Source organism: Epinephelus fuscoguttatus, linkage group LG21 (assembly GCF_011397635.1).
Source record: "Epinephelus fuscoguttatus linkage group LG21, E.fuscoguttatus.final_Chr_v1".
In the NCBI taxonomy this organism is placed as follows: Eukaryota; Metazoa; Chordata; class Actinopteri; order Perciformes; family Serranidae; genus Epinephelus; species Epinephelus fuscoguttatus.
In genome coordinates, this window is record NC_064772.1 from 7439330 (window position 1) to 7727687 (window position 288358).

Consider the following 288358-nt stretch of genomic DNA (forward strand, 5'->3'; position numbering starts at 1 on the left):
TTGCAGATATCCGCAACTACATTGGAGATATCTATAATAACAAACCCCATACACATGAATGGCAAAAATAGTTTGAATCTTACTAGTCAAAACTGAATTACAGATATCTGTAACTGTAGTTTTGACTAGGCAAATTCGAATTACAGATATCTTGAATAAGAGTTTTGACTACGCCAAATTATGTTGCAGATATCAGCAATGAATATCCAGTCTAGCGATTAAATGTTAAAACGGCTTGCCATAGGCTCTGAGGCATATGGTCCCCCTCCCCTCTCCGTCTCTCTACCATCGGCTCCCGACTCCGAGCATCCGTCGTTTCCCTGAGTCACGGTGGAGCCCCAGCGGTCTCCTGTGTGGGTTTCAGCGGCTCTCTGGCTCCTGTCAGGTCCTTTTGATGAAAATAGTCGACGACGTTTGAAATGACTGAAGTGGCTCCAGGCTACCCCGACATGACAGGTGAGGAAAATATGCTCTCATTTAACCGTGGCATTTAGTTTATTCACATTAAATGTGTAGGAATGGTCGTTGTAATGAAACTGCACACAGATACAAGAAGACGGCTAAGCCCTATAGCTGACAAAATCCATCGGCAATTATTTTTCAAGCAAAAAATGCCAAAAATGTGACATTTCCAGGTTCTCAAATGTGAGGATTTGCAGCTTTCCTTGGTCTCGCATTTTATTCAATTTAATATTTCTAGATTTGGAAATTAAGGACAGAACAAGACATTTGATGAAGTCCCTTTAGGCTCTGGGATATTTATCGATGATTAATCGAAAAAAGACAAATTGGTAACAAACATAACAAACAGCCCTACCAATCTGAACATGACTGAAATAATTTAGATTTACAGGCAGGCTCCTTAATGTCATGCTACTCTTAGTAAGCTACTTGATATTTTATATTTTAAAGAATAATGTCACAACTAAGATGGGAAAGGTAATGCACTTGGACCTATATTTACCATTTATGAAGATCATTATTAACATATTTGCAAATTAGGTTTTGAACTATTTGCATCAGTCATTGTTACTGCAGTACATCCATTTCAGCATGTGTGCATACCAGTGTGTAGCCTTTATATTGCAGTGTTGGAATGCCTATGTGTCAGCTATAACTGTATACAGTAGCTTCTCTGAATAATGTAAAAATAAGGGATGTCTGGTGAGTGAATTTCATAATAGTATAGTCTTTGTGAAGATATGTTGACATTTCAAAATGTACATTATCTAACAATTTTATCTTCTTATTTAAACCACTACATCTGATTAGTGAGTAACTGCTAAATGTTCTTGGGGATGTTCCCTAAATCAGCCATGTTCCTTTATTAATGCAGCAGCTTCTTGTCAGCTTCATTTGTCACATACCTCAAGTGAAAAATCAGCTCACACGGCCTTTAAAAAACATGTGATTCAGCTGGTTTATTTTTTGCATGTGATGTAATTTCAGCTGAGGATGAATCACTTGGGACTTATCTCAGATTTGCATATATTTGCATATCTAATGTGTGTGTGTGTGTGTGTGTGTGTGTGTTGAGAGGACATTTTCGAAATAAAAACACAACAGGACAAAGGCTGAGGGTTACACTCAGGGGTCCTGCATTGACAGCTCACACTGACACTTGACCCCAAAGGCGATACAGTGACTGACAGGAGATTTATTGCTTTGGACGCCATGACGAATATGTGTGACTGCTTAGTATTGGAGTCTCTTCCATATTGGCAGAAGCAGGACTCACGTTCGCCATTCCAGCTTTACATTTTTAGCATTATTTGACTCTTGGGCAGCAGAGCATGAATCATGTCTGCATGATCTCTCCAAAACACACAGCGCTGGCCCCTCCTCCTGCACCACTGATCACCATTAGGAATGCATCTCCTGCTCGATCACCATCCAAACCCAGCAGCCCTTCAGGTAAACTTCTAATCACGTTACTCCCTTTGATTTGTTTCCATTATCTTCAAAATCAAGATGGAGAAAACACAGACGTAATGGCAGTGCTGAACGTGCATGTAATGTTTAATTTACATCTGGGTCCAACTTTAATTATTCTGTCATATATTCATGATCTTTAAATCTTTCTGTGTTTTGTCACAATGTTTTAATAATATGTTTTTATGGTTGGAATGTCAGCTTAATTTGAACTTAAACTGGTCTGACATCAAATTCACACACATATAAAAGAATATCATACAAAATGAAAGCATTATGCATATGTACAACCTGCAGGCAGCTGAAATCATCTATTAATTTTCCATTCTCCTGTCTTAAGGCTCCCGGCTGCATTTAGCAAAAGAGCAACGGGAGGATGGAGAGAAGACACAAGGTACGAGTAACTCTCCAGCTGGTAGAGCTCTGTGTGGTCTGTACTGTTCATCTGTCACTGACACACACACACACACACACACACACACACACACACACACCCGCACACACACACACACACACTGTGGGTGGCTGTGCACTGGTTTGTGGAGGAGGAAGTATTCAGATCCTTTACACTGGTGAAAATGTTAATTCCTTTGTGAAAAAATATTGCTAGTTATTTAAATATTTACTGAAGAATATGTATATACAGTAAAATAAACTCAAGTATATAAAGTAAAACTATTCAATTGAAAACTTTGGATCTTTTCAATTGTGAAAACATTCTCAACTCAAAGTCCACCGACTTGCTTGTTCTGCAGCTTTCAGCTGTTTAACAAGGTCGTCCTCGATGTGTTGAGTTGTCATGAAAATGCAGATGTTTCCACAATTCTGAAAACCTCTCCATTGACATTTACAACTCCATGGCAGATGAGGACCTTGTGAAATGGTCAAAAGGTCTGGACCAAGCGAACAAGTGGACTGTCAACTGCTGTTCTCAAAAAGTATCAGTGTTTCTGATTTTCAGGCTTTCACATCACGTAAAGAAGGAAAGCAAGGACAGAAGAAAAACAGAAAGAAAGAAAGAAAGAAAGAAACTAAATTTCCTCTTCTCCTTTTTCCACATCTTGAATAAAAGGGCAGAAAGTCTGGCTTCCTTGTTGCTTATGTTTCAGCCTGCATAACCCTCATGTCATTTTACATACATACACACGCTCTATGCACATGCTTCACCACACGTAGGCACATAAATATATTTATATATACAGACACATACAGTACAGGCCAAAAGTTTGGACACACCTTCTCATTCAATGCGTTTTCTTTATTTTCACGACTATTTACATTGTAGATTCTCACTGAAGGCATCAAAACTATGAATGAACACATGTGGAGTTATGTACTTAACAAAAAAAGGTGAAATAACTGAAAACATGTTTTATATTCTAGTTTCTTCAAAATAGCCACCCTTTGCTCTGATTACTGCTTTGCACACTCTTGGCATTCTCTCCATGAGCTTCAAGAGGTAGTCACCTGAAATGGTTTTCCAACAGTCTTGAAGGAGTTCCCAGAGGTGTTTAGCACTTGTTGGCCCCTTTGCCTTCACTCTGCGGTCCAGCTCACCCCAAACCATCTCCATTGGGTTCAGGTCCGGTGACTGTGGAGGCCAGGTCATCTGCCGCAGCACTCCATCACTCTCCTTCTTGGTCAAATAGCCCTTACACAGCCTGGAGGTGTGTTTGGGGTCATTGTCCTGTTGAAAAATAAATGATCGTCCAACTAAACGCAAACCGGATGGGATGGCATGTCGCTGCAGGATGCTGTGGTAGCCATGCTGGTTCAGTGTGCCTTCAATTTTGAATAAATCCCCAACAGTGTCACCAGCAAAACACCCCCACACCATCACACCTCCTCCTCCATGCTTCACAGTGGGAACCAGGCATGTGGAATCCATCCGTTCACCTTTTCTGCGTCTCACAAAGACACGGCGGTTGGAACCAAAGATCTCAAATTTGGACTCATCAGACCAAAGCACAGATTTCCACTGGTCTAATGTCCATTCCTTGTGTTTCTTGGCCCAAACAAATCTCTTCTGCTTGTTGCCTCTCCTTAGCAGTGGTTTCCTAGCAGCTATTTGACCATGAAGGCCTGATTCGCGCAGTCTCCTCTTAACAGTTGTTCTAGAGATGGGTCTGCTGCTAGAACTCTGTGTGGCATTCATCTGGTCTCTGATCTGAGCTGCTGAGCTGCTGTCGGTCCTCATGTGTGCCAGTTTCGTTGTAGCGCTTGATGGTTTTTGCGACTCCACTTGGGGACACATTTAAAGTTTTTGCAATTTTCCAGACTGACTGACCTTCATTTCTTAAAGTAATGATGGCCACTTGTTTTTCTTTAGTTAGCTGATTGGTTCTTGCCATAATATGAATTTTAACAGTTGTCCAATAGGGCTGTCGGCTGTGTATTAACCTGACTTCTGCACAACACAACTGATGGTCCCAACCCCATTGATAAAGCAAGAAATTCCACTAATTAACCCTGATAAGGCACACCTGTGAAGTGGAAACCATTTCAGGTGACTACCTCTTGAAGCTCATGGAGAGAATGCCAAGAGTGTGCAAAGCAGTAATCAGAGCAAAGGGTGGCTATTTTGAAGAAACTAGAATATAAAACATGTTTCAGTTATTTCACCTTTTTTTGTTAAGTACATAACTCCACATGTGTTCATTCATAGTTTTGATGCCTTCAGTGAGAATCTACAATGTAAATAGTCATGAAAATAAAGAAAACGTATTGAATGAGAAGGTGTGTCCAAACTTTTGGCCTGTACTGTAGCATCGGGACCTCCTAAAAACTATGTTTTAAAATGTGTTTTTGAATGGATACTCATGTACATGATCATATCACTACTGGAAGTAAACTACAGAGCCTTGACAGCAAAAACCTGATTTATGTCATATTGCATCTGCAGCTAACCCGAGGCTCCTGTGTGTCACCTGGCTTGTGCCAATTCAATTGAAAATTTCCTCAGGAATATGCACCAGTAAAACATGATACTGACATGATAATGGCCTTAAGGTGGGTCCTGCTAAACATGTAATCTTAGAGTGGAAACAGATAACTTTTCAACACTGCTGCTATTGCACAGACAATCAGATCACTTTCTGTTTCCCTGTGAGCCTATAGCAGCCTGGCTATGTCCAAAGCAACAAACAACCATAAGTATCCCAATTTTAACTAGAAATACAGTGCTATGATAAAGTAAAACACGTGATAGAACTGATAAGTGGGCAGGTTTTGTTCCTTACTGATCTAGTAGAAAAAATGACAACTGACTGTTAGTTTGAACCCTCTCAAGTCTAGGAGTTCTCTCCATCGAATGACTGCCCATCTGAGGTTCACTCTTGTTTTACGTCAGTTTTATATCTCTCTCTTCTGCTTTCTTTGCCTCCTTCATCAGCAGGGCTCTTTTGCTTTTGCTGGGTAGACCTTCCACAGTTACAAAATGCTCTGAGTGAATTTAAGTTCCCTCTGGTAAGCAGGGATGTACTGTAAGGCTTTTATTGTGAAAGGTTAGAACGGAAGGAGTGAAACAGTAATGTGCTGCCGTTTGCAGGGTGGGAGGCAGAGAAGAGTTTTCCATCTTTGTTCAGACTACGGAGCCTCAGTGTAATGATTTTATTACCTTCATAAGCATAGGAGCAACTCATTATCCTTGGTTACACTACCAATAGCTACCTGGGAAACAAAAATGCTAGCCTCTTTCTGTTTTGGTCCAAAATGATTGACACACTTCCTGCTGTAAATCAAGCCTTCATTTTCCCAGGAGATCGTACCTGGTGGCAACAGAATTGCATAGTGACAGCAATGTTTACAGAGAACCAATCTAATCACAGATGCTGCCATTATACTATAGTCAATATGTTGTGCAATCAGCATTTACTTCATAATGATAAGTTAAAGCAAAACACCTGGCCGTTTTTCACTTTAATACCCTCATTTGTGTCAATATCTACTATATAGTCACGTAACAAGTATGATATTTCCCTCTGAAATTAAGTATAGAAAAAAATGAAAATACTTCAATAGAGTACCAGTGCCTCAAAATAATACTAATAGTATTTTAGTAAATGGACTTACTTCCCTCCTCTGGTGTGTTCAGAGATTTCAGAATTGCTGCGTGATAAGGAGCGTCGTGTGCAGCAGCAACTGGATCGCTGCGCCGAGGAGCGAGGGAGGAAATTGGAGCAGCAGAGGAAGAAGGAGCGCCAGCGCCAGGCGGCAGCTGTGGAGAAAAGAAGGCAGCAGCAAGAGGCAGAGAAGGTCAGAAGTTACAGCACAGTAATATTGCACTCACTACATGTTAGAGGAAGAGAGAAAACAGTATCACATCTTGTTTATGAGGCTCTGACATCCACTGATACTGAAACTGTAATGTTACAGTTTAATATTCAAAGTGTAGAGTCAAGAAGCTTTTTGGTTGGTTTTACAGACACTGTTCGACCCAAACCCTAAACAAAACAGCTGTATAGGACATTATATTAGTGTAATGAAATATTTATCCAAGAGTCAGTAAACCAAAAACAATAAACAAGTGCCATAACTTGAATAGAAAGCTGAAGCATATGCAGTCCAGACTTGTTTCCAAATTAAAACAAGACTAAAAATCTGACCAAAGATTGCATGGCACTTTCACTGACTTAACAGAATTAGTACTCAGAATATATACTGAGATTTAATACCCAGCCCTGTTTGCAAATTCAGTTCCACCTGTGTTTTTTCTTGCTAAATTTGTAATTTAATTGATTATGTAAGACTGAGTATAACTGAGAATTTATCTGTTTACCTAAGATTCTGACATCTGTTTGATATCTTGTTTGTTGCCTTTGCTGGCATAAATCAATATAACAATCATAACAATATTAATGCAAATGTTTTTCAGCTATTAATGTACAGTGGATATACAGTACAGGCCAAAAGTTTGGACACACCTTCTCATTCAATGCGTTTTCTTTATTTTCATGACTATTTACATTGTAGATTCTCACTGAAGGCATCAAAACTATGAATGAACACATGTGGAGTTATGTACTTAACAAAAAAAGGTGAAATAACTGAAAATATGTTTTATATTCTAGTTTCTTCAAAATAGCCACCCTTTGCTCTGATTACTGCTTTGCACACTCTTGGCATTCTCTCCATGAGCTTCAAGAGGTAGTCACCTGAAATGGTTTCCAACAGTCTTGAAGGAGTTCCCAGAGGTGTTTAGCACTTGTTGGCCCCTTTGCCTTCACTCTGCGGTCCAGCTCACCCCAAACCATCTCCATTGGGTTCAGGTCCGGTGACTGTGGAGGCCAGGTCATCTGCCGCAGCACTCCATCACTCTCCTTCTTGGTCAAATAGCCCTTACACAGCCTGGAGGTGTGTTTGGGGTCATTGTCCTGTTGAAAAATAAATGATCGTCCAACTAAACGCAAACCGGATGGGATGGCATGTCGCTGCAGGATGCTGTGGTAGCCATGCTGGTTCAGTGTGCCTTCAATTTTGAATAAATCCCCAACAGTGTCACCAGCAAAACACCCCACACCATCACACCTCCTCCTCCATGCTTCACAGTGGGAACCAGGCATGTGGAATCCATCCGTTCACCTTTTCTGCGTCTCACAAAGACACGGCGGTTGGAACCAAAGATCTCAAATTTGGACTCATCAGACCAAAGCACAGATTTCCACTGGTCTAATGTCCATTCCTTGTGTTTCTTGGCCCAAACAAATCTCTTCTGCTTGTTGCCTCTCCTTAGCAGTGGTTTCCTAGCAGCTATTTGACCATGAAGGCCTGATTCGCGCAGTCTCCTCTTAACAGTTGTTCTAGAGATGGGTCTGCTGCTAGAACTCTGTGTGGCATTCATCTGGTCTCTGATCTGAGCTGCTGTTAACTTGCCATTTCTGAGGCTGGTGACTCAGATGAACTTATCCTCAGAAGCAGAGGTGACTCTTGGTCTTCCTTTCCTGGGTCGGTCCTCATGTGTGCCAGTTTCGTTGTAGCGCTTGATGGTTTTTGCGACTCCACTTGGGGACACATTTAAAGTTTTTGCAATTTTCCGGACTGACTGACCTTCATTTCTTAAAGTAATGATGGCCACTGGTTTTTCTTTAGTTAGCTGATTGGTTCTTGCCATAATATGAATTTTAACAGTTGTCCAATAGGGCTGTCGGCTGTGTATTAACCTGACTTCTGCACAACACAACTGATGGTCCCAACCCCATTGATAAAGCAAGAAATTCCACTAATTAACCCTGATAAGGCACACCTGTGAAGTGGAAACCATTTCAGGTGACTACCTCTTGAAGCTCATGGAGAGAATGCCAAGAGTGTGCAAAGCAGTAATCAGAGCAAAGGGTGGCTATTTTGAAGAAACTAGAATATAAAACATGTTTTCAGTTATTTCACCTTTTTTGTTAAGTACATAACTCCACATGTGTTCATTCATAGTTTTGATGCCTTCAGTGAGAATCTACAATGTAAATAGTCATGAAAATAAAGAAAACGCATTGAATGAGAAGGTGTGTCCAAACTTTTGGCCTGTACTGTATATATATTTCACAAATGGATAAATGTTTGCAAAATCACATGTGAAATCTTCAGATTGATGTCAGAAGAAAAACAAAAAACAAAACAAGTTTCTTTCATTCAGTTTATTGTAAAATGATATGATAGGTAGATAAACAGTACTGAACTATCACCTCAAGCCCAAGCAGCCAGTCGCTAGAAGAAAATGTTGGCATTGTACGTTTCTGCAAACCAAGGATACGTTACATATGCATGTTTCATACGTAGCGTTTCTAAAATGACATGGTAAATGAGCTGACTTTGTCATCACAAAGTGGAGGGGATGGTGGATGATGTAGTCACCTAGGCAAGATGCCTGCCAAGTTACAGACCACTGTTTGAGACCAACAAACACAAAACTGGTTGTGTTTTAGCGAGTCTTTGCTATGTTTCCAGTGGCTTTTTTCACACCAAATGTGGGTGTTTTTTTTTATCAAGACATTGCTGTTTCCTGCTGGGATTGTGTCACCTAAACCAGGTATCTTTCCCTAATGATAACCAACTGGTTTTTGTGCCATAATCTAGCCTCATGTTAACCACAGCATTACGTTTCAGCACATCACATTTTGAGAGGGGTACAAGCCAACATTTTTTCTGGCGATTGGGTTGGCCTAAGTCAATAAGGCAATTCATATAAATCAAAATAGACATGACAGTAGACATGCAGCATAACTCACCTCTAAACAGGGAACAAAATCCACACCATCCACCAGATAAATGCTGGTAAAATATGCAAGTGGCTGGTAGATTTACTTAAGATAAGATAAGATAAGATAAGATAAGATAAGATAAACTTTATTGTCCCAAGCGGGAAATTTGTTTTGGGCACATACAGTAGTGCAATATAGCTGCATAGCAATTACACCCATCATATACAAACAAGACACAGAAGACGACCATGTAGTACGCAAGGCGCAGATTTGAATAACATAATAGTGCAATTAGGACTACTGGATGAAATAAAGTCCCCATAGAATCATTAAATCACTTAAGTCACCAGCCAAAATAACAAAGATAAAATTAACTAGCCATTTGTCCTGTGGACAAAAAATTTAATTTTGCACCCTGTACGCTTCGGCCTCATGCTACCTCTCTATCCGTTTGTCCTGCCATTACTCTGTTGTTCACATTCACAAGCTTAAACTGAGAAACTGGATTACAGATTTAAACATTTTTTTCCAGCAGTGATCGCTCTGTTTTTGTTTTTTTCTCTCTCCATCTGAGCTCTCTCCTTAAATTAATTGTGTCGATCCATAACAGAGTCAGTGTATTTCCAGCTGTTGTTGGGCTGAACCAGAGTTTAAGGGAATAGCAAATAATTAATGCAGAAGCTCTAATGACTTTCTGTCAGCTGACCAATTGTGTGCATTCAACTGTAACATGAAAAGTTTGGCTGGTTTTCTGCTGCAGACTTAAAGCCACAGTACATACACACTACATTTACCCCTCCAACATCCTGCCCAATCCTTGCTGCCACAACACAAAAATATGGAATATTACAAAATATATCTTAAGATATACTGTGCCGAGGGTTGCAAATTCTGGGAAAATTCAAGGTTGGCACTATCCATGGGAATTAACGAGAATTTATTGCAACTTCACTAATCCCACCAGAGGCAATTTATTTAAACAGCTTGCCTTACACACATACTATAGCATACAGTAACATATAGACACATAAATAGATGAGTAATAAATAAAGATAATAAAGAATTTTATTTTTTTTAAATGCCATGCAATGTTCAGTGAAATAAAAAAAATCTATAACTAATAAGAAGTTAATCTGGCTTCACAATAACTGCAGTGTTTACATCAAATTTAAGATGTTCACCAAGAAAAGGTATCTAAATATTTGTATGAGGTAACCCTTTTCAGAGTTTGATTGTGAATAATGCTTTTTTTTTTAGCTGTGTCTGTGTTATGTCTAAAATCAGTAGTCAACTCCTTATTTTTAGATGCATTTAAGTCTAAGAAATGTAAAACAGACAAGGAGGTCTTGTAAAGATTACTCCTCATTTCAGCTTTCTGAATCAGCCTTTCCTCGTCCATAGACGCGCTTTCACAACAAGGGACAGAAATAAATAGAAACAGGGCGTGCGATAATAGTTCAGTTCAAAATGATGCCTGCAGCCAGTTAGGACACCTCTTTTGTCAGCTTCAGATTCAAAATGTATCCATCTTGGCGCAGTTTTCTTGAGACTAACTAACACAGACACTAGTGGCTCTGTTAGTCTGTTTATAAACATAATATTATGTTAATCATGTTGTCATATTGCTTATTATTAATGCAGAAAATTTCCAAAATTGCAACCCTAAATGTGCCACTTCTGAAGTGATCTAGAGTGAGACACTGTCTCCTGCAGCAGCAGGAACTGTGATGTGGGATCCTACTGCACTTCACACAGGAAGTGTAGCGTTAGCAGCACATTAGCAGAGCAGCAGCTTTAGTCCTCTGGCTGTGTCCACACAGGATGCATTCAGACACAGTATTATGTGTGGGCCACCCATGTTTTGGCAGCAGTGACTTCAGGGACAATCTTTGGATCATGTTTACTCACTTACAAGGCGAGTAAAATGGAAGTAAAACTCCATCAGAAATGATTTTGTGTTGTATGAGACTGATGTGTTCATGGTTATAGCCTCTTTCTCAGGAGGTAGCACAGAGGCCTGCTACATGAATTAAACTGAACACTCTACATGAGTCATGAGTGGGCATCACTTGGCTGAGAATCATTGACTCATATTATTATAGTCACTTTTAGAGTCCAACATCAGTTATCAGCTGCATTGTCATCTCAACCCTGAATATTAATTATTAGTGGCTGTTAAAACACTAAGCAGCACATGAAGGGTTAACAAGCCCCTGGTCAGGAGTGACAGTCTGATCCACAGAGAGTTCACCACTCACCCTCAGAGAGAGGAGGGGTCACTGTCTTTATTGATTTAAAGGTTTTGTTTGTGTGCTAACAGCCCCCTCCTCCCCTCCTCCCCTCCTCACACTCATATGCATAACTTAATGACATAATGATTGGTCAGCCTCATGGGGAGATGACATCACCGTCAGCGTATCATGTGCCATTTACTGGAACAGACAGTCGATGCTTGCAGTGCTGTGACAAGCACATATTTCATCTCTGAAAAGGAAAATAAATCTACACAATCCATGTGATTCAATGAGGAAAACACAAAAGACTTCATTGTAGGATTTAATGAAGTCTTTTACTGTACTAAAGGTTATGGCTCAGAGCTTTCCCAAAAAATTGTTTTAGTTACAGTTTTTAATTTTCTAGCCTGTAAAAATAATGAAAACTCCTAATCATAATTTTCCAGTTATTTTATTTTTTTTTTTACATTCATTTTCTTTATTTTTTCAAGATACATAAACAATACATAACTATATCAGTATACAAACATACAGAGAAGAGAGATAAAAATAAAATTAAAATACGTTAAAAAATTAAATAATAAAAGTTATATATATATATATATATAAATAATAATTTAAAAAATCTATAAAAACAAACAAATAAATAAAATGCTTCTCCCTACAGCAAGTGATCACCAGTTTCCAACTTCATCCCACCATACTGTTAACATAAAATAGACTTAAATTATTTATTTTGTCATATTAGCCAAACGATATTCAGTATACAGTGATATGAAACAGAGAGAGGCAGCAGTTTCTCACATTGGAAAATATGGAACCAGCATGCTTGACATTTTTTGCTTGATAAATTTACTTTGAAATGTGAAATTATTATAGATCAGCAGAGTGTTCCAGGGATTAGAGTTCTCAGTCTCAACCCGAGCCCAAAGGGTCCCAGAAAGCCTGATGAGTCGGACCAGGTTCTGGTGAAAAATATGCGCTGATTGGCAGGGTCAGGTAGGGCTGGGGAATAATTTAACCCTAGTCTTGTTTGTTTGCTTGTTTTTTGATAAACAAATATAAAATGTTAAAAAGGGCAGGCAGGGAGAGAAGGAGATGGAGCAGCCGGGCTCAGTCCCAGGCTCTCTGTTTTTCCTCCCAGCTGGAGCAGGGAGCTTCTCTGGTGGGGAAATACAATGTGGAGAGTCAATGATCCACTGAGTTGGTGTATTTTCCACCAGAGACACATTGCTTGCACTGCAACACAGCCTGTGTGTCCCAGGCATCAGAAGCCGACTCATGCGTTTTAGGGGGGACGGACTTGGTTGGCCTCTGGCTCAGTATTTTATGTGATGATCTTGGACGGACCGTCTGTGAAATTAAAAAAAAATGTTAGAAATGCCCATCAGTGTTTTTGGGGCCCATGTTAACATTTGTAAAATGTCTTGTGTAATGTCTTGTTTGTTCAATCAGCAGTCCAAAACCCAAAGACAAGCATTAAGGTGTTAATTAACTATCATATGAGAAAAGCAGCAGATAATCACATTCGAGAGGCTGGAAAAAGATTTCTGTTTGTTCTGCTTGAAATATGATTAAAACAATGACTCAGTTACTAAAATAATCGCAAATGTATCGTATCTTGCTCAACTAATAAATAAATCAACAAATCAAGATTCATTTCAGCTCTAGTTTGTAGTTTTGTGATTATTATCATCCAAAATATTTCAGTTTTACTGCAGCTTATTTCTAGTGTAGAACATTTTCTTTGTCATATTTTAAGACTTTTCTCTAGCTGTCAGAAAGATCCTTTGTTTTCTGGGTTTTATCTGTTTTATTGCGTTAGTTTTCCAACTGTCATTAAAAGTAGTGTGTCAGGCTTACAGTCTGTGAGGGCACTGCAGATGTAAATTAGCTCATTATGACTAAACTCTGCCACATTTGCCCCGTAATGAATGACACTTAATGCGCTGCACTGCCCCATATGAATAGAATAAATCACAAATAATTATCAAACAGTTCTCATGCACAATTTTCTGCAGAGAAGTTGCAAATGACTCTGCTGCAGTCTGTTTCTCTCTGTCTTCTATATCTGTGATCTATATCTACAGTATATCTGAATCTATTCCATCCCCCCTCGTCTTACATTTCTGCTGTCTCTTTTTCATTCCCTCTTCTTGACTCTGAGCCCCTCCCCTCCTGTCGTCTCTCCTCCCTCTTGCAGTTTGTGCGTGACTCTGCATGCACCTTCAGCAAACCCCCCCTTACAATGCTGAGGTGGGGCATTTTCAACATTTTTATATATAGAAGACAGTTTACCAGAACAGTGTATCAGCTTTATACTATGCCCAAACTAAATATACAACTGCTGTCTGCTTACTAACACCACCATATTCAATTGGGAAACCAAAAGGAGTGTGGTTGTAAATAGAAAGCAGAAAGAGAAAGACAGACACAGCAAATTTACTAATAATCTTCAGTTCTACAAAAAAAAATCTTTTATCACAAATCAATTAGTACAGGCAAGGAAATACAAAAATATTAAATATAAATCTAAACAATCAATATTTACTCTATATAATGTAACACTGTAATATTATAACATCCACTTTTATGTTTAATTTGCTGAGAGAAGACAAAACATTTTTGCTATGTCTTCATTGCAACAAATCATTACAGATGTCTCTCAAATAGAAAAAACACAGGTGGAAACCTTAAAGGTAACTGATGTTGCTCCTAGCAAGGCCGCCAGATATTTGCATAGTATTCAATCAATGCCCAGCACTGATACAAAAGCCCTTTTTACACAGAGATCTTGCTATACCACTGCTGCAAAGTCCTTCCTTTATGGTGCCTTTGCATTTTTACGCAGAACGAAAAAAATAGCAGCAGCAATAAAAATTGCACAACATGGCAATAACAAGCATTTATCTTTCCTGTTATATGGCGGCTGATCTCATCCTCTGCTCAGAGGGTAAGGAGCTCCCGGACATCATTGTTTCAACAGTTTGCGCATATTTTCAGCTGTTGTACTTTGTGTTTGAGTTAGCTGCTAAATGCTGCTAGCTGCGTTTTCAATCTCCCTTTCAATCTAGTGGGTTGCACACATGACACGTCGTCAAAACATGACACCTGTCCCGTCCATGATCTCTTCCTGCTGGCTGTCCCTCTTACACTGATGTCGTTTCAGCACTGTTACTACCTCAACTGCTGGCTTAAAGATGAGACAACTCTGTCCCCCCATTCCACAATTATACCTTTTATTCAGAATGGCGAGTGACACAACGTGACATTCCCTCCTTGAAGAGGCAGTGTAAAGGGGACCAAAGAAGAAGGAGAAGACTGGTCCACTCTAAAAATGAGACGCAATACGGAATAGCTGTCTTGGAAAGTCTTAAAAAGCACTGAATTTAATTTAAATGAAAAAAGGTCTTAAAAAATTAATAAAATTCCTAATTTTACTGGTCAAAAATCCTAAATATGTTCTCTCGGCTGCGTAAATGAACTTAAATAAATATTTTCTCAAAAAGTTAATTCATCCATCCATTTTGTTTGCTTATACGGGTCCAGGTTGCATTAATTTGATCAATTATATTGCTAGGGAATACAATTAAATAATTAGGTAATGTGATAAATGATTCTCGATCTTAGCGTCCCTCCTGGTTTTCCATTATACTTTATAACTTGACCAGTATGAACATAAAACTGGAATTAAATTTCATCCTCTGAGGCATTAAATAGGTCTTAAATTGCCATGAAATCTCTGAGTATCTGATATTAATATATGTATATGAATAATAGATACACACTGTGTAGTCACCAGATCTGACAGTATGTTAAATTGTCTACATGAAGATGGTATAAAAAAGGGAAGGACTGTATTGATCTTAGGCAAGGAGCCGTTTATTAAATGATGAATTCCTGAATCTAAATGCAGATTATTGTCTTCATTCAAGCCACACCCTACCCCCAGAGGAAGGCATATATTTTGCTCTTTATAATTAATATGTTTGTTTTTTAATTATTTTTTTCACTGATCAAAAATACTAAATAAAAAAATTACGTCTTGGAATATAAGTAGATAAAATAAAAAGATGAAAAAATGAAGAGAGCATTTGATTATTTTGTTATTTCTTAACTACATGGAAAAAACAATGAGTTTGGACCAAAACATATGTCAAGTATATTGTATTGTTTTGCTGTGATTTATATGTATGTTTATGTAGTAAGTGTATGTTTTACAGGTCGTTATGCCACATACAGAAATATAGAAATGAGGTAGAAGAAGGTAGAAAGAGTAAAGGAGAGTGGAGACAAGGAATGCAAAAGGAAAAAGAACACTGGAGATAAAACCAGTGCAGCCAGTATCAGTATCCAATCCACCCAGTCTGCGTGTGTGTGTGTGTGTGTGTGTGTGTGTGTGTGTAGAGGCATGGTCCCCTGTGTGTATGTGTGTGTTCATGCATGTGTGTGGGGGTGGCGGCGGGTTGCATTTTGTCCCCTCCCGTCTGACTAAACTGCTCTTTGAAATAGATTTCAGAGAGGGAGGGAGATGGAGGTGGAGAGAGGTAGAGAGAAAGAAAGAAAGAGAGAGAGGGAGGGTGGGGTGAACAATTGCGAGTTGGGAGAGGGAGATAGGGAGGGAGTCAGTGTTACCTAGAGGGAGAGGCAGACAGAGAGAGAGAGGGAGCAGCGCTGCTGTATTATGTATCACTGAGTGTCAGAGGAGCCAGCGATCGAGCGCTGGTGACCGCCAGCAGAGGCAGAAACAGACGAGTGGGAACAGGACGCAGGGGCGAGGCTGTTGCATGCGGTAACCATGGCGCAGCCTTCTCCGTGCGCATCACCGAGCAGTCGTCGCCGTAGCGATGGCTCAGTGAGAGAATGTCTGTTCTTCCCTGTTTCTGAACGCAACGAGCAGGAGAGGCTGGAGGCCCTGGTCCGCCGGAGAGCAGGAGGTGCCGAGAGACGAGGAGGAGGTGTTGGAAATGGAGGGGGGGAGGCTCGGGACCACCTGGATAACAGGCCTAAACGCTGGACATGGGGAGGACCGCCTGATGGAGTAGAGGGTGAGTATGATTTGGGGGGGGGGGGGGGTGATGGAGAGATAGTGATGATGTCAGTGGAAGGTTGGTTTGAAATGTAGAAGAGGAGAGACCATACGGTGGATACTGATGGGGGCTGGGAGGAGAGGAGAGGCGAGGAGAGGAGACGAGAGGAGAGATGTTTTGAGGGGGGGGGGGGGGGTCTGGAGGTCGTGGGGGGAAGGAAGAGGGGGATGGTGGGATGAAAGGGTGGGGATGACAAAGCAGAGGAAGTGGGCTGTTGAGGAACAGCAAGTGAGATGTGGATAAAAAGAGGAAGGTGAAGTGATGGAGGTAAAGAAAGGAGAAGGGCAGTGGATGTAAAAGGGTGTGGAGGCTGCAATGCAGGAGCTGCTCCGCGCTTTGTCTCTAAACCTCACCAGGGTTACGAGAGGCTGTGTGTGTGTTTACCATCTGTGTGTAGAGATTATCAGTATGAAATCAGATGTGCTGAAGCTGTGGTTTTAAACAGGCATGAGCTGCTGATTTTGGCCTGTAAATGTGCTACAGGTGTGTGCTTGTTCGTGTGTGTTACTGCTCTGTTGTTTTATTTCCGAGCTGGGAGGCAGCTCCAATTCCCAGAAGAGTTACACATCTAACCTTGAACGCACCAAGGCCACTGACATAAACATAGACAAAGTGCGACATGAGGCCGTTTACTGTGCTAGCATCCATCTCTTAGTTTATCTTTTTTCTTTCGTATCACATCATCCTCGTCCTTTCCGAAATATCTCTACCAGCGGGAGGCCAGAGCACCACCGGCTAGGCTCTACATCCTGCAGTGCATTCATAGCGCCATCAATTATTCACAGCCCAGCCGTTCTGGCACTGACCCGGGATCAGGGTCCACCCAGCAGCTTGTCTGGCTCCGGCCCGGCTGACTGGCAGAGAGGCTGCTCTGGGATCTGTTGGGCCCAGTAAAACGCTCACTGCAGCAGAAACAGCAGCATCTCATCTTACAGCTCCACTCGATTAAAGGACAGAGACTCAATAAAGTGTGTGTATGTGTGTATGTGCTGCACATTTTTCCGTGGTCCCAAGTTAGACCACTTCTGATTATAACTCAGTTTATTTTGATGTTCAATCCATCGTGGCAGCATTCATAGTCATACGTCACAAGTGACTCATTTATGTTCACATGCTTTATGTTCTGGAAAACTGAAAGAAATATGGAGTCAATTGATTGGCCAACAATAAGCTCCCGGCTATAAATCAACCAGCTATAACAGGATACTTCCGCATGTTAATAATGCAAACAGGAGACATGATATGATGCCATACATTGTTCAAACTGCAGAACTTTATTTAAAATTCTAGTGAAGAGCCAAAATCTGTCAGGATAAACTTTGGGGGAGATATTTTTGAAATTATTATAAAAATACTGAGAATATTTAAAGTATCCTCATAAAAAACATTTATATGATATCTAACAAATTAGCACCGGCACCCAAGAAAAGAGAGAAACTTGGTTGGGTGTCGTCATCTTACATACTTAACGTAAAGTTATGTAGGTTAGGTTCTGAAAAAGAAACATGGTTGGGCTGCATCACAAGACACTTAAAGTAACGTGACGATGTACCTTAAAATAACCCAAAGTTGTTTCACACAGGACACGAACACCAGTCTCCAGCAGGAAAGTCCTGTGTTTGTTTGACCCACCCACCACCCCAACCTGTTTATTTATGTGGACTTTCACTCTACTACTTTCTTCTCAGCAACACATTCACATTCATCACTGACAGCAGCCTTCATGATAATGTGGGTTACATACAAATTAATGGCTTATGATAACGCTGGCTATGTGCAAAGTTGGTGCATTACTTTTTTATAGGTATACATACAAACAGTGCATGAAAACAGCCTGGAATATTTGTATTTGATAGAATGGTACAGCCATTGAAAAGTGGAATATTTCACTCGGCTTCAACATGATATTGCTAAAACAGGCTGATCCTGAATATATACGATCAGTCGGACAGTGTGGAGTAAGGGGAAATAAAGGTATAAAACAGGATGTTTTTAAGGGTTATATTATACATTTAAGTGGGGTCATGTTTTTTAAACCTTTGAATTCATGAGTTGTGATTTATATGGATGTTTTTAAAATGTCAGAGCCCATAGAAGTCACTTTTTAAAACATTTTGTTACTGTAAATGTTTAAATAGTTTCCTCAACTGCAAAGAGAACCAAGTCTGCGTTTGAAAAAGACTCACTTGGTCCAATGTCAGCCACACTAGCAGGATGTCAGTTGGTTGACCAATTTGGTCCAGACTGAAACATCTTAGTAACTGCTGAATGAATTTCCATAACATTGTGTGACATTCATGGCTCCCTTAGGATGCATAATAATTTTGGTATTCCTCTGACTTTTCCTTTAGTGCCATCATGAAGTTGACATTTATGGTTCAGAGAAAAATGTCTCTACAACTACTTGTTGCAGTTTAGTGCAGATATTCGTGGTCTTTGCTGAGCCCTGACTTTTCATCTAGCCCCATCTTGTTATTGTCTGTCACCTGGCAAAAGTCTTCTCACAGCCTAAGGCCATGCTTCATGTATACAGATAATTTTGAAAATGGATATTAAAAAAAGTGTGCCCATGACTTTTATTTTTTATTTTTTTATTTATTTTTTTTTTTACAAAATATCTCCCACACTATAACACAAAAAATTACCCTGAACACTCACCGGGCCAGTTGGTGGTAATAATTATTTATCCTTCTTTAACTGCAAATTTTGTGCCCAAAGGAAAACTTTGTGAACATCTGTTATTATTTAATAAGGTTTGGTTTTGGTTTGTTCATCTTTCTTCATTCATTTTTATCACCACAAAATGCCTCTGATGGACAGAAGAATCGATTGATTTTATTAATCTAGTAAAAACTTTAATTTGTTTTTACAATAATAATTTACTTAAAAATTTTGATACTTGGCGTCCGTTTATAAATACAAAATTGCCACGCAAAGAATTGCAATTTTGCGACTGAGTCCATTGGCATCACATGAAGGACCTTGAAGTTGCAGTTACATGGTTTTGCCACTTTGTCAAATTGGCTTCAAAGTTCGGCACACTTCTGTGGGCGTGGTTTAGATGAAGAGGAGTCATTAGACCAGACATTGCCACAAAATGTAAACAAACCTGTAGCGTGTTACACAAAACAACAATGGGCATGTGCAAGCTGAGGAAATGATGTCGTTGTTTTGCAAACGCTCTATTTGACATGTTCACATGGATAAACAGTACCCAGAGTTTTGAAAAATCTGCAATTTATGAGGCATTTTTATAAACCTCTGATTTAGTGACCTAAAACTGTTTGTGTGTAGATGAGAGACCAAAATATGGCATGAAATATCCATTTAAAAAATATCTGTGTGTGTGTTGGCAGGTTCTATATGACTTCAGTACCAAGCATGTTGTGCAGACCTCTGATTATTGAAACATGAACCGCACAAGTTCCTTTTGAAGGCAACTTTGTTTTACCCTTTGTTTTGCTCTGCTCCACTATCAGGGTTAGGAACACTCAGGTGGCATCTACAGTCCTATCTCGTCTGAGTTGATGATGATTCGGCATAACAAGGTTTTGATGTGTGACTTCCTCCTGGGAATCTTGGACAGAGCTTATTGTGTTTCAGATGTTACTGTTTATGTTAGTGTGTGTGTTGTTACCTGTTTGTGTGCCGTGTGTTAGTGATGCAGGAGTATGAGTGGGTGTGTGAGTGAGTGTGTAACGCTTTGCTTTCTCCGCTGTGCTTCACCTGCTGCCCAGGTAACCCTAAGACCCCGCCCTGCAATGCCATTGGCTCTGCTCAGCCCAATGAGCTTCCTGCTGCTTCCAGCACCAGCCAATCCCGTAACGGTACAGACAACATGACTCTGTGTGCCACGCTTATACCGCTCCCCTGCCTCACTCCCACCACGAATCCTGTTGTGTCACCTACAGCTGCTCCTCTGTCTGCATGTGTGTGGACGTCTTTGTATCGTCACAGCAGCTTTTTATTGTCCTGAAGTGTGTTAATGTCGTGTGTGTCTGGTGATCAATTCATTGCAGTGTTTTCTTTACTCAAAATATATTTACTCTGTGAGTAAATAACAAAACATGCTGACATACATGCTTCACAGCATCTTTGCATAGAAATGCAGCAAAAGGGTTTCTGGGGAAGTTCAGACAGGGCCCTGCTCAAAATCTGGAGTATAAATCGTTTCTGTCTGCAGTCCTTTGAGTCACACAAATGCAGAGATATCCAGCAGCATTTGGGTTGGGCCGACCCCCAACATGGAGCTGGGAAGAAAACATCAGATGGTGAAAACACACAGATGATTTAATTTATTTAATGTATTAGGCTTCTTTTAACAGTGTTTTCTTTGTTACTTTACAGTCTAGTCTGCTAAATGTGACTTGCAGACACATAAAATCTGGAGATGTATTGTTCTTTGATAAGATCAAATAATGACGCTGCAAAACAAGAAAAACCCATGATAAGATAAGGGCTCAGCTCTCCCAAAATACGCTTTTATCACTAAACACTAACTATATGTGTGAAGTTTTACAATAATAAAAAAACTCTTCAACTCAACCTCAATCTTCAACCTCATCAATACAAAAGAGAAATTAAGGTGGTTAAATCCAAAAGTCAGGGTAGACAAAAAATGAAAAATAAGTAAAGTCCTGCCTTTTTTTCTCCTTCAAACTAACAAATTCAAAGATTCAAGGATTTATCATTGTCATCAGAGGATTTACAAAGAAATCCCCCTCCATGATCCACACAGGAAATTTGGAAGTAGATATCCACATTAATTTAAATGAGAATAGAATATAAACAATAAAATAGCTAATATAACTATGTAAAAATAGTACAAAAGGAAGAAATTAAAAGGAAAACGAAAATACATTTCCAAGAATATAATTACATATACAATGGTATAATAAATAGAAAACTTTGATCATTTGTGGTTACTGAATTTTGTTACATGACCTCCAACACTAACTGTATGTTTACACACTGTATCTGTGTATTTGTGCATTTGTGTGTATGTAACAGAGCAAAAACAACATTTGTGTCATACAGGAGTGAAGTCTCCCCCCTTCTGGTGTCCCTAGAACTTTATTTTGGATAAATATGTACGTTAGTCAATGGCGAGAGACAAATAATTTTTAGATCCTGTGTCAGTTCTGCCCTGAATTACACATATAATGTTTGTCAATCTAAAAGATAATTTTGCAAATCCAGGTAGTCACAGTTGTAGGTTTGTCGATGTGTAAAACCACTCAGTGCACTACATCTCTTGTCTTGCACGATATACGTCACCTACACCGGCTAGCTAGTTAGCTAAAAACGTGTGAGTACATCCCTGTACGAAACACACAGGCATCGTGACTTCAGAGAGAAATAAAGTTATGATGTCATTTACACGACTTGTGTCGTCTTTCTAATTACCTAATTATACAGTCTTGTACTTAAACTCAGTAGTTCCCAACTGGTGGGTCACAGTCCAAAAGTGGGTCTCCGGCCCATTGTCACTGAAAGTGACTCGCAATCGTATCAAATTTGTAAAAAAGCACACTTCATTTTTATGTACGGTAAATATCCAGCACAGAGCTTTTTTTGAAGAGCTGTTTTCTGCTGTAGAATGAGCGACTAATGGACACTTACTTGAGAGAGACAGCAAACTGGCTTAATGTCATGGCCAAACACAAGTATGACGCTGAATGTATTAAACTGTGGGACCTTGAACTAATGACTCAGGAGAAATCTCGACCCTGTGGTTGGGAACCACTAGCCTGGAAATCCAGACCCAAATCTAGAAAGATTTAGGGTCTGGCCATGAGTAATGAAAATGGCCCAACTCGAGGGGCGGCACCAAGCATGCATTTGTAAATATCACTGCACGCAATTGGATAACACTATGACCAATCAGAACAATACACGGGGTGATGCATACGCTTAGCTACCAGCGGAGCTAACTGGTAGATTAGACTCTTGCCGTATCCGGTCGACAAAACAGCAAAAACGTCCTTCTTGCAAAGGAAAGGCTCAAGCGTTGTCTTCTGTTCCTCTTTTAGAGAAAAAGCCAAGTCTAACTCGTTCATTGTAGCGGCCAAAGCCGTTTCAAACAACTGGTGTTCATCCGTAGCCATCTTGCAATGTTTACTGACTGATTCCGGACTTCGTCGTCGCAGCGCTGTTGTCATCCGTTTAGCTCACCTCTGGCCCGCCTATATCAGATACACCGATGTGATTGGTGCAGCTCGGCTTCAAGGGCATGGGTAATGAGCATCATTACTGATTGCCAGAGTGACTCGCTGAGCAGATTCAAATTGTGCTCTCGCGAGAACAGAGTAGGGAGCCACTGCTTTAACTGTTTTAAGACAAACTGTGACTTTTGTGACCTGCCAAATAATGTTGTACAATTGACAAATATCAAATTCAAACAGGGTCACAATTTTTTTGTCTCTCTCCATCAGCTACCGTACATATTTTTTCAGGAATTACGTCCCATGGTGGTCCACCCGAAGGGGAGGGACTTTGCCATTCTATTGTTGATCATTTCCATCAACAGTTCACAGCACATACAGTATTTCCACTCCTCCTCTGTGGCTAATGAGTGTCTGGTCTGGAGCCCCCACCACACATCCACACCCTCACACACACACACACACACACACACACGCCCTTATCACAACAAAGGGCTGCTCCACTTCCTGTCCTCCTGGCCCACGGCCGTGTTTAGTGATGCATACATATCAACCTCAGCAGGGAGTCCAGTCTATATAAAACACACACACACACACACACACACACACACACACACACACACACACACACACACACATTATACCAGACATTTACCCTGCAGCTATCTGTGAAACTTATTAGACCCCACCTACGCACAGACAGAGATCAGATCAAAACACACACCCAAACACACCCACACATCCACCAGACATTTCCAATCATCCCTGTCCCATATAACAGAAGCAGCCCCTGCAGAAATCCCTTTTTTTTTTGCACTTTTGCTGAACTGCTGCACTTTTGCTTTAAACCCGCAAGGAATTTAACTGAAATTTGCTCTTTTACTCTATTTCTTCCTGGCTAGGGCTGACATAATATCAGATTTTCACTACATGATAAAGTGCTGCAGGAATGATGTTTTTTGTTTTTTTGTAGGCTGACACTGGAGTTAACATCGCCCTGGTTCCCTCATCAAAAAGCTTATGGGATTTTTCTGTCAGATTTTGTATTATTGCAGAAAATAAGCTCTGTGTCAAACATAAGTTTATGATACGTACACATTTTGTTAACAAAATAATCTTAACAAATGAACACTACTGTTATGATTTCTGAAAGGTAAATGCAAACGCCAGGAGTAAAAAGCTAATGTTAGGCTATAAACGAACTACAACACAGTCACATGACTAAATGTTGCCACCATAAGGAGGCTGTAAAGCCATGTCCAATGTGATGACGTTCTGTAGTCTCATTTAGCCACTTGTTAGCAGCCGACTTTTTAAAAACATATAAAACCTTCAAAATTCACGAGTGGGATATTTACTGATGTATTTTATGTCATAGAACAAACGTGAAAGTCTCTTAAGCGTGTGTGAACCACAGACCTCATTTCAGGCATCTAATCAAAAACTGATTCAAAAAACCCATTAACTTTGGAGTGAAGAAACCAGGAACTCATTTCTCGGTTTTAGGACTTATTCCTGCACCACACTATAATGAAAAATGAAAATAAAAGCCATGTTAAATGCTCATGTATGTAAGGAAAACAAAATACACAAAAGTGTTTTGACATACAAATAGTTAAAATGAAATATGAGATCGGTATGAAATAAAGGTATTAAAAGAAGAAAACAATGAGCAGCAGTAGTGATGACATTCATGACAGTGGGATATTCTCATTTTCTAAAAATTATAAGACAGGATTGCATATTTTGATAACTTTGTGTTGTTTTTCTTCTAACAATCTATATGTAAGTCTCTCCAAAGCAAGGTTAGTTGCAACTTCCTTTAACTGTAAACTCACAGGGGCATTTGCATATTTTTCCAAAAGAGGGCAGTCATTCTCCCAACCTGAAGAAGTCTGGAGTCTATCAGCAATGACTGATTAACACATTCTTACTCACCATCCGGGATATGTTCTGAGTAATACTTTACTTAAATCAAATTATAATCCTAACCTTCTGATTCACAGTAATCAGGTTACACTGTGCACGTGGATGCTGTCACGGTGCCTTCAGGTGCTGTAGGAAACATTTTCCTCTCATTTAAATGGGACTGCAGCAGCTGCCTCTGTATCATCATCCTCCATTTCATGATTAGGCAGGCTGCTCTCTGTTCTGCTGCTTCATTTCTGCCTCACATCACCACAAGGTTAATTTATTCAGCAGCCTGCACCGCTTATCGATCAGCAGGATTATTTTCTGTGTGAGGGGGCAGTTTTTTGTGTGTTGTGTGATGGGTGTTTGTTTTTAGGACGTGTATTGAACATTTACATTATCCTTCGATACAGCTGCAGTCAGCACTTTGATTCACTGTCATGTGTGTGTCTGTTTGAGTGATTTGTGGTTTTATTCTATCAGTCGGTGACTTCCTGTCTCCACCCGGGATGGATCAACCAATCAACAAACAGCTCTCCAACTCTTCAGCTGCCCTGCATTCACCAGAGAGAGGTACAGTAACAGTGGGTTCACATTCACATATCACAAATTTACTCAGAAGCTAAAGATGCAGAACAGGTCAAGGCCACACAATGCAAAAAAACAAACATACCCTATGTTGAGGAAACTGCGTGTGATATAAAAGAGTACACATACTAAGAGCTTTTCATTTCTTACAATTCAGTCATGTTTTTAACGTACATTTAGTAGCCCTTTCATTAATGTGCATATCTGAGTGTGTCCTTCTTCTGATTTTTGTTGGTCTGTGTCAACATCATTGTGCGTTTTGTGTGTGTGTTGGTGCATGACCCATCAGTGTCTTCTGTGTCCCATCGAACAGCTTCCCCCAACCAACACAGACCGTATAGAAGTTCCTCCAACCGCAGGAGCATCGCTGGACTCCCTGAAGAGACGTCTAGAGCCAAAACACCCACGGTCAGCCCTCACACACACACACACACACATACACACACACGCACATGCACACATGCACACATGTAGAACTAGACACCTAATTAACTGTGAGCTATTCAAGACTGAAAGGGCACATTAACGTTAAGTGTCGTGAGACATTTTGTTTGTTATGGTTATCTTAGAAATATGTAGATATATGCACGCACAAACCTGCACACATGCCTGCAGCTGTAAACTGGAGATTCAAAGGTCCTATTATGTGTAGATTAATGTAAATATTTGTGTTGGTGATGGTGAGTGACTGCCTTTAGCTTCTATGCTTATTATTGCTGTTGTTTCTTCCAAATAAGACCACATTTCCCACAAACCTTTTTGGTTTATTTTGGAAAGGAGTTATTACTGTTGTGGTTGAATGTTTTCTTGTCTTTCCTGAGGAGGATGAGCATATTGAAATGTTTGTTTGATTGACTTTATATTCCCATCACTATCAGATGTTCAGCTTACCTCATCATGTTTTAAATCAGAAAACAGTCCAGCAGATTTCTATGCAGATTTGATCCAGTGGCTCTTAATGCGAAATTCAAAGTAAAGGGCTGAATGTTAAAAACAGGTGACAAGTTTATTTAAACAAACAACAATAAAAAAATCTGAGTGACAGTTGCTGTATTATAAATATACCTTTTGCAAAGTTTATCATGAATCAATCAGCATTCATAATGATTGACCCAAGGGCGGATAGTCCTGATCATGAAGGATCCCAAGAAGGGTGTGGTCCCATCCAACTACTGGCCAACAGCCTGCCTCTGTACAACATGGAAGCTCCTGTCAGGCATCATAGCAGCTAAGATGAATAACCTGTACACCGCCTGGATTGACTACAAAAAGCCTACGACTCATTGCCACACACATGGGTACTGGAAATGTACAACATCAACAGGACACCAAAGGCCTTTATCAAGAATTCAATGACGCAGTGAAAAACGATTGTGGAGGCTAACTAGAGGCACAAGTTACCATCAAATGCGGCATATACCAAGGTGATGCACTGTCCCCGCTGCATAGGCCTGAACCCCCTCAGCCAACTCATAACAAAGAGTGGCTACAGATACTGGTTCTGAAGTGGAGCAACCATCAGTCACCTCCTCTACATGGATGACATCAACCTGTACGTCAGGAGTGAGCGAGACATCGACTCACTGATCCACCTCACCAGGATCTGCAGCAATGACATCTGAATGTCATTCGGATTAGATAAGTGTGGTCGGATGGTGTTCAAGAGAGGGAAGACGATAAGAACCGAAGGGGGAGGGAGGCTGAGGACTCGAGCCACTGTCCAGGACGAAACAAGCAAGATCCAGGAATACATCAGGAAGATGGCCCCCAGAGTTGAGCTGCTAAGTGAATACCTCAGGCAGCAGAAAGCCAAGAGTGCAGAAGAGGAGGATGAACCATCATGGAAGGACAAGCCCCTGCACGGCATGTGCCAGCGACAGATTGAAGAAGTGGTTGACATCAAGAAATCCTAACATTACTAGCTACAATCGGTCTGTAAACAAAAAAGTTTGGTAGGTTTGGAAGCCTTTATTCGTAGTAGCGATGTAAATCACTAGTTTCATCATGACACAATATCATATCGATTCTTTGGACAACGATGCGATTCAGGGGCCTGCAATCGATATGAGATGATATTATATGATCATTTAATTCTTTTTGCTTTCGGCCATAAAAAATAAAATAAAAAATTAACTTAAATAATTGTAACAGCTTAAGTGCAGTAAAGTTTATGTTACATTGACTCCACTAACCCACAGAGAACAGCACATGGGATAAGTTCACCTTCAGGGCTTTCTGCCGTAAAGACCTTTCTGAAAGAAATGTTTTCATTTTAATCCAAACCATTGTCTTTTCCCTAAAACTTGAATGTAAAACTTCCTCCAACAGCTGTAAATCATGGATTAATAACAAGGTCATTTCACAAAAGTATAATATTAGGCTCAGTAATACCTGTTCAGATACAAAACAAATGGTTTTTGCTTGTCACCTATCATTAGCTTAAGCCACCACCCATACACTGCATAAATTAGCCTAGAAACTAGCAGATTTCCTCTACTCATAGCTCAACAAATTACCTGTATTATTTATTCTTCTTCTGACTCACAGTTGGTTTAAGTCAGTGCATCTCCGGACTGAACAGCACGATTGAATTTCAGCCTGCATGCACGTTTTTCAGCGTTGTTGAAACAGAGCAGCTAATGTTGTTATAGGAAGAAGTTAGCGGAGTGAGATGCCCGGCTAGGCAGATATGTCATGTTTTATCTTGTAACGGCATTGTTTAGATACGGCATGCGCTTTGTCTGTCGATCCCTGTCTTCTCTGAAACTGATAATATTTCCACCCTGCTGATTTATTACCCGGTAAATAATTTTATCCTCATCGTCTTTCTCTCGGCTGCTTGCCGTCTGCCTGCTGCTGTTTGACAGTGACACTGACTTTCAAAAAATAGGTATAACCTAAAGACGATGTTATGGATTAGTGTTTTCACCTTGCATCAATGATATTGGATGGTGATCATTAAATCGATATATCAGTTCAGAACGATGGATTGTTACACCTCTAGGTAACAGTACCACCTACAATTAATGAAAAAAAGTTCCTTCTTATATCTCAGTACTATTATGTCCCAGTTGTGACAATGCCCACTAGGGCTTGCCACTACTGTAACACAACGTAAAGAAAACTGTTATGCAGTGTCATCGATAGTGTCTGTTCCGAGAGCCCAAGCGCCGCTCTCCTGAGCTGCCAGCCCCGTCGTCGTCTGGATAGTTCAGTTTTTGGTTTTCTTCTTTTTTTGATGGAGAGAGAGATATAAAAAGGTATCGCTGCTTGTCCGTCGGGTCGTGTAGATACTGCTACCACTCTCCTCGCGTCCTCACCAGCTGTATGCCATTTGTAATCAAAGGTCCCCACCACACGCCTGCGCACGGAGCACCATAGCACCTGGCACCTGCCGCACTGGGATTTGTAGTTCATTGTCCCAAGGCATTGCACAGCATACATAACAATAATAACATAGCTGCGACCTCAGGTTCACAACCAGCTCTGCATAGACCATAAAGGAAAAAAAAAAAGAAAGAAAGACCCAGACCGTGACCGTAACAGTACTTAAACGATGAGCCACATCTGGAGGTGCCCTGGTAGCTCACCTGGTAGCTCATCTGATAGCTCACCCGGTAGCGCACGCACCATTAAACCTGAGTCCTGACCGCAGTGACCCAAGTTCAAGGGTGCAGGGCTCTTTGCTGCAGGTCCTTCACATCTCTCTCTCTCACTATCAATAAAGCATGAAAAATGCCCAAAAATAATTGTTAATAAAAAAAAAGCCGAGTCACATCTTCATGTATAATGTGTTGCTGTGTTTGGGCATATAATTTTGTTCTACGTTACATGTAGCAGGATTCAAAGAATCATCTATTGAATCATGTTGATGCCTGCATAGTAGTAAAGTAGTATGGAGTCATGATTATTAAATAAATACTCAGGAATTCAGTCATAGGATTGTTTTCACTAATTGGAGAAGAAAACTCAACTTAATCTCTAACATTGGAAACAATTGCAGTGTGCTTTAAGAGCCACACAGTTGTTTTTTTGGTGGAAACTATGAAATCAGTATTGGAAATTATTTGATTTTGATACATGATTAGGAGTAAAAGTGACAAACCAGGATGCAAGTATGATCCCAGAACTCACAGAACCAGAATGAGCCAGAAAGAAATAGAGAAGATTTCACTTTCATGTCAGGCTCTAGTGGAGCTAACATATATTTGGAACAAACATTTTACACAATACGTGATGACATGGTTGACTATTTGTTTATAATATGTGCTGCTGTTTTTATCACAGTTGTATTTTTTAAATGTGACTTTGCAGGGAGACACTCCAAACACACCGGCCCGCAGTTCTTCCTTCAGGGCCAACAGCAAGGGCCCTGCCACACCGAAACGGTATGAAATGCACACACACGCGCGCGCACACACACACACACACACACACACACACACAGACACAGACACACACGCACACACACACATCTCACCTGGATCATAAATATATAGTCCAGGTGACCTGATGTGTTTGTGGTGATTTTCAGGGTGAGGTCAAACAGGAGCCGCGCCCAGTCGCCCTGCTCCCCTGGCCAGTACCCCCCCTCCCCACTCCGGCAAAGGGCCACCACCCCCGGCACCGACGATAGGGGTCACTCTGAGGTCAAAGGGCACAACACCCTGGAGAGAAAATCTACCAAATCAGAGACCTTGGAGAGGAAGATTCCCAAATCCACCAGCAAAGAACTCAATGCAGGTAATGGCAGTGTGTGTTTATGTCTCTGCATTGTTGTCATTATAGTATACACTTGACACGCATGAGAGAGAAAGATGCAAACTATAAGAGGAAAGGGTCTGTGGGTGCTGCTCAAATCTTATAATTTAATATAACCAAAAGAGGAGTCCTTAACTAGAGCTGCAAACTACCTCTGACTAAAAGAAACACAATGAAAGTGAAACCCTAACTACCTGATCTTACACACATTGAATATCATACAATACTGAACTCCAAAGTTATTATGCTTTGGCCATAATCGTAGTCATTGAATTTAAAAAATAGTTTTAATATCAAAGGGACATTTTTTTTGACAGAATCAGAGACAGAGACAAAAGCAAAGAGAGACAGAAAATTTGAGCAGCAAAGTTTAACAAAATACCGTCCTCTCTGTGTTTGTTGTCTGGATCAAAACTATGTTCATACTAAACTAAAAAACAAATATTTTTCTCTCTGTTTTGGAAGCTGCAGTTTTCTCACCTGAAAACAGAACTTTTTTGGAGAGTGGATACATCAGAAAACAAAGACTTGGTGTTACGTGTAGAGTTTTATAAAGACTCTGCTGTATTGCTGACCAAGCTGTCTGTATTATACCCTCGTCCACTCTGCGGGTTATTCTGACTCCTGAAAGATTTGTCCAGACGTGTTTCTTTTCTTTTTTTTTTGTTAAGTCATGCTGCACCACCTCTCTGCTCCAACATCTTTGTCTCCACACACAGAGTCTCCGGGCACGCCCACAGGCAGGAGTGTTGGTGGAACGACGGATGCTGAGGAAGCGTCCAGACTGCTGGCAGAGAGACGACGTCTGGCCCGAATACAGAAGGAGCAGGAGGAGAAACAGCGTCAGGAGGAGGAGAGGTATGTGTGTGTGTGTGTGTGTGTGTGTGTGTGTGTGCATTAAGAGCTTAGTTAAACATTTAAATGAATCTGCAGCTATTCTAATAATTGATTAATCCTTATAAATATTTTTTCAAAAATGTAATGTCAAACATGTCTTACCTCCAGCTTCTCAAGTGTAAGATTTTGTTCCATTGCTTTGTCTTAAGTAATAATGAACTGATGAAAAATCCAAAAATACCCCCCAACAACAACAAATCTTATTTTGAAATTAGTGTGAAAGTTAGTAGTTATGAAAATAACCTGTTTTATAAACCTTCGCTTCTTTAGTGCTTTTTTTTCTCTGTTCTCTCATTATGTTATGTGAAAACCTACTCATCATCTGATTCTGGTTTAATTGTTTAGTTGAGATTCACCACAAGTCTGACTGAAACTTGTCTTTTCAGCTGCTTTGTCAAGTATTTTAATATTAATTATGGGATAAAAAATCATTTAATTTACACAATTAAAGTATCACAATTTGCAGTTTTATGGGGATTGACTGGCAACTGGAGCCACCCTCAAGTGGCCATTAGAAGAACTGCAGTTTTGGCACTTGCATGTTGGCTTAATTTTTCAGCCCTGGAGGTTGCTGCTTGTTTTAGATATACGGTATTTGTGTTAGACAATGACCAACACAGTCTCCCATCATTTAACATTTAGCAATCAATTTTGTCCAAAATATTGTCTGTTGTTCGCTGCATCTTCAGTCCAGTTCTACCACATGAATAAACATTACAAATAAAAAACCCCCACAAGCACTACAAATTCATTTATAACAGTCAGCTGAGTCCAGAAACTGACGAATAAAATGAAAATGACCATTGATTTTTCATTAGTTCGTGCTTGCATTGTATTGTGGCCTCTACAACTCAAACCCTCATGTGTTCCTCCAGGCAGAGGGCTGAGGAGGAGCAGAGGAGGCAGCAGGAGTTGAGAGAGAGGCAGGAGAGAGCCGCTCAGCAGGCCGAGGAGGAGAGACTGAGGCGGGAGGAGGAAAGAAGGAACAGAGAGGACGAGGAAAGACGGCAGAAGGAGCAGAGATGGAAGGACATGCAGGATCAACTGGACAGAGAGGTCAGGTCACATAAATCCCTTTTTAAATTTGTTTTTATGTCTGCTTACATTTCTAGAAAATATCTCAAAAATCATTCATTTAGGATGCAGCTTTCTGAATAAAAGGAGATGGTTTCATGCCATGTTAATATTATTTACTATTTTGTTGATTTTGACACCAGAAACCATGATTTATGTCCCGCCAACTATTAAATGTCAGTGTTGGTTTCTGTTTTTTTTTTAATTTACCTTAAACTTTTGGAACAGATAAAAAAACACAACCAGAAAACAACAAATTCCCTACAGTAATACACCCGCCAATATAAGGAACATCATTCTTATAGTCATTGTGCAGTAAACCATATCACACACATATGTACGCATGTACAGATGAAGTATAATAACAATAATAATGTAAAATAGCATAAAATAAATCAAGAAAAAGTTAAAAAAGAAAAGAAAGAACAAATTGAAATCTTAAAAAGGCCACAGCACATGTTTATAATGAATATAAACTGGATGAAAACAAAATGTTACATAATTATCATTTTCCAGTGTCCCTTCTTGACCTCTATTATATTTTTTGTTGATGTCTATTATTTTTAGTATGTCATATCTGAAGCATATCAATATATTTTACTAAATATGCATTCCAAAATCCGAACACCATTACAGAAGTCACAGTAGATAAATAACTTAATGCAATACAAGACAACATAGTAAAATAGAGAACAGGTAACAAAGCAAGTGCCACAAAAACAAATTTGGGCATATAGTCTAAGTAAAAAATATTAAATAAAAATATGAATTAAGTTGTACATTTTCATACCAGATCATTGAGCCACTTAGCAAAACATGAAGATACATATCTTATTTTTATTATTAAGGTTGAGTCAAGGACAGATTCAGCTTTTTCTTGATTGCATCTTTTAATTAAAGATGGTATGTGCAACTACAACTCTACTTTTATCGACAGAGTGAAGTATAGACAGAAAATGTGACTGATGTGATGTTTTTCAGAGGGAGGAGGCCTACCTGCGAGCCCAGAAGGAGGCAGAGAGGAAGAGGCAGGAGAGAGAGCTGCTGCACATCCAGGAGGAGCAGGAGAGACTGCAAAGGAAGAAGGTATCAGAAATCTTCTCAAATCAATCTGTTTCATATATTTCAGATTTCACATCAGAAGGCATTTTTCATGTGGTGTTACTGACACATAAAACACTGATACAATTAAAAATAAAGAATAAAAACAAAATGTATTTCACCATTTGTTTCTTGGATCCGTATTCACAGAGGATTGAGGAGATCATGAAGAGAACACGGAAGAGTGAAGTGGAGCATCTGCCTGGTGCTGCAGGTAAATGTTAAATACACCACTCTCCTTCAACACACCCTCAGTTCATATTCTCCCCAAGGACTTCATTTCCTGCAACATGACAGTGTGATTTATTTTTATTTCTTTTGTTCTATTACTAACTCCACGAATTATTACTCAGCTGTTTTTTTGTGATTTTTTTTTTACTCGCATATGAAATATTCTCACAAAACTTTTCAATCTTGTTCCTCCAACATAATTAGTTTTCTGTATAATTGAATGAGATGAGTCTCAGCTGCAGTGTGACTCAGCAGTGTCAGACAGGCAGAGGAACAGCGCCTCCTGAAGGTTAAAAAGCAGTAACACCATCACCAAGTAAACTGCAGCATTTCTTGAACTCTCTGACCAACGTGGCTTTACATTACTGCTGTTTTATCGCCACAGGTGGTTTCAGAGGAAGTGAAACACACTCATTTCATCAGTATTACACACTGAGTTACAAAACCTGCAAGATAAGTTATCTAGAAAGAAATGTCTTGAAAATAAAGGGTTGTTTACTCGTCCGATTGTCACATTATTGAATCTGTGATCAACAAGCAGCCAATTACAAGTGAAACACAGCATTTACTGCACATAAGCTATATTCCAAGTGTTTTAACAGGCTTTATATTTCTACCAGATAACCAGTCAGATTATTCATTATTAAGTGTCAGGGTTTTTTATTTTCTTTAGTACAGTTTTAAAAAAGACATATATTTGTTTACAATGATATAGAGCAGGGCTGTTCACACTTTTTTGGATGGGGGCCAGATTAGATCATGTTAAAATACCAAGGGGCCAGTGCACCATATGGGTTATTAAAAAAAACAACAACAAAAAAAACCATGAGATATGGAAGTAGACTTTATGCTTTTTGCTGTGGCCTACCTAGCAGGAAACGTCTGCTGCTAGGTAACAGTTTGCTTGCTTGTTTACCATCTGTCCATGAAAACACATCAGCTCTGCCTGCGTGTGATAGTCCCGCCATCTGAAGTGAACAGCAAAAATGCAAAGTCAACTGTATAATGTAGTAGGCCACATGTAGTATATTATTAAAGATGAACGGGGGCCAACTATGGCCTGACTTTGGATGTGCCTGATATAGAGCAATGATTAGTCAGTAACCAGCGACTGTTTAGTGTTTTAACTTGAAAAATGACCTTGAACTTTTAGATCAATTCATTTATTAAATGATGACTGACTTTCAAAGCTCCATGACTGCTATGAGCCTTTAGCAACAAACAAAGACAGACTGGATTGTTTTTTTAAAGAATTACTTACATATTTTGTGATGTTTGATGTTATTTACTATACATATAATACTATACTATACTCACACTATGTTGTGTCACATTTTATATCCCATGTTATAATTCTGTACTATACTAAATATGTTACAATATTACTACATTTCACTTTATGTTACATTCTAAAGACCATACTATATTAAACTATATTTTTGGGGATGAGCGAGTACACCATTGTATGTATCTTTTCAACCGACTAACATATCTGTATTCGTATCAGTGCTCGGAATGGGTGGAGTTTAAACCAGAGGTGGGTGGGACTTAAAGCAAACGTGTGGGACGTAACCGGAAGTTGTTATTTTAGGCCTGAAATTGATATGGGTTGATCAGAAGTTGCTGTATTTAACATTTACTTGAAAACTATTTACAGAACATCCTCAAGTTTGAGCCTCAGATTATTTATTGATCACAAGAGTAAGAGATTGAACACAGAGGATTTTCCTTTATCACGAGTAAAATTATTTGTAAAAAGTACATTGTTTATTCTAGATACTCATTATATCTGAGTATTCAGCTTAACCCTATATCTTATGTTAATATACATAGTTAGATTTGGTTACCAGGGTTCGTGCAGACCCTTAAAAATCTTAAAAGGCATTTGATTCATTAATCTAAAAATCAGGCCTCAATTGGTATTAAAATGTCTGAAATCAATCCTTCAAAAGTCTAACAAATGCTCAGTCATAGGAAGTATGGATTTTATCAACAGTTTTTTTCTAATGTTGGATTGCAAAATTTCAAAAATAATTGGCAACATCTGTTTTTCTTTAATGATTTATGAATGCGGGCGGCACAGTGGTGTGGTGGTTAGTACCCTCGCCTCACAGCAAGAGGGTTGCCGGTTCGATCCCGGGTGTGGGAGGCCTTCTGTGCAGAGTTTGCATGTTCTCCCCGTGTCAGCGTGGGTTCTCTCCAGAGCCCGGCTTCCTCCCACAGTCCAAAGACATGCAGACTGGGGACTAGGTTAATTGATAACTCTGAATTGTCTGTAGGTGTGAATGTGAGTGTGAATGGTTGTCTGTCTCTATGTGTCAGCCCTGCGATAGTCTGGCGACCTGTCCAGGGTGTACCCTGCCTCTCGCCCTATGTCAGCTGGGATAGGCTCCAGCCCCCCCGCGACCCTCAAGAGGATGAAGCGGTTAGAAGATGAATGAATGAATGAATTTCTGAATGCCTCTCACATGTATGTCACACAAATCAGGATAGTGTTAACAACAACACTCATATTTTGTTTCTGGCCAGGATGCTCAGAGCAGAGGATCCACTGTCTGCTCACTAGCTGTCTCTGTATCCTGGATGACACAGGAAAGTGCAAATTCAAGGAAAATTGGCTATTTAACCAAGATTTGGCTGAAACTGTCACAAGACAATGCATACGCGGCTCCATGTATTATGTGCAAAAGAAAATAAAATTCACACTCACAATGGGAATCAAGGCAATAGAACTCTACATGCAGTTGTTGGTTGATGCTTTATTTTCGTTATTGTAAAACTGCATTAAAAGTCTTAAAAATCTGTAAATCTAACTTACGTGAGGCTGTAGGAACCCTGTATGTTGTCTTATTATGTTATATCCTTTATTATATTTCTACTAGTCCATACCCATTGAGTACAGCATAACATACCATGACTTAGTCATACCAAACATTAGAAAACAACAACCCCAACATTGGTCCACAGGGGGAGCCACAGCAATCGGTCGCATTTTAGCCATTTTGAAGCATTTTTCTGTTGTTATAGCGCCACCCAGTTGCCAATTAGAGTTAAATTTCTCCAGTCACCTTGAGGCGTCCTGTTCTACATATCTACCAAGTTTAGTAAAAATCCATATGGCGGTTAAGCCTAGATAAGAAATGAGCTCTCTAGCGCCCCCATTTTGTTTGATGAGGTCAATAATAGAGGAGTCCCCTCAGATTATGTGTGGTCATATGCCTACAAAGTTGCGTGGTGATCGGTGAAACCCTTGAGATGTTATACACCTTTATGTGATGAGCCACGCCCTCCGCAATATTCATTGCCTTATAGAAGCTCAGTTTTAGTAAGTTTTCCAACTTTTGCCAAGAGGGAACTTTAGATATTGGTCCCTAGATTATGTTCACCCAGTTTCATGCAGATCGCTCAAACTTCCTAGGAAGAGATCCATTTGAAGTGTTTTTCGAAAAATTCAAAATGGTGGAAAATCTATATAAGCGGAAGTTATGGGTTCTTGAGGCAGATGTGTTCCTCATGAGGAGAGGCATCTCTGTGCAAAGTTTCATATCTCTACGACATACGGGGCATGAGATATGCCCATTCAAAGTTTGACATTTCAATCAGTTGCTATAGCGCCCCCCTTTGGCCAATTGATGTAATATTGCTTCATTCATTCTCCCATGACCCTCTACCACTGTGCCAAATTTCACATGGATTGACCAAGTCAGTGAGGAGAAAAACGTGGAACACACACAGACAGACAGACAGAGTTTTCGTCATTATATAGTAAGATAAGATTATGTCCCAAAGTATCCATCACATAGTCCCTTATTATTATATATAATTATTCTTGGGCGCACAGTTTACAGATATTATTTCTTGCTGCTGCACCACTATCACCCTTGCCTTGTAATTTCTTTTACTTAAATTGCTCTTGTATAGTTATTGTTTTTATTTCTTTTCTGATTTTTATTTCATTTATCTCTGAGGATCAGTAAAGGCTTGTCTTATCTCCTCTGGGGAGACTTTCTTGTTCTATCAAACAACAAAAAATATAGACTGGATGTTAGAAGTCGTGCTGTGTTTAGATACGCTGGTGTTAGAGGTTCCTGAATCAGGACTACAGCACCTCTATTATGATATTCACCAATCAGTTTCCCCTGTTGACAGCGTCTGACATGAGGCCAGAAGTTGCAATCCCTTTGGAGGAGGACACCCCGACTCCAGCTGAAGCCCCTGTCATCATGCTTGGACCCCTGGAGAATAAGAGCTGTGTAGATGAGCTGTCTGATGGAGTCCAATCCATGGACGTCAGGTAAGACTTCTTTGTCTTTCTCAGACTGTTGTAAGTGTCCAGAGGTGTTTTCAGACACCCCTGGCTGTGTTCTGAGGAACTTCATGCTTTATGTCATTCACTTTAAAATCAAGCATTAATTTTAGCATTAACTCAGCATGTTTTTGAAGGTAAGTTGTAGGTTTTTTTCTCACTGCTTGTACATTTTGCACTGTCTGAAAAGTTTTGAATGCTGCTCATTCAAACAGCCTAAAGTTGTATTGGGTGATGGTGGCGTAAGGAGAGAGATTTATATATTGTCAGGGAACGATGCCAGATTCAATTTTAACATTTATACATAAAGTACACAAATATGAAGAGTGCTTTCATCCAGATGTCATTTTGTTCCTCATAACAAAACCTTAAAATATGTATTAAATGACTTAAGGTGTGGTTTTTTTTAATAAAATATTCCTTCTCTGTCATCATCGTGTCTTTAAGTTCTCCATCTGTCTCCATCAGTCCAGTGTCCAGGGACGAGCAGCCAAGCGCTCATGAGTTTTCCCCTCTCACTGAAGAGCATGTGATGGACCTTGATGCCCAGCGAGGACAGCGACAGGGCGCAGAAACGCCCCCCTACCCCAGACTGCAGGCTGGCAGTGGAGTCGGAGACCTCAACAAGAACTTGTTGATTCAAGCCTACAGCGCCGCCTCTGAATCCTCCCAGCTCATCCACAGTGTTGGCCCAAGCAAACTGGACGTTCAGTAGCCAGGTAGAGAACCTCTATGTCTTTTACCTGTAGAAATCTGTTTACTCATCATGGTTAGTGCTGTTTAGCCTGTAACAACAGTGTTATAATGCTGTCAGTGTCTCTGAAGGAGCTTTACTTTTTGACAGAAAATCTACATTACAAACTGGGGGCACTGGGGATTAAAGACCAGCGGGATTACCAGGCAAGAAGGGTCTTATGAAAGATGCTATCACGTTGCATCATGGGAAATGTAGGATCCAGTGTTTTGGAGTTAAAAGTCAGGCTATCTCAGTATCTAAAAATCTAAATCACTTTAGTTTTAAAATCATTTCGGTTTAGATTTAACATTTCGATATAGCAATTTATATTTTGAAAGAAAATGGAATACAATATGATAAGTATGTCTTCCTGAAAATAAGAATCGTGTTTTCGGTTTGGCCACTGTAGTTCACAGACCCTATGTGGTAAGAGCTTCCGAAAAAAACTGATTCGTAACATGAAACTGCTTTATTCAGTGTTTTTACCAGTTTATATCATTGGGTCGATGGTTTGTTTTGGAAAGGAAGACACCTCTGCGGATAATTCAGCTCCCAGTAATAACCTCCAGAACGTCTGGATCAGAAATTATCAGAGAAAAAAAGGTAGCACACATAAGCAGGTGCTAGTGGAACAGCTTGGGAGAAACACTCATTAAACTACTTTATTCAGTGTTTTTACTGGTTTTTATCACCTGGTCTGTTTGTCTTGGAGAGAAAGAGACCTCTGTGGATAATTCAGCTCCTGGTAACAACCTCTTGAACAATGAACAATGAAGGAATTCTAACCAGAAGTTTCAGCTGGTTGCAGTCTGCAATATTCATCATCACTAGCTGCCACTAAAGCCCACAAAATCGTTTGGATTTAGATTTCACATTTAACATTTGAGTTTCCTGTATTCTGTTGACTTTTAAAGAATGAAAATAACGAAATAATAAGTACACTGCAACAGCATTTTTATGGTAAATATTTTTAATCATACTTTTAATTCTCAGGAAAGAACTTGTACGAATCTCTGGCATAAACTAATAAAATAAATAAATAAATAAATAAATGTAGCAGTTTTTACAAAATGCATGCCTCTTTCCTTTAAAACTTTCCAAAAGAAACAAAAATTCTTCTTTCCAGGACATCTGAAATTTGCATGAGTGTTGTTCTCTTCTCACCCACTGAGAACAAGACATGAGCAGCTCTCTTCTGTATGGCGTGCATACCGGGTGTAGGTATATGTTGTCTTGGTGGACACAATAGACATTTACAGTCATAGGGCTTATACACACTGTACAGTACCAGAAACCGGTTGTGATGACAGAAAGAAAAAAAGCTGTGAAAATTTGTCATTAATCAGGAGAAATATGGGAGAATTGACCCCAGGAGGAAGCCACGAGAGGGCAATGACAAACAGGAGTTTCCCAGGAAAATCTGGGGTGCTGTATGTCCACAGTTTTCTAAGTCACTCTGCTGAGTAGGGCATAAATACGCTTATGCGATGTGTTTCAGTGAGATTAAAGATTAAACAAGATTAAAATCACAGATTAATTGAAGGTAGGTTTGAACAGTTTTCCAATTTGTCTTGTTTCTCTCTCAGGACCTTCTCAGGAGCTGGTAGAAACAGGAGGAACAGACCAAGAAACCGTCACCTCTGTCTGCAACAACAACAACAATCATCTCCACAAGGAACAAATGCTGAACAACTAATTTCACATCTGTATAACAGTAAAGCTACTTTTGAGGCAGTGCACATGGGCAATTTTGACTCTCACAAACAGAACACAGTTTGACAAAATCATGCAGATAATGTGAAGTATGTTAATGACATGGTTATGTGACAGATTAGGAAGTGGGATCAGCATTGTTGCATGTCATGAAAAAGTTTAGGGAAGTGAAACGACTGTAAACTAAGGAAACTACAGCAGTGTTGGGAAAGTTACTTTCAAAATGTAATACAATACATATTATTAGTTACCTTCATTTGAAAATAATTAGTTACATTACGATGTCTCTTTTTCTGAAAAATAATGCGTTACTTATAACACTACTTTTGCGTTACGTTCACTAAAGGACTGGGCATTATAAAATGGAAGGCGGTCATGTTGTTTAACAGCAGCAGATAAAAGCAAAGAAAGCTCAACTGTATTGCGGGTCATTAATGTACAAAGCCAGTAGGTGATATTATACAGCCAAATGAAGGCTCTTCTCCAGCGCGCAGGTCTGGCCCATTCATGCAATCACATGCAGTGGTTACCTTTTTTTTAAAAAAAAAAAAAAATTAAAATCACCTTTACATAAACAAAAAGTTAAAATTAATCAAAATCACGTTTATTAAAATCATCCTCTTATATTAACACAGGGAGGGGCAGGCAGCAGATCAAAGTCTGATAAATTATGAGATGGGGATACTTTTTTGTGGGCCTATTATATGAAACACAATAAACAAGTACTGAGGTTAGCACAGCAACCAGATTGCCTTGCGACTCAGTCACTATGATGACCAAAAATTAATACACCGGAGCTGGAAGACACACCTGCCCGTTCCCGATGTGTTGGTCAGCTACAACAGCACTGGAGAGAGCTGAACGGGACGGTGCGTCAGCATGGCTCCAGGATGTGAATGGAAAAACATCCAACATGCTAAAGGACAACTGACGGCATCACCCAGATGTGTTGATCACTTGGATGAGGAAAAATAACAGAGCCTGTCTTCTTATCCCTGCTGCTTTCAAGCAGCCTTTAGATGCAGACCAGAACGGGATACTTAGTAGACGTTACAGATATGTGAACACATGGGACAGCATCACCCAGATGTGCTGGTCACTGGCACCCTTCTATTGCCTAATGTCACCTGTCATGGCATGACAAGACACAAAAACCTTTCGGGGATATTTTTACTGGTGACACACTGGCAGAGTCGGCACGGTGTGGATGAATAAAAAAAATTAAACAACAAACACTTAATTTCAGGTGGTAACGCCTTATGTGACGTAGATGAAATTGTATTACCCAAAAACATGTTGGTAACAGTTACTGACAACAAAAATTTTGTTCATGTTATAAAACTTACTGTAAAGGCATGAGCTGAGGATTCAAGCTCAGTGGCAGCCGGAATCTGCACACTTTACTTTTCATTTACATATTTTTTGCCTTTAATTATCTCACAAAGTTCCCTGACATTGCACTTAATCTTTTCATGACTTTTTTTTTTTTACTTCTGTACCTGTGGGAGCCAGTATTGCCTAGATGCACTGCCACAAAATATCACTCGAGTTATCACCTGCTTTAATATCTCATCCCTGCTTTTGTAAAACTTTGTAAATAGATCCGACTGGGTGGAGGAGTCAGGGAGCGTCTCTGTAGCAGTTAATCTGGAGGGGAAGCTGTAAAAACAGACACTATTGTGTGAATCCTGTGTAGCATCTTCAGTGAGGACTAGCTAGTTGAGCTGTTAATGGTTGTAGCTGTACTTGAACAGTGTGTGGGAGCTTCTCTCTGTCTGTCAGTGTTTCTGATGGTTCCTGTGTGTTTATCTCTTCTGCTGACAGCGACTCCTACTTCTATAAAAAACCCAGACTGCTGTAGATTTCCTGTCACCCTGACGCTGGAGAAAAAAAACCCCATCAATGACTGATATTATAACCCCACTGCTGACCCATAACACTTAGCCTGTCGCTTTGATTTTTCTGCTGCTTGTCACTTGATTGCTGGACATTTTGTGGACGACCCACAGAGAGGACATGAAGAAAACCTTGGAGGGAAACTAAAAAATGATGTCAAATGTCCTGTATTTTTATCTGCAGGTTGGGAAAATATTCACACAGTGTGTTGTGTATTTGTCTGGCACTGACTGTAACCACGCTAGCTGCAATTTATAGTGTGCACTTACAGTAGTTATGTGTTTCACTGCTCTAACGATGCTGGTATCTCCACCTCAGCTCATTCCCCCCAACTAAAATATACCTCACCAATTCAGAACAGAGTCTGGGGTTAGACAGCGGTCACCACCTCGCAGCTCATCACCTCTGAGGCCTTAAACCTCTGTGCAGTCAAAACAACCCTTCCACTGTGCTTCGCCCTCAGGCTTTTTCATCCAGCATGTGCACTTTTGTTGTTTAAAGGCCCTTTTCGACAGAAAGACCCTGGAAGTACAGAAACAAGAACAAAAAATATCCCCTGAGCAAGTCTGTGTTTGATTTTAAGCTGCACCTGATCAGACAGATCACAAGGAAGTGAGGGGAAAATGGCAATTATGTGAAAGCAACATTGGATTACCAGCAGGGCAAAGCATGCCACTACACCACAGAAAAACTGAGGTAATAGATCCAAACTCCCCTAGCAGAGCCCCACCCACCTAAAAAAAATCACCAACCAGACTCACTGTATTTATTCAATAGTATTTAAGGAAAATCATGTTCTGTTTGTTCAGTTATATTATTTTTGTAGATTCCATCTCCCACCATTACGGCCTGGTATCAGGCATGTCATTCTGGTTAAGAATACTAATTAATTGATGTATGTTATCTGTTTATTTGACCAGCCACCAACCAAACTTATGAGTATGTAAGGAAAATCACAGTCTATTTCATCTATTTAAATATTCTGTTTTATGTATTTTTTCTCCTTTTTATCTCCTCACATTATGATTCAGTACCAGGTATAATACTGTGGTGGAGAATCTTACATTATTTTAGTTTTTCAAATGTAATTTGTTTGCCTTAAAATCATAGAAGAATATTAGAATCTGCTTATAAAACCCTCCACAAAATGTGTGGATGTAACACAGATTGGAAAATCACATTTTATTTCTATTTATACAGCTGTTCAATTACAATATGGTCTGGTGCAAGATATATCATTTTAGTAAAAAAAAAATAAATCTGCATTTCATTAATTTCTTATATAGTTTATGTGATTGATCTCCATCAAAACAGTCAAAAAATATTTGAATCAGCCTTAGAAAACACAAACTACAACTTATCTTTAATGTATTCTCTGTCATGTCATTATAAACCTTCCAATTTTTTAGAAATAAGACTGAGAACATGACCTCAGTGTCCAATGACAACACCTTTATTTACAGTTATATTGTGCTCAATTAATGTATATTCTTATATAAATCTGTTTAACTTGTTAATTTTAAGGTGACAAGTTAGCTGGTGGTAGTGGTGTTGGTGTGGAGTCTCAGCAGGGGCCCACAGCACATTTTTGCCCCTGCAGGTTAATGCAACTATGACTGACAGTATGAACTGAGTCACAGGGACTTTTGGGGATGTAAGAACAGATTGAAATGAATCAAATTTGAATCCAGGTGCAAAGAGAGCTCTTTAAAAACCTTCTTGTTGTGGAAACGCAGCTCTCCTGCTCCTCCAAGGTGCCACACTGAGGGGAAAAACTGTTTCCCCGTCACTGCTGCAACCTTCATTTTATGTTTTCACTCTCCTGCTGGCATCCCTCTCTCCATGTTAGCTCATTATTCCTCCAGATTCTGCTGAAGCTCATCGTAAGAGGGTCTCCAGGGTCCCCTTGTATATGAAGTAAAAATAAAGGACATAATGTTTATCCTAATATTACTTAACTCTGTGACACTGCAGCTTGGTGGAATATATCATTGTAGATGTGGTGCATGGATAACTGCTGAAAAAGAACAATAAACTTCATCAAGCCATTTGTGTCAGTGAGCTGGATAAATAAATGCATAATAATGGCAAACAGACAATTTGGGTTGAGGATATGAAATGAAGAGTACTGTTAAATATTTCAAAGCTGTACAAGATGTTAAATCACTGACATTCATACCAAGTGACTGATGAACTGACAAATGTAGTGTAGGGCTTAATGCAGCCACTTTTATTTATCATTATATCTCACTGTGTGTTGACTTTATGCTGCACTGAAATTAAAACTGACCTGCAAAAGTTGAAGTGAATAATTAATTTTTATTTGAATTTCATGCAAAGCTGTTTTTGCTCCAAAAATATCAGATCGTATATTTACATACATCTACATAACAGAACACAACTTCCTGTCTGGCCTTTCAAGTTTGAAAATAGAACAGAATTTGTGACCTGTTAAATCACCATTAGGACTACTGACAGCTGAAATGACCCAAAGTTGGCCACAAACCGCAATCGTATAATAATTTCAGGCATTTAACTGAAGGTTATTATTATTGATTATTGATCATACTGTACATAAACCACCTCATTTTTTTCTCTTCTCAAACTTTGGACAAGAGAGGTTGTGGATGTGGTATTTTGGTGGTTCCGGACAGCCAGTATTGGGCCTCCAAAAGCTCCCTGAGGTACACCATTGTTAATGTTTGAGACAAAGGTCACAATAAAACCCAGCCTTATTCATTATAAACATTTCCCAGGGAACATACCTGTTTTGGTCAGGATAATGACAGGAAAAGTAATGGTAAGTTAAGATATTAAATTCACAAGTAAAAACTGACGGGTCAAATAGGTTACTCACTATGTCAATGGTGTTAATACTGAACCGAAAAAGACAATTCAGCTAACCAGACAAACCTCTAGTCTAGAGAATAAAAATCTCCTTTTCAAAAGTGTCCTGGTGAAGACAGGCAGCAACATAAATTACAGACAGACAACATAGAACAGAAACACATGATTAAATATGCAACACAAAAGCAAATATAAAATATAAAACACAAGAAATGAAATTACCACAAGGAAAAAAAACCAAAAAGTATGTTGACAAATGTTATTAGTAAACTAAAATAAACAAACCAAGAAAGCAGGGGTAACTACAAACAATAACTAATTGCCCTGACACTGGCATATCGACGATGACATACAAATTGCAACAGTTCTTTGGCACATACTTAGGGAACCAATGAGTGCAACTTTAAATTCCTCTGCAGCATCCTTCTGCAAATCTGGGGTAAGGTGCCATACAAGCATAGAGGGTTGTGCACATTGCAAAGAGAGTGGGAGACATTGAGCTTGGTTTGGGCCCAGCAGCTCATTTTTGACCTGGCGAACATGAGCCAGAACTAACTTTGAGTGCTGATAGTCACTTTTTCAAAATAATTTGAGTCATGTAAAATATTAATAATAAGATGGAAAAAACAGAATAAGAATTGCTTGAAATATTAATATTTTATTTATAGTTACGTAATAAATTCATATAATAGCTTGACAGAAGGCATAGAACAGTGGATTTGCTCAACAATTACTTTTATACTGAAAAGACCTTACCGGAAGCGTTCTACTCAGTTCCTCTTGCGGCGGTTCTATGAATACATCTCTGCATGGGCTGTTAGCGGGTCAACAGCCATTTTCTTACACACTTAATGAAAAACACGACATGTGCAGCTAATTTTGGTTTATATCTGATAGCAAATAGGGTACTAGTCTTATAGAACGTACTGGTATATTTGGGTTTTTTGTTGTACTCGTCGTCGTTTTAGCTAACATTAGCCGCGGTAGCCCGGTGCGTGTCGGGGACGAAGGTAAGACAACTGCGTAACCTTAGCTAGTTGCCAGTTAGCTTTAGCGTTAGCCAGCTAGCAGTTAGCTTTATTTGTTTTTTTGAGATTTTGATCATGTTTTGATGGTTTTTGGAGTATAATATAATATAATCACTAGCATGGCACCACCCATGTCATGGTAAGGACAATCACCCTCTAAACCTAATAGGGCGTGTAGCTAAAGTTAGTTTGTGTGTTCACTAAAGGCATTTGTTAAGCTATGGGTAAGTTGAGTAACAACATTTGTTTGTTAACGAAATTCAAAATTAACGTAATATTTCACATGTCATCGTGAAAGAAGTTGACGCTCATAAATTGTCCTTGTTGTATTATTACCGTGGCTTTGGACATTAAATCTGAGCCACTAGTGCAGATTTAATGTAGTCCAGACCTTGGGATCCGCCCACCCCACTGAGTTGACTTGAAACGATTTGACAGTTCTGTCTGATATCGTACAAGAGTATGTTATTATGTTAGTATATAGCACAACATGGCAAATGTATTTATGTTTCCGCTGTGATAACATTACCTGAAACCAAACTCCTCAAACCTGTCAAGCAATGACTTAAATGCCTCATTGAGTCATTTTTTTTTTATTAAAGGTCACTTAGAAGTACAATTAAAACAACTAATAATAAAATCAAGTCAAGTCAGTTTTATTTATCAAGGGGCTGTGCAATCTATAAAGTATATGACATCCTCTGTCCCTGGACCCTTACATTCCCCCACAAAAAGACCGTTATGGCGAAAAATGAAAAAAAAAAACAACAACAACAAAACAAAAAACTAGCTTTGACCAGTTTTGTAGTGTACCTCTATTTAAACGACGGTGAAAATACTTGGGAAAACTGAAAATACCTTTGTATCTCAGAAAACCAGCCATGGTCTCCTAGCAGTTGTTAAATTATCTTTTCTTTTTGAGCAACTAAAGATTTGTCTCCAGATAACATCATAACTACAGTCTGTTGCGCTGCTGTTCAACTTCAAGTTTTGAGGATTGTTCAGATTCACTTATTAAAACAGGTGTCCTCTATTATTGAAATAAGATATTATTTTAGGCTGAATTTCAACTTCTGAAACTTGGTCCCAGTAGCGGTGACCCTTGGTAGACACTTGTCCCTGTTGACAGAAATTGGACAGTTTTTTTTAACTGTCAGTCACACTCTGTAACATTAAATAAATTGAGCAAATAATTGTCCTCGATAACTAATTAGACAAAGTAATTTAGTAATAATTGCCTGTACTGTGGTAAGTTGTGTTTTGCCTGTAGCTTAAATTTTGAAACTAAAAACTCTACTTTCCCTAAAGGTTGACAAAATGTCAAGACCACGGTCCAGATCACCACGTTACAGGTAATTGCATTACCATTATTTTCATATTTGTTTCCCAGAGGATGTGTGTAACATAAAACTTGATGCTTGATGCTCTGCAGTCAACTTGTTTATGTTTTGTTTTTGTATTAAATTACTATGTGGTTGTTGATTTATTGATATTTCTGGTGACATGAGTTTTTTGAAATGTACTTTTTAGGAGGTTCCCATGGGAGGAACCCGACTTTGATCCTCACAAAGTCATTGCTGAACTGGACGGGAATCCGTCGGACAGGAGCTACCGCCACAGAGAAGATCCTGAAGAACATTGGGACTACTTCAGGGAGGACATGTACCCTGAAGGCCAGAGAAGATCTCCTCCTTTTCCAGATGACCGTCGGTTTAGGCATCAACGTCATCCAAATCAGGAGGAGTTTTACCGTAGGAGGCCATCGCCCCATCATGATGGGATGGGCTTTGATGATGACCGGAGGCTTTCCCCACCACGTGATGGAGAAGGAGAAGTAGAGAAACGCAGAGGAGGCTTCAAAGAACTCTTCCAGCAATTTGAAAACCGGGGGAGGTCGCCACAGTCGCCTCTGAGGTTGAAAAGAGAAAGATTGCCACAGATACCAAGGTCTCACTCAGACCACCAGCAGAGAGAGCCTGGGTTAGGCTGGAGGAGAGAGGAGGAGGGCAGAGGTCGAGGGAGGTTCAGTGACCTCAGTCCCAGTGCAAGGTCAGAAGACCAAAGAGCGGGAGCAGGTAGGGAAAGAGGGAGGAGGAACACACAGGGTCCTGATAGAGACAGGCGAAGAGAGGATTCACATCAAGAGAGGACCCCTCCCTTTAAAAGGCAAAGAAGAGAAATGGATGACACCACTCATCTTGGGTAAATTTTAAGCAAAATGCTTTCCAGCACTGTCGCAAGGAAACGAAGAGTGCAGAGGATTCTCATCTTTCTAATTTTCCTTAGAGCAAATTCCTCACTGTTTGTCATCATGCCTTATTTTCCATAATATAAAATGCTGTCTAACTAATAGTCTGCATGGCTTCAAGTTTTCTTTCTGCGCAACCTTCTGATTCTTAAAAACAATCTGCATGTCTTAGGTTTTACACACTCTAGTTGTTAATGCAAACAGCACTTTAAATGTTGAAGGAGTTACAGTTACATGTTAGGTGGTAATATGTAAATCAGATAAGTGATACCAGACTGTGACATAACCCCAAAGCTAATTTAGAGTATACATTTTAAACCAGATGTGAAGTTGAATAATAAGCATGAATAATTGTTGAATCATCCTCTTATGCTGTCACAGGTACAGGAATGAGGTGGACTTTGGGGAACAGCATTACTCAGTGGACACACCCAGAGATAGGTTTGGAGGAGACTCTCAGGGGAGCCTCCCCCGTGGAGACAATCGGCACTCGGGACCACTTGTCATTGAACATGATCATGGCATCACAAACAGAAGAGAACCTTCACGGCGGGAACAATTTGATGATCACGGAGGTCCTGACCCTGACTTTAATCGACAGAGGAGTCCCCGTCCAATAGGCTCCTCTCAGGAGCGTTTCAGGATGTCGGACAGCAGTTTGGATGATCGGGAAGCTGCAAGAGGACACCATTTTCAAGATAAATGGAGAGACTCCAACTATAACGAAACTAGGCGGAACCCTGTGCCACAAGATAGACCAAACCCTGTGAGATATGGTAATCGAGGTGGTGTCATGAACAACAGGGGGAGGGGTGGTCCTCGTCCAGCGAGAGGGCAGTTTAGTCGCGGGCAGGGTGGAAGGACTGGACCACCCAGGAGTCAACCACGCTTTCAGCAGTCCTCACAGGGATATCAAGATCTTCCACATGACCAGCCCTTCAGGGAAGATTCTTATGAGGATCCCCATGAAAGTGAGCCTGACTGGGTAGAACAAGACCAACCTCAGCAGTGGGAACCTCACAGGCCTGGACGTCTGGACCAGCACTTTCAGAGAGATGACTTGGACCCCAAAATGCCTCGTCAGAGGGAGCGAGGATGGAACTACCAGAAAAACAACAACATGACTGTTGTCTCAGAGGAAACGTTAACCATCAAAGTGGACATGAGCCGACCAGTAAACAAAAACAGGTAGAGTATTTTTTCAATCAGATTATCAAGGGTGAGGGGGAAAGTTCACACTTTTTTCCTGAGCACATGGAAAGTTGCTGAAGGAAGAATCAAGAAATGTGGAAACATGTTGAAAATCCCCTGACAGAACATACATTTTCATGGAACCGGATTCTGTTGCAGTTTGTGCCTCTTCTCGGAATGTGTTCTCCACACATACTGTGAGACAAGCATCTTTCAGATTATTTGTGGACTGACACCAGGAAGAGTCACATGCTGCTTTACTTTTACTGTAGAAGCACAGGAAAAGTTCACACCTGAAGAAATCAAAACCCTGTCGAACAATACATTACTGAAGAGTTTTTGGAGAGTCTTTGGGAAAGTGATGTTACAAACAAGCTGGCATCACTTGCAAATCATTCATGTACAATTCTACACAAATAAGAGGAATCACTCACCAGCTGGAAACTTGTCTGAGAGAATTAACTGGCCAACAGCTCTTGTGTGGCTTTTGTGCTAATGCACTGATGAAATGGAAGGATCTGGTATTCAGTCACAAAGCCAGATACAGGTGAGCACAACTCCTCCAAAAGCAGACCTCTGACTGAATTGAAAACCTGACAAAAAACAATTACTGAGGACCATTTGGACAAATTAAAATATAGGTAACACTGGATAATCTGAATGATGGCTGACAAATGCACACAGTATTGTTGCCTTGAATGAAAGCATCAGCAAGCTGAGAGGCAGATGGAAAAGACGATAAATGAGAGGTGGTTATGGCAGGATTCAGTCAAAGGCCATACACCACAAGGCAGCAGATGTACCCACGTGTTAACCACTGGCCATCCATTGCGTTGTGTTTCAGGACACAGAAGAAGCAAGACTTTAAAATCATACTGGCTGTAGAAAAGGACCATCACACAGTCAATGTGGACTCCTCAGAAGCCAGAAACATGCCTGAACCAGGCGTTGATTCTTTGTTATTATACTTTTCTTTCCTGAAACCTGCTGTGAAAGGACACATCCTGCAAACATTACCTTTTTATAAAAGTATGTTTGAAGGGATGTTGAAGTATGTCATCACTCAGTCAGGTGGTTTCTTGGTTTGTCTTAGACCTCAAGAAAAGGAAAACATTTTTTGGGGTGAAAATGGAGGACATAATTTGTCAAATAACACCGTATATGTGATGATCTCTCCAATGCACGTTTTCTGTTAAACACCCCTGGTTGGTGCCGCACATCTTGCTCCTGGTTGAGCTGATTTCCACAGTCTGTGCTTATAATTCTCTGACTCATTTGAAGAAACTTCAGTTGTGGTCTGTAAAGCTGGATCAGGAAATATAAGCCCAACACTACTGAAACTGAGGGAAGAAATGTCTGTTTCCTGAAAAATGTCACTTTGAAGTCAAACGGCGCTAACAAAAGTCAAAGAAAGATTGAAAGATGTCCATGTTTTGGCAATTAAGCAACGTCACTGCATTGTAATGGAGGAATATCACTTGAGCACACCAGAAAAAGGAATCAGTTGCTAAAGGAAAAGCGCTCTGCAATGAAGATTTTAAAGTGTCTGGAATATTTAAACAGGATAAATCAAGATATTTGACAGGAAGATGAATGTCTTTGAGCTTGACAGAAGCTGTTGGTCCACATGCCAGATCTGATGTTTGAAAATAAGAAGAACCTGCATATATTTATCGGTGGAGGATGTGGAGACAAACACACCGACTATGGTCAAAAAATGTTCTTGCTTGATTTGCCAAGGTGTGGATAAGAAGGGGAGTATATGGAGCAGATCAGCTACTGCTTTAATTGGCCAAATACTGAGACATATTTGAAGAATGGCAGTATCTATTTAATCGGAAACTAATTTAGGGAAGAGGATTCAAAGCATGTCCACAGCGTGAATGCACGTTCAAGTTCAGACTAACATGAACAATTAAGGAGTCTTGTTTTTGTCCAACTTGATACAGTAACTATTGGATGAATAAAAAAAGAAATCACCTGCATCTGATTTCATTGAACAGCAGGAGCTGTGCATCTCAGTTACTTGTGAAAATAGCTGGTAAAGAAGGCCATTGAAAAGAAGAAATTGAAGCCATGAACATAAACAATGCTTTTGAAAGGAAAAATCAAAACACAGAACATAAACATTTTCCATACAGAAGCCATGAACATTATCATAATAATGATGAATGGATATGGATTCGATGTATGGACTGCAGCCGTGTTACTGCCATCAAAATGACGTGAAAACGAGAAATATCCAAGTGGTTAAAAGAAGAAATTGAACCTCAGACTATCAATGCTGGGAAATTGATGAATTGGAGCACATCTGTGCTGTTAAAAGGAAGAATGAAATTTTAGCCTTGAAGATAAATATCAGTGTTTAGAGGGCAGAAATTAGAGCATCATTAGTGATGGGAAAATCAGAAATGGACAATCACGTACATAGATATAATCAACATATCTGGAAAATGGAGGAAGTTGAAGTGTCATTGATACTGTGAAGCCATTAATGTGAAGATCTTAATCTGAAAGAAGGACAACTTCAAGAATTGAAAGGAAAAAAATGAAGCCGTCAGTGTTCACATCATCAAACTGAAAAGAATTGATATCGTAATCATGAATATACATATTTATTCTGATCAATGGAGGAAAAAAGTGTCATCATTGCTGTCAAAAGGAGAAATTTACAGTATGAACAGCATCCTAGATCATGCTCATAAAAGAAATCAAGAGCAAGTGGCCTCAAAAGCTGAAAGTGGATCAGTCAAATCCTGGAGGAACAAGAGCACAAGGAGTCATTGCTGATCAAGATTGTACAAGATGGCTGATAAAAATGTTAGCAGCATTCAAGTAAGGAGTTGGACAACATGACTGGAGTCCACCACCCAATGTAGTGGTTGTAAGATGTCTGAAGAAAGAAGTGTGAACTTTCACCCAGCCTTTAACTCACCTGTCTGATAAAAAGAGAGAGGGAATCCTGGTCTCCTCCAGCTCTCACTTTAAAGTGGAAATAGACAAGTTTTTTGTGCTTAAGCTGATCATTATAAAGTAAATGTTGGGTGCAAAATGAAATGGCTAAATAATAATGACAGCATCGGCTTTAGATTGGTTACCTCACCTTCACTGTGTGCAGTGTAAATTTTCAGGAGACTGGGTGCTGTCTCCTGAAAATGAAGGCTCACTCTACAGCATAAAGGAAGGGCCTCAGCCACTGTGCAACCAAAACGTTAAAAGGCTAGAGCTTATGTTTTCCTCAGTAGCTATCCCCAGTTACCTAAGAGAATCAGTGTAAGCTCTTTGCAGTTACTATCCCCAGTAGCACAAATGGCAAAGTATGTGTGAAAATTGGGAGTGTCTAGGCTCTATGGAGAACGGAAGACAGTTCGATTTGTCTTTGTGACAGTGATGCCAACAATAATACCTCTTGGAAACTCTAGCGGAGGATTAAATTTCTGTTTCCACTTTACGCCTTTATAAAACTCTATAAACAAGATATGAACTTGTATGATTCCGTGCATTTAAAGGGTGAACATCCCCCTCTTTAATTCAACATATAGGATGTAGGTATTGTAAGCATTTGTGAAATCGTCAAAGGTAAGTTTGTTGGGTAAGGTAAAGATGTTGCTTTATTTATTCTTTTTTTAGTGATGTGATAGGGAAAGAGATCTTTTTTCAATCAAGTTCATATTGGTAAAATATACAAATATATGCTCACACTGAGTATATTAATATTCTGTCTTTCAGGACAAAACCATTTTTCTGCTGGCCACAGTAATTAGTGGCATTGAGACTTTCAAAGAAGTAGTTAAGCCATTGTCAGTTAACCATGATGTTTATATGTCCAGACAAAACAAATCAAGTAGCATAACTGTCAGCCCTCTCACAATACTGAAAATAGGCAGAAACTGTAAAATTACTTCGGGGTCTGCAGTGTTCTCCCACTGTTGAAAATAGAATTGTGAGTTTCAAGTAAATTAAACTTATTTTCTCTGTACGTATTTAGAGCTTATCTTGATGGGAGCAAGTTTTACACCTCGACTGGGTTTCATTCTTCTTTCTCTCCTGTGCAGCTCCCTGTGTTACTCCTCAGACAGGCAGCTCTCTTTAGACCTGGTCAATGTGGGTCGCCAGCGTCTGGACTTCCTGCCCATGCTGGAGCACTCTGGGACATACCGGGAGAGCGCCATGCACACTGGGACTTTTGCCCAGGAAATCATCACACTGGTGCACCATGTCAAAGGTCAGTGCAGCATGCATAATGTTTTGCTGGGGGAAAAAAACAGTATATATAACTATGTTGAAAATTAGGTGTACTAAATGTGATTGAGTTGTAAAAAATAAATATTCAAGCAGATGCAGGTAAGCATATTGTTTAGCACAAACAGGCTGTTTGAGGACAAATAATGTGTAATTTGTGTTAAGATATCTAAAAGTAAAGCACTAGAATTTAAAAATTTCAGTACCACAAACAGGCACAAACCAGAATATGATCTCCATTTGTATTGGAGACCTCCCACAAAAGTTGTACCAGTCACCAAATTTAATGCCAGGGTGATCGTCGCTTAGGAGGTAAAGCGGGTTGTCCACTAATCAAAAGATCGGCAGTTCGATCCACAGCTCCTCCTGTCTTCATGTGGAAGTATACTGAGCCCCAACCTGCCCCTAATGGCTGTTCCTCCAGTGTGTGAGTGGGTTTAAACTAAGTAGCAGGTGGCACCTTGTACAGTATCCTCAGCCACCAGTGTGTGAATGTGTGTGTGAATGGGTGAATGTAAGTGGCACATAAGTGGTTGGAAGACTAGAAATCATTTACCATTGTTTATAGAGTTTCTATCCAAGTGACATCGCAGTCTAGTTCAAGAAAAGAGCAACACTAGCTTAAACATCAAACTTTCCTGAGGTCAGGTGGAAGCTGCGGAATCAGCAGTTTACTGTGTTGGAAAATCTCAAAAGATTTTATGGTTTCCCCAATCAAAAGTTCCAATCAAAAAAAAGATTCTTGGAGGCAAATATGAAGCTTCACAATCTTTATTACAGTAACAAAGATCTGATGCGGGATAAGATGCAAAGTTATCTCTCCCGGTGGGTTGGTTTTTAGTCACTTATTTAGATTTTGTTGAGCACCCCCCTTCCTTCCTTTCTGGTCCACAGTCCCACCTTCATCAAGCACCCTATTCTCCAGTTCCCTTCTGGAGGATCCTGCTATCATCTTCTCCCCTAAGGGGATCAAGTTACTGTTTCAACTATTCAGATGGTCTCTGCTTACAAACATCTCCTAATAAGGTTGCAGCACTTAACTTTACCCAGCCTGTTCCTGATTCAGCCAGGCTGAGTACTGACCATCACAATGCAAGAAGTCCACTCAGGAATGCAACACGTGAACATCTTGGCAGTCATTCAGCAATGTGTATTAATCAGTCACCTGTAACAGCTTTGCTTGTCCAAAGAAAGGCAACTCTCTGTATGCAATATGAACTTAATATAGGATGTGCCTGCATGTACTCTGTTGCACAAAAACAGTCTAAAAGGAAGCTTTGCAGATCCCTGATTACACATGCTATATCTAATCTACAGCCACACAATTACAGTCTTGAGTTTACAGGCATATTACACTATCAAAGATCTATATATGATGTGGCTTTACAGTTGATTACAGGTCTTATATTGGTTTCTACTACAACTGCAGCAGCAAAATCAGTTCGAAAATGATAGATTTTATATGTATGATCAGTATATAATTTGATGGCCACAGTTGGTAAGTGCTATCAACCTGTGTCATAATGTGCAAAACGTCCTGATAAAGTGTTCCACTGCTTTACAAAATGATTTTTTCTTTTGCCAAGTATATAAAGAGAAACTCCAGGACCCTGATTGGATTGTCTTTATACCACAAATACTGGACATATTTAGATTGTTAAAGTGTTTCTTGTCTGCATTCACAGAGCAGTATTTCAGAGATGGTGGGGTCACCCTGAATGAGCGATTCTCATCGCCCCAAAAAGGCGGCTACCTTGAAGAGGAGACAGAGGAGCTGACGTTGGATGAGAGGTTCAGTTCGAACCGGTATGTTGCAGGGTGATTTACGGGTTTTATTGTTTTTGGTGATCAAAGTATTTATAATGGTGGTGCATGTTCACATCCTGTAATCATAATCCCGTCAAGACAAACTTGAGTATGTGTGATCAACTAGGTAAACAACAGCAAAAAAAATAAGTTCATAACAATATTAACAAGTTAATATATTAACAAGTTAATATTGTGCACTAAAAGGTGTAGGAGTAACTTAGTGAGTAGATGTTTGTCAAAGAAAGATAAGTGTCTTTCTGCCTGAGATCCTCCTGTAGATTTCCTGTGGTTGTGCTTTTATAGTCAGGGCCTCTTTGAGTAATGTAACTCCTAGATTTAATTCTACAGGACGGATGTGTCTTATCCATTTTCTTAATTTTTATTTCTTTTAACATACTTTATATTTTTCTACTTAAATTTTACTATTTACTGGATATTATTGTTTCTAGTTTTTAAATGTTTCATTTTTGTTTTAAAAGGTGCTGAATCAGTAAAGATAATGTTTATTTTCCTCGCTGGCTTTCTTTTTCTACAGAGGCTTCAGTTTAAACATGAACTCGCTGCTTGATGAAGACGATGAGCCTCTGTTCACCAGACTGGGACCCTTGCAGGTAAATAAACCTCCCTTTGTTTAACACTTGGCAACCTGTGGAGACTGTTGACAGCAGTTGCTGTTATCTAGTTAAAAAAACATCTTCATGGATGATTTTCAATGATGTGACAACAGCCGGTTCGAGGCCCAGGGGATCTGAGGCACGACCTGGAGAGGAGGAGACAGGAGAGGCTGGAGGGAGTTAAAGTCACAATATCAGGGAACAGCATGTCAAAACGCCCCCTGCGTCCAGTCAGGTGAGATTAAACTCCTTATTGCTGTTTATTAGATATAACCATTGTGGTAGTAAACATTTTAAGTGAGTTGAAGGAGGAAAGACTTAAACAAAAGCACAGTGCATGAAGACAGTAACATTATGAATGCAAGACTTTGACTTGTGATGGAGTACAGTTACATTGTATTATTTTACTTATTATATCATTTAATTTGCACACACATAAACCTACATAAAATCCAAGTAGTAAAAAAGAAAAAATAAGAAATGTCTGTCTGTTCCATGTTTTTCTCCTCACTGACTTGGTCAATCCATGTGAAATTTGGCACAGTGGTAGAGGGTCATGGGAGGATGCTAATGAAGCAATATTACATCAATTGGCCAAAGGGGGGCGCTATAGCAACAGATTGAAATGTCAAACTTTGAATGGGCATATCTCATGCCCCGTATGTCGTAGACACATGAAACTTTGCACAGAGATGCCTCTCCTCATGAGGAACACATTTGCCTCAAGAACCCATAATTTCCACTTGCGCCCCACTTTTAAGTCAAAACAACATATAAACACTTTAATTATCTGCCTTTCAACGTGCTGCCTCAACTACTAATGTACAGTTTTAGCCCACTAACTATCCCACTATTGGCAATGGTACTACTGTACTTTCAATGAAGCAATCGTACTATCAAATTCACAAACACTCTGTCTGAGTACATTGCTCTTCTTAATGGGTTCAGTTGACTATTTAATCTGCAATTTCCTATGACCTGTATCCCAAACACACACCATGTGCAACTGTACGTGGGCAACTATGCACTCAGTGGGTATGGACTAGTATAAATGAATTTGGGAATTGAATTTAAAGAAATTGCTAAACAATGACGGTAGGGGAAAAGGTAAGAATAATATTTATATATAAACACATCTATCTGATGAATATTTATATCACATACTGAAAGAAGGTTCACTTTCCTGAAGAGTGGAACAGTGGTCTCATTGAAATTGGAGAAAGTTGCCAATCTTAAAAAATCTTTTTTTGCAGCAAATAAAGTTTATGCAGATTTGAGGGCTATGTTACAATGTTACCATAAATCAAACAGGGACAAGAAACATTTACAAAACTTGTAATGTGCTGATGATCCCCAGTGACTTCACAATTTTGTTACAAATAAAATTGATATGTGTTTTCCAATTTAATTTTTGGTCAACTAAAATGTCTAGAAAACAAGTGTTAGAAACTTGAAAAATTAGAAATATATCAAATTTTATTTATATATCAAATTTGATTTTTTTTTTTTTTTTTTTAAACATTTAATGAGAGCTGATTGAGTTGAAACCGTCTTGCAGCTCTCACCATTTCTTCATATGTGTTATTTATTAGAGTGTGTAGGTCAGTGTATGATCAGATCATGTTGGTATCATCAGCAAACAAAATGGGAAAGGAAAAAGATCAGAGTACTTCTTTCACTACTGAATTTCATTACCTGCATGCTTATACATTCATGCTACTGTAAGTAAGTAATGTTTGTTTGTTTTTTCATTTAGGGCTTTTTAAACTATGACAAAATGTCAATTAATCAAGCAATCTTTTTGTCCCCAAATGGTGATTAGTTGCACAGCAGTGAAAAAGAAACAAGGGATAAAAACAGCTCACAAACAAATGATATAAACACAAAGTAGAAATAAAACAGGTCAGTAAAATGTGTGGTTCATTCACTAAAAACTTACTGACTTAAATCTTCTGTAAATTGTGCTCATGTTTCTGTCAGCGAGCTGGGTTTAGAGTACAGTGACAAGGACGAAATGTCTCGGATGGAAGATGAAGGATTCTCCAACTGGCCAGAGGAGCAAGGCAGGAGGCGAGAAGGCAACATGGTGAGAGTCAGAGAGATCTGTGACTTTTCTGCCATGTGATTCATCTGATTCAGACTGCATGTAAATTAATCTTAAACTTTTCTCTCTTTCTTTAGGGACCAAGGAGAGGAGGAGCTCCCTTCAGGCCGAACACTGCCTCCCAACGTAGGAACAATCGCCCTGTCAATCGGCTTGGACCGATGAGGCGACCGAACAACCGCAACAACCCTGCAGGTAACTCAACACCCCTTTCAGCCCATTGTTTATCTGTCTGAACCTTTATTGTCCTGGTTCACTGTCACCACTTTCTTGGCCTCATCTTCGGAGAAAGAGCTGTAAAAAGCCACCATGCACCACCTGCTCAGCAGCAAACAGCAGTCAGACACAGTTAGAGACTAGCCAATGAACATAGTGGAGCATTTATCTGCTAAAGAGACAGATGTTTCCCTCAGGAGTTGGCAAAGACCAAAAACAGAGCTAAAAGAGAGAATACTGGACTAACATTCATCGGGTGGACAAAGACTCTTAATGAATCATCAACTGCTGGATGCCACTGTTTCCTTACATGTTCAACATATAAATTTAAAAGGTGATGCTGCGTCAGTGTTCACCGCCTGTTTCTTGCTCCAAGTGAACCCCAAGTGGTTAAAGGAAAAATGTGAAATACAAAAAAAAGATGTGTATTCTGTACTGATGTAATGAGGAACATTGCAAAGGAAAAGGTCTAATCTAAGAATCTAAACTGCATTAACTTTATGCATCCGCATCGCTGCAAAGGAACCACGACATACAGTGTATTTTGTCATCTGCTCCTGTCCCGAGGGCAAGGAAACACTGATATACATGCTCCTGTATGACCAATAAACATGGCAGCAAGCTCATCGTATGTGTTATAATAATAATTTTTAATTTACAGCCTGCTCCTAGTAATCAAATCGGACAACAGAAATTTGTCAAACTATAACATGATAATAATGATAACATTGCACTATCAACTGTTAAACTGAAATTTAAAAAGATCCACAGTGGGAGGGTTTCGCTGAAACCAGGATTTGATAAACAATATTATCTAATCATCGCCCAGCTCTAGTCGTTCTCAGTTTGTTAATAATTTAAGGCTGGCAGCACAAAGCTTGCAGAAATCATCAGGGCCCGTATTCACAAAGAATCCTAAGACTAAGAGTAGCTCTTAGTCACGTCATTCTAAGAAAAATCTTAGAATTTTCCCTTGGTAAGATAAAAGTTATTCACAAAGCATCTTAGGCCTTAAGAGAGCTCCTAAGGTGAAAAACTGTTAAGAGGAGGGAGGAGGACTTTTAAGAAGGCTAACAGTGTCTTAAACAGAGAAGATGGCGGAAAGACAGAGAGGAAGGAGAGATATTCTCCAACGACAGTGATTTAATAAGAAGCTACCGGCTTGATCGTGCAGGGATAATGTTTGTGGTTGACCTCATCAGGGATGAGCTTACTTTTCCCACCCAGCGTAGTAACGCAATAACGCCCGCTTTGGATTGCAGCACGTACCAGCGCTTCTCACACTCATCGCTTGTGCGTAAAAGGAGAGGGAGCATTGATTTGTCGGGCAGTGCGCTCCCAAGTCTGCCTCTTCTCTTGTGCTGTGATCCCGGGACCGAATTTCTCTCTTAAAACTCTGTTGTTCTCCTCCACGAGCTGTGCCAACAGCAGGCACTGTTCTTCTGTCCAGTTCAGCTTTCTCATTCTTTTTTTCTCCATTTCATTCGTTGTTTTGGTCATTCTGCCAAATCAAACCGCTTTTTACAAGCAATCACAGAAACTGCTGACAGCTGAGTCTGCGTCCACCATTAATATCAAATAGATTAAGTAGTAAAATTACCAGCATGGCGAGTAAACATAACAATAAGCAAATCAATATGATAATTGGCATGTGAATGAGGTACGTTCAAACATTTTGAAGCTGTGTAACAATTTAATTTTGCTGAGTTTCATCATCATGATATAAAATTATTTTCACGATTACACATTTCTTAATACAGTCTAAGTTCTATGATCGGTTCATTTCACTGTCCATTCATTACTAGGAGCGCTTTTTTTTTTTTGTAACAACCAATCACAGCTTTTAGAAGACTGCGTCATACCTAGCAACGGGGTCAACCACACCTCCTCACTAAGATAAAAGTTTCTGTCCCCTCCTTGCTCAGAGTTGCTCTCAGAAACTTCCTGAATCACTCTGAAGCTAAGATTCCTTGCTAGGAATTTTTAGGCTGAGTTATGAGCTCTCTGAGAGGACTCTGAGAATCTTTGTGAATACGGGCCCAGTATTTTATTTAGCCACAACCCAAACTAGTGATACTCTGATTGGCAGCTCAGTCCTATGGAATGCCATTCAAGTCAATATAATAAATAAATATGCCTGTGAAATAAAGAAAATGGCTGTGAAGTAAATCCTGAAACAAAACAAAAAATAGATAGTAAATATTTAAATAAATGTAAATATTGAAATATAAATGAGTGTGTGTGGTCAGTAAATAAATAAATGGGGTTTTATTTTAAAACAGGATTTTTTTCAGAAGAACCTTAAATTTACCTCAGGGGACTTTAATTTCATAGTTCCACATTTATTTATTTATGTACATTTTTTTCATAATTTCACATTTATTTTGGGGTACTTCTAATTCCACATTTATTTATTTTGGGGGACATTCAGTTATTTGTTTATTTAATTCAGGGGACTCACATTTATTTCTTGAGGGGACTTTTATATGATATAATTATAATGCCACATTTATTATTTCAAGGAACGTTTCTTTCATAATTCACATTTTTTAAAATTTATTTTAAAACCCCATTTATTTATTTCATAGGCATATTTATTCACTTGTGCATTTATTTATTTAATAGTGACTTTAAAGGTATTCCAGTCCCACCCTGCATGCAGCTACTATCTCAGGCTCAGTGTGACACATTTAGTCAGGTTTATTCTGTGTTGAACTCTTTTCGCTCCCGTTGTGTAACAGACTCTTTACTCTGGCAGCTTTGCGTACAGGTTGGTTTGGTAGCGGAATATTCCCCTTGACTTTTGACCTGCTGACACGTTACTGTTTTAAGGAGTGTTTCCCCGCCGATCAGCTTCTAATCATACCTGAGCTGGTCCAAATCCCATCTTCTCACCTCCTCTTTCTCCATTCACACCAGTCCAATCCTCTTTTATTATTTCTGCCTGTGACCTGAATTTCTCTGACCTCCCCTCTGTCTCTCTCTTTGTGTTTTACATTTGTAGGTCCTAACTGGTGATTGGACACTGGAAAGTATCCTGTTTTGGATGCTGCTCATTTGTTGATGACTTTTAAAAGTGTTTGTCAAAACCTGCCATCTAAAAGGATTTTGTCTTCTTCCCTGGCTGAATTGTTTTGATTTTTATCAGCAGCACAATGTTGTTGTTCTAACTGTGAAGAAATCTCTGCTGTGTCAGTGTTCACCAGCGGGGAGCAGCAGACTAACTGATAAGTTTGATTAAGCTGAAAGACGATTCACATTCTAAAACTTCTGTACACACCTGCTCTGTCCTTCTGTCCATCTTTCTTTGTGTCTGTCTGTCTGTTGTTTTTTTTGCTGTCTATATTTTCACATTTGACACTTTCCCATGTAGACGATGTGGATGATTTCTATTTTTTAAATGAAATGGTCGTCGTCTATTAGGATGATGTGTTGGTTTAAAATGTTGACAGCTGTATCGTTGCAGATCTCGCTGAAGCACAAGGTGACATTAATAAAATACACGATGCTCACGTGAAGTTAAAGGACTTTAAAATGACTGTGATTTCCTGCCGTCAGAACATTATCACATCCTTCTGCCCAGTTATCAGTGAAGTACACATCTCTCGTGACGATCTAACTGCTTGTTGATAAATTAGTTCTGTTGTTAATGTTATGTTTCTCCTCTGTCTCAGTTTCATCACATCTGTACACATTATAATTATGTAACACCAGCCTCACTGTCAGTGACATGTGGCAGTGTCCATAATAAAGAAAACATTTGACATCTTTATTTTGTCTGATTGTCATTGTGGCATTTCAAAGTCAAATGCTTATCTTATAGGGAGGTAAACTGGTTTTGCAGAAACATAAATACATAAAGCTTACTTACCGTGTCACTTATCAAAAAAAAATTACTTTGCAACAAACAGTGACAGTAAATAAGCCTTTTTCACAGACATTTTGACACAGGTATCACTTATAACATGAACCTGAAATGTTATTATTTCTTTTCTACCTATGCTTTCTCTACTGTCATTTGAGAAAAAGGCCTTTTGTGAAGAATGTGACAGTCTCAAATGCTTTATTTTGATCCATGTACACATGATGGAGTGACTGAAAGAAGTGTAAGGATGACTGTGAGGCTCATCTTGGAGAAACCAATGCAAATATTCCATCATGATCTACTGTTGTAGTTTAAATTTCACAATTTGAAGTGTCATTTGGAGCAGTGTCTTTCTTGTATTTGTCTAATTGTATCAGGTTCTTTTTTCAATCTAAGGGAAATACAGAAACACAAATTTTCCTCTTACCTGTACTGCTATTTATCAGTCTAGATTGTTGCAGTGTGAGTTGCAGAGTGCTGGAGATGTCTGCCTTCTCTCCAGTAAATGGAGATGGCATCCAGCTTGTGATGCTCAAAGTGCCAAAAAATACATTTGAAAAATTTAACAGCAATGTCACTCTTCTGAAAACCTTAAACAGTTACTCCTCAATCCTTGTGAGCAGTTTCATGTAGGAACTATGTTCTTTGTATTGAACTACAGCTGCCAAATATATCACTATGCAGAAGGATGTGTGCATCTACTGCTAGCACCACTGAGCTATAGCTAACATTACAGCTCAGCTGAGGAGGACGCCATCAATGTTTATACCTTGCGCTGTCATGATCACAAGCCTCTCGTCCATGAGCAGATGCACGTTTCCTTCTGCGCAGTGATGCAGTTCATGATTATTATATGATTATTATTATATCTCCTATTATACTGGAGAGAAGGCAGACATCTCTAACACTCTGCAACTCACACCAAAACAATCTAGACTGATAAACAGCACAACAGGTAAGAAGAGACATTCGCATTTTTAATTTTGGGGTGAATTGTCCTTTTAAAACACAATTTGGAGATAAAACATTTTTCTGAACCACCAAGAAATCTAAAATCTATATCTTTTGAAACCCATTTTGCTGTATATTTAAGTTTAATTGACCTTTAGCCGTTTGTTTAGCATACCCAAGGATGTTTTAGCATTAAACGTTTATATAACATCATGATAACAACTAAAAGTGTCACTGTGACATCTGAGCTAACAGTGTCCTCTGATGAAGGCCACATGATATGGCTGAAAGCCCTGGAAAAACCTTATTAGTGAGTGTTGTGATGAGATTGTTTTGTCATTTGTAAGATCAAAAATGTGTTTTCAAGCATAAGAATTAACCCCATACCAGGAGTCAGTTTTTCTGTAGAGCTTGTAGCAACTGCAAAATTAGAACAAATACCATAAAACAGATTCTGTTTGATTAATGGGTGTGAATATTTGTTAACATTTGTGTGACGAGTAAATGTTTTTCACTCTTAGTAAACGTCTGAGTGTTTTATGTATAGTATGTGAAATATGTAGCTGACGTCGCCTTACAAACACCTGAAAAATGTTTCATTCTCAGGGCCTGCAGTTAAATCCTGCTTTTCCACCTGTAGGCATCCGAAAACAGCTGCACACGCTCAAACTTTGAGTTCAGTTTACACCAGAGACCTCAAAAAATACACATTACTGTCAAGTGAATATTTATTTCAATCCACGGGTGAAAATACATCATAAAAAAAGACAACAGTTTAGGCTTTCAACACTGAGACACATTTTTCATGAGTTACACATCTTTGTATTGGCTGCTCAGTTACAATTAATATTCACAACATGAAACATTTACTGACACTCAAGTCCCTAACATGCTCTTTAAACATCTAAAAGATCAATTAAAGTAAGTCCCCAAATTCACAAGCTACAAACATTTCCTCATAGCTACCTTTGTTTTCAGAATAAAACACAATTAACAGCTTCTCACAGTAATACAGCACAACTATAGTACAACAGCTTATGATTGGTTTTGTTTTGCTGTGGACAAATGTCATAGCAGCGTCACTGTTAAAGCAGCAGCTCTCAGCCCCACTGAGTGATTACTTGTCTTTAAACTGGTCTCATAAAGTATTTAAATTATATTTGCAGCATGAAAACAGGAAGAGGGTTGAGAATTGTTGGTTAGAAGGCACACAGAGGAAATAAACTGCATTTTCATTTGCTTTTGTAACTGCACTGAAACTGATCAAAAGTAGGAAATCTAAAGATTTCACATCCCTTTTGTAGGACGAACGGCAAACCTCAAATGTGCAAAAGTTTTCCAGTCTTGAAAAATCAAGAATAACAGTTTATCTTAATACATTTTAACATTACGTAATGGGGATCCAGTTTTTTCTGGTAAATAAGAATTTATTTTAACAGGTATTTTTTTAGGGAAAAACTTACCAAAAAAATGAGATTGCCCTTAAAGTCTAAAGGCCCTGACACACCAATCAGGGGTCAGCTGTTGGTCAATGTCAGGTCATCTGTGAACGTTTCTCCCCCTAGTTTTTGTGGTGTGTCCAACATCGTTGGCACTAGTCGACCCTTACTGGCTGTGTTTCAGCCAGTTCAGCGTGTTGAACCTGCATCGGATCTGACAGAGTATGTTAGTGAATGAAATTCTGACTGACAGTTCAGCTCAGTGCACGTGAAGAGAAATGCAAGTGAGGAAAGTAAACAAATGGCTAAAGTTAAGAGGGAGTGTGATCAAAAACTTGTTATATGAGGTGTGATTATCCTTGACCCATTGAGCTATTTAGCAGAAATAATTTGTAATTGTGATATTTTTCATTGACGCACTGTAAATATCAGGTTGTGTTGTTAATGTGCTATATTGCATCTCCTTGTTTCCCTTTTTGAATGAATACAGATGACAGCCACTAGCTGGTATGGTGAGTTACTTCCTCTCACACTGGCACAGAATGTATGCGCTAGTTGGCTCTTGGCTGTAATTATTCAGTGTGCTCAAGTCATGGATTTTAACAATAACTAGATATCAGATGCCAAGATGGCGCCTATTCATTCCACTATTGTTGCTTGCTTGGCGCATACGTCAAAAAAGTTTCCTAGTTTCCAGTTGTGTGCAGTTAATGTTTTTCTCGCTGGCTTAGTCTGTGAGTCCCTGCTCAGCTAACAGACTTTGCATTGTAATGACATCACAGATTTTTAAATCACTTTTCCCAACTCAAAAGTTTTAGAAATATAAAACCACCATGGATCAAACATTCACAGTAGAACAAGTCATAATTGACCTTGTTTGCAGTATGAAGTGTCTTGTCAGCACTTTTAAAGATGTGTCTTTTGTAATGGTGGTCTACCGGCCGCAGGAGATTTTTACGCTGCAATACTGCAAGTGGCCACTTCTAAAAAATTTGCTGCAATGCTGAGTAGTGTTCCTGGGCGCCTCATTCAAGCGCAACTTTTTGGCTGTGACACAGGAAATTAGGGGGCGACACAATAATCAGCCTTCTTTGCCACTAGTTCTTGGATGTCGGTTTGGTGTGTCTGGGACTTTAGTCCAGCATATGAATAGTTTAAAACACCCTCAATTCCAACATGTCAGAAATCAAAAAGAAAAATTAAAGAACAGTTTTTTTAATCAGGCCTTTATTTTTCAAGTAGACTTAGTTTTTAAGTTTTAATCATTGATTTTCACATTATTTTTTATCCCTGGTTTTTGTTTTGTTTTGTTATGTAGCTGTAACTTTTGGTCTTGCTCAATTTTTGTTTTTGTTTTTGTTTTTTTTTAATATAAATGCTTATCAGGGCAGAAATTATAATACATTTTATTTATTTATTGTAAATATAAAAAGGTACCTGCAGAACATTACTTTTCAATAAAACAAAATCACTTCTCAATCACAAATTAAAACCTGTTGTTAAAGCACTTTATATACCTTGTTTTGTTTTTAAATAACCTGTTTTAAATTTCCATGATAAAATTTTGGCTCTGTTGCAAATGCTACAAATACAACATTTAAATCTGAGAAGAAAAAAAAGCAAAATAATGAAAAGGTTTTGTGAATGTTTTGTAAATCCACTGGTGTCGGAAGCCCAATTTTTTTTGTATTTCACTGTCTTCCTGTGAAAAACCACATGGCTCCAAATACCAGCTAATCCAAAGAAATTTTAAATGGTTAATTTGTCCCACAGAAAAAGGAGTATTTTCTTAATGCTTCTAAATATCACCACATGGTTTTCATATCATATTTATCAACAATGAATACAGGATAGATGTGTGACAGATCTGCAGTCCTGTCAGTTTCACTGCAGTTACAGGTTAAATGTATTTTGTAGTATAAATGCAGCAGAAATAAAGAGAGATTCTGAACACTGATCTCACCGTGTCGTCTCTCCTGCAGCAGCTTTTCCTTAACCTGGTTAAAAATCTTGTTGCTGTGTTTCCTGATCTCACAGATAAACACTCAGCTTTCCAAAAATCCCATCAGCACCAGCAGAGACAGATGTGGTTCAGTCATATGTAACAATATGTTCCAGTAAGCAGGAGTGATCCACAGCACCAGTCGGGTCATGATAACCCAGTGAGGAGGCTGCAGCTCCACCTGAGGGGTCCTCCTGGAGGTCCCCCTGGGAGACAGGAGACCCTGTAGCACCCAGAGGACATCTGGACTTGGGTGAGTTAGATGTGTTTCCACGATAGAAAAAGAATAGGTGTATCTGTTTGGGGAGTCAGAGGCGAGAGTTGCAGGGTAAAGGTCGAAACGCCACCTCCATGTTCTCCTCCATGATGATGTCAAAACGGCACATTAAAGGCCTGACGGAGAGGAGAGAGCACTATTAGGTGATTATTCAATTAGGTGATTGACAGAAAATGAATCAGCCACTATTTCAGTTTTTCAAACCTGGATCCTATTGTCTTGTGTTTTTGTGTCTAAATTTGGTCCAGTATTGAGAGAGTGTGCTTGAGAATGGTTTGATGAGCATGTGTGGGTGTACTGATCACAGTATTTGTACTTGTAAAACAAAAACAGCTAAATGTCTAAAACTGTAATGAACAGCACTGTGGGTTCAGGACTGACCTCTCAGGACGCTCCAGCGGTATGAAGCGTATTCGCAGCAGTCTGATTTTGTAACGAGGGCCGATCACGTTGCCAGTGTTGATGCGCAGCGAGATCTTCTGGACATGCTGCAGATCATCGTCGAACTGGGCCAGCAGCCGGGTGGAGGTGTACTGCTCAAACCGGAGGAGCTTACTGAGAGCAAAGAGGAGGAGAAAGGTAAAGATATTTTATTTCAAAGCGAGATGTGTTAAACTTCTGCAGACTGATGTTCCAACAGGGAAACTTGTATTCCACTTTTCCATTACAGACAGACTTACTGGTCTATTCGAGCCTCTGTGAAGTTTCTTCCACTGTGCAGACGGATGAAGACCACCCCCCAGCGGAGGTACTGGTTCCAGGTCACCATGTCCACTCTGTAGCTCAGCTCTGTCACAAACAAATGACATAAATTCACCTCCATTGTATTGAAGTAGAAATCTCTGAGGCAGATGTCCCCCCCAAATTCTGAAAAACACAAATTGTCCCCCCTAATTCTAAATAGCTTAAATGATTGAAATTGAACAAATGTATACAGTAGTCCTATATACTGGGAGAAAGGGAAGATGATGAGGAGAAATGGGAATCTGTGAGAGGAGAGAGATGAGAACGTGAGTGGACATAACATGCCTGAGACCCTGAAACTAGAAGTAGCATTAACCAACAGCGAAGCAGTGAAAAGGAGGGTGATGGCTGGTTCCATATACTACTGGCTGTTTAAGAGAAATAAACTGTAAAGGTAAGCGTATGATTCTCTTTGTAGTGCTTTTTGAATGACTTGGTGATGGTGATGAGCCTCTATGAAATCGTGAAATATGCTGGCAATCTCAGATGCTCTGTGGGCATGATTTGCATGCGTGCAGTTAAAAAAAAATCACAACTGATGGTGTCCCCCCCCCAGACTTGTCATCAGATCTGCACCCATGCAAAATACCTTCTCTGGGTGTTCCTGCTGAGCTGTACAAGAGTGAGACTAACACAAAGAGATTTTGCCATAAAATTGCAGCAGCTTTGGAAGATATCCACTTGATTCTTCTGACTGTGAAACTTCATGTGGGCTTCAGCTGAACTTTAGTGTTTTTACATAGAATCAGGACTGTGGATCATTTTCACTGAAGGTGCATTTGAAAGATATCTTTTAATGGTCAATATGAACAGGAGGAATGATTACAGCAAGTAAAACCTGTCTCAGTGTACGTAGAGGCACCTGACTATTATTTTAAGATGGACTTGTGCACCTGTTCTTTAACTTTCAACTTAATGAGCAGAAAAAAGCTGCTGCACCACAATCAGTGACTTTAAAATTTTGTCCATCAGTAACGTCAAATCCCGTTTTTTATTTGTTTTTTTTTTAGCAGCTGGTAGAAAACTACATGATTTGCACTTATAAAGAGTGGTGGAGGATGTTTTAAGATCCTTCACTTAAGTAAAAGTACTAACACCATGCTGTAAGAACACTCCATTAAAAGTAAAGTCCTGCCTTGAAAATGTGGATTAAGGAAAAGTATGTACACATAATCAGGGGCTGTATTTACAGGATTAAAATTAAAAGTACTCAATGCAGAAAAGTAAAAAAAAATAAATAAATAAAAAAAAATCCAAATTGTTAGTTGTTAATTAAAGAGAAAAAGAAGTTATAACCATAAAACTTAAGTAATTTTATCGTAAGGAAAAATGACTTAAATTAAACATACAAAACAGATTTTTTTAAGATCTTTGATGTTTTGTTTGCAAAAATCTTGAAGTAAGTAACTCCAGCTTTCAGATAAATGTAAAGGAGTAGAAGCAGAAAGTAACATTAACTGTACTTAGTTACTTTTCAGCACTGATAAGAGTATGACACAGATTGGTCAGTATTTAGATTACAGGTACTGCAATGCCATTATCTCATTGCACTTCAGTAAATCTGCCGTGTGAATGCTGTATGTTGATGAGACTTTCTGCGTCTGACTCACTCCTGTAGGGCAGCGTGGCCGTGGTGCTGAAGAAGACTTTGGTCTGTCCCAATTGCAGCAGAGTCTCTCTCCACTGGCTGACATCATAACCTGCAGGTGAGACCACACAGGTGATCAGACATGAAGCCTCCATCAGTCACAGCAGGAGCTCAGACTCCACACATCTGCCCACGTACCCAGCACGGGGCAGGACGCAGGTTTGAAGGCCTCACACTGCAGACACCGTCCCTCCAGGAAGTCGCTGTAGGACGAGCACGGGTAGCCTGTCAGGCTGCAGGTCCGGTTCAGAGAGCACAGGAACAGAAACACTGAGCGCTGGTGGTCACACACAAAATAAGATTTACCTGTGGGAGACAAAGACAATGCTGCCGTGAGTGTGTGTGCGTTAACCCTTACAGTCCTGGGCTAAAAGCTGCATTTTGTATCACTTCATATTTTCAGCATCTCAAAATCCATTATCAGCTCCAAACATCATTTTATTTTTCAGAAGAATATTTATTTTTAGTAAGTGATTCCAGTCAGAATTTCTGATGTTATATATAATTTAGGTGAGTCTAGAGAAAAAGCTTCAAGATGCATTTTAATAGAATTTTGAAGGTGTCAGTATAAGATAACTTATTACAGAACAGCAACACAACTAATCAGCCACATCTGTGAGGGTTTTTGGTAAAACTGACAACCCTTAACTATTAGTTATGAGAAACAACCTCATAACTAATGAATAAAACAGGTGAAAATGGATGAAGTGACACTATAAGAAACAGTAAGAAAGGTTTACTCAAAGCAGCCTTTCCTCAGGTTTTAATCAAATGAAACCATGTCACTCATTTTTCTGGGGTCAAAGGTCAACTATTAGACTGTGAATTATTTACAAAAACAACATAACCAACAAATAGCAGGAAACTACTGAGTGAGCTCTGCAGCCTCAGTTCCCATAAAGGAGAAAGGAACACAAGCAAAGCTTAATCCTCACATGCTACTTGTGTGTGAAAGGTTTCTGTGTGTGTGTGTGTGTGTGTGTGTGTGTGTGTGTGTGTGCGTGTTCACCTGCAAAGATGGTTTTAGGACACCCTGGTTGGTCAGCTCCACCGTTGGCATAGAAGTCAATATGACCATGAGCTCCATTCAGTCCGAATGCTGCACATGAAAAATACAGAAAATACAGATTAAAAACTGAGTTTAACACCGACTGCTACTCGAATCATTGCACATCATGTTATCATTGTCTCTTTAATATAGATTTCTGGTGGGTGATATGATACAAATATTTTATCTTTTAACCTGCAGATTATTACATTTCTCAAGACATGACCAAAACGTTTTTGCCATACGAAATAAAATCTTCCTATGGAGCTGTTAAATCCTCTGATTCTGGCATGGCATCCTCACTCCACCTTGAGAAACTATGTACACTATTGTTGAAAATTTAACAAAAATGTCAAATATATAAAACGTCCCTCAGAAATATGTATCAGTTTTGAAGGAGTACTGTGGGAGTAATACAGGTATAATAATGCAGGTGTGTTTTTTAATCATATGTACAACAATTACAGAGAAGCAATCGCTGTCAATGAAAACTATAACATGTAAAATATAAAATACAATATATATATATTGCTTATATTGTGGGGTTCGGGGAGCACAAACAACACACAACAGTAGAATTACAAAATTATAACATACATTTTTTTTATGTAAAAAAGAAAAAACTGAAGCAGAAAACTGTTTTACCATGTTTCTTCTTCTGAGGTTTAAGATCAGAAAGTCAGAATTAGTTCAAATATGACTTCACCAAATCAACAGGAGCTGTTTTATTTTATTAATTAAAACAACATTAAAACTTTCCACTGAATCACCAGCTGATGAAATCCTTTCTGCGGGACGTCAGCTGTTAATGGGCAGGGCTGACAATGTCTTTAATGCTAAACTTATTTTGTTGTAGTGCCCCTAAACAAATCCCAAATTTGAGCTATTTAGTTTCAAAACATTAACAAAAAAATTTGCATTTGGAAGAAATTAGGCTATTATTTAATAAAAGACCTTACTGTGCCACTGTATGTTGATGCAGATATTTTTGTCACTTTGCACACAGAAAACAAATCCATCATGTGAGAGCTGGCAACCCTGACCGGATAATGTATGATATTTCATAAAAGGACGATATTTTGGTTTATGACTTGAGGAAGTTATACAATTTTTCCAATTTTATTACCCTGTCATGCCAAATGTTTGGCCCAACCCTCATGATAACAAACATCTTCTGGCAACACATAAAATATCAAACATAAGATTATACACATGTCTACATCATTAATGATATGGTTATATTCAAGAGTTAAAAAAAACTTGTGTGTCACATGGAAGACAACAGAAACAATCTGTTTTTAATAAGCTTGCTCTGTGTCTCTGCGTTAAAGGCACAGTAACATGTTGACTCTAATGTGTTTAGTCTCTACAGTCTGTTGTCTGTCATGTTTAATTATAATCAGTAAATGTACAACAGATACTCACAGTTCATGTCTGTGTGAAGTACGTCCACAAACATGGCGTCTGATGGGTCCAGCCTCTCCTCTGGTGTGGCGCTAGTGAACATCGGTCCTGCTGGGTCCAGACCTGGTGGACAAGATGTCCTGAGGGTCAACTCGGGTTTTTTTTAAACCACAGATTCTGTCATCGAACCCAGCTGTTTTGATTCAAGTTTGTTTTTACAAGATGTGTCTGTATGTTTGAGTGTTGTTTACAAAAATGTAAACCTCATTTGGCAGATTGTGAGTAGCACCACAACATGTAACCTGACTACCTTTACCAGAGTTGTTTGCAATTGCTATATAAGGTGGAACATTGTGCAGCCCTGCTGTTTTAATAACAGTCTTCTAACTGTGGTTTGCATAGTTTTCTGCACTTGCTGTCACTCTGCAAATAATGAAAAACTTAAAGATTTTGATTTTGTTAAACATTTTAAACCTAAAATTCTCCCCCCTCAAACTCAGTACACTTAACTCTCCTCTTTGCTTTTATTCTTTTAATTTTCCCGTATGCTCTTTTATTCATTACCTGTGATTCGTCCAATCTTCCCCTTCAGGTTTGCTCCCACAAATCCAGCCAGGTGAGCTCCCAGACTGACACCGATGAGATGGACTGAGCTCAGAGAGGCTCCTTCCTCCTGCAGACGCACAGTAATCAAAAAACCCACCGTCACATTGAGGTTACAGATCAAGTTATCTCTCTCTTTATGTGTCTTTAGCTTTCATCTTACTGTTCATGCATGGATATAAAATCTGTGGTAACCACTGGAGGACAGTAGCAGATTAAAGATGCTCTGTGATATTGTAGAAACTTGCTGGGGATGGGTCTAGCATTTTTAAGACTTATACTTAAATTTAATTACTCTTCAGCCAACAAAAAGTACTTTTACTCCTGGTGGCAGCTTAGAGAAGGTTTTGAATCAGCTTTAAGAACTTTGTGCTGGGAAATATGATTCACACACAATATGATTTAACTAAACAAAAACATTTATTCATTCATTCATTCATCTTCTAACCGCTTCATCCTCTTGAGGGTCGCGGGGGGGGGGGGGCTGGAGCCTATCCCAGCTGAGACTATCGCAGGGCTGACACATAGAGACAAACAACCATTCACGCTCACATTCACACCTACGGACAATTTAGAGTTATCAATTAACCTAGTCCCCAATCTGCATGTCTTTGGACTGTGGGAGGAAGCCGGAGTGCCCGGAGAGAACCCACGCTGACACGGGGAGAACATGCAAACTCCACACAGAAGGGCTCCCACGCCCGGGATCGAACCGGCAACCCTCTTGCTGTGAGGCGACAGTGCTAACCACCACACCACTGTGCCGCCACAAAAATATTTAGAAAACTCAAAATTTCTAAGATTATCTGGAAAGAGGGGAACACTGGGAAAGCTTAGACTCATGAAATTGACATATTTATAGACAGTGGCTTTTGTTTGAGCTGTTCTAAATTTATCACTAGATGAGATGCGTAAAGACCTGGGCCACTTGAAACTGTTGAAAAAAATTCTGACCTGAACTTTGGCAAATGTAGGCTTTTTGTCTGCTTCCCCTAAAAAACCCTTCAAACTCTCAGTCAAGATGTCAAGAATACAATGTCAAGATGTAAAAAAACCCCATCTCTTTCACAGTGGTTTGTGGACAATGTACCCATGACTGACTGTAAACTGGCAGGACACTGTGTGTAAACTGTGGGTAAAAACCTCAGTTGAGACGCATTCTGAATGTACGTGTGTACGTGTATAAAGAATGCTTCTAAACCTGAATAGTATCAGGATATCCCACATCTTCATCGGAGAATGGTAAATTTTAAACATGTAAACAGAAATTGCAGTTTACACGACCTGAATCAAATTCAGAATATTGTCAAATTGGGAAAAATAATGGAATATTAATATGCATGTAAACATACCCTGTGTCTGTCTGGAGCTCAGCAAATAGTTTTTTTGGCTAAAAACTTTGGAGGACAGAAGCTGCCAAAATAAAAAAAAAAGAAATAAATGACTTGATAAATACATTAATATGCCACTGAATGTACCAAAAATGTTATTGAAATGTATGTATTGAAATTTATTTACTTTTTTATTTACTTTCCTTAATTTTCACTTTTATTTATTTTTATTATTTTCTTAAATGTACTGATTTATTTTATTATTTTTGTTAATGTATTTATTTATTTTATAATGTTTTTGTTTATTTATTATTGTCCCTTTGCATTTCCCCTGTTTTTTTCATAAACCTATTTATTTCTGTATTATTTTCTTTATACATACAAAGGTAAATAAATAAAATAATAAGATAATATAAGAAATAAATTAAAAGCGAAATATCAATTTATGTCACATTTTAGCAATTATCTAATGCTGACATTTGTTTTTAATATTATAGTTGGTACACTCGATTGCATTTTTTATTTTAGAGTGATTCAAATATTTTTGATTTTGGCAGCTTCCAGCTCCCACACTGCTGCTGGAAATCCTGAGACTGAAACAAACAGTAAATGTGGTAAAAATAAATAAATAAATAAAAATAAACTAAAATTCAAAATCAGCATCTAGAAGAGGCTTAAAAAGCTCCGTAGAGCTGCAGAGTTATTGATAGTTTTTGTCATACTTAGTTACTGAAGTGTCTCACCTGCATGGTCATGATGAAGCCGGTCAGGTTGTAAGCCGCCTCCCTGGTGTAGCTCACTGCTGTGAAGTAGTTGAGGTTGGCTGCCCCCCTGTTCCAGTCCACCACGATGACATTCATGTCCTCCTGCTTGGCCAGCAGGTGGACGAGGTGGTCTATCCAGATGGGGGGCGCTCCAGTGGGCCTGTAGCCGTGGATGATGAAGGCGGTGGGGCGTGACAGGTTGAAGAGTGGCTGGGTGGACAGGTGGTGGTGGTTGAGCTCGCGTCCGCAGTCAAGGTTGGAGCGGGTGTAGAGCAGCAGCCGGACATACAGACTGGTTCCCATGAAGCAATGGGACAGGTCGAGGTCTGTGAAGTTATCGCAGGACTCAACCGTCCCACTCTCCTCCTGACCTGAGAGACATTTCGTGTCAAAATTTAATCATTTTAGTTGTAGTTTTAAATGCCTACAGGACAGAGAAACTTAAGTCCAAGAATCTGTGTTGAATTTTGAGAAAAACCCTCTGTTCTCTCATCAAACACAAGAAAAGATAAGAAAAGATGAGGGAAATGTCTACGTCCATGACACTTGATTTACACATAGAAATAAATCCTCTAAGCAAACATTTAAACAACACTTTTTTCAGACTTTTTATGCACTCATTAGATATTATGAGCACTTGCTCTTTTTCAAGATGATCCATCCATGCTATCCATATCATTACTCCACAGGTGTGTCTTGGGAGGTCACAATAAAAGGCCACTCTGAAATGATCACACAGCACAATGCCACAGATGTTGCAAGTGCAGAGGGAGCGTGTTATTGGCAGGCTGACTGCCTGTGAACTGAAGGTTCATTTCACCACCGCCAATGTCGTCTCCATGAATATGGCAGTACATCCAACCAACCTCACAACTGCAGACCACGTGTAACCACACCAGCCCAGGACCTCCACATCCAGCATGTTCACCTCCAAGATCGTCTGAGACTTAGCCACCTGAGCAGCTGATGCAACGGTTGGCACAACCAAAGAATTTCTGCACAGACTGTCAGAAACTGTCTCAGTGAAGCTCATCTGCATGCTCGTGTCCTCACCAGGGTCTTAACCTGACAGCAGTTTGTCATTGTACCTGATTTGACTGAGCAGCTGCTCAACTTAGATGGCGTCTGGCATGTTAGAAGTTTTCTCTCCACAGATTAATCCCAGTTCACACTGTGCTGATGGCAGACAGTGTGTATGGTGTTGTCCAGGCAAGCGGATTACGAATGTCAACATTGTGAACAGAGTGGCCCATGGTGGCGGTGGGGTAATGCTATGGGCTGGCATAAGCTACAGACAACAAACACAGGTGATTACATTGATGGCAGTTTGAATGCACAGAGATACCGTGATGAGATCCTGAGACCCACCATGACCTCATGCATGACAGCATGTTGCAGGGATCTGTACACAACTCCTTGAAGCTAAAACAACGTTCCAGTTCTTGCTTGGCCTGCATATTCACCAGAAATGTCACCCATTGAGCATGTTTTGGATGCTCGGCATGTTGGCGAGTTGGCGTGCACGACAGCACTTTCTAGGAGTGGGCCAGAAACCAACAACCTCATCAACTCTGGGTAAAGGAGGTGTGTCCCACTGCATGAGGCAAATGGTATCATACCAGATACTGACTGATTCTTTGGGGCATCTGGGACCAAAAAATGCACCTCTGTAGAGCTAGTCCTGTGAAATGTCAATAAATAAAAAAAAATTAAGCACAAACTTCACATTTTAGAATGGCCTTTTATTGTGACCATCCCAAAACAAATCTGTGAAGTAATGAAACTGTTTAATCAGCACCTCAATATGTCACACCTCTCTAATCTCATGGATTATCTTGGAAAAGAAAAGTAGTCATAGTATTGAGTGTATGAAAAGCCTTAGCGGTTTAACTTAAACTGGTGAAAAAACTAAAGCAAAAATAAAAGTCAAAAGTAAATGTATTTATGTCACTGTGTATATCAAGTGTCTTGGATGCGGAAATTTCCTTTATCTTTTCTTATCTGTTGTTTTTGATGAGAGAACAGGGTTTTTCTCAAAATCTAAATCTCAAACAGTGTAATCACTTTCACTTACAGCTTGCTTTTGTTGGTGTGTGTGTGTGTGTTACCTGCTACATGTGTGTGTGTTACATGTTACAGTTATATGTATCTGATGTGTAATCAGCATCCAGATGCTTACTAAACATTTCTACGGACTGTCTCTAATTCTCTGCTACACAAATGTGGAACAAATTGGCAGAAATGCTAAAACTTGAGACAGTGCTACTTTTAAATCCACGCTCAAGACCCATGTATTCACCATTGCTTTTAATCTACTTTCTTTTATATCATTTTGTTGTTTTATTGTTTTTAAATCCACATGTTTTTGACGGTTTGTTCTATTGTTTTTTTTAATGGATGGTGCAAACTGCATATCTGCATAAGTTGAAAATGTTTCCTGACAGACTGAGCGAGCCTGCTGGGTTCTTTTGTAGTTTCCATGGGTTGGTCACCACCTTGACATGACAAATGAATTTGCCCTTGACTGACAAAACTCAGATCTATTTAAATATATGACAGAGGAGTTACCTAATACGACAAAAGCAGCCGGACGCCTTTCAAAAATATCAATCAATTCAATTTTCAATTAAATTTTATTTATGAAGCCCAATATCACAAATCACAATTTGCCTCACAGGGCTTTACAGCATACGACATCCCTCTGTCCTTTGGACCCTCACAGCTGATCAGGAAAAACTCCCCCCAAAAATCCGTCTTTTAAAACCACCTAAACCCTTGTTGTTTATCACGTTTGTTGACATGTTTCACCGCCTGACCCAGTTAACCTCACCACACTTTTCATCCCCCGTACATATGTAAAAATCCAAAGTCTTGGTGCCATCTGACTGGAAATACTAGGATCAGTTCTTGTCTGGTAAGTGACGGTCAGACCTCTTTAGCTCTATGATGTAGGATTAAGCTGGCAGTCCAGTGAACAGAGAGTCTCTTTAGCCTATTTAAAGTGTCTTTAGCCTCCATACTGTCGCATCCAGGTGGTTGTTTTCTCACCAATTAATCCCCACTGACTGCCTGCTGTATCAGCAGTAACCTTTTTGTAGGTTAATGAAAGACAAAAGGGAATTCTCCAACAGGTCCACTGTTTGGAAATCATTATCAACATCCTAACACAGACACGTAGCTACCTAAGAAACAAAGGGGACTTAATTAAATAAAGAAAAATAATTGACCTGATGCGGCAAGCAGAATCTTCAAAGGTATTTTTGTGATCTCACAGATGTCCACAATCTGCCTGGGATGGTAAAATCTTTGAACAGGTTGTTCTGCTCTTCTCCTTCACCTGATGTATGTTAATTCGGCCTGTGGCAAGCTTGGGCAGGTGGAAATATTGGATTTAAAGATTTGTTTTGTCCTGGACAGACATTTCATCATTCCTGGCAGATGTCTGTTAGATTATTTAAATACTTTTAGAGGCCTGAATTAGTAAAATTATCTATTAGTGCATTAGAAATCAAAATATTAGGAAAGAAACACCACTTTGTGGAGCAGCAATATGTTTCATCTGCTTTCTCATCGTGTTAATCATTTAACCACTCCTCAAACACGACATATACCCCCACCTGCTCTGAGTCCTTACAAGTGAACAAAAACAGTAATTTTACTGTAACTGACTCTAACTATGTTTAGGATTGCTGGTCTGTGTTCACACTGACCCCAAAATACATTTTAGAGGTGCTGGGATTGCGTATGAATGTAAAGATGCTACTGAACACAGTGCAGTTTGAGAAGAATGTATCTCTGGGCAAGTAAAAATGTTTCACTTTGTTTCCTGAATCCAAAATAAAGATGTTTTGGTTGTTTGTTTGTTTTTTTAAATCACATCTTTCGCTGATTGTTAATAACATGCCAGTATCTGGCCCAACAATTACAAAAAAGCCATTTTGCAGCTTATTCTTAATGGTAGTTTGTCACTTCCTGGAAAGAATAAAAAATGTTGATGACTAATAATTTCGTTATGTCCCTTCCCATGACTCCTGCCAGGCGTACAGGATCTACGAGCTAGCTCGCAGTTAAGTGTTGTTGCTGTGTTTTTGGTTGTGTAAACTCCCTAGGTTACTGCTGATAATAGAACAGCATCGGTGCGAAAGCGTAATGCCCACCCTTCCTTTGGTTAAGGTTTATTTCAATCCAACCAGAGTTGGTGATCGTTGGAACAGTGGAAAGATGAACCAAGATGGCTTTTGTGAGTTTTATTTAGTTTCTGTTTCTGTTGTTGTTGAATGAAATGTATTTCACAATGATATAATTAGGTCCCGTTTATACGACAACGATTTCAACTGAAAACGGTAAACTTTAGTTGCGTTTTGGCCGATCGTTTACAGGACAGTGGCGTTTTGGGTGCCTGAAAACACAACATTTTGAAAATGGGTTCCAGAGTGCAACTTTTTGGAAACGGCAGCATCTCCGTTGTCATGTAAACTTGCAATATGCAGTTCCTCTGAAAACGGAGACTTTTTGCACATGCGCATTACGGTTCCAGTCGCTAGGCATGCCGACCGTCACAACAACAATGCCAAGCTCTCTTTGTGCTGCTCGCCCTGTTGATTTGAAGTGAAGTGTAGATCTGTTACTGTAGCAACTCCACCTCGTCGTCCATCCAGACAAAGTTATCTGTGCATGCTTTCGCCATTGTGTCTTCTTTGTTTTGGTTTGTAATCACCGCGTTGTAGAGGACGGCGCTTCAGCACAGGCGCATGGCGTCATGCCGTGGTGTTGCTTTGAAATTTACACTGCCACCCATTGGCCTGGCGTGCATACTACAGCGTTTCCCGTAGATTTTGCAGCTCTGTGTGAACGGGGATCGTTTCAATAACGTCGTCATATAAACGCAGAAGTTTTTTAAAACGAAAAGGACAGACTTTTCCGTTTTTAGAGAAACCGTTGTCGTCTAAACAGGACCTTACTGTTTTTTTTTTTAAAAAAAAAAAGGAGTCAGGTGAGTTTGGTGATGGCGATTTTGGTGTTGTTTTCTTTGGCTAAACTTAAGGATCTTACTCTTTGACAAAAAGGTCGACCTCTGTAGTGATCCTTTCCATAATGTTGTCAGACACAATCTGAGCCTGTTAGTGATGAAAACAAAGACTTATAGTGGATGTGAACTGACAGTGCAAACATGCCTCAAGTGGTTACATTACTGCCTGTTTTGGTCTTGCTCGATACTGGACCAGTTTTAAACATAGCTGTTCCCGTTAGCCACTTAGACACATCAAACATTAAACATGGGAAGAAAAAGCATCAAGCTGGAAAATGACCAAACTCAACATTTAATTAGTGAGTTTTAAAGGTGCTGATTTTTTATTTTTTTTTTTACCTTTGTACACAGCCAGGCTAGCTGTTTCCCCCTGATTCAAGTCGTAATGCGAATCTAAGCTAATTGCCGCTCATCTCAAGCCCCTCCCTCTTCTGCTAACATCACTGTGTCGCTGCAAACACGGCTGGTTTTTCTAGCATTTAGCATCATGTCTACCGGTAGTTCCCCCATGGCGGGTGGCGATTCCCGCTCTGCAATTAGCACACATGAGTGCGACACTGCCCTCAATAGGATCAGGCTGCTATAAAAAAACACCTCATCCCCTCACCACCCGCCCCACCCTGTGCACAAGAGGGTGGAAACAGCCCCAATCCAGCCCCAAACACATACATTGGTCAACTATGAATAACTTATGACTGGCATGTGTGTGGGTGTGTGTGTGTGTGTGTGTGTGAGAGAGAGAGAGAGAGAGAGAGAGAGAGAGAGAGAGAGAGAGAGATGGTGTATATTTACTTTCATACCACCAGACAGAAACAGCAGGCTTTAATATACGCTTCAAAGTGGAGCAGATGGAGGGGGGTGCTTTTAAATAATCTGTTCCTTCCTACACTTCACTAAGCTGTTTCTGTCTGCACTCTCACACACACTTTACTTCTCATTTTGTGGATATTCATAGTTATTTTTTTTTAGTTCCTTGCAGGATTAATCCCTCCGCCAAGATAAGAACTGAGCACATTTGAGCATAAAGTCACATTTTCCTTGATGAGTAAAAAAAATAGTTGCTTTTCTTACCTTTGCAGAGCACGAGGAGAGCCAGCAGACCCAGGAGCCTGCAGGGCAGCATCCTTCCTACAACCACAGAGACACAGAGAGAAATGATGGAAGTACAGACAGTGAGAAAAGAAGCTCTGAAGGCAGAGTGAAGGAGGGAGGGACTCTGTGAATGAGGGATGGAGGGAGGGAGACAGGGAGACATGGAGGGAGGGAGGGAGTAGAGGTGTCCTCACCTACTGTTAAGATCAGTTTCTAGAAGACTGGAGAGGTAAAGAGGAAGGGAGTGGTGCCAATCTAGGGGTCGTAACAAGTAGACATTGAAGAAAGGGAGTGGACAGGAATAGTGAAAAGTTAAAGTGAGTGGAGGATGAAAATGGGGGAGAAGAGACAGAGGTAGCAGAGTTCAGAGTTTCAGATCTTAAAAAGTCATGAAATAATTTCCAACTTGATCATTTAAAGTTGAATCAGGAGGCTGAAAAGGAATTTTTTTCTACTATTAAAACACTCCAGCCCCCCCGCGACCCTCAAGAGGATGAAGCGGTTAGAAGATGAATGAATGAATGAAGATATTAAAACACTCATTTTATAATATTATAATATCCACTTCCAGCATCTGCATATCTTTAGAAAATGTGTAAGTAAAAGGAGGCGAAAGCACATGGAGGACAAGTGGCAGTTATGCTGTTACACTTCTTTTCAATCAGTCAATCCAGCTATAATTACTATAATTGTATAGCACATTTCATAAAGGTTTGTTCAGTTTAAAGTGCTTCATAGATGACTAACAAAAAGACAGAACAAGTATAGAACTTAAAAACAAAAAAATTACAAAAACAATTCAACAATTAGAAATCAGCGCACACAAGACAATAAAATAAAATAAAATTAATTTAAAAGCTATAAAAACAGTAATAGAAGTAAAGAGTGAAAGAAAAACTAGGTGTAAGAACTAGATAAAATAGAATAAAAAGACAAAGGCAAAAATGAATATGATGACAATACAAACAAAAAGTTGATGAGAGGGATAATATATACATGGGCAGTAGCTCATAGGGACTTGATTTGGGAACTGGAGGGTCACCGGTTAAAGTCCCCGTCTGAAACCTAAGTGTGGACTGATCTCTCCGTTTAATAGATAGGTCATTTTTGTGCATGTGTGTGTATTTCAAGTCTGTGTGTATACAGCAACAGTGAAAAAATGAATTTCCCCTGAGGGGATTAAAAAAGTATACTCTTCTTCTAAATGTTTAATACGTGTTAGACTAAAAACTAGATAAAAAAGATTAGACAGACAAAACAAAGTCTATAAGTGATAAGTACATAATGCCTATAAACCACTGCCAATCAATAGCCTGTTTAGATAGGTTTTAAGTTTGTGTTTGGAGATTCACAGGCAGACTGTTCCAACCATTTGGAGCATGACAGCTAAAAGCTGCCTCACCAGGTTTTAGTCCTCTTAGTGTTGTTCTGCCTATGTTTCCTGTTTTTGGAAAGCCACTTTGTATTTTGGGTAATGCCTCTTTTGGATACTATGAATGTAAATCCAAAAAAGACTTAGTGAAGAAACTAGAAACTGGATTCACAAAAATATAAAGTGAGTGTTAAATAAGTTAAAAATTTTACTCATGGCAGAAAGTTAATACAGTATGCCCAACAGTAGAGTTAGTATGTTATATTGTTCTTTTTTTTTTTTTTTTTTTTTTTAGAAAGGAGGATTTTTATTTAGAATGATTTGAGAGGATGTCAGACTTCAGTCTTCTCAAAGTAGTTTTAATGTATGGTATAGGCATAAGATGGGGGGCCCGTTCTACTTGGTAAAATCAACTTTGAATGTTCTATGAAAAAAAACTGTAAACAGTACATTTTATATTTCAACAAAAATAGAAATCAGTGAGACCATGGAGCTACACCAGTGATGGTTATTAATAGCTCCACAGGCTCTGACCACACTGCACCCAGCCCAGGCTGCCCTGTACTCACTGAATTCATCATGTAATTTAACATCCAGAGACTCTGAAAACACTTCAAAAGCAGAGAAACTGAGCTGAGGGTTACAGTAATGTAGGAGTGCAAGCTGAAACCGTACAATTAGGAGTTCAGTTCAACTGCTTAAAGACACAGAGAGAGACCAGCGTGCAGACAACACACTGGCCTCTGTTAATTCTGTCTGTCAAAAGGAACACTGCTTCATGCTAAATGAGACTTCACAACTTCAACCTCTGAGTCCAGAGTCTTTCTTCATTTCTTTTTGCTAATGTGGATCTTTGGTGTAAAATCTGTTACCAGCCAGTCTGTGTTGTCTACAGAATTGGAAGACGTACTCAGATCTTTCAGTTAAACAAAAGTAGCAATAAAAAAGTGTACAAATACTCTGTAAGAAGTAAAAGGCCTCTATTCAAAATGAAGTAAAAGGACAGTATTAGTATTGGCTTCAAAATATTCTTTAAGTAGCTAAAGTAAATGCATTGATGCATTAATCACCTAAAGGTTGCAGCTGGTAAAGGTGGAGCTCATTTCAACTACGTAATATAATTCTGGGTCGTTTGTTTAGTGCAATTATCAGTAAGTATTAAGTTACAAAAATACTTCATAATCTATTTGTTAGTTATATTTTGTATTATTAATCTAAATCTGCATAGTAACTAATGTCAGATATATGTGGCGGATTAAAAAGTACATTTTTTTTTACCTCTGAGATGTCTTTATACTTCTCTAATAAAGTGACAGAAAATGGAAATACTCAAGTAAAGTGCAAGTACCTCAAAATTGGACTTAAGTGTGTTTGAATAAATGTAGTTAGTTACTTTCCAACATTGTGCATCTCTTGTCCTCCCCACCAGCCACAAAAGAAAACAGAAAAATATACACAATAGTGCTTCTAAATTAACACTCGCTATATGGCAAACACACTATGCCGATGACATCCAGCTCTACATCTCCACTACATCCATCACCACTGAAGCTCATTCCACTCTGACTACCTGCCTCAACATCATCAAGTCCTGGATGCAAGCCAACTTCCCCAAACTGAACTGTGGAAAACCTGACATGACCATCATCCCGTCCCAAATCCCTCACCAAAACCACTTACAACTTCTGCCTCACCATTTTTGATTTCACTCTGCATTCCTCACCACACATCTGCAACCTCAGAGTTATTTTCGACAACAACCTCTCCTTCAAAAAACATGTCAGTCAAATCACCAGTACTGCCTTCTTCCACCTAAAAATCAAAGCTCATGTCCACACATCACTCTCCCCCTCTGCTGCTGAAACTCTGATCCATACCTTCATCACATCCAGAATTGAAACTCCAATGCATCCAGAATTCTGCTGCCCGTCTGCTCAACCATTCCTGCTCCCGTGATCACATCACCCCTGTCCTTCAGAACCTCCACTGGCTCCCTGTCCCACAAAGCATCCAATTCAAAGTTCTTCTCATCCCTCATAAAGCCCTCCATGACCAGGCTCCCTCCTACCTCACTGACCTACTCCACTGCCACACTCCCTCCCGCAGCCTCCAGTCCTCTGATGCCAACCTCCTGACTCCACCACTCAGGACCAAGCACTGGACCTGGGGTGACAGTGCCTTCTCCATAGCCGCCCCCTCCCTCCGGAGCTCTCTTCCCAAACACATTCGAGACTGCACTGACCTCTGTCAGTTCAAATCACTCATCAAAACACATCTTTTCAAAACAGCTTTTAATGTGTGAATGATACTGTGTGAATCTTATTGTATTCTATTTTATATTACTATTATTACAATTAACCAGCGGGAACTTCTCCTGGCTAGAATTCCTTTAATGTTCATTGTTCAAGAAGTTTTTACCATGACTTGAATTATCCTCACAGGTCTCTTCCTCTCCAAAATAAACTGATAAAAACTCTGAATGAAGCAGTTTTGTGTTACAAATCAGTGTTTTGTTTTGTGATGGAGGCTGATGCAAAAATGTGAAAGACACTGTGTAGAGTCAGTGTTGGGTTTGTTCATTCTGGGCTACTGTAGAAACATGACGGTGCAACATAGCGATCTCTGTAGACGAGGACCTGCTCCCTGTGTAGATATAAAAGACGCATTCTTAGGTAATGAAAATACGAGGATTCTTATTTTCAGGTGATTATACACTAAAGAAGACATACTTATTATATTTCATTTCTGCCAGTATATCTCCCTGAGGTTTCTACCGTTTTTTTTCCCCTGTTAAAGGGTTTTTTGGGGAGTTTTTCCTTATCCGCTGCGAAGGTCATAAGGACAGAGGGATGTCGTATGCTGTAAAGCCCTGTGAGGCAAATTGTGATTTGTGATATTGGGCTTTATAAATAAAATTGATTGATTGATTGATTGATTGATTGATTGAAATACTACACACTGGTCCTTTAATTTAGCAGCTCTATCCCAGATTTCCTGAATACTTCAAAGAAGAGTTCAACATTTTGGGAAATACTGATTCGCCTTCTTGTTCAAATTTTTAAGCGTGTTATATTGACAGAAAACCAAATTGGACCTCAAAAAAGTGCATTAAAAAATCTGAAATGTGCAATAAAGAGAGAAACACTGAGATACTGCATGTGTGTCCTTTGAGATTTTCTCTTCATGTTTGTGTTTTTTTGTGCCTCTACAGACCAGGACTGAACAGTGAGTGGCAGGTGAGCAGTTAGGTAAAAGGTTAGTGTAAGGTCACAGTGTCCTGGCCAGTTAAAGAGCTTAGCTTTGAGGCCACGCCCTCTCATCAGTCACCTGACTTGGCAACATAACATAGAGGCCAGTGTGGATCCTGTCGAAGAGATTATAAAACCAGCAACATGTAGTCAGTCTGTACTGTTTCACACTCTCATAACATTATTCTGAGCTGTAAAACCAACAGGAGGTGCAGTCTGTTTGCTCAAAGGCACCTTGTTACAAAGACTGGATATTTAGGCAGCTTGGCCATGCCCTTAGGAGGGCATTCTGATCTGATTTCCTCATGTCTTCAGATTGGAGCTGTTATTATCTAGATTATGTCATTTTAACACTGAAAGGATTTCAGCTACACACCTGTAAAGATTTGTGACTGTCTCTTGGACGATTGTTGACAAAGCCAGTCCATGGACTCACAGACATATAAACACCTCAGGGTTACTACACATATTTACCTCTGACTTTTCACAACTTTTCAGTAACTTTTCCATATTTTACTGCTAGTGTTGCTAATTTTACTCACTCATTTGACAACATAAATTCAAAACTTGTCCAAAACACTACATACGCTGTGATTGGCCTAAATAAACTCTTTTAAATGGCTGTATTTGGGTATTAGATTTAAGATGGTCACTTTTTAATTTGGGTTTTAATGATAAAAATTAGGATGGTGGATGCAGAGAACAGACCAACAAAATTAAAATCTTTTTGTCAGTTATAAAAACAATAATCCCCTCTGTAAGTGAGACAGTCAGAGGGTCCTGGGCCAGGTTAGAAAAGGTCAGGAGGGTCTAGATGTTCTATTAGTAGTAGGAGTCTTCAGCTAAAGCTGCTGAGATAATCACAGCTGAACGGTTGAACCTTATTCATGTGTCGGTTAAACTGCAGTATTAGGTAATGATAATCGGATGATCCAATATGTATCCGTTCTCTGACACCATTATCAGTTATGGCCGGCTTGTCTGTCCACCACAGACTTACTTTAAATCATGCTAGCTCCACAGCGCTGGGGACGCCAGTTGGTGGGCCAGTCCACTTTGGTCCAGATCTCAACAACTACTGGATGGATTGGTGAGGACTTTGGCACAGACATTCATGGTCCCCAGAGGATGAATCCTTAAGACTTTGTTGATCGTCTGACTTTTCCTGTGGCGCCACCATGAGGTTGACATCTGGGGTTTCAAGTAAAACATCTCAACAACTGGATGGGCTGACATGAATTTTGATGCACACATTCAGGTCCCTCTCAGGATAAATTACGATTGCTGACTGTGATCTGATTTCCTCTAGTGACACCATCAGGTCAAAATTTAAATCAAGTAACCAAGGTTTATAACCAAATACTCTAAAACTAATGACATTCCCATCAGCCTTGGCTGTGCTTTGTGTTTAGTGCCACTTAAACATTAGCATTCTAACACACTAAACTAAGATAGTGATCATGGTAAACATCGTATTAGCATTGACACGAATGGAATGTTAGCATTTAGCTCAAAACACCAATAAAGTTGCAGTTTGACTGAGTGATTTCTGGGAAATTGAGTGCAGAACGAGCACTGACAACATACATGGTGACAAAATCAAAAAACAAAAGCTGATTTTTCAAATAGAAAATATAAAAACAAAACTAATTTTATTAACAAAGTAACAGACATGTAGTTATATGGACAGTTCATACATCTGGAAGAAACTTAAACAAGCTAGTGAATTGTTGTTTTGATGATTCTTCTGCATTATACAGCTCGGTCTACCTCTCTATCTCCCTGAAAAGACAATCAGATGGAGAGCTAAGGAAGATGGGGGATAAACATGTCGAGGAGCTCTATGGGGAGAGAGAAGACCACGATGGACGCGCTGCTCTGGACGGAGGACAATGACTGCAGGTATCTCAGTTGGAGAGCAACGGGGGAAAGTCCTGATGCTGCCTCCTTTAAAGCACGGGATGCCTTCACCTCTCCTTCTGCCACAATCACCTTACAAACACAGACAGAGGCAAAATAAGGTCAGCAGAAAATCCTCAAAAATGCAGAATCAAACGATCATAATTTTAGACAATTAGACAATATAACAGTTGAGTAAGAATATTTCATCACAAAATAAGCTGAACATTGCCAATCCAAAAATCTGAGTGTCTTCAAAACAGGATGTAACAAGAGGGGCACAGTTTAGTGTAATAACACTGTAAAAAACAGTTGTAAAAACAGTATTTATTGGACAGTGGGCAGCTGCTGCTCTCTGTATGTGCGTGTCACACACACATATCCTATTCTGACCGATTTATCTGCACTGGTTATTTTAATTATTGTGGCTTATTTATTATAAATGCAAAGCATCTGAAGCCTACGTCGTTTTGTTTATGTTTTTGCCATTAATCCCCAGAAATGAAACTGCAGCAAGTATCTCACTATCACTATCGTCACTCTAGTACAGAGAGTTGTTGCTATGGAGATGATACAGTGTCTTGTCTGGTTGCATTGCTGTAAAATGGCAGGTTTTAAGAACGTTGAAGACCGGCACATTGCAAACAGTAGCAAGTTTCAACTTGTGTTGTCGTGAATCTTTGGTCTGAGCTGGCCTTAATAACCCCGGTACTATCGTAGCGTTATCTTAGATACGGCTTTAGTGGATGTCTGCTTACCGTTACTTTCAGCAACTTTGCTTGTATTTTAAACCTTCTGTAGATCACATGACCTGAATTACTGAACACCTACACAGACATGAACATACAGTATGTTTAATGTCTGTAGGTTCTCTGGGGTTAAATCAAACAGATGGCAGGAGCTCAGACACACTTTTGTGTGGAACTGTTCAGACTACAGAGCCAAACACAGATCGACTGAACTGAAGCTGACAGGAAGCACCTGTCTGTGTGTGTGTGTCGGTACCTTTGCCCTGGCGTTCCTGGCTGCCTCAGCCACTGAAGCCATGCAGCGCTGCAGACTGACAGGGACAGTCAGGTCTTTCAGCTCCACCCGCTCCACCTGAACGCCCCACAGTCTGGATGCAGCGCACAGCACCTCCTGCAGGACAGCACAGGTACAACAAATTTCAACAACCGTATACTATTATAGTGCTGAGGGGCAAGGTGAAGCATCCTCATATAAATATGTAATGTTGAAATTTATTTAGCACTTTATTTAACCAGGAAGTGTCATTCTATTAAATAGATAAATAGAGCATGGACACAGAACACACAGAAATTACGTACAGAGAGGTAAAACAATAAAAAGTAGCATTCAAAATTCTTGAATGAAATGTTTTAAAATTGTTTTAAAAAGACAGATTTTACTTTCAAATCTTTTTGTAACTAAAGCTAGATTTTCCCTAATTTTAGAGAGCTTTGTACCACAGTTTTTGACTTAATGTGTATTTTACTCACTTCCATCCTCTTTGAAATGCCCGTCCTCTGCATCAGTATGTCTGTCAGAGTGTGTGCACCCAGTGTGGCCCTAAGGGTCGTCTGGGCCAGCGTGTGCGTGGCCTGGTAGCCATTTTTAACACGCATCACCCAGAGGGAGGGGTCCACTACTCGATAAAACAAGACAGCATCCACCTTTAAAGGCACCCCATCTGCAGTCAGAACCTAAGCAGGGTGAGGTGAGTAAAAGATCATCAGAAAATTAAGGAAATGATACATGGTTTATTTCCTGAGCTGCGAACCACTTGAAGAAATAAATTCCGTATCTAATGTTTGGGCAGAGCTGCTGACCTCTTGTGGCTGGATGTTAAAGGATACTGTCCTCAGGTCCACCTTCTGGATGACGTCCAGCCAGGGAATGACCCAAAACAGACCTGCAGAGATACAGTGAGGTGAGAGGAACCCAGCTGGTTGTTTATTGAGACATTTTTGCCCTCAAAGGGGAACTACACTCATTTTCAAAATTCATACGTTATTCCTACAATCTAGGGTAATCCAAAAATATCAGAAAAAATTAACATCTCCCTTCCAAATCAAAAAACTAGAGGGCTTAATCTTAAATTTGTGATGTCATAGGGTATAAAGTCAGGATCTGCTCCACTGATAATGACTCAGTAAACATGTTCTAGATGAGACAGAGCACCCAGGAAAATGTTCTGAGTACATGGGTACAGTTTCTGTTTCAGAACTAAGAACATTACAAGAGAATAAAACTGATTTGGGAATTAAAAAAAAAAACAAAAAAAAAAACCAAGCATTCTGCGGGTCAACAATTCAGGCTCCCATTTTTTGTCTTTGGAGCAGCTCCAGACGTTACACCTTATGGGCCCTGACACACCAAGCTGATGGTGGGGCATCTGTCAGTGAGCATCTGCTGCCCTAGTCTATGCAGTGTGTCCTGTTTTGTTGCCCCTCATCAGCCCCCAAATTCAGCATGTTAAATCTGTGACAGTGGAGCCCGTCAGTGAATGAAATCACTCTGATTGGCAGTTCAGCTCAGTGCACAAGAGGAGAAACGGAAGTGAGAAAACCAAATTAAGAGCTAAAGTCAAGAGGGAGTGACATCAAAACAAACTTATTACATAAGGTAAGCATATTTTCTTCAGCCATTGAGCTCTTTAGCAGAAATGTTTTGTGATTGTTATTTTGTGTTATTCTTCATTAGTGCATGGTAAGTATGTTCTGTTGTTTCATTTGATTGGGCTGTTAATGTGTAAATGGGCTAACTAACATCCAGTCTTCCGATTTTTGGCCAGGTCACAGGCCACAAGGAGGTGACAGTTGGATTTTGTTGCCGCTGGTTCTTTGAAGTTAGTTTAGTGTGTCTCAGCCATGTGACATCACAAGTTTGTGAGTGACTTCTCAGGTTTCTGGCTTTGAGAGAGAGAAGCTGCTAAAAGTCCTCATAGAGGCATGCGTATTGTATTCAAACAATGAAAACCATCTCAAAACATAATAGGGGTTAACAAAATGCAAAATCTTCGATATATAGTTTATTGATGGAAATATGCAATGTGGCATTTGCTATTTAAAGATACATTGTTCCCCCCCCCTTTACATATTTAACGTACAAAGACAAAACAAAACCATACGAAAAAAAAGGAAACAGCGCCTTTACATATTTAACGTACAAAGACAAAACAAAAACATACGAAAAAAAAAGAAACAGCGCCTTTACATATTTAACGTACAAAGACAAAAAAACAACAACAAAAAAACAAAAACAAAACCATATACACAAAAGCAGGCGCTTTTACATATGTAACACACATAGAAAAAAACAAAAAACAAAACCCAACCCACCCACCCAAATAGCCTGATGTTAAGTTGATGTACTAGTGTATTAATAATGCTGTTTCAAAACTTACATAGTGTTGCAAAAAGTACAGCCTCAGTATGACAGAAACAAAAAGAAGAATTCACACAGATACATTTGATCAAGCAACCGAGTCTCATTCAGGGGACAGCACAGATAAATTATAGAAGTACAAAATGAAAGGTTGCCATTTCTTAGTGAAATGTTCATTACATCCTCTAAGAGCATATTTGATTTTTTCAAGACTCAAGAAGTATGTCACGTCTTTCAGCCAAGCAGATTGAGATGGTGAGATGGGAGATTTCCAGCTGAGAAGTATTCTACGACGTGCCAAAAGAATAGTAAAAGCAATAATGTCCTTAGCTGTGGTGTCATATCAGACAGTTTTAGTTGGTGTTCCAAAAATCGCCAGTAGAGGGCATGGTTGTACTTTGGTCTTGAGAATTTCAGTCAGAATATTAAAAACATAACACCAAAAATCTCTAAGTTTGGAACAAGTCCAGAATGTGTGTAATAAATCTGGTTACACACCACGGTTACATCTTGAGTCTTGATCTGTGAATGTGGCTAATCTAATTTTACTAAAATGCATCCTATGGACAACTTTAAACTGAATAAAACTAAGTCTAGCACAAGAAGTAGAAGTATTAACCCTTTTTAACGCGCTTGCCCACCAGTCCTCTGTTAAATTCATTCCTAATTCGTCTTCCCATTTGGTTCTAATTACAGAAAAATCATCATTGATAAGCATAATTTGATTATAAAGCTTTAAAACCAGTCCTCTCTGAGCTAGATGTGTTTCTAGTAGTTTCTCCCATAGTGCCTTACATGGAAGGTTGGAGTATGAGGAGAACTGTTTCTGTAAAAAATTACAGATTTGAAAATATCTAAAAAGATTTGACCGGGTTAAATTATATTTCTTACATAAAGTGTCAAAACTAGAAAAGAGGTTGCCATCATAAAGGTCTCTGAAACACTTCAGTCCCTTTTCTTTCCACTGTAAAAATGTTGCATCAACCGTAGAGGGTGAAAACAAATGATTTTTACTAATGGGGCCAAGAGAGGAAGCTGTAGAGAACTTAAAATGAAGACAAAATTGAATCCAAATCCTAATAGTAGCAAGTACAATGGGATTGGATGAATAAGAGGACGGTCTTATCGGAAGAGATGAATAGACCAAGGCGAGAAGAGAGGATGACTGGCACGAATGAGCCTCTAACATGCACCAATCTGTTTCAGGGGCATTAATCCAAAATAATATTTTTTGAATGTTAACTGCCCAATAATAATAAATACAACTGGGAAGGGCTAAACCACCCACATTTCGGGGGTGTTGGAAAAACTTTGCTCACTCTTGGGGTTTTACCTGCCCAAATAAAGTTCAAAATGGCCTTATCAATAGTATGGAAAAAGACTTTGGTAGAAAAATTGGTAAACATCTAAACATGTAAAGAAATTTTGGGATTATATTCATTTTTATCGATTGTACTCTTCCTGGTAGCGATAGAGGTAGGCTATTCCATCGGAGAAGATCATTTTTTATACTCTCAACCGGGGGGTAAAGTTGGCTGTATGGAGTTATATTAACACCAAGATACCTGAATCCTGAGCTAGCTAAATGAAAAGCAAGTGAAGTCTGTTGAATTTGACATGCCAAATCATTTATCGGACAAAGTTGGCTCTTTTGAAAATTTAATTTATATCCCGAAAATGAACCAAAGTCCGTCAAAATTGATGTAATGGTAGGAAAGGATGCCACTGGGTCATTTACGTATAACAAAAGGTCATCTGCATACAAAGAAACACAGTGTTCTATTCCACCTCGCAATATTCCCTGTATGAGTGAAGATGTTTTTAATGTGATGGATAGAGGCTCAATCGCAATTGCAAAGAGCAGAGGTGACAGTGGGCATCCTTGGCGTGTGCCTCTTGTTAATAAAAATAGATGTGATTGCCACATGGATCTCTCCTAGTTCTATTGTGCGATTCAGTTCTAAAATTTTGTCTAATTCAAGGTGAGGGAAATTTAGACCGTCTAAAAATTTAGTCATTGGCCCTTTATTTGAGGTGCGTTCAGAGGTATACAGTTTAGTGTAGTAAGACTCAAAAGTCTTATTAATTTCCTGGGGCTTGTCACCAAGTTACCATGACTATTTTTAATTTCACAAATAGGGCGTGAGACTACTTCATGCTTTAACTGGTGTGCTAACAGCCGATTATTTTTATCCCCATACTCATATGATCGACCACGGGAGTATAACTGTAGTTGTTCCGCTTTTTTTGTAGATAGTAAGTTAAACCCTAATTGTAGATTCCCTTTTTGTAAGAAGTTCAGTTGAAGGATTAGAAGCATACTGCGTGTCAAAGTTGTAAATAGATTCAGTTAAAGGGCCAGTGTGTAATATTTGGCATGGTTTACTGTCAAATCTGAATCTGAATATTCTACCCATTAATATGTTTATACAAGTGTATGATCGCTATAAAATAAAATTCGTTTGGTTTTCGTAGCCTTATAATTATGCTTTTATCTATATATATAGCAAGGGCCTTGCTTTAGAGAGGTCGCCATCTTGCGCCGCCATGTATGTACGGCAGACCGAGCAGACAATCCAGCCAGCCAGAGAACGCATTTCGCGTGTATAAATAAACCAACGAAGACAGCGGAAGGAAGGAAGGAGGAGGAGGAAACAGCAGAGAGTGTTAGTAGTTCGTCGATAGAGAGTAGTGAAACGTTTTTTTAGTTATAAAGTTTGCGAATGGACCACACTTACCACGCAACAGGAGAGAATGAACCCGAACCGTCATCTGTGAGGAAAAGAAGACGCAACTTCACTCCTTGTGATGCACTCTCTGCGGTGCTTTTCCTCCTGATGATACATCTCCCCAACGATGGTAGCAGTAGCACCGAATCCCATTCTGTGCATTCGGCCTCTCTTCTCGCCCGCTCAGCATCAAACACATGGAGTTCCTCATCTATATGCTCCGGCTCAAACAGGTATGGCTCTGGGTCTGTGTCCGCTACAAGAAACTCTTCAAAATCGCATTCAAAGTCGTCCATTGCAGCTACTATAGTCCGGAGATATTGCTAGGCTAAATAAACAGCTGAGCTCTGTTCACCGGCTACGCTGTCAGTCAGTGTGCGGGCTGGAGATTGGCAGAGCAGAGAGGGGAGGGGGTCCCCACTCGGTATGGTAAACGAGTATGTGTGTATGGACTGTGTGTGTATTACGCCAGAAGAGTCAGAGTTTGGGACTTTTACCCCCTGGAGTGTTACCGGAGTTTTCTAAATAAACATTCACCTCGTCGCTAGATAGACCTACTCCTGAAAAACTCTTGTCTGCGCAAGGCTTTTTGTCCCTACGAGACCACCGTCATTTACCCGACGGGAGGGGTGAGCGAGTGAGCCCTGCAATCTAGAATTTGACCACTGATGTCACTATTTTCAACGGTTTTCAACCCATTTTACACACTGGCTCTTTAAATGTTGTAGTTGTTGCTTCTCCATTTTATTCAAATAAGACACAAAAGAAATTATTTCACCACGTAAGAATGCTTTTAGAGTTTCCCATAAAAGGGAATAGGAAACTGAGGTAGATGTATTAGTTTCAATAAAAGTATCTATGGATTTTGAAATTTTATCACAGAAAGCAACAAAGAATTCAACTTCCATGGCGGTGGGTCCCTCTGATACAGAGGAAACGAAATGTCTAGTTGTAAAGGAGCATGATTGGAAATAATGATGGCCAAGTATTCCACAGATTTAACAAATGGTATAAAAGTTCTATCTACAAAAAAGTAATCAATCCGAGAGAAAGTGTGGTGGTCATGTGAAAAAAAAGAAAAAGCCTTTGAGCTTGGGTTTAAGAGCCTCCAAGGATCTACATATCCATTTTCTCTCATAAACACTGAAAAGGATCTGGACATTCTAGTCGTGGGAGTAAATTTAGGGTTGGATCGGTCCAAACTAGGATCCATTACACAGTTTAAGTCTCCTCCCAAGATCAGTTGATGCGTGTTTAAATTTGGAAGTGAGGCTAAAAGTTTGTTGGCAAAAACAACATCATCCCAGTTGGGCGCATATATGTTCACTAACAAAACAGGTAAATGAAACAGACAGCCCATCACTATCACATATCGGCCACCAGGGTCTGATTCAACATTCGTTGGGATGAACTGTATTTTTTTACTGACCAATATTGCAACCCCCCGTGCCCTAATATTAAAACTGGAGTGAAACACATGGCTGATCCAAGTTTTACAGAGCCTAAAATTATCGGCTTTTTTCAAATGTGTTACCTCAGCTCCTAAATTTTTTAAATGGGCAAACACTCTTGAACGTTTTATTGGTCCATTCACCCCTTTTATGTTCCATGAAATGAATCTAACAGAGTTATCTCCTACCCTCAAAGCATCACGGGGATTACAGGAGTTGCTAGTATTAACCATTTGCAAAATCTAACTCATTGTATGTAAAACAAAGACAGATTTATTTGAACAGAGTTTTGGACGGTTTTGTTGGAAAAAAACTTATCAGATTTTAATTATTCCTGTTAAAAAGAATCATTGTATCTAATTGACTGTGACAAAGTGGGTCCTCCCAGCAAATCATTATTGAATATTTTGGTTTTGCCTATTATTAAGTTTTCTGGCAGGAGGTTCCTACAGTTTTACAGTTGAAGAATTATTTTCCTCTGTTACAACTGTTTTAGCAAAGGGCATGGGTGGTCAAGGCTTCCAAGTCTTATTACAGTGATTGGATTGTTTGCATGCACCTTGCTATGTCCAGATAGAAAGAGAATTTAAAGGAATGATTTGTACCAGGTCCTTTAGCTCGTCCTTTAACAACACGGCCCAGTCTGAATATAACAGCCCTCTCATACTCCCGGATGACCTGTGAGACAAAAACCACAGCACTTGTACAGAGTTGCGGGAGATGTATTATATATATATATATGTGTGTGTGTGTGTGTATATATACATACAGTACAGGCCAAAAGTTTGGACACACCTTCTCATTCAATGCCTTTTCTTTATTTTCATGACTATTTACATTGTAGATTCTCACTGAAGGCATCAAAACTATGAATGAACACATGTGGAGTTATGTACTTAACAAAAAAAGGTGAAATAACTGAAAACATGTTTTATATTCTAGTTTCTTCAAAACAGCCACCCTTTGCTCTGATTACTGCTTTGCACACTCTTGGCATTCTCTCCATGAGCTTCAAGAGGTAGTCACCTGAAATGGTTTCCACTTCACAGGTGTGCCTTATCAGGGTTAATTAGTGGAATTTCTTGCTTTATCAATGGGGTTGGGACCATCAGTTGTGTTGTGCAGAAGTCAGGTTAATACACAGCCGACAGCCCTATTGGACAACTGTTAAAATTCATATTATGGCAAGAACCAATCAGCTAACTAAAGAAAAACCAGTGGCCATCATTACTTTAAGAAATGAAGGTCAGTCAGTCCGGAAAATTGCAAAAACTTTAAATGTGTCCCCAAGTGGAGTCGCAAAAACCATCAAGCGCTACAACGAAACTGGCACACATGAGGCCCGACCCAGGAAAGGAAGACCAAGAGTCACCTCTGCTTCTGAGGATAAGTTCATCCGAGTCACCAGCCTCAGAAATCGCAAGTTAACAGCAGCTCAGATCAGAGACCAGATGAATGCCACACAGAGTTCTAGCAGCAGACCCATCTCTAGAACAACTGTTAAGAGGAGACTGCGCGAATCAGGCCTTCATGGTCAAATAGCTGCTAGGAAACCACTGCTAAGGAGAGGCAACAAGCAGAAGAGATTTGTTTGGGCCAAGAAACACAAGGAATGGACATTAGACCAGTGGAAATCTGTGCTTTGGTCTGATGAGTCCAAATTTGAGATCTTTGGTTCCAACCGTGTCTTTGTGAGAGAAAAGGTGAACGGATGGATTCCACATTCCTGGTTCCCACTGTGAAGCATGGAGGAGGAGGTGTGATGGTGTGGGGGTGTTTTGCTGGTGACACTGTTGGGGATTTATTCAAAATTGAAGGCACGCTGAACCAGCATGGCTACCACAGCATCCTGCAGCGACATGCCATCCCATCCGGTTTGCGTTTAGTTGGACGATCATTTATTTTTCAACAGGACAATGACCCCAAACACACCTCCAGGCTGTGTAAGGGCTATTTGACCAAGAAGGAGAGTGATGGAGTGCTGCGGCAGATGACCTGGCCTCCACAGTCACCGGACCTGAACCCAATCGAGATGGTTTGGGGTGAGCTGGACCGCAGAGTGAAGGCAAAGGGGCCAACAAGTGCTAAACACCTCTGGGAACTCCTTCAAGACTGTTGGAAAACCATTTCAGGTGACTACCTCTTGAAGCTCATGGAGAGAATGCCAAGAGTGTGCAAAGCAGTAATCAGAGCAAATGGTGGCTATTTTGAAGAAACTAGAATATAAAACATGTTTTCAGTTATTTCACCTTTTTTTGTTAAGTACATAACTCCACATGTGTTCATTCATAGTTTTGATGCCTTCAGTGAGAATCTACAATGTAAATAGTCATGAAAATAAAGAAAAGGCATTGAATGAGAAGGTGTGTCCAAACTTTTGGCCTGTACTGTATATACATATATATATATATATATATATATATATATGTATATGTGTAAATATACACACACACACACACACACACACACACACACAGGTATATAGATAAGTAATGTACAAGTATCTCAAATTTGCACTGAGGTGCAGTACTTAAGTGCATGTACTTAGGAACTGTTTGTTACTTCTGATAAAGGAGGGGTGGTGCAAAAGGAGGCATGTCAAACAATTTGTGAACTGCTCGAGAGGGGCTTGTGTTTTTTATTTTGGCTCAGGGGAAGGGCATACAACCTTAGATGGTTGTAATTTGTATTTATTTTATCACAGATTTTTAAACCCACTTGCAGGTTTGGATGACATGTTTTCTTTAAAAATCTGCAATATTGCACCATTTATCATAGCCAAAAACTAATCATCATTTCAACTGTCCTTGGACAGAACATGTGTGAAGAATGCTTTTTTTTTCCTTAAGTGAACTTAAAATATTTATCAAGATCAATCAAGATAACTTCATTCTGCATGCCAACTGCTTGAAAAAACTAACCAGCCTGCAGGACAAAAATGAAAAACCGAGGTGTTTTTCTTAATTCCAGCATTCTGTCTTCAACTTTTAACTTTTAAACATCAAAGGGTAAGTTTTAAAAATCCAATAAGTAATTTATAGTCAAGGAAGGATCATGCGTTTTCCGCCACTTACTCAGGGAGGCTTTTGGGAGGGTCCCAAAAAATAAAAAATAACACTAAACAGAAGTCACACCCCTCCTCAGATAAGTAAGTTACATTCCACCACTTTAAAATGATGCATTTTACTTGCAGAAACACGATTCATAAGTATGTGCATTTAAGGGTAGGTGTAACGTTACTAAAACAGTTATTTATTTTTATTTCATCAGAATACCTTAGCACACATCCAGGCTGTGAGGGGGAAGGTGAAGAGGATGAAGACCACGGACAACACGGTCAGCACCGCCCCGACGATCTCCATCACGCCGCCACTCCTCCTCCCTCCATCTGCCGTAATCAGAGGCAGCAGCAAGGTTAGTGAAACAATATAAAGTCATCTGGAGAGACTATAGTGAAGCTTTTTAACAAGTTACACCTTAAAATGACTGACATAAATGTTAGCTAGGGAAGTAAACCTAGCATAAACTAACGTCATTTTCCTGACCTTTCCAGTTCTGTTTGACGTTTTCAACAACAAATTCATCCTCGACTCCCACTCTGTTCATTCCGGACATTACCCTCCGCATCTCAGCTGATTTAGTAATTAATGAATTTATATAATTTTGGTTCAAAGTACCGGAGAAGGTTTGTATTATTTTCAAGCCATTAATCTGCACTAACGGCTGGTAATGTTTGGTCTGTCTCGTGCCTTGGATTGCGACGGTAGAACCCGCCCTACTCTGCCTGCTCTGCCTCTGATTGGCTTATGCTGCCTTTTTTTACTGTAATTCTAACCAATCTCACACCTCTTACCTAAACCTAGCCAATCCAGCCAACGAAGGCAACGACCACTAGCCAATTAGAGATAGAGTAGGGCGGGTCTAAAAAAGATTGCGTCTCTTAGATTCCACGTTACCTAGCAACCAGCAACACACCTTCGTTTTAGTTTTTCCAAAGCATCAATTTAAAGTACATATTTCAATCAAATAGGCTATTTGTATTTTATAATCGAAAATATAACCAGTAATGTTGGCAAAAACACAACAGGGATAAAATACTATATTACTGGTTGCCGGTTCGATCCCGGGCGTGGGAGCCTTTCTGTGCAGAGTTTGCATGTTCTCCCCGTGTCAGCGTGGGTTCTCTCCGGGCACTCCGGCTTCCACCCACAGTCCAAAGACATGCAGGTTAATTAATAACTCTAAATTGTCCGTAGGTGTGAATGTGAGTGTGAATGGTTGTCTGTCTCTATGTGTCAGCCCAGTGATAGAATGGCGACCTGTCCAGGGTGTACCCTGCCTCTCGCCCGATGTCAGCTGGGATAGGCTCCAGCCCCCCGCGACCCTCAAGAGGATGAAGTTAGAATGAACACTGATGACGGGCTGTTACAGATGAATCCTTGTGCAAGAATGTTAATGCTAAATCACTGTGCGGCACCTGCCCATAACAGCATACATAACTAGTTAGCTGACAGTTAGGCCTAAGTACTATTGAAACATATTGGCCAATTAACTGTATTATTTTTCCAAGTGCCCAGACATTGTTGTGAGCTACAATGGATCATTTTGTAACTTTTCAAACAAGAGATCCACCTCAGAGACAAACACGATGTATAAATATATGAATCTGCAAATAATATTATAATTATTATTAATAATAATTTTAACAGCTTAGTATTGTACCATGAAGGAGTATGTTTATACATGGCACTTAAACACTACTAGTTATTGTGTCCACCTCAGTTTTATACAATTTATGTATAAGGGGGTCCCTGTTCTGCCTCTCTTTCAGCAAAGAGACCTGAATAATGTTGAAGACACCTGTCCAAGAGGATTATGTGTCTGTGTAACTTTGTGTGTGTGTCTCCTAGAGGAATCTGTTGTTTTTCATTGTGATCTAATTCTGTGAAGTCTGGGATTATCAAACCAAATTTCTTAAAGTATCCCACACTGAGGTATTATATTTGTCACATTTTATGAGGAAGTGCATCTCTGTCTCTACATCCTCTATTGTGCAGTGACCACAGACTCTGTCTTCTGTTGGTAGCCATACATCTTGTATTGTCCTTTCTCTATGGGTAGACTGTGGTCACTGAGTCTTTCCTCACTTTATTTATGCAAGGACGTGTCATTGGTGTGTCATCTGGAAGGAAAGGAGATAAGGAGACTTGGTGGTGGAATGAGGAAGTGCAGAAGGCATTGAAGAGGAAGAGTGGAAAGGCAGTTGGTCCTGATGATATACCTGTGGAGGTATGGAAGTGTCTAGGAGAGGTGGCAGTAGAGTTTTTGACTAAGTTTTTCAACAAGGTCTTAGAGAGTGAGAGGATGTCTGAGGAATGGAGGAGACGTGTGCTGGTGCTAATTTTTAAGAACAAGGTGGACGTGGGACTGCATCAAGGATCAGCTCTGAGCCCCTTCTTGTTTGCTATGGTGATGGACAGGTTGACAGATGAAGTTAGACAGGAATCTCCATGGACTATGATGTTTGCAGATGACACTGTGATCTGTAGTGAGAGCAGGGAGCAGGTTGAGGAAAATCTAGAGAAGTGGAGGTATGCCCTGGAAAGGAGAGGAATGAAGGTTAGTCATAGCAAGACAGAATACATGTGTGTGAATGAGAAGGACCCAAGTGGAATGGTGAGCTCACAGGGAGTAGAAATAAAGAAGGTGGAGGATTTTAAGTAGTTAGGGTCAACAGTCCAGAGCAACGGAGAGTGTGGAAAAGAGGTGAAGAAACATGTGCGAGCAGGTTGGAACAGGTGGAGAAAAGTGTCAGGTGTGATGTGTGATAGTAGAGTACCAGCAAGATTAAAAGGAAAGGTGTACAAGACAGTGGTATACACACACACACACACACACACACATATATATATATATATATATATATATATATGTGTGTGTGTGTGCGTGTATAAATATATCTAAGCAGTTTCACGTTTGAAAAAAAAAAAAAATAGTGTTTTGCTGATGCTCTAGAACCAGTGTTTGATTTGTCCATTCTGGGCCACTGTAGAAACAGAAATGTACAGAAATGGCTCATTCTAAGGAAACAAATACATAACGATTCTTACTTTCAGGTGATTATAGACTAAAGAAACATATTTTATATTTCATTTCTGCCAATATATTCCCCTAAATTCTACACACTGGACCTTTAAGGTCAAAAAGTCTGACTAAAGGTACAGTCCCAGAAAAGATGAGTCGCTTCATCTGTGTGGTGACAGAAGGAACAAGGAGGGTCAACATTCAGTCTATATTTTATGATAACCGATTTCACTACATAACACATGCAATATTTTTAGTGATATCTCTTGCGCCTTATTTGAAACAAACAATTTCCAATTTAATGCCTATTTTGTCATGGTTATGGCATGTCCAAAGAGTTCTGCTGAACTAAACTTTTAAATCTAAGCAGACACAAGCTACTTCTGTTTTTTTTTTGTTTGTTTTTTTTTAATCTCATTTATTACTGTCACTTGCTGACAAGAATCTATGTGATTATGTGTCCTGTGGAAGAAAATATAATTTAGTTTTTAGTTCCTCTTTAAATCTCCCTGAGAAAAATATGGAGTGACATTTACTTAGAAAAAGCTAGGCAGCAATTTCCACATAGAAATTCTTAGAAATTTAACAGATATTCTCAAGTTAATTACTTACATATAAGAATTGTTTCTATCAAAAGCACCCAATTAAACTTTACTGGCAACTGGTAACACTTGCTCAGGAACAGTAAGTAAAATGTAGTGACAGTGACAGTTTTGTCTAGTAATACAAGCAGGTTTGTAGTAAAACAGGCAAATGAGGTATAGTAATACTACAGAGATCAGTACAATAGTCAAAGAATGAACATTAATAATAGTTGTTCTACGGTTCCTAAATATATCACATGGAACTTTGTATTTTGCACCTGACCATAATACCTTTACATTATCCTCATTCCCACGATAATCCAAAGTCTCTCTAGTTATATACTGTAAGGATTTGTATATAAATAACTGTATCTATATTTTATTTTATTTTATTTTATTCAATATCAAAAATATTTGTATGTTCTATGCAGGGCGGCACGGTGGTGTGGTGGTTAGCGCTGTCGCCTCACAGCAAGACGGTGTCTGGTTCAATCCCGGGTGTGGGAGCCCTTCTGTGTGGAGTTTGCATGTTCTCCCTGTGTCAGCATGGGTTCTCTCCGGGCACTCCAGCTTCCTCCCACAGTCCAAAGACATGCAGGTTAATTGGTGACTCTAAATTGTCCATAGGTGTGAATGTGAGTGTGAATGGTTGTTTGTCTCTATGTGTCAGCCCTGTGATAGTCTGGCGACCTGTCCAGGGTGTACCCTGCCTCTTGCCTAATGTCAGCAGGGATAGCAGTTTTGTTTGACCAGTCAGCATTTAGTTAAGATGTCTGGTCCAATCACCATTCACTTACATTACTCTCATAGTTCCTTTTGTGCTGGGGGAGTATACTAAAGCTAAAACAGTCCCTTAAAACAAAAACAACTACAGCTACAAACAACTGTGGTTGTTTCTAGTTTTTGAGTTGCATGCGGACAAAACAGAAAGGGGTTCTTTGAACTAGGTTCTTAGAACTATATCAAACTGGATCAAAGCAAAGCAAAAGCATTAACTCCCACAAACATCTGGCTTTTGTAAGTAGATTTTGTAAGTATTGGTAAAGGTTACAATCTGCATTCACACGCAGAACACGTACCGTTGATCAGACCAGACCCATCCACAAACTTGTGACTGCAGTTGTGACAGTATTGCACTGCCAAAATCTGTTTACGAACAGACATATAAACAACTGGCAGGTGTCATTAGAGCCACATTTTGCCATGATCACATACATACACAGACTCACAAGGTGAAACCATTACTAGTCGTGGTGATGTTGTCTTTTTTCTCTCTTGCTCTCACTTTATTTCTCACACACACTCTCTCTCTCTCCACACTTTGTGGCAGATAAACTTCCTGTGAAATGGTGAGACTGACTCAATAGTTTCCCTCTGTCTTTGTGAACTCGGTTTTAACACCTCCGTGTGTTGAGCTCTGACCTCTCACTCTATTTCACCCTCTGTGGACCATCAGCTTCTGGACTTCTATGGCGCCTGGATCACATCTCAGGGGGAGTGCAGAGCTGCTGTTTTTAGAAATGAAGCTGTTGTGAGGCGTGTTTGGTGTTTGTGGTGGATGTCTGTCAGTTGCAGTCTCTCCTCACCATGGCAGCAGCTCTGCCGGTATGTTACCACGGCAGCATCACCAGAACGGAGTGTGAGGAGCTGCTGGGAAAAAAGAACAAGGATGGAGCCTACTTGATCCGCGACAGCGAGACCATCCAGGGAGCCATGTGTCTGTGTGTTTAGTAAGTACTCTTAAATGTCTGTACTCTCTAAGAAGTACTCTGCAGTACGGCACTCTGTACTGCTCAGTTACACCTAGCTGTGGCAGACTTTTCTTTATCTGAAGTGTATGTTTCCTTTTATAGCTTTTTGACATTTTACAGCTGCTAATATTTGATCCTTTGAAGTAGTAGGCCATTTTATAATACTTCATTTCTGTTAATATAAGAATAAATATTAGTATTAGAGTAAGTGTTACTCATGGTCAGTTGCGGCATGTATCTAAGTACATTTATTGTACTTATTTAAGGTACTTGTACTTAACTTGACTAAATAGATATTATGCTTCTTCTTATACTTCTGCTCCACTACATTTCAGAGTGAATATTGAACTTTTTATTGCACTACATTTATTCCACAGCTATAGTTACCAGTTACATTTCAAAATAAGATTTTACATATAAAACAAAAGATTATTTCATGAAATGCTATGCATTTTATATTAAGTAAAATAATTTTGAATGCAGGACTTCTACTTGTGAAGGGATAGTACTTCTTCCGCCATTATGGTTACATCTCTATGATGTGTATTTTTAGGTCATGTTTTTATTCATCTCTCTGCTCATTCTTTATAAAATCAATAGAAAAGTTCAGAAGAAACGTTAAAGATACTTTTGCAGAAATTTGATTTTGAAACGGCAACGTGCAAAACGATGAAAAAAAATATAGATTTTCTTTTGTTGAACAGATTATTTATGTCAAAAATATTAACATGCATGCAGTGTTTAAAGAGTGTTTGTTTGTATGAATGTTAGCCTGAAGTGATATTCTACTGCACTCTTACAAAGTAAAGAATTATCCATTCACTCCAACGAAGGTTAATTGATGCTACTATTTTTTTAAAAAAGAAATTACGTGAACAAAAAAATCTTTATATTTATTTGTGTGTGTCTGTGTTAAATTTTGTTCATATTGTTTTGCATGTGTGCTGTCATTTTGGAACAGGAAGTACAGTTCAATGCATGCAAAATAAGAGATACTACGTTGTCCTACATTGTACTTTTTGTTGAATGACCGAAATAAACATAAACATATAAAAAAAAAAAGTTTAGTATAAGTATATACTGTATAGTAATAACAGATTTGTTTTATACAAAGTTGGTTTTAAAGAAGTGAAAATAGACATCTATTAGTATGTATTATAACTGTACTTAACAAATGCTTCAACAAACTGTGGTCTGGTGAGGTTCCATTGTGGTCTGTTGCTGCCTCTGCCTCTGACCAATTTTCCATTTCGTGTGCATGGTGTTTATGCACGTGACAAGACACAAAGTCATCCTTGTACACCAAAAGTTTCAAATATCTTCAGAGAAATGTAGAAAAATCCTTCCTCTTTTTGAGGGCTTCCTGCTGAGAGAAAATGCCTTGACCTGACTCTCAAGGCAGGATTCAAACTGTGTGCAAGGGGGTCATGTGACCTTCATCAGCATCTTTTTTTGGTGCAACAAACAAGAAGTAGGCATGTTGTTTTAAGGCTGCTGCTAAAATTCGGCAACTGCTTATTCTTGTTATTTATGGTGTACAGTTCTGCAGCTGTTGTGTATCAGCAACATGCATCTTGTTTTATCTTTGCAGTAAACAGAGGGTGGTGTATACCTACAGACTGCTGCAGACACACACTGGACAATATACTCTCCTGGTAAACACACACACACACACACACAAACCCGCACACATTACAGTCATTATTCACGTCCTTCCATTGCACGCACAATTAAACAGATTTTTCAGATCAGTTTTACTTAAATAACTGCACAGTTTTCTATGAATTTAATTTCCCAACATTGAAGGTCTAACCAATGTTTCAAAGCCTCTCTGCACTGCTAAATTCTGAGAAAGTCCTTTATTGGGCTGGACATTGAAACCACAATACTTTCCAAGTACTGACAGAAATTTGTTGAAAGATGCCAGTCATTGTAAGTTGGTGTCACATGTTTGGACTTGTTCTTTGGGTTCCTTACTTATTCTGTGATCGGATATTTGAAACTTTATATTTACGTATTTATTTATTTATTTATTTATTTATTTATTTTATTTTTTTAAAGATATTTTTTAGGGCATTTTGCCTTTAATAGACAGGACAGGCAAGTGTGAAGGGGGGAGAGAGAGAGAGAGAAGGGGGAATGACATGCAGCAAAGGGCCACAGGCTGGACTCGAGCCCGGGCTGCTGCGGCAACAGCCTTGTACATGGGGCGCCTGCTCTACCACTAAGCCACCAATGCCCCAACTTTATATTTATCGAGGCAAACCTTTTTATTTAAACAAGAGAAAACATGTATATATGATACATTTCATACCAGGGCTGACACAATATCAGATTTTCACTACATGATTGTTTTGGTCAAAAGGGTTCACGACAATGATATCATTATTACTATTATTATATATATTATAAATTATTATTATTGAAAAGACACAGATAGGTCGAATGAATATATACAATAAGTACATAAAAATAAACGTTTCTGTTGTTGGCCTAAAGTAGTCAAATTCAAGTATCGTGTACCGCAGAATGTTGCAAGGTTGCAAATTATCACTGAGGACATGGCCTCATTGCCCTCTGTGTCAAGTGTCAAAGCTACACTGAGCTGCTAAACAGAGTGAAATTTGACAAATGCATCAATGGATGCTGATGGCAGTAGAAACACCCCATTTTCTTAATATAGGAGTAATTTGTTCATTCATTATTTTTTCAATCACTTTAGCATATACCATCAATACAAACACATTGTAATACAAATTCCTGGATTAAAAAGAAACAGGGGGAAATCTTCCATTACCTACCCCGCTTCTCAAAATAAGCTACATAAAATGGTCGACAAGAATCTGCCAATACTCAGAACAACTTTTTAAAGGTTCAGTGTGTGAGATTTAGGGGGATTTAGTGGCATCTAGAAGTGAGGATTGCAGAATGCAACCGGCTGAAACTTCTGCTGGTTAGAATTCCTTCAGTGTTCAGGAGGTTTTTACTGGGAGCCAAATCATCGGCAGAGCTCTCTTCCTCTTCAAAACAAATGGCACAGGTGATTTTAACCAGTGAAAACAATGAATAAAGCAGTTTCACATTACAAATCGGTGTTTCTTCAATGTTGTTTGGCTTGTCAGAGATGGGCCGCTAGCCTAGCACCTGCTAATGCGTGCTCACTGTTTTTCTCTGATAACTTAAGATCCAGATGTTTAGGAGATTTTTACCAGGAGCCAAATTATCTGCAGAGATCTCTTCCTCTCCAAAACAAACAGACCAGGGGCCAGATGCATAAATGATGTGTATGCACAAAAACCATGTGTACGCCTTGTCCTGCACATAAACTGGTATTCATAAAGGAAGAATGTGCAGTGAGAATGACTCATGCATTCTTCAGACGAGATGTAGCCTACACACAGTTTTAAATGAGAATGCTGCAGGCGAGATGATAAGGAGCAGATTAAATATGAGTTGAGAGACTGATAACATTGCTTTTAAGTTGTTTGCCAATTGCACTGATTGTGTTATTAGTTTTGCGGCGCTCTGTAAAATGTCAATCAGAAGTGCATTTATACATTTAATTTTAAATAATTTATTTGCGACACATCTTATCATCCTTTTTATTTACGTTAATCTCCCTGCTACATTGTTTAATTTTATCCTGTGAAGCTTTGTAAGGTCTGTTTAAACAGGAGTGCCATGAATGAATTGGTGATTTGGTCTCTGTATATTTGATCATCATCAGCTGATCTTAACACACAAACCCTCTGCACATTTCAGGCACTTAACTGAACTTGACTTGATATGTTCTCTTGACTCCACCTTATTTACATTTTGTATTGCTCTTTTCTGTTTATATAGTGAATTTAGGCTAGTTATACATTAGCAACATGTAAGAAGTGCAACATTTGATGTTCCTTATAATATTTGATTTGTTTACAAGTATTTGTCTTGATAAATGTGACAAAAACACACATGTGCTCCTCCTCCTCCTTCTCAGACTAAAACTAATAACAGATACCACAGATCAGATCAGTCTGGGTCAAAGGAATGTTTCACCCTCAAAATGGAAACTCAGCAGTTATCAGCTCACCCTCTTGTCACAGGAAACTCCTCTGACGTATGCTTAGACACAAACACACCACTCACCTCTCTTCTGATTGGCACTTAATCTTAGGGGTCACTTCTTTCCACTCAAAGCATGAAGTGTCTATCAAATCTGCATAATTTTCCACTCCCTATAAATATTGTTGTCAGCTCTTTGTACATTTACTTGGGTTTCTTTTTCCATCCATTTATATTCTTGTTTCCACTTCTATCTAAAAATTTGTATCTCTTCTCTTAGATTGCCATTTTTTGCGAGCTACATGTTGCCGTGTTTACCCCTTGTTTACCCCTTGTCATTTTGCCTGTCATTTTTCCCCTTCTTACACTAGACAAGTTTCAATCTAAATGTAGCACAAATTCTAACTGAATTTTGCAACGGAAAATGCAAATGTATGTGCTTTTCCATCCACTACTGTTGTGTGAATACTAGATAAGCAGGTGGCGCTAACTGTCCAGTCAGGTACCATTATACCACAGTAGGAGAAGAGGTGTCATGGAGATGACATAGTTCAAAGAGCTCCAGTAAACACTCAAGCAGAGACAAACAGGGGATGCATGATAGTGGGGAGAGCATACTGGACAATGGAAATAGAGAGTTTTGAACAACTACAGCTATGTGCTCTTGGAAGAGTTCTAGACGACACATACCTAATGTTTTTATCTGCCGCCATCTTTCATCTCTTTAGTGGAATGGAAGCTTGAGTAGGGTGTCATCATTTATTTGCTGAATCTATTTCCATTACACTTAGGCTACATCAACACTGATACAATTTCCTTTTAAAACCAAGTAGCAACCTCCGGGCTGAAAAATGAAGCCAAAACAATGTGCCAAAACTGCAGTTCTTCTAATGGCCACTTGAAGCTGGCTCCAGAAGTGGGTCAGTCCTGACAGACCCCCATATTAAAATGCCAAACTTTACAGCAGAAATAAACATGTTTACAACCTGGTACAAAAAAAATATAGATGATTTCCACATTCAGGACAACTGTATGAGGGGTGAATTTTTTTAAAAATCACCTGTTCACACTTTCTTAAGGCGTAAAGTTCTGCATACTTAGGGTGAGGCCGCTTTTAATGATAGGCTGTCTGCCAATAGCGTCCTCGGCTTCTCAGTCAGATCCACCCCTTGCTCCTCCACAACTCCACCCTCTTACCCAAATATGGTCAGTCGTGGCTCCAAAAAACAAGATGGTGACGGCCAAAATTCCCAGCCTGTTCTCATTCCGAAGTCGTTAAATACTGCCACTTTGTCAGTGATTTTGGCGTCAGACACAGACACAAGAAGCCACCTTTTGGAATGGTATGATACGCTGTTGGGTGGTGTCAGTGTGTAAGGTGGCTGGATGGAATCGCGATCAGCTGGGCTGCACCTGGTGCAGCAGTGTGATATGCAGACAGATGGTGTCAATTCATAAGGCAGTTGAACAACAGCTGCCATGCTGAAAGTTACAACGTAGTATAAGGAGCTGGAAAGTCCCTATTGTGTGGGTGGAAAGGGCGGTGAATGGTCCAACAAACCCCAGACTTTCACCTGGGAGGGTGGTGTGTGCTTCCTGTAGAGCCAAACCATGACATTTTTCCTAAATCTAACCATGTGGTTTTGTTGCCTAAACCTAACCATTTGCTTTTGTTGATGCCCTGGCATTGTTTGCAGCATCCAGGAACATAAACAGCAGACACAGAAGGATACCTAGCATGTCATATAAAAACGTGAAAAGGCAGCTGACAAAGTGACAATATGGGACGACTTCAGAATGAGAATGGGTTGAAATGCCAAATTCAAAACTTCAGAGCAGGGGTCCACAAACCAATCACTGACGTCACAGTAGCTACTTCCATTATTTTTACAGTCTATTTTTAAAACGCATAACTTTAAAAATGCTGGTAACCCCGTTTTAGTTTGAAAACTCTGGGGTTTCGTAGTCTAGATGGGTGGAAACAAAGACTTTGAAAACGATGGTGCAAACACTTAACGTTCGCTTTCTGACTGGGTCAGTCATGAAATGTAAAGCCAAACCATCATAGGTAAGCCTTCAATGGGCTGTCGAACCAATGACATGGACCCCCCGGTACTACTCTAATACGGTTTGTCACTTTATTTGCTTTGCAATGCTTCCCAATCTGTTTTCTGCCTCCTTGACTGCCTTATACATATGGTACTTTCATTAAAGGAATGTGTCCACAGGATCTGTCATTTCCACACTTCCCAGTCATTGTCTATGTAAGCAGCTGGGCAGTACATTCTGGTAGCGCCATGTTGCGTTTCGAGAGATAGGGCATCTGCTCCTCATTGCATAAAGTTGAATCTAGATTACTTTATGCAAACCAAGGTGGTACGGTGTGACTCACCACCTATGGAAACTCCTGAAGGACCTTTAATCTACCTGCTGTCACTCTCAAATAAAGACAGATTCAGCAACTGCGTGGTTGATTTCTTGCGTCAGATATTTTCAGAAACATATTTCCATGAACTATTTTTATAATATAACACGAAGTAGCAAAACAAGCCTCCATCTTAGTCTGGTTTGTAATCTGGGAGCAGACAGCCAAGTGGCACACCAATCAACCATCCAATCCTAGAAAGCAGCACGACCCGTCACATGTAAAAATGCCCCTGTGGACACATACCATAATAGTCATTGGTCCAAGCAAATAAATCTCTGGTCTTCCTTTTCACCATCCCAGTGGTGTTTTCTGTAACTACACAACCAACCACAGAGAAGACAATCTACTTCCTGTTAATGCCAGCACGCACAAGTCCAGTGTACGTTTAATTTTTTAAATAAAAACATATTGGTTTGGATATGGCCTTAGTCACATTTACTGAAACCGTTGTTTAATTGCAATCTATTTTGATAATTAAGTTGTCGTTTAAGTCATTTTTACAGAAGGGGCAAGCAAAACTGCCAAGCATTTTAATTTTCATTTAAATATCTTTGAGTTTTTGATAGTTGGTAATTTAAAGACATCACCTTGGGCTCTTTACCTTTTTTCCCCCTTGTTGTCATTTTCCTCCTTCTTACATGTTGTTGTTAGATTTAGAGCTGAAACAATTAGTTTAAAATGAATCATTATTTAAGTCATTTTTCAAACAAATATGTCAGAAATATTTTTGTTCCAGCTATTTTATTCTATGTTTTGTCTAATTTTAAGCTCATTAACTCCACCTAGCACTCTTTATGTTGTTGTTGTTGGATGTAGAGCTTAAACAATTAGTTTGAAATTAATTGGCAACTGTTCTTCTTGATTACTTTGAGAATTTTTCTAGCAGTTTGCTTGTTCAGAGTTCTCCAATATGAAGATTTGCTGTTTTATATCATTTATCAAGTAAATATCTTTTGGTCTTAGAGACGTTTGAAGGCATCATCTTGGGCTCTGGGAAACTGTGATGGACAGCTTTTGTTATTTTCTGACATTTTCTAAAAGAGTGTGCAAATAGTTTTTGTTTTTGTCACGTTATCTCATGTTTTTTTCCTTCCTTTGACATATTATTTACTCTGTGCTGTTGTTATCCCTTCAGACAGCAGGAGGTATGAATGAGACTTATTTTAAGTCTTTGGACGATCTGATCCGTCACTATAAAAGGAAGAACCAGGGCCTGGCCATGCACCTGCGCCACTCTGTCAAAAGGAAGACGGCCATGCTGTTCCGAAAAACTCATGACTCAGCTGGGTCACAGAGGAGGCCTGTACCTGAAGAGGAACATGACTATGAAAGTATGTCACATATTTGATTCTCCTGTCTTCTTCTTAAAGCATTGTCTTTGATTCATGTCTTATTTCACCTTTTCTTCATTTTCTTCTAGATGCTCCTGAATCATCTGATTACGTTGAAGTCTTGCCTGACACATGAGGAGAGAGGAAAAGGCATTTTGTCTGAACTACGGGCATTTAAAAAGGTTCACAGACTGGATCAAATTCAAAATAATGAATAAGTGACTTGATCAAATGGGCACATGCTGAAGAACACAGCTCTTCATCTGCTTGTATTTCTTTACTAATAAGTGTAAATGTGGGTTAGTCCACCACTGTGGTCCAGACTGAAATATCTCAACAACTACTGGATGAGTTACCATGACATGTGGTTCAGACATTTATGATCCCCAGAGGATTGTAATCACTTTGTTGATCCTTTAACTCTTTGTCTAGCTCCAATATCTGTCAAATATTTTGTTTTGTGATTTACAAAACTCATTTTTTTATACAGTAAACAGTATACCTACTTAGCATCAGCATGTTGTTAACATTCGTTGTGTGCATGTGAACATGCTAATGTTAGCATCAGTGGTGGAAGAAGTTTTCAGATCTTTTGTACTGAAGGGTCAGCTCACCCCCAAACCAAAATACATATTTTCTCTTACCTGTGTTGTGCTATTTCTCAGTCTAAATTGCTTTGCTGTGAGTTGCAGAGTGTTGGTGATATCAGTCATAGAGGTGTCTGCCTTCTCTCCAGTATAATGGAGCTAGATGGCACTCAGCTTGTGGTGCTCAAAGCGCCAAAAGAATTTAATAAAAACTCAACAACAATGTCTTTTTCCAGAAAACATGACCTGGTTATTCAAGATAATCCACAGACCTTGTTGTGAGCAGTTTGATGTAGGAACTATTTTCTTACTGAGCTACACCCACTAACGGTGTCACCGCACAGAAGGAAGTGTGCATCTACTGCTAGCTCACCAAGCACCACTGAACAATAACATTACAGCTCAGCCGAGGAGGATGCAGTTAATATTTAAAGCTTGTGCTGTCACTTACACAAGCCTCTCATCCATGAGTGGGTGCACACTTCCTTCTGTGCAGTGACATGGTTAGTGATTGTAGTTCAGTAGGAAGAAAATAGTTCCTATATCAAACTGCTTACAACAAGGTCTGTGGATTATCTTGAGTAATAGGCTCATGATTTCTGGAAAGAGACATTGTTGTTGAGTTTTTCAAATGCAATTTTTTTTGGCACTTTGAGCACCACAAGCTGAGTGCCATCTAGTTGCATTGTATTGGAGAAATATATCTTGTATTTCTGATGTTGTTTTGTGGCTGTACCTATATTTAGTATGTGGGGTATACACTAGTGTGGGAGGTATTTTGGTTCAGCTGAAGAGCCGTAACACATTGTTATTTTGGCACCTGCTGTGAGACACTGGTGTGGCACAGTGGTGCAGTGGTTATCATGAGTGCTATATCATAGGCAACTGTACATGCTTACGTTTCCTGAAGACGTCTCACCTCTCATCCAAGAAGCTTATTCAGTTCTAAATGGCTGGTACAGAGTTGCAAGTTTTAAACCCTGTGTGGGTTGCAGAGTCGTAGAGGTGGAGGTGGATATTGCCTCCCCCCCAAACCTTGAAAAGGATAAGCAGTTACAGGCAATGGATGGGTGTGGCCCTCAGCTATTAAACAACTTTGTGAGAAAAATCTCCAATCTGATTCTGGTTCTCATAATGAATATGACACTTCCGAAATTAAATGTGGAAACTTCTGACCTATAAACTGATTTCCTTGATGCAAATCTACTTCTTTATCAAAAAATCTGTCACCCAGTCATCCAGTTAAAGGATGGTTTCAGTATTTCTCAGTCCAGGCTTTACTCATGTGTTTACCATCATTACCAGTCATGCAGAGCACAACTTTCCTTTTTTTTTTTTTTTTTTTTTGTACATTGTCTGTGCAGACAGAATTGAGAAGCGCATGACTGTAACCACCATGTGGCTTTTAACTGAACTTAAACACAGTCCAGGAAGTTATACATTGGTCAAGAAGTCAAGATGAATATAGAAACATAAAACTCAGAAAAATCGTCTTTTTATGTGCTGGCTATGAAAAGCTCTTAAACTTTTGCTTTCTGTCTGACTGTTTTACTTACTTTTATTTATCTATGACTATATCAGAAGCAGGACGTGGCATAAAATAAACATCTGGCAGTTTTCTTAATATCTTTTTTTTAATTTTTCAATAAATTCAATGAAGAGACCAAAATCAACAAAATGTTAGTCTGTCTTTCAACACATTCTGACCCCTCGTCTTAGCTCCAAGACGTAAATCTTTAAAAACACAAACAGATAGTTTCATTTTTAAAAAATGTCTTAGTAATGTCCTCAAACAGCTACTCACTGTAGCTTTTTTTCTTTATCAAACAAACAGGAGAAAGTAGTGCATTTGGTAGGGACTGTTTTCAGCAGCAGATTAATCCATATTTGATGCTGTAGTGATTATTTATGGCAGCAGGGCGGTGCGTGTGGGACTGAGTCGAAGTAAACTAAAGTGTGTGTGTTCATGAGGAACATGTCAGTGCAACATTAAGCCTCACTGATGTGTCTTTAAACAATGGACCTCTATGGCACAGAGAGGGAAGATATATCAGGCTGTGGGTACATTCACTGTTAGTTTGTTTATTCATCAGATTTTGCTATTATTTTTTATTGGTCTGTTTTCACTCCCAATTCATCAAATACTGACACTTGGTCAGTGAGCCTTGGTGTCAGATACCAGCACACTGAGATACCTTTAGTGGTGGTATGAGACACGCCTGGGGCCTGTATCACGAAGCGAGATCAACCTTTCCTGGGTTGCCCAGACCTATCCTGGGTTGACTAACCCTAACAATGACAATCAGTATAAAAGGTATCACGACGCTGGATATCAACTCGGTAACTCAACCCAGGGTTGCTTTGTCAAGAGCCGTGAACGCGCAAGCAGCGGACCAATCACAATCATGAGAGAAGCGTAGCGTCACTGAGCGTCACTGAGCGTCCTCACAGAGCGCTGTATGTGAGGGAAAAAGTATTTCTCATGTGAGGATCAGAGATTAATTTTACTAAAATATGAGGAGGAGAAAAGCAACATTAGAGAAAAGGCCAACACCGTGGCAGCTGCAGGAGGAGGAAACATGCATGGCAACGCATAACGGGATGGATAATGTTTAGTTTTAGTTTAGATTAGTTTATTTGCACATAATGTTAAAAACAGACAGTATAACATTTACAAGATTAAAAAAAGAAAAGTGCCGGAGAGGTTAGAAGCCACTAAAAGCTTATCAAAGAAATTCCCCTGTCAAAACATCAATGAAATCACATAATAGAGAAGAAAAAAGGTCAGGAAAGAAGAAATAGAGGAGGAGAGAGGGAAAAATCAAGACAAAACAAGGTAGCAAATAAAATGATGTGTAGGTTAAATGACTCATCACTGGTTCAAGTAGCTACAGTACCTGTACCTGTACATCTGACACTGATCACACCCTTGAATCCCATCAAATCAATGCTGCGCAGATGAACTGCGTGTATTACAATTATCGTCTAACATCATTGCATCTGATAAATTGGTCTTCTTTGTCATAACGTTATAAATGCTACAATAAAGCTTAAAGCTGACGTCACAATTAAATCATATCAACACCAAATTGATAGTCTGAATAAAATCATCCTGATATTGAGCTGTGTTAGAAATTAACAGCTGTGCAAAAATATACCTAGTCTCCCTCTTTAAAAAACAAAAAGGAAAATCCCTCAAACACCATTAAGTGTAGACATGATAGGCTACTTTCCACATTTCCAGCAGCAAAGCTGTCAGTTAGGCCCATTATCTTTAACAGGGATCATTTCCTCCAACAAAACAAAATGTTGGCACTAATTAATGGTGCTATTAAGTGTCCGCAAATGATCAGTTTCTTTCCTATGAAGGGGTGGGATGAAAGTTCGACTTCTTTCCACTCCTTTTTGAACAATCTTTTCATTGTCTGTTGTTGTTGCTTTCTTTTCTTTTTAATGTTCAAAATAAACTTTCAAATCAAAATCAGTCAAATTAATTAAACTTCCCGTCATGATTGGGCTGCATTTCTGTCAGCGGAGTCATTTTTTTCCGAACAGCTGATTGGCCAGTGGGTGGTGCTTTTTATAGGCTCAGATTCAACCCTGAACTTACCCTGCTCCGGAGCAGGATAGCCGTTCAGAGTAAGTTACCATGGTGATCTACCCCGATAAGAACTGAACCGGCTTCGTGAGACCGAAAACCCAGGGTTAACCCTGAAGTTACCTCGCTAAGACATTAATCCTGCTTCGTGATACAGGCCCCTGGTGGCAGCCTTTTTTAAAGCTCCAAGCACCTGTTATTGTATACAGAGGAGAAGGTCCACATTATGGTAGGCGAGGAGACCACTGTTTGTTTCACATGTGAAACCAAAAGTCAATTGAGTTATTTTAAAGGTGAAGTGTGTAAGATTTAGGGTATTTGGTGGTGTCTAGCAGCAAATTGTTTGTGTTACGTGACTAGGCAAGTGAACCCAAAAGCAGACAAAAACACAGACTGGGAGCAGGGTCTAGTAGGTGAGTTATTGGTAATAAAATGAGTGGAGGAGTGCTGAGAGGCAAGTCTGAGGTTGGGGGGTGAAGCAGGGGAGCTGGGCTGGGGAAGCTGGCCAAGAGGTTCCAGAGTGGAGAGGTGTAGAGGAGCAGATGGGGTCAAGGTGGTTTCATAGTTTAGCAGGAGTGTCTGTGCTGAAGTGATGGCAGTTGGTTACCAGGTGGAGAAGGAGTGGAGCAGGAGGCAGGAGTCGGACCAAGATAATGCTGCAGGCACAGGGAAACAGGTATTGGTAAGCAAATCAAAGCACAGGATAAACAAGGTGGCTGGATCGTGACTGACTAGTTAACAGAGTCTATGATCTGGCAACGTGCTGAAGTAAGAGCCTGGTATGAAGCAGAGTTGATTGAAGATGATCAGCAGCTGTGGTCACTCCTGCACACCAGGCAGCAATCTATACTCAGAACGAGAGAGGGAAAGAGAGAGAGAGAGAGAGAGAGAGAGAGAGAGAGAGAGAGAGGAAGAGGAGGGAAGCTCCTGGCTAGGAGGGAGAGGAGGCTGCAGCAGAGGCTGTGACAGTTTGCAACAAGCTAAAAACTTCTGCTGGCCAGAATTCCTTCAGTGTTAATTGTTCAGGAAGTTTTTAGTGGGTGCCAAATTATCCACAGAGGTCTCTTCTTCTCAATAAATGGACCAGGTGGTTAGAATCACTAAAAACACTGAATAAAGCACTTTCACATTACAGATTAGTGTAACTGCGGTGCTGCACATTGCAAGTTGGGCACGTTACTGTGGTGGCTGGCGCAAAATGATGATGGCCTTATCTAGAGACAGTGTTTGGTTTGTCTGTTCTGGGCTACTATAGAAACGTTGTGGTGCAACATGGTGATCTCCATAAACAAAGACCAGCTCCATATATAGATATAAAAAGCTCATTAAGGACAACACAGCAATTCTGGTGATTAAACAAAACATACGTATTATATGTAATTCTATTTCTGCCTATATATCCCCCTAAATCCTACAAACTGGACCTTTAATTGAAATGTAGTGTGCTAGTATGTGTAGCATATTGTGCCACTGGCATATGTCATGTGACAGCAGCAGTAGCTCAGTCTATAGGACGTCCGGATCCAAAATTGGAGCATGGACTGGTAGCTGGAGAGGTGCCAGTTCACCTCCTGGGCACTGCCGAGGTGCCCTTGAGCAAGGCACCGAACTACTCTGACATCTCTGCACTTAGTGCATCTATATTGTGCATGTGTGTATTTCGGACCTGTGTGTAATTGACAACGGAGTGAAAAAAGTGAATGTCACATAACCAGTGTTGGGGAGTAACTAGTTACATATTATTAAATCACATAATAAATGTAATTGTAATAAGTTACAGTTGCTCATTAAAATGTTGATGATTACACAGTTACGTTCAAAAACATTATTTTTTACTAATAAGTTTATATCTAGAATAAAATGTTCATTCTACATGTTTTTGCCAGGCCGGAATGTCTTCTTTGGGCAGAGCTAATTTCAAGACATTTTTCAGCTTCATTGCCCAGTTTAAAACATTTATTTGAAAAGTAATCAAGTTATCAAATGTAGTAAGTTACATTGCTCTAATGAAGTAATTAAAATAGTTTAATCACTTTTAACAGGGTAACTAGTAATCTGAAATCTATTACATTTAAAAAGTAACCCTCCCAACACTGCAATCGACGTTACAGTACGTCGTAACAAGGTTTATGTTGAAAACACAGAATGCAATCTCCAAATCTGATTGTTTTCCCAAATTGTGGACATTTACAGCCGCTGTTCTTCTTCTTTGAGTTAGCCACTAACTGCTAACAACTACTTTTAAAATCTCCCGTGGTGGGTCGCAAGTATTACATGTCATCGAAACTTCACACCCTCCCTGCCCATGATCCCGTCCAGCAGACTGTCCTGTCTATACAGACACCATTTTGGCTCTGTTACTACCTCCTGTGGTGGATTAAAGGCGAGACCACTCTGTCCCCCCATTCCACAATCACACCTAATATACTGCACAGCAAGGTGGTAAAACATTGCAATATTCCCACCCTGAGCAGGCAGTGTAAAAGGGGCTATGTTGAGCTCTTAATAAACAATGCCTATTTATATATTTTTCACAGCTTAACTTTAATTCTTATTTTTGATTATTTTGTGTAATAAAGAAATAGTTAAGTTTTGAGACCAAGTTTTTTTAGGGGCCTTAAACTTTGTTTTCTTAGAGTATTTTCAGTGGGCTATTTATTGATACTTTCTAAGCAAAATTCCTGGTAACTTTAAAGTGAAGATGTGAAACTAACGCGTGACAGTTTCTTTCTCTTTTACAAAGAATGTAAAAAAAAGTAACCTTTCAAACATGCAGCATTAACATAAATGAGGCAGACAGAAAGACAGACAGACAGATTTTGGTGGTATATGGCTGAGATTAACCTGACAAATACACAGTTTAACCATAAAAAAGAGATCAGATTTGAACTCTAATATTCTGATGAATAAGGACTAAAATTAGATCCTGCTGTCAAACATCTGTCAACTGTATGTAAACATGCACATTATTTTTCCTGTTTTTTTTGTGTTCCTTAAATTATCTTGTGTTAAAACAATGTGTTAAAGTGATAAAGCATGAGGTGAGAGTCAAACTCAAAACAAATACCAAAAAAGAAAAATGTTAGTGTGAATAGTCCCTTTGCACCTTTTAAATGTGTGGTGAGAGTGTGTGAATGTGTCAGATAAATGCTTCAGTTCTCTGAAACCAGATAAGAATGATCACATCTACTTCATCTTCTGGGTATCTGGTCATTGCATCTACACTATTGCAGCAGAAACCTGTGGTTTTGACTTGTGTGGTCTGACTGCTGTCGGGTTGGTGTGTGAAGCTGTACTGTAGTAGATGACCAGTTGTCTGTAGTCTTATATTAGTTATATTACACATAATAAACATTTTAGAATGTATTTCTGTTACGGCAGACGTTGAGAATGGATTAAATGTAGGGCATTAATTGAAGTGTTGTGTTTTTCCCCACTTCCTGTAAATATTCACACACTCTGTAAATATGAATTGTAACAATTCTTGTGTTGTCTTCCTTATAATCTTGTGTGGCTCCATGTGACCTTTATTAAAATTTGACTCTTGCAGGTAAAACAAGTCTGAAACTTTGAGATTGTCCTTCATTTCCTTGCCCTGCATTAAGTTGCTGAAAATATGACTTGAGAAGCTTTTTTTAGTTCATGCAAGCAACGAAGACATAAAAGACTGCAGCCAAACTACTTCTATGTATCATTGTCTGCACGGAAAGAAATGATCACCACACATCCTTTGTCTGATTTCACACTCCTCCATTACATACTGCTCAAGACACAGCTTTTAATTCTTTGTCATCGACTTTTTTGTGCATTAAGGATGTTAAGAAAATCATTTTTGGACATTAGTTTTGCTTTTGGGAGATTTTTAAAATGTTGCATATTTGACTGAATGCATTACTCTGTTTAATTTGCTTGCTTCTGACCAAACAAGTGCAGAAGAAATCAACAGAGACAAAAAAAAAAAAAAAAAAGCGGAAACGTTCAGTGGTGGGTTTTAAGAGTACAGCGGGGTCTAACCACAGTTTCCTCACACAGAAGCAACTATAAACATCTAAGCACACTCACATGGACATACACCCACCATCAGTCTAAGATGGCAGAAAATCTAAATTTTATGGGTCAAGTCAAGTCAAACTTCATTCATACAGCACATTTAAAAGCGACGGCAGTTGACCAAAGTGCTAAACAGTCACAAAATATCAAAACAGATGAATACAGACGCCAGCAACAATAACAACATCAGAAACCAAAAAAGGTGTTACTGAACAAACTACAGTACAACAGAGGCTGAGGCACAAAAGCTTAATCATGGTTATGATGCAGGACCGTTGCTGCATGCCATACCCTTACTTCCTGTCTGTATCTCTGATGCAACCTTTCTAATGGGCATCGTGCAAAGTGTCAAAAACATCACAAAAACCAAACAACAGAACGCAGCACAGAAATGCTAAATATAGGTTTATGGCTAATTTTGTCTACACTGAAAAAAGTATAACCTTGCTCAAATTAAAAAAAATGATGTCCAGATATCACATCTAAAATATTTGACTTCACAGAATCTAAATTGAGTCACTTGTTATGACCTGATTATTTTATGCTGATGTAAACAATAATACTGCACTTTACCCAACCTTAAATCTTTGCCTTGATCCAAATGATTTTCTGAACATTTCAGTTGTTGAACCAAACTAATATATTGAAATTGAACCAACCTAATGTATTTACTTTTAACTAAATTAACATGAATGCACTGACACCAGTTAATTCATTTACATATAACCAAACTATAATTTTCACATTTCATTTGACTTTACTTCAAAAATAATTTGCATTTCGCATCTTATAAACTCTATAAAAACAAAAAACACTTGGCCAACAGATTACTTTAAATGTATTTATTCATCTTTAACATATGAACCATATGTAGCATATTTAACATTAAAACAAATGAAGGCCAATTGCCTAACCTAAAAGAGGGCAGATATTGTCCAGTCAATATGTGAGTAACCCTGGACTATGAGATGCTGACTTAAATGATACACTGTATATCATCCCTACAGGTACTGCAAGGTGGCGAGGTGAGGAGAGAGGTGAGGATGGAGAGGAGGAGAATGGAAAGGAGGAGAAGGAGCAGATGAGAAGGGAGGAGACGGTGGAGAGAAGAGAAGAAAGGCTGGAGAGGGGGGGGGAAAGGGAGGGGAAAGGGTGGAGAGGGGAGAAGAGAAGAGGAGAGGATGGAAAACAGAGGTGGACAGGGGAGAAGATAGGGTGACTAACCAGAATCAGAAGGCCCTGTAGGTTTCCTGCCATTTTTCTCTGGGGTGTTTTCTCTCGAAGAACAGGGAAAGGAGCTCTGTTTCCCACACACTCACAGAGGTTTGATATCAATGTCATTTTTAAGACTGTGGCCACAGGCAAGCAGCTGCACAGTCATTGTGACAGTGTGCTGCAGTATTTAGAGAGAAAGGTATTTTTGCTAAGGTTTAATTATAAATCCACCTAAGCACATTTTAACACTTTGATCACAAGGTTTCATTTTATTCTGTTCTGATGCAATGTACCAGAAACTTACTTCATCTTCTAACCACTTCTTTTATCTGGAACTTCTTGATGAATGTTGCTAAACTCATGCTAATAAAAGTGGCTTCGTATCTCAGTAACATGACAGCGTGGGCATTCTCACTCTACAATGCTGACCAACAACATAAATAAGCTCCACCCATTTTTTTAAATTTTTTTTTAAGATTCCAGCGTGAGTCAAATGTTTCCTCAGTGTGTAATGGCAGATAATGATGCTTTGTGTTTGTTTGGAAAGTCCTATCTCTTTGAAAGGATCATGTTCTCATGTTAATCAGCCAATTGCAACAGAGTTTCCCGTTTAAATAGATTCTAATCGTCCTCTGTAAGAACATGCGCTGTTGTGTGGATTCATGTGGAGCCAATTGAAACTAAAATAAAAAGAAAACACAGATGCTTCAAGAAAGGATGAGATCCCTGTTGATATTGTTATCATTTCCCTGTAATGCCTGGGATCTAACATCCAGATGCAAAGGTTAGTCAGGTCAGGAGAAGATAGGATGGAGTTGTCAGTAGAGTGGAGAGGGGAACAGAGGAAAGGATGGAGAGGATGAGAGGCGGGAGAGAGGAGGATAGAGAGAGCAGGACATGGCCATGAGGGCAGGGGAGGATGCTATATACTGTAGCACACAGGAATAATAACAGTGAATTGTTTTCGAAAAATCAACATACTGGTATACTGCTTTATCACCCTCTGGCGACTGGAATCTCCCTTTTAAATGGGCAGTCTTTATCAAGATGGCATCTGAACTTAGAATCTGCTGCAATGTTTTCAGCACAGATATAAACTGTAATGATCTTTAAGAAATGCAAGTCAGGTAAAAAATAGATTGCCTAACAAGCAAATGAACCAGAACAAACACACACATGGTAGTAGGCCTATACACAGGCTCTATCAAATCTGAACTGTAATTAAATTAAATTAAATATTGCTTTCCGGAAGCAGTGTTGACCCTCAAACAACCAAATTCAAAACACTCACTCAAAGCCCAACAATATAACATAACCTTAAATGGCTATAGCACCCTTGGCTAGGTGCAACTAAGTGCCGCTGAGGTTCTCCCCCTCGTAAAGTGCTGGCTAGCAGCTTGTGGTTACTACAGGCTATCTTAATACACATACACACAAGCACAGGTGCACATACTGTGCATGCCGCAAACACACACAAGCATGTGTACGCATGCCACACATACTACTGTGCAGTGTGGAGTTCACCATTCAGTTTGCGAATCTTGGAGCTCATCTTGTTGGAACCAAGCTCCATCAGGGTCTTCTGAAGAGCCTCAAAGGTGAACCTGAACCCCTGGGGATATTCCATATTAAGAGCATAACAGAGCCCAAAGAGCATTACCACTCCAGCTGCCACGGACGGCAACTCAATGAGGACTTTCACACCATCAATGATGATCCCGATCTCTTTGGGCTGTTGTAGAAGGCTCGAGTTCTCTCTGAAGACGAAGACCACCATGGTGGTACTCTTCAGCTCTTGCTCGGCTTGATCTTTCTGGGACATCTGAGGTAAAATATAGGACAAAAAGTATAAGTGAACAACTGCAGTCAGGCACACCTGATTAATCACCACATCCAATGGCAGAGCTGTCAAGCTTCCCCCAGGATTAGTAAAGTTACATCTCATCATGGAGAGACAGAACAGATCTGGACATACCGTGTATTCTTTTATCAGGTCCTCAACACATTCTCCCAGTTATATGATGAGAGATTTGAGGACACACTCCCTTCTGACATCAGCATCGGCATCCTGCAGAGACAGTGAAAAAGAGTTACTATGCAATGTGGAGGATAGGCAAGCTTTTGAATTCCCAGCTCTACCACAAACAGTCAGTGCTTGTACAATTGGATCCATAGCACAAATTAATTGAAAGCAGAGTCATACAGGATCTATGTTAGAGACCACTGGCAGTCTCTCTTAGAAGAGGGAAGACTGGATGGCAGGATTGGCCTGACCAGGCCTTTTACAGCCCTCTCTCAAGACCTGCCAGTGGTCATTGATGTGTTCTCATCCTGGATGTCTCTGCTTTCAACTAATTTGTGCTGTGGATGAATGTGGATTTGAGCTGGAATCAAGGTATTGTTCCTCCAAATCCCCCAAAATGCAACTGTGTGTGCACCAGGGGAAGGGAACATGCTGCTAGCGTGTAAAGCACATTTGCAAAGCCCACACATCCTTCTGCTCAACACACACACACACACAAACTTCCTACCAACAGTTTAAAAAGACACAGCATTTGCCAAATTATGACTATAACCATAATCAGTGACATCAAAATAAAAATGGAAAAGGATACCTATCCCCATCAGACAAGGGTTAAAATGCTAACTGTTGTTAGTGGTTAATTATATACATCATACCTGATCAAGAAATTCCAGGATTGTGGCAGGTTTTGCTTTGGTTGCTCCTCCTTTCTTTCTGATGATCTTCAGTAGCTGCGTTGAGTACTTGTCCAGCTGGGCCATAAATCTCGTCAGCAGGGGAACTGCAGTAACCCTCAGAAACTCGGCATTGATCTGTACATGAGGAAGCAGTGCACTATGGTTTTTTTTAATTATTGAAGACCAACTTGGCACAAGCATTCATTCCCCATCTCCAAACTATGACTTAGGTAGAATATGTAGTCTCCTTTATTAAATTGTCAAATATCAAAAGTTATAATTATTCATACAAAATAAATACCCCCAATTATCATTTAGGTCCCACTAGAATGTATGGTCTACAACAGGGGTGGCCAACCTGCGGCTCGCGAGCCACATGCGGCTCTTTGATCCATTAATTAAAACCATTGGCATGCGGCTCTTCCGTCATAAAAAAATCAATTTATTGTTATGAGTGCGTATGGCCCTTTAAGAAATGTAACAGGCAGTGGAGCGAGTGAGCACAGGCAGGTGAGAGGGTGTGGAGTTCGGAAGGAATGCAGGACTGCAGTGCGGTGGCGATATCGCACGACAAAAAATGTCAGGGAAGAAATGCGTGTCTTTCTTTGTGTGTGTGGAGAGAGTATGAAAGAGGGAGAGACTGTGTGTGTGGATGTGTGTGGAGTAGTGTTGCACGGTATACTGGTACCAACGGTAGACTGCAGTAGGCTGCTACTTAAACACCACAGTACATGACATGGTGCCACTACTGTGGAATAAGTTCAAAGTCCAATCAAAGGAGGGTGAGTGTCCATGCGCTGGCCAATAACAGCCATAGTGCTCCGTGGCGAGAAGCCCGGCCCCAGGTGAATAAATTGGCGTCATGACTACCTGGACAACCGAGCTGTGGCGGCACACAGGTATGTGACGTGTCAGAGGAGAAACGAGCCGTTCACATTTCTCTCTTTTGTGCCAGGTAACGGTCCACAAACCTCACCGCACTTTAGGGACTGTTCCAGAGGAGGAGGGTGGCTGGTTGATTTTTATTTTATTTATTTATTTTATTTTGATCCATCCTATGCTAATCACTTATTGATGCTGTTTTTGAAGTATGAATAAGTCAATAAGTAATTTATTCCATTGAAACATCATTGATGTATTATAGAAAAGTGATTTATCTTTTTATAAATGACAAAAGGCACATCTGCCTCATTTTCACCGTGGTATCCTGACACTACTCAGAACCATGATACTTTCACTGGTATCGTACCATGGATCCCAATTTTGGTACCGTGACAACACTAATCTGGAGAGAGTATGAGAGTGGGAGAGACTGTGTGGATGTGTGTGTGGAGAGAGTGGGAGAGGAAGAGACTGTGGGTGTGGAGGTGGGGATGGAGAAAGAGTATGAGAGGGAGAGACTGTGTTTGTGTGTATCTCTATTCATGGTTATTCATTTGTGTGTGAGATAAATAAATCTGGCTTTGAAAATTGGAAATGTATGGATTTTGATTTTATGTCATTTCGTGTTTGTGTGAGAGAGGGAGTGCATTTGCAAGCACACATGTATGATGTGGCTCTTTGTACTACCACGGTGATTTTTGTGGCTCTTGGTCTCTGACTGGTTGGCCACCCCTGGTCTACAACAATCGTGTAACAATCGTTCCCCATTTGGCTGTTTTGGTTATGATTTGTTGTTCATTCTCAAAGATTGTCGGTCCGTCAAAATTTCATTGAGTAATAATTTCAGAAAAAATATAATTTTGCCCCGTGGATGTATTATTTCTGAAAAAATGTTTGTTATAATCCACACAACATTATTTTACCTTTAAGGCATTAGTATAGAAGAGGCTAAGAAAGGTATACCTCTTCCATCTGAAATAGAGCTGGCCATCTTTCCATGAGGTTCTCAATGGAAGGCTTCTGATCCACAACCTCTTGCCTCCTAAACTCGAAGGTCCTGGCCATCTTCTCCCGTATGGTTTTCTCATTGTTTCTCTTCTTTACTTCAGTCAGAAGTGATGTTCTCTCTTGCTCCAGGCTTTCTGGAGTCTCAATGCTGGGCTGAGGATAGTAATTGGCCTCACCTCTTCTTGCCTTTTTGTTGTTCTTTGCTGGGAGGGGAAGGGGATCTTCTCGTGACTTGGATTTTAGAGTGTTCACCATGAGCTCAGATGCAAGTCCATGTGACTTCAGCTGAGTGCGATAGTTGCACATCTTACTCTTGAGTCTCAGTTTCCATCCGTAGCTCTCATTGAAGGAGTCTGGTTGCCTCAGGCAGGGATGCTTCCTTGTCAGAGCCTCTGCAACATCACCCAGGTCTGCATCACTGGGGTACACCTTGTAGGAGAAAATCTTCTCTGCCAATCTTTCCAATATGTCGGACAGCATTTTTGACGAAGGTGTCAGTCTAGTTTGGTTCTTTGTGTATTCAGCATTCCCTTTCTTGAGTTGACCTTCTGTTTCAAAGGAGAAGGGTGGGATGTTGAACTCCTTTGGCCAGGGCTCTGTTCGGAGTCTCTCAGAAGAGCTGCTGCTGAGTATGACTGTGTCATCTGAATCAGTGTGTGCTGAGAAGGAGCTTGAGTCTAGGTCACTCAAATCAGAACATCAGGAACAGACGGTATGACCTTGATGGTGGTAAGATCCTTGATCGAGGAGGTTGAGCTCAAGTTAACAAATGTTCCACCAAAGTCCACATCCTTGTATTGCAGCCTGATGCCTCCAGTAAGGTTACATGCTTCTTTGACCTGTTTAATGAGCTCTTCAACAGTGTCTGGCACCAGTGGTAGATCCATCCTCTCTGAGCTGTCGTCACTCAACAAGATGAGGAGTCGTATGGGATTTGCCATATTGACCGATCAAGTTGCGTCTCGGCGTGAGGGTCCAGAAAGCTGCTTCAATACCACCTAAAATAACAAAGGACAGGGAAACACAAAAGACATGGCATCAGCTCCCACTGCAGGTTTCTACAGATAAATAAAAGCATTTTTGCCAAATGGTAGCCTATCTGAGCAAGGCTAACGACAAGCAAGTCTATAGGGCATATCACACGGTGGAGATATGCCCCATAGACTAGCTAGTCTTTAGCCACGCTCAGATCGGCTACCATTCTGCAAAAATGCTTTTGCTCTCAGGTAATGCTTCAACTCAGGATAATACCGCAATACAACATGATTTTACCCCAAAATTGTCCTTTAACATCTTTTGTGGACAGGCTCCTCTATGGAGCCCAGACAACAATCATGGTTAGAGTTTGAGTAGGTTTCACCAGGTTAGAGGGTCAGGTTACGGACTGCTATTACCTGGATGTGTTGAAAGAAGGTGAATGTAGATGGTGATGCCCAGGCAACCAATGAAGTGCAGGCTGGCGTCAAAAAACGTCCTCGATGTCTTTACACTGGGGAAGAGACATGACACAGCAGGACCCAGGGGTCACTATCGGAACAGGACTTAGTCAGATACAGACAGATATGATGCAGAATACTGAACCTCAGCAGGAGGAAGAGTCCTGGAAGTGTCTGGAGAACAGGGGCCTGTATCATGAAGCGAGATCAACCTTTCCTGGGTTACCTGTTGAAGCAAAAAAGTCAAGGTCCCGAGCCGTGCCAGAAAGCTCGCGACCTCGCTCTTTTCTTCTCAAACGGACTTTCTTTGTCTTCCATTAGACATCAAAAACTCAAATACTCAGAGGTCATAAAAAAATCACTGGAGACACGTAGAATCAGATGCAACTGAGTTTAATGTGCTCGCAGGCAACAAACACATCACAACTCAATGAGTCAAGCTCCGGAGCAGGACTGAAGTTTTACTTTCTGCGCTGCTCCCTTTTATGCTGGTGAGGATTCGTGCTGGTGAGGATTCGAGAGAATCTCCACCTTTTTCCTTTAGTCCATCCTACCCACTGGTGGCAGGCCTTTTTGCCTTTGTTCAGACATGCCTGGACATGCCCAGACATGCCCAGACATGTCCCTATGGTTTAATCTTTTTCTCCTGGCCTACTACTACTGTCTACTATTACACTTCCAGGCAATACATGGTATGGTATGTGTGTGTTTCAATACATGAATACGCAAACTTGTGTAAAAGTGCTTTGCCATACATGGATACATAAAACATGGTTACATGAACTCCAACCTTAATCAACTTATGCAAAATAAAACATTTACCTGATTAGTGATTAAATCTTACACTACATTCCCCCCTTTGGGGCTACATCGTCCCACTAAATACTGAGGGAGGAAAATATACATTCCCCCCTTTGGGACAAGAAGGTCCCATACTATAATCTATATGAATCAGCAAGCTTGACAGAGGAAAAAATATATTCCCTCTGTGGGACTTGAAAAGTCCCATACTACAGAACCATTATCAATATACATCACACATAAAACAGTTCCAGCAATAATTCCCGTGAACACACTTCTATCTAATTGCTCTGAATGTTATTGATGTAGTAGTGTTTTGAGTACAAGAGTTATACTGGGTGCCCTTGCTGTCATTTACCATTATATGCGTGATTAATCCCTGTAACTTTCTCATATACAGGTTACAGTAAGCAAGGTACATAGTTATCTTTGCTGTTAATGCTGCCTAGTTACTATCCGTCGGGCACATAGGCGGATGTGCCAGTCATCCGCAGGCGCCGGTAGGACGCCACCTGGTCCCTCAGCATCTTGATCTCCTGTTGCAGCTCGTGGTGGTTGACCAGTTGTTGCTGTAGGTCATCCCTAGCCTGGGCTCAAATGGTGGCTGGTCCTCTGACATGGCTGGGCGCTCTTGGTAGGCCAACCCTGGATTCTGCCGCTTTGGATACAGGGATCTCCATATGCTGGCCATGCTCTGCACCTATCTGTGTGTTGGAAAGGACATTGTTTAGTTCAATTCACTTCCCTCCTTTTCCTCCTAATTGCCCCATGGTATAGATAACCTATATATGTTAATCAGTCGATTGTTAGTATGGGTTTGGTAACAGCAAGGTTTTTCCTGAATCTATTGCCAATTACTTGGTTATTTCTTACCCTGAATTGGCTCTCCCTCTATACAACCTCGTATTCCCCTTCCAGGTTCCCCTTCATTGGCTCATATAAGTTTATATTGTCAGCCATATTCTCACACACGTCCGTATTGTCAATTGCGGTTTCATATAAATTGCTGTTCAATCTTTTGGATGCATAGGATCTTACCCATGGTTTATCTAGTTTCCACAATTCGCCTTTCTCGGGAGCTTTTCCTGCTGTTGTATCAGCATAATAAATTGTCCCGTGGCCGTTCTCATGGCCCTTCTTATCAGGATCTGTACTAGGGGAAGGACGCAACAGATTATCAAATATTACTCCTATAGTCCATAAAATTTTTCCAACAGAGAACTTTTCTAACCAGTCAAGAATTGATGAGGTTTTAGTGTTCCAATTAGAGTGGTGTACCTGTTGGTCTCTTAATCTACGTATGTTTTCTAAAGCTTAAGTCAGGTTGCCGTCTTCGCCTGTATTCATGGGGAGGGCTGTACAGCATTCTTCCCCTATTACATCACAAACACCTTAGTCTGGGGCTGACGTTGTTTCGATGACAAGTCTGTTCTGCACAGCCATTAGGGATGTAGCATGCAACTGTTCACTCACACCTTCCAGTGCTGTTATAGACCAATTTACGAACCTCTGTTGATTGTACCACAAATAGTTCACCATCTGGTGACATTGTATCCTAGTGTGTTCTATGGTCTGACACACTTTTGCAATCCAAGTCTGATTAGTTTACTTATGGGTGGCACTTTCCCACCGGCATTGGATCAATTGTTCCGCCTTGAGCGTGTTGTTGCGAAATACAATATCTTGAGCCAAATGCACTACTGGTGGTACTTGAAATTCTTTTTTAATTTGCTCAGGAGCCCCCTTAAGACTTATTGGGCAGATTTCCCTATTACTGGCATAATTGGTTTTCCCTGCCGCCATCCACATAGTACACTGCACAAAACAGGTGTTTCGTCGTTCACAATCCTCTATACCCGTGAGGGGCCTATCTCTAGGTAGGCCTAATTTTCTGTGGCAGGCTATGCACGAGCTGTTAGTTACCTGCTTGGCGGAGTACTCTAACCACTGATAAAACATATTAGATCTCCATGTGGTACTTCTAATTAGTTCAGTGTCTCGTACAGGCGTATTTCTGGTTCTTCTATGGGGGTTTCGGTTTTAGTTTGAGCCATTGCTAAGCCAGTTCTACGGGTAGGTGTCTACATTGGCATATTTTTCATTATCACACCAGACTCTTGCTGTCACCATCCCTTCTACACTACATTATGGTCCTATAGACCGGCCATGCAACCTAACATTTCCTGGACCTTCCACTAACACACCATCATAAGCATGTGACTTATAGTAAGTCAACTGCATGATCTCTCTGTAAGGTATCTTGCCCTGTTTTGCGGCCATGGTCCCTAGTGCTACTGCACACTCGCCTAGTTGTGCCTGGCCTTGTCTGTCTGGTTCTGCCCCTTCACTCTGTTTTAGTCCTACCAGAATAAGCAATAGGGTCAGTAGCATTATTATTCCCACTTTAATTCCTCCCCCCATGTTGCCTGTGTTCTCAATCTTTCCCTGTGCTGGTCTATTGGGGGCTGTTCCCTGGGCTGTTCCTTCTCTGGGGTCTGAGTCTCCTGAGTCTGTGCTGCTTCTGTCTGAGTCTCCTGTGTCTGTGTCTGACCTTTCTGTGCTTCTAGCTTCACCTGTTTCTGAGCTGCTGCTTTCTTCTCCCTGCTCTCTTTCTGCCTCTGCTCTCTCTTCTCTCTCTGTTCTCTCTGCGCTTGGACCCTCATCATCAGCCCTGCAGCTACCAGGTGGCGACTCATGAGGTTCATCGTCAGCCACTGAGGATGGGGTGTTTTCCTCTGAGGTGCTCTCTGTCGACACCCTCTCTGGGTTGTTAGCTCTGCAGTAGTGGTTAAGATGTAACCAAATGTCCTTACCTTCAACTTTCAAGGCAGTTGGTGTCGTTAATATGACCTTGTATGGACCTTCTCTGCGTGGGTGGTCCCACTTCCTTTTGAACACCTTGACGTACGCCCACTCTCCAGGAAGTATGCGTTGAAGATCTTCTGGGATTTCAACCCTTCTGTCCTCGGTGGTGCCTTTCACCTGCTGGAAGATAGCCCTATGGATACGGGTTAGACTTAGTAAATAGTCAAACATTTCATTTTGCAGTTGCTCCAATGGGGGCCCTTCGTAGGGACCCCTCAAATATGGTATTGGCATGGGTGAACCCATAAGCATTTCATGCGGTGTTAGATGCGTGATTCTGCTAGCTTGTGAGTGCATTGACATTAGTGCAAGTGGTAAAGCATCCACCCAGTTAAGCTTGTCCCCACTATCTACTACTATTTTTGCTATTTTTGTTTTCAGAATCCCATTTGCTCTTTCTACTGCCCCCTGTGATTGAGGGTGTTAGACACAGCCAAACTTTTGTTTGATGCCTAGTTGCTTCAGTGTTTCTTGTATTACAAAGTGTTTTCCGTTATCTGATGATATGGTATCCGGCATCCCAAATCTCAGGAAGACTTCTCGGCAGAGGAATTTTGCAAGTGTTCTATGATCTGATCGGCTGTAGCTGTTGCTTCTACCCATCGGCTGTATCTGCATATGACCACCAAGACGTATCTCATTCTTCTTACTCTGGATTGTGCTCCCATGTCTATGTAGTCTAACGTGAGGTGTCTGAAAGGACCGTCTGGAGGTGGTATATGTGCCAGTGGGGCTGTAAAAACTCTCCTGATGTTGTATCTTGCGCAAATCTCGCATTCGCCTAGTACTCTATCTACTGTGGCTGCCATGAATGGTGACCACCATGTTGCTCGCAATTCCGTAGGATCTCCCCCCTTGCGCAATGGTCATTACCATGCGCCCAAATTATAGCATGTCGCAGCAACAAGGTTGGTAGTACAAAATTGCCATGACTATCTCTGGCCCCTGTGCTTGTGTTCTGATAGCGCCACACTTGATCCACAGTCGTTTTTCAGCCTCACTTACTCTGTTTTGCGTGGCTACAAGAGAAGGCATGGTAGTGAGGGTTTCACAGTCTTGGATGGTTAACATGGGTGCCATTACTGCACCCATTGCTGCCTGTTTGGCTGCTATCTTGCTAGCTATCAGCTAGGTTATTATCTTTGGCTATCAATGAATCAGTCTTTTGGTGGGCTGGACATTTGATTATAGCTAGGGCTTTGGGGAGGAGCATAGCCTCCCACAAGTCAACAATGGCCTCCCCAAGTGTAGCTGGGGTGCCGTCTGCTCTACGAAACCTCTGTTTCCAAATGTTTGCGTGGATGTGGCACACTCCATATGCATATGCTGAATCTGTATATACATTCAGTGACTTTCCCTTTGCTAATCTACATGCTGCTGTTAGAGCTTTTATCTCTGCAAGCTGGGCGGAGCAGGGCTGAGCAAGTTTACATGATCGTATAGTCACAAAATTGTGATTGTTATTGAGCTGTACAATTCCATAGCCTCATGACTACCTGTGGCGTCCTGAAAACAGGAGCCATCAACGAACAACGGGAGGTCAGCTCAAATGGGCTGATTATGTAAATCTTCTCGAGCGTGCATAAATTTATCTGTGTCATGAAGACAGTCATGGTGTACCTTCTGTGGGTAGAACCATTTTGGTGGCTGGATTAATGATGGTACAACGTTGAATGTCGAGCTCAGGAGTGGACAGGATAACCTCATATCCTGTGCGTCTGGCCTGTGTAAAACCGAATCTGGGACTTGTCAGCTTGGCCTGAAGCTGGTAAGAGGTGTACAAAGTTACAGGATGTCCCATTGTTAATGAGGAAGCTTTTTGAAATGCAAAGACAGCTGCGGCTAGCCCCTGATAACAGGGAGGTAAACCGGCCTCTATGTTATCAAGCTTAGTGCTATAATATGCTAGTGGTTGTTTACCTGTGGGTGTGTCTTGCATTGGGACGGCATGCGCAAACCCAGATTTCTCTGCTACGTAGAGATGAAGAGGTTTGGAGTAGTTAGGAGTGCCTAACGCTGGAGCGGACTGCATGTGTATTTTTAAAGCTTGGAACGCACCTTCTGCTTCCTCCGTCCAGGACAGCTGTGTTGTGTTGTTTTTCTGTCCTGCTGCTCTTACTAAAGCTCTGAGTGGAGCAGTTTTACAGCATAGTCATAAATCCATGGCCGACTGTATCCTGTCATGCCGAGAAAAGACAGCATTTGGCCCACCGTCTGCGGTTGAGAAGCCTTACTTACTGCCTCTATCTGAGATGGGGCAATGCACTTTTTATCCCCACTCAACTGTCTGCCCAAGTACTCTACAGACTGCTGGCAGAACTGCAATTTGTCTTTACTAACCTTGTGTCCCCCCTCTGCTAATGCTATGAGCACTGCAATGGAATCTTTTGACATTATTCTTTTGAAGAGCAACAGACAAGCAAATCATCTGCATATTGTAATACAGTGCTTTGCATGTTCAAATTAGCTAGGTCATAATGCTGACATTCATAAGTGAACGCAAACAAATATTGAGAGTCCGGGTGTAGCGGTATACTGAAAAAAAACAGAACATAAATAAATGATTGTATACCACTGTGTGTTGGGTGGTATATTTGAAAGCAATGTGTGTGAATCTGGCACATGTGGCGTCTCTGTTTCCACCACTGCATTGGCTGCTCTTCTGAGGAATTTGGTTTCTTGATTGGAAAAATGGGCATGTTGCAGGGACTTCTAGTTTTGACCAGAACTCCGGCTTTTACCAAGCCTTCAATTGTGGGTTGGATACCGTCAATGGCATGCTGCTGGAGAGGATACTGCCTCTGGTATGATAGGTTAGCATGTGGTTTTAGTGTGATGCGAACAGGTTGCGCTCATTTTATCAAGCCTACGTCTGTTTTATGTGCTGTCCATAGCTGTGGTGGAACTTTACTCAACAACCGTGCGTGTTCTTCTGTGACTGCTATCTGTGTGGGAGTAGTACCATCTACATGTACCTTGTCTGCGACTGTTTCATCACCTGTCTTAGTTGAGATTCTGATGTATTGTTTGACATCTGAAATGTGGATGTATTTGTTCTTGGTGGGTAACCACTCTCGCACCTGCAGTGCACGTCTGACCATTGGACCCAGATGATGAGACTCATAACCTTCTGCTATCATCAATGTAACGTGTGGTGCAGAATTTGGCACCTGAAACCATCCTGCTAATTCTTCTGGGAGGCGGACGGCTGCCACCACACCTTGAGGTGCTGAATACATGTCTTCACTAGTGATCAGGCATTTTTTTCTTTTTTTTTTTTTTGAGCACTGTGTCCCAGCATTCTTGATAATCTACATGAGTCTGGTCCGTGTCATACATGAGTGTGCAATGCAGTGGCAGATTGGGAGTATGTGCTGTGTCAAAATGTAACCTGACCCATGGTTCCCACTGAGTCCATGTCTGTTGAGGTGAGACTCTTCTGATGTCAGTTGGAGCCAGTAGACCAACGCCTGTGATGTCTCTGTGGCGTTCCCGGGCAGCTGTGGCATCATGCTTTGTGGGGGGTCATCAGAGAACTCTAAATATAGTCCATCTTGAGTACTCATGATCTTAGTTTTGAGAGGGCACAATATATCTCTGCCTAGAAGGTTCACTGGCGTATGAGTTGAGTAGAGTAGGGGTGCAAGGATGACTTTACCGGCGATGAGCATTGGAACAGGCTCTGTCATTGGTATGACTTGTGATTTCCCAGAGAAGCCTATGGTCTTGATGGATGACTTAGAGAGGGCTGTGTAGAGTCTTTTTTTCCAATACATGAATATGTAGCCCCTGTGTCCACCATAAAGGGATATGCTTGTCCGTGGATGACAACAGGTATAGTTGGTTCGTCGTGTGGCTGTAATGAAATGACTGGTGACATTACTTCCCTCTCAGGCTTCTCTGGGCAGCCCTATCATGGGCACCCTGTCTCGTTTTCGGCCAATTTTCTGCTGGACCTTCCCATGGGTTGACCGGACACTCCCTGCGTCGGTGGCCGGGCTGGTAACAACCCCAGCACAGCTTGTTAAGGTGCTGCAGGATTCACTCCTGGAAATCCTGTGTTCATTTCCTGGGAGCCTGATTGCTGATAGGGTGCGGCTCGCTGATAGGTTTGCTGTTGCGGTGGTTGGGGTCCTGGAGGAAAGTTCAGTCCCCTTCTCCATCCTCCTCGGCCTGCTGGTCTTCCCCTAGGTTTGCCTCGACCCCGCCCCCTGGGGGGCCTCTGGCTATCGTTGTTTCCACCTGCTCATTGTGGATAACAGTAGTGGTAATGTGAGGCATTGCATTGTCAGTGTTCTGCGTGTGGGGAGCGTCTTCTTTCATCTGCTCTTGGTCTTATCCTGGCCAAGGTCACTGTGAACCTTCCCTCCACTTGGCCTTCCATTGTTGTTGCTGCTCTTGCTTCCCCTACTGAGCGTAGTGGGTATTGTCCCGTCTCTGATGGTGATGTGTCTTGTGGGTATGGTGGTGGTGATGCTGGTAGGGGTGGGGCTGTGGGTATCACACCCGTCAGTGCCTGTGGGTCCTGTGGGTCCTTGCTGCGCTCTGCTTGCACCATTTGCTTCCCACCCCCTGTCTGTCTAAACCACCCTAATACCTCCCTTTCTTTAACCCTTTTGTTCTTTTTTATAACTCGCCTTAGTGTCTTTTGCCTCAATGTGTCTTAGTTCCGTCTCCACCTCGTCGCAACATGCCAGGTTGACGGTTTCATCTTTAGGCCAACGATTTTTTCCCTGATGTTCTTTTGTGCCATGTAGTCACACAGCGTTGGATTCGGTTTCTCCTACTTGGGTGTTATGTCATCACTATCTCTATGGGTGTCAGAAACCCTTTTTCCATCTTTCCTTGGTTGGCTTCCATGAAGCCTTGTTTAACTTTACTCACTCTTGGAATTTTGTGGTTGCTCGTCTGTTTCTTTTGTATGTATCAGTGCTAGTAATTTCGCTGCTGTGAAGGCAGTTTTTGTATTATTTTTCTTCAGAGGTTATATTCTAATTTATGTGACCCATCCCCTCCCAAATTAGCTTTTCTAGGCACGACAACAATCTGCAATCTTGGATTAAATTCCACTTTGTTCTCTAAATCTTAAAATATTACCTGGTTCAGAGGAAGTGAAGCTACGGGTCTGTTAGATCAGCAGTGGATCTAATGAGTGGGGAGTCCACAAATCATTTGAAATCGTCTCCCACTGTATACCTGAAATTTTTCCTTCACTTGTTTCAATTGGTAAATTTACTAACTATCCAAAGTTTTAGCTAATGTGTTGCTCGTCTTGCCACTGCTTCTCACCCTTGTTGTCTATGTAGGTTCTTTCTAACCCGAAATGTGTTCTTTATGCCTCTGGTATCTACTAAGCCATCAGTCATACAATGTTGCTCAGCCCAATTTTCATCACCACTGCTGTCACCCTCTTCCACCCAGCTCTTAACAGCTTGATCTCAACTTCTTTTTTCTTTACTTTATTACTTATTTTATTTATTATAAAACTATACTTATCACTTATTTTATTTATAATTTTATTACTTATTCTATTTATTTATGAAACTATACTTATCACTTATTTTATTTATAATTTTATTACTTATTCTATTTATTTATGAAACTATACTTATCACTTATTTTATTTATCTATAAAATTAAATTAAAGTAATAGATATTTCTTTTTTATTCTCCCCTTAACAGCCAACCAGTTTGTATGAAGTTCACCTGAGCAACTGGTTCAATCAGTGAAACATGTGGACTTTTTGTTGGCACCGTTAGGTTACCCTTGTCTGGTTTTGTTTCACTGAGACACTGTTAATAACTACCTCATGTAACAAAACTTTGAAACAAATCACATAAAACAAACATACAGATACCGGATTATGATAAAACATTCAGGCCCCAAAATGTCAGAACCAAAATATCAAATTTTAACAAAGCTTTGTTTTTTGTATAAGCCCACTTCTGTTGGCTGTGTTCCTCACTCTGTGCTGGCTGCATTCCTCACCCCCTCCCTTTGTACTCTCTGTTAAGTCAGTCTTCCAATGATTTGTCAGTCTTTTTACAGTTACATTTTATTCAACACTTCACTGTATTTACAATACTTTATACAACACTTCATGCATTACTTTTTAGATAGGTTATATTGTGTTTGCTACAGTTTATTTGATACTTCTAAATATATTACAATATATATACAACAACTTTATAGCTTACAGTTAGTTTTTTTTTTTTTTTACAAATTTTACACTTTTGATCGATCTTGTTAACTGCTTTTTCTTTTTGCTCTTTTCCTTTATCTCTTAACTTTTAACTCTTTTTTTTAGCGTTCTGCCCGTTCAGACCTGTTTATCTGTGGCGACTCCCCCGCCCTCTTGGCTGAGAGATCACCCTTTAAACAGCGGTATCCACAGGAGCTTTATATCTTTTTAACTCTTTATTTCTCTCTCAACTTCTAGCATTCCACCCGTGCAGTCCTGACGTCTGACACAGCACACCTGCCCCTACAGGCTTAAAGGTGTGCCGATAAGATAGGCAGCGGTATCCACGGATATGCTTTTGTTTTTCTTTTTATTTCTTATTGCTTCTTTATCTGCTTTAGCATTCCGTCCGCGCAAACCTGCCGTCCGGCTTCAACACCCCCGCCTCTACAAACTAAAGAGAGTGTTGGCAAGATTAGGTAGTGGTAACCACGGATATGCTTTACTCTTTTTAACTCTTTACCGGTTATTTTTCTCTTCCCTGTATAGCTCTTACGGGTTTCTTTTTCTCTTGTGCACTTCTTATTCTTGTTTGTCTTCTTAATACTTTAAATACTTTACTCTTACTACATTCCTCACTACATTTGTTACCGTACATTCAGCACACACACATTCACTCTTTCTTTTGCCTGCTTGGTTACTCTAGCTCACTCCCCCACATTCCACACACACACACACACATACACACACTCACTCACTCCCACATTCACTCTCCATGTTTATCTCTCTAACTTCCACACACACACACACACACACACACACACACACACACACACACACACTGTGTTGCATTAGATTCAGTTGTCTCCAGCAATATATCAGCTATGTTCCAATGTTGTGTTATTAGTTAGTAATTTTTACATCACATTTTAGGTTCTTTAGGAGAGGAATTGTCAAATACCTCCGACCTGGGTGGCTCCCAACTGCACCTCAGACGCACCCGGTTTAGGTAGAAAAAAGGCTCTGCTTACCTTATCTGGTGGCCACCTGTACGTCTGATGCGCAGCCAAGCGCCCCCGATCCCAGGATCTGACCTCCTCGTCCTCCTACGCTGGCTCGCCAAATAATGTTGAAGCAAAAAAGTCAAGGTCCCGAGTCGTGCCAGAAAGCTCGCGACCTTGCTCTTTTCTTCTCAAACGGACTTTCTTTGTCTTCCATTAGACATCAAAAACTCAAATACTCAGAGGTCAGAAAAAAATCACTGGAGACACGTAGAATCAGATGCAACTGAGTTTAATGTGCTCGCAGGCAACAAACACATCACAACTCAATGAGTCAAGCTCCGGAGCAGGACTGAAGTTTCACTTTCTGCGCTGCTCCCTTTTATGTTGGTGAGGATTCGTGCTGGCGAGGATTTGAGAGAATCTCCACCTTTTTCCTTTAGTCCATCCTGGTGGCAGGCCTTTTGCCTTTTTGCCGGCCTACTACTACTGTCTACTATTACACTTCCAGGCAATACATGGTATGGTATGTGTGTGTTTCAATATATGAATACGCAAACTTGTGTAAAAGTGCTTTGCCATACATGGATACATAAAACATGGTTACATGAACTCCAACTTTAATCAACTTATGCAAAATAAAACATTTACCTGATTAGTGATTAAATCTTACACTACATACCCAGATCTATCCTGGGTTGACTAACCCTAACAATGGCAATCAGGAAAATTGGTATCACGACGCTGGATATCAACTCGGTAACTCAACCCAGGGTTGCTTTATCAAGGGCCGTGAACGCGCACGCAGCGGACCAATCACAATCATGAGAGAAGCGCAGCGTCACTGAGCGTCCTCACTGAGCGTCCTCACAGAGCGCCGTATGTGAGGGGAAAAAAAGTATTTCTCGTGAGGATCAGAGATTAATTCTGCTAAAATATGAGGAGGAGAAAAGCAACATTACAGAAAAGGCCAACACCGTGGCAGCTGCAGGAGGAGGAAACATGCGTGGCAACGCATAACGGGATGAATAATTTTTAGTTTTAGTTTAGATTAGTTTATTTGCACATAATGTTAAAAACAGACAGTATTAAATTTACAAGACTAAAAAAACGAAAGTGCCGGAGAGGTTAGAAGCCACTAAAAACTTATCAAAGAAATTCCCCTGTCAAAACATCAATGAAATCACATAATAGGGAAGAAAAAAGAACGTGTAAGGAAAGAAGAAATAGAGGAGGAGAGAGGGAAAGATCAAGACAAAACAAGGTAGCAAATAAAATGATGTGTAGGTTAAATTACTCATCACTGGTTCAAGTAGCTACAGTACCTGTACCTGTACATCTGACACTGATCACACCCTTGAATCCCATGAAATCAATGCTGCGCAGATGAATTGCGTGTATTATCGTCTAACATCATTGCATCTGATAAACTGGTCTTCTTTGTCATAACGTTAAATATGCTACAATGAAGCTTATAGCTGACGCCACAATTAAATCATATCAACACCAAACTGATAGTCTGAATAAAATCATCCTGATATTGAGCTGTGTTAGAAATTAACAGCTGTGCAAAAATATACCTAGTCTCCCTCTTTAAAAAACAAAAAGGAAAATCCCTCAAACACCATGAAGTGTAGACATGATAGGCTACTTTCCACATTTCCAGCAGCAAAGCTGTCAATTAGGCCCATTATCTTTAACAGGGATCATTTCCTCCAACAAAACAAAATGTTGGCACTAATTAATGGTGCTATTAAGTGTCCGCAAATGATCAGTTTCTTTCTTATGAAGGGGTGGGATGAAAGTTCGACTTCTTTCCACTCCTTTTTGAACAATCTTTTCATTGTCTGTTGTTGTTGCTTTCTTTTCTTTTTAAATGTTCAAAATAAACTTTCAAATCAAAATCACTGGGCTGCATTTCTGTCAGCGGAGTCATTTTTTTCCGAACAGCTGATTGGCCAGTGGGTGGTGCTTTTTATAGGATCAGATTCAACCCTGAACTTACCCTGCTCCGGAGCAGGATAGCCGTTCAGAGTAAGTTACCATGGTGATCTACCCCGTTAAGAACTGAACCGGCTTCGTGAGACCGAAAACCCAGGGTTAACCCTGAAGTTACCTCGCTAAGACATTAATCCCGCTTCGTGATACAGGCCCCAGGAGAGGGGGAAGGAAAGCATTACTTCACATTCACAACCACATTGTGTGGGCATAAAGATGACAGGTTAGAATTGTAATAAGTGCAGTGTGTCAGATTGCCCCAGTGTCAATTAAGTGCCCATTTAACATTTTTAGAAGAATTAATTATATGCAAATAGGATGTTTTAAAGAAAATGCAGACCTTAAACTTGAATATATCTCTTCAGGGTAATCAAATGCACTCCTCCCACAGTGTAATCCACCAGCGGATATGGATCAGTCAGTTCATCTGGCGCCACGAGTATTATGTCATTGGTGGGGCTCACTTCAAGTTTAAAGGCCCTGAAATGTTCCAAGTGCCACGCACTCGGCTTCCGAACAATGAAAAAAAGATCCTTCAGAACCAACACGTGGATGATTTCTGTGAATTCAGGGATCCCTGCCAAAGATCCATGTGCAAGGATCATTCCAGGTCTGTAGTTGAATCCATCATAAGTGACATTCTTTGCCAGACACACATTGTCCACAGTTGGGTGTTTCAGCGGTATAGCTTGTGCGATCTCCTCTTTCAACACATCAACATAAAGAGTTGAAACATTTGACACTTCCAGAAGAGGTTTTTGAGGGTACATAAATACCTGTTGTGCAATGTGAAATTGGTGTCGCTCTGCCCAAGACAACAACACATTCTTGAAAGATCTTATATATCGAACAACTCTTTTAAAAAAACTGTGCTTTGCTTCAAATCTCAAAGTCCAAAGACAGACTAATTGTCCAAATTGACAAATAAGTTGAGGATAATGTTCCAAATAATGATGCTTAGGCAGCAGGTTGTAGTCTGGGAAAACCTCTTGAAGTCGTACTGTGCTCTGAGATCTTGAAATTCAAATATGCAATCGATTCCTCTGTATGAACAGATGAGACAATAAGGTCCACAATATCCTTTAGATCAGTCAGTATTTTCCATGCAGGTTCTTCAACAGGCACCTTCTGGCCAACAAGGAAGGGGAAAAACCTTAACAAACACCAGTTCTCGTGTGAATTGCCACCTATCGTCTTTTGAGATGCAAACTTCAATGGCACTGGATGGGGACAATTAACTTTGTCAGTCCACTTAAAGGGGAAATGTAGTATAGACTCGTTTAAATATGCAAGTGTAAAGTATTTCTTAGATGTGAATATGGACGGACATAAAGCTATCTCTGCAGGAACAATCCCTTCAAATAAATCATGGACCAGATCTGGAGGGAAACCGGTAGTAACTTTGTAATGACTGAGTTTCTCAGAGAGGACACATCTCCTCTTGACACCACAGAAATTGTTCAGAGATTGTTCCTCAATGGTTTTGAGATGGTCTGAGTGAAGGTCTTCTGTTCTTGATGTAAAAGCTCCACTGTCTACTTGCTTAGTTTGTATTTCTGATTTGGAAGCTGTACAAAATCGGCATACATGACCACTTGAAAAACTCTCAAGAAATCCAGCGATGCTGTGGGCTCCACGATTGTCGGCTATAACACACTGTACTGTTCCCTTAACACATTTCCCTAACTTTGGCAAAAACACACCGTGTTATTCCAAGGAAATTAAATCACAAATGAGAGGCTCGAGTACTGCTTCATAGCCATACACCTTCAAATCATTACTTCTGACTAGTGTATCGTTGACAGTGAAGATTGACAACCGGGGGACAGATTACCTAAAGTCCAATAGAGGGCACAGATTTTATGTTTTCGTCGTGATGTCCCAATGGGATTATATATTTCGAAACCATCAATATAAAGGTTAAGTGAAATTGCATAGTCTTTAGAAGTGTGTTGTTTCTGAAAAATTCACCATCAAAGGGACAACTGTAAACTGCTTTATCACTCTTGGGTGACTGATATTTCCCTTTCACACTGGCAGTCTTTATCAAGATAGAATGTGAATTTAGAATCTGCTGCAATATTTTCAGCATGGATACATACTGTAATGATTTTTTGTTCCTTTTATCAAGAATATATTCCACTGGTGACACTACACCAAATTCATTCATTCATTCATCTTCTAACCGCTTCATCCTCTTGAGGGTCGCGGGGGTGCTGCAGCCTATCCCAGCTGACATCGGGCGAGAGGCAGGGTACACCCTGGACAGGCCGCCAGACTATCACAGGTCACGCTCACATTCACACCTATGGACAATTTAGAGTTATCAATTAACCTAGTCCCCAATCTGCATGTCTTTGGACTGTGGGAGGAAGCCAGAGTGCCGGAGAGAACCCACGCTGACACGGGGAGAACATGCAAACTCCGCACAGAAGGGCTCCCACGTCCGGGATCGAACCGGCAACCCTCTTGCTGTGAGGTGAGAGTGCTAACCACCACACCACCGTGCCGCCCTCACTACACCAAATTCTCTTCTATAATATGATTTGCGCTTCCAAGAAGTAGACAATGGGCCTTGTTTCACTATTGCTTTTTGAATTGGATGTGAAGAACAAAGAACAGTGGCTAGCTCTTCAAAAACAGATGCTTCCACATGACAATCATTATCTCCCAAAACCTGATTAATTGTTTTTAGACTAAGTGGCACAGAGACAATTCCAATAAGATGTTGTAGTTCCTCAAGCAATTCGTTGACAGCTGTACTGGAGACTAAGTATGTATGTTCCAATTTTAGTAAAAGTGATGCAAATTTCAGTTCAAATTCCTTTTCAAAATCTCTGGACTCTTCAGTGGTTGGCTCATCCAGCTGTACTTCTTCATTCAGGTCAGAGTTCAATGAGTCAGAAGGATTGGAACTGAGTGATGGTGTGACAATTATTCCACTTTTAAAGTCATTAATGGTGCATGACTGATGTTTTCTCCATTTATGGGTCCGGAAACTGCTGTATATGTTTGTTTTGTATGAACAACCATCAAACATACAGGAGACTTGTTCATTTTTTTTCAAATGTTGATTGATATGAAGAAAAAAATCATACTCCGTGGAAAGCTGATTATTGTCACAAATGTAACACTTGAATAAAGAGACGTTTTGTGTGGACTCCTGAGAAGGATGATTCCTAGTAAGATGTTTTTGTAGACCATTCCATGTCTTGGACGAACAGGGGCAATTTGCATGGATGCATGGGTAAGGACGGCGCCTTCCGTGAAACCGATGGTCAATGCGGTAATGTTTTAGTAGCTCAGATCGTTCTGAAAATGACAGGCTGCAGTCTTTGCATTTCCACATCCGATACCTGAGAAAACAAAGGAAGTAATAGTAAATTCCCTTACAGGTGATACACTGATCTGTGTTGGTTCAATCAACAGAACTAAAAAAATAAAGTAGTCCATCTGCTGCTATGAAAATGTATAGATGAGGGAGGGTCTAATATTCAAGGGTGATTTGTGAAATGGTTAAAAAAGGCAATGTGCAGTGTAGATGCAAGATGTTACCTGTTTAGGTCGGATGAAGATATAGGCTACAGCCAGGGAACTAAAGAGAGCGACCTTGTGGTTCTGAAAGCATACAAAATAAAACAAACAATTACTACTCTCTGAAGACCACATAATACAACACCAAGAACTAAACGTTTCTGGGTGGAGAGCGAGAGAGTCGGTGTTTTCTCTCGACCCAATGACAGAGCTCAGGTGAAGCTACGTGCAGCAGAGTATGTGGGTTACTAGCCCCACTAGCTGTCTCGGATGTTAGCGAGTGCTGGCACGTCTCTGTTTCTCTCTCTCTCAGCAGCAGCACCGCAAAGAAAAAGAAATACAGTCCGAGCGAAGCTCCGGAGCCGCAGACCGATACCCAGCCGTCACGACAACTAAAGCCTTGACTGGTAACAAGTATGAGGGCTGTTGTGGTGAGCTAGCTCGATGCTAACTTCAACTAGTGGTAGTGGTAGCGGTTAGCACCCGCTAAACACCGGCTTCCCAGCTCACCACAACGGCCCTCCTGCTCATTAAAACATAACACTGGAGGCTCCCGTTGCTGGTGACGGCCGGGTATCGGCCCACGGATCCAGCGCTTCACTTGAACAAAACTTCAGACTGTACCTTCAAGCAATATTTGTTTAGCCCTGGATGTAGCCCGGTTGGACTAGCGAGGGCTTTTGGCTAGCTTACGTTACCGATTCATTGTCATAACGTTACCGGTAAATGTGTTAACCAACTCAAACGTCAGCTAGCTAATATTAGCTTGCTAACTAGCCAGCTAGTGCCAGCTACGTTCCGGGCAACCTGTAACTTGAGTAGGAAGTTACGAGTTTGACTGCAGTTCCAGTGCACTTTCACAGGTAACGGAAAAACACGAGTTACGGGTTTCCTGGAATGCTACAAAGTCGTTAGTCGCAACTTGAAGTCGTAACTTATGGGTTGAAGAGCCTGCCTGGAACGCGGCATAGCCAGCTACCAGTAGCAATTTTGACAACACAAAATACTAAAACTTTGATTATCTGCAACTGCTTTGCTACTTACGTTTATTTTTGGACGAAATCCACCCAGGATGTAAAGACCGAAAGACAGCTCTCACGTTCAGGAACTTGGACTTGAACATGTGCTCCAACTGTGCAGTGTGCAATGCACGTTCTTCTTCTTCTTCTTTTGATTTGATTGGCGGCTGGCAACCAACTTAAAGGTACAATACCGCCACCTACCGGACTGGAAACAATGCACATTCACATTCGACTCAAACGAAAAATATTACCTGCAGGTCATGAAAAAAAAAATATTTTGAGAGAAATCAAAAACTTTGTTTTGGGTCCTTTGGACATCTATTTAGTTCAGTTTAAATCAAACTTGATGTGTCAAAATGCAAAAAGAATGAGTTACACAATCAAATCAATAATTTTATCCTGTTTTCAATGACAGTTACACTTTTTTTCAGTGTACTCTTTGGACTCCATAGAAAACTACAAAAAAAAAAAAATCAAATTGCAAAATGTCTCCACTCAGTAGGCCTACATATCTTGTGCATAATTATTTGCTCACCACATTCAAGGGATCTTTATCAAAAAATATTAATGTTATTGATTAATATATTTCACGCTCAAATATTTATGTTGATATTTAAATCTGGTATTGGTTGGGCTGTGGCTTATACAATTTGTGATTTATCAACAGACAGTAATCAAATGTCTCTTCTAATACAGAAAAGAAATCCAGTTTATGAGATAAACATGTAAAGTCAAATACAATCCAACACAACGGACCTACAACAGCCCCCTTAGGGCATTGGAGATGGCTTATGGAAGTAAACTGAACGTTTAGTTCATATGCAACAGCTCTGGTGGACATCCCCACAGTCATCATGCCAGTGGCATGCTTCCTCAAAATTTGCATCATCTGTGGCATTGTGTTGTGTGTTCGAACTGCACATTTTAAAGCGGGGTTCTACTGTAACCATTCCCAGACACACCTGTGTACTAATGGTGGTGGTTAATCATCATTTTCATATGCTACTCCTGTCAGGTGGACAGAATATTTTGCAAAGGAGAAGGGCTCACTAACATGGATTTCAACAAATTCGTGACGAAAACTTAAGAGAAATATATAATTAGACTTTAGCCTGTGAAAAAAATCGGAGCAAAAACAAGTGTTGCATTTAAAAATCTTTGTTCAGTGTTTTTGTGAAATGTATAATTATAATTATTATGTAAATTATTATTTATTAAATTACATTAGTCTCGTGTTTTTGTTTTAGAAATGCTGATTTAACTTCCTGTTCATTACTGAGGCCATAACTTCTAGTGTTGTTTCACTGGACTGCATCTAATAGTTTATCTACTTCATATACAAAAACCCATTATAATTAAATCTGAATAGTCTATGTTAAACTTGATAAAGGTCCTGCATGAGTCTGCATTTAATAAATAAAAAATAAATAAAGCAGCACAAAACTCTGCAAATCAGAAACATCACACACTCTTAGCCTTTAAATCTTATTATCAGACTGATCTTACCTAATTTAATCATGCTAACTGTCAGATTGACTACTGGTGACTTAAGTTTTCACACAGAGAGGAATGAGGCAACAGTAAAATGAAAACACCCATTGTAGCGTTTATTGTCTTCCACACAGACATCATGAGACAAGGGTTGCAGCGATATACTGGTTTTGAGGTATACCATGATATAAAAGTTTACGGTTATCACACTATGTACATTTGCTTATCTACGATACTGGGGAAAAAACCCCCACAACTGGACGGAGAATCTTCCCTTAATGTTTGTTATTTTCAAAGATGAGACTTTCTACTCATACTTCTGTAAACAAAATGGTTTCAAGTTTCAGTTATAGTCATAAAATGTTTGTTTGACCAGAAATAACCCTTTCATTTCATTTCTTCAAGGATCATTCTCGCTGATAATAATATAAATTCTGTAATACCGTGATACTATGAGACCTTGATATTTTCCATAAAATACCATAAAAATACCTTTGCCACCCTACATGAGACACACCAACAGCATCATACACTAATTCTTCTTATTCTTTTTGTGTCATTTCATGGCGGTTGGTATTCATATGTATACCACCACCTACTGCATTTTATCAGACTCGCAGTGCAAATTATACAGTGTTCACCAAAAGTGATCCCTTTCCAGTCTTTCTCCGCTCTTTAACCCAGACTCAATTATCTGAGCTGGTGCAGATCCCTTTCCAAGTGTACTGTCTATGTCCTCACCAGAAATATCCATGATCTTTAAAAATCTCCTGGCTGCATCCAGCACCATCTTCATCTGTTCAGATTTTCCTTGAATTTTGACCGCACAATAAACAACCATGGTGATTAATGCCAAAAACCCCTTCTTTTCTAAACAAATGTTCTGCTCTGATCCACTTCCTCTCTGCTCTGGCTCGGCTGCCTAGTGGACCGACTGGACCTGCTTGGGTTATTCTTCCCTTTTCTTTTCTTTTTCATTACTAAACTCGTATCCTCAGTTTGAAGTTCACCTCTGCAATTCCTGCTCCAACTCCATTTTCTCTCTCATCCTGCCAAATCATATTACGCTAAGAGCAACTAGCAGTCCTACATACCCACCCTGCTGCAAGTAATTGGGTGGACAAAACCACCTAGGTGGAATCTACATCATATGAAACAATGTTTACACAAAACCAGCACCATACCAAAAATACAATACAAAGAATGAATATTGATATAAATACAAATTCCTATCAATAAAACCATTACCACATAGACTCAAAATAATCACATCAGCACATCAGTTGCAATTGTCGGCAATGACGGAAGTTTGGCTTGCTCTTGGGCTGTTGTTGGAACTACAGGCAACAAGAAGGATGTTAAGATGATGAATTTGTGCACCTTCTTTATCATTTTTGTATAAATTAATAATTAATAAAAAAGTTCAAACTATAGGTTTGGTCTGCAATTTCGTATTGCCTGCCACCACTGCAGACCCTGAGTATAGAAGCAGATCAAGAGACAGACCAAACCCCTCTCTCAAACTCAAACTGAAATCTGATCAAACAGTAAAATAAGGCAGTGCTGATCAAACATATATTAAGATTATGTTACTGTGTTGCCTTCTTCTCACCTACAGTGTTTTTAAAAACACATGTTAGTATCAAATGTTTTCAGAAACACATTTTAGCTCATTGTTTAACTGTAATACAAGACTGTTTCTTGCCATTGCTTCAAACATTTACTGGTCTGGTGCAGCACAGTACATTCTGGTAGTTGTAGATTTTCTCCCTCTTGAGCAGAGAGTGATTTTTCTTCTCTTGATCTGTAGCACCAATTTATTTTCTAAGGTATTTGTGTCATTCTACTGCATATACATCCTAGTTTTATCAAAAGGCCATCTTTCCTGTAGCGAAATAGGCTGCCTCTAATAACTGTAGAAGACACAGATCTGCAACTACCCAAACAAAGAAAGTTACCATGTTTAACTAAATAAAAATCCATTCATCCCACATAGATTTCAGTAAACCCTTTTGGTAATGGAGCCCCTGGTCTCCATTACACTAACTGAACAATATTGATAAAACTTCTAAAAACATAACATTAAGAAACCACCTTTATTCTATTCTATTCTATTCTATTCTATTCTATTCTATTGTTTAATTCGATTTTATTTTATTAGATTTTTTTCGTTTTATTTTAATTTATTTATTTCATTTAATTTTTTCCTGTTCTTGCTCCTCCCCCTTTCGTTACGTCTGTCTCGCGTGGCCTCACCCAAGACATGTAAAAGAGGAGAACGTACTTTTAGTTCGCTCAATTTAGACAAAGAACTTACACTTAACTCTAACGTGTTGTTTGATGTAAAGGCATAACCAATCCGGTATTAGTATTTATTCATTTATATAATACACAAATGAAAATTAGCCTTACCGTTGTACATTTACCCTGGCCTTCACCCCCCTTGCTCAGACATGGTCCGTTCCTTCCCGGTTCGAAGCTGGAAGCGGGAGGAAGTAGTTGCTGCGTCGCCGGTTGTTGATGTTTCTTGGGGGAGAGGAATCACTATAGGTAGTCTTTTACAAACCAACAAGCACGAACGTGATTAATGTGTGATTTAATATATAAGCAGCGGTATATAATGTTAAGCCACTTTCAAATTTGTTTATTTTGGTATTGTGACATTGTAGGTAAGCTTGTTAGCTAGCGTAGCGTTAGCAACTTCAAGATGGACGTTACTTTGCTTTGAAAGCAGTTTTGCGAGATAGTGCGACGTCTCGTCATTATAACCTTAAAGATAATACTTCTGTTCTGCAGGATGGACACAACTACACGTTTAAAGTCTCTGTTGCTGGCTGTCCAGCAGTATAGAGGCAGTAGGACGGCGCAGAACGCAGCCCACTTGCAGGAACAAGTGGAGGTGAGCTGATGAACATAGGGGAACACGGTTAGTCTCAGAGTTAAAAGGGACACAAGGCTGTGGTGGAATATGCCAACAAGGCTGGAAAATCAGAGGTTAAACAATGTACATATTCTAGCAGTCAACTGGCATCAAGTGTGTTTAAAAGGGAGGGCATTTTAAACAATCAAGCAAGTTGAGTATCCCTGATATAAACATTGCCATATAATTATACAGATGACATATATAGGCTACTGTAAGAACCCCTAATTATTTCTCCTTGACCTCGGACTTCTTCCCTACCAAAAAAATGTGCATGAAATTCATTTCATAGCTTTGTTAAAAAACAACAACAACAACAACTTTCTCTGTTATATCTACAGGTAGCACTTGAAGTAGGTCAGTATATCACATGAAGTAAGGGGTTCCTGCTATCCTAAAAAAGTCTTAAAAGGCATTGAATTAATTAATCTAAAAATAAGACATTAATTGGTACTAAAAAGTCTTAAATCAATCTTTCAAATGTCTTCAATATGCTAAGACATGGAAAGTAGGCTTTTATGAATCTTATTTTCTAATGTTGCATTGTAAAGTCTCTAAATAATTGGGAACGTGTATTTTTTAAAAGTAACTTACCACATGCCTCTTGCAGTTATGTCATACAAATCAGGACAGTGAATCAACAACAATCATATTTTGTTTACGGCCAAGATGCCCAGAGCAGAGGATCCACTGTCTGCTAGCTAGCTGTCACTGTAATGTGGATGACACAGGGAAGCGGCCATTAGCCCAAGATTTTGGGGCCTGGCCGAAACCGATTCAAGGCAACACATAGAACACTTGATGTGTTTTATGCAAAAAGTTTTGTGAACTCACAGAAACTGAATCATTCTGCTGGGAATCAAGGCAGTGCCTGAAAATTAACAAAACATAAAATCGCCAAGAAAACCTGCCAACAAACAGTTGTTGGCAGGTACTTTCCAGTTCTGTTCTACTCTCATCTTTGCAATGTGAGGAAAGTGTCATATTTTAAGTTAGAAAAACCTTCATAATCCCACATAATTGGTTTATGTTGGTTTGTTTCTTTTCCTTCAATGGAATTTGGGTGGCACTGAAAAGTCTTAAATCTATATTGTCTTAAACTGTGGAAACCCTGTGAAGTTGATGTACTTGCATGAATTCTTGCAATTTTTTGGGTTGTACCCACATGGTTGAATACTCTTATTGTAAGTTGTGTTAGAGAAATACATCTGCTAAATGAATGTAGTGAAGATGGCAACAACAAGTATGAGAATTGAATGAGGTGGTGAAAAGAAAGTGCTGACTTGCTTTCTTGAAAGTGCTTTCTCAAAGCACAGCACAGTGTGATTAGGGTCAAACCAAAACAAAAATCTGTTTAGCCTTGTGAGAACAAGTCAAAACTTTGGTAGGGATGTTGGAAGCTTTTCTGAAAGCTGGTTGAAATGTTGCGTGTGAATTTACACTGTGCAGCCTAAAGTTTACCTACATATGTATGTATGTTTGCAGGGGGTGTCAGGTCTTAAATGTGACCAGCTGCTGTCCTCAGGCCAGGTTCTGCCCCGTGAGTGTGTGAGTGGACTAGTTGAGCTGGCTGGAGACCCATACACCAGCCCGACCCTCACAAGCTCCATCATCTCCCTGCTGTCACAACTAGGTAGAGTGCACCTGTATACATTCTACACACCTACAACTTTCTCCTTTCACACCACGCATTGCCTTGGTCCTTGTGTTGGCATCACATAGAAGTTGGAGCCAGTGTCAGTTTAATAGCTTTCCATCCAGTTAGCTTCTGGGGAGTCTTCCTGGCACAGACAATAAGTTAAATTCATTTTACATAACCGCTTGTCCTATTAGGGGTTGCGGGGGGGGGGGGCTGGAGCCTATCCTATCTGTCATTGGGCAAGAGGCACTGTACACCCTGGACAGGTTGCCATACTGTCACAGGGCTTACACAGAGACAGACAACCATTCACACTCACACTGACACCTACCTCACAGTCACCTATAAACCTCGCTTGCATGTCTCTTGACTGTGGGAGGAAGCCAGAGTACCCAGAGAAAACCCAAACTCCATACAGAAGGGCTCCCTGACCCTGGTGTTTGAACCCCCACTCCGGGTTTGAACCAGGAATAATGCTAACCACTACATCACCATACCACCCACAGCTCGTTTCAGATGCACACAAATAGGATCTGACACATCTCACTGCTGCTGGATTGAGGTCACACATAACCATTAAATCAGATGGTTCATAAATAGCAATTGGTCTCCATTTTGCTTTGAGGGTATTGCTGTGTTTCTTATAACGTCAGCAGCTCAGCAGGGACTAGAAACATACAGTTGAGAGTACAAAGAGATTGAATACATACAGTGTCACTGAGTCTTAATTAAAGGGGAGTTGTGGGTCATGAGCCTACCTATTTGGTACATACAAATTACCTTGAAGTATTCAAGCAAAAGTTCTGTTTCCTTTATGTACAGAGACCTTTTAAAAAGATCACTGCTGTGCTTTAATAAGACAGTGTGAAGGTATAAAGCAGCACTGTCAGGCGTTCAATTCCTTGAGGCAGAAAACTGAACTGAGAGTTCTTTCTGAAACAAAAATTTTTATTTTTCTCCCCACCTGTGTGTTCTCCCTTTCAGCCTGTGATGATGACAGTCGGGAGATTCTTCACAGCATCTACAACCTCAGCAGCACTCTGGCGTCTGTCATCCACTGCCACAGCACCACACCAGGAGAGCCCCTGGTGCTGCAGGTGAGTCCATCTCTGCAGTTGGCTTTAAAGGAAAATGTGACACCTTTTATGTAGATGTCCAGCTGAGTCCTTCTTCTCCCTGAGCCGTGTTTGACAATGCCTACATGTACCAGGATGCCTTGTGCACGAGCTACTAGCTTAAAGCTGTTACTTCGTTGGCCAAAACATAGTGTAGCCGAGGTTGAACCTATTCTTCTGCAGGTAACAAAATGCACAGGCTTCATTGTCTGAACCAGTGTGAATCAACACCATTTATTATTTTTCACATTGTCCATGGCAGCACATTTTCACTTCAATCCTTTCATTTTCTCCCTTTCACAATAAAAGCAGTTTGTTTCACAATAAAAGCAGTTTGTTTCTCAGTTTGTCTCTGGGGTCCTAAAAAAGGTCTCCAGCACACCTCTTTCCAAGTGAGGAGTAAAACTGTCATGCATAATAACGCACACACTGGCTCATCCAGCATCGTCGACAGCATCCAAAAAAACTGCCCACGCTGAAATTCATTGCAGCAGAATGATTAATTTTCGATTGGCATTTGAGGGCAATTTGAGCAAAGGCCCAATCAGTTGGTGTTTGCTCTCGGCAGCTCAGGTTCTGGAGAATCCTCGGCAGACATACCCTCTCACACTCAATGCAACCTCGGCTTCTCTCTGCTGATTTCTTAAGCTATGTACTCTGGCTCTAATAACATAACATCCTCTGCACTCATATTTTGGGCTGCCATTTTAGCTGTTGGAAATGTAGCTAGTTTACAATACAAGTGAAGAGAACAAGGATGTTCTGTTTTTTAGCGGCATCTAGCGCTTGCTCCCTGACTACTTGGAGGCGAAATCTAACCTGTAGTTCTTTCTGCCTCTAACTACGTCAGTGTTTCATGAAATGATGGCACTAGATACAGGAAAGACAACAGATTTTGCAGCTGCAAACTCAGCTTTCTCTGTCAAATATAGCACACAATGCACTTGGAATCTATCGCTGTAATCAAAATCATTTACCATCAACACTGATTAGACATGGACATAAAAGGTGGCAACTTTTTTTCTTTAATGTTTCATATGTGGGTCATCAAGTGCTTGTGTTCTCTGCTGTGTGCACACTATATTTTCAATGTACATTTTAAGTACTATGCTTTGAGCAATATAGTTAATATTGTTATACTAAAAATAAGACAGTAGTTCTCCTATTTTACTGAAAGACCATACATCCACATACAGTTGGTTATGGTTGAGGTGCAATCTTTGAATATTTTTAAACCAGAAACAAAAGACATTTGCAGGGTAAATTCAATAATTGATAATTAATTGTAATTCCACCTCGTGTGTATCATTCAGTGTTTGCAGGTGCTGCAGAAACTGACTTACAACGCTCGCATCTTCCAGTCTACAAACTACATCCATGAGCTCATTGCTTTTCTTATGACTAACATGTAAGTATCCCACCTGCCAATATGATTTAATGAATAACAGATGTGTTTTTGACATTCACGTAACCATTTTACTTTGGGTCTTGTGCCACAGCCAGTCTCACAATGACAACATCATCATGCCATGCCTTGGCCTCATGGCCAACCTGTGTCGAGACAACCACTCAGTGCAGAGTTACATCAAGTCTCTGGTGAGTCTGACTGAATACAGTTATTAACACTGAATGACTATCTGTGTGGGAGGATGAGAATGAACATGTTCAATAGCATTTTATTTTGACAGCATCACAGAATGGTTAACAGATAATCATATCTGCCGAACACTGAAGTGTAGAGCTAAAACAATTAACTGATCAGTACATCATCAGAACATTAATTTGGAACTGTTTTAATGATCAAAATAAGAAATAAAACATTGCTACATTTATTACTCTTAGGTAATAGTCAATGAAATATTAATTTCTGGGTTTTTGACTGCTGATCAGACAAAACGAGACATTTGAAGACGTCACTCTGGACTCTGGAAAACTGATTTCCAGAAATACAAACAACATTATAAGGCTTTTTAATTTATCTGTTTTTTTTTTTTAAATATCAGCTTTTGTTATATTGATTATCAATGCAGGCCTGCAGAAAATGAATTTACAAATTAATATATAAGCCTCATGTCAAAAACTGGTGTGATATTTGATTTGCCTTCAAGCAGGAGTAAAAGCCAGTTTTTCCAGCTTTGTACTGTTGCCAAAATGAAGTCCTTTCTCTCATTCAGAGATCTTTTAGAAAGTCATCCACAGCTTAATATCCTCTTTGGCAACTGTAGCTTCCTCTATACTGGGATGAGTCAGTGAGTCATCCCTTTTCCACCTGCAGTTCATCCAGAATGCAGCCACCAGGCTCCTGACAGGCACCTGGAAGAGGGACTATATTACCCCGATTCTGGCCTCCCTCGATTGACTGCCAGTACGGTCCAGATTGATTGCGAAGTTCTCCTGTTTGACTATAAGGCCCCTCGGGTTAGCTGACTATAGGTTTTTGTGTGTCCAATGAACTTAAAGTAAGGCTCAGGACTGACCATGCCTTTGCTATTGCAGCCTATAGACCGTAAACAGCAACATCCCCGTCCCTATTAGATCTGTCCCTCCACTGACTCTTTTAGGTCCATGCTTAAAACATACTGTTACTCAGTAGCGTTTAAATCCTTTTGTCTTTTTTTGTGGTTTTTAGCTACCGGCTGTGGTGGCGTACAGCAGTTTAATCAACATGGGTTGTTTTTAAATGTGCTTAAGAAATAAATCTGACTTGACTTGTTAGAAGTATAGAGAACAAGCAAAGACAGAAAAACGAAGGAAAAAGAAATAAAGGTTGAATGAAGTTTCAGTTTCAAATCACGTCAGAGGACAAAGAAATACTTCAAATAAGCGGATGCAATTTTCTTCTGTTTCTATCTGTAATTTCCCTCTGTATTTGCATGTTGCAGAGCATGTGAGCGGAGTGCAGCAGAGAGAATTTCCGATCTCACTTACATTGCTGTTTGTTTTCTCCGGTCCTGCACTGAGTGCCATTGTGCTGGATATCACTCCACGCTCACCTCAGATTTTCCCTCCGTCACTGAAATCGCTCACTGCTCGCTCCAAATAAACCCCAAAAAACTGCTGTATTTTGATTTTGGCTTAAACACAAACCAGAAAAATAAACACAAGCTCAGCAGATTCGTCTGATTAAATTAATGGTCTGAGCACTACCAGAGCAATATGGAGAGGGATGGAGCAGTAGATAAGGCGACACTTCAGCTTTTTTAAAGAACCTGCTCTGTGCTTCATCCAAAATCCATCCGCTCTCACTCCCCGAGCCACTCACATGCTCTGGCATGTTTTTACTGTAACAGAAAAGGATATCCAGCCAGTATGTAGGTCCTGGATCTTTAGGGATCAGTACCAATATTGCAGTCCCGTTTACTTTTCAGTGCAACATTTTCTTACAAATCTAATATCTGCTGTCAGCCAAGTGACGGGAAAATGTGTATTTGGAGTACCTCAGCTTTTTTCTTGTGTGTTAATATGTGTGTTTGTATTCACGTAGGACAATGTGAAGCCATTCTACCGTACTCTGATCAACTTCCTGGCTCACAACAGTCTGACTGTGGTGATCTTCACGTTGTCCATCCTGGCCAGCCTCACTCTGAATGAGAGGGTTGGAGAGAAGGTAGGTGGGAGACACACACTGCAGGTGGGATCTGCTCAAATTTATATAATTATTGAACCACAGCGGTGCAGCTGGGCTCGAAATATTGAGTTAGTCTGTTTTTCTGTGGGCCCTCTGCAGTGTTGCTCAGTGGTTAGATTGAATAGGTTTAAACTGTGATTTATCAGCTTATAGTATGTTCAGCTCATATTCAAACAGTGCTCACTCTGGACTGACCTTTTGAAAGTGTCGTTTGAAGAAGAGCTTAGCTTAAGTTAATTCCAGCTTGTTACAGGCATTACTGTGCACTTGACACTGAATCACGAACCTGTCCCTAATTAAATCTGCCCCTTTTGATGCTGAGCTTTAAGTTTCTTTTACCAGTGACTTCTGATTTCTTCCGTTGTTATGCAGCTGTTCTCAGAGAGATCTTTGTCTCTTTCAGTTGTCAGTCTGGTTGAACCATTGTGCAGTGTTTTGTTCTCCATGTACAAAACAAACCCTTCATACTAAATAACATCTATTTGTAAAGATGACTGTCTACAAAAAGCATCAAAGAACATTCAAACATTTAGAGTCATCACCTCACATATCTGACTGGACACAATCAAGCTTTTGTGGCAGGAGACTGCAAACTTTGGATGGCAGTGTATATTAAAATACTGCTATTTTCTTTTTGTCAATTAGCAGTGTAGCTCTGTCACAATCTACAGTTATCTATGCTGTTGGGCCAGTAGGACTTTGCAACCCTTTAGATAAACCACTTATTAACGTTGTATAGTTCTCACTTATGACAAAAAGTGATTGTGTTAATTTTAATTTGCAGTTCCTTTCTTTTTAGTATATGTTTGGTTTTTTGGTAAATGACAAGGGTTTTTTTGGTTCCATCTTTCTGTTTGTTCTCCTTTTCACATCAGTTTTTTATTTCCACTGTGAAAATAAATAAACAAACTTGTTGTAAACACATTTCTTAAGGAAGTATTTTACAGCCAAAATAAAATTAGTCTGTGTATGAAGTAGAAAGACACATCCTTCTGAAACTGGCGCCATATGACCAGAGACCAAGGGCTGTGGCATTTGCATTTGCTCAAGAGGTAGAAAACCTGCAATTGCTAAAATTTACTGTGCCACATCGGGCCAATTAAGTTAACACTCATGCGGGCTGGTGATGTAATATCACTTGGTTGTTTTGGCACAGAAAACAATATAGCAGTTAGCTAAAATATGTTTCTGAGGACATTTTAGGCAAAAAAATAGGCAACACAGTAACAGGACTCGGTATCGGCAGGTTCTCAATACTAAATGAGTAAATGAATATTAAATGACGGGAGCAAAAAACCTTATCTGGGACATCCCTTAACACAACAGTCTACAACATCGTCACATGCTTGGAGAGAATACTGTTGGAAGAATTTAATTAGATTCTTTATTACACCATGAATTAAGAGCAAATATCAGTCTATACCACAACCAAGTTGGAGGAGAAGTGGGGCAATAAATCATACTCATGTATTTTGGCTCCATCCTGAAATTGTACAGTTTTGGGTAGTCTCTTACATGGACGCTGATGACGTCAGCACACTGGCTGACTCTGTCGTCTGTGGACATTCCCATAGGAAGGTTGTAATAGAACTAGCGCTGGCTCCCAGCGGCAGTGATGTGATTGGATCCAAATCCGTGTACTTCCGTACTTCCCCGAGCAATGGCTGATTAGCTTCGCCTTACACCCGCCTACACCGGAATTGCTGTTCCCCGAATTGTCGTCCGTAGTACAACAGAAAAGGAAGTGTTCAGTGCATCACAAGAAGAGATTAAAATGGATGTGATTTCATTTGATTCCTGCTATATTGCAGAGCTGTAATGTCTCTGTTACATGTAACACATGTGCCACACCTATGGCAACCCTGTCACGTGGATGTCCCTGCCCATTTCTATTACAAAACGAAAGACGAATGTCCCCAGACTACCATTCTGAAGTAAGGGAGGCTGGTCACGCGAGACTAAGTTTTGGGTAAATGTACGTACAGTTATTATCAAAATTCTAGGCTATGGCATATCTAGATCATGCATGGTATTGTATTTTGGTTATATGACATTAGGACTTGGGTTAAGAGAGGAAAACTTGTGTTGGCAGCTTCTAAAAAGGCCACCACAAAGAAATGGTACAAAGCAGAACCACCAACACAAGATAAATGGCTAAAAATTTTGAAATAGATATATGATATGGAACTGTTAACTGATAAGAGCTCAAGAGAAATGGGAGAGATGGGCAACATTTGCATGTCAAACAACATAAGAGACTAAACCACTGAATATGTCACAGGGATGAACAAGTTTTGTGAGACAGGGATATCTGGATCTTTTTATTAATTTTTTGTTTGTTTGTTTTGTTTTATACTCTTTTTTCTTCTCTACCCTTTAATAAGGTTTTAGTAAGAACAATCAAATTAAAGTGTTAAAGAAAGAAAATGCAGAGGTACAATCTGTAGTTTGAGCAACAGCCCTAGAGTCAGCTCACATCCGCTGGATTATACAAAACTACAAGGTATCCCCTGATGCCAGTCACATTCATCCTCTTTGTTCGTGTCTGTGTTTTTTCTCCATCAGCTCTTTGATGCAAAGAACATCCACCAGACTTTTCAGCTTGTGTTCAACATCATTGTGAACGGCGACGGCACTGTGACAAGAAAATACTCTGTCGACCTTTTGGTTGATTTGTTGAAAAACCCCAAGATAGCAGATTACCTTACCAGGTACACACACACACACACACACACACACACACATACGTTTCTAACATAGAGCGCTTAACCTTAGTGTTTGCTTTAAGGCTCTGTTGACCTGACTGTGAATTAAAACCTTCTTTTTTTCCTTTCAAGGTATGAGCACTTCTCAGCATGTGTGTCTCAACTTCTAGGACTGCTGCAATCAAAAGACCCCGACTCTGCAGCAAAGGTGCACACCCCATTATACATGTTACATGATTCTGTATGTGTTTATGCAACTTTCCTACTGCACAAATAGACACGAAAACCATTGCTGCTGTCGAAAATGTGTCAGTTGTGTTTTATGGTTAGAATGTTATGCTGTGAATTAAATCATGTTTATCTGAGCAGTAACCACTGACCTTTTGTGGTAAAAGAGAGTTAGTAAAAGTGTTTTTTTCTGCTTTCATTAGATAGAGTACATTAGAGAAGTGAGAGGAAATAAGCGGTGAAGGGGGTGACAAAGGTCTACAGCCGGATAGTTGATGTTAGTTGCTATTTCACACTCAGTCTTTAAGCTGTAGCCCTCCAGGATGCCTTTTTGTAATATACTATCTTCATTAGATTTCAAAAAATATAAACAATACATAACTATATCAATATATGCACACACAAGGCAAATAAATAAAAATACATGAAATAAAAATACATAAAAAATAAATATGTGATAGTACAAAAAAAAAAGGTTTCTGCTGCAGCTTGTAATCAACAATGTCCAACTTCATCCTACCACATGCTGATAATTTTAGGTTGTAGCACACAGCTGTTTAACTCTACTCAGAAACTAAAAAAAAAAACAAAAACTAAATAATTTATAGCATAGATGTCCTAAAACTGGTAGAAGATTTTGTTGCAAGTAAAATTCATACCCTTACGTAAGTAAAAGTACAAAAGCATCAAAATACACTTAAAATACCAAAAGTAATAATTCATGATAATATGTTACATTAGTGTATTATGATTATTGATGGATTGATATGTTCATAATTTAAGTGGTGCAGCTGGTAAAGGTGGAGCTCATTTTAATTTATTAACATACTGAGGGGTAGTTTAATCTTTCTTCATGCATCATGACTTATTTTGATATAAATTTTTTATAAATAATCTGAGACTGCAAAGTAACTAAAGCCGGGCAGATTTATCCCCAACTCACCCTCCTGATAATCGGAGGGGATACCTGGTCTGAGACTTTGGTCAATACTGATGTTTGGCTCAGATTATCTGGTAATGGTGAGAGATCTACAGATCCAGTCTCAAGTTTCCTGAACTGCTCGCAGACTCATCAGGGCTGCTGATTTAAAATCTGGCTGATTACAGTTATGATTACATCGGTACAGAGCAGCTGATGTTGTTGTTGGCAAGCACTACTGTTGACAAATATTGAAACTCTCAAATTCTCGCTGAAGAATAAGGATCCCGTGCTGAGCGTTTCTCCTCAACCATTTCCTCATCCAGTCTCATTCAGCCTTCTGCCTGTTTTTCTCCCAACAAAGCATTGTTAATGTTACACCACAATAATGTTTTTTTTTTTTTTTTTCAAGATTATTTTTATGGGCTTTTTTTGCCTTTAATGTACAGGACAGTGTGAAATGGGGAGAGAGATAGAGTGGGGAGTGACATGTGGCAAAGAGCTGCAGGCCGGAATCGAACCCGCTGCAGCAAGGCAGTGCCTCTGTGCATGGGGCGCCAGCACTATCCACTGCACTACCGACGCCTCACTCCACAATAATCGTGATCTGAATAATCATAATCATGTGTTGTAGTGTGTGATGCATTATTTTTTTCAAATTTTCCAGTGAGTACATGTTTAAGATTAGAAACACATCTGTGAAGTTTCTCCTTATATGCGTGTAATCTGAGCCTGTTTCAAATCTATCAAGTAAATGTAGTGAATTTAAAAGTACAATATTTGCCTCTAAAATTTAGCGTAGCAGAAGTATAAAGTAGCATAAAATAGAACAAAGAATTTAAACAAGGTCCCCACAGTCATGGAAAACCTGTAAAAGTCATGGAATATCACAAACACATTTTCCAGGACTGGTAAAATCATGGAATTACTTAACTTTTGTTTTGTGTAATGAAATTGTTACCGTAATCTTCTGTGAATAACATTCCATGTGATGTAACATAGGGCTAATATGTGTCAGTGTGTATCATGTACGTTTCTTGATTTTTTTTTTTTCCCTGCAATCTGTCTCTCCCTTCATGTATGCCTGCTCGCTGAAACTAGGTGTGAATAGTTACTTTGAATCTGATATGTTTGAAAAGTGGGGCAAGAACTTTTTTTTAAATGGGTCCTTGAAAAGTCATTGAAAAGTTTTGAAATTTTGACCTCGAAAATGTGTGTGAATTTGCACACGTCTCAATTTAAATTCAGTTCTTAAAATGTGGGGAAATTTTGAACATTCCTCATCACAACTTCTGTGTGTGTTGTTTGCAGGTGCTGGAGCTTCTCCTGGCCATGTGCAGTGTCTCAGGGCTGCGTTTGCTGCTGTGTGAGGTGGTTTTCAAGCCGGCAGGACCCAGACTCCGAGCAGCAGGTCGCAGACAGGGGGGCGGACTGGACGGTGGACGCAAGGCTGAGTCCGGGCTTGCCCTAGTGCAGTGGCTGAGCTCGCCTGTGGAGGGTGCTGAGTCCTGCTCACTCCAGGCCCTGCAGCTGTTAAAAGAGCTGCTAGAGGTATGGCGGCACAGCTGGGACAAAGGAGACACTCAGAGGTCTAAAGGCCCTGACACACCAAGCCGACAGTCTGCCGTTGACCAAAGTCGGACCATCAGTGAGCGTCTGTCGGTCTAGTTTTTGCGGTGTGTCCCGCACCGTTGGCACTTTAGCGTCTGCGACTTTTCAGCTGATTGAGCATGTTGAATCGGCGGCAGAGCTTGTCGGTGAGAGAGATCACTCTGATTGGCTGTTCAGGTTTTATTTCCTCGCCCCTGTAGTGAGTGAATCTGCCTGTAGTGAAACCGAGGCTAACCGGTGCTTCCTCCTCAGGCTCCACTTCACTCAGTTGCCCCACAGACCTGCTGCTTCTTCCCACTTTAACGTGAATAACAAACCGGAGCTAGCTGGGAGCAGCTAGCGGAGCGTTAGCCGCAGCATGACCGGAGGGAAGCACAGCCAGTTAGCCTCCGCTAGTCTCTGAGCTAGCCCCGGCTCTCCGTTTGGATCCAACCGGAGCACCAAGCCCTGGTTTGTTATTCAGGTTGAAATGGGAAGAAGCAGCGGGTTTATCGGGCAGCTGAGTGAAGCTGGGTGAAGTGGAGCCTGCGGAGGAAACACCGGGACCGTCTGGATGTAATAGTCCGTGGAGGTGCTGCGGTGCTCGGCTGCACAGATAGGAAACCCCTTGGCTGACAGGATGTACCATTCTCTCACTCCGCTCTCTCTTACGCAGGCGCAGAACATACGTGCTACTTGGCCGTCGTATGTAGTCTGTGTAGTGTGTTCAAATGCAACTGACACAGGGTGACGTGAGGCGACGTAGACGACGCAACAGTTGGCTTTCGTCACTGCTGTAGTTCTTTGATGTCGGTTTGGTGTGTCTGCTTAGTCAGCTAGTGTGAAGCAAAAGCATGGTGCAGTGGTTTGACCATGAACAGTTGCACTGTGAGTCCTCATTAAGTCAGTTTCAGAATGATTCAGGTTGTCTGAATCAGTGTCAGGTTAAATTTAAAATGGTGTTGCAGCCACAGTACTTATTTTTTCCACTGTACTATACTCTACTGCAGCTTTCTGAGCAGCACTGAATTATGGTCTAAACAGTTTGATTAAAAACACAAGCATGGATCCATATTTGGATCAAACACATCTACATGTGCACATTCAGTATTTTATACTTAGTTTTGCATTAATTTGTATCAACTGTGGTGGCTGTGCTAACGTTACATTGGCTATATATATGCTGCAAAAAACTCATTTGGCCTTGATTTGCATCAACTAAAACTAGATGCCAAACGGGCTTCGACTTCATAGTGTTCATTGTCAGGGCTGGGTGTTGTTTTAAAATGTATAATCTATATTTTTGTGAATTTTTGCCTGTTTGATAGAGATAGGACTGGACCGATGACATACAACAGAAGTTTCTGATGGGACTTGAAATTGTGATTACATGGTCAACATCTTAAATTCCACCAGGACGCCCTCTGTTTGAATTTTTTTTGTCACAAGTGCTTTTATGAGACCAGGTTCATAGCACTAATGCCAAAATAATCACTTTCCAATATCTAATTTTGAGGAACATAATTTTTTTCCCCCAAAATTTTGTTGTCTAAACACAAATGACCATAGAAAAAAAATCTGTGAATTTAATCTTTAAATATCTGATAATTTTTTTTTTCAATTCTGACCAGACAGTTGATGCCAGCTTTTGGTATAGACACATTCTGGTCAGCAGTAAAAAAGTACTGACCTTCCTATCCAACATTGCTCTTTGTCTTGCCTTGTGTGTTCTTTTGTGCGCTTCTCTTTCTCTTTACTGGTTCACTGTTCACCTGTGCACATGCACTGGTGCATGTAAATTCTAACATTACCCTTATATGCACATTTTTTTGTACCAGCACCAAAGCATGTTTTTACTGCATCATTTGGTGTATTTGTGCTTCTTTCTCAGCACTACGGCCACAGTCGCGACTGGATCTGACCAAAAGAAATCCAACACTGACCACTGCAACATTTTCTTTTTTATAACAGTTCAAATATGAGGAAGTCATCAATGTGTTATAATGTAATTTGAGCTAACATTCCCTTTAATTGTCTCAGAAACTGTGCAGTAAATTCAGATTTGACATGGTCTTAGCCAGGGTCATCCTGAACAAGATTACATTGGAAATTCCACCAAACCTCTGAAGGAAGCTTTTATTTACTTAACTTGTGAGTTTTAAAATGAGGACATTTTCAGTGTGTTACAATACCAAAGAGTATATGGTCATAGGAACGTTTTGAGCAGAAATCCATTGCACTTCTCAACAAACCTAACACAGAAACATTTCGGTGATGTCACATATTCAAAAATACTTCATTTAGTATACAGGGTTTAATAAATTATTGATGTATGTAATATAATGATTGATGCTTGGCAGCTCCAAGCACTGGTACCATAACAGCACGAATAGACAAGTATCAAAATCCAAACGACCGCTGGCTTGACCGCAGTGTTTCACTGCTGATGTCTGTCTGTGCACTGTCTGTGTCCTCTCTACACACCACAACATTATGAGTCATAAATATATTTTTAGCTGTGTGAGAAAATGGACGTATGGTGTGTGAAAAGTGTGAAGAGGCTCATGGTCAGTGCATGCAGAGCTGAGAAACATACACAGCTCACATGGTGTTTTGAGTCTTGACCTCAGACCTGAAGTTTAAGTGCAGTGTTTGATTTAGCTGTGGGTCTAATTTGTTTCTGCTAACTTTTTTACTTTCTCCTCTTCTCTTCCCCTTCATGTGGCTTCCTCTCTCTCTGTCCAGGAGGCATTGGGAGCAGAGAGTGTGTCTGAATGTGTGCTGAGCTTCGTAGAAATGTTGCTTCCCGTCCTGTTAGGGCTGCTGAGGGACCTCGATCCTGCACAGGGAGACGTTCACCTCAGAAAACACTGCCACCGCATCACACATGTCACCAGCCTGCTGCTTAATATCCTTCCCTTGTGACTGAAACCCTTTTGTCTTTGTGCAGATTTATTCTTTTTCTTCAGTAGAAGAAGAAGCGTAGAAAAGATTTTCGGTCTATTGGTCCTTCATCAGAGCAGACATCGGCACAGCACCTTGCCAACACTAAGCTGGGTGGAGTGGTGGTTGTTCTGCATCATCTGCATCACAGAAACAACATTTTCACCAATTATTGGAAGTTTTGTGTAATGCTGCCCAAGAAATATGACCTCAATCGACTATGAGGGCACTGTAATTAAAGGTCATAACGCCTGACACTGTAAGTCAGATTGACTTGAAATTCGACACACAAGTCCAGCTCAACGTGCTCTACAAAAAGCCTCAAAACTGTTAAAGTCCATCCGACTAGATTCACCGCTGTTTCTAACTTTTTGAAAAATGCATTTTGTTGGTTTGTTCAATCATAACAAAACGCACAGGATATGTCAAATAATAATGTTTAACCACGTGTAAAATTAATTTAAAATCCATCAATAGGGGGCGCCACCATTTCCAACAAGTGTATGGGCCTGGGGCAAAATTTGTCCATAAATCAAAGTTTGTGCAAACTTCCCTAAACTCGATGGATATTTTTAATTTAGCCTATTGAAGTTTATTTCTGGAATTGACCAGTCTTTAATGCAGGTGTTTTAAACTGTCAAAGATCCTGATCCTTCACAGCTTCAAACTTCTAACAGTCCATGCTGGCTTGAACCCCAGGGTCGCTACTTGTGGCTATATTTTGTCTGTTTATGTTTCTTTTTGAAGCCTTAACTCCTCCACTCCTGTGTGCTGAGGACTCCACCAGATCCTTGGTGTCCCATCATGTGAGCGCTCAGCTCTGCCTCTCGCAGGTTGAATCCCTCCTCTCCTGTTGTCATGGTAACAGCCCTCTCACCTGCCACCTCCCAAGCTCTGACAACGATCTCAGGTGAGTGGGTGCTGTAGTTCTGACCAGATGCCTGTGAAAGATGTTGATACTTCTCCAGTGGTTGCAGCCTTAGTACAAACAGTAATAATTTTGTGTTTTGTTTTTCAGTCAGGTGTGTGCAGAAGCTTTGCTGACGACTCTCGAGTTGATGAGCAAGCTGAGACAACAGGTGAAGGACATGGAAACCAGCTTCTATAGGATGTTACAGGTACACACACACACACTCACACATATCACTTCCGTCACAAACTGTGCTTTATCTTTTGCTTTCTTTTCTGTTCTGTGGTTTTCTCTGTGAAGAGTTATTTAAACTGGCCAGTCGACTCCAGCTGGCTGATGGTGTCAACTGTGATCCATCTTGTCAAGTTGCTGATGGCTGGTTTTAGAATGGAAGGCAAGTCACCTGTCGACTTGTCCGCTGGCCAAGTCAATTGCAAACTGTCAGCAGATGGCGTGTTCGCTTGATATGGCATTCTCTGACAGCAGCCTGAGCCTGTTTCATATACATCCCCACGCCTGTTGACTGATTAACTGCGCTTGTTATTTAAATTATTTTTGCATATTTATTATGAATAGGCTGCAGTCCCTCTGCAGCTCAGGTAATTTTGTTTATGTTTATGTCATTTCATCACTACTTGAAGTGCAACTGTAACGAGTGTCTAACTATCACTATCCTCATTCATACTTTAAGAAGCTACAAATTATATTCAGCCACAAAATAATCATGAGGAAGTACAGAGAGTTGTTGCTATGGAGACAATACACCATCTCATCCAGTTGCAGTGGCGTAAACTTGCAGGTTTTCAGAATGTTGCAGACTGGTGCATTGCAAGTAGTTGCAAGTTTTAACTCGTCCTCCTGTTGGAAATCTTTGGCCTGAACTGGGTTTTATTTTCTTTCTGTCTTTTCCTTTCAGGACCAGAGGACAGTGATGCCCCTCTCTCTGGCCCTGACGTCCCACCACAGAAAGCATGTGCAGACTGGACTCTGTCTGTTGTTTGAAGCCTCACCCCTCCCAGACTTCCCCTCTCTAGTGTGAGTCACTCGCTGGAAACAACATGATGATATTTCTGTATAAATCAAATCACTTATCACCAACCAGTCTTTAAAAACAAATGTATCTGTTGGCACAACATGACTAAAGGCTCATTTATACTTCCTTTATATGCGCAAATAAATACATTCATTTCAAATGTTGTGCCGTCATTACCCACATGCATCCTTTAAAGCAACACAATGGAGTTTTTGAGCCCTCAAAATATATATCCAGGATCCTTGTGATGGTACATCAACTCACAATAGGTTGGATAACACCTCCATCATTGCTTGAGAGCATCTGTTTCGCTTGCACTAGCACTATGCAGTTTCGGGGTTCAGGTAGGAACCCGGACACAAAAAAGACTACAAAATTTGGCTGCTTTACGGCATATGTCATATCCCCCTCCTCTCTTTAGAGTAGCGTAGCTGAACCGAGGTGAACGAAGTTAGACATGGTTGTCGTGGCTGAACCGATGAAGAAGGTGAAGGTGACAAAAAAAAAGAAAACGGGCGAGCGATAAAACAAGAGCTCGAGCAAGGATTAATATTGGCCCGGCTCTCACACACTGGGGAGAGCTGAAAGAGGAGGAGGGATGCCTGAGCGATGGTGATCTGGCGCTGTTACTGCTGTTACCCTCTACTTAGGAGACTCACTGTCTGCAGGCCGGCTGCCTCAGGTACATGTTAAGATAAAGTGTTAGCCTACATACAGACAGCTTTCATTTTAGTTTGTCTTTAACAGTTTGCTGTTAGCACCGCAAGCGAGATGTGCTTGTGTTGACCGCGATCGTAAATCATAATAGTGGTGAATGAGAGACTGCGGACAGAACAGATTGAAATATGGCTTTCTACATGCTGATCACATGTATTGATAAAGTATTGGCTTGGCTGGCAGAGGTTTTATCGCACTTACTTACAGTAACAAGCATAGTTGTCGTCAGCTAGAGTAATCTTGAAGTTATATTCCCTTCATCTGCACCGCGGCCTCTCTGCTGTTGTCTGACTTTACTCTGTTGAGTTTGTGTGTGTGTGTGTGTGTGTGTGTGTGTGTGTGTGTGTGCACGCGCACGCAGTGAGGAGGAGGTCAGCCCTGACATGCAGAGAGCAACTCATTTCTGAGTTTCGAAAATGAATAAATAAATAAAGCAATCAGCCTAATCATGCATGTACAAAGTGCTAAAAGGCTGCTTTACCTGTTCTGAAGACATGATGATCACGCATTACACGGCCAGCTTCAGGAAGTTCACCAGTATCGTTGGCTTGTCAACAAATGCACACGCAAAAAGATTTTTGCGACAGTTGTAACAGACAATACCGTTTTTCGTCTGTAGGGGGAGCCCGTGAGATAAAAAGCACAATCCTCTATTGTGTTGCTTTAAGTTGGCATAGATACATACACTGGATGGCACCAGAGGACACAGTCATAAGTTTCTGACAACAACAAACATGCAACGGTGAAGGAGTACAGTAGTAGTAGTAGTAGTAGTAGTAGTAGTAGTACAGACAGAAGGCCCCATCTATGTCTGGTGATGTTAAGCATAGAAGAGGTAAGAGAGGCACTGTGTGTATTGATTACCCTGACAGACGCTGTAAGGTCAGAGGTTTCCAACCAGAAAAATCCATTTGACCCTTTGTTAAGCCCTGCCCCTTTGTTGTTAGCTGCTGATCGTCCATCATGCTGTTGGAGCTAGCACTGAGCACACACTGTCACTGACTGCACTCCCAGAAAAATATTATAACTTTTTTCGGGAAAACAACACAGCAATTTCAGAGGGAAGCAGTCAGAAGGGTCTGCAGTACGTGTTTGAAGGATGTATCCAGGACGTAAACTGACTCAGTCATGAAAACAGATTAAAAAAAATAAAGATTGTTAGTAGAGCAGGGTAGGTCTTTTCAGTGTTACAGTCATTAAAAAGAGGTTGGTTAGGTAAGGTTAAGGAAAAGTGCTTGGAAAAGGAGGTTTCTTTTGACTATTCAGTCACAGCCTCAGTCTCATTATAAAGTGAGAGGCTCCACCTAGTGGCGCATGTGCATACTACAGGAAATCTGCATGTTTTCTGACTATTGCACCAGACATTATCAGTTGATATATTTTTAGTCGGTTAAATTATTAATGGCAACCCACCAATAATCAATTAACCATTGACATCCTTAATTTTTGCCTTTTCTGAAATTTTTTACTTTTTTTCCTTGTTACACAGGATAATTTCACCTCTTAATGTCTCTAAAATTCCTTTAAATGAAACAATCAGAAGGAAAGATCATTTCTGAACTGTGCATAACTTCAGTTTATACGAAGGCTTAACTTATGAGTGTCAAGTAGACACTGATTACTGATGGTGTCACAAGCCATAAAGACTTTATCGTCTTATTTTCTCAAAATACTCACTTGTAGCAGACTACAATATTATAGCTGGTTTTACTGTTACTAAAGAAATTGGCACAGTATATTGGTAACTTGGCCAATAATAGACTGCTTTAGTGTTTTGCATGTTTAATAACAATTAATACAAAAATCTTAATGTATTTTGGTGGTTAAATTGATTATGTGAATATAATGTATGTTGTGAAATGTTTCCACTCTTATTTAATCAAACCATATTTCCAAAGTCTGGGTGAAAGTATGGCCGCCAACAACGCCTATCGCCAGAAGGAGGCTGAGCTGTCTGTCAGACATGTTGCAGTGCAGGAGTTCCCACCTTCCAGTGTAATGGACTCTGCCAGTGGCTCTAGCAAGAGCGTCCACAATCTGGCAGAGACGATACAGAACACCTTAGAGGTAATCTTACACTTGTTCACCTCTATCTGGTATTTTAGCTTCTTTAATTTGTTGCATTTATTAGCACATTAGCCCATTTTGTATGAAAGCATCATTTAAATGTCTAGTGCAGTGTATAAAATGTATTTATGCCTTTATTTTCATTTAAAGAGTCTGATGATATGGAGGCTAAAAGTCATGCTTTGAGGTCAGAAATGTATGTGTGCATTCTCCTCTCAACTTTTAATTTAAAATGTGTAGAGGAACAAAATATATTTTTCTTGACTTTTGAAGATTTATGTTGATCAAATATATTTAGGGCTGCTTCAGTTAGGAAACCTAAGCTAACCTTGCCTGAGGAAGGCAAAATTGAATTTCTTAAATTACACAAATGTTGCCAGTAAACGTGGCCATTTGAACAAATAAATAAGAGGAACAAAATGTCAGTTGGATGTGTCAACATCATGAAATAAAACATAACTTAAAGTGTAGTCTAGTGATGTTGTTCCAGTCCTGGGGTCTTGACCTTCTGGGGTTTGGCAAGATCATTTGGAGATACTTCTTTCTTACTAAGATTATGTCTAATAGATAACTGGATCATTTTAGCTCTTCTGGGCTCTAACAAGTATTCATATAAAATTGTTTGAGAGAATAGGACACACTTTGATTGAGTACAGCCAGTGACAATATGTCATAAATGTACAAAGCATAGTAGTTTGTCATTGTGACAAATAGCATGTTGAAACTATTACAATGAACTTATTGCTTCCAGTGTGAAAAGCATTTATCACTGATGTTCTCTTTGTTGTTTGTAGCTGCGGGAACAGGTTAATCACTCACATGTGTCCGAGATCATCGATGTTTACGAACAGAAGCTCTCTGTGTTTGCGGTGAGTATGTTTGTCAGAAGAGAGGAGATTATATTTTGACAAGTACTGCTGGATGTAAGCTTAATATTTTACTTTAAAAATGAGTCGTGATCCTGCTTTGGTTCTGAACACTTGCCATAAGTCCTGCCTTTGGAAAGCCTTTCCTCAGTTTGAACTAAGGTCTGTGGTAACATTTGGGGCTGGTGTTTATGCTGCTGTTGTATATGATTGCATTCAGTTTTGAGTTTTTGCAACTGAGTGTATTTTTGCATTGTACTATGTGTAGTTTTTCTTTTTCCATCCTCTTTTTTCCACACACAGAGCAATGAAATTTTATACAAATACAAAATGACTTAAAAGATAAATTAATCTTACACAATAGCAGCACAAAACTATTGCCTCAAACACCTTTTGGACAAAGTGTCTAGAAAAACTAAACAATATGGGATTCACAAAGGTAAGATGTGTTGTAAGGTAGAGACATTAGACTGCAGTAGATGCTTTAAGGTCTTTAGAGTAAAGTATTACCTCTCCTGCTGGAGGGTTGTTGCATACAGTACAGGCCAAAAGTTTGGACACACCTTCTCATTCAATGCGTTTTCTTTATTTTCATGACTATTTACATTGTAGATTCTCACTGAAGGCATCAAAACTATGAATGAACACATGTGGAGTTATGTACTTAACAAAAAAAGGTGAAATAACTGAAAACATGTTTTATATTCTACTTTCTTCAAAATAGCCACCCTTTGCTCTGATTACTGCTTTGCACACTCTTGGCATTCTCTCCATGAGCTTCAAGAGGTAGTCACCTGAAATGGTTTCCACTTCACAGGTGTGCCTTATCAGGGTTAATTAGTGGAATTTCTTGCTTTATCAATGGGGTTGGGACCATCAGTTGTGTTGTGCAGAAGTCAGGTTAATACACAGCCGACAGCCCTATTTGACAACTGTTAAAATTCATATTATGGCAAGAACCAATCAGCTAACTAAAGAAAAACCAGTGGCCATCATTACTTTAAGAAATGAAGGTCAGTCAGTCCGGAAAATTGCAAAAACTTTAAATGTGGAGTCCCCAAGTGGAGTCGCAAAAACCATCAAGCGCTACAACGAAACTGGCACACATGAGGACCGACCCAGGAAAGGAAGACCAAGAGTCACCTCTGCTTCTGAGGATAAGTTCATCCGAGTCACCAGCCTCAGAAATGGCAAGTTAACAGCAGCTCAGATCAGAGACCAGATGAATGCCACACAGAGTTCTAGCAGCAGACCCATCTCTAAAACAACTGTTAAGAGGAGACTGCGCGAATCAGGCCTTCATGGTCAAATAGCTGCTAGGAAACCACTGCTAAGGAGAGGCAACAAGCAGAAGAGATTTGTTTGGGCCAAGAAACACAAGCAATGGACATTAGACCAGTGGAAATCTGTGCTTTGGTCTGATGAGTCCAAATTTGAGATCTTTGGTTCCAACCGCCGTGTCTTTGTGAGACGCAGAAAAGGTGAACGGATGGATTCCACATGCCTGGTTCCCACTGTGAAGCATGGAGGAGGAGGTGTGATGGTGTGGGGGTGTTTTGCTGGTGACACTGTTGGGGATTTATTCAAAATTGAAGGCACACTGAACCAGCATGGCTACCACAGCATCCTGCAGCGACATGCCATCCCATCCGGTTTGCATTTAGTTGGACCATCATTTATTTTTCAACAGGACAATGACCCCAAACACACCTCCAGGCTGTGTAAGGGCTATTTGACCAAGAAGGAGAGTGATGGAGTGCTGCGGCAGATGACCTGGCCTCCACAGTCACCGGACCTGAACCCAATCGAGATGGTTTGGGGTGAGCTGGACCGCAGAGTGAAAGGGGCCAACAAGTGCTAAACACCTCTGGGAACTCCTTCAAGACTGTTGGAAAACCATTTCAGGTGACTACCTCTTGAAGCTCATGGAGAGAATGCCAAGAGTGTGCAAAGCAGTAATCAGAGCAAAGGGTGGCTATTTTGAAGAAAGTAGAATATAAAACATGTTTTCAGTTATTTCACCTTTTTTTGTTAAGTACATAACTCCACATGTGTTCATTCATAGTTTTGATGCCTTCAGTGAGAATCTACAATGTAAATAGTCATGAAAATAAAGAAAACGCATTGAATGAGAAGGTGTGTCCAAACTTTTGGCCTGTACTGTATATCTGGATTACACACAATTAAAAATCTGATGAGCTTGAGTTTGTGTTTCCTCGTCAGTCTGAGGAGAGTCGTCTTCAGGACTTGTTGAAGGCAAAGGCTGTGGCTCTTTTTGAGGCCGAACGTCTTATCGCTCAGTATCGCTTCAAGCAAGCTCAAGCTGAGGCCGAGGTAACACATGCACGCGCACACGCACACGCACACACACACACACACAGAGCTACACAGATAGACAGGAATAGATGTTATTGCTGGTAACAGACAAAAATCAGACTTTAGTCTGACGAACTATTATTGTCCTCAAGTTCCTCAGGTAAATGTGCAGCATTTTTTGTCCTGAGCTGAAACAACTGACAGAAAATGAATTGGCAACTTTTTTGCTCATTTTGCACAGTCAGATCTATCTCCACAGCTATGTCTGTCCTAGAGAAAGGTCTGGAATCACCAATTATCTTTGTGCTATAAAGCAAAAAAATGCTCTAGATTGTTAGTGTTTCTTTCACCAATCACAATCATTGTTGGTGGAGCCAAGACAAGGATGCAGCGACAGTGCTCTTGCAAAGTAGTGTCGTGGGTGAACTTCTTTTGGTGGAACATTTGCATTTGGGAGGCAAGCACTGTCATTAAAACGGCCCTACAAAAGAAAACGCCCTGAAAAACATTACAAGTTGTATGTCAATGTGTGATTCAACTCTTAGTGATACAATGACAAACATAATTTGATAATAGGTGCTGTAGAGGTGAAGCCTGACTATTCTTTAGCTCTGGAGGAACACATTGAACCAGTTAAAACCCTAGACTATTTGCTGGCTGTATGTGGCTCTAGCAGAGCATTATTACGGCAAAATCACAGAAGCTCAAATGAAGTGGAACAGATTGGTACATTTGTAAAAGTCAGTGTCACTGGCGCATGCCGCTACCAGAGCAAATCAACTCCAACTGGCCTTGTCACAAAATGGGAAAACAGTGGGCATGAGAGTTCTGCCAGACAGAGTGCAGAGTTGTTCACAAGTTGTTTATTCAGTGTGGATCTTCACAACAATTCACAGAACAACAAACAACAAATCTTTGTCAAAATGTGCCATTTTTCAGCATGTATATTGTTAGCTCCAAAGATGCTGTTGTTTCCTGTAGCAGAGGGGATTTGAAAATGTTAATATGCAGATAGTGGAAGGAAGGGGGGATGCCATTCTAAATAAGCTACCCAATAGCAGGCTCATAGCCACAGTCTACATCCTGTGAATCAGATTACTATTTTTATAATTGATTAATGATTTAAGGTGCTTGTCATGCAGATTTTTTGTTACCAGCCTCTTAAATGTGAAAATGTCCTACTTTTTTCTGTTTTATGTAACTGCAGTCTTTTCTGGCTCTTGATGGGCAAAACAAACTTTGAACTCTTGTCACTCTTTTCTGATTTTATTGACAAAAATGACATTAATCAATAATGTTTGGCACCAGTTTCAGAGTTTTGGTTTTAACACAGTGTTATTTCGATTTTTGTCAGAGTAAAGAATTCACTATGTAGTAAATGTGTCAGTCATCACGGTGCTCAAATTATCATTATTTTTTATTATGACATATAAACAGCCTAAATGTTCTCATGGTTGACATGAATTATTCTCTGTGCATCTTTGTCTGCAGGCCCGTAAGCTAGGCTCCCTGCTAAAGGAGGCTGAGCGTGGTCGCGAAGATCTGCAGGGCGAGCTGAGCGGCCAGGTGCTAGAGGTGGAGCGCTCTAAGACTGACATGGCGGAGCTGCTGCAGCACAATGCCAAGCTTCAGAAGGACTCGGAGGAACACCAGGCCCTCAAAGGAGCCTACAATGCCCTGCTACACAGGTCAGAGGCAGCATAGATACAACAGATCTGTTTAAATTTAGTGTATCCGCTGGTCTTGGACAGTCTAAAAAATGCATTAAATTCAGCTCTTTGCGTGTTCTCAAGTGTTAGGAACATCGGAGCCAAACAGCACAAACAGCTCATAATTTTTAGAGGAAGTTACAAAGACTGGGATCAAATTTGTTTTGACTCCTTAGTCACCAAAGCCTCTTCACCTGGTTCACTTTCTGTTTTGGGGTGTTTAAAAGAAACAGATAGACTGCACTGGATTTCCCTTTCAGTGTTTTTATTTAATTTATAAAAACATATTAGTGAAAAACAGATTAGTGTCTTAGCCAGGTATGTTGAGCCTAAAGCTAGAGTTTTCTGCCCTACAAAGGTGGCTCTCTTTTAACCTGGCTAAATTGCCGTGGTTACTTATGCAGCAGACCTAACCTGGTCGGGACCAGGTTTTATGTTTGGTCCTGATTGGCTGAACTCCACTTCACACCACTGGTATATTATTGCTGATAGAACACAGATGACAAACTTGATTAGTCTATTGGTATTTAGTTTAAAGTTAGTATGAAGTTTAAATTTGCTGCATCAAGTTTAAAGTTTCCGAGCTGTAGAAAGAGCAGCTGTCACATTAGATATAAATAGTGATAAAATAAATATAATCCCCCATGAGTTGACATGATTAATAATATTAATGCAAGTACTCTTCTCGCAACTTAATGGAAATGATGCACTGAACGGATCATTTGACTAATTTTGTGGGAACGTGCACAGAGCCTGAAGCAGAAAGCCACTTTCCTGGTGCCTGTTATCTCTGACTGAGGCTTTAGTGTTTTTCGAGCCTGCTCAGACAGAGAGAGCCTGGTTCTGTTGAACCATGGCACAGCCTTCAGAATAATAAAGATGCTATAATCACATGTTGACCATGGTTATGAGATCTCTAAATGTAACATCCAACAGTCAAACTTTCCACTGAGTTTCAAGCCGTAGGAAACAAACTGGAGGACTGAAGGTTCCCTGAGGCTTTAGCATCATGTGTGTGCAAGTTTTTTTTTAAAGTGTGTTAAAGGTTGATCTCCTGTTTAGATTCAATGAGAGCGAACGACTGCTCAAGGAGCTGCAGACAGCTCACATCTCACTCACCAAACAGAACGACACTCTGAGGAAGAACCACGAAGCACTGCAGCTGCAGCATGAGAAGTAATCCACACACATCTGCATCTCATCTCTGCATCTTTCTTTGTACATGAATACTGCAAGAAGTAAACCTCTGACCCTTCAGTCATCAGCGCACTTTATAAATTCTGTCTGTGTTTGTCAGGATGGCGTCAGTGTTGGAGGAGAGAGATGAGGAGATCAGATCTCTCCGTTCAGATCTACAGCAGAAGAGCAGCGAGATCACAGGTTGGTCTGATGTCATCATGAGTCAGCTTGTAAAACCTGCATCTGCAGAGCGGTTTTTAATAGACAACCCAGTTTTATGAAAAGACCATCTTTCCAGCAGTGAAAAACTTTGACTACATCACAAGTTGCATATTAACAGAGATCATGATCTTTAATGTCCACAAAATATAGAGACACATGAAAGATCAAAGCCTGGCTCTGTTGATCCAGTTATATTACTGTAATTCTAAAGTTTTAAGGTCAGACTTTGATAGTGAGGTTGCATTGTGGAGATGGTGTCTTTGTTATAGTACAAAAGTACACACGCTAAATTCCGCTGGCATTTTTTTTTTTACTGGGAAATGGGAGCAAATTTTTGGAAGGCATCCTAGGACATGAATTCCCTTCATTCACCCTAGTCTGCATCACTAAATGCTTTGCCTCATTCCCGTCAGGTCTGCGTGGTGAACTGCAGGCAGAGGAGGAGAAGGTTAAGGAGAAGGATCAAGAGAAGAGAGATCTGGAGGAGATGGTGGATGTTTTGAGGGAGGAGCTGAACAAGACGGAGCAGGCCAGGAAGGATCTCAGCATCAAGGTAATGAAGAGGAGAAAAACACTTCATTAGTAAACATTAAATGATGCATCAAAAGTTATTAGTGTGTTATTGTTTTTATTTGATTTTGTTCTTTTTCTAACAAATTCTAAAACAAAATTGAGGCTCATATTTTTAGGCATTTTAAATCTGTTATTTGAAGCCATCAAATGATCAGAGAAATGTTGCCTGAATTAACAGACCAGTATTCAGGTAGAAAACACTCCAAAGTTATAGATAAATCCTACCAAACATGGTTGGTCCTTAATTCTAGTGATCCTTTAGTTTGCTTTGAAGCAGGGGAAGTTCAATCTGTAGGCTATACTCTGAGGAAAGTTTAGCTTGCCGCATGGCAAAAACAACCATCAAAACCAAGCTACCAATCAGTTAAACAGAATAAAGAAAATAATACACAGTAGCAGTAAAACACAGTGTGAACACAAAAAGAACACATTTAAACACATATAAAGCAAGAAAATAAGAGCTTTGTTAAATCTACACTAACATAAAAATAATATAAATAATATACACTGTAAAAATAAATGGTTTAAAAGTAAAAAACAAACAAGACTGTATGGAAGACCATTTCTGCCAATGTACTGAAAAATTGAAGTCTCACTGAACCTTTCTTGATGTTTCCTATTTTGCAGGTGTCATCTTTGGAGCTGCAGAAGAATCAGCTGGAGACGAAGCTCAACAAACATGCAACTATGATCGCCATGATCCACAACCTCAGCAGTGGCAAGATGAAGAATGAAAGCCTGCCGCTTTGAGAGACGCACTGTATGGGCGTGGACTAGTCTATAGATATTTTAAAACAGATCTGCAAATATATGGACCAATTTCCCATATGAAAAAATATCTGAATACATTTAATTAATTTACAAGAAAGTAAAAAGCATGTGTGAATATCTTTGACATTTTTAACTTTTAAACAGGTATTTCTGAACCCAGTTTATATTTGTAGATCAAAAAGACATTTGTGGATCTTAAGGGTGGGACTACATGATTTTTTTTAACATAGTATACTGTATATGTAATAATCCCTAATTAAATAAACAGATGAATTTTGAACATGGAAGTGTCAGACGTATTGTATCCATCTGGGGTTGCTCACACTTACCCGTTGTGGGATATTTATGTGATGTACACATTCCGGTGTATTGTCCAGTGTTTGTGTACCGCAATATGTTACCGGAAACGGTACGCTATTCATGTGCCGTAGAAAATTAAATGGTCTGCAGAGTTTTTATGTTGAAAAGTTAATTGCATTAATGAAACAATTAATTTAAATGCACCGTATAGTCTCCTGCATGTGTAAGAGTAACACGAGCGGAGGCGGCTGTGTTGTTATTTGCAATATGCCAGGAGCGGAAGAATGAGATGAAACAGACTGAGTAGTTTTTTTCTCCGCCACAGAGGTCTTTTAATTTGGTTAATGCTGCAGCCTGTGTTGGTCAGCCAGTCTCAGCTGTTAATGTTAATGCTAACACTGCTTAATTAATGATCGTCTCTGGGTGATTGTTTAAACAGTATTTACAATATACTTCACATTCACCTGCAAATGTAATTATTTAGATGTTGGAGCCCTTCTGTGCGGAGTTTGCATGTTCTCCCCGTGTCAGCGTGGGTTCTCTCCGGGCACTCCGGCTTCCTCCCACAGTCCAAAGACATGCAGATTGGGGACTAGGTTAATTGGTAACTCTAAATTGTCCATAGGTGTGAATGTGAGCGTGAATGGTTGTTTGTCTCTATGTGTCAGCCCTGCGATAGTCTGGCGACCTCAAGAGGATGAAGCGGTTAGAAGATGAATGAATGAATGAATGAATTAAAAGTCACTCTAGCATGTCTGGGCTGTAGACTGTCTGGGCGCTGCACTGCCCTCGCAGTTGAGTTCCGCCTCTTTCGTTCTGTCAACATCACGTTACTAATAAACATTTAAATAAATGATTATTGACATTTGTGAATCTGTGGAATCGTCCACCTCTGCATCACCTAAAAATCAATTATTTCTCCCACCTCTACATACGAATAGAAGAAAGCACCCTGTTAAGAAAGAAGGGTGCACCTGAACTGAATATTCCACTTGAATCAGTAATGCCCCTCTTTTGCAGATCCGAGCGCAAACTTGAGAAAACCCCTGCGTTGGCCGACATTTACAATGACATTAACAAGCTGCAGCAGGCTGGTTATATTGCAGAACTCAATGCAGGACAAATAACGGAGTCACAAGAATCATGGAGTGCATCCTTAGTTTCCACATTTCCCTCACTTGGTCTTTTTCTTGTGTCTTAGTCCTTCCCACCAGGGACGCATGGAGAAATGCAAGGAAACCATGCAAGCAGAGAGGAAACAAGGAAATATGTTTCAAGAGAAATGAGGTGTCTGAAGCACCAAAGGACTTTATTTATTGGTATTCTTGTTAGTATTTTTTCATATTTATGTAATTTTTCATCTAGTTGAATACAATCTATTTGTGTCCAAAGAGGGAGAGATGAAAAAGGGGAAGGAGAGGAGAGAGTGCAAGATCAGGAAGAACCAGGTAAGAAAACAGAGAAAAGTGGCACGCAAAACAGCAACTGTTAAGCTGACAAAGAAAAACATTCCATTCACAATATAATTTTACATATACATCATCTAAGTTATGTGTTCTCCCCACATTAAATGCTTTCCAGAAGCACACATACACTTAACATATATCAGTGGACTTCATTCTAAACAGGACATCTTCATTACATTTTCCTAATTAACTATATGATTTACTGTTTGCTTAATTTCACTATACAAGGAGGACAAGAACAGGGAGAGACTCTGGGAGATGAGAGAGAGCAGACCAGGGAAAGAGATGAAGAGACGCAGAGAGAGCAGACCAGGGAAAGAGATGAAGAGACGCAGAGAAAGCAGCATACCAGCCACCAAGCCAAAGCAGTAGGATCTCAAGATATTTCTTTTGATTTAGGGGATAAGACTACTGGTCCTAAACACTTAAAACTGTCCCAGTACCCACTCAATCAATTTGGCACACAAAAAAGAGCCTTTCAAGAAAACTGGTTCAAAAGCTTTAAATGGTTAGAATATTCTTCTCGAAAAAATGCTGCTTTTGCTTCGCTTGTCAGGTATTTGGCAAAAGCCTCAGATATGATGCATTAGTGAATGATGGAGTCAGTAACTGGCAAAAGGCATTGAGCAAGTTTCAAAAACATGAAACCACTCAGTCACACAAGGACAGTGTAGTTTGTTGGAACAGCTACAAAGCAAGTCTGTCACAAGGCAATGTTGTAGAGCAGATAGAGGTAGCGAGTGCCACTGAAATTAGTGAAAGAAGGGAATACCTGGAACGTATTGTGGCAGTGACCTGCTTCTTGGGGAAGCAAGGAATATCATTTCGAGGTCATGATGAAACAGAAGAGAGCGACAATAAAGGGAATTTCCAAGAGTACATAACACTTTTGGGAAAGTTTGATCCATTCTTGCAGAGGTATACAACCCCATCAAACACCACATACCTCTCTTGTAGCGGTCAGAAAGAGACTGAGAATGTTGTTCACAAGAGGTAACTGCAACTATTGTTAGTGAGATGAGGGAATCACAGATGTATGCCAATATAGCTGATGAGGCCAGAGATGGAAAGACGGAACAGTTGGCACTCTGTGTGAGGTATATGTCTGTGGAAGGCGCAGTTAAAGACAGGTTCCTAGCCCTGACAGAAATGCCACAGTTTGATGCTGCATCAATAGCCGCTGCTATTGAGAATCAATTGCAAGAGAAGGGAATTGAGCAGTTGAAATGTGTGGCACAGACCTATGATGGAGCAGCTGTCATGAGTGGGGCCCATTTTCAAAAGCAGCACCCTGAGGCGATATATGTGCATTGCTACGCACATGAGTTGAATCTCGTCCTATGTCACACATGCAGAGCTGTTTCTGAAGCCACAGAGCTCTTCAACATGCTTGAAAGTGTCCATTCCTTCTTCAGTGTTTCACTTGTGAACCATCATAAGTTCGTGGACACTCAGAAGAAATTAGGATTGGAGCGAAGTGAACTTGTGCAGTTGTCAAACACACGCTGGGCATGCCAGGTTCGTTCAGTGACTGCAGTGCTTGACAATTTCCCTGCCACCATTGAGTGCCTCTCCATTATCAACACACCTATGGCAGTGGGATTGAAGGCAAAACTCAGTAAAGTCTCCTCAGATCTCCTGTCTGTAACAGCAGGTTTACACAGATACCTACAGGAGGAGACCATAGATATTGCCCAAGCACAGACATACAAAGATGCAGTGATTGACACTCTGAAGCAGAAACGCAGTGATGCCACTGCTGCAGATCTTCACGCAAGAACAAAGGCTATATGTGAGGCAAACCAGATAGCAGTCTTGGAGCTGCCTTCTGGACAGAGGCAGAAGACAAAGAGAATGGATGGATTTGTTGTTGAGTCAACTTGTGGGGCAGGTAGTGAAGTCTGTGGCACTTCTGAGTCAGTAGAGCTCAAAAGGAAATTGTTGTTTCCTTGTCTGGACAGAATGATCTCTGAACTTGAGAAGCGTTGGACTTGCTCAGGACTTGCTTAACGGAATTCAGGCGTACAGTCCAACCTCTAACCACTTCTTGTCTGAGCCTCATTTGTCAGCACTGGCACTGCATTACCATATTGAACTTAAGTCGGAGGAAGTGATGGTTGCCAAAAACTTTCTGAAGCGCAAGAGTGAGGCTGGTGCCATTCAAGCTATGCTAACAGTGTACAATCTTCTGGATTATGAGATGTTCCCTTCACTGAAAGCTGTTATTCAGGTTGCCTTAACAATACCAGTTAGCAGCTGTAGCTGCGAGAGGTCTTTTAGTGCCTTGCGTTGGCTCCATACCTGGCTGAGGAGGACCATGGGTCAAAGCAGACTCCAGCACCTGACTGTGATGTCAATTGAGAAAGAGATGCTTGAGAGAGTCGAACACCAAAAAGTAATCGACAGATTTGCCACTCTCAAGGTGAGGCGACATAGATTAAAGTAGAAGGAATAATCTGCAGAGTATCCATACAAAGATGATTACATATATTGCATACATTGTACCATAGGCAGGGTTGCCTCTCTTTTATTATTTTTTTATTATTATTATTATTTTGTAGATTTCAAGCACTTTTCTTTTTTGAAGTATATTTTTATTTATGTATTTGTATTATATAATACAAACAAGAAGGAAAAAGGCAGAGACAAACACTGAAAAAGTCAATTACTGTTAATGTGTTAATGTTACATGTTGTGCATTGCATTTCAAATAAAAGTCCAAAAAATAAGCCCAAGGTCCATTTTTGGTATTTTTGGTACTCACTATAGGGGGCTGGTTTACTCCAGAAACATACATACTGTTTATGTGTATGTTGAGGAGCTGCTGTATGAAAATGAGTTGTCTTATTAGGGTTATGATATGTTTCTTTTATGATTCCAATCCATTCCTCTTTTGCTGTGGCTCAGCATTTAAATAACCTTTATCAGATTTGGTTTAGTCACAGACTTTCCCAAAAAGTGTTTTTCTTTCACAAATGTGGGAATGAAATTGAGTTAAAACGTACAAAACAGTGAAATTTATCTTGCCTGGCCGGGCAGCTCTCTGGGTGCTCAGCACCCCTAAACCTCTGATCCTAGAATTGCCCCTGGTATTTAATCAAAAGTAATCATAATAAAAAGTGATTTAACCATTAAGACTTGGCACAAAAAATGTAGCATTATCTCAGCACTAAATATTTGTTGAATTTATGAATGCCAAAATCACGGGGGGGTGGGTGGAGGTGGTGTATAGAAACAGCTGTTTACTGTTCAAGACCTTACAGTTGCTTCTCTATTTATAGAAATAAGCAATGTGTATTTCCTGCTGTTAAGTGCTTTGTGTACTTTATCGGGGAACCCAAAATTATTTCTCATTTTTAAATTCTGTATTAAAAATATCTACTTCATTCACCTCCCAGATTCAGCTTGCATATGAAATACTTAATCTGCCAACATATACAGGTGTCTATCTAAGCTTCAAGGTTCATAATGTCAAACTAATGTTCTGGTGATTGCGCCATCAGGTGTCGCCTTTGAGCAAGTGAAGTGGGCTCTGGCCACTTAACAGCTGTGATGGCAAAGCCGTAAAACCAGAACAACTTTGTTGTTGCTGTGTATTGCATTTAATAGTAAGAAGCAATTTAGTACTTTCAGCAACACAGTTTTCTGGTGGATCTGAGCAACTTCACATATAGTTAGTTTTTGTTGCTGAGTGCAGAAATTAAGTTACTGTTAGTCAAACTATGTACCAACATCAAATCTGCCTGTATTTATGTCTTCAAGACACTGACACTGCTTAGATATATGAAATATATACAAGTTTCACATGATTAATCTCCAGAGTGTGTGTGTGTGATTGTGTTTAGAAATGTCTTACTTCTTCTGAGCTTTCTGTGTCCCCTGTTGTGATCTCTGCAGCTCTGGAAAAACAGTAAACGATAAGGATCTGAAAATGAATCCATGCTACATTCTGCAATTATGTTAACTTGACCTGCCAAACTAATTTATGCCAAGACAGACAACAAAGATAAAGTAATGTTGTGCATGCACAGCCACAACACAAACCATGTCCTTTACCTTGTCTTGTCCTGGGAAGATGTGCTCTTCATAAGCAAAGATTCTGCTTGGTATCGGCACGTTGCTGTTGTTTTGCAACCACTTAATCAAAATCTACAAAACAAGCATGATAATCAACAACAACAACAATAATAATAATATGTTTTAGCTCACATATGAGCTGTGAAAGGAATTGCTGCTTCTCTACTTCAGGTCCAGGCACTGACAGGATTTTTTCCAGTCGCTCGATAATTTCTTCTGTCTGGGTTAACAAGTGAAGATGAAACATGGAAAAACAGTTTTAAGTACCAAGCTGACAGAGGAGATTAATGGTACAGACACAGAAGCAGTGTAACTCGGCAATTGTAAACTAGCAAGGCAATATTGTCACTATTTATCAATTCCTCTCTTTCCCCCATCCTCTGCCTAAAAGTACTGTAATACATTTGGTAAGTCATGTCATTGCTCCCATTCACCAGCATTTCTCTGTCAAAAAAGACTTCTTCCCAAAAAGTTGTCATATATTGCTTACAAAATCTTTACAAAAATTTAAGTATGTTTTGGAATATAACTTCTAAAAAATTGTGATTTCAAGATATTGGTCACTCACATACTGTTGTTTGCAATTATTTGAAGACAGGACTGTGTGCAAATAAGACAAAAAGAGAACACCGTACATACCTTTGTGTCACTGAATAAAGTGAAATGTTCGCTGTAGTGTTTTTGAAGGGCTGGGTCAAATCCTCTGTGCTTATACAGATACATTCTGTTGGACAGAGCATGTCCGCTCTGTAGGTCTCTCTCCAAATCCTGTAATATTAGATATATTTATATTAATTAGAAGATTACAGCCTGACAGTTTGTGTAATGAATGAATGCCATATAGGTTAAAAAAATGTACAGCTCACTGTACTGATGCTGTTACCTTTATGTCTCCATCTGTCAGAATTTGGTCTGCTTTAACAGACTCAAGGATGTCGTCTCTGTTAAAGACAAAAGAAATGCCCAAATTGGACCAAGATCTTAACATGTCTAACTTTGACAGTGTTCACATTACATGACCAAATATGTCAAAGTGTACATTGCTCATAACTAGCCTCTTGCCTTTTCATATGTAGCTACAGGCTAAAAACCTGCTTTGTGTAACAAGGTGAAATTTGAATGTTTTCAGTAATAATGCCTACTTATGCTAACCACACATTAAGGGAGATTCCTCCCACATTTTCTACTTCTTTAACAAACAAAACCATAACAATTATTACTTCATTTCAGTGGCAGAAATAGGTCTGATATGTATTACGTAATTCTTACACATCTGGGACAAGGTTGCATCCACAAAAGAAATCTTTTTAAGTCCAGTCGCCCTCCACACCAGCACACTGAAAATGCAGCCAGTTTTTGCAAGCTGTGCATTGTACCCATGGGTAGTTCTTTATGTGGTCATGGAAAACACTGGTGAAAAACAGAAGTGAGACAACTTCACCAATACTTCACACTTCATCTTTAGAAGTACTACAAAATTGGTCCATAATTCCATAATTATTCCAGGTTGTCATTTCTGATGTACATACCTGATTGTCCCAGTTGCTTGCTGGAACAAACATGACTTTATTTGCCATGCCAGGCAATGGCTGCTGGAGTCTGTCTGTCTTTTTGGCCTCAGCTTTCCCAGTCACTAGCCCTTTTTAAATAGGAATTGTGCAAATTTGCAGGAAAGCCCAATCAGTCTTTGTTTGGAAGGGCGCCTTGTTCTTTTTAAACCAAAAAGGTTCCACCAATATGTTTACACCTACGTGGTGGAAAATTGGGCACCTCGGATCAACTCGCCAATCCGGCTCTGTGTGTCTAAACGCTCGCAGCTTGCCTGCAAAACGGCCCAACATTCGCCGAAAATCTGGCGGTGTAAAAGGGGGTACTGTCAATGAAATGACAGGCCAGACTCATCAGGGATTCGGTCTCCTCAGACCAACAGTCAGTTGTGAAGGATAAATAGGGGTCTACATTGTCTGGTGTAACCTAGACTCACAAGTCAGTCTTTAGACGCTTTGCTTAACTAAAGACTGATGACTTTCTCCCTGATTTTGTGTTTAGATGGGCGGATACAATTTCAGAGTTTTAAAAAAAAACTCCCTACGTTGCAGAACCAATAGTAAATCCACAGGGCGGTCCTTCGGTGGCTCGCTGAACTCTTGTGCTCGTAAACATAGTCCGACTGCGTTAAAAGTTTTAAACAAAGTCCTGGAAGTCCTTCATTTCCACAATCTTGTGGACTGAGCACACGTTTGATAAAACGGAGTTAAATCTCTTGGCATCCATTTTCAAGCTCAGTCCACACATTTCCGGGAGGGCGTCTCCTTTTAAAAAATGGCGTTGCTTTGTTGCCGGCCATTTTCTCCGGTGTGTTAAACACACTTTAGAAAGGAGTGTCCCCAGACTATCAGAAGGCGGAGATCTCTGATTGTCTGGTGGTGAGACTAGGTGTAACCAGCTCCTTGATTTTTTTCTCTACTTTCATGTAGACACCCTCCATGACATATGTGCGATAGTGTTTTTCAGTTTTGAGAGTATATCTGGGATATAGCAGTGCCACCAACCGCTGAAAGCCAACATCTGAAACAACCGTAAATGGCTTATTGTCTGTGGTGATCATCTCAGTTATGGTAGTATCCATTTTTTTGGACCTGGAATCAGAATTGGCCCATTTCCTTTGAGCATCGAACATTTGCACGACAATGGGCTGTGTTGAACTGCTTGTAGAAGCAGCAGCTGCTGCTCTCTCTTCCTTTTCTTTGATTGCCTCATTGTAAGCTTTAAGGTGGTGATGCTTCAGGTGAGACCACATATTGGAAGTCTTTTTCTTCCTACCATTTTCAGCTCCCATGTTCACCAGCGTGTTGCATTTCCTGGTGGTGACTCGGCGAAGTGCCTCAATACGGGGTTGGTTTTCTCAGCCATCAGGGGATTAAATAAATAAATTCAGTATATTTTGGTCCAGTGCCTCTGTGTTAAACTCATTCTATTACCCCTGTATTCTGTGCACATTATATGTAGTGTACAAGGCACAGGGGTCGGGCCGTAATTTCCCACCACTATCTCCGGACTCGGATGGATCGGGCTCCTCATAAGTAACTGCCCATGCATATTGACAAATTCAATGAGGCTAGCTCTCTAGCCTAGCTCTAGAATGAGCCTGTGTAGAATCTAGTTCGCTAGACACCGATACAGTTGCAAGCATATTTAAAGACCACTTCAGTATTTGCATTTTTCACCCTCAATGTTCAAGGCAACAATACAGTTAAGTAACCAATTAAAAATACAATTCTCTGAAGGATCAAAACTTAAGCCTTACCGTCCTCTCCCAGGAGCTGTGTTGATTATTTGGCCACTGTCCAACACTCGGCTGTAATGATGTGTCGGTTGCGAACAAAATGGCTCTTTGAAGTCAATGATGGGAACTGGCTCCTCATTGGGAGCCGCTTTGTTGAACTGTTCATCCATCAGTTATATTTTGCTGTGATTCTGTAAGCTTCTCTATGTTGTTTCACTGTAAATAGTTAAAAGTTTAAAATAGTTAAATGTTTCATAGTAAGAAGTTAAAAGTTTTAAATAGTTTAAAGTTCAATTGTAAATAGTTAAAAGTTTGTTTTTGTACTTTATAATTTATTTTTTGTAGCACTCTGTAGAGTATATAAATAAAGCCATATAATATGATAAACATTTGGTATAATGTATGTATAATGTAAAAGAGCCGGAATTCCCATCACTATCCGGCTGCAGTCTGCCAGTGGGCTGGTAACCTCGGCACCGAGTGGGGGAGGGGAAAGCGTTGCACGTGTTCTCCAGCAACACTGGGCTGCCTGCACCTGCAGCAGTTAAAAGGTTTTCCCCCGGTAACAGTGCTGGAGTAATCTAAACAAAGTTCCATTTTGTTTACAAAAATGCAGTGTAGAGTTGACATAGGTGAATATAGAGCTCATTTTTTCCCAACACAGTCAGAGGAAAAGACGAAGAGAAATGGCAGAGAGAAAAAAGAAGAGACTGACCGTCATTGAAGCCAGAGACATGATTTTGGAGGCCCTGGATTCAGACAAGCTTCCATCTGATACAGACAGCGCCTCAGAGGGGGAGAAGGAGAAGGAGGAGGTGAACTACCAGCCTGGAAGACGAGGAAGATGAAGAGGTAGGAGACAAGGAGGAAGGTGAAAGAATGGAAGAAAAGGAAGATGAGGAGAAGGAGGAAGAGATGGGAGAGGAGGAAGAAGACAACGACGAGGAGATGGCAGAGGAGATGCAGGAAGACAACAAGGAGGATGAAGAAAGTGGAGATCAGAGAGAAAATGATATGTATGTCTCTGACCAAGACTCCTCAGGCTCAGACGACATGCTGGATCAAGAGTGGCTCCCAGGCCCAGGAAATGAGGAAGAGGATGATGACAAAGAAGGGGAGGGGGAAGATGAGAGCCAAGGGGAAGAAGAGGAGGGGGGAGAGGAGGAGATGGATGCCATGATTGATGAAGATTTGGAGGCGAGGGAGACAGAGCAGCAGGTTTGGTGGTCTAAGGGCACCTGAAGAAATAAATTCATAGACAGAATCCGCTGGCCTCCAATAAATTCTGAAACATACCTCTATGAGCCACCCAAATGTTGTCTAGTACAAGGTGTGACCAGTTATGCCATCCACCACACAGCTGACATCCTCATCACATTTCATCTGTATATTACTGAGGAAATCTATGACATCATGGTCAACAGGTAAAGTTGAAACTATTACACTCCTTAGATAACATTTTCAGCATAATTTAACAATATTATGATAATACTGATGACTGTAATACTTGTGTTCATAATAATTGAGATATGAAATTTTCATACTGTTTCATCTCTATGTGCAGGGTCATTGGCTCTTGCAGAATTGGACGCCTGTGGACAAACTGGTGATGCAGGCCTTCTTCGGCCTTCTCCTCTTGGCTGGTGTGTACAAATCGCGTGGTGAAAAGACCCTGAGCCTCTGGGGCAAGGATGGCAGGGATATCTTCCCGGCAGTATTGTTGAGGAAGAGGTTCAACATCATATCGAGGATGCTAAGGTTGGATTTTTATTTATTATATTGAGTCATTCAATTATAATTTAATTTCAAGTCAAATGAATAATTTATATGAATAAATAGTTATAAAAAATAGAATTAAAAATAGATATATACATGCATTCATCCATTCATTTCATCTAGGTGGATAAAGGGATGTGTTGTGACATTGTTCTTCTTCTCTTTTTTAATCAATCAGGTTTGATGACCATGAAACATGGGCGGCACGCTTTCGGTGGGACCGTGACAAATTGGGACCAATCAGAGAAGTCTGGGACATCTGGGTCTCCGCTGTGCGAAAGATGTGGGCACCTAGTTAAGAGGTCTGTGTGGACAAGATGCTGATTGGTTAGTATTGTATTGTATTTTACTGTATTGTATTATATTGTATTGCATGTACTTTATTTGACAGTGACAATAGACAACAGACGGAATTAGCTAGATAGTCAGGGGGCCAAAACTGATATTGTAACTTATGTGGACACCTCAGGGTACAAGCTGACAACCTATCCAGTGTCAATAATTGACCCCTCAACATGTGTTTTAGCCAGGTTGTCAGCTTAGGAAATGATTTTTTTGTTCATTTCATGACTGTTTTCTAAAGGTGGTAAAATCAGATTTTTTTTCCCAAAGTGCTTCCTTATTCTTTGAACCTCCTCCTGTAATTTTGAGCAAATTTGCAATATAATCCAATTCATATGCAAACATGATCTTTGGAAAACAATAATCAATATACCAAAGGAGTATTGCACTATAGCGGGCGATGTTTTGTCAGCACAGCTGTCGAATGAGGCATGAAGTGGAATTCTTGGAATGAGGCAACAGTGAAGATGATCACAGCAGGTGTCAACAGTCTCACCGGGGTAATGTATTTCAGATAATATATTTTATTTGTCTAATTGTCTACAAACAAAACCATCTACTGCTACTTCTACCATCAAATGTTGTCAGAAAAAGGTAGACGATGCTTTTTCCCAACTAGCTAAACTTCAAAGCTAAGCTAACATACTACAAATGTGAATGAGTGTGTACTGGGGACATATGTTGACAATTTATTTTATGCACAGCCTACTCTACAGTCTGCTAGTTAAAAGTGTTAGCCAGCCTGTTAGCAGGCCAACTCATCTTATGTCAGATGACATTGTGGTGATTGTGATTGTGTGGTGTTTTTATTTTTCTCCTCATAAGATGCAATCAGGCTAGAGTTAGTGATCTTTTTTTTCCCTTTGAGATGAGCTAACATGGAGCCAGAGGGAGCTGTAAGCCTAAAATCTGAAACAAGGCAAAAAACAAGTGATGTAAATTGGCAAAAATGTTTTATTTGTCAAAATGACTATGGAAAATACAGCGAAGATAAACAGCTAAGAAAACCATCTGAGGATGGGCTGAATTGTATAAGGCTCAGAGCAAGTGACAGGGTGAAATACAAAGATGTGGAGTATGCTGATACTCTGGACAGGATTCGTGAATTTCTGGACACAGAAATCGACAAGGTAAAATGGCACAAAACATGCTATGCTGCTTTTACCAATGTCACGTTCATTGCTCGTCTGAAGAAGAGCTTTGAAAGTGCTCAATTGGAACCTGCAAGCAACTTCTGTCCCCGCTCCACTAGACATTCAGTACCTCCAGTCACTTGGGAAGAATGTATTTTTTGTCAAAAAGATAAGCCTGGGGAGAAACTTCGTGACATCCAAGTCTTGAGTACATCTGAAAAGATTCTTCACCTAGCTCAGCAAGACACAGAATTGCGAATAAGGCTTGCAAGAGTCAATGACTTGATTGCCACAGAAGGCAAATACCATCTTATCTGCTACAGTTCATTCTTAAGGAAGTATCAGAGCACTTCATCAGGACAAAATGATCCATACTCCATCTGTTTACACAATGTGGCAGATGAGCTTAAAGCAGGAATTGCCAGAGGTGAAATATACTCCTTGAAAACAGTTTGGGAAAGATACTGTAAACTTCTTGCAGACTTTGACATAGATCCAGAAATATACAAACCTCAGCGTTTCAAGACAAAGCTTGACAAGGTGCTTCAGGGAAAAGCAATATTTGTGCATTCCCTAAAACCAAATGATCTCATTATGATATTTCCTGAAATGACCTCTGAGGCCGCTCTCTTTAACATGAAGAAAATAATGGATGATGAACATGATGATGCTCAAGGGGTGACTATGACTAGCCGTGGAACTGGCAAAAACACTCAGATACTGAGTTGGCTGTATTGGGTGTTGTTAAAGATCAAGGCAGATATCAGGGAGTCCCCGAGACATGATGTTATCAGAGGGATAGATCAGCATCATGTGGAAGAAGTTGTGCCAGATAGTCTGTACATGTTGTTACGACTCCTTTGCATTGGTGATTGTGACCCAGAAAATGAGAGTGAAGAAACCTTTAACACAAAGCTACTCAGCATTGCTCAAGACATTGTTTTCCTGGCATCTGGTGGACGGAAACCAACACCAAAACACATTGGTATTGGAGTTACTGTACACCAAGCTACACGCTCAAAGGATTTAGTGCAGTTACTTCATGCTGCTGGGCACAGCATAAGCTATGAGTCAGTGTTGAGAACAGATACTACAATGGCAAATGAGGCCCTTAAGAGATACTTTGAGAATGATGAAGTATATGTTCCATTGAACTTTGTCAATGCAAGCCTCCCTGGATACATCGTGTATGCAAATGACAACATAGACATAAATGAGGAGACCCTTGATGGCAAAGGAACATTTCATGCCTCCCAGACTGCTGCTTTGAGACGAAGTAAACCTCCAGAAGAAATCCCAAAAATAAATCTGAAATCTGGAAGATCAAGGTCAGTCTCAGTTCCACCAGGACTGTTTGAGCTTAGGGATGCTAAAATGGGATCACAAAAGCCCCCTCCAAAATTTCATGCACCCATTTCACCAGAAATGTATGATGCCGACACAGAAATAAACGTAAACATAAGTAAACAATCAAAGAGCCGAGATCTTGTCTGGATTATATGCAGACTACAGAACACAGACAATCAGGTTGTTCCATCTTGGAGTGGCTTCAACCACCTTATGACAAGATCAGATCACCCAAAAACAGTAGCTGGAATGATGCCCATCATAAATTCTCCAGCACATGACTATGACACACTTTGGACAGTTTTACAGAACTGCCACAAAATGACTACAAAACTGGGCCAAAGGTATACAGTCATAACCTTTGATGAACAGCTCTACTGCAAAGCAAAGATGCTCCAGTGGCACCACCAAAAACAGTATGAGGATATAGTTATTGTCTTGGGTGGCTTTCATGTGCAGATGAATTTTTCAAAGGTCATTGGTCAGCATCTTGGTGATTCTGGACTGAGGGACATTTTTGAGAAAAGTGGTGTGTTTGGAAAGAACACAGCTGAAAACATCATGAAGGGAAAGGGATGGAACCGTGTAGCTCGTGCACACAAACTTGCATTTGAAGCACTTTGGAGAATATTGTGGCCAACATTTCTACAATGGATAGATGACAATGACCACACAATAGGCAACAGTTGCTTTGAGTTGGCAGAAGCAGTCTCAGAACACATACGATGTGGAGAAATTGAAGCAGCTGCAGCAAGCTATGAAGATCTTGTACTGAAAGTTGGAGAGGTCCAGGATCTACTTGCAGAGTTTGACAAGGCTAATGAAAACAAACCAACCTTTACCTTCTGGCGACAATACATGAATCTTGTGTCTATTCTTCTGGCATTCACATGGGCTCTGAGATGTGGTGACTGGAAGTGGTACATGTCAGCCTTCAAGCGCATGATGCCCTGGTTTGCTGCTTATGATCACACCCATTATACAAGATGGGGTGCTGTAGTCATAGAAGACATGGAACATCTGGTACAGACGGCACCACAGGTCTACCAGGGCTTTCTAGATGGTGATTTTGTAGCCGAGGAGACCAATCACAGCTTCAGTGAGGTGCCTTTTGATCTGTGTCTTGAGCACATCAACAAAACTGGAAAGGTTGCTGGAGGATTGGTTGGCATCACTCGAAATGAGTCAGCTAGAAACCATTGGTCCATCACCTACAATGAACGAGCATCTTTAGCACAGGATACCAGATCCTTGTTTGGACTGACACATGAAGGAGAAGATGATGAAGACACCCACAAAGACTGCCTTCCATCAAGACTAAAAAGAGATAATGATGATGTAACTCAACTTGTAGACCAGTTCCAGAGATACCATGTCTTCCAGCTGGATAATATGCATGAGTTGGTGTCTTTGACAACTGGTGATGTGGCTTCAGAAGATATACTGAAAGACCTTAGAAATGCTGCAGAGTCTGGGAAACAAATGGTCACTGAGTTGGTGCAAAACCGATTGAGCACAACAAGTATAGACTTGCACAGCAGCCTTACCAAGAGAAACCCCAAAACATTCTCAAATCTGTAGAGCACAGATAAAAAACGGAAAAACCCAAGTGTGTGAAGCCTGACAGGGATATTTTCTGTCGCATCATTGTATCCATGGACAGTGGTAGAGAGGTTAACATAGACGAGCTTCTCCAAAAGGAACCGTGTGCAGTCCCCCTGTCACTTGCCACAACAGATTCAGTGCTCCGACCTACTAACAAAGCTGACTTAGCCACCATACTACAAGCTGGTGCAAAGGGGACAGAGCTGAGTCCATCTATTGTGAGCACATGCACCATCATTGATGGGATGGCCTTAGTAAGAGCAATAGGAAAACCTCTAAATGCATCAACCTTTGGAGATTATGCTGACGTTTTCATGCAGAAAGTGATGGGTCATCTACATGGGAACATCACTAGAGTGGATCTAGTGTTTGATCAGTACCAACAGAACTCGATAAAGGCTGGAACAAGAGCAAAATGTAGCACTACTCTACGAAAGATTCGCACCATTGTCAGTAGGGATGTAAAGATACCTGCTGACTGGAATAACTTCATTGAGATGGATGAAAACAAGGCCAACCTGACCCAATTCCTATCAAATGAGCTTGAAAGGAATGCGCACCGTTGTGGTCAGGAAATTGTAATAAGTGGGGGATTTGACGACCCTGAAAAAGTGGCATCACGAGCAGGAATTGATGTTTCCCACCTTCAGGCTTCGCATGAAGAGGCAGATACCCACATATTGCTACATGCAGTTGATGCAACAGCCAAAGGCTATCAGAGGCTCATCATTCAGTGCAGACACACAGATGTACTGGTGTTACTTCTTGTGTTTGCACGCCGACTGAGTCCAGAAGTTTGGATGAAAGCAGGAACAGCCAAGAAACCACGCTACATCAAGGTCCATGATATTAAACTGCCAAATGAGATCATCAATGATTTGTTGGCATTTCATTCCATCACTGGTTGTGATACAACTAGCCAATTTACTGGAATAGGAAAAAAGACTGCATGGAAAGTGTTCCAGCAGTGCCCTCATCTCCTCCACAACTTTGGTGAGGAGGAAGTACCAAGTCCAGCTACTCTGTGTTTGGCAGAACAGTTTGTATGCAAACTGTATGACCCAAAATCAACCAGTGACTCAATCAATGAAGTTCGCTGTGCCTTGTTTCGGAAAGTGAAAGCTAATGTGGATACTTTACCACCAACAAAGGATGCTTTGACTCTGCATCTCATGAGGGCCCACTACCAAACAACGGTTTGGAAACAGTCACTAGTGACTCATCCAAAGTTGCCCTCACCAACTAGTTGTGGTTGGCACATGAAGGATGGTGTACTGGTTCCCCAGCTTTTAACCAAAGAACCTTTACAGGCCAGATGTTTGGAGCTGACAACCTGTGGATGCAAGGAAAGTGGAAGTCAGTGCAGTACCAGGCAGCGTCAATGTCGAAGGAGTGGAGTATATTGTTGTGGGGAATGTGGGTGTGCCTGTGCAGCTTGGTGCAAGAATACTCAGGTACCAACATAATCATCACTGATATGTTTTTGTCATGTAGATTGGGCTTATGTTATGTCTGAAAGTAAAAGCATCCTCAAAACTAAAACTATAAACTCTTCTCTTGTGTCTCTGACCAGGACTCTGACTGAGCACATGGACAAGGTCCCTAGGTGCCTTCTCACAGCTGTCTGCTATCATTGGAGGACGACAGTTTGGATGGGGAAAAAAAAAGTCCTAACGACAGGGTTTACTGGAAATTGCATGTTGCCAAAGTGAATGAAGATTCTGTAATTTTGTGATTATGTGATTATTAAACATGTTTTTGTCAAAATCATTCCTAAGTTACCTCAAATGTATTATATCTTAGCCATACAAATATTACACGGTTATTACTACAAATCATTAGTAGTTACTAACTCTAGAGGAAGTGAGACAGCTGTTGAATTTGGAAGGAATTTGTAGTGAAATGTCAAATAAATATTCTAGATTTCCGCCTGGACATTTAAGCACTAAAATCTGTGCAGTGTTGCACTGTCTCACACTATAAGCTTTAAACTTGGCATGACTTATTCCCCTACATTTGGGTACTGATTGATACAGGTTTGGGGCTGCTATCTTGTGTTTCCAAGTTGATATTCACTTTAAAAACTGGCGCTCTTTAGGCGGAGATTGATTTTTACAAGTTCTAGCCCTATTTGCTCTTACACTGTTAAATAAATTTTCATTCTGACACTTCTGCAGACATCCCCTGAGTATAATCTTTCATTTGATATCAAGTTTGTGTATGTGGTCCTTGTGGTTGTGGAGATATTTGACATTTATTGTGGGCAGGTCGTGTTAAGCAGGAAACCTGAAAATTTGCTTAAAATTGCTTCCAAAACTCACAAAAATAATTTTTCAGGCTGACAACCACCCTAGAATTTCACTTATAGGTCCCTTCTAACTAAAAAAAATAGGTTGTCATCTTGTACCCAAACATGTCCGCAAAAGTCTTAACGGAAGCACTTTTCAGAAATGGCCCCCTGACTAAGAGTGCTAAAATTCATCTGCATCCTCTGTGTTCTCAGGTTTTCATGAAAGATGTCCCTTCTTGCAGTAAATTCCTTTGAAGCCAGACAAGTATCATTTATTTTTATCCAGTTATCATCATTGCTTTATATTGGCTTTTATAATTTTATATTTAGCCTCTCTTTAATAGGCCTTATCATATTTATCATTTGAAATTAAGATTGTCATTCATTTATTGATTCATTCTTTCACTCACTCATTTAGATATGGACTGAAGGTGTGGGTCGTCTGTGAGTGCCTTAAATCTTACTGCTGGAATCTTCAGTTTTATCTGGGGAAACCATCCCCAACAGCAAAACGTGAGGTAAGCATATTATAGATCAAAATTCTTAGGTAAAAATGTAAAAATTGGTTTACACAGAGAAAATGCAGAGCTCAATGCAACTCCATATTTCGCCACACAATGGCAGCATTCCTATAATCTTTCTTTCTTTCTTTCTTTTCATTCAGGAGGGCCTGGTGAAGCGCGTGGTGATGGAGTTGACAGTGGGCCTTACAGGAACCGTGACTACTGACAACTTCTTCACGTCTCATGACCTGGGGCAGCAGCTGCTAAAGAGGGGGATGGCCCTCGTTGGCACAATCCGTAAAACCAAGCCAGAGCTCCCACCACTGCTCCTGCATATGAGGGAAAGAGAGGTGCTGATCACCATCTTTGGATTCACCAAAGACACGATGGTCTGCTCCTACATGCCTGAGGATCGAAAGCTGGTGGTGCTCCTCAGTACAAGGCACCGGCAGCCAGTGGTGAGCAAGGAAAAGCACAAAAAACCTGAGGTCATCCTTGACTATAATCAGTGCAAGGGAGCGGTGGATAACCTGGACAAGGTGTGCTTTACTCATGGACGAATGATAAGAGTATACTGTCTTTAGTGTACCTTTTTTGGGGAAATTTGTTTGCAGCCCATTTGAATTTATGAATGAATTTTTATAATGCAGGTTATCGGCACCTACACATGCCACGGGCAGACAAGGAGGTGGCCAGTGGTGGTCTTCTCTAGAATGTTAGACATGTCCTGCTGGAACGGCTTCCTTGTTTGGACAGCCCTGAACACAAGATGGGAAGTCAGGAAGACACACTGCAGGAGGCTTTTCATTGACATCCTTGGGAAAAAGCTTGTCTGCCAACACATGGCAAGGCGAATCCGGTTGCCCCAGGCTGACAGACCACGCAACCAGGTGACGGAGGCAAAGGCCTGGGGCCAGCAGCAAGGAGAAGAGACTGCTGCTCAGCCACCGGCCACTCTCCAATGACCACCTGCTACCACCCGCCAGACACGAGCTGCCGCCCCACTGCCACCCACTGCAAGCTGCCCCCCGACAGGCACAAGCCACTTCCCAAAATCCGCCCACTGCCCCCTGCAACTCCAATAGGGGCCTGTGTGCAACCTGCAAAGCCATTTGTGTGCAAAAAATGCACAAAGGCAGTATTTTGTCCGAGATGCACACCTTGAACCTCCCCTGCCATTCTCTCCTCTCCACTTGTTGTGTTCTATGATTGTTTTATGAATTGATTTGAATTCAGTTAAATGCATTGTTGTTGTTATTCTGTTTCAAATACATTATTTTTACTCAAGTTGAACTCTCATTTTCCCTTTATTTCTAAGGCACACTTCTTTCACAACAGAGAAATCACTGACAATAAAATCATGTGCTTTTGTAGCATTAAAAATTTATCAAAATGTGTGGTTTTTGGTATTTTTTTATGATGGGAGTCGGTGGGAGGGAGGTGAGAGAGGGGCTGGGGGATGGGAGTATGATAATGTCATCCAAACCAGACTTATTGGGGGTCACTGACACACCTAACCTTGTGATTACCACCCAAGACATCTATTGCAAAAGCATTTCTGTGTCCATCTACCCCCCTTTCGTGTTTTTGCCCTTCAAAAAAACAGCATCACCATGTGTTCAACTTGGCCTGGAAGGGGTTAAAATCTTGAAACCCATCTCAAAAGTAATTTCCATGTTTAGTCAACCTATACCCATACAGTTCACCACAAATATTTTGGGAATGATTGCTTAAAACAAATGGCTAAATGACACCGTCTATAGGTGGACATTTTTTCCACTTAGCCTATTGAAGGATCATGGATGTCGTAAAAATAAATTTTTGTCCACCTCCAATGATTTCAAAACTTTTTTGCATTTATTTTTCATAGTCAAGTCACTTTTGCCATGGGTTTCAAGATTTTGACCCTTCAAGGCCGGTTTGACAATAGAGAAATAACGTGTGTTTACAGAAACAACAATTGGCCTGGAAGGGGTTAAATCTTGAAACACATGTCATGTCCATGCTGAGTAACAACCTAGCCCCATATCGGTCACAAATATTTTGGGAATAATTGCTTAAAACAAATGGCTAAATGACACCCCTACAGGTGGACATTTGTGTCCACTTATGAAGGATCATGGATGTCATATGACACAAAAGGTTATCCAAGAGTTAAGCAAGTGTTGATGAGTTTCCTGCTAGAAGGAGGACATCAAAAAAAAACCCTGTAATTTCCTTTTGCAAGTAAGTGGTGCTATGACATTAGCCCCTTTTCCACCGCAGGAACTTTTCTCATTTACCTGGGATTTCGAAAAACCTCTGCGCGTTTCCACCAAAATTACCCGGGGTAAAAACTTTCCCTCAACCCCAAACCTTCCTTGAAAAAAGTACAGCCGAGTCAATGAACAGCCGTCGGTGAACAGCTGAGCGGCTGCGGTGGAAACCAAGTGAAGACAACTCAAAAATGAGTCAAGTTGACGGCAGCTACACTCGTTACTGTAAGTGACATTATCCCTTAGTGAGTAAGAAGCCAGTAATTTATCAATACATGTGTTCAGCTGGCATGAACATGTAAACATGTAGACAGCGATATTCAATATGCTCTGTCCACAGTCTCTCATCCACCGTCACTAATGTTATGTCTTACACAGGGACAGCATGCTAGTTCAGCTGATAGTGAATTGACCTATGGCTAAGCCACGCCCCCCTCCACTCGCTCGGACAAACTATCAACATTCAGTGACCGGCGCTATGGCAGGTGTCACAGTACACGGCATTTGGCAGGAGGCAATTGATGTTAGACATAACGATCAGATGTCATTGAGAAGTAACCAAAAGGGCCTAAACTACGCATTGGAGGGATATATTCATCATTTTATTGTTGAGAAGGTCGATGAAAAGCTTAAATTACAAGCCAAAATTTACAGGTCACATTGTACGCTTGTGAACCGCATCTGGTTGCCATCACCATCAAAGACAACAAGACAAAGTTCCACTGAAGTTAAGGTTTTTGGCTCAGAATATGAGAAAAGGATAACAGCCTTTTTACCATCTTTACCAAGAGTGTCTCTCCGTTAGTTTGGTGTTACAGTATTTACACTGAATCATTCAGCATAACGTTTGCCAACCTTTGTTATCTCTGCCATTACAGAAAAGTGAATGAAGCTAAGCTCCAGAAGTTAACGTTAGCTTAACTAGAGCCCTTTGGACAACAGCTAACAATGATGTACGATCACCAAAGTACAAAACTAGAACAAAATAGGCTAATGAACTCTCAGCAAACAAGGTGACATGATGAACAACGCAGCTAGGAGCTAACGTTAGGCTAACTTTAGCTAACGTTAGCTAGAGATGTTAAAGATAACTTTATATTTCTTTTCAGCAAAGTGACAATATGTTGCCTCAAACACAATGTTGACTTACCTTAGAACAGATGTAGACATCATTGTTAATCTTATTCACATTGAATTGATGTTGTGGTCTAACGTTACCACACAACTTTATCCAAAGGAGACACTTTTCTCGGTTGAGATGTGGTTTAAAGTGTAAAAAATACACCTTGTCGCCCAGCCTCTCAGAATACCTTGTGTCAGAGTTGCATGTATCCCATGCACACCATTTGACCATTTTTAAACTTCAAATCTCAGAAAAAGCTCATAAAACCAAACCAAACTAACTTTCTGTAATGCATTTCAATGAACTTCCAGGCAAAGAATGTCCGAATGTATGGGAATAGCCCCAACTCTCTACACCAGCATGTAACCAGCCAAGCTGGCAGAGCCAAATAGAGGACACACGCCGAGTCATCTACGTCATCAGCAGTGACAGACTGGGACCAAAAAGAGGCCCTGGCATTTTTGACACAGATGCCCCATGGCAGAGCATCGGCTAGCCAGGGGTGAAAAAATTTCATATTATTTTACAAAAAAAATATGCATTTTTATGTCATTTTAGATCATCAGTTCCTTATTTGTGAAAGAACAGGCGTGGTGTCTCATATCCCCCCTCCCACATATTACTGGGTACTGTGATGGATGATTTTACACATACTAAGATAAAAAACACGACCATTGGCAGAACGTGTCAGAGCACCACAGAGACACAGACAGTTCCACAACTACCAGAGAAACTCACACACTCACTCACTGCCTTGATGCACAGTAGAAGAGGAGATATACTGACAGTCATTATGAATGATAAAATTGATTTGTGGCTTGCATGGGAACATGTGGAAGGCTAACCATACGATGAGAATGCAGAAATTCAGAACACACACCACGCAATCAACTCACTACAATCGCACTGGTACAGTAGACAACAATGCACAGCACACAAGATAATAAGGCGGCAGCAGAACCCCCACAAATTCAGGCACGTTCAAAGGCCAGACTAATAACCTCGGTTAATAATACTAGCTCTATGTCTCCCAAAACACGGAAATCTGAAATCAAACACCACACAACTTCATCCCAAAGGCTTAGCCTACTTCCACCATTAACCATAGGCGCCCCCTCTTGGACAGAATACAGCACAGCCAAATTTAAATCTTACACCAACCACAATGCATATTACAACAGCTTCAGCAAAACATGACAAGAGCACTGCACAGCTAGAGTATAAAAATAAATATATATCTCTCAGTGTCTTCTTTTAAATCTCTTCTTAAGACTCACATTTATCGTATGGTCTTTTCTTTATTGATGGTAATTAATTATTGTAACTGTTTTTAAATTATTTGATGTTTTATGTACTAATTGTTTTTATTGTGTAATTGTTTTTATTGTTAAGCATGTTGTAACTCCGTTTTGAAAGGTGCTATACAAATTAAGTTATTTTATTTTGTTATTATTTATTATTATTATTATTATTATTATTATTATAATTATTATTATTATGTCTTACCTTTAAGTAGTTAGCAGGCTGCGAAGGAGTTTGCTCTTCTCTGAGGCAGAGGCCGTACTGCTAGCTGCACTTGCTGCAGAGGTGCTCGGTCTGTCGCAGCCGGTAAACACTTTTTTGTAAATAAATCTGATATTTTCACATACTTTTCACTCTCCACGAGCATAGCTTTCCTTTTTTTCTCTCTTTTTCTCCGCTCCACCCGTCTTTTCATGCCTCGATCCATTTTCTTTTCTTGTTGTGATGTTGTCGTTGACGTTGAGTGCATTACCCATCTTTTGTTGCTTGTCAGATGTCAAATGTCATCACTCAGTGATCGCGAGAAAATGCTTGATGACTTTAATGTTTTAATTTTTAATTTCTTTGATTTTTGGCCTGCCGGCCGGCAGTCTCAGCACCACTAGTCCAGTCCGTCACTGGTTGGCTGAGAGGGATGTGAACTCATTAGTTTGCAGCTGTGTTAATCAAATCAGGTTGGGTTTCCATTACGCGTGCCAAATGTGCCAAACAGTGCCAATCCCCTTTGATCTGACATCAGATGTGACAGGACAGTCAATATAGAGATACATTTATGTGCTGATTGCAGATAGTTGCATTGAATAGTGTTTTTTTTGGGTATTTATTGCATTATTAATGTGCCTGATATTCTGGAAACCTGCCTGTGAGGTTTTGGTGATGTGTGCACTGTCCGCCAGTCAGCCAAACTTCTGCGCGCCGCCTGCGCTAACAGTAAACCTGGTTTCAGCTGGCGAGCATTTAGCGCGCCTTTGGCGAAGCCTTTTGGCACGAAACTGTCACTGCGCTGGGGTTCAGTATCTTGCTCAAGGATACTTCGACATGCAGCCTGGAGGAGCCCGGGATCGAACCGCTGATCTTTCAATTGGTGGACAACCCGCTCTACCTCTGAGCCACAGCCGCCCACAAATCATACAGCCACAGCTGTATGATTTTCGTTGGACAGTCTGATGAAGCAGATTTCCAGTATTGTGTTTTTATGTGTTCTGTGTCTGTTCACAGTAAAGATTGCGCTGCTACGTGCATTTAAAGATGAGTGTTTGTTTATGAAATGGTATACTGACTGTGTTTATTAACTCTTCCTCTTTCCCCACAGCACCTGCCAAATCTGCAGCCTGTAAATCACGTCCCAACCACAGCAGCCGTTGATCACCCTGCTGCTGCTCCTCCTCCACAAGACATCTCCAGTACCAAAGTGGATGTTATTGGAGAGTTAGCAAGTCATGGAGGAGATGGAGAGGGGAGAACCAATTCCCACTCTGATGGAGACTGCAAACAACATCTTTGCCAGGGCCAATGCTCCCAACTCTCCAACTCCTCCACCATCACCTCCTCCTCCTGTCTATGCTGGGCTTGAAATCAACACCCAGCCTCAGCTGGCAGAGAGACATTGTGGAGGACACGGTGACTGTATGCCCCTGGGAGCAATTCCTCGTACGGTTGAGCAGTAGAGTTCATGGACGGCTGCTCCCACAATGTACGCTGGACCTGTGCCTCAGGGGGACATCATGCAGCCACTTCACCTGTATGGTCAGGCAGGTGCTTATAGCCAGGGACAGGTAAGATACTAAGTAGAGGTCAGGGACAGGTATCATTAGGATCAGATCAATATTGATACAGATACGTGTCAAAAGTTGATGCTTCATGCCAAAACAAGGAAAGAAAAAAGGTAAATTTTAATGTTACTTTCTATAACCAAGAAACCAGACAAGTTTTATGTAGATGACCCACATGGTGATGCTGACTTTCCCAACCTTGATTGAGTTAATACAGTCTCCTCATTATCATACAAGTGATTTTGAATACTCAACGAGGATACACACAAGCAAACAGAATCTCCCTACACTCACAGTAATATGTTCCTGTGGTGCTCGATATGATTTTCATTGGACAGTCTGATAAAGCAGATTTCCAATATTGTGTTTTGAGTGGTTGTGAAATGCTATATTGAGTGTGTGTTTTATGGTTCTCTCTCCACAGTACCTGCCATATCATCGGCCTCTGGGTAACATCCCGACCGTAGCAGTTGTCAGTCAGCCTGCAGTAGCTGGTCCTCTACAACAGACAGCACCAATCATCTGTCAGCCTGCTACTGCTACTCCACACTCAGTAAGACACCTGGTTAACCACACACACTCTGAACATCTTCACTGTTTGGTTGCAGCAGGTTTGTAGCAGAAGGATATTATCAATGCTGGATTATTATCAACTGCCATATCAGTATCCTGTTGATGATGTCCTGACAGCAGATTCATCGTTAACGGTTTCCTGTTTCCCACTTCCTCTCAGTGCCTCAAAGATATGGTTTTGCATAAATGCATTAAGTAGGCCCTTGTGTTTTGAAATGTGTGCCAGCGCCTAGACTCTCTGATGGCCAGAGCCTGCGCTTCGTTGGAGTGCTGTAAGTACCACACACATAAATAGAACAAACAAACACAACTGTACACAGTTATTGAGCTTCTGTTTGTGTTGTCACATACACTCTGTCTGTTATTTAATGTGCTCATCTGTCTCTCTTTATCTGTGTAGGAATGGAGGGGTATTCTACAAGGTGCCAAAAGGACATTTTGCTCTTCCTGTTCCTGCTGTTCCTCCACTGGACACCTCCAGTTCAAAGTAAGTTTTCTCCCCACAGGCTATAAATACCCCAGACTCATGATCAGATCACAGTCATCTTATATTTAATATCTAGCAGCTGTAGTTTGATTTCAGGTGTCTTTAATGCGTCCACCAAAATGCCTACATGAACAGTATTATTATTGGTCTCTTTTAATGAGTTTAAATTAACAACACAGCACAGACAGGATTAATGTTTGTATTATTCTGCTCATCTTAATGTTTCTCAGTCAACATGACCTCTTACTCTGTTTTTTCCTGTAGAAAAAGAAAGCGTGAGAAAGAGCAAACAAATGAGCGGCCATACGTGAAGAAGCCTCCAAATGCCTTCATGCTCTTTATGATGGAGCACAGGGCAAATGTTGGCACGGAGCTTCAAGGCAGAGGGATTGTGGCCATAAACACAGTCCTGGGACAGATTGTAAGTGTGTTCGCTCTGTATGTTTGAGACACTCAGTGTAACTTTAAATTGTGTCAATTTTACAGTGATTTGTGCTTTTCATTTACTATCTCATAATCAGAGAACAAACCGAACATTAAAGGATTTTGAGCATTGTATCTGTTTGTATGCTTTTATGCGAGCATTTGTGTACGTGCACTAGCTAGACCATAGTTGTGTGTTAGTGTGTGCGTGTGCTAAGAGTGTGTTGTCGTCTGTCCACAGTGGAACTCACTGACCAAAGAGGAGCAGGCCAAATATTACAATCAGGCCGAGACAGAGAGAGTGCTCCACGCCCAGAGACACCCAGAATGGTCCCCCAGTGACAAATATGTAAGCCCAACCTGCTCTCACGCAACTCATACAGCAATACACACTGAATAGAAGTGATGAAACACAGTTTTTTTTATCAGCTGATATCAGATGGAAAGTCTAATGTGTTTGTTTTTGTGTAGGGCAAAAAGAGGAAGAGAAAGAGGAAGAGAGAGAGGAGCAAGGCTCCCACCAGGACTGAAGATAAGACCATTACCGGTTGAGACGGTAATGTGTTTTTGTGTGAACGGTGACATGTGACAACACTGGATCATATTTAACTACATTATATCATTGACTGTTAATGTCAATTATTTTTAAGGAAGTTAGTTAAGCACTTGACAGAATTACAATAGAAGTTGTGACCCTATCAAATTAAATTTTATTTGATTTAATATCAGTATTTAAATGTTGCTTAGTGCAGATTCAATAAGCAGAAACTTGTTTGTTGTGTCGTTGCAGCGTCTGCATCCCAACCTGATGAGGACACACAGCAGGCCAAGAGGCCTTGTGTCACACTAATGCAGACAGCGCCGATGGAGCCTTTGTGGTCATCACATCCAACTGTGATAATGCCTCATGACGTGCACACACTCCTGGTACCCGAGGTTCCTCACACACAGACAGTCCAGGTGCAGCAGCCAAACACACAGACTGCAGTGACTGTGCATGTGCCTGTGCATCACCTGCCACAGCTGTGTGAGGTCAGCCCTGCCTTCACGCTGGTTTCCCCAGAAACTGCCTCCATGTCACTGGCCTCACCTGCTGCACCGACTCAACCAGAGTCCATCAATTACTGATGTTTTTTTTTGTTTTAAATTTGATATATGTGTGTCGGTGAAGATGCTCAGTCATCCAGGTCATGATGATGGTTATGATGATTTATGTGAGCATTTTAACTTTAATTGCTAGGACAGATGTGTCTGATATCCCCCCAAGATATGATGCTTTGGGGCGTGGGGATGACACACAGCAAAACTGCAACCGGAATTACATCTGTGGCTGCTGCAGCAAGGGCACAGCCTTGTACATGGGGCGCCTACACTACCCACAAAACCACCCGGCACCCCAACTACTGAATACTTCAACTGTAAGTAAATAATATGAAAAAAATCTTTTGAGAAAAGGTATTTCTTATTATTTTTTCAGGCAGTGTCTGTGTGTAACAGTTCAGTGGTGTGAAGCTGAATTTAAGAGCTGCATCCCTCACTGACACACAACCAACAGTAAGTTATGCTGCAGTGGTGCTGCCTTTTTAACATGGCAGCTAGAAGCAGTGACGACCAACCTGCAGCAGGAATTACACTAAGATAGAATAAACAAAATGAGTTCTTACAGGGGGCGGCACGGTGCTGTGGTGCTGTGGTCTCGCCTCACAGCAAGAGGGTTGCCGGTTCGATCCCGGGCACGGGAGCCCTTCTGTGTGGAGTTTGCATGTTCTCCCTGTGTCAGCGTGGGTTCTCTCCGGGCACTCTGGCTTCCTCCCACAGTCCAAAGACATGCTGGTTAATTGATAACTCTAAATTGTCCGTAGGTGTGAATGTGAGTGTGAATGCTTGTTTGTCTCTATGTGTCAGCCCTGCGATAGTCTGGCGACCTGTCCAGGGTGTACCCTGCCTCTCGCCCGATGTCAGCTGGGATAGGCTCCAGCCCCCCCGCGACCCTCAAGAGGATGAAGCGGTTAGAAGATGAATGAATGAATGAATGAGTTCTTACAGGTGGTAAAAGAAATTACCTGTGTGTCCCAGAACATCACAGGCAGCACAACAGCACAGAAACCCCCTCACCCAGTATATTAGTAATATCAGCATGTATGATGTCTCTGCTTTTTGCCAGCACACTGTGCAAGATGTGTCACAGTATTACAAAAAAAGTTTTATAACTTGTATTTAACTTAAATTATGTGTGCTGGCAAAATGTCTGAGAATAGCTTGTGAAGATACTCAGTATCTTACTCACTCGTTCCGTAGGGAATAATAAGTCACTTATATAGCCTACGTAAACTGTCCATTTTGCCAGTCTCTTGTTAAGCTTGAATTTGAGGTACTGCACTGAACATGCAGAGATCATGTCAGAGATCAACCACAAGGTGGAGGTAGACACTTAGTCTTTCTCCAGTCTGAAGAAAAATTCAGTCACTTTGCCACAGGAGACAATAGAGTGCCGAAGTCACGCCCCTTCCGGTGAAGCTCATGGGACCTGGGGCGTGACTTCGGCACTCTATAAGCGTCAGGGGAAATGTAGTCTAAATTATAGATATGAAATATGTCTTCCATAGTAGCCAATGATAGAGAGAAATGGGGAAAAGACTTCTGTGGGCGGCAAGAAAGGTACTAGACAACATCATAGTGACAGAATACTGCCTGATGGCATCTCCGCTCATCATTCACCTCTATGTCTTTGTGTGTCTGTTATCCTCTCCCTCTTCTTCTCTCTCACACCAACAAAAAAAAAGTCTCTCTGGCTCCTGCAGTGCATCACTTCAGCAGCGGAGTCAATCTCTTTTCTTGTTTCTCTCTGTTGGCTTTCTTCTGTCAGGGCACTTACAAAAAAATGAGGTCATGGAGAGTTTAAATACAACTATACCACTTGTGTAATGTATTTATGGGTTGGACTGGACAGAGTTCTGTAGTTGTTTTGTCTCAGAATAATTTGATCTCACATTACACTGAGTCAATGCACACATCCGTTTTTTTTTTTTTACCGGCAGTGAGATCATAACTTTAAAAAATGTTTGAATGAAAAGTAACCAAAGAAAATGTGTAATACTGAATATTTCGTTTGTTTACAAGGTATTTTGAATTTTGAAACCTGTTTTATTGACCTGTTCGTAATAAATTACTTTTTTTTGGACTTTAAACATTTATCTCAGCATTGCAAGTTATTGATAACGAGAGAGTCAAGACTCAAGCCAGCAGCAGCCACATGTAAAAAAGTGGATATACAGTGAATGTCTATACTTATGAGAAATGGCTTAACAACTAAACATTTCATGCAATTAAACTGGTAAACTGGCCGTCAAGTGCCGCCCCCCAACACACATTGGCAGCAGCGCGCAGCGGCATGGTCGACACTAAAGTGTATTTCCCACCCCAGCCCGCTAGGTGACTGTACCTACACTAGTTGTCAGTGGTTGCCAACTGCTAGTAACGGAAGAAGAAGAGGAAAAACTTTGCGGCAACAACAACTTGGATTTCTCGGTTGAGTTTCTTATCAAAATCGTCTTATTAAGAATTTGAAGCAACCGGAGTTGATACTACGGCGGCCGAGACGTACATAAAAGGCTTTTCTCACAGCGCCGGCCGCGCTGGAAATAGAGCAGTGGGCTGAAGCAGAGCGGCGCGGCGCAGCGGCCGGCGCCAGTGTGGGTTTGTTCATAGAATATAATGGAGGCTGGCGTTTTGACACGCAGCGTATGGCAGCGGTGTGTGTTGCACTTTCTCTCCTGTCCTCTCTATCACTAAACTCTGAGCTTAATCATTAGCTTTTAGCTTAGCAGCACTGTGATTGAGTAGGCTTTTGAACAATGCAGGAGAAATGTTGCAGACAGTTTATATTATCAGCCCGGGCCTGGGGCTTGTTGTAACAGTAAATGGGATGTGTTGTAACCTGTCTGTGTAAGTGTACAACTTACCCCGCGAAGCATGATGTGGGCAGCTGGGTCCAGCCTAGCCCCGCCCGTTGGAAAGAGTGTGGGATATACCACTACTAGGAATGGGAGGGGGGGACTAAATCTTTTAAGATTTAAATAGCACATTATTGCGCGATTATAATGAGCACCACTTACATTGTGCTTTTAATAAATACTACTGCACTGTTCAAAAATTATTAATTGTGTCTCAAATTATTCTAGGGGGGTACAGCTTTGCTGCGGGGGGGGGTCATGTCCCCCCCGGGATTTCCGCCCCTGCTCAATGTTAAACTGATGATTACAGACCTTTTTTTTTTTAAACATTTATGGCTAGTTTATCTCAAAACCTTGGCCACATTTAACAGCACTCACAAACACAACATTTCTTAGAGCTCCCTTGTTCTCTTGGCTCTACTGAAGAGGATAACCATGATGGAATTGATTCTTCCATCAACCTTTCACTCCTTTCATCCACCACAACATCAACTCAACGTGAATAAGATTAACAATAATGTCTACATTTACACGGGCGGCAGTAGCTCAGTCCATAGGGACTTGGGTTGGGAACTGGAGGGTCACCTGCTCGAGTCCCTGTCCGGACCAAATATGAAGCGTGGACTGGTGGCTGTAGAGGTGCCAGTTGACCTCCTGGGCACTGCCGAGGCGCCCTTAAGCAAGGCACCGAACCCCCCAACCACCCGGGGCACCTGACCAAGGCAGCCCCCTCACTCTGACATCTCTCCACTTTGTGCATGTATAGGTTCTGTTTGTGCATGTGTGTGTCTGTCAGACCTGTGTGTTAATAACAAAAGAGTGAAAATATTGAATTTCCCCTCAGGGGGATTCATAAAGGTATAAAAAAAATCTGTTTAAAGGTAAGTCAACATTGTGTTTGAGGCAACATATTGTCACTTTGCTGCAAAGAAATATAAAGTTATCTTTAACATCTCTAGCTAACGTTAGCTAAAGTTAGCCTAACGTTAGCTCCTGACTGCATTGTTCATCATATTACCACCTGCTGGGAGTTCATTAGCCTATTTTGTTCTAGTTTTGTGCTGTTGTCCAAAAGGCTCTAGTTAAGCTAACGTTAACTTCTGGAGCTTAGCTTCATTAACTTACCTGTAATGGCAGAGATAACAAAGGTTGGCAAATGTTATGCTGAATGATTCAGTGTAAATGCTGTAGCACCAAACTAATGGAGAGACACTCTTGGTAAAGATGGTAAAAAGGCCATTATCCTTTTCTCATATTCTGAGCCAAAAACCTTAACTTCAGTGGCACTTTAACTTGTTGTCTTTGATGGTGATGGCAACCAGATGCGGTTCACAAGCGTACACTGTGACCTGTAAATTTTGGCTTGTAATTTAAGCTTTTCATCGACCTTCTCAACAATAAAATGATGAATATATCCCTCCAATGCGTAGTTTAGGCCCTTTTGGTTACTTCTCAATGACATCTGATCGTTATGTCTAACATCAATTGCCTCCTGCGAAATGCCGTGTACTGTGACACCTGATCTCACAGAAATACGTGAAATGACCACGACCTATTAACACCGCATTCCGTGGTGGCAGTGCGTAATGGGTTGAAATTACGTGCTGCCACCACGAAAACAATGCCAATGTAAAGTCAATTAGGGTCCTCTCCCGTGGTGGACACACGGATTCCCTGATTCAATCACATCACATCAACCTTGTTTTCCTCAGTGATATCTTTAACATTCCTGTACACACACAAAAACGTGGAAGTGTCCTTGATAACTCAACAATATGACAGGTTAATGTCAAGGCCATAAAATAAAATAAATGTATTTTGCCAGCTTTTGATAGCGTAGGGCTTTAAGAGCATTGTGCTGTGGGCGGATGGGGTGCGTTCCACTTCTGTTTTGTAGCTGCTGTCCGCCGTCTGTGGGCTTCATTCCATTTCAGATTGCCATCCGTCTGCTGTAACTGAATCCAAACGCCACTAATAAATAAATAAATAAATAAATAAATAAATAAGAAGATAAAAATAAGGCTGAGCACGGAAGAACCAGAGAGGAAACACCATCACGTGGAGCCGTCTGCCCCTGGCAACCCGGCCACCCTCCACTCCACCAGGGGAGAGCAGACCCCAAGCCAGCGCCACAGAACCAGCGGCTGCCCCTGGTTATACCTCCGACCGTGGCAGCTGTCACACAAACCGCTGCTGAAAATTATACATTTTGAAACAGGTAGGCTATATACATATTGCAAAACTCTGTAAAAGTACACCAAAGCACATTTTCGTTTTCAAATATTTAGGGGTCGTAAAAAGATAGATCTACTGAATAAATCTAATATCTAGTAAAGCCGAAGTAGTTATTACACTGCATCTAGATGAACTATGGTAAGAAAAAGTAAAGATGTCGGCTAATTTTCGATATTTTAGCTAATACACTAGAAACGGTGTTTTTGGGACAGTAGGTTCGTTTGCGGCTTGTAAAATAGGGTTGTAAAAAGATAGATCTACTGAATAAATCTAATATCTAGTAAAGCCGAAGTAGTTATTACACTGCATCTGGCTGAACTATGTTAAGAAAAAAAGCAAGGATGTTGGCTAATCGTAGTTATTTTAGATAGTACTCTAAAAATGGCGTTTTTGGGACGGTAGGTTTTTTGTGGCTTGTTGTGAAACAGGGTCGTAAAAAGATACATCTACTGAATATATCAAATGTCTAGTAAAGCTGAACTAGTAATGACACTGCACCTAGACGAAATATGTTAAGAAAAAGTAAGCATGATGGTTCATTTCAGATATTTTAGCAAGTTCTCTAGAAACGACGTTTTTGGGATTGAATATTTGAATAGGCTATAACAAATATCTAGAACAGCCGAATTATCACGTTATTATCATTATTATTATTATTGGTGGGAAATTATAACAGAGGAATATATTTGCCATTTTAATATCAAGATCACTTCCGCGTTTTTGTGTGTATCCAGGAATGTTAAAGATATCATTGAGGAAAACGAGGTTGACGTGACGTGATTGAATCAGGGAATCCGTATGTCCACCACGGGAGAGGACCCTAATTGACTTTACATTGGCATTGTTTTCATGGTGGCAGCACGTAATTTCAACCCATTATGTGCTGCCACCACGTAATGTTAGTGTTAATAGGTCGTGGTCATTTCACGTATTTCTGTGAGATCAGGTTGCACCTGCCGTAGCGCCGGTAACTGAATGTTGATAGTTTGTCCGAGTGAGTGAAGGGGGGTGTGGCTTAGGTCAATTAGTACATCACAGATGTTAAAACAAGGTTGTTAAAATTCAGTGCCAACTAAATGATAAATGATTATATTTTCCTGCTATTATTTCTGTTTACTCAGCTCTTCCTCTGCATCCTGCCGTGGCTTTGCTGTACTGACAGGATTTTTATCCTCTTAAAGCAACTTGAGTCTTTGACAGTAAATGAAGGAATGCAGCCCTTGGAGAAGCAAACCGCTGAGCATTTTCGGCTCTGTGTGAGTGTGTGTGTGTGTGTGTGTGTGTGTGTGTGTGTGTGTGTGTGTACTCACCTTTCGGGGAATGAGTTGTGCTGAGCTGTACCAGGATCTAAACATACACAGTATCATCTCCCCTTCTCCACGTTTCTGTTTTTTTCCTCTGTCTTTCACTCTTTCCCCCAGTTTCTCTTCTTTCTCTCCTACTCTGCTGCTGGTTTCTTTCATGATGTTGCTATTTATCTGTTTATCTTTTTTTGTCTTTCAACTTAGGAAAATGCTCAGATTGTTAACATTTTGTCTCATTCTCATTTCTGCTCAGACACGAAAAATGCTTTTTTTTATTAGAGCAGGTGGCAACCAGTTGTAAGTGAGAGAAACATCAAAATTAACGCGCTACTACTACCACCAGAATGGCTGGCTTAAACCACTAGAGGGCAAATCTATACTTTCCATCCACCCATCTGTAACCGCTTATACTATCACGAGTTGCAGAGCCTAACCCAGCTGACATTGGGCAAGAGGCTGGGCACGACCTGGACAGATCACCAGACTGTCACACATAAGCCTCTATTACAATGGCTTTTCAAGGCCAAAATTTCACACCATTATTCTCCCTCACCGCTCTGTACAAAAAGGTACAGTAACAGAATTCGATACAGAGTTGTCTCCCTTTTGAGCCAGCACCAGAGGTAATAACAGTGCCAACACAAAGTCAGTATAAATGGGACAGCCAGTAGGACAGGCTCATGAGTGGTGTGGATGTGACGTTCTGACAACGTGTTCTGTGTGCGACCCATCACCGGAGAGTTACAAAGCAGCTGATAGCAGTTGGCAGCTAACTGAAAGAAGAAGAGCAGCACCCGAAAATGTCCACAAATTAGGAAAACAATGAGGTCCAGGAGCTCCTTACCCTCCAAGCAGAAGACAAGATCAGCGGCCATATAGCCTAACAGAGATGGTAAATGGCTGTTATTGCCATGTTAATGCCAATGTTGTTGTTTATAAAGCGCTGCAGACATGCCTGTTATATGATACATTACAGGCTGACAGTTGTGCTTCAGCAATGTCAGCATGTTGTGTGTATTTATTTATTTATTTATTTATTTATTAAAAGGATCCCCATTAGCTGCCACCTAGGTGACAAGCTAGTCTTCCTGTGGTCCAAATCAGATAAAACAAAACATAACATTATCAAAAATGCATGTACATTTACGGATTACATTACATATTGTTGGGAATAGAATGATTTTATGTGTTTTACTATCAGTTGTGTTTCACTATATAAGTTTTAGATGTGTGAACAATGAGAATACTGAGATGATTTCAGCTGATCTGAATGTGTTTGCTTTGCAGAAGTGGAGAAGTACAGGAGAGGAATAGACATGAAGTCTGAGGAGCACATACCGCAATGCTTAGATAATTAGTTTCATATGTGGTAAAAATAATAGAAAGTGATGTACAGATAGTAAGGTACAGCACGTGTAGGGAGTTGTGTTGTTCTCTTGTCTTTCAAAACAGGAACCACACCCCCACCGCCAGCGGGAAGGAGTCAGATTAACATGAGGCAGGGGCGTGGTGTGGTGAAGGAGGAAGTGGAACTGCCAATGAGAAAAGGACAACGCCTTGCGTGCACAATGACACTCTGTTACGCTCAAAATATACTGGGTCAGGGAAAGGACAGGAGGTCAGACTTTGTGAACTGACACACCTTTGTTGTTCGTCAGGGACGTGAAGTTGAGACCCAGAGCTCTGTAATTTTATTCCTTTACTGCTTAATAAACTACATTAACTGAGACCGAATATCTTCTCCTATTGCTTCAATAAAGAACACGCAGGACTGAGCTCACACATAGCACATTGGAGAGTAGGATGAGCCCCAAGTCCATCAATATACATTAGTAGATTATTATACATTATTAAAAATTAGCATACAGTAGGTTAGGCAGTTTACATACCATACAGTATACACCATTACATACCGTACCAGACTATTGCTCAGCTGTTTAAGTAATGTGTTCTTAGATGGTTAAAAGTTGGCTACTTTGTCTTTAAATGGATCTGCGAGTTACCATGGGCTGGCTTCATTATGCATTAATGATAAGTTTACCATTCGTAAAGTCCACTGAGTGTGATACTTTTACTATAGTTTGCTGCAACGGCGTTAGCTTGTTAGCATGCTGGCTTACACAGATGCTACAACGTTACATGCTAACGTGTGTTTTTGAAAAAAATAAAATAAAAATCCTAACGTTCTATAGCCAGTGGGTTTACTTACAGAAACATCACAAGTTGGTTTAATTATATAGGTTTTTGCAGACACGTTTTATTAACTCCATACTGACAGTGTTTTACCACGATATACTTTGATTGAGGATGTTTTCACAATACTGTAGCGCCCCTCGCTACAGAAGCCACTACAGTCTGTTTGTGAAATAGATGTAGGCTAAAGGGTTGATTCTGGATTTGACTATGTTGTCTCTTTTTTAGGATGCTTATTTCAATACAAAGCGGGTGATCACTGCCAGACATTTAAATATGCAGCACATGCTGCAACAAATTTAATTGTCCGTTGTGCAGCTCAACAGTTTATCAACCCACAAAGTTGAGCAAAGTAACAGGCTCATCTGGACAGCCACTTCACTCGTGTAGCTGTCCATGAAGGTAAGATTTGGAAACGTCTCTCAGAAAATGCTAATAAAGTTACCATGTGTCTGTCTATGCATTAATACCAGATATGCACAATATTGGTTTTTAGGAATGTCAGTTGTGCACTTACTTGTCCTTTTCCACATGTAATAATTTATTTCAATGTTGTTATTAAGACATGGCCAGAGATTTGCCCTCTGGAGTAATGAGGCCAGAAGCTTGCTCCAGGGAACTCTTCAGCCAGTGCCAAAATGGATAGCCCCAACTGAAGATGTTCCCGCTCACATGCAGGTAGTCAGTGACTGTACCCAAAATGAAAAAAGTCTTGTGGACTTCATCATACAGTCACAGGGAGCTGCGCAGCATTTGGTGGTACTTTGACAACTATTACATTTTACATACTACTGTCTCCCATTGTTAGGATATTATACATAACATAATAACATAATTATTTCTGTCCTTTGCTTTACTTACAGGATGTGCTTAATGGAAAGCCATCTAAGTGGTTTTCTCAGAAACCCTCATACAAGGTGTCTGTGTACCTCGACAGTGAAGAGCAGCAGGACACCCTGTTTGCCTGTCTTAAGGGCATATTGGAGAAAACACCATAACACTGAGCTTTACCAATGAAGTAGACTTCACATGTGGTATTCTTTTTCCTGAAGTAAGCATGACTGTGTATATATATATATATATATATATATACATATGTCATTATGAATATGTCATTCCAGGATCCAATCCAAGATCCAATCCAATTTTTATCTCTAATAATAATGCTTGATATATATTTTAGACACAATTTATATTTTAAATACTAGCTAAATGACCCCCCCCCCCCCCATTATTGCTCGTCTCCAGCTCCTGATTCACACTTTCAACTTTAATTTGAGTTTAATTTTCTTTTTTTTATGCTTTCAGTATTAACAGTTATATGATCATTTGCATAGGATATACTTTCTGCGTTTTATTAAATTTCAGTAATAAAAATATATATTTTGTGCCTGTCCCCATGTTCTGGTCAACTCTGTTATCACTATTGTAAAACTGCATAAAAATCTCCAAAGCAATTTATATAGAGATCATGTGACTTGCTGACAGTGATGTCACTTCCTTTGGTGGGAAATATGGAAAGGCAGTGAGGTATGTCATGCTTCTTCTCTCATTTTGTACAAAATGTTGAGAGTACACCAACAGTAGATTAGTTATCTGTCAACTCTGTTTTTGCGATATTGCAGTGAATCTCTGATTCAGTTTTTAAACAACAATAATTTGATCAAAATAACCCCGTGGAGGAATCCACAAGAAAAGCACTGGAGCACTCAGATCACTTGTGATGAATTTATTAATGACTAACGTTTTGACGCCAACTGCGTCTTCATCAGAGTCTTTTCTGCTCCAATGCTTTTCTTGTGGATTCCTCCACGGGGTTATTTTGATCTATATTGTCCTGTTCTGAGAAGCACCGACCTCCAATTGCGGAAGAGCTGAAGCGCAAGAGATTCCCTCTACAACAATAGTTTGATGTAAATCTATATAATTCTGCTTTTAGACATGCTGTGTGCTAGCTTGTTTGGGGCTAGCACATAGAATTAAGGTACAATATGGTGGAAAACGTCAAATCTGTTACTGTCAACTGTGTTATCATCAACTGATAACAGAGTTGACGATGAGTAACAGAGTTAAACGTTTCCAAGCACATATAAGCATTTTTGCATTATTCTACCTTCATTATGGATTATTTTTGGATTATTACATTAACATTAGTCGTAGAAGTATCTGATTATATGCATTATTTGATATTTATAAGGGATTTTGAATCATTTTATTGAAAAATAAATATTTCTGGTGTAGCATTCCAAGTTAAGGATATTGAATAATTTCGGTTCCAGATGAAGCTGTCAGCAGCAGAAAGACAACATCAATACAGGGCACGGTGAGACGCTGACCCTATAAGGAAGGCCGAAAATTTGGAGAAAGGCAGAAATAAATGGCAGAAAAGGAAAAATGCAGGACAGATAAGAACAGTAGCCGATCTGGATGAAAGGGAGCAAAGATACAAACGCAGGTTTTGGAGAGAGACACAGCAGAGATACAGAGCGAGAAGGAAGAGTCTTGTAGTGATGACACCAACACAAAGTCCTGAGCCAGACCCTGAACCACAGACATCCAGGTTAGATTAACGCATAGGACCATGAGTCTATTTTATTGTGGACAATGGGCCACAGGTGTATTGAAAAAAGTGTAGTTCCTTAATTGTCAGGTTGAAAACTAAACTGTTTCTTACATGGCGTTGTATCTTAAAGGTGCAGTGTGTAATATTTGGCAAGTTGTATTTTTCAATTCAATCTAAATATACTATCCATAAATATATTTGTATAGTGTATAATCGCTATGAAATAAAATTTGTTGGTTTTCGTAGCCTTATAATTATTCTTTTATATATACAAATAGCAAGGGTCGCGGTTTAGAGACGGTTGCCATCCTGCGCCGCGATGTTTGTACTGCAGCCAGCCAGAGAGTGCGTTTCATGCTTGTCGCAACTCATGCTGCAATCTAGATAATGAAGATATTGAAAAATTTAACAGCTCTCCGGAAGTACCAGAAACGCATTCAGAGATTAAAACAAGTGTCTGATTCCCCTCGATCAAAAACACTAACAGATAAGAGGACATAAAATCCCTGCAGAGATTCAAAGAACTCTCTTTCTTCATAATGCGCTGATGAATAATATCAGACAGAAGTACCAGCATACCAAAAAAGAGAGAGACCGACAGAGGATATCACAAATTGTGTCAGGAAAGATCATAAAAAATTGCAAACTACAGAAAACAATACAGACCACGCTTGGTTTATTGAGGGAGTGGTTTGGCAAAAGGAACCAAAACGAACTGACTTTTCAAAGACGAAAATAACAAACAACACAAACCAAGCTCCAAAAGAGAGTGCAGGAATTTTTTTTGAGAGATGATGTCAGCCGCTTGACCGCTGGGAAAAAAAACAAACAATCACAAGGGGAAAAGCAAAATTGCAGAAAAGGTTTCTGAATGATACCATAAGAAATCTTCATCGCAAATACCTTCTTGAGAATACATCAAGTCAGCTGTCGTATTCACTTTTCTGTTACATGCGTCCTTTCTGGGTTGTCCACCCATCCATATCTGACAGAGAAACCTGTCTTTGTAAAGTTCATGAAAACTTCTCCTTTCTTGTGCAGAAGCTTCATTCGCTCCAACTCCTCGGGATGACTGACTCAGAAATCACTGCAAACTCAATATGCTGTGATCCTGCAAGCAAAGAATGCTTTTATGGAGAATGCATCAAATGCGGAAGCAATGTTTATCACCTCAACTGTGACTACGATGCTGAGGCTACAGTGACATTTATTAAGAGGACAACTGAACTGGTAGAAAGGAGGAAGAAAAACAAAGAAAGTGAGAAAGAAGCACAACCAGTCCGCATGACTGTGAAAAAGGAGATGGAGAGTTCTCTTGCAGATATGATTGATATGTTCCAGGACCAGCTGAGAGTTTTCAGAAGGCATCAGTTCAACGTAAAAACATAATACATCCATTACCGTGAGCTCAAGAAAAGCATGAAATCTCTTTGCTTCACATGGATTTCTCTGAAAATTATGCATGCAAATTGTCGGCAGAGATTCAGGCAGTTCAATTAGCATCTTCTCAGCAGCAGGCGACTCTGCACATGGGAATCCTTCATGTGGGCGGAGTAGACAAACATTTGTTCTTCACAACCATCTCAGCATCAAAAGAGAAAGGTCCAGCCGCTATATGGACACACCTGTCCCCTGTGCTAGATCATGTGAAAGCCAACTGTCATGGTCTGGGTCAGCTAGCAGTGTTTTGGGTTTTTGTTTTTGTTTTCTGTTGTTCTCCTCCACCTTTCTCCCCTCCCTTACCTTCCTTCTTTTCAGTGTGTGTGTGGCTGGAGGCGTGGCTGACCCACTTTCCAGTTCCCTTCCGCAGCCGAGGCACACCTGAGTCTCATTCATCAGTAATCACCTCTCCAAGACCGGTCCTCACTCCACCACACTGCCAGATAATTCCGTCCTGTTCGGTAGTGCAACCTGAGTTATTTCCTGTGTACTTTTCTCATAAACTCATTAGAAGATATCAGTGTGTTTTTTCCTTGTGCCTCAACCTGTTTTTGCTTCTCCGGTTCTCTAGTGTGTGCCTCGCTGCCTCCTCACCTGCCATGTGTTCATCTCACTTCCACCGTGAGTTTTGGAGTTTTTTCTGCCTGCCACCAGCTCGCCGCGGTCAGCCACCCTCCGGTCACCATCCCTGCTCAGCGCTGGCATTTTTTCAGTTTGTATCTGCCTGCCTCCATTTTTGTGAACATTAAAAAACTGTACTTTAATTCATCCTTGTGTCCGACTACGCTACTGTGGTCCAAGCCGAAACCCAGATCGTGTCACCAACCATCCATCAGTATCTTTGGTTCATTTTTTTAGTGATGGACCATGCACCCAATACCGCCAGAAAGGCAATTTCTTCATGTTGAGCACAGAGTTGTTCAAGAAGGGCTTCAACAAAGGCACATGGAGCTTCTTTGAAGCAGGGCACGGCAAAGATGCTCCAGATGGAGTGGGTGGAGTTTTGAAAAGAACAGCAGACAGTATGGTCAGTAAAGGAAAAGATATTCCAAATGCTAAGAAATTATATGACCATCTACTCAATGCCCAGACCTCTACACAACTGTTCTACATTGATGAGGAATCTGTTGACAAAGCTGTGAGGAAGATGCCAAAACGACTCCCAGTGGTCCCTTCAACAATGTGCCTCCATCAGATGTCAACCTGTCCTTCCCAACACCAGCGAAGACCACCAAGCACAGACAACAGGTGAAATCAATTGGGAAAGTAAAGATATCATTGGACAGTGGTGTGTCATCAAATATAATGATGAAATTTATCCTGGGGCCACTGGAGATGTTAGTGAAACCCATGCAAAAGTCACATGCATAGGAAGAAATCGCTTCTTCTGGCCAAACCGTGACGATACCTTGTGGTATCTCTTTGATGATGTCCTTAGAATCATCCCACAACCAACCTCAGTGACAGGACGTCATGTAGAAATAAACAAGAAATATGGGCTGAAATCACCAATGACTGATTCACATGTACAAGATTACTGGTTAGCATGCCTGCCTATGATCCAGGCAAGCTAATTCAATTCATTTTGAAAACCATTTTACTCATCAGATCAGACAGACAGACAGACAGACAGACAGACACACACACACACACACACAGGATCTGTCATTCAGATGTCTTTGTTCTGATTAAATGATTGTTTTTAACATCTAAAAGATCATTTAATAGTTTCAGTTTCAACAGTCAAACCCATTTTGAAAATAATTTGTGTTCAGATTTGTAAGAAGTTATTCAAGTTCATGAAATGAATTGATATAGACAGACAGACAGATCTGTAATTCAGATGTCTTTTTTCTGATTAAATGGTTGTTTTTACATTTTAAGAATGTTTTCAAGGTTTCAGTTCAACAGTCATATAAAAATTGTTTTAAAAGTTTCAATTTTATCAGTTAAAAACATTTTTAAAGTAATTTTACTTGTCAGATCCGTAAAACATGGAATATGGGGTTATTATCCAAATTAATGAAATATCTGTAATTCAAAAGTATTTGTTTAGATTAAAAGATTGTTTTTACATTTGAAATTTGTTTTAAAAGTTTCATAGTCAGGCAGAAAATGTTGTTTTCCTTGGTCTTCAAACAATGTCTGGTCAACTCTGTTATTAAAGTCAACTCTGTTACTATCAATGTGAACTCTGTTTATCAACTGTTTTGCTTTTAAACTGATCATTAAATGTTTTGTTGCAAAAGTGATTAGAATTTGTGTCTTAACTAATATCCTCACTGTACATGAAATTTCAAAGCATTCCATTCATTTTTGAAACCATGATCAGAAAAAATGTGCTCCATCTTGGCAACTTCTTAGTTAAATGCATTGATATTTATACTCCAAAATAAAAAGTTTCATTCTTTCTAGACTTCAAGTTGAATTACTGGACGCAGAGACAATAAAAAGTTTCATTCTTTCTAGACTTCAAGTTGAATTACTGGACGCAGAGACAATCATTCTCTTAGGAAAGATTGTATTTTTAATTATATTAGATTTGTTTTTATATATACAGTACAGGCCAAAAGTTTAGACACACCTTCTCATTCAATGCGTTTTCTTTATTTTCATGACTATTTACATTGTAGATTCTCACTGAAGGCATCAAAACAATGAATGAACATGTGGAGTTATGTACTTAACAAAAAAAGGTGAAATAACTGAAAACATGTTTTATATTCTAGTTTCTTCAAAATAGCCACCCTTTGCTCTGATTACTGCTTTGCACACTCTTGGCATTCTCTCCATGAGCTTCAAGAGGTAGTCACCTGAAATGGTTTCCACTTCACAGGTGTGCCTTATCAGGGTTAATTAGTGGAATTTCTTGCTTTATCAATGGGGTTGGGACCATCAGTTGTGTTGTGCAGAAGTCAGGTTAATACACAGCCGACAGCCCTATTGGACAACTGTTAAAATTCATATTATGGCAAGAACCAATCAGCTAACTAAAGAAAAACCAGTGGCCATCATTACTTTAAGAAATGAAGGTCAGTCAGTCCGGAAAATTGCAAAAACTTTAAATGTGTCCCCAAGTGGAGTCGCAAAAACCATCAAGCGCTGCAACGAAACTGGCACACATGAGGACCGACCCAGGAAAGGAAGACCAAGAGTCACCTCTGCTTCTGAGGATAAGTTCATCCGAGTCACCAGCCTCAGAAATCGCAAGTTAACAGCAGCTCAGATCAGAGACCAGATGAATGCCACACAGAGTTCTAGCAGCAGACCCATCTCTAGAACAACTGTTAAGAGGAGACTGCGCTAATCAGGCCTTCATGGTCAAATAGCTGCTAGGAAACCACTGCTAAGGAGAGGCAACAAGCAGAAGAGATTTGTTTGGGCCAAGAAACACAAGGAATGGACATTAGACCAGTGGAAATCTGTGCTTTGGTCTGATGAGTCCAAATTTGAGATCTTTGGTTCCAACCGCCGTGTCTTTGTGAGACGCAGAAAAGGTGAACGGATGGATTCCACATGCCTGGTTCCCACTGTGAAGCATGGAGGAGGAGGTGTGATGGTGTGGGGGTGTTTTGCTGGTGACACTGTTGGGGATTTATTCAAAATTGAAGGCACATTGAACCAGCATGGCTACCACAGCATCCTGCAGCGACTATTTTAGCGCTATTTTGAAGAAACTAGAATATAAAACATGTTTTCAGTTATTTCACCTTTTTTTGTTAAGTACATAACTCCACATGTGTTCATTCATAGTTTTGATGCCTTCAGTGAGAATCTACAATGTAAATAGTCATGAAAATAAAGAAAACGCATTGAATGAGAAGGTGTGTCCAAACTTTTGGCCTGTACTGTATATATATATATATGACCCAATTTGTCCCTAACAGAGTTGACAGAGTTACTACAGTGATTTCGGCATTGAATATTTTAAATCTTACAGGTTTAAGCCCAGCAAATACTGAAAATGTTAAAGTGTGTTCTATGAGAATAACAAAAAATTTTGGAAAAAAAAAAAAAAATATATATATATATATATATATATATATATATATGGGTCATTACAGAATTGCGGGTACATTGTGAGTATAGAAAGAAAATGAAAAATTGTATCGTATATATATATATATATATATATATATATGTATATATATATATATATATATATATATATATATATATGTATATATGTTTGCTGTGGGATGGCAGCCCATTCCTCAACCAGGAGTTGTTGAAGGTCAACCAGGGTGGTTGTGCTGGTCACTCTAGCACATACAGCATGCCCAGGCTGATCCCACAAGTGTTCAATTGGGTTGAGGTTTGGACTTCAATCAGGTCCCATACACCTGTGACTGACACACACCTAGCAGCACTTGAAGCTCAGAACAAGAGTGAATACCAACAGGAGAATGTTGCAGGGGATTTTGGCACATTGTTTTGGGGCATTACCCACATGTTTAGCTGTGTTGCTCATTCCACTAATGCATGATCCTTACAAGTTGTACCTCGTTGTAAAGGTGACTAATCAGGCTTTCCAACAATATACAATATAACACCAATTGGTATAATTAAAGGGGAGAAATAACTGACTGAAATAACGTTTCCAAACCTTTTTTGAGGAGTTAAGTATAATGTGTGTGTGTATATTCTGGTGGTAGGCACTCATATATGGACTGACTGAGATAAAGGGCTGTCCTCACAGGAGGCTGAGCAGGCCTATCTCTGTTCCAGTTTATGATCAAAGGTAAGGGTGGATAATTACATTTTCAAATGCAATTTGAAGTAAAATATCAACTTGGCAATCATTGTGTTCTCTGTTACCAATTTAGTGAAGTGGAAGACTTCATACAGAAGCTTGCAAAGAGAAGGAAGATCGAGGAATGGAATTTCCATTAAAAATGGGAAGAAAAAAAACTTGTCTCTCTGACTTTTTATTTCTTATTGATTGTATTTTGTACATTTTAATATATTTATACATGTTCAGTTTAATATTTTGAACCTGTCCCCACAGTAATCCTTGTGTTTTATGTTTTTGTAATCTTTAATATCTGGTGAGGAGTCAGTCAACTCAGCTTTATTTATCAGTTATACAATAACAGAGATCTGTTAATCTTTTAGGGCACTTTTGATGGAGATCTGAATTGTACATGCAATTGTTATTATTTCTGGGTGTACTTAATTATTATTATACCATTATACTAAATTATAACCAGTGTTGGGCAAGTTACTAGTTAAGAGTAATTAAATTTTTAAATTAAATTTTACTTTTTACTCCTTTAAAAAGTAATCACTGTTCTGATCTGTTTACTAAATTTCACAAGTAATCAGTTACATTACAATAATAATAAACAACACAGAACAAACTCTAGCAGGACAGCGGAGCGTCCCGACACTGTGTAGCCCAGAACGGGTGTTTAAGTGTGGGTGAGAGGAGCAGAGAGGACCACGGAGGTCAGGTGGGGTGGGCCAACACTGCGTTACCAACAATGGTAATGAACCTGGGCTTGTAACTATAATTACTATTACTAATTAATTTCTCCTATTTCTGATAATCAAATTACAGTAATGCATTACTAAATAATTGATTGAAAAGCGCAAGACAGAGAGGAGGCACAAGAATAAACAATTGTATCATCTGCATACAGATGAAAGTTAGATGAATCAGAATTTTGTATATCTGTGCCAATGTTGTTTATATAAATCCTGAACAAGATAGGCCCCAGAATAGATCCTTGGGGCACGCCCTGGGCAGTTGACTTGGAAGATGACCTCTGACCATCAGCAAGGACTGTCTGTGACCTGTCAGTAAGATAATTTGCAAACCAACTAACAGAGTTGACACTCAAGCCAATATTATGGAGCCTATTGATTAAGATGGTGTGGTCCACAGTGTCAAACGCCTTGCGCAGTGTTTATTATCAAGACCCTGAATTATGTCGTTCAGCACCTTGGAGGCAGCAGTTACAGTGCTATGACCTGATCTAAAACCAGACTGAACAGAGCTAAGCTGACCGCTTTCTAATAAAAACTCCTTTAGCTGGTCATTCACCAGGGATTCCATAATTTTAGCAACCACTGAGAGTTTTGAAATAGGTCGATAGTTGTTCAGGTCAGAGGGATCCCCCCCTTTAAAAATGGGCAAAACATATGCCTCCTTCCAAGATTTAGGGATAGAATTAGTAGACAGGGATAAGTTGAAAATATTAGCCAGGGGTTCAGCTATGAGTTCTGCTGAGAGTTTTAATAAATAGGGATCCAGGCCATCTGGGCCTGGAGACTTCTTAGGGTCAATTGCTTTTAAAGCCTTAAGGACAGAAGCAGTAGAAGCATGTTCAAAAGCAAAACCATAAGAACCTGGAGTGTCTTCAGCAGTGGGAGGGCTGGACAAGACACCGGATTTCAAATCAGGAAACAAGCGATTGAACAAATATCGAGCAGAAACAAAGTGTTCATTAAAAAGATCAACAATAGATTGCTTATCAGTTATTGGCTGAGAACAATGAATAATTTGTTGGGGGAGCGAAGCAGGGGCAGTAGGGTTAAGCGACTTAATCGTTTTCCAGAATTTAGAAGGGTTATTTAAGTTTTCAGACGCCAAGTTGAATAATATTCAGATTTGAATTTCCTGATGGAAGCAGTACATTTATTCCAGAGACACTGAAATCTGGACCAGAGAGAAGAAGAGCTTGATTCTCTGGCTTTGGCCCATGCTTGGTTACGAACATTAATTAAATCAGCGAGCTCAGAGGAAAACCAAGGGTTATCTCTTCTTTTTATTCTGAATTTGATAAGAGGTGCATCTTTATTTGTGGTGGAAAGGAAGACAGAATGAAAATAATTCCATGCCATATCCACATTAGGGATCAGACTAATTCGATCCAAGTCACCACAATGTAAGTCATGTAGAAACGCCTGTTCAGAAAACCTTTTACAGTTTCTTTTTAATACCGTCTGAGTGCATGTTTTAGGGAGCATCTATCCTGTGATGTCCAGGGACCTGTTGTTCGAAACCTAGATAAGGGATTAAGCCGGGATATGTTGGTTATCCTGGCTTAATTTAGCGTTGATTCGGTTGTTCGAAAGCAGAGGCACATATGTTGCCATGGAGATTTATTCTGTGCACTTAGCCTGGTCCCGACCAGGCTAACAACCAGGCTTAGTTTAGCCTGGTGCCTTATCTGTCCAGTCAGCTGTCACTGCGATCGGAAATCAATGTGTTTTACCGTCATTTCATGTTCTTATGTACGTATTTGCCTCATTTTTGAACAAAATACATTAAGCCTACAATAATAAAAAAAAAACATTTAACATTTAAAACATTCTTTTTGTCATAGCCTAATTATTCGTGTGATAATGTGTTTGTCTGTATATCTATGTTATATGTTTAATGTCCTTTATGTTGGAACCTGTATCAATGAGCTCTACTGGAAACAAATTCCACCAACCTGGCTGTGTGGTCATTAAAAGAATCAATTAATCAATCAATCAATCAATCAATCAATCAATCAATCAATCAATCAGTAAACATCGTCAGGTGTGTTCAATGAAGTCAGTGATGAGGGCAATATATAAAGTCCCATGCACATGACGTGTGTGTTTCTTCCTTCACAATAGCGTGTCCGTTTTTGAATGAGGTTGCAGAGGCACTTATTGTGCGCAGAGCATTTAGACGCGAGCGAGTGCTGCAGGACAGGTCGGACCCGTTGCTCCACCATGACGACCACCTGTATGAGCGGTACCGCTTTTCGGGGGATGGGATCCGCTACCTACGGAGCTGTCAGAAGGATGTGCTATAAGGAGGGATTCTACAAAATCGCAGGTATGAATTGATTACAAAAAGTGTTTGGCTACTTAACAGTAACAGTAGGATGGACTACTCATTGTTATTCTTGTTACAGCCTTCCCTAATGTCATCGGTGCGCTGGACTGCACTCACGTGAGAATCAAACACCCCTCAGGTCCTCACGAAGGGGATTTTGTGAACAGCATCAATGTCCAGTTAAGAATGACCTATGGTTACTGTCACTAAATAAATTAATTATGTGCATCAAATTACATTAATAGACTACATCTTATTGTTACAGACGATCTGTGATGCCGACTGCCTGTTCAGTAATGTGGAGGCAAAGTGGCCGGGCTCAGTCCATGACGCCCGAATCTTTCGGGCCTCTACAATTCACCAGCGCTTGTCACAAGGTAAGCCACATATTTGATTGATAAGCACCTTGATCATTAAGAGTGTGTCAAAAGTGTTACTCTATAACAATTACATCTTGCACCCTCCTCAGGTGATTCCGCTGGCATATTGCTGGGTGACAAGGGGTATGGATGCCAGCCATTCCTCCTCACACCAGACCGTGGCACAGAGAAGCTACAACCTTGCCCATGCAAGAATCAGGGCAAGGATTGAGATGGCATACAGCCTTCTCAAGGCAAGGTTCCAGTGCCTCCAACACCTGAGGGTCAGCCCAGACAGAGCCTGTGAGATCACCGTTGCCTGCCTACTCCACAACATAGCCACGATCCGGAGGGAAAGGGCTCCCAGAGCAGTACCAGGAATGGACTTGGACAATCCGTCAGTGTTCCCAGACAGTGTTAATGGCAGAGTGGTCAGAGACCAATATGTAGCCAATTATTTTAGTTGATTTATTTTTGTTTGAAATAGGTGTTTTATTTCCTTGTTCTTAATAGCTGCCTTTATAGCAGTCTTTTTTTTTGTTAAAATAGCTGCATTCATAGCAGCTTTTTGTTTTGTCTGCTTTGAGCTGTGGAGAGAAAGAGAGAAATAATACTGATTAATACATTGCATCACAGTCATGCTTACAATGTGCATTAAAGTCACTTACTTCTTTCTGTAGTTTCTTAATTTCCAAGTCCAGTTTCCTTAAGGTCTTTCTTTTGTCTGTCAAGCTCCACGTCCTGCAGCTTTCTCTTTTCACACTGGAGCTTGACATCTGCCAGTGCTATCTGCTTCCTCAGATGACTTGCTTTTATCTTAAGCGATTTATACTTTTTATAAAAAACAAAACATGAAAATACAATCCTGCTATAAGCAGCTATTTAATGAAACTGCAAAAAGCAGCTATTTTCAACAACCCTGCTATGAGCAGCTATTTAATAAGAACTGCAAAAAAAGCAGTTATTTTTACAAAAACCCTGCAATAAAACGCAGATATTTTAACAAAAAAAAAACTCATTAAAAGGCAGCTATTCTAACAAAACACCTTATAAAGGCAGCTATTTTAACAAAAAAAAAACTTAATAAAGCAATTATTTTAACTAAAAACGTGCTATAAAAGTATAGCAGTTATTAAATGACAACTAATGTGATCAGTCACTGTCTGATTGGAGCTGGGGAGAGAAAGAGAGAAATAACATTGATTAATACATCGCATCACAGTCATGCTTACAATGTGCATTAAAATCACTTACTTCTTTCTCTAGTTTCTTAATTTCTAAGTCCAGTTTCCTTAAGGTTTTTCTTTTAATTTGTCTGTCAAGCTCCATGTCCTGCAGTTTCCTCTTATCACACTGGAGCTTGACATCTGCCAAGGCTATTTGCTTCCTCAGATGACTTGCATATAGCTGTCTGACAGTTTGTGAATTCTGTAAAACACATATCTGTTAGCACAGTGTTGTGGACATCGTGGATGTCCTTCAGGCATTACTCACTACATTTCCAAGCAGGCTGTCAGGCTGTTCATCTGTGTCCTGTTACAAATATATTTTCTATGAGCACCACATCACTGACTTCTTATACATTAAGGACTAAATTATCTCCACAAGACTGGCAGGTTACCTCAAACCTTCTGGAGTCCAGAGAAAGTGTCTCCTCCTCATCTGCTGCATCCCTTGCTGCAGATGTGCCTTCACCCTGCCACATTAAATAGAATTTGTTTTGACCTAATGTAAACTTGCAAGACATGTCAAGCAAATGCCTCTAATGAATAACACTATCAGTATCAGTATCAGTATCATCTTCCGGTGGCTCTAGAAGGGTGTCACCTGTCACCCTAACCCTGACACTGCAAGACAATCCAGACAGTCCACATAACACATGGTTGATTAATGAATGAATAAAATGATTGATTCCATGTACAGTATACTGGAATAATGTACCTTGTATGAAGAGGGCGGTTTCTGTGGGTGGGACAGAGTCTGTAGCTGTCCCCCCCTGTATCCTCTCCATCATCAGCCTGCCTTGGTTCTGATCTTCTGCTGGTGTGAAATCAGCAGTTGGTAGATTATTATTTTTAGATTATTTACGCATTCAGTCGGTCCGCAATTGTTTGCCCCGCACTGTCTCTCTGCTTTATTGTCGCTGCAGTGTTTCCTTTCTTCGAGATTATATGTTTTACCTCTTCATAAGTGTACATGATGAGATGCTGCTCACTGGGTGAGAAGTATGCGGCACGCGTCCTCTCCATTGCTGCATCGGTGAATCTGTGATCGATCTTGGGGTCTATTTAAGAAAGCCAAGGACGCGCACTCACCTGAATGAGTTACACCTGGCTTGACAAAGCCGCGGCTCCTCGGCCTGGCTTGGCGTTCGAACAACCAATTTATCCAGGATGGACTTGGGGAATTTGTCCAGCCTCACTTGTCCACTTATCCTGGATTGGTTAATTTTACTTTCGAACAACAGGCCCCAGGGCTGTTCATGAAACATACAGGATGCCCAGGCCTGCTGCTCCTCTTTTTTGGAAATTGTCCACACATTGTTATTGCCATGTTGTGTCACTGTTATTGTTTATAAAGCGCTGCTGACGTGTTAAATGTCACAGCTGAAGTCAATGCTGCTGTGTTGCATGTCATGCCTGTTTTGATTTTCACGTTCAAAGTTACTCTATAAAATTACACACTGGAGCAGAACCATGCCGCTGTCTTTTGGTTCTGTTTAAAAATGCAGGTAGCATGAAGAAGGGACTTTGTAGCGGCCCTATAGCATTATCTCTGTGTAAAAGGGGCTACTATGCTACCCTGTCGGAAGATACGCACATTGGAGAAAATAAAGTTCTAAAGTTTAAACATGTTTAGTGAGAGTGGAATCCAATATGCAGATTAGTTAATATGCAAATACAAGAGTTGCTGATGAATACACAAATCCAATATAAAAATAATGAATATAAATACAATACACAATATAAACACTATTCTTGTGATGGGTGTGACCAAACCCAAATGCAGCACTCGGTGACAGTTGGTAATAACTTTTTATTTAAACACAGAACAAACAGAAACTTGAGTCGATGAAGATATACAATTAATGGTTCATTCTTCGGGCTCAGAGCCCACACACAGTCTCTGGGTTCAGGGGCAGACAAGTAGGTGAAGGCACTCACGCTGAAACGCCATGGCAGGAAAACTCCACACAGCCACAGACAGATGGAAACCAGAGACGCTGAGGCAGAACTTGTGGCCACGGACAGAAGGCTGGCGAGTTTACTGGGAAGCAGACGACGTAGACGGGTCAGAGGCATCTCGATAACAAGAGATGAGATCAGGCTAGTAAGGAATGCTGAAATGTCTTGCATGAGGTTGAAGAGCAATCTGTCAGTGAGTGTGTGGAGAGCAGGAGTCTTGATACTGAGCCAGTCAGTGATTGAAAGCAGGTGAGTGGAGTTGGGCTGATGAGGTGGCAGGCTGAGTTGAGCAGGTGAGCAGAGTTGCCTTGATGAGATGGGTGTGGCTGGCAGTCAGAGAGGCCGTTTACACGTACACAGTGATTTTGATAAACAGAGACATCTTCCTTCGTTTGTGCCCTTCGTTTACACGCGAATGGAGATTTCTCCTCTGAAAACGAGTCTTTCTAAAAACTCCAGCCAGAGTGGAGATTTTGGAAAACTCCGGTTGCGCGTTTGCATGTAAACTGAGATAAACGGAGATAGACGGAGATAGACGGAGTTATAGGCAGCCGATGTCACAGTATGCGCCGGAACTTGCGCCTGTGTCAAAAGTGCGACCTATGTTGCTATGGTGACAATGGATACATGGAAGGCTTGAGCTTCTCGTTACACTGCCACCTACAGGTTTGGCATGCTCTTGTGTATATATACACGGGTAAGTGTAAATGAAGATCTTTTTGAAAACGGAGATGGTGAAATGTCCTTTTATGAAAATAGCCGGCAACGTGTAAACGGCCTCAGAGTGCAGGTGAGTGGAAATTTACCAGGAGCAGGTGAGGGAGAGAGGCAGACTGTGACAATTCTGTCTTAGGGGCTGTCCACACCAAAGCGGGTATTTATAAAACCGTGACTCTTTAATCACGGTTTGGCCTTTCATCCACACGTAACCGCAGTTTTGGGCACCTGTAACTGGAGTTATTTGTAACCGGAGTCCAGGGTGAACTTTTTGGAAAAGTCCGGTGTCAGCAGTCATGTGTGGACAGGATAACCGCAGTTATTTTGTCTCGTCTCCATTGTATGACGTCACAGTGTGTGACGTAAACAGAAAATAGAGAGGAGAGAGGATGGACCTTTGAGGATAGACCTAAACAAAATACTGCTGCTATTTAGCAGCATATTGATTATGTAAGGGTTAATGCCCAATGAGGTGTCCATTATCAGGAATTAATGGACGACGCGGAGGTGTGAACCGTCCGACATGAAGTCCATTAATTCCTGATAATGGACACCTCGAAGGGCATTAACCTGCTTATACCATGGTCACTTACCAAAGAAATGAATATTAAATCAATTATTTATGCTTTAATGTGTTTTACAGTTAAAATCATGCGTTTTTCACAAGCCACAGCTGAGTGGACTATTTAATCTCTGTAGTTCACAGGCATTGCCATGGAAACCCGCTGTGGCCACAGAGAGCATAGCGTAGCATAGCGACTCTGATCAGTGAAAGGAAGAGAGATGATGGCTAAACGTTATGTGATATTATTCAGAAGATGATTATTTCAGAAAGCCAGTGCACTTCTTACTGCTTGTGTGTTACAGACTCTGGTGGTCAGAGGATGATGTGCAAAAAAAACCAACTTGAGATATTACTTTCATGATTCATTGGCTTTCATTTATAGGCCCAAGAAAATTTGTTTCAAATAATCAACATCCAAACAGTAGGTTAGTCAAAATCATTTTTAATTGCAACAAGTAATTCATAAACATATAGTAGTCGAGATTAAATCATTTCAATTTCAATTTCAATTTTATTTATAAAGCCCAAAATCACAAATCACAATTTGCCTCACAGGGCTTTACAGCATACGACATCCCTATGTCCTTATGACCCTCACAGCTGATCAGGAAAAACTCCCCCCAAAAAAACCCTTTAATGGGGAAAAAACACGGTAGAAACCTCAGGAAGAGCAACTGAGGAGGGATCCCTCTTCCAGGACGGACAGACGTGCAATAGATGTCATACAGAACAGATCAGCATAATAAATTAACAGTAATCCACATGACACAATGAGACAGAGAGAGAGAGAGAGAGAGATGCAGGTAATGACAGTAGCTTACAACAACATTGTTGAAAGTAATAATATTATAGTTATAGTTCTGGCTACTGTGGTACAATATGTTGAAAGTATGTATTAATATCTGGCAGTATACATGTGTGACAATAGTCATATGTCTATAATAAAAATAGAAGTATGACTAATGACTAATGACTAATGATGGCAGCAGCAGCAGGAGGCATCTGGCAGGACAATGGCAGCAGCACAACCACACACGTCACACTGTCCAGGCACCGCTGCAATATGAGTTAATCTGAGAGACAGTGGAGCACAAAGGCTCCGGAGAAGAAGCCAAGTCAGTGACATCCAGAATGGCCGAGTTAGCAAGATGCAGTAATCCACCTTATTTTCAAACACGGAAGTAAATAGTGATCAACTTCTGTTTTTTTGTGCGTGACTTCCGGTCAGCCGCTTTCCCTCATGCTTTCCCTTACCGGAGCTAACAGTGCAAGCTATGTTTTTTTCAATTTTTAGTTGTTTATGTTAGTCAATCAGTTAGTTAGTTAGTCTGTGTATTTTGTATAGAAAACTGTGTCCACTTTTCCGTTATAACGGAAATTTATTCCCTCTAAATGCGAATAAATCGCACGTCAATCATAAACTATGAACCAAAAAAGCACAATCTATCCCGAGTGAGACAAACTGCTTGATCCCCGTCTCCAGTGTACCAGCAGAGAACCTGCAGAACCGAATCAGCGAAAAAACACACCGGGCTAAGCCTCTCTACCTGAGCAGCTGAAGCTGCGGCTCGCACCCTCGACACACAGACGGTGCTTCTACATGCCAGCCAAACGTGTGCTCAACTGTGAGAAATAAATATGTGAGGTGTACGCTGCTTTTCTTTCCCTTTTCTTTCTTTCTTTCTTTCTTTCTTTCTTTCTTTCTGTTGGCGACACACTCCTAACACAGGACGGGTTGTTTTAATTGACTGAGTTGATCATTAAGCCATAGTGATGCGTGGATCGGTTCTGATAGCACCTGAATCAGCATGTACGCATCAACCATCCAGCCGTTACAACATGATTGAGCTAGCATGCAGTTTTGTGTTGCTATGTGTGGTATTTATTCAGTTTTGGGAAATCACGATGTCTAGAAAGCATCAGTGACTGCAGCTGACAGGGACAGCTAACGTTAACACTAGCAGCAAAGCTAACATCAGGATCGCCATCCATTAAAAGCCTCCTGTTGTCGGATACGACATGAAACTACTCCAATTAGCTCAATCACGTTGTAACTAAGACATCCGCTGGAGAAAATTTTTTTTCACGGGCCACTTTGTGAGTTTAGTGAGTTATTACAGACACGGCTAATGGCTAACAGCTAACGGTTAGCCCAGCTAATCTACTATAACCATGTTGTTAATGACACACAGAGAAAATACTAATGTTTGTTCAGTCATTGTGTTTATAGACTTTACAAACATCAGATTAGTCTAAACTGTGATATAGTGACGTGAAAAATGTGATATATACATATATATAGCTAAACTCAGCAAGGCAAACAACAAGGCGATTCCCATTTACACAGTGGTAAGAGTGCTGGACCGGAAGTGTCACACAAAAAAACTGAAGCTGGCTGCGTTCTGTTTTGCCTCTGTGTTTCCGTGAAAAATAAGGTGGATAGGATACGAGAGAGAGAGAGAGAGAAGGAGAGAAGGTGCCCGGTGTATTATAGGGGGGTCCTCCGGCAGACTAGGCCTAAGTCAGCCTAACTAGGAGCTAGTACAGGGCAAGCCTGAGCCAGCCCTAACTATAAGCTTTATCAAAGAGGAAAGTCTTAAGTCTAGTCTTAAATGTGGAGACGGTGTCTGCCTCCCGGACCGTAACAGGAAGATGATTCCACAGGAGAGGAGCCTGATAGTTGAAGGCTCTGGCTCCTGATCTACTTTTGGAGACTTTAGGGACCACGAGTAACCCTGCGTTCTCAGAGCGCAGTGTTCTGGTGGGATAATAAGGCACTATAAGCTCTTTAAGATATGACGGAGCTTGACCATTTAGAGCTTTCTAAGTTAACAGTAGGATTTTAAATTCAATTCTGGATTTTACAGGGAGCCAGTGCAACAAAGCTAAAACAGGAGAAATATGATCTCAATCATATAAACACATTAACAAATTAACGATTGTTTCCTATTTAAAATTAAATGCTACATTACCATTAATAGTGAAATTTGAAAGTGATATGGGTATGTCCATCATAGTGGCATTTGAAGGACGGAGATTGACAGATTGAGCACTGCTTGTTGGGACATTTGGAGACGACAACATGTTGCTCCAGTCTCGTCTCTCCTGCGCTGACAGAGCCCAATAAGCCTGCAGGCTGCTCTCACACCGATGTCCCTGTTTCCAGGCCGGTGCCAGAGAGCCGACCTACAGCTGTGCTCCAGAGGCTGTGATTGGTGTAGACCTGTGACTCCTTGTGCCGTTTCTCCCTTTTCTTTTCATTCTCTAACCTCTCTTCTTCTGCATCCCAGTCATCAGGCAATTTGACCGGAACGTCTTTTTAGCTGTCCTATAACACCTTTTAACGGACACCCTGCAGCCAATTAGAATTGAGTATTCACCCAGACCATGGTATAAATATATATATATATATATATATATATATATATATGTACTGTATATGTATATATATACTGTGTATGTATATATATATATATATATATATATATATATATATGTATAACATTGCATGATAGTGGAATTTGCGGTGTCATGTGGACGGAGGTATTTTTAGTACACCGCTCGTATGGACGCAGATTTTTTAAAAACTGAAGGCCAAAAAAGTTCGGTTTTAAAAATACCCATGCTTGTGTGGACTAGGCCTCAAATTAAGCTCTTTATTGATTCTGAAAACTTAACCCTCCATTGCTTACCTCATACACGCATGTAAGTGTGTATAAATAAATAAATAAATAAATAAATCCTCTCCAGACGAATATTTAACAATGACACCTGGTGGTGGCTTGTGATATGACACAATAGGAGCATCTCCACCAGCGAGGGAAACCATGACAAAAAGTTAAATTTTTAAATTTGAAAAAATTTGGTACTGAAGTTGATTTTTGGGATTTTTTCAATCAGAAAAGTAGTGTCCACATGTGTAACCTCCCAGTCAGAGTCCCCACATGAAGGCAGAAATGTGTGTGTGTGTGTGTGTGTGTGTGTGTGTGTGTGTGTGTGTGAGAGAGAGAGAGAGAGAGAGAGAGATGTGCGATGTTTACAATCCGGATTGTGGTAATGGCTGCTCTACATGTTTTAGATGGTTCCCTGCTCCAACAGATGTTCTCCGAGCTTAAGGCAAATGTTAGTAAAATCTGACCTGAAAACAAGAATAGCAGAACACAGGAGCAATATTAGAACTCAGGACCAACGTAGCCCGGTAGCATTACATTTTAAGGAGGCCAATCATTCAGTAGCTTCTTTGAGATATATCAGCACCGAGCATGTTAAATCTCCTAGAAGAGGAGGGGATCAAAACAACCTTTTACTCCTAAGAGAATCTTTTTATATTTTTTCTCTTCAGACTCTCAGTCCTTGAGGTCTACACCAGGAGTATGATATCAAACATTTTCTTTAAATATTTTTCTTCCCAAGACTTAAAATAATTTTGTATATTATATATAAAACATCCTAAGAGGTGTCAGTTTCTTATAAATTATCTCAAAGATGATAATGAAAGTGAGCAAGCTTCAAGTTGGTTGTGATGGCATACTGTATTCAAAGTATTTAAGAATATTTAAGAATTCTGTATTTAAAAATATTGTATTTCTATTTTTAAGAAGTTTTTTCTATGTTGGCCACATGTACTCTTACACTCTTTTGAATTAATATTTCTATGCATGTCTCTATGTATTTTTCTATGCATTTCTATATACCTTTTTCCATGTATTTTTGCCAGATTGGTTAATTGGAGATGCTCAAAACAACACAAGTGTTTTTAATGTTTGGCCACACCTGTCATCACTTTGACAGCTCATTGGTGAGCAAAAAGGTATGTGTAAATATGGGTGTGTGCATCGTATGAGCACTGTTTAACCTGACGAAGATCCAGAAGGGATTGAAACGTTGTCCTAATAAACCACAGTTGTGATTTGGAGCAGTGTGCAGGCTTTTTTCCTTTTCTTTGATGCTTGTTGACAGTCTTGCACCTACTGGTGATGTGCGTATATCTCCTCCTCCTCTACTCCCTGCTCCAACAGACCAACAGCACCATCTACTGGTATTGTTAGGTTGTTTTTCTTTTTTCAGATTTCCTTTTAAACAGGACTAACTGTCTGGCAAGCAACACTACATCATAGCTGTCAAGTCTCCCGTTTTGGCCGGGAAACTACCGTATTTTACCCCTCTTTTCTGCCGTCCTTCCGTATTAGTATTTTCCCGTAAATCTCCCATATTATAATATAATTAAAAAAACAACAACATTCCTCTGCCTCTCCAAACTGAACTCTGTCACTAGCCTCACGAGAACTGCCACCTGCAGTAGCCTGGGTTGCAGTTGTCGCGAGGTTAGTGTCAACAGCGGGTCTGGTTGACAAGTGGTTATTTTAGATTTCCTGTACACCCAGGGACGGGTTTTGCTATGGGCAATGTGGGCGACCGCTCAGGGCGCAATCTGTGTGAGGGCGCACAAGCGCCCTCCAAAAAAAACAAGCAAACAAACAAAAAAAAACCAAACTTGCCAGTTTTCTAGACTACCGCTCATTTCCACGTCAAGTTAGTGGAGTGGGCGCTGGGGCACCCCTATTATCACGTTTCAACCAGCAGCAGAAAGGAAATGCGAATCCTGGTGGTTGTGGGTTGGCGGCACACAGGTATGTGACGTGTCAGAGGAGAAACGAGCCGTTCACATTTCTCTCTTTGTGGCAGGTAACGGCCCACAAACCTCACCGCACCTTAGGGATTGTTCTTTACTTATGAAGGGACTGTTCTTTACTTGTCAGGGGAGGAGGGTGGCTGGTTGATTTTTATTTTATTTTTTTATTTTATTTTGATCCCCCCTATGTTAATCACTCACTGATGCTGTTTTTGAAGTCTGAATAATTCAGTAAGTAATTTATTCCATTGAAATATCATTGATGTATTATAGAAAAGTGATTTATCTTTTGATAAATGACAAAAGGCACATTTGCCTCATTTTTGCCATGGTATCGTGATAGTACTCAGAACCATGATACTTTCACTGGTATCAGTTTTGTGGCGGAAGCCCAAAAATTTCCCTTATTTTCAAATCCAAAACTTGACAGGTATGCACTACATTGCACAGCTCAAGAATCAAAATAATCACTTTTTTCACGTCTTTTTTAAAAGGATCAAAAAACTGTGGTTTTAATGCAAGTAAATGGACATAAGTATGTGTAAATGGAATTCAAAGTGATGGTTGTGATTACACAATGCATTATTGATCTTTTATAATAGCTGAAAGTGAAATTTAAAAATTGACAGAAAAAGACAAATTCTTTCAAAGTTTAAGGTCATATGCATGAACACAGTCAAAAGTACGTGTAAAAATTAAAGTGAATACTCAAAAATGTGTATGTTGGTACAGTATGAGTTAAGAGGCTCTCTGCACTCTGACAGCCCAGTCCCCACTCTAGCTCTGAAACATTATGTCCAGTACAAAGCAATGTAAAAACCTGAGATTTGAATGTTGTATACAAGCCAGAATGTCCTAAAGATGGGGAACATTTTAAAGTTTGAATGGGGTTTCTGTGTGAATGTATGAATGAGGGGATAGGATTTGCAAGTGCTTGAAAAAACTTGAATGTGTCAAAACATTCCTCCCATCTGCTTAAATGAGGAAAAATGCCGTAAAAAAACAGTCAATATTTCGCAAAGTATGAATGTTATGAATGACAAAAATACAAGCAGTCCATTCCCTATGGAGCTGAATATTTTGATCTTTGAATGAAGTTTGTATGTTGAAAAATGTGGAAGGAATTACACGGCAAAAGAAGTGAGTGGAAGAATAATAAAAAGAATTTCAAAATTCGGAAGCTGTCGAATAACAAGCTGTGAATGCTTTTGCATTCACAACCAATCATACTTACAATATGCAGTGTTCCTATAGTTCATTTGGACAGTTGGGTCATTTATACTTAGAAGCTTACTGTTAGCAAATTACTTTAACAGCTAACATTATGAAGCACCAACAGCAGATCCATGTAGAGTAGCTAAGTCAAAGTTAGCTCAAGTTACCATTAGCTTGTTGGCCGCCCCTGCATGGCTCTTGCTTAGGAGAAAGCTCATCGAACAGTTCCATTATTTATTGTTGGCCACTCAGATAGTATAGTGTCAAATATGATGTTTTTCTGTAGGCCAACACAGAAATTAGTGTCACTCTGGTTCCCTTGTCAAGAATCCTATTGGAATTTTCCATTGGATTTTGGATTATTGCAGAAAAAAAGATCAGTGGCAAACAAATGTTTTTGATACTTACAGGTTTTGTTCAGCAAGATAATCTTCACATACAAACACCTCTTTCATGACAGCTCCACCATTTAGTACCAGATCTGTGTGTTGTGTACCCCAACTGAAGGGGTGATCAAAAATAGGAATGGTACGAAACAGTTCCATTGGTACCATCCACAACTTTTCACAGTGGAAACGGAAAAAAAGCGTGCTGAACTGAACTGAAAAAATACTGTACTGCTCAGTAGGAACAGGGCTTAAGATGCTTACATGAAATGTATTGGAGAAAAGTACACATTTATTTCTAAAATATGGTGCAGTAAAAGTGAAAGTTGACAGAAATATAAAAACTTAAGTATACACTCTAAAAAATACACAAGTACTGTAACAAAGTGTCATTACTTCATTACATTATATTACTAGCCCTGGCAGAAGCCCGGGGGCTGAAACAACGCATGTGCACTTTTAGTTTGGATCTACTCACTGTTTTATAAATGAGACCCCAGGTGACCTCTTGCACTCCACCCCCATTTTGTACCAAAAATGCCTGAAATGACATACCCAAATTAAAATGACTGTAGCTTCTCAACCACTCTGACTACATGCATGCATGAGGTCTTGCCAGAAAGAAAACTCCCTGAAGTTTCTTGTGAAAGTGTCAGAAGCACTCTAGGTGATACACAGACAGAGTAATGGGCCTTTGAATTCAGTAAAAAAAAATAATTGAAGATTTTGTCTAAAAAATAAAAAAAACAATGTTGTTCAAGATGAATAACTGTCCGTGGCTTCACCTGTGCAGGTAAATGACAGTATGGGGCTGTAGGCACACTATCAATGAACATTTGTTTCAAATTTGAAGAAGAAAGCACAAAGTATGACCATTCTACAGTGTTTTTTCCTTGAAAAGATCCAGGTGGAGCTCCAAAAGACAAGTCGGTCTCTCGGCTTCAAAACAGTACTATCAGTGATCAAACAACACTGAGCCAGCTTCAAACATTGTACCTTATTGAAATCAGGCGTGATTATGATAGCTGATGTTGTTTTTGACACAAAAACACCATAAAATATCACCAAATAAAGCCATATGAAACGTGAAAGTTATGATCCCACTTTCTAGACGGTATATATCAGCAAAAAATAGTGTTAGGAGCCTTTAGAGAACATTCCCTGAAGGTTCACAGAAGGTACTCTGGAGGTTTTTAAAAATCTTGTAAAGGAAATCCTCTGAACATTCCCTTTAGGTTCTAAAAAAAATGTTTGGGAATATAGAGAATGTTCCCTAAAGGTTCACTGACAGTACTACAGATTTTTTTAAACCCTTTTAGATATTAAATTACTTCATCAGGAAAAGGTTATTTGAATGTGTAACATTTTCATGTCCAACCTACACTCAGCCGTCTCTGTCATAAAAACCTGCTCTCTGCCGCTGCACAGACAGGAGAGAGGTCGGATCACTGTCTTCACTAGGCTGACAGATGGCAGAAATTTACATGACAAAAATAGTTCACATGAGCTCATCAGGAAGAAATCAGCATTGTTTGAAATTTGAATGAAATAAGGGCTGTGACCAGGGTTGGACATGAACACCAGCCACCAGTCAATATAAATTTAAAATATGTAAATGGCTGCTAACATTAGATTTGCTTCACTTAGCAGCCAAAACACAGTTACCGTTATTCTGTTGAGTGTATATGGATATTGGAATCTACCAGACACAGTGGCAGGTGGACAAAAACGTCCATTAACCCTAATCTAACCCTTGCTGTAGCTGACACAACAAGCCGATGGGCGCACCAGTCACTCACACAACAGCGAGGGCAAATGAAAGGGGAGCTTGAGGACCCACCTGTGATCAGCTACAACAAGCACAACTAAAACATAACCCTTATGTGCTGTTTATCGGGATAATAATGTCTGGGTGGCTTAAATGTTCAAAAAAGCTAAGGTAGATTGGCCTAATTTAAACACGCTTCCTTATGCACAAAGTTCATGCTTTTCTATTCAGTCATTTGAATTACATTGCATAACAGCTGCTTCTCAGTTTATTGCCTAATATTTGTGATCTGTTGCCATGTAGTGAGGTGTTTGGTTAATGTTCATTAAGTTTAATACAGAGGTGTTTGAAGGGTTTCTTTTTTCAACCAAGAGGGCAGTCTACCAAAGTTGCCTTGAACTTGTTAGATGAGAAATGTTTTTTTTTACTATGTTTTACAGACTACAGCTTAATTTGAGTCTCACTAACCTCCAGCACAGCCAGTGTGACAAGGTATTTTTAAAAAGAGAGGCCATTTTGAAGCCAACACAAACCTTAAAACTTGAAGCTCTGTTTTTTTCCTGCCTATGGTGAGATGGAATGTTTTTTTCTGTCCCTGATGACCAATACTTTTGTCATTTTTATACTGCATTGGGCTGAGAGGTGACGTTTTACAGGAGGATTCAATGTTTTGCTAACTAGCCTATGTTTAGGAGCCACATTGGTAACACTTGATAACAGGATGTTGTTGAATGGTGATAGAAGATACCATTATTCTCAGATGCAGCCTAGTAAAGTGGATGTCTGTGTGCTTGTTCTCGCCGGTCATGCAGTCTCTCTCATCCCACTCACCATGAGGGATTTCATTGTTTCTGTAAACATTTGACATAACTTATATTTTAAAAAAATCATATTTACTGAAACTGTCACAATATTCACACAGCACTAAATGGGACAGATGATCTGTGCAAAAAAAAAACCTATTCCTCTGCAGACACTACTGCCTTTTTAATTTCCTTACTGCATGTGAATGAAAAAAATGAAGCTTTGCGTTAGTTCATGCAGGACACTGTAGTGATACGTCCCAGCTGTAACCAGCTGACAGCCACCTGAGTAGATCATTGCTTCCGCTTAAGCATCTTTAAGTATCCTGAAAAGCGCTATTTAAATCCAATGTATTATTATTATCATCATTAATCAGTCACACACCAGTCACAGCCTTTCTTACAACAAGGCGGTCCATTTGAATATGGCCTCCCACTCACTGATCCCTGCTACAGTAATGCTGCCACACACCACTGCTGCTGCTGCTGGCAAAGTTTTGCCTACCCCACCCCCCCAGCTGCCATATTGGACACAATTAAACGAGTGCAACAATCTTACAATTTTTTAATGTGTAAATATAAAAGAAGAAAAACAATATAATAGAGACAGTGTGGAGATTTTGTTTGATGTTTCTCTCATCTCTTAAGTTATGATTAAGTGTTTCATAATTTCTCTTTGACAAAAGGATATTTAATAATTGCAATCTTTTTTCTCTATTTTATTCATTTAGTTTATTTGCACACACATAAGACTGCATAAAATATAGATCATTTAGGACAAGAAATATGTCAGGAGAGGTCACGAAGTAACACGCCGATACATGTAATGAAAAATAATTAAATCAAAGTTGACATCTTTGTTGTGATGTTGTTACTGTATCTGACCTCGTCTTGTTTCCCGTACAGAGTGGAGGTTTATGGCAGCCGGCTGTTGTGTGTTTTCTATTTTCTCTCCTCTGTGTTTCTGCAGCTGCTGCCTGTCAGTCACTCCGTCTGCTGGCAGAAGGTCGGTGCGTTAAAGGACTCTGGACTTATTCTCTCTTCCAGTCAGCCATGAAGCTTCAGCCTGCAGCATTGAGCGCCGTGTTCCTGCTCGCTCTGCTCTCATCTGGTGAGTTTAAATTTGACCCTCAGAATTTAACTTGTGTTGTAAAACTGCTTTTACCCAAACTCTGAGTGAGCTACAGTTTGACCGACATCTGCTTTTAAAGGCCCACACTGACTATTTTAGCATTAAAGCAGCAAATATTGGGTTTCAGTTTGTTATTTATTTTATTTTAATGCACCCCCCCATTAGTTATCTGCTTACAAGATTGAAAATGAATCTTTAACAGCTTGTAATGTGGGGCACTAAAACTCTCCCCTCAAAAAGTTGTGTTTTTAACTCTGGGAGTCATTTGTTGAATAAGCAACTGGTTAATCTACACAAATTTACTGTAACAAATTTGATGAATGAAAAATTGTTTTAAGTCCTATTTTCAAAGCAGAAATGCCTCCTAAAATTCTGTTGATTTCAGCTTCTGAGATGTAAATATTTAGTTCTCTTAGTCTTTTTTAATAGTTGGATAGAACAAAGAGTTTGAATATGTCATCTTTGGCTTTAGGATCATTTAAGAGGCATTTTATTTATACTATTTTAGGACATTTACACTAATTGATCGATAGTCGATGATAAACAAAAAACACTGTAAACCTCCATTCGCTCACTCAACTTCAATATATTTTGGAAATGCATGCTTACTAAACTTTTAGTTCAGTACAATACAGTAACAAAAGTTTTGAGTATACCAGACACAAAATAAATGTGTCAAATGACCCTTATCTGACAGGGATTTTATGCCAGTTTAACATAACTTTTTGTAGTTGTTTTAGCATTTTTTTTCTATGTCATATGAACATAGAAACATTGAGTACACATTTTACAAACTCTTTTTAAAAAATCTTGTTTAACTACAAAAGTATATGTTAAGTGCACCATGATAGTGGTGTTAATTGGCCTTGAATAATATATATATTTTTTTGTCAAATTAACTCAAAACCCCCAAATTGTTGATGTAACATAAAAACTATGTTGAACTCACAAGGAATGAGTTATTGTGTCAAGTGACCATAAAGTTTTGATGTTATTAGTTAACATTTGTGTCAACTTTACATTAAAATTTTGAGTCATGGATGAATTGGGGTTTACAGTGTAATCACAGCACTGCATTAATCATTTAAATTAAGAAGCAGTTCTTAGAAATAAAATTAAATGAAATTAGAAGATCTTATCAGAGCTGATCTTTGGGTTTTTTTTGTCTCAGTTGTATTTACGTTTTAAGAAATCAAACAGCCATGGCTGAGTGGTAAACTGGGATTGTTTAGAGGGGAAATGTCTGCCAGTTACCAGCAGTGTGTACATGGCAGGTGGTATTACCGCAGCAGTGGTAGTATTCTGAACTACAGAGCAGCTGCCATGATACCCTGAAATATGATCGCCATGAAAGAATTCACACACTCTCAGGCGCCATTTGTTTTCCTGTGGTGGAATGTAACTTGTACATTTACTGTACTGTACAAATACTGTATGTAAGTCCACATTTGAGGTGTGAATTTATAGTTCTACACCACATCTCAGAGGTAAATATTGTACTTTTTATTGCAATACATTTGTCCAACAGGTTTAGTTACTTTTCATCCCCTTCCTGTCCAGTAAAAAACATGTATCTCCAGATGTTTTGATGTTGAATGTTTGTGATAAACTGAAGGATGAAGTGTTCCTTTATGTGTTGAGAAAACTCTCCTCCTTCTTAAGCTAAACAAATTCTTTAAAAACCCTCTTGGATCAGCTGTGTTGTTTTTCTGACACCATGAAAAGTTGACTTCTTGGAGATACGTGGTTCTCACAGGACAACCCTGCCACAAACATATGATGATCTTATAGAACACGATGCATTACTATAGATTAAACTACCCAATAGTATATAAAGGAGTTAAAATGAGCTCAACCTTAAACATCTACAGCAGTAAAATGCAACATACACATTAATGCAGAGGGAATATTAATCTAAAAACATGAGGTAGAAACACTGACAGGAAACATTTTACTGGATGAATTGAGCTGGGAATAACTTGTGGTAATAAATCAGATCTGCAGATGTGTGCTGTTAGTCTGGGTGGCTTTTGTGAAGTCACCTCACTACTGTTATAAAATGTTACATGAAATGATAGCGCTGGTGTTGACTTACATGTGAACTTGAGAACATTAAAATGTGTTGTTTAGTTTTAAGTGTATTGGGTTTACTTATTTGACAGTAATAACAAGATACATACAGAAGAAGTAATTCTGGTACAGGTCCTCCCTGATTCAAATAACAGGAAAAAGTGACATTACTCAGGTAATAATACACTAATAAGCAACAAACAAACAAATAAGGAACACATAATATAAAACTATTCATATACACACCATAAAACCAACAGTTTTAAAGAAAACAAAGAGAAAAACAAGAAAGGACAACAATAAAAGGAAAACAAACCTTAAAAATAAGAAAAAATAAATAACCAGTAGAAAAAAAACATGCCTAAAGATCCAAAATGAAATAAGAAGTTTCTTCAAGTGTGACCTAAGACCTGACACAGAAGATAATGGTTTCAAAGTCATATTCAATAAATTCTTTAACTGTGGAGCTCTATATTTGATTTTTTTTTAAAAAATGAGGTTTTGTTGTAAGACAGTATGGTAAGTAGAAATTATTTTTTGTCTAACTGAATGTATGAAATGTATCTGGGAGATCTATTTATCGATCTAAAATAAACAAGCATATTTGAAAAACAGTGAATAGACAGCAGTGAATATTTTATAAACAAAGGTGCAGATGGATCTCAGCTGTTAGAACAAGGTAACATTCTCAAAAATCTCTTTTGGATTACAAGTAGTTTGGTAAGATATGTGTTTTTGTGTGTGTTTTTGTGTCAGAGTGCTGGGGCAGGAACGAGGAGGAGCGTCTGATCAACTACCTGATAAAGGAGCGAGGATATAACAAAGAGCTGCGACCTGTTGAAAGGCAGCAGGACGCTGTCGATGTTTACCTCGCACTCACACTGTCCAACCTCATTTCTCTGGTACAGACTGTGTGTGTGTGTGTGTGTGTGTGTGCGCGCTTGTACACTTTGCCTGGGTATCCCTGTGACATTTCTGGTACTCCTACAGATTCTAACACTATAAAATATCGAGTTTTATTTTTTTTAATATTTTTTTTACTTTTTTAGGGTCATCGGATGACCCTGATAAAGGCCTCCTTTCAAATCACATTGTTCTGGCAATAAAGTTGTTCTTGATACTAAAAGGGTTGCTGGAGTTTTGACTGCTTCAGTCTTTGCCCCTTCTCCATGCAACTTGTGCCAGAAATCCCTCCTTCGCTTCTACATGATCTTGATAATCCTTCTGATTACCATGTAACAATGATACACAAATTAAATGCTTCTGTTGGCCCTGTTTAAATGATGTATAGTGCATGGTCTAAAGCACACGGTACAAGTGCATTTAGGGCATGTCCAACTCTACTTTTGCTACATACTGTATATGGTGCATAATCTGGGGGCAAAGAAAGGTGCAAGTGGCAAAGGGGCTGTATTTAGTCCCTTAATTAAACATAGTTGTGTTTCAGGTGTAACATGAATTTAACCAATCAGTGTCCTTTCCCATTACCTTTAAAGGTAGTTATGGCAGATTCAACAAATTGGAGCAGCAAGTAGTTTTCTGCTGAGAGTAATGCAAGAGTGGTAATGTCACTGCAAATATTGTGGGAGACTTGAGCAACAAAACTAAAATCTGTAGTTCAGTCAGGAACACTGTATTCAAAGAAAACTTTATTACCATTTGCAGTATTATATTTGGCAGTATGGTTCTGTTCTGGGGCCTCTGCCTTTCCTCGGGCCTATGCAGAAAGGCTCCTCCATGCGCCTACGTAAAAAACATAAGGCGGAGAGAGCACACCTCTTCGCCCTTCTGTGTGCAAATGAGGAAAGCCTGAGGCAGAGAGAGCAAACCTCCCTGCCCTTTCATGCACCAACATGGAGAGCCTAAGGCAGAGAGAGCAGCAGCAAAGACAGAGTAAGCGTTGATGCCAAACAGAAATGACACTGATAAGTCAGACACAGCATGAAACGGAGGAGCTGGGGTGGAGGCGGGTTACAAAGCGGCTTGCAGAGGATGCAGCAACGGTAGGCAGGCCATGCAGTTTAAACAGGGCACCTTGTATGAGATTTGCCAATTGGTTGCATAGAAAGAAATCATGTGATCTATCAGCTGACTCCCTGCCATCAGTCAGCTGCTCCATCAGTTGATTTGGCTGTTTGAGATTAGTAGGGCTGTAGTCTCCTGGTCGACTAGTCGATTATTTGGTCGCTATGCTCTCGTCCGACCAAATTCTCATTAGTCGAATAATCACCGTGTTACTTTCATAAGGAGAAAAGTGCTACATCAACAGCTTTCCAGGATTAATCCATTATTTCCTGTGGTGGGGGGGGGGCACAGGCTAAGTTACCTGTGAAAATGGGGGTGTTTTCAATACACCCCCGTTGTTGACAGAAAATTAAACTCGCCCACCCACAGCATCGCGGTGATGCAGACCTCCTGTCAATTTCTGTATACATGACTTCAACGGGACTACAACGAACTACAACGGGTCGCGCGCCAGTGACATCATAGGTGATAGAAACATGGGATTTTGACTGGCGGCAGAGCTCTTCACACACATAAGGTGTAAATAAAAACAAATCTGTTGAGTCTTTACCCTTCGGATGAAATGGCCAGTCAGGCTACATACTACGGAGAGAGTTTAAGAGGTCCTGATTGCCTTTGGTACGACGAGAAAGCGAAAATGATAGGAGGTGTGTGCTCTTTTCAGCTGCCAGCCTCTGTGTGGACGAATGACCCTGTCAATTCATTCATTCAATCCATGTCCTGTCGATTCATTACTTAACATTCATTAGAATTAACTTCTTGGCTTTGAATATCTCATGTTATTGTTGAGATCAACTGACTTTAGCTAGCTAGCTAACATTAGCCAACTAACCTGTGATGAAGTGCCTGCCTCAGATGTAATGTTAGGTGTAGTGACTGGCTGGATCCCACAGCTTTCCATCTTTACCCTGCTGTTTGATGGGTGTGAGCCACAGATTTCTTCTTTCCCCATTCTTCACTCTCTCCGGGAGCAAAGAAAATCGCAATTCTGTTTTTTTTTATTGTTTGCTGTGCAGGGAACAACGCAGCAACTTTTCGGCATTATGAACTCCTAGCCACGACTAGCGTCTCTCCCGGGTCGAGTTCAAAACTTTCACCCAAAAGGGGGCGCGGCCGTTGGTAGTGAGTGACGTTGCGTTGAAGTCATCTATACTGACACCATTTCCCTCAGTGGAAACGAAGCTTGTATTTACTTGTATTTCACAGATAAGAAACAATAAATTGTGAAGACAGTAAAGCCTCCACTAAAATAGCATTTTAAGTCGTGTGAGTGATTTATCCTTCAGGGATTTATCCTGGCTTCATATGAGCAGAGGAAATCTCCGCTCGTCGTTAGGCTAATGTAGGGTGACCATATTTTGATTTCCAAAAAAGAGGACACTCGGCTCGGCCACGACATAGCCTACTTAAATGATACTCGCAGTTTACTCAAAGATGCCTTATCATTTTAATATATTTAAAATTTATATGTATGGATAGAAAATTCAGTTATATTACAAAATAATATCTCTCAAAGACAGAAATTCAGATAGGCCCCTATAGATAGGGGACACATACACACACTAGAGTGTGGCTACCTGATCCGAGCCCAATGGGTCCTGACGGGTTGTTCGGGGTTCGGTCAAAAATGTATAAATTGTATTTGGGCTCGGGTCGGATTCGGTCAGCTTTCAGTGAAAATGTAGTGTAAAAATAAATAAAATCCTATTGTCTGTCCTGTTTATTGCTTGGGCACTGTTATTTATGTGACAACACCTGAACATAACACACACAGACACACATTGGCTGTTTGTTTCTACCCCATCTTAAATACATGTAAATTTGTATGTTTGAAAATTAATATGAAAGCAAAACATTTTGACTGAATACTTCACTGTTGATTTTTTTCTACTTTACTGTAGAAATAGGACTCTTAATGTTCCATAGTTGGAGAACACTCTAATTCAGATCCATCAATTAATCCGGGCTACCAAGGAAATTCAATATCTGTTAAACAAAAGAATAAAATACAAGAAAATACAGTTTGTAGAGAATTGAAACAAGTATAAAACTGTTTTACTGTTACTTTTTTACTGTGATTTTTGAAAGCCCCGAATTTTAAAGAAGAGTTGGTCCTCTGTGTCATTTGTTCTCCTTCTACTTATTTGTAGAAAGAGGTCGACGAGACACTGCTGACGAATGTGTGGATCGATCACGTAAGTAAATGTTATTCTATTTCTTTACATCAAAGGCAGCCTTTCTTCCTCAATACTTTATGACCAATAACTACCCCTGTGTGTGCACTTAAAGACGTGGACTGACTACCGACTGTCGTGGAATGTGTCAGAGTTTGATGGCATCGAGATGCTTCGATTGCCAACCAGCATGGTGTGGCTGCCGGAGATCGTGTTGGAAAACAAGTGAGATTCAGTTTCCTTTTGGTTTGTTTGGAAACAGAAAACCTCCTGAACCTTGAACAAACACAATATCTATGTGTCATACAGCTTTAATGCAAATATTTTTAATGTTTTGAAGAGCTGACTGCCAAAAATTGCATTGCGAAGTATTGTCGGACCCGTTTTATATCTTAAAACCCAGAATAATCCTGATGTTGGCACAGAGAAGGAGCATTCTTATGCAACTGGCTGTTCTGTGAAGTTTCATATCAAAGGAAACTTAGATGGAAGAGTAAATACATTTTTGATTTTATTTAAATATAAAACTAAATTGGGAAAACAGAGCTAAAACTGTGTGTGTGTGTGTGTGTGTGTGTGTGTGTGTGTGGTGTGCCCCAAGGGTTCAGTCCTTGGCCCTCTTCTATTTGGCTTGGATTTGCTTCTTCTCGGACAGATAATGAGATATTACGCAGATGGTATTCAAATAAAAAATGCAACTCCAAAATGTAAGTTTTAAATTCCTGATCTTCACTATGTATTGTTGGCAGATCGGTCAAGTTGTGGGAAAAATCACTTTTCTTCATTTAGTATGGATCACATCCAACATGTTTCAATTTTTCTGATACCTGCCGCCTGCAGGTTCATTCAACCCTTCTATGTAGTCACATTCCTCTGTTTCCAGTTCACGCAGTATAGGGATTTATCACTTCCTGCCCTCCACCTGAAATTCAAGAATCATAATAGTCACGTCATTGCGAACAAGCTATTGCAGAAGTTTCCATTTTGTTTCTTATGATGTTGAAAACTCCATGATATGACTGAAAGCTCCAGAAGAGCTACTAAATGGACCTGGAGTTGAAATAGTTGAACAACAAATTGTTGCATTACGAAACATACAGTATATCTGATTATAGTTCTTCTAGATACACTGTAACGACCTGTACATATGTATGTATGTGTGTTGTAATCCCACCTGCCTTCTCTCTCCACCAGTAATGACGCCCAGTTCCAAGTGGCCTACTACAGTAATGTACTTGTGGGTTCTGATGGTCTCTGCTATTGGTTACCTCCCGCCATCTTCCGCTCCTCCTGCTCCATAAACGTCAACTACTTTCCCTTCGACTGGCAGAACTGCACGCTCAAATTCACGTAAGACGCATAAACCTGTGCCAGTGTAGTGTTGTCATTGATGGGTTTATCTTATATATTATTTGTTTTGTATATTGTTTGGACCCAAATATTTAACCTGTTTGTGTCAATAAAAAAACTACTAACTAACTAACTAACTAACTAACGAGCTAGTGTCTGGTGTATGGCTTTACACAAGGGCTGTGATGCATTTAAGGCACTAATGAACTTGTCTGAAATAGGAAGATAAATCTAAATTTATTAAGAAAAAAATGGGGAAAACTACTATGTTTACTTTGTGGCAAAATGTCCTCATTTACATGTCCAACAAACCACAATAGTCAGCTTATCAGAATATTTGCTTTCTGTGATTGTGGCTGTATTTGGATTATAGTTGGATTATATTATAATTGTCAAAAAACCTATTTTTATACAGTGATTTGATTTCCAGAATATATTCTAGACTAGATAACATGTTTTGTTGATTTTAAAGTCCCTTTCCCATGTTGCTTTGCAGCTCTCTGACCTACAATGCCAAAGAGATCAGGATGCTATTGAAGGAGGAATATAGTGAGGATTTAAGTGAGAAATGGACGGTGGAGTGGATCATCATTGACCCTGCAAGCTTCACAGGTAAGTGTTTCTCCAATGTCTATTACACATTTTAAAAAATATTATTTACCAGCCAGGAGTTCCAGCTTAATAAAAACACGACATGTCATTGTTGTCTTTGCATATTTATGGCTTCGCACTCGCAATCAAATCTGATCACAGATTTCAGCATGTGTCATTCCCAAGACTTTTTACTTCTTTACAACTAACATGCTAACCTGAGCATGTCACTGTAGGCTAGTATAAAACAATGTTAGCATGTAGCAGGGGGTGGTACAATTGAAAGTAGGGATGCACTGATTTATCGGCTGAACATCGGTATCAGTCGATATGCGCCTTGTTGACTACTATTGGCAAATAAGATTACATTCCCCAATGGAAGTCGCTGATGTGTTGCATCAACTTTGAGCAGGCTAAAATGCAGGGTAAAGACTAACGGTGTCCCATTGTCCTGGGGACAATAGAACACATGTTTGGGACAAAAAAAGATCATCCCTGAGACGCTATTGGGATGTTAGGATGCAGCAAACTCACTATCAACACATCAGGGGACACACCCTGTTGTTTCCCTGATGATGCTACATCGTACCTGTGTTGACATCAGCAGGAGGAGAGCTAGTTATCATTAACTTTTTGCAGCTGGTGGCTGGATCTACCAGCTATCAGAGGTTACATTAAGTTACATTATGATACTTTCAAGCTCTCTTTGGTAAAATTGAGTGTTGGGCGAAGGGAAATTATAATGTTCTGACTAGGTGACGTATTTAATGGATATTTCATATTATTGTCAATGCACAACAAGAACAGCACAGAACAACTGATAAACTGTATAATTAACCCAAACAATGAACCCAATACCTGACATTTGTACAAAACAAGCGATTTAGATAGATTTTGAGCAGATTATTTCCTGCATTATATATTACATTATATATCACAATTATATTCTAATTATGGTAACAATCATGTACTTAATGCTCTTCTTTTTTTTGACAAATTCATCCTTTTTTTTTCTCCCTGACTCATGACCATTGTTCCATTTGTTCTTTGACTGTTTTAACTGTGTACTTTTCCAATGCAGGATGAGACTGTAGCAGAGAGTAAAGGCTCTGTCAGTATAACTTGTGTCCAGGTCTTCACTGTGCCCTCATCCTGTGAGATTTTTTAAAATATATACAGTACAGGCCAAAAGTTTGGACACACCTTTTCATTCAATGCGTTTTCTTTATTTTCATGACTATTTACATTGTAGATTCTCACTGAAGGCATCAAAACTATGAATGAACACATGTGGAGTTATGTACTTAACAAAAAAAGGTGAAATAACTGAAAACATGTTTTATATTCTAGTTTCTTCAAAATAGCCACCCTTTGCTCTGATTACTGCTTTGCACACTCTTGGCATTCTCTCCATGAGCTTCAAGAGGTAGTCACCTGAAATGGTTTCCACTTCACAGGTGTGCCTTATCAGGGTTAATTAGTGGAATGTCTTGCTTTATCAATGGGGTTGGGACCATCAGTTGTGTTGTGCAGAAGTCAGGTTAATACACAGCCAACAGCCCTATTGGACAACTGTTAAAATTCATATTATGGCAAGAACCAATCAGCTAACTAAAGAAAAACCAGTGGCCATCATTACTTTAAGAAATGAAGGTCAGTCAGTCCGGAAAATTGCAAAAACTTTAAATGTGTCCCCAAGTGGCGTCGCAAAAACCATCAAGCGCTACAACAAAACTGGCACACATGAGGACCAGGAAAGGAAGACCAAGAGTCACCTCTGCTTCTGAGGATAAGTTCATCCGAGTCACCAGCCTCAGAAATCGCAAGTTAACAGCAGCTCAGATCAGAGACCAGATGAATGCCACACAGAGTTCTAGCAGCAGACCCATCTCTAGAACAACTGTTAAGAGGAGACTGCGCGAATCAGGCCTTCATGGTCAAATAGCTGCTAGGAAACCACTGCTAAGGAGAGGCAACAAGCAGAAGAGATTTGTTTGGGCCAAGAAACACAAGGAATGGACATTAGACCAGTGGAAATCTGTGCTTTGGTCTGATGAGTCCAAATTTGAGATCTTTGGTTCCAACCGCCGTGTCTTTGTGAGGCGCAGAAAAGGTGACGGATGGATTCCACATGCCTGGTTCCCACTGTGAAGCATGGAGGAGGAGGTGTGATGGTGTGGGGTGTTTTGCTGGTGACACTGTTGGGGATTTATTCAAAATTGAAGGCACACTGAACCAGCATGGCTACCACAGCATCCTGCAGCGACATGCCATCCCATCCGGGTTTGCGTTTAGTTGGACGATCATTTATTTTTCAACAGGACAATGACCCCAAACACACCTCCAGGCTGTGTAAGGGCTATTTGACCAAGAAGGAGAGTGATGGAGTGCTGCGGCAGATGACCTGGCCTCCACAGTCACCGGACCTGAACCCAATCGAGATGGTTTGGGGTGAGCTGGACCGCAGAGTGAAGGCAAAGGGGCCAACAAGTGCTAAACACCTCTGGGAACTCCTTCAAGACTGTTGGAAAACCATTTCAGGTGACTACCTCTTGAAGCTCATGGAGAGAATGCCAAGAGTGTGCAAAGCAGTAATCAGAGCAAAGGGTGGCTATTTTGAAGAAACTAGAATATAAAACATGTTTTCAGTTATTTCACCTTTTTTTGTTAAGTACATAACTCCACATGTGTTCATTCATAGTTTTGATGCCTTCAGTGAGAATCTACAATGTAAATAGTCATGAAAATAAAGAAAACGCATTGAATGAGAAGGTGTGTCCAAACTTTTGGCCTGTACTGTATATCTTGCAGTGATGTTGCTAGGTACACGTCCTGTGTCCCTGACACGTTAAAATCTGAGAGGACACAGTAAACTCACTATTGGTGGGTCCTGGGGACGCACTAATACTTTCCCTGGTATCGCTTGACTTATTTTGAAAGTCACAGGTCACAGAAATCACAGAAAAGTAAACTTGCTTTGCATGGCATTATCACACTCTCGGTGATGTGTTGGTGTTTTTGGTCTGGTGCTCTGCACAGATCTGACACCTGTCCGCCGGCCTGCCTGTCATTATCTCTGAAGGTCAGTGTGCCGTCCTTTCCTTGCATTATAGTTGGGATGACACGGAGGTCCTCAGGGATTGACGATAAACAATAACCTTACATTTTTAGGTTCTTAAAACCAGAATTGATGATTATGTAGGATATTACTACGCACACATCTGCAATGTTATCTTGTAGGCTCTGCTGTGACAGTAGATGGTGTATTGACTCATGTCAGTGATGATGGTGCTATACCGTGCACGGGATGCGACATGTTTTTTTTCCACTGATAATGTAATTGTCCTGATGATTGATACTGTATTGATTTATGTCAGTGATGACCACATAATGTTTTATCTCACGCAAGACAAGATCCTGTTTTGTTCGTAGTTTCAATGAGTGAAAGGAAAACATATAAACTCCTCTGAGAAAGAACAAGAATAGGCATGTTTCGAAAAATGTTGAACCATTAAATTCATACAGTAGGTTATTTATACAGCATCTTACATCTTGTATGGGTTATCAATAGACAATTCTATTTCTATTTGTGATTGTCACGTATCACATATCACATCTGATTTGAGCTACTTCATACTGGGTAGGTGACTTTGGTGCTCTTTAAACTCAGTTCAAGATGTGACATTTATAATATTTTATTTAGAATATTTTGGACATAGAAATAAAATTTTCAGATTTTGAATTTTATGTTATTTTTCAGCTACATTTTCAACATACATAATATAACCATAAGTATACCATATGACATCAAACACAAGTTTAACACTACAGTTTTTTTGAGAAACCACTCAAATGGGAGTCCATGCACTCACATCTATCAACATCACTGATCTCAAATTATAATCTAGATTTTAAAAACAGCATTCTCATTTTGTTTTCTCAACAGAAATGAATGAAATGCTTGGGTATTGGCCCCTTCCTATATATTAAAAAAAGATCATACACCCATTAAAATCAAGAAGGCTTCATGATCTTCTTGTGACACTTTGATGACCCCTGGTTGGGGTTGGGGCCCCCAGATCGGAAACCAGCACTCTACGTGATACAAGAATACAAGAACTCCCCACTTTGCTACAAATAAAATATGTCAGAGTTCTTTCCCTCTGAGACACTTCCCTTCATTTTATTTTATTTAGCTTTGCAGACACAGCCTTGAAGATACTGACTTTAAGGTATATCAGCATTTAAAAACCCTCAAGAAACACCCACACACATTGTTAAAACATCCCAGTTTCCAGAGATAATACCAAGGAAATGACCTCTGGGAAAAATCAGTGTTATTGGAGTGTAAATTCAGGGAGTAAATCCATCTGAATTATCTAACCCTCTATTCTCCATCTGGTTTTGACAGAGAACGGCGAGTGGGAGATCATTCACCGGCCGGCCAAGAGGAACACTTACAAGCACATTCCTATGGAGAGCAACAAGCACCAGGACATCACCTTCTACCTGGTCATCAAACGCAAACCTCTCTTCTACATCGTCAACATCATCATCCCCTGTGTGCTCATCTCCTTCCTGGCCTCGCTCGTGTACTACCTGCCTGCTGACAGTCAGTGCACATTACAGTATCAGTTTATAATCAAATGACATAATACATAAATAAATAAATTCTCACTCACTACAAGAGGTGTCAGGCCATGCTGAAAGTTCTAGTTTTATATGGAGATTAATACAGTTTCATTGGGTTACAAGGATCTTTATTGTTATTTTTACCGACTTTTTAAGAATTTAAAATTCTTTAACATTTTGCAATTCAGTTTGATGTAATGGGATTTGATGATACGCCAAAGATGTTTTTTAGGACAGGTGAACCATGATGATCCCTGGGACTTGATTACAAAGTGGTCAGAATCTTAAGGCCCTGATTATATTGGTGAAATTTAAATTTGGCCTCTTGATTGAAGAAATATTTTTCAAAACTCAACAAAACGGATCTATTTTCATAATCTATATTGTTTTACACTGAGCACACCAACACATACAAAGTTCACCTGCACATACTGGACTCTTTAACTGGTTTCACTGGTGTGTGTGTGTGTGTGTGTGTGTGTGTGTGTGTGTGTGTGTGTGTCTAGGTGGTGAGAAGATGACCTTGTCCATCTCAGTGCTGCTGGCTCAGTCTGTCTTTCTGCTGCTGATCTCTCAAAGGCTGCCGGAGACTTCCATGTCTGTTCCACTTATTGTCAAGTAGGTAACACACACACACACACACACACACACACACACATACACGCAAATATAAGCAATAATAGATATACCCTGTGACAAGTGAAAGTCCTTCCTTTAAAATTTTACTTGAAATATATAGAAATATGAGGAGCAGAAAATGGAAATACTCGAGTTAGGTACATGTACCTCAAACTTCAAAGTACAGGACTTGAGTAAATATACTTGGTTACTTTCCACCCCTGTCACAACCACATCTGGAAACTACAGGGAGGTCTGGTAGACAGTTAGCCGTGCACAAATAAACATCTGACATAAAAAAACAAAAAAACATTTTTACTCCTGGTGTTGTAGCTGCCTGTGAGTTATAGAGGAAATATTTTGTTTTCTGTTTAAATTTCTTATGTAAACAAATATTAATTATATTACACTTAGCTCTGATAGAATACATGCTTACTACCATTCAAAAGAAACATTGCTAGAGTCAGAGGAGTAAAGTCAAAGCAAGACCTTGAAAGACTTACCTTACATATGAACCTTGTTGGACCCTGAGGACAAACCTCCCAGATGATGTTGGATAGCCCCAACTCTGATCACGTTTTAGTCAGTGTTAAAAACATTCCTTTTTAATACTGCCTTATGAGGGTACTGATTCCCCAGAATGCAGCAGGTTGGGAAGAAGTGTGAGAAGCAGTTCCCAACCACATAATAAAAAAAATGTATGTTCACTTGTAGAAACCAGTCTCATGAGAGCCTTTACAATGAAGATGCCTTCTTAACAATAATATTAAACAAATGCCTCTTTAGTAATGACCAAATGTGTTTACATATGGGGTAGGGGTTATGCTGCGTCTCAATGAAATAAAACAATAAAGAAAATAATTATATATGGCCTGTGGGTGTTAAGTGATTGTTTGGCAAGCTAAGCTCTTGCATGAAAATACCAAGTAGAGCCCAGATGCAGGTGAACTAGTGTAAAGGCATTCTTAAATATTCCCTCCACTCAGGTTTTAGGATACACAAAATCCCCCTCAAACAGCACAGCAACAGACAGCATTGGATTCTCAAAAGGGCCGAAAGACCAGAGTGTCTGGCTGACAATGTTTGCCTACATGAGGTCTGCATTCGATTTAGGAAGGGTCAGAATGTCCTGGGTGTGCATTTCCCCAGCTCTCTTAAGCCCTAAGGAAGGTTGTCATCACACCCTGACTGGCACAGAGCAGAAATGCACCAAGCTGCTGTCCAACCTAAATTAGGAATCAGTACCCACGCCCTGCACAAAAGGGGACCTGAATTACCCTCCAGTCAACTATGAGGGACTGTGACATCCAACCAAAAGGAACTGAAAAAGGGATTTAACAGCAGGTACCAAACAGTGAGGGACTGCTACAGCCTACTTAAAATGATTGCACACTTATTTTTTAATTTTTTTTTTATCTCTTGTCTGCACTTTTGCTACATTTTTAAAATGTTTCTTTCATTGTAAATCATTAGTAAGTAATTTCACCTCTTATATCTTTTTCTCTTTAGTCTTAAACTTCTTTAAATCTTTATCCTTTGTTATGTTTTATATTTTATTGCACTGTAAAGCACTTTGAATTACCCTGGTGTATGAAATGTGCAATACAAATAAAGCTGCTTTGCCTAAATTATAGATTTACAAGTACAGTGATGTGACAGCAGATCGCTAAATCGCTTCTTCCACAGTAGGAGAGACAAATAAACTGAAATAGCCTACTAAACTAAATCCCTTCAAGAGGAGAACACTGGGATGCAGGGAATACTACACTTTTTTTTTTAATTCTTCTTTTTTCACAATGTTTTTTTTTTTCAGGTGATACTGGGGAGCTGTTTTTTCCTTTTAAAATATTTAAAGTAATTCACAAACAAGTTACAAAGAGGAACAAAGCATGTACAGATCACTGTGCAGTTATATATAACAAGTAACATTTAAAGTAAGAAAGCAATGAAGGAACAAAGAACCAAAAATGAATGTACAAAAGTGCTCTCGAATTGCTCCACAAAATATGAGATATCTGTGTGTGTGTGTGTGTGTGTGTGTGTGTGTGTGTGTGTGTGTGTGTCTCAGATACTTGATGTTCATCATGGTGTTGGTGACGGTGGTGGTGTTGAACTGTGTGGTCGTCCTCAACCTGCACTTCAGGACACCGAGCACACACGTAATGTCTGAATGGACCAAAAAGGTAACACACACACACACACACACACACACACACACACACATATTTACACACAACAAGCTTACAGTTGTTACAAATGCACATTATGGCTTTGCTGCTTTTTATTTGTACTCCAGTTCTTCCTTGAGCGGCTGCCCCGCATCCTGCGTATGTCTCGCCCCGCTGAGGAGGAGCCACACTGGGATGGAGCATTGCCACGGAGATCCAGCTCAGTGGGCTACATTGCCTCGGCGGAGGAGTACTACAGTGTCAAGTCCCGCAGTGAGCTGATGTTTGAGAGACAGTCAGTGAGGCACGGATTGACGGCCCGAGCCACACACGCAGCAAGTACGACCAGTGATGTCAATGGATATTAAAACCTGTAATAACTTTATTTTTTGTCCATTTGGTGACAGCAGAAAGAAGTTGTGACATACAGGATTGGTGTTAATGTCCATCTGATGAATGTCAGTCTGATCTTTACTTTCTTTTACCTCTTTTTTTGGTCTCCACCATTTCCTGAGGAAAACATCTGGCTCTTTAGCTGCTGAATGCTCCACTATGCGCACTAGCTAGTTTCTAACTGTGTGTCTGCTGCTGAGCAGGTAGAGAACTGTGGCTTTTTACAGCTTTTTCTCTGAAGACGACGCTATGGGAGCGCTGACAATGAACCGGAACAGAAAAGTTGCAACCCCTTAGATAAACAGTGACCTGAAAACTCACAATAAACCTCTGTAAAGCCAGCAATGTGTGCAGCAAGTCCTTCTGTGCTATTAGAATGCTGAATGCGCAGCATAGAAATCTGGCCGTTCTCACATCTAATTCATAAAATTTGAGACTGTCACTGAAGTTTGCTGTCATCATTGTCCTTTGTTGTTGTTGACACTATGCAGTGAAGCCAAAGACAATTTTCCTCAACTTGGACAGTAAAACTTCTAACTATGTACTGGGGATGTCTCAATCCGATCTCAAAGACCAGTATCAGGGACGATGTAGGCATTATTTTGCTGATTTGTATTGGCTACATTGAGCTATTTAGAGCCTGATCTGTTCCTATGTTTTACATTAGCTGTCACACAGATGTTTTTTCTCAAAAGCTTTTCAAAAGCTACTCATCAACTCTCCAACTCTGTCTCTCTCCTCCGCTTCTCACCCTGCCTGCTGTGAAACACCACACACCACAAACAACAGCAAAATGCAGCATGAGACTGCTTAGTTATGTTATTATCAAATTTATAAGCACCTGTTTCATGTCAGGTCAGTGTGAGAGTCTGGTGCATGGTTGGGTGGTCATCCTTGGGTGGAGAAGAGACAGACTGCCAAGAAGAAGAGACAGGCAACCACACCGACCGTTATAAACAATGATTGGCAAATGGAAGAGGAAGCCGTGGCCCAAATATCTATTATCCAAATATTCACTGGCTATACCAGAACCTTCTGAAATATTAGCTGTTGTCCCCAGAGGCTAAATCCTCATCAGACTGATAGCTGATAGGTTCCAAGTAGGGCTGTCCTAAATACCAGTTATGGGGCATCAAAGTTACATTGAGAAATATTTGCAATGAAGAGGGGGGAGTGATGAGAGGGCTTTTTTTTTTAAACATCAGCTTTCAGTCGTTGCACCTAAAAATAATGTGACACTTTACCACTTTGTTAGCATGCAGGTTGCAGTAACATTAGCCGTAATAGCTAGGAAAAAAAAAATACTAAGCTTAGCTGTTACTTACAGATTTCAGGTGATCTTCTAAGCTGGTTGTAGATTTGTGATGTCAGTTTCCTTTGACATATCTTGCACATATCTTTTCAGGGGTCATCTTTGTAAATTTAAAACTACTCCAGACACTTGACTTTTCGACATCTTGCTAACTTATCAGTAAGCTTGTCATATGTAGGCAAACTGTTTGAGTCACAGAATTAGGCTGAAGCTTTGAAGCATTCGGGTCAGCCCTAGTTCCAGTCCCTAGGCCCAGTTTTAACCTTATTAGCTTTGTCCCCTGTGGGATAAAAGGTCAAAAGAAGCCCCTGCCATTGTTTTCTAGAAATAAGACTTCATCACAGTGTTATTAACCCATTTCTCTGTGTGTGTTTTTGGCTAGTTGTGAAGCCACAGGAGGATGGAGGTGTGACAGATCAGCTGTTTGCAGAGATCAAGCCGGCGTTGGACGGAGCGAACTACATCATCAAACACATGCACAACAAGAACGACTACAACGAGGTGAGAAAAATAGGATGATGATCTGCAGAGAGAAGAGGGTGTTGACTGTTAATGGTTGTGTTTTAAGGCTAGTTCACATTACACGATTTTCACCCTGATATTGCGTCATGGAGACTATCATAATCTTTTGAGTGTTCATTCCTGGCGACGTGTTTCTGTCAGCGGGAGTCTCGCCAACCGCGTTACGACCTCTGTGTGTACACCACAAGATTTCTCCACCGAGCCGTCGCCATCAGAGCCCCAAATAAAGCTGTGATGTCACCAAACTACGTATTTTAACTTGGAGACGAACACATCGTAAAGGCATCGATATTCTTCCCAGTGTTGAATCAGATCTGCCTCCAGGGCCTGGGTCCAAACACAACACACTCCCCCTGATCCTGTGGACGCTGCCATTGTCGTTGTTGCTTGCCGGCTTGAGCGTTGCCAGATCTTGGGAGAGAAACAAGCAACCAGGGCTATGGAAACAAGCCCAAAAGAAGCAACTATCATGCGTTTAAATAACTTATTTGACAGATATAGAGAAAGGTGACATTTAGAGAGCAAGCCCAAATAAGCAACTCCACTTTAAAAACAAGCCCAAAGTCGTGGCTAATAAGCGGACCTGGCAACCCTTGTCCTCCTCACATTTCTTCCGTCCTCCTGCGTGCTGACGTCGGACGTATCCCGCCTCTCATTGGCTGATGCTCTTTGTCAGTCATGTCAGACTTCTCCAGATTTCTAGCATGCCAGTTATCCAGTCCCAGTCACAGACGAGGTGGCGACTTGCTCGGAGGCTTGTTCACACATGAGGACTCGTCGTGGCAGACTATCTGCCGACTCACCTCTGATCCAAGGTGGCTCTCAAGATCCTCTGCAATGTCAAAATTGCGGTGAAAATCGTGTAATGTGAACCATCTCCCAAATATATACATATATGTATATGTGTGTGTGTGTATATATATGTATATATATATATATACGTATATATACATACATGTATATACAGTACAGGCCAAAAGTTTGGACACACCTTCTCATTCAATGCGTTTTCTTTATTTTCATGACTATTTACATTGTAGATTCTCACTGAAGGCATCAAAACTATGAATGAACACATGTGGAGTTATGTACTTAACAAAAAAGGTGAAATAACTGAAAACATGTTTTATATTCTAGTTTCTTCAAAATAGCCACCCTTTGCTCTGATTACTGCTTTGCACACTCTTGGCATTCTCTCCATGAGCTTCAAGAGGTAGTCACCTGAAATGGTTTTCCAACAGTCTTGAAGGAGTTCCCAGAGGTGTTTAGCACTTGTTGGCCCCTTTGCCTTCACTCTGTGGTCCAGCTCACCCCAAACCATCTCGATTGGGTTCAGGTCCGGTGACTGTGGAGGCCAGGAGGCCATCACTCTCCTTCTTGGTCAAATAGCCCTTACACAGCCTGGAGGTGTGTTTGGGGTCATTGTCCTGTTGAAAAATAAATGATCGTCCAACTAAATGCAAACCGGATGGGATGGCATGTCGTTGCAGGATGCTGTGGTAGCCATGCTGGTTCAGTGTGCCTTCAATTTTGAATAAATCCCCAACAGTGTCACCAGCAAAACACCCCCACACCATCACACCTCCTCCTCCATGCTTCACAGTGGGAACCAGGCATGTGGAATCCATCCGTTCACCTTTTCTGCGTCTCACAAAGACACGGCGGTTGGAACCAAAGATCTCAAATTTGGACTCATCAGACCAAAGCACAGATTTCCACTGGTCTAATGTCCATTCCTTGTGTTTCTTGGCCCAAACAAATCTCTTCTGCTTGTTGCCTCTCCTTAGCAGTGGTTTCCTAGCAGCTATTTGACCATGAAGGCCTGATTCGCACAGTCTCCTCTTAACAGTTGTTCTAGAGATGGGTCTGCTGCTAGAACTCTGTGTGGCATTCATCCGGTCTCTGATCTGAGCTGCTGTTAACTTGCGATTTCTGAGGCTGGTGACTCGGATGAACTTATCCTCAGAAGCAGAGGTGACTCTTGGTCTTCCTTTCCTGGGTTGGTCCTCATGTGTGCCAGTTTCGTTGTAGCGCTTGATGGTTTTTGCGACTCCACTTGGGAACACATTTAAAGTTTTTGCAATTTTCCGGACTGACTGACCTTCATTTCTTAAAGTAATGATGGCCACTCGTTTTTCTTTAGTTAGCTGATTGGTTCTTGCCATAATATGAATTTTAACAGTTGTCCAATGGGGCTGTCGGCCCTGTGATAAGGCACACCTGTGAAGTGGAAACCATTTCAGGTGACTACCTCTTGAAGCTCATGGAGAGAATGCCAAGAGTGTGCAAAGCAGTAATCAGAGCAAAGGGTGGCTATTTTGAAGAAACTAGAATATAAAACATGTTTTCAGTTATTTCACCTTTTTTGTTAAGTACATAACTCCACATGTGTTCATTCATAGTTTTGATGCCTTCAGTGAGAATCTACAATGTAAATAGTCATGAAAATAAAGAAAACGCATTGAATGAGAAGGTGTGTCCAAACTTTTGGCCTGTACTGTACATATATATATATATATATATATATATATATACATACACATACATATACGTACAGAAGCAGCTGACGGGTACCGGCGGGCCAAGCAGAGCGCAGCGGCGGCAGTCGTGGAGGCAAAAACTCGGGCGTGGGAGGAGTTCGGTGAGGCCATGGAGGAAGACTATCGATCGGCTCCAAAGAGGTTCTGGCAAACTGTCCGGCGCCTCGGGGGGGAAGGCGGCAACTTGCTCACACTGTTTACAGTGGGGGCGGGGAGCTACTGATGTCAACTGGGGACATTGTTGGGCGGTGGAAGGAATACCTTGAGGAGCTCCTCAATCCCACCAACACGTATTCCAGTGAGGAAGCAGAGATGGGGGTCTTGGGGGCGGGTCATCCAATTTCTGGGGCAGAAGTTGCTGAGGTAGTGAAACAACTCCGAGGCAGCGGAGCCCCGGGGGTGGATGAGATTCATCCTGGATATCTCAAGGCTCTGGATGTTGTAGGGCTGTCCTGGTTGACACGCCTCTGCAACATTGCATGGACATCGGGGGCAGTGCCTCTGGAGTGGCAGACCGGGGTGGTGGTCCCCATCTTCAAGAAAGGGGACCAGAGGGTGTGTTCCAACTACAGGGGGATCACACTCCTCAGCCTACCTGGTAAGGTCTACTCCAGGGTGCTGGAGAAGAGGGTCCGGTCGATAGTTGAACCTCGGATTGAGGAGGAGCAATGTGGTTTTCGTCCCGGACGCGGAACCGTGGACCAGCTCTTTACCCTCGCCAGGGTGCTGGAGGGGGCATGGGAGTTTACGTATATATATATACGTATATGTATATATATATATATAGTTTTTTTTTTTTACCTTTATCTATTTTATTTCTCTGGTGTTTTCATGCTTTAATGATGATGATCCATTGTCTGTATTGTAATTTTATTGTTTTTTTTTTTCTTGTAGAGTCCTTGCTCAGAAAAGTGCTATTTAAACAAGTTTTTTTTTTTTTTGATCTACATGTTCACAGAGCTCACAAATCAGCCAGCTTCATAAAGAGCTCTCCCCACTCCCTCTGTTGTGGTTTTATTTTATATTATCCTTACTTTTGGCCATGTATGTAAAACCAGTATGTAATCCGTTCTCTTCACAGGAGAAAGATAACTGGAGTGGCATTGCTCGTACAGTGGACCGCCTCTGTCTCTTCCTGGTTACCCCGGTGATGACGTTCGGCACCATCATCATCTTCCTGATGGGAATCTGTAACCACCCTCCACATCTGCCCTTCAAAGGAGACCCATACGACTACAGAGAGGAAAACCCACGCCTGCTGTAACACACACACACACACACACACACAGACACACAGACACACACACAGACACACACACACACACACACACACACACACACATACACATTAGTATAATATATAATTTATACACTCTTGTTCAAATCCAGGAGTTTGTTTCCTCTTTATTATTTTTGTTTGATTTTTCTCCAGGTACACAGCTGTGTGTGTGTGTGGTTTTTTTTCTAAACTTAAATTTGAAGTGATGAACTACATCAGTATGTGACTATTTTAATTTTCTTTGTGTGGTTTAAATAAACATTTAAACTCTGTATTATGTATGAATGTCTTTTTATTTTTGTTCCTATTGTCTGTCTTGTTTTGTTTTTTTGTTAAATAATCCAGTCCCACATACATTATAAGTATCATTTCTACAGTTTTCAAAACTATAAGACAAAAGAGGGTTTTGATGATGAAGACTGGGGAGAATCTTGATAAATTTAAAGACACTGACGGCTTCAAATCAATAAGACTTGTGTTTTTCAGCTGGTGAATATGCAAGGTTGTTTATTTTTTTTCAAAAACTAATTCTAATTTAAACTTTCAATGTTTAAAACGTTCTTGAGATAAAAAGGAATTAACACCACTCAGAAATTGGAAACTTCATTTTTTGACACACATTTCTTCTTTTCATCCCCTCTGGGCTCAAAACATTTTTCCAACAGATGGTGAGATGGATGCATCTCAAAAATATCAAATTTTCAGGGACTCTTAAAAATATTTTTATACATTAAGGGTTGAAACGATCAGCTGATTGAAAGAGGAAATAATAAGCAACTATTTTTATAATTGATTAACCATTTTAGTCATTTTTCAAGGAAAAATAATGGAAAAAAGTGAATGTATTTCTTTGAGTTATAGAGTGTCCGTCTGTCAAAAATAGACACTTGGATGTCACTGTGGTCTTGTAGAGGTAAGGTTAGCCATCTTCTCACCATTTTCTGTCCATTTAATAGACTACCAAATAACTGATCATGAAAATAATTGAAAAGTTGCAGCCCTTATTACAAAATGACACTGTCAGTGCAAATATTTGATACTCAAGCACATTTCAATGGGGAAAGTTATGAGTTAAAGGAACAGTGTGTAAGATTTAGGGGAATTTAGCAGTGAGGACTGCAGATGCAACCAGCTAAAACTTCTCCCATCTCAACCTGGCCTCACTCTGAAGTCGTGACTTCCGGTGACTAACAGCAACTTCTGGCATTAGACACCAGTGAAAAAAGTCATCCTTTCACGTTAGCATGAAACTTGGCCAGTCACCGTTATTGTTTAGGGGGTTTAGCATTAAGGGAAAACGCAGTGGGACAACAATGAAAGTAAAGGCAGTGGAGGACGGAGTAGGGAGGGTGGGACAGCAGGTGGATGGATCCAACAAACACTGACTGTCGTCCAGGAGGTTGGTGTTCACTTCCTGTGAGACGATAAAGCCAAACTCTTTTTTCCTAAGCCCACCCACGTATGTGTTGGCAAAAGATAACCATGTGCGTTTGCTGTTGAAGGAAAAAAATGTCAGTTCATGGTGTTGTACCAACTTAGTGCATTTAATTTGAAAGAGACTGATGCAAACTGTATGTTTCCTGTGAAAACAGATGTTTATTTTGAAAACAGACCATTTAACAGGCTGAAGTTGAAAGTGTCCCAAAACGTTAACAACCAACGCACCCAGGGTAACTTGCACATTGTATCTGGACATGGAAAATCCATGACCAAATGTTGATATGTTACAAGGTTGGAGTGAGAATGTGTTGCCCATCTGCCAACCGTGAATTCCCAGTTAGAATTCCTTCAGTGTTCATTGTTCAGGGGTTTTTAACCAGGAGCTGAATTATCCACAGAGGTCTCTTCTTCTCCAAACAAACTGACCAGGTGATTAAAACCGGTAAATACACTGAATAAAATAATTTCACGTTACAAATCAGTGTTTTGCCAACACTGTTCAGCTTGCCGCAGACGGGTCGCTAGCCTAGCACCTGCTAATGTGTGTTCACATTTCTCTGATAACTTAAAATCCAAACGTTCAGGTTTTAGGTTTGGTAAAAACACTGAAAAAAAGCAGTTTCTCATATTTATTAAAAAAAAAAAAATCTGTGTTTTTCATCGTAGAGGGGCTGCCAACTACCGTGGCTGACAATGTCAATGTCAATATCTAGAGCCAGTGTTCAGTTTGTCCATTCTGGGCTACTGTAAAAATAGGGTGGTAAACATGGCGATCACTAGGAATGAGGGCGTGAGATATAAACAGCTCATTCTGAGGTAACAAAAACACAATGATTTTCATTTTCAGGTGATTAAACACTAAAGAAACTTACTTATTACATTATATTCCATGTCTGCCAGTATATCCCCCTAATCCTACACACTGGACCTTTAACTAAGAGCAAGAATTGTTACATGTAACTGTAATTGTGTGTTTCTTTTATTGTGTGGTTAATATTTTCACTTCCAGCCTTCCAGTATTAATACTGGTAGTTAAAAAAAAAAAAGAAAAGAAAAAATGTAAAGGAAAAACACTGCACTCTGTGGAAAAATACAGTCTGCTAAATGACAGTGAAAATATCAGGTTTCAGTCTCAGCTGAGACTTTGTGTTGGCAGCCTGCGTTGTTCAACTGGTCTGAGCAGATAATTATTAGCACTGACACATAGGCAGGGAATCATTACCAACATGTGTTTGCTGAGGAAATAAAACACACATTACAGTTTAGTTTACTTAGTTCACTGTATTCATGCTCATCTCACAAAGACTAAATGTTTTGCCAAAGTGTCCTCATGATCTGTTGTTCTTCAACTGTAATTGTGTGTTTCTTTTATTGTGTGGTTAATATTTTCACTTCCAGCCTTCCAGTATTAATACTGGTAGTTTAAAAAAAAAAAGAAAAGAAAAAATGAAAAGGAAAAACACTGCACTCTGTGGAAAAATACAGTCTGCTAAATGACAGTGAAAATATCAGGTTTCAGTCTCTGCTGAGGCTTTGTGTTGGCAGCCTGCGTTGTTCAACTGGTCTGAGCAGATAATTATTAGCACTGACACATAGGCAGGGAATCATTACCAACATGTGTTTGTTTCACTGTGACTTTAAATATGCGCTGCAGTTTCCTGAGTGAGCTTTTACTTAAGTGATTATTTATATTCCTGTATCAGCATTTGAGATTGAAAATAGTCTGGTAACACTGTCTTTGTGTTTTTACATACTGTAGCAAGCATTTTGTCAAGATTCCTCGTTTCATGATTAATATTTGTGATATCCATCCATCCATCTTCTAACCGCTTCATCCTCTTGAGGGTCGTGGGGGGGCTGGAGCCTATCCCAGCTGACATCGGGTGAGAGGCAGGGTACACCTTGGACAGGTCGCCAGACTACCACAGGGCTGACACATAGAGACAGACAACCATTCACACTCACATTCACACCTATGGACAAATTAACCTAATTAACCTCTGGATGTCTTTGGATTGTGGGAGGAAGCCGGAGTGCCCGGAGAGAACCCACGCTGACATGGGGACAACATGCAAACTCCGCACAGAAGGGCTCCCACGCCTGGGATCGAACCGGCAACCCTCTTGCTGTGAGGCGAGAGTGCTAACCACCACACCACCGTGCCGCCCCCTAATATTTGTGATATATCACAAAGTTTGGACACACCTATAGCACCGTGCCGCCCCCTAATATTTGTGATAAATCACCATTAATCACCAAGTTATTGTTAAACCGTTTCACTGTTTGTTTTTAACATTTGTCTCCCTGTAAAGCACCAACTGGATTATCCTGGTCAAATAAAGTAAATCGGATTACAATTTTTGCTACAGAAAAATGATACTGACACTACATTTTGAACGGTACACTCACCCAACTCAACATTTTCTAAACAAAAACTACAATTATAAAAGTATTTTAAATAAGCTTTAATTGTCATATAAACATAAAAATTACATCAAACATGTTTATGAACTGCATTTTTTCTGCCAAAATACGGACCAAAAAACAACCCCATTGCCAGAAAAATGTTGGCATGGTACGTTTCTGCAAACAACAGATTATTTGCATGTTATTATGTCACGGATACGATAAAACTGTTTCAATGAGGCTGTGATTTATGTGTGGTTAGGTTTAGGCACAAAATCCACTTGGCTGAGGTTAGGAAAAGATCATGTCTGGCATAAAATACCTGCTTTTGGGGACTCACTCCCTGCTGGAAAAGCAGCAATGTCTTGGTAAAAAAAAAAAGAACTGTTTTTGGTGGCACTATCCCTGCTGGAAAAACAGCGACAGATCATTAAATCACAACAGGTTTTGTTGTTTGTTGGTCTCGAACAGCGGTCTACAGAATTGTTAATATTATACGTATGCAACGTGCAAATGTGCCTATCCATGCTTTGCACCTGGAGAAAACTCACACTGACAGGGAGAGCATGCAAACTCAAACGGAAGGGCTCCTCCACCCCAGAGTTGGGTACATAGATAAACCAATATTGGCTGATAATTTCAGCCTACTGTCTAATGTTCCCTTGATATAGCGTGTATAGTATATATTTAAATATAAATATATATTTGTTTGTGATATGCTTTTCCTAAATACAATTCATGATTATGTTGTGTTCAATCTGGTTATGATCTAGGATCAAAATGTCCAAAAGTTTCACAGTTTTTACAGATTACACACCAACACTTCAATATAAATAAATAAATAATTACTTTGTGACTCCTTTATTCTTCTGCGGCTGCTGATCATGGCTACAGCTGCCTTGGTATAGAAAAATTCAGGCTAATTTCTGCTTTCACAGCATCTTGTTAAAAGTGGAAATAAACACGCTTTTTACTGAAAACATTATTAAGTAAATGTTATTTGTACAATGTAATGGCAAAAGAATAAGGACACCATCTGTGTTTAAATAGGTTCCCTATATGCTTCACTTTCACGAAGCAATTCTGTCTGCCACTGGGTACGATCTCACTCAAAAATGACTTGATTTAGCCCACAGCTCAAAAGAGGTGCATCAACAGCTTACACAGATTGCAAAATGTGGTAAACAATAAGAAAGATGTTGCAGAAAAAAAATAAATAATGTAAAATACCAAGAAAGCTCAATAAATTAAAAAATTCCAATAAAAGAGTAGAAAAAAGAATAAATATTCACTGTATCAGAAATGCTGCAAAAATGAAAATTATACTTGCTGTTGAAAATATTTTCAGTAGCGTACACAAATAAATGTTCACTCATAAGTAAAACCTGTCTCATTAAAATATCATAGTCAGCATCCTTTGGTACATCCAACATGGCGGCACGTGCAGACGCTGTGGCTTCTCTCTCTGTTACTCAGTTTGCTCCACTGTCATTGCAACACATTGTTTGTGTCGCTACTACTGTGCCTTTTTTTACTTTTACTTTTAGAGTATAACTCTTTTTAGCTTAGTTTTTATTTATATATTTTAGATTTTGTAGTTTATTCAACGTGTCAAGCGTACTGTCTGCACCGAGGGTCTGAAGAGTAACGTTATTTTGATCCTCTGTATGTCTTGTACATATTGTAGAATTGACAATAAAGCTGACTTTGACTTTGACTAATATGGATTAAAACTCAAAATTTCAACCTGCACAAGTGAATGATTTTTCCCCCTTGATACACGAATCAATTGATAATATAAATGATGATTACTTTAGCACTATTTTCCCTTTCAGAAGAAAATTAGCAGTTCTGATATTTTCTTAAATACCTTTGATAGTATTATTTAATGATAAAAAACTGTTAATACGTTTAAAAAAACAAATTGCCATGAGATGTAAGTAATGGAAAAAAAATGTTTTGTCACGTTTTCTTCTTTCTTGTTTCTTTGACTCATTTGTCATTTCACTCTGACAAACATTATTTATAGCTGTCAGTACCTGTCAAATTATGTGTTCCAGCTGACATGTTTTTAAAATCAAACATAAGTTTTGTTTAATGTCGTCTCGTCAGCTGTTTTTTTCTCGACCACCAAACCACTGCTGCCTTCATTGAGCTTTGACGCTTCCGTGATTTCATTGCTTCTTTCTTCTTCTCCTGCATTTTTCTTAAATGCTCTGAGGATTAAACCTGTGAGAGAGTAAACATTTTCTGTTACAAGTTTACAAAATTAAGATTTTAAACATACAGAAAGACAAAGAAAAAAAAAGTAATGAAACAATTAGCTCCCTTTGCATCCAGAAAGATGCACCAAAAATTTGAAAAATAGCGCTCAGAGTAAAAATGTGTTACAACTCACAATTTAAGCCTGTAATAATAATCTGTAGGTTATTAATAGTGACATTGTTTGCATGTATGTGATAATAAACTATAACTAATAAACAACTTTATATTCTACTGAGAAATAATATCAATAATCTTGTCTCTTTGTGGTTGTTTTGGGTCTCTTTTGAGTCAATCTGTTTCTATGTGATCAATTTATGTCTATTATTTGTCGTTTTATGTCTCTTTGTAATCATTTTATTCACTTTTCAGCAAGAAATGTTAAAGCTGGGGTAGGCATTTTCATTTTGGTGTCACTGGGCAAAAATCCCATAATAAACTTTGAGCATATTGTAATTCAAGTGGACTGAGAGAAAACTGGACTTCTGCACCTCCTCCTGGCTATGTTTTTGTGATTGACTTCGGCCAATCACAGGTCATTTCAAAGAGAAGACATTGCTATTGGAACAGACTTATTAAAAAGAGAGTGTAAAGGCCAAAACACACCGGCAGTGAATGCTGCCCCTATAATACCCTCCTATTATTTTACCCCACATTGGCAGCGGCTAAACATGCGTCGGCACTCTTGTATGCTGTGCCCCATGGCACTCATCGCCCCCTGAATTACATGCATTTTTCCTCCACTCACTCTCTGCTTGTATATACCAGCTCCTGTAGCACTCTTTTTCCTTGCTACTATGGCAGCTTAACTCCTCACCATTGATGTATAAATACAACACTGTTGCTGTTGCTGTGTCTCATGTGTGACGAAGAATGGATGAGGAAAGACTCATTGTTGAGGAAACAAACCCCCACTCAGCCACCAAAACTGTGAGGGACTGGGCAGCTCCGATTAGCCACAGGCTCACCAAACTTTCTGTTGCTGCTGTTACACAGGTCAGACCTGCACTATTGCCAGCCACCAGCCCACTGTGACACCTGGTCACATTAGAGCAAATACAGCCGCCAACCAAAGGTTGGTCTCTGGAACTGCTCCACAGTTTCCTCCTGGCATGGTGGTCCATAGTGGCAGGGAAGCAGAGGGACTGTGGAGTAGCTAGCAGCTAATTTGTGTCTTATTTATGGTCTGACAAAGAGAGAGAACTCTATATTGGTAGATGTAGCAGATGTTACCATAGCTATTATTTTAAATGGTGTTTCATACCAACATAAGAATGGGGATGAAATATTTCTTAGAAAGCTGATAAACATTGATGTTTCATGTTATTTGGAGTCTATAAACATTAATGTAATGCTATTATGATCATTAAAGAAGCATTTTTTACTTTTTTTCTTTTATCTCACATGACCTGAATGCAGCAGCACTGGCTTTGAAGGGGTCAGAATTTCTGATTTATAAGTCCATCATTTGTATATCATATGATGGTTGACTCAGTTTTTAGTTTGTTTGTGCGCCAAACTGGTTTAATGACTTACTTTTAAAGCTGAATAATACCATCTTCCAACGTGACAGACACAGGAAAGCAAACAGACGAAAACAAACGACTCCAACCAAGATGAGGATGTAGATGTAGTGCTTGGTGCCTGAAAAGTAAATTAGAAGACAAACTGGATGGTGCATTTTTCAGTTACCATTCGAAAATCAACAAACACAGCAACAACTGCTAGAGATAACTGCACCAACTTCACATCTGTCTCCTCTCTTAACTCTTAGGATTTAAGGTATGAACATTTCAAACAGCCATGATGACTTTGTGTGAAAGTGAATTAAATCAAAAATGTTTCTGCTAATCTGGAAACATGCAAACACCACAATATATTTGGTAACTAACAAGACAACTAAAAATATAAACCATCAGGAGATCTAGACACGGTAAAGACTTATCAAATGAATTGTATTGTATTGTCTAGTATTCTTTTCTGAGCCTATGTTTGTTTACAGTTTGACAAATTGGCACCATTAAAAGTATGTCGAATTATCTGTGTGTACCCATTGATGTTAAGACAAATATCACTGGCTTACTTTAATAACTTCCTTTACAGTTACCACATTTCTGGTTTTTAAAACTGATAAATATTTAAAAATGTAGTAACTGTAAAGGAAGTTAATTTCCTAGTGGATTTATGGATGTTTCTTTACAAAATACATCATAGAAAATGATATCCTCTGGAAGTGTAAGTCACACCGAATGATATCAGTAAGTGTTCGTGTCTGTGTGTTCAGATTTGACTGAGTTATGACTCTAAGAAGAAGTGTGATTTTTGACTTAAATTCACTTCAAGTAGTATTTTTGCCTCACAGCTCCTCCCTAAGTACAAAATATCATCCAGTTAAAGGACCACAGTGAATATTTCATTCCCCACACCCCCTTGTAGCATCTTCACCTTCAATAACTTTGATGTCGGTCCAGGTGACGTACGTCTCTTCAGGTGTCCTGACCTCACAGGTGTAGGCTCCCTGGTGCTCTGGCGTCAGGCTCACTAGCTGCAGGCCTTTCAACGCCCTGAGTTCATTGGAGACATAAGGCCTCCACTGATCCCAGACCTCCACCAGCGACTTTGAGATGGAGAGGATGGGATCTGAGCGGTTGAACCTCCAGCTGAGACTAAAATTGTGAGGAAGGCTGTGAGGAAGATTGCAGGGAACGGTGACACTGCTGCCCACAGAGGCTTGGATGGAATCTACAACAAGAGTAGAAGATTGTTTTCTTAAATCTTAGAAAATTTTGGAGTCTTTGATTCTGGAGGAAGATGGTTTATTGTTGAGCTTCATTCCCAGGTCATCACTTTGGGTTGGTGGTTCTGTCTAAATGCCAGCCCAAAATGTTGTCTTTTTTTCTGTCGACCCAGGTAAACAAATAATGATGCTTCGGGTTGGTGGTTCAGTCTAAATAGCAACCCAAAGTGTCCGAATTTGATAACCTAGGTCAACAAATAGCATCGCTTTGGGTTGGTGGCTCGGTCCAAATATCAGCCCAACTGTTGATATTCGACTCCCACGTCAACAAATGGCAACGCTTTGGGTTGGCAGTTTGTTCTGGATACCGACACAAGGGTAATTGACAACCCAGGTAAAAAAAAATGGCGACACTTTGGGTTTACAGTTTGGTCTGAACAGCAACCCAAGGTGATGGTACTTGACTGCCTGTTAATGAAACTCAACAATCAACCCTCGTTATTCAGAGCTGCCAACTCTATCTTTGGCTTCACAGCAAGGAAACTAAACTTTATTACCTTTGTGTTTCAGAATGGTTGCTGTTCTCTTGTTGGTGCCACCAGTCACAGAGCAAATGTAAGTTGTTAGATTTGTGCCGTTACCCGCTGGCATGAGTGAACTTTGGATGTTGTAGAAGCCAAGTTTGTTTTTCCGAATTGATGTTTTAATCTGGAGGAGTCGAGGATCAGTTGGGGGATCTGTGGACCAGGAGAGTGTTGGAGCTGGGTAGATACCTTCAGCTCTACAGGTGACTGAATCACCACTGGACTCAATGTCAACCTCCCGGACCGGAGCTACAAAACAGAAGAGATAAAAGTAGTTTTGTGTTAAATCTAATGCCTTAAATTAATCTGTCAACATAAAAAGAAAATACAGACATTTAAACTTTCACAACAACTTCCTTACTTCCACATTACCACTCTCCCAGGGCCTGGCCTCTCTATCAAGCTCTATTGCCATTCTCCACCAGATATAAACAGACTTTTCCTATCAATCCTGGTCACCTGACTCCCACATCGTCCAGCTCACCTGTGTCTCATTCCCTAATCACCTTCTCAGCACTTATACCAGACCCATTTTCTCCAGTCACTTGCCAGATTGTTGTGTTACATCATGCCTTTGCTCTCCAGCCTCTGAAACATGAAACCTGCACCTTTTTCTTGCCTCATCCCTATTTACCTGTGGATTATCAGTTACTTCTGTTTGGACTTGGTACCCTTGCATGTAAGGTCATATACTGTCTCTTTACCATAAAGCCACTGAACTGTTCCTGTCAGTTTTTGGATCTTTCCCGTGTTGCCTCAAACACATCCACCCAACAGATGCTTTAATTCATATGTTAAATATGCTGTCATAATGGTTTTATGTTCAAGGCCACTACACAGTGAGATCACTGCCCTCTGCAGTCAGCAGAAATGTTATCATGCCTTCTTCATGCATGTCCACTACAAAGTTTGCTCTTAGTAGAGGGGATCATGAATCAGAGTCCTGCAGCACTAGCAGGGGTCAAAACCTGCACAGTGTACCTGATGTTAATATTGGTGTTGTATGGAAATGTGTCCCCCCGTAGAACAGCATCTCACAGACCTTACACCAAACAACTTTTCAAGCAATTTCAAACATGGTTAATATTATCGTTACATTTGTAGCAGGTCCGCTCAATTTCAGAGTGCTGGTGCACTGCTTAACACATAATGGCGAGGGTGAGGAAAGCGTTTTATCTGTCAGCCAGTGGTAGACCTACATAGACAGTAATGTTCATGACATGATTTTATGTAACCCTGTATGACACTCATTGTTCTGTCTAATCAGTCTCCCTTAACTTGTTTGTGTTGGCCATGGCTTCCCTGCAGAAGCCTGTACCTTTTACAACCAGCGAGATGATGCTGGACTTGTCGGTTCTCGGTGCAGTCATGGTGATGCAGAAGTATTTGCCTTGGTCGTGTGGCGTGACGTTCCTCAGCAGCAGTGTGGCGTTGCCCTCCAGCACCTGGTCTACGTACAGACCTGTTCGGTTTTTGTACTCATTAGCTGGTGAGTTGTGGCCGACCACAAAACTGGTGTCACCATAACGCGTGCAGCTCACTATGGCTTCTGTCTTGTACCACATGATTCTCGCACCTTTGCCATCAGATTGAAACTGGCATGGCAGCACACATTCCTCTGAGTTCAGGCAGGTGACGGTGAACTCTGCGAACAGGAAACACATTCAGGAGGATTTACATTTAAACATGAAGCTTCTTTTTTATTGAGGATCAAATCATCAGGATCTCTAGACTTCAAGGAAGCTGTGATGACCACATATACTGTTTTGTAGACTTATGCTAACTAACAAACGTATCCTCCAGTATTGAGATAACACTTCTGTATGACACTGTACAAAAGAGCCTCTCTACAGGCATCAAATCATTCAAAAGAGGCAACCAAAGAGAAGAAATAACGCTGTTGAACACCTGAATGACTAATAACAAAACAGTCTTATGCTCTCAGTATGTGGGGTTTTCCATAGTTTATGACCATCCATTATTATTGAGAGCTGCTTCTAGAACAGAGCTGCAGTGGAAAAGCTTTGGATGACCGACTACCTCCTCCTCTTGCTCCACACCTTGTATACTATAAACATCCAGTCATCATACTCTGTGTTAAATTTAAAGGGATAGTTCAGATCTTTTGAAGTGGGGTCATATGAGGTTCTTATCCATAGTCAGAGTATTACCTCCAGAGGATGTCAGTCAGGCCTGCCCCTGGTTTGGAGAAGCAGTCAGGAGTACTGACATAGAAGCTAGAATATTTTCACAGCTTAACTTGCTGTCAGACAGCGATTTCCAATGAAACTGTTACATCACTCTCGTCAAAGCCAGACAACATTGACCAAAACAGTGCTTTAACATCACTTAACACAAGAGCTGCTGGTCTACCGCTGCCTCCGTCAGTTTGTTTATGTTACTGTGTGACTTTGGTGTTTGAAAGGTTCAGTTTAGATTCCCCAAAATGACATAATAATACCATTATTATGGCAGCAGTAGAAAACTCAGAACATTCGTCTGGGTGCTGTCAGTGTCATCTATAATATCTTTCACCACTCACTGTCTATGAAGCAGCTCCAGACTTTATACCCTATGACATCACACATTTTACCACACTAATTTGGGGATCTGGGAGAGGGTTGTTCATGTTAAGTAATATCTTTCAGCTGTCCTAGACATTAGCAATAACATGAACATTGTAAATGGGTGTGCCCCTTTAACAAGAACAGTTCATGTAAAGTATATCTTTTCTCTTTTTATCAGAGGAATTAATGTCTGCTCACCTTTTCCTTCTGCCAGAGAGAAAATCCACAGGAGAGAACAGAGAAGAAGACATTTATATGCTGCCATGTTGAATGAACAAGGATAATTATGGTGATGATAATAACCAGAATCCATCTCCTTCTGAACCCGACAGCAGACTGGCAGGACTGACGTGTCTCTGCGCGTTTCCACTGTTGGAATCAAATTACTAAACATCACCGCCTCATCCATCAGGTAGCTACAGTAAAGATCACAGGAAGTCATATTTCCACTGACAGTCAGTCGGACACCTCCTGATGATTTAAGCAATAGCAAAAACTTGGTCAGTTAAGGTTACCATCATTTATCAAAATCAAGGGCTCAGGGCCAGTGTTTAGCAAACTAAAGCAAACTTTCACTTTTACTGCTCCTCACAAATCTAAGGATTAAAGCAATTTGTCAACATGATCATAAATGAAAGACCAGGACAAAGATCTCAAAACTTGTTTTCTTGAGATAATATTATAATTAACCCTATAACAGCATAAAAATTGCAGTCATGCCCCCTTTTTGGTTTCTGCTAGTCTAAAAATGCTTTTAAATTTGGGAGATCTTTTGAGAGTAGATCCAAGATGTCAGAACAAAAACAGAGAACACGCTTTTAAGACTTTTAAGGTGATTGTACAAAATTTAGGTGATTGATAAAATATTATCTATATAATTCCATCTCATGTGACACTATTAGCTGACCATGTGCATTTCATTTGAACATCCCATAGGCTGTTTTTACATTTTACAATTATCAGGTGTGCAAACAACAACATTTATTTAGTTTTCAATGTGGTAGTAAATTACAATTTGCACGTGTTTGTTTTTACTGTTACTGTCTGTTTTTATATCAATTTTATGGTTAGAGTGATTTTAGTGTTTAGTGTTTGTATTTAGTGAACCTCTCATGATGTTATTTTGCAGCTGAGAGCTCTGAGAAACCCTCTTTCATTTGGCTCTGCATGACAAATGTATGGTGACATGACAATGAAGCTGAACTGAATTTAACTGAATAGAGTATAACAAGGTTTATTTTTTGTCATTTTACAACACATGGTCGCACATTAAATGCAAGTTGTAGCAACTTCAGGCTAGACACACGCAGATATTTTATCTGGTGAACTTCGCCTACCAGCAGCAGAATTTCTGTTATTTCCATTTCTACTTCTACTTCTTTCTGTTTTGTTTTTTTAATATTAATTTATCATAAATGCATAATATTTTTTTCCACATCAACTGCAACTTGAAACATTAAGATCCAACATCCAGACATCCTAAGATTGAACAATATGTCTGATGTATGGTAAATCCTTGTCTTTGATTGGCTGTGTGTCTTTTTATAAGCTGGTATATTTGTTATTGGCAGACTGTGAGTATGTGATTGTTCCCCTGTTTTCTTTCTTTGTTCCTGTGTGTGAAGCACTTTGTAGTGGTAGCTTTGTTATATTATTATAACAAATTATTATTATAATTATTATTAAAGTTTACCACTTTGTTGCTGTTAAGGCACTTGATAAATGTCTTATTGATCAGCGAAGTTGGCCCTGTAGAGCTTTATTCAAAAGTAATTCTTAAAGGTTTGATAAGTATAAATAAATATAAGACATGAATATTCTGTGTTCTTTAACCAGGAGAAGAGGCTCAATATTCAACGGAAAAAGAGTTCTGCACCCCTAAAACTTTGATAAGTGAGACTTTGTTCCCTCCTTCATTAGCAGAAATCTTCTTTACTTTGAGAAATTTGCAAAACGTTTACAGAAATTAGGTTTAGTGGTGTGAAACAGTATAAAATGTGTAAAAAGTAGGAATATGCAAAAACATTCACTTTAAAAAAAATTCTTTTACAAAAGACCCCCTAATTTCTGCACAGATGTGATAACAGGGTGTTAGTTGACTGACAAAAATTCTGTAACTTCAAAGTGCTAAAATACACAACACACAAACTGTTCAGAAAACTGTTAATGTTAATAAACTCACAGTGACACTTTTGAAGTCAGACTGATGAAAATAACTGATGGAGTTGCAGCACCCTCTACTGGACGTCACTTGGATATAAGAAATACTTGCACACACAGTAGACAGATAAATGCAACCACTGTGTTCTATGAAAAACACTTCTAAACATACAGTTAGCGGAGTGCATTATCAGTTTAACATACAGCATTATTCAATAAAGTAAGAAAGACAAAATACAAATCAGAAAATTAACTAGCTTAGAAGATTAAAAGAGTAGAAACACTAGGAGTAAACAACAATTGAAAAATAAATTGAATGACATTATTTGTGTTTCATCATCACAAGAACATGAGTCAGTACTCACACATGAGAGTATTTCAAAAAATGCCATAATATTTAACATAAAATTAATAAATCATAAAGTTTGAAGTAGTGTTGGGAAGGTTAACGTAATAAGTTACAGATTATTAATTACCCGACTAAAACGTAACAGTAAAGTAAATACTTTGATTATTTCATCAGCGTAATGGAACTTATGACTATGAATACTTTTCTAACAACTTTTCTAATACGTGATCGTTTTTACAAGATCAGATCTTTGCTGAAAGTGGTCAATGCTCCAGAAGTGCCAGAAGAGGAAAAGAAAAAGGATCCCCTTTGGAAAGTCAGACCAGTTCAGAAGAGAGTCTACCTATGCCAGCAAAGGTCTGTATTGATGAACAGATTATTCCATTCACCAGCCGGTGTCCAGTTCGTCAGTTTGTGCCTGGGAAGCCAAATCCAACAGGAATAAAGGTGTTTGTTCTTGCAAGTCCAGGTGGCTTAGTGCTGGACTTTGAAACCTACATGGGAAAGAACACCTTCACTCAAGTCCAACAGATGGGGATAGGTGGAAATGCAGACCTGTGTTTGACTGAGACGGTTCCCAGAGGAACACTGGTCTACTTTGACCGGTATTTTACCACCATCAGTCTCCTGGATGCTCCTCAGGAAAGGGGCCTGCCTGCTACAGGAACAATTCAAAAGAATCAAATCCCTAAAGAGGGCCACTTCACTGCTGACAACATCCTGAGCAGAAAACCAAGAGGGTCATCAGAAATGATCGTATGGAGACCTGATGAAATAGCAGTCACTAAGAGGATGGACAACAAGCCTGTTGTCATGGCATCAACCGCCCATGGGATTGAGCCCCAGGATACCTGCACCAGATGGTCAAAGACAGAAAAGAGGCAAGCTGAAGCCCCAAGACCTGCAGTGGTTGCAGAATATAACAGCAACATGGGAGGGGTTGACATGTGCGACCGCATGCTCAGCGTCTACAGCATGTCCAGCCGGACCAAGAAGTGGACTGTTTGAACCATGCTTCACTTCACTGATTTGGCCATTACCAACTTGTGGCTTCAGTACTGACAAGACAACCAGGCCTTACAAAGACCTGCAAAGGACACCTCCCAGTGCCTGGAGTTCAAACTCCTCTTGGCTGAGGAACCAGAGCCGCCCCTCCCTAAACGCAGAACACGCGCTGTGCGTAGGGCCTCATCTTCCATGGGGGGCCACATTTTGCGCGAGGGGAGGCATTTGCGCATATGCGCAATGGTTGCGCACATGCACTACCATGAGGCGTGCGTAGAATCAGCTCGAGGAAGGAGAGAAGAGACCTGACCGCCCATTTGTCGCTGCAATGATTGACAGCACTCGACATCTGAACAATAAGAGGGGTGCGCTGGCAGGCACTTGCAGAGCTGCAGCAGGTGAAGACTTGTCGACATGTCGTCCAAAAGAGCCTCAGGAGTATGTGCGGGGATGGTAGGGCGGGCGGGCTCCATGGAGGGGGAGACCCGAGCCTCGGGGGTATGTGCAGGGCCGGGAGGTCGGATGCTCCCAGAGAGGGGAGAGGGAGAAATATAGCTAAATAAGATGAAAATAGAAAAGAATGTCTCTGTATTTTATTTCTGTTTTCAGTGTTTAATTAAGGTGGGAGAGGCGGAGGGCTGAGGGAGATCGGACACCTCCAGAGAGGGGAGAGGGAGAAATATAACAAAATAAGATTAAATAGGAAAAACCTGTCTCCCTCTTTTATTTTCAGTGTTTCATCAAGGGTGGGGGATTGAGGTGGTGGAAGTTACTTTCTTTTGATGAGTAATTGATGGCTATTTGTGACTCAGATTTGTTTATTTATTTATTTCAGTTTGAAGTTATTTTTATTTAATATTTATTTATTTCAGGTTGAATTTTTTATTTTATTTGACTCATACAGCCAAACTACTGTATCTACAGTACATTTGTCATTGCCAATAAAGGTTGTCAAGTTAAATGGCAAGTTGTTTTACGGTCATTTTGTACCTATGATACATTTGGGATGGGGAGAGGTGGGGGCCTCCAAATAAAATTTTGCTTAGGGCCCCAATTTGGTCAGGGGCAGCCCTGTGAGGAACTGATAACCCAGGGACAGGCATGTCAAAGAGACCAGGGTGGCTCTCTCTCTCCGACAATCAAGAAAAGGAAGCAGCACCCAGATGACAGAATAAGAAAATATGGTGCATTCCACTAGCCAGAAATGGTCAACAGTCCAAGTCCTTCCAGATGCAGAATGCCTGGGTGCAACAGTAAAACATACGTGGGGTGTGTGAAGTGCGAAGTGTTCCTCTGTGTCTCCAAAAAATCACAGTGCTTCCTCAGGTATCATAAATGAATGGGTATTGTGAATCGGCAAGCCCAATGTATTCAGGTCATCCTTATCCTAGGCCAGTAGCCTACGACCAGTGAAAAGTCAGTGCGTTTAAAGTCAATGAGTTTTAAGTTGACCCATGACCTACTTTTCTGTGATGTTTTTATGTAATTGTGTTCATTATGTGTTGATATCCTGCTCACAAAGATTTCAGTGGAGCTTTCCATTTTCATACTCAGCTTCGAATTTTGTTTACACTGCCAGATTTTCTGCCAATGTTGGGCCATTTTGCCGGCAAGCTGCGAGCATTTATACACACAGAGGCGGATTGGGGAGTTGATCCGAGGTGCCCAATTTTCCGCCTCGTAGGGTAGTCATATTGGCAGAACCCTTTTACTTTAAACAGACTGAGGCGGCCTTCTGCAACGGGAGGGGCTGTTGATGACGCCGCACGTGTGAGCTACTGGCGGTGGATAAACAGGAAACAGCTGATAGCAGGAATTAGCGAGCAGCTAGTAGAAAGAGGAAAAGGCAAACCTGACAGACACTATAAGGATGAGCAACTGGGTGAGACGAGGCATTGCGCACCCTCCTTGCCCTCGCAAACGAAGAGGCCATTAACCGTCAGATGACGGGGACAGTGAATGGGCCAATTTACGAAAGAATCGCCGCCTGACCACCGTATTTGCTACCTGACTAGCTGCAGCTTCCCTCCCACATCGGTTTACGTCACGCGCTGAGCTACATGTTTTGTTACTTGCTCACGCCCCCCATTGCCCCGAAAAAGGCACATTCTGTATAAACAAAAGTAGGACGGCGGCATTTTGCTGCACTCCCCAATTTTGTTTTTATACTGCCAATGCTGAAAAAAGACTGATTGGGCTTTCCTGCAAATTTGCACAATTCCTATCTAAAAAGGGCAAGTGTTTAACACTCGAGATCAATGAAGTTCTGTTGTGCACTAGAGCACATGTTGTAAAATGTTGATAAAATTAATAAAAACAAAACAATCTTTGCAATGAGTTTTTACCACCCCAACACTTATATGAAAAAATCTAAATACTTTTTTCCCCCGGGTATTAGGATGAAGTGACCTAGGCATAGGCATACGTCATGTTTGCATTCATTTTATTGGTCTAATGACGTCCATGGTTCAAGGAGTTCAAGTTTCTCCTATCACGGCCTGTTAGGACTTTTAGTGTTTTTTGTGTAATGTGTACAGATTTCACTGCTTGTCCATCTTGCATGAATGTCCAGGAGGGAGATTTGCTCACAGTAATGAAAAACAGTCACACTTAAGTGCAGTGCATTGTGATCTTCATATCATTGGAGCAGTGGGTCTATAAGCAGCTTGTAGGAAGTTCATTATCAAGTCAAACATTTGCTGCTTCCACACTCTGACTTTGTATCTTGTCATGCATTTATTTATTAGTTTCCTGTGAAAAAGAACAGAATTTATTAGTAAAATACATCAAAGTGAGACTAAAAACAAACTTAAGTTTATGTGTCTTCAATATAAAGAATAAAATCAAGTTAATGACATGATTTGAGGAAATGTGATCTCATTGCTGGGTTAAATTTGCACTGGTGGAAAGTAACTGACTTCTTCAGTACAATTCTGAAACACTTGTATTTTATTTAAGCAGAAGTATTTATACTTCTACTCTAGTAGCATAGTGGAGCATATACAAAAGTATACTGGGTACACCCTCCTCTTTTTCAGGCTATTTACAGTGTAGGCTACCCACCTATCAGCCACACGCTATTGGAGTCTAGGAGAGTATGCCCACTTCCTGCACTGTAACCTCCCTGTCTACGTTGTAGTACACTTGCCTCATCAGCTACCACTACACCTCTGTTCTAATCCACTACATTTAAGAGAGAAAAAAATTGTTCAACACTGCACAGTGTTGATAAGTGATATGCAGTTACTTTACAGATGAAATTTAAAACATGATGAACTAACAAAATACAATGAATTGTTGTACAGTAAATTAAACTACACAACAGTATAATAAGCTCGACTGCAGCCAGCGGCCATATTAAAATGTTTCTAACATGTTAATGCATCAATAATAATAAAACCAATATTATAAAAATGTAGTGAGAAAGACCATCATAGTGAGTACTTTAATTTTTAAAATGTGGTCTGGCTACTTAAATAAAGGATCTGAACACAGCAGCAGTGCTTCTGTGTTTAATATGGAAGATATACTTACACTTTGAATGCCATGTAGTTCCACCTGAGGTCCTCTTAGTATCTGTCTCCAACACACAACATCATAAGAACAACACAGACAAATAATAATTAGCAGATGAAGACAGAATGTGTTTTCTTACCTTTTTAGATATGTAGTAAAACACAAGACCTGCTATCAATGCAACCGCGAGTCCAACCACAACGACTCCAACCACCACGCCTACAATAACTCCTGTAGCTCCTGAAACAGAAGAAGAGTCAGTGTTATTAGCAGAAATCTCATTTAACTACTACTAATACTACTACCATAAATAACCTCACATTAAGACATTGTCACTGAACAATCCACATTCTCACACACCGATTTTTAAGAAACTTCTGGGTAGGGCTGGCTGGGAAATACATTTTTAATATATCAATATCTTGATATGAGACTAGATATCAGCTTGAATTTTGGATATCCTGATATCATAAGTGTCTCTTCCTCATTTTAAAGGCTGCATTACAGATACACACGGACCAAACTGTCAGTCTTGCTTGCTCTGATTGTTGCAGCATCACAAAAACAGATAAGCTGCCTCATTGACCTCTGGTTGAAACCCTGTCCAAATATTAAACCTCTAATTTTCTTGCTGATGGTTTAAATGACAGTTGTTGCTCAGACAGACTGTATCTTACCTTCCTCTATCATCAGAAGAGTGTTTGTCACATATGTCTCCTCATCATCACTGAGCTCACAGGTGTATATCCCCTCCTGATATGAAGATAAGTGCTGTAGTGTGAGGCTGCCTGACTCAGACACACTCTTCACCTGCTGCCTCCACTCCTCTGACACTGTGTAGGGGACATTGGCCCTGGTCTGGTTCAGGATGATCTGACTGTAGTTGAACCTCCAGATGAGGCCTGTTCGGGAAGTATTTGAAGCAGTACAGAGTATTGTTGTTTCACTGCTGAAACTACTGATAGAAGCTGAAAAAAAATAACACAAAAAGCAGGATTTGTGTTTGTTCCTGTTTCTTTCTCTGTTAGTTAGTTTGCAGTAAATCTGCGAAGCTGAAAGTGAAAATAGTTTCATCACAGCTGTAGGTTTTATATTGTGTAGGTGCAGTCAGGGAGGTGTCTTGCTTTTCTCAATAAAGGGCCGATATCAACCTGACTGTCATGACAGATTAGAGATAATACTCACGCAGTTGCCTCAAACTGGCTCTCCTGTTTCTGCGAGTGCTGACGGTGCAGCTGTAGACCAGATCAGTAACTGAAACTGTCAGAGAACTGTTGATGTTGTAGAGCTGCTGTTCAGTCTGATGGACTGTGGTTTTGTTCTGGTGGGTCACGTTGGATGGAGGGTTGGTGGACCAGGTGAGCTGAGGCTCAGGGTAGATCCCCTCTGAGCTGCAGGTGATCCTGTTTTCCACCTGCTGAATGTTGACTTTAATAACCGGAGCTGCAAAAACAGAGGATCTAAATGGCACATATGGATAAATTCACTGATGATTTAAGATTTAAAATGTTTTCTTTTAACAAATAAGTTAACGACTGTGTGTGTTTACTGTGTGTTTCCCATAACCGTCCACTTTCAGGTTGATAATTGACTCCTTGTTTCCTCTGGTGGTTGCTGGTGATGCACTCATATCTGCTCTGGTCCTGAAGCTCCACCCCTGTTAGCTGCAGCGAGGCGTTTCCTCTGGAGATCTGGTCCTTGAACAGTGACGTCCTGCCTCTGAAGCGCTGGTCCTGCTATGCCAGCTGGTCTTGGTTGAGGAAGTAGGAGTGGACACGAGGGTCTCCTGCTTTCACCTGAGTCCAGTGGATGACCGCTTCAGTGCCGACCTGGAAGCTGCACGGTAAGATGCAGCTCTCCATGAAAACACAGGACACCTCAGCATCTGAGAATGAAATAAAGAGACACTCAATAAGGTGTGACATTGGGGTGGGGGGGCAATTAAATCAAAGTCAGCTCTCTTTAAAACCCTGGGGACTCACAAGATATCTTATCTTAACAGTAGAGGGCCCCTTGAATGCTACTAGAACCTCCGAGCTCAGAGTTCTCTCTTCAGACTTCCAACAAGCTGCAACAACATCACAAAGGCTGATATTGTTTTTCACCTGATGAGTCTGTGTGTGTGTGTCATCTGGACAAAATGTGGTCCAGGTCACACCAGTTGTAACGAGAACTACTACAGAAGCTGTTTTGAATATTGTGCCAGGTGATTTTATGTCTGTGTCTGGATAGATTTTGTCACTGTGATAGCATCACAGTGAGTGGTGTGTAATTGAGTTCAAAATAGGGGCTGAGTTAAAACATGGGTATGGTCCCAAAAAGGGGGCCAGAGGTAGGGCAGCAACCCTGGCCTATACTTGTTTCAAGTTGTGGATCCCTGTATCGCAAGTTCACAATGAATACATCCACCCCATTTATATCAAAGAGTGTTGACTAATGCCTTATTTAGTGCTCGTGCCTTATTTACATGCAAGGTATGGCCAAGCTTCATTTGCAGTGCTTAGAACTGTTATTTTTCAGTTTGTTTTTTTGATTTTTCAGAATTCAAACTGGACACCACAGCAGAAAATTCATCACCACACACTTTTAATTTCAATGGATTTTCTCCTTCAGTGAATCCTGGAGGAAATAAACTCTGAAAGGACAGTCAAAGATAATCTCACAGACCAAATGTGAAAAAAAAAAATGAGCTAAATAACATTAACCTGCTGACCAAACCCACATTATCTTATCTTCTTTTTTTGTACCGACAACAACTGCTGTTAAACCATTGGCTGGAGTTTTCAGCAAAAACACCAGCTTAACTGTCACTGAAAGCTGTCTACCCTTGAACCCATGAGAAGCACTGTTGGACAACCACACACAGGAAAGATTTATGGTCTTGAGGAAGTGTCGACGGTATGTTTCCTTTTTTACTTTAAGAATGAGGAATATGTGGTTATCCGGCTGTAGATTCAGTAAAAGGCCAAATACTGTGATGGTGTTCTTCTATGCTGCGATCATCAATCAATCAATCAATCGATTTTATTTATACAGCCCAATATCACAAATCACAGTTTGCCTCACAGGGCTTTACAACATACGACATCCCTCTGTCCTTATGACCCTCGCAGCGGATAAGGAAAAACTCTGAATAACTGAATAATACTGTAGAATAACAGTAGAAGTATGACTAATGACTAATGATGGCAGCAGCAGCAGGAGGCAGCAGGAGGAGAGAGAGAGAGAGACAAGGAGAGAAGGTGCCCGGTGTATTATAGGGGGGTCCTCCGGCAGACTAGGCCTAAGTCAGCCTAACTAGGGGCTGGTACAAGGCAAGCCTGAGCCAGCCCTAACTATAAGCTTTATCAAAGAGGAAAGTCTTAAGTCTAGTCTTAAATGTGGAGACGGTGTCTGCCTCCCGGACCGTAGCAGGAAGATAATTCCACAGGAGAGGAGCCTGATAGCTGAAGGCTATGGCTCCTGATCTACTTTTGGAGACTTTAGGGACCACGAGTAACCCTGCGTTCTCAGAGCGCAGTGTTCTGGTGGGATAATATGGCACTATGAGCTCTCTAAGATATGACGGAGCTTGACCATTTAGAGCTTTATAAGTTAACAGTAGGATTTTAAATTCAATTCTGGATTTTACAGGGAGCCAGTGCAGCGAAGCTAAAACAGGAGAAATATGATCTTGTTTCTTAGTTCCTGTTAGTACACGTGCTGCTGCATTCTGAATTAGCTGGAGAGTTTTTAAGGACTTACTAGAGCTACCTGATAATAGAGAGTTACAGTAATCCAGCCTAGAGGTAACAAAAGCGTGGACCAATTTTTCTGCATCTTTTCGGGTCAGGATAGGCCTAATTTTCGCAATATTACGCAGATGAAAAAATGCAGTCCGTGAGGTTTGTTTTAAATGAGAATTAAAAGACAAATCTTGATCAAATATTACTCCGAGGTTTCTTACGGTAGTGCTAGAGGCCAGAGCAATGCCATCTAGAGAAACTATGTCATCAGATAAAGAGTCTCTGAGTTGTTTGGGGCCAAGAACAATAACTTCAACTTGTCTGAATTTAACCTCAGGAAATTGGTGCTTATCCAAGTTTTTATGTCTTTAAGGCAGTTATGGAGTTTAGTTAATTGATTACTTCTGGCTTCATCGATAAATACAACTGAGTATCATCCGCATAACAATGGAAATTTATAGAGTGATTTCTAATGATGTTACCTAAAGGAAGCATATATAGAGTAAACAGGATTGGTCCGAGCACAGAACCTTGCGGAACTCCAAAACAAACTTTGGTACTTAAGGATGATTCATTATGAACGTCAACAAACTGAAAACGATCAGATAAATAAGATTTAAACCAGCTCAGTGCAGAACCTTTTAGGCCAATTAAGTGATCCAGTCTCTGCAGTAGAATTTGATGGTCAATTGTGTCAAACGCCACACTAAGATCTAATAAAACAAGTCCTTTGTCTGAAGCCATCAGAAGGTCATTTGTAATTTTAACTAGTGCTGTCTCAGTGCTATGATGCACTCTAAATCCTGACTGAAATTCCTCAAATAAATTATTATCATGGAGAAAATCACACAGCTGCTCTGTGACTACTTTCTCAAGGATCTTTGACATAAAGGGAAGATTAGATATTGGTCTATAGTTGGCTAACACCTCTGGATCCAGGGTGGGCTTTTTCAGAATAGGTTTAATTACAGCTATCTTAAAAGACTGTGGTACATAGCCTGTTAATAAGGATATATTGATCATATCTAATATATGAGTGTTAACTAAAGGTAAGACCTCCTTAAGTAGCCTAGTTGAGATGGGTTCTAAGAGACACGTTGATGATTTAGATGAAGAAATCACTGCAGTTAATTCTTGAAGAGAAATTGGGGAGAAGCAATCTAAATATATATTACGTTTTACAGCTGTGTTTGAGGTTAGATAGGTACTATCTGAGGACAGGAGGTCATGAGTTTTGCCTCTAATAGTTAGAATTTTGTCATTAAAAAAGTTCATAAAATCATTATTGCTAAGGGCTAAAGGAATACAAGGCTCAATAGAGCTGTGACTCTCAGTCAGCCTGGCTACAGTGCTGAAAAGAAACCTGGGGTTGTTCTTATTGTCTTTTATTAATGCTGAGTGATAGTTTGCTCTGGCATTGCGGAGGCCCCTCTTATAAGTTTTGAGACTGTCTGTCCAGATTAAACGAGATTCTTCCAGTTTGGTTAATCGCCAATTCCTTTCGAATTTTCGCAATATTTGTTTTAACTTACGGGTTTGAGAGTTATACCAAGGAGCGAACTTTCTTTGCTTTTTTAACTTCTTTTTAAGAGGAGCTACAGAGTCAAGTGTTGTTTGCAGCGAGCCTACGGCGGTATCGACAAAATGATCAAAGTCGGTACAGGAAACCTCTGTTACTGAGGGACTTGGTATTGAATTTAACGACGGAGTAATCTTTTCCTTAAATTTTAAAAAATTTAGTAACTTTTTTTAGTTCCTCCAGGACCCTGAGGGAGGCAGGAAAGATTGTTGCTGACCCAGCTCTTTATTTTTAAAGCACATACTGAACATATTTTTATTTAAATATTATTTCCATATTTTTATAGTCAATTTTTGTTGTTTTTTCTTTTCTGTTATTATTCTTAACTTTTGCAGTACTTGCTTTTATTTTCTCTTATTGTTATGTGACAGTTATGCACCAAAACACCAAGACAAATTATTTGTATATGAAAAGTTACTTGGCAATAAACCTGATTCCGAGGTCTAACATACATTACCCTACATTTTACAAGAAGATCATTATGGAAGCTGGTTTCAAGATGACACTGTATATGCATTGCACAGTCAGTAGTTTCTGTAGCTTCTGCAAATCATCGTCAGAAACAGAAGCAAACCAAAACATGGTTTTGGTTCTCTTTTTGTTCAACACTGTATTAGCTCTTTATTTTGTCCTGAATCACAGTCAGTTTGTTGCCATTTTGTTGGTGTGGTGGAGGATTCTGTTGACTGAGTGAAAGACAGAGAGAGAGAGATATTGATTGATATTGACTGCTTTTGATGTAATACATTTCTCACTGGCTTATCCTGCCTTCACCTTGATAACTTCTATGAGCAATGGTATTCTGTAAATGTTTGTGTTGATTTACAATCTAATATTTTCTCTGATTCTCTTTTCAGCCTGTTTTTATTATCAACAGGTGGACTGTTGAACATGTGATAGTTAACTCTGTTGTTATAACATAGCCTTATTATTACTATTATTTATCAATCTTATTTTTATTTGTTAATCAGTCCTTTTTTTCTTAATTAAATATTTCCTAATCACGTGAGGGGGAGCTACAAAGGAAGACATATTATTCACATTAAGGAAACGTTTGTGTTTCCGTGGAAAAATAAATAAATAAAAATTGCACAAGAGAAATTGAGATTATCTGGGTGGTTTGGTAAAAGTCCCATCAGTAGATAGTAGACATAGATTGATCCAACAGCACACACCCTTTTTGGGAAGCATCTCACAGAGTGGATTAGCCGGTACACAACAGCGTCTGTAGGAGAATATAACTGCAGAGAAACGTGTCACATACCTCCTGTAACGGGAGTCCACAGGACGGACAGTATCAGGAAACAAACGACGGAACCGTTAATCCCGATCATTCTCCGTTCATCCTCCCCTCTGTATCACTGCTGTCCATACAGGAGACTTCCTGAGTGGTTTCGGTTTGTAAATCTCACAATGGGACCCTGACCAGCAGGTAGGCCTATCTGCTGTTTTAAAATGGTTCCGACTCTTTATTGAATCCGAGAAAAAATACCTGAGCTGGTTTCTTGTCAAACTCCGCAGTAAAGAACTGTCTTATCTCGCGGACTGACTGAATCGTTAAAGAACACCGCACATTGAACTGAACCAGCAGGGGTTGTAGCCAATTCAGTGGTCTGGCACGGACCAGTGGTCACTACCACTAGGGGCGCTAAAGATACTGGTCGCGACCAGCTCCTCAGTGATCTGTCCTGTGTTCCTTGTGGTCTCTCTGTTGTCTGGGTCAGTTAATGAGTGGTCCGATCTGATCTCTGACAGTTATTCAACTAACAGCGCTGCCAACACGACATGAGAAGGGAGAAGGTGTATTAAAAATACAAAAAACCCCACCCCACAGACCACTCATTAACTGATCCAGACAACAGACAGACCACAAGGAGCACAGGACAGATCACTGAGGAGCTGGTCCGTGCCAGGGAGCAACTGCTCCCGACCACTGAGGAGCTGATTGCGACCAGTAGGCCTATCTTTAGCGCCCCTAGTGGTAGTGACCACTGGTCCGTGCCAGACCACTGAATCGGCTACAACCCCCTCTCTCCAAGTACCTGACCACTTCCACCACTTAATATAGGTGATGGAGCTGCAGCACCCTCCACTGGACAGAAACTGAAAACAAAGATCACCATTTCTCTTACAAGTACTTGCATACAATACACAGCTTAGAAATAAATTCAATCACTTTGATCTCTGAAAAAAATACTAAAAGACACAGAATCAACATAGTGCATTATCAGTTTAACATACAGCATTTATGCAATGAAGTGCAGGGAAGGAAGACAAAATACAAAACAGAAAATTAACTAGCTTAGAACATAAAAAATAGAAATAATACTAGTAAACAATACTTACAGAAAGACAGTATTTGTGTTGTATCGTCACAGAAAACATGAATCAATACTCAATAGGAGAGAGTATTTCAAAAGTATTCTAATATTTAAAATTTAAGAAATAAGTCACAAAGTGTTGGAAAGGTCACTTTTGAAATGTAATTGGTTACAGATTACTAACTACCCAGTTAAAATGTCAAGTCACATCAAGATAGTGCATTATCAGTTTACATACAGCATTATTCAATAAAGGAAGGAAGACAAGATACAAAACAGAAAATTAACTAAGGATTAAAAAAGTAGAAACACTAGAAGTCAATACTTGAAAAAAAAAATAGATTACATTATTTGTGTTTCATCATCACAAGAACATAAGTCAGTACTCACAGATGAGAGTATTTCAAAAATACCATAATATTTAACATTAAAATAATAAGTCATGAAGTCTGAAGCAGAGTTGGGAAGGTAACTTTTGTAAATGTAATCAGTTACAGACGGTTAGTTACCCTGTCAAAATGTAATAGTAAAATAACTATTTTAATTATTGTGATGTAACTTATTACATTTGATTACTTTTCTAACCACTGCTTTAAACTGAGCAATTAAGCTGAAAAATATCTGGTAATATGTTAGTGTGTGAAAAGAAGACATTCCCGCACAGTAAAAAGATGCAAGGCACCAGAATGAATATTTTATTCTACATATAAACTTTTAACCCAAAAGACTATATTTAGATGTAACCCCTTTGTAATCCCCAACATTTTGATCAGTAACTGTAATTCAATTCCATGTTGTTTTTTCCTCAGTAAATGTAACTGATTACAATTACATTTATTTTGTAATTTAATTACATGTAAGTAGTTAGTACTCCCCAACACTGGTCTGAATATAATGTTATGTGATCAAACATCTGAATAAAGACAGTTTTATCCTTGTATTTAGCAAGAAACAATTTGTTTAACTTTGTTTAACTGATCCATATTAAAAAAATTAATAAAAATAACAACAACACAATAGCTCTTCCATGAATTTAACAAAGCTTATGTCTTGGTATCACTGCAGCAGTGACACAAGCAGCTTGTAGGAAGTTACTCCCTCAATATCGAGTCAAACGTTTGCTGCTTCCACACTCTGACTTTGTCTCTTGCCATGCATTTATTCATTAGTTTCCTGTGAAAAAGAACAGAATTTATTAGTAAAATACATCAAAGTGAAACTCAAAACAAACCTAAGTTCATGTGTCTTCAGTATAATGAATAAAATAAAGTTAATGACATGAAATGTGATCTCACTGTCAGATTACATTAGCGGTGGTGGAAAGTAACTGACTTCTTCAGCACAATTCTGAAACACTTGTACTTTAGTTCTACTCTCTAATTGTGTAGCAGAGGGTATACACAAGTATACTGGGTACACCCTCCTCTTTTTCAGGCTATTTACAGTGTACCCACCTATCAGCCAAAAAGCCATTGGAGTATATAGGAGAGGATGTCCACTTCCTGCTCTGTAACCTCCCTGTCTACGTGGTAGTACACTCGCCTCATCAGCTACCACTACACCACTGTTCTACTCTACATTTCAGAGAAAAAAAATGTTTTATTTACTACACAGTGTTGATCAGTGACCTGCAGTTACTTTGCAGATAAAGTTTTT

At 40.1% G+C, this 288358-nt stretch overlaps 8 protein-coding genes across 16 annotated transcripts; 5 read left to right on the forward strand and 3 right to left on the reverse strand.

The window, feature by feature from the left end:
• Nucleotides 1–299: 299 nt before the first annotated feature.
• On the forward strand, nt 300–43135 carry LOC125882234 (ensconsin-like). Of its 5 annotated transcripts, none has more exons than XM_049565991.1 (17): nt 300–456; nt 1831–1914; nt 2273–2326; nt 6026–6186; nt 16257–16404; nt 20184–20273; nt 25005–25094; nt 25399–25517; nt 29424–29497; nt 29644–29852; nt 30590–30728; nt 31643–31823; nt 32823–32927; nt 33093–33156; nt 37323–37467; nt 37927–38198; nt 39802–43135. In XM_049565991.1, exons 1-16 carry the CDS (start codon nt 420–422, stop codon nt 38192–38194), a joined length of 1968 nt encoding a protein of 655 aa, XP_049421948.1. In that variant the 5' UTR covers nt 300–419; the 3' UTR covers nt 38195–38198; nt 39802–43135. The 5 variants fall into 5 exon arrangements, with proteins under 5 accessions (XP_049421948.1, XP_049421949.1, XP_049421950.1 ...); XM_049565992.1 differs by having other exon boundaries at nt 37948–38198; XM_049565993.1 differs by having other exon boundaries at nt 25423–25517.
• A 2326-nt stretch (nt 43136–45461) lies between these two features.
• On the forward strand, nt 45462–61894 carry zgc:112982 (uncharacterized protein LOC503771 homolog). Its single transcript, XM_049565982.1, has 11 exons — nt 45462–45681; nt 47008–47051; nt 47230–47901; nt 48329–49135; nt 53194–53363; nt 55066–55186; nt 55725–55800; nt 55917–56038; nt 57784–57889; nt 57985–58102; nt 61128–61894. The coding sequence occupies exons 2-11, from the start codon at nt 47017–47019 to the stop codon at nt 61139–61141; spliced, it is 2241 nt and encodes a 746-aa protein (XP_049421939.1). The 5' UTR covers nt 45462–45681; nt 47008–47016; the 3' UTR covers nt 61142–61894.
• A 4035-nt stretch (nt 61895–65929) lies between these two features.
• Nucleotides 65930–80364, reverse strand: lipib (lipase, member Ib). The gene is made up of 10 exons (XM_049566010.1): nt 80300–80364; nt 74179–74570; nt 72066–72174; nt 71523–71624; nt 70059–70148; nt 69188–69355; nt 69012–69101; nt 67338–67446; nt 67039–67212; nt 65930–66773 (listed from the first exon to the last, which is right to left on the reverse strand). Exons 1-10 carry the CDS (start codon nt 80349–80351, stop codon nt 66689–66691), a joined length of 1371 nt encoding a protein of 456 aa, XP_049421967.1. The 5' UTR covers nt 80352–80364; the 3' UTR covers nt 65930–66688.
• Nucleotides 80365–86631: 6267 nt separating this feature from the next.
• Nucleotides 86632–98628, reverse strand: LOC125882249 (stomatin-like). Of its 2 annotated transcripts, none has more exons than XM_049566034.1 (7): nt 98513–98628; nt 97682–97794; nt 95012–95084; nt 88669–88751; nt 88339–88542; nt 87845–87979; nt 86632–86932 (listed from the first exon to the last, which is right to left on the reverse strand). In XM_049566034.1, exons 1-7 carry the CDS (start codon nt 98562–98564, stop codon nt 86747–86749), a joined length of 846 nt encoding a protein of 281 aa, XP_049421991.1. In that variant the 5' UTR covers nt 98565–98628; the 3' UTR covers nt 86632–86746. The 2 variants fall into 2 exon arrangements, with proteins under 2 accessions (XP_049421991.1, XP_049421990.1); XM_049566033.1 differs by lacking the exon at nt 98513–98628 and adding an exon at nt 97952–98183.
• si:ch73-264p11.1 (uncharacterized protein LOC100000923 homolog) lies at nt 97690–111274 on the forward strand. The gene is made up of 5 exons (XM_049566040.1): nt 97690–97820; nt 102531–102804; nt 104417–104480; nt 110436–110631; nt 110721–111274. The coding sequence occupies exons 2-5, from the start codon at nt 102662–102664 to the stop codon at nt 110765–110767; spliced, it is 450 nt and encodes a 149-aa protein (XP_049421997.1). The 5' UTR covers nt 97690–97820; nt 102531–102661; the 3' UTR covers nt 110768–111274.
• Nucleotides 111275–119792: 8518 nt separating this feature from the next.
• On the reverse strand, nt 119793–218078 carry LOC125882247 (uncharacterized). Of its 4 annotated transcripts, none has more exons than XR_007448322.1 (6): nt 129722–137319; nt 126066–127612; nt 124627–125669; nt 122761–122916; nt 122057–122149; nt 119793–121903 (listed from the first exon to the last, which is right to left on the reverse strand). XR_007448322.1 is itself a non-coding variant. In XM_049566032.1 (6 exons), the coding sequence occupies exons 3-5, from the start codon at nt 125149–125151 to the stop codon at nt 122096–122098; spliced, it is 735 nt and encodes a 244-aa protein (XP_049421989.1). In that variant the 5' UTR covers nt 125152–125669; nt 126066–128775; nt 218069–218078; the 3' UTR covers nt 119793–121903; nt 122057–122095. The 4 variants fall into 4 exon arrangements, 1 of the variants encoding a protein (XP_049421989.1); XR_007448321.1 differs by having other exon boundaries at nt 126066–126160; nt 126253–137319; XM_049566032.1 differs by lacking the exon at nt 129722–137319 and adding an exon at nt 218069–218078 and having other exon boundaries at nt 126066–128775.
• cip2a (cellular inhibitor of PP2A) lies at nt 147418–175305 on the forward strand. The gene is made up of 22 exons (XM_049565980.1): nt 147418–147551; nt 147798–147900; nt 149407–149554; nt 150545–150657; nt 151989–152083; nt 152175–152271; nt 154160–154282; nt 156869–157014; nt 157141–157216; nt 159467–159706; nt 162491–162653; nt 163451–163598; nt 163707–163806; nt 164515–164633; nt 167247–167415; nt 168210–168284; nt 170505–170615; nt 172089–172285; nt 173369–173482; nt 173604–173686; nt 174121–174260; nt 174908–175305. The coding sequence occupies exons 2-22, from the start codon at nt 147799–147801 to the stop codon at nt 175028–175030; spliced, it is 2682 nt and encodes an 893-aa protein (XP_049421937.1). The 5' UTR covers nt 147418–147551; nt 147798; the 3' UTR covers nt 175031–175305.
• Nucleotides 218079–238244: 20166 nt separating the features above from the next.
• On the forward strand, nt 238245–260323 carry chrnd (cholinergic receptor, nicotinic, delta (muscle)). Its single transcript, XM_049565998.1, has 12 exons — nt 238245–238356; nt 241204–241349; nt 244623–244667; nt 244762–244871; nt 245841–245996; nt 246493–246608; nt 250999–251199; nt 251726–251837; nt 253906–254020; nt 254134–254344; nt 256093–256211; nt 259854–260323. The coding sequence occupies exons 1-12, from the start codon at nt 238299–238301 to the stop codon at nt 260034–260036; spliced, it is 1572 nt and encodes a 523-aa protein (XP_049421955.1). The 5' UTR covers nt 238245–238298; the 3' UTR covers nt 260037–260323.
• The last annotated feature ends 28035 nt before the right edge of the window (nt 260324–288358 follow it).

Excerpts from the sequence above, each read along its gene's own strand:
- LOC125882234 (XM_049565991.1), top strand. The coding sequence starts at position 420 with ATGACTGAAGTGGCTCCAGGCTACCCCGACATGACAG. Across the intron at positions 2,327-6,025 it reads GGATGGAGAGAAGACACAAG|AGATTTCAGAATTGCTGCGT; the intron begins GTACGAGTAACT and ends TGGTGTGTTCAG. Across the intron at positions 20,274-25,004 it reads CACCAGCCAATCCCGTAACG|TCGGTGACTTCCTGTCTCCA; the intron begins GTACAGACAACA and ends TTATTCTATCAG.
- zgc:112982 (XM_049565982.1), top strand. The coding sequence starts at position 47,017 with ATGTCAAGACCACGGTCCAGATCACCACGTTACAG. Across the intron at positions 47,902-48,328 it reads GATGACACCACTCATCTTGG|GTACAGGAATGAGGTGGACT; the intron begins GTAAATTTTAAG and ends ATGCTGTCACAG. Across the intron at positions 55,187-55,724 it reads GAGAGGTTCAGTTCGAACCG|AGGCTTCAGTTTAAACATGA; the intron begins GTATGTTGCAGG and ends CTTTTTCTACAG.
- lipib (XM_049566010.1), bottom strand. The coding sequence starts at position 80,351 with ATGCTGCCCTGCAGGCTCCTGGGTCTGCTGGCTCTCCTCGTGCTCTGC. Across the intron at positions 71,625-72,065 it reads GAAGATTGGACGAATCACAG|GTCTGGACCCAGCAGGACCG; the intron begins GTAATGAATAAA and ends CTTGTCCACCAG. Across the intron at positions 70,149-71,522 it reads ACTTCACACAGACATGAACT|CATTCGGACTGAATGGAGCT; the intron begins GTGAGTATCTGT and ends TTTCATGTGCAG.
- LOC125882249 (XM_049566033.1), bottom strand. The coding sequence starts at position 98,033 with ATGCGGAGGGTAATGTCCGGAATGAACAGAGTGGGAGTCGAGGATGAA. Across the intron at positions 88,752-95,011 it reads AGGACGAGCTAAAGGACCTG|GTCTGTTTTGGGTCATTCCC; the intron begins GTACAAATCATT and ends GTATCTCTGCAG. Across the intron at positions 88,543-88,668 it reads TTAACATCCAGCCACAAGAG|GTTCTGACTGCAGATGGGGT; the intron begins GTCAGCAGCTCT and ends CACCCTGCTTAG.
- si:ch73-264p11.1 (XM_049566040.1), top strand. The coding sequence starts at position 102,662 with ATGGCAGCAGCTCTGCCGGTATGTTACCACGGCAGCATCACCAGAACG. Across the intron at positions 102,805-104,416 it reads GCCATGTGTCTGTGTGTTTA|TAAACAGAGGGTGGTGTATA; the intron begins GTAAGTACTCTT and ends TTATCTTTGCAG. Across the intron at positions 110,632-110,720 it reads AGAGGAACATGACTATGAAA|ATGCTCCTGAATCATCTGAT; the intron begins GTATGTCACATA and ends ATTTTCTTCTAG.
- LOC125882247 (XM_049566032.1), bottom strand. The coding sequence starts at position 125,151 with ATGCTGTCCGACATATTGGAAAGATTGGCAGAGAAGATTTTCTCCTAC. Across the intron at positions 122,917-124,626 it reads CTCTATTTCAGATGGAAGAG|ATCAATGCCGAGTTTCTGAG; the intron begins GTATACCTTTCT and ends CCTCATGTACAG. Across the intron at positions 122,150-122,760 it reads TCCTGGAATTTCTTGATCAG|GATGCCGATGCTGATGTCAG; the intron begins GTATGATGTATA and ends CTGTCTCTGCAG.
- cip2a (XM_049565980.1), top strand. The coding sequence starts at position 147,799 with ATGGACACAACTACACGTTTAAAGTCTCTGTTGCTGGCTGTCCAGCAG. Across the intron at positions 164,634-167,246 it reads CCAGACTTCCCCTCTCTAGT|TCTGGGTGAAAGTATGGCCG; the intron begins GTGAGTCACTCG and ends ATATTTCCAAAG. Across the intron at positions 172,286-173,368 it reads TACAATGCCCTGCTACACAG|ATTCAATGAGAGCGAACGAC; the intron begins GTCAGAGGCAGC and ends TCTCCTGTTTAG.
- chrnd (XM_049565998.1), top strand. The coding sequence starts at position 238,299 with ATGAAGCTTCAGCCTGCAGCATTGAGCGCCGTGTTCCTGCTCGCTCTG. Across the intron at positions 244,668-244,761 it reads CGAATGTGTGGATCGATCAC|ACGTGGACTGACTACCGACT; the intron begins GTAAGTAAATGT and ends GTGCACTTAAAG. Across the intron at positions 246,609-250,998 it reads TGACCCTGCAAGCTTCACAG|AGAACGGCGAGTGGGAGATC; the intron begins GTAAGTGTTTCT and ends TGGTTTTGACAG.